This window comes from Coregonus clupeaformis, chromosome 26, assembly GCF_020615455.1.
Source record: "Coregonus clupeaformis isolate EN_2021a chromosome 26, ASM2061545v1, whole genome shotgun sequence".
In the NCBI taxonomy this organism is placed as follows: domain Eukaryota; kingdom Metazoa; phylum Chordata; class Actinopteri; order Salmoniformes; family Salmonidae; genus Coregonus; species Coregonus clupeaformis.
The window spans coordinates 2,851,131-3,139,488 of NC_059217.1; the positions used below are offsets into that span (position 1 = coordinate 2,851,131).

General features: G+C 43.7%; 5 protein-coding genes and 1 pseudogene across 5 annotated transcripts in view; 2 read left to right on the forward strand and 4 right to left on the reverse strand.

Moving 5' to 3' along the window:
* The window catches only part of LOC121540507 (zinc finger protein 648-like), a 13,353-nt gene extending 2,080 nt beyond the window's left edge, over positions 1-11,273 (forward strand). The window contains exon 2 of the mRNA XM_041849439.2: positions 9,054-11,273. Coding sequence (XP_041705373.1) covers positions 9,114-10,688 — 1,575 coding nt within the window. The 5' untranslated portion in view covers positions 9,054-9,113 and the 3' untranslated portion in view covers positions 10,689-11,273. The remainder of the gene's footprint in view (positions 1-9,053) is intronic.
* Positions 11,274-105,537: 94,264 nt separating this feature from the next.
* Positions 105,538-111,291, forward strand: LOC121540508 (growth arrest and DNA damage-inducible protein GADD45 alpha). Its single transcript, XM_041849440.2, has 4 exons — positions 105,538-105,722; positions 105,992-106,093; positions 106,334-106,547; positions 109,451-111,291. The coding sequence occupies exons 1-4, from the start codon at positions 105,673-105,675 to the stop codon at positions 109,556-109,558; spliced, it is 474 nt and encodes a 157-aa protein (XP_041705374.1). The 5' UTR covers positions 105,538-105,672; the 3' UTR covers positions 109,559-111,291.
* Positions 111,292-120,131: 8,840 nt separating this feature from the next.
* On the reverse strand, positions 120,132-208,590 carry LOC121539945 (guanine nucleotide-binding protein G(I)/G(S)/G(O) subunit gamma-12-like). Its single transcript, XM_041848596.1, has 4 exons — positions 208,059-208,590; positions 122,132-122,174; positions 121,915-122,025; positions 120,132-121,685 (listed from the first exon to the last, which is right to left on the reverse strand). Exons 3-4 carry the CDS (start codon positions 122,005-122,007, stop codon positions 121,560-121,562), a joined length of 219 nt encoding a protein of 72 aa, XP_041704530.1. The 5' UTR covers positions 122,008-122,025; positions 122,132-122,174; positions 208,059-208,590; the 3' UTR covers positions 120,132-121,559.
* Positions 208,591-218,080: 9,490 nt separating this feature from the next.
* Positions 218,081-221,818, reverse strand: LOC121540509 (protein Dr1). Its single transcript, XM_041849441.2, has 3 exons — positions 220,993-221,818; positions 220,538-220,701; positions 218,081-219,898 (listed from the first exon to the last, which is right to left on the reverse strand). The coding sequence occupies exons 1-3, from the start codon at positions 221,210-221,212 to the stop codon at positions 219,752-219,754; spliced, it is 531 nt and encodes a 176-aa protein (XP_041705375.1). The 5' UTR covers positions 221,213-221,818; the 3' UTR covers positions 218,081-219,751.
* Positions 221,819-225,816: 3,998 nt separating this feature from the next.
* LOC121540044 lies at positions 225,817-233,185 on the reverse strand (annotated as a pseudogene).
* Positions 233,186-248,286: 15,101 nt separating this feature from the next.
* LOC121540510 (gelsolin-like) lies at positions 248,287-263,503 on the reverse strand. The gene is made up of 16 exons (XM_041849442.1): positions 263,391-263,503; positions 257,684-257,868; positions 257,130-257,284; positions 254,902-255,063; positions 254,392-254,541; positions 253,207-253,293; positions 252,840-253,061; positions 252,360-252,575; positions 251,688-251,821; positions 250,979-251,069; positions 250,548-250,718; positions 250,117-250,294; positions 249,746-249,861; positions 249,555-249,632; positions 248,691-248,751; positions 248,287-248,593 (listed from the first exon to the last, which is right to left on the reverse strand). Exons 2-16 carry the CDS (start codon positions 257,862-257,864, stop codon positions 248,433-248,435), a joined length of 2,163 nt encoding a protein of 720 aa, XP_041705376.1. The 5' UTR covers positions 257,865-257,868; positions 263,391-263,503; the 3' UTR covers positions 248,287-248,432.
* Positions 263,504-288,358: the final 24,855 nt, after the last annotated feature.

A 288,358-nucleotide genomic window follows, 5' to 3' on the forward strand; every position in this document is an offset into this window, starting at 1 on the left:
GTAACTCTGCATTATAGTATAACTTATTTATTTTGAACGAAAGCCACAACTAGCGCACAAATGAGTCACTTGCCTTTATGCTGACAAATATCACACTTGACTCGAGTCATTCAACATTTGTATTTGTATTTAATATGGATCCCCATTGGCAGCAGCTACTCTTCCTGGGGTCCAGCAAAATTAAGGCAGTTATACAATTTTAAAAACATTACAATACATTTACAACAGATTTCACAACATATTAAGTGTGTGGCGTCAGGCCCCTACTCTACTACCACATATCTACAACACTAAATCCATGTGTACGTGTGTGTATAGTGCGTATGTTATTGTGTGTTTGTATGCAAGTGTCCGTGCCTATATTTGTGTTTCTTCACAGTCCCCGGTGTATATTTATCAGTTTTTTTAATCAAATCTTACTGCTTACTTGATGTGGAATAGAGTTCCATGTAGTCATGGCTCTATGTAGTACTGTGCGCCTCGCATAGTCTGTTTCCGGACATGGGGACTGTGAAGAGACCTCTGGTGGCATGTCTTGTGGGGTATGCATGGGTATCTGAGCTGTGTGCCAGTAGTTCAAACAGACAGCTCGGTGCATTCAACATTTCAATACCTCTCACAAATACAAGTAGTGATGAAGTCAATCTCTCCTCCACTTTGAGCCAGGAGAGATTGACATGCATGTTATTAATGTTAGCTCTCTGTGTACATCTAAAGGCCCGCCGTGCTGCCCTGTTCTGAGCCAATTGCAATTTTCCTAAGTCCCTCTTTGTGGCACCTGACCACACGACTGAACAGTAGTCCAGGTGCGACAAAACTAGGGCCTGTAGGACCTGCCTTGTCGATGGTGCTGTTAAGAAGGCAGAACAGCGCTTTATTAAGGACAGAATTCTTCCCATCCTAGCTACTGTTGTATCAATATGTTTTGACCATGACAGTTTAAAATCCAGGGTTACTCCAAGCAGTTTAGTCACCTCAACTTGCTCAAATTCCACATTATTCATTACAAGATTTAGTTGAGGTTTAGGGTTTAGTAAATGAGTTGTCCCAAATACAATGCTTTTAGTGTTTGAAATATTTAGAACTAACTTATTCCATGCCACCCATTCTGAAACTAACTGCAGCTTTGTTAAGCGTTGCAGTAATTTCAGTCGCTGTAGTAGCTGACGTGTATAGTGTTGAGTCATCTGCATACATAGACACACTGGCTTTACTCAAAGCTAGTGGCATGTTGTTAGTAAAGATTGAAAAAAGTAAGGGGCCTAGACAGCTGCCCTGGGGAATTCCTGATTCTACCTGGATTATGTTGGATAGGCTTCCATTAAAGAACACACTCTGTGTTCTGTTAGACAGGTAACTCTTTATCCACAATTTAGCAGGGGGTGTAAAGCCATAACACATACGTTTTTCCAGCAGCAGACTATGATCGATAATGTCAAAAGCCGCACTGAAGTCTAACAAAACAGCCCCCACAATCTTTTTATCATCAATTTCTATCAGCCAATCATCAGTAATTTGTGTGCTGTGCTTGTTGAAGTCCTTCCCTATAAGCATGCTGAAAGTCTGTTGTCAATTTGTTTACTATAAAATAGCATTGTATCTGGTCAAACACAATTATTTCCAAAAGTTTACTAAGAGTTGGTAACAGGCTGATTGGTCGGCTATTTGTGCCAGAAAAAGGGGGCTTTACTATTCTTAGGTAGGGTAATTACTTTTGCTTCCCTCCAGGCCTGAAGGGCACACACTTTCTAGTAGGCTTAAATTGAAGATATGGCAAATAGGAGTGGTAATATTGTCCGCTATTATCCTCAGAAATTTTCTATCCAAGTTGTCAGACCCCGGTGATTTGTCATTCACCTCTTCCACACTCACTTTACTGAATTCTAAATTACAATGCTTGTCTTTCATAATTTGGTCAGAGATACTTTGATGTGTAGTGTCAGCGTTTGTTGCTGGCATGTCATGCCTAAGTTTGCTAATCTTGCCAATGAAAAAATAATGTTGTTGGCAATATCAGTGTTTTTTTAAATGAATGAGCCATCTGATTCAATGAATGACGGAGCAGAGTTTGCCTTTTTGCCCAAATTTTCATTTCTTCGTTTTACTATCATTCTTTGTCATTTATCTTTGTTTCATAGTGTATTTTCTTCTTCTTGCTATTCAGTTTAGTCACATAATTTTTCAATTTGCAGTATGCTTGCCAATCGGCTGTGCAGCGAGACTTATTTGCCATTTATTTTGCCTCATCCCTCTCAACCATACCATTTTTCAATTCCTCATCAATCCACAGGGATTTAACAGTTTGTTTAAACAAAATGAATAAAAGGAACATAGTCCTATTAATCAGGGGCGTCAATTGGGTATGGCCTGTAATTAAATACAATATGAGTGAAATACTTTTCCTTCCAAAAAACATTAATTAAGTATGTTAAAAAGCAACTTTTCTGTGTTGGAATGGTGTGGGCGTACCCCAACAACAGAAAGCTGTGAGCTATATCGGTCATAAAAAATATGAATGTGAGTAGACCACTGATTGGCCAGCTTTTTCTCCTCAGGAGGATGACATCAACCTCTATGAGGAAATAGAAAGCATTTTTTAAATGTCTGTTAGAGGTACAAGTTTTAAGTGGGGTTTTTGAAGTGTTTTTTCTCAAATGTATGCTTTGGCCACAAATATGAGTATAGGACAAGACAACAACATTATTTGGGTATGAGTTAACAGAATATCAACTAGAGGTCTTCACGGATCTACCCGAACCCAATTACCGGAGATCTGACCTGGGATCCGACCAGGTCAGATCCCACATTTTGTATTAATCCCTCGGATCCAGGGTTGGATCTCACTCAATGGCCACGGGCCTCGGATCTGTGTGAAAATATTTGAAATTCCATCCGCATCCGAAATTATTTTTGAAGAGTTTGGTTCCTAGACAACATAAATGCAAATATCACACATTTACGTTTTATTCTCTTAACCCCTAGTGTCTAAGCCATTAGGAGGTGATATCTAATAACCTAATATGGAATTATTTTTGTCGCAATTTCTTGCACATTTATTAATGATTTATTCAGACTTAAAACCTGTTTAGATTCAAATGTGATATTGCATTTTTACACCACTTGTAATTCATTTGTCACGTGTAGGCCTACACCAATCAATCAATCGATCAATAAAATGTATTTATAGAGCCCTTTTTACATTCAGCAGTTGTCACAAAGTGCTTATACAGAAACTGAGCCTAAAACCCCAGAGAGCAAGCAATGCAGATGTAGAAGCACGTGGCTAGGAAAAACTCCATAGAAAGGCAGGAATGGGAGAATTAGAGGGCGCATACCTAAGATCACACAGGACACCAGATCAGACAGGAGAATTACACCAGATATAAGAAGCTGACCCTAGCCCCCCGACACATACACTATTGCAGCGTAACTACAGGAGACTGAGACTGGGGGGGGGGGACACTGTGGCCCCATCCAAAGTTACCACGGACAGGGACAACCAGACAGGATATGACCAGCACAGCCCCCACACCACTAAAGGGATATCAACAGGCCACTAACTTACTACCCTGAGACAAGGCTGAGTATAGTTCACAAAGATCTCCCCACTGCACGAGCCCGAGGACAGGAAGGAAGGAAGAGCGCGAGCAAGCCAGTGATTCAGCCCCGTAATAGGGTCAGAGGCAGAGACTCCCAGTGGAGATAGGGGAGCCGGCAGGCAGAGACAGCAAGGGTGGTTCGTCACTCCAGTGCCTTGCTGTTCATCTTCGCAACCCTGGGCCAGACTACACCTAATCATAGGACCTACTGAAGAGATTAATCTTCAGTAAAGACTTAAAGGTTGAGACAGTCTGCGTCTCTCACATGGATTGGTAGACCAATCCATAAAAATTGAGCTCTATAGGAGAAAACCTTAACTCCAGCTGTTTGCTTAAAAATTCTAGGAACAATACAGAGGCCTGCGTCTTGTGACAGTAGCGTACGTTTAGGTATGTACAGCAGAACCAAATCGGCAAGATAGGTAGCAAGTCCATGTAATGCTTTGCAGGTTAGCAGTAAAACCTTGAAATCAGCCCTAGCCTTAACAGGAAGCCAGTGTAGAGAGGCTAGCACTGGGGTAATATGATCACATTATTTGGTTCTAGTCAAGATTCTAGCAGCCGTATTTAGCACTAGCTGAAGTTTATTTAGTCCCTTATCCAGGTAGCCGGAGAGTAGAGCATTGCAGCAGTCTAACCTAGAAGTGACAAAAGCATAGTTTTGCTTTTCTGCATAAAATTTGGACAAAACGTTTCAGTTTATTTGTTACTTGGGACCTAAAACATTTGCCGCCATCCACTTCCTTATGTCTGAACCACAGGCTTCCAGGGTAGGCTGTTTTGGGGCTTCACTATGTTTCATTGTAAATGTACAGCTGTGTGTCATCTGCATAGCGGTGAATGTTGACATTGTGTTTCCAAATGACATCACCAAGAGGTAGCATATAACATAGTGAAAACAATAGTGGTCCTAGAACGGAACCTTGAGGAACATCGAAAAATACCATTGATTTGTCAGAGGACAAACCATCCACAGAGACGAACTGATACATTTCCGACAGGTATGATCTAAACCAGGCAAGAACTTGTCCGCGTAGACCATTTGCGGTTTCCAATCTCTCCAAAAAGATGTGGTGATCAATGGTGTCGAAAGCAGCACTAAGGCCTAGGAGCACGAGGGTAGACGCAGAGCCTTGGTCTGATGCCATTAAAGGGTCATTTACCACCTTCACGAGTGATTCGATATAGGCCGATCATAAAAAAAATATTCCAGGTCAAGGTTTGGCTTTTTCAGGAGAGGCTTTCTTACTGCCACTTTTAGTGAGTTTGGTGCACATTTGGCGGATAGGGAGCCATTTATTATGTTCAACATAGGTGGGCCAAGCACAGGAAGTAGCTCTTTCAATAGTTTAGTTGGAATAGGATCCAGTAGACAGCTGGACGGTTTAGAGGCCATGACTATTTTTGTGAATGTTTCGAGAGATACAGGATATAGGACTCATTTCACTGTGGATATAGATACTTTTGTACCTGTTTCCTCCAGCATCTTCACAAGGTCCTTTGCTGTTGTTCTGGGACTGATTTGCCCTTTTCGCACCAAAGTACGTTAATCTCTAGGAGACAGAACGCGACTCCTTCCTGAGTGGTATGACGGCTGCGTTGTCCATGGTGTTTATACTTGCGTACTATTGTTTGTACAGATGAACGTGGTACCTTCATTTGGAAATTGCTCCCAAGGATGAACCAGACTTGTGGAGGTCTACAATTTTTTTTATGAGGTCTTGGCTGATTTATTCTGATTTTCCCATGATGTCAAGCAAAGAGGCACTGAGTTTGAAGTTAGGCCTTGAAATACATCCACAGGTACACCTCCAATTGACTCAAATGATGTCAATTAGCCTATCAGAAGCTTCCAAAGCCATTACATAATTTTCTGGAATTTCCCAAGCTGTTTAAAGGCACAGTCAACTTAGTTTATGTAAACTTCTGACCCACTGGAATTGTGATACAGTGAATTATATGTGAAATAATCTGTCTGTAAACAATTGTTGGAAAGATTACTTGTGTCATGCACAAAGTAGATGTCCTAACTGACTTGTCAAAACTATTGTGGTTGAAAAACAAGTTTTAATGACTCCAACCTAAGTTTATGTAAACTTCCGACTTCAACTGTATATATATGGATGTATGTGTATGTATGTATATATATATATATATATATATATATATATATATATATATTTGCGAGAAAGAAAAAACATATGGGGGATTGGAAGTGATGCAGACAATTACATTGATGGAAGTTACAATCTATCTGCAATATTAATGCTGATCTACCCCCTTAAAAAATAAATAATAATAATAATAATAATAATAATAATAATAATAATAATAATAATAATAATAATAATAATAATAATAATAATGAAGTTCATGAATTCATCACTGCTGAATTGCAGGCCATCTTCACTTGGGGAATGCTGCTTTTTAGTTAGCTTTGTGACAGTCTCAAAACATTTTGGGGATTGTTTTTATTCTCCTCAATCAGGTTGGAATAATTAGCTGATCGGGCAGCAGTGAGGGCTTTCGATAGTGCACGCTACTGTCTTTCCAAGCTAGTCGGTAGACTACCAATTTGGTGGAGTGCCATTTCCGTTCCAATTTTCTGGAAGCTTGCTTCAGGTTTCGGGTATTTTCTGTATACCAGGGAGCTAGTTTCTTGTGACAAATTTTGTGTGTGTTTTTAGCGGTGCGACTGCATCTAGGGTATTACGCAAGGTTAAGTTTAGGTCCTTGGTTAGGTGTTTAACTGATTTTTGTACTCTTACGTCCTTGGGTAGGTGGAGGGAGTCTGGAGGGGCATCTAGGAATCTTTGGGTTGTCTGACAATTTATAGTGCAGCTTTTGATAATCCTTGGTCGGGGTCTAAGCAGATCATCTTTTGCAATATCTATTCCACGGGACAAAACTAGATCCAGGGTATGATTGTGGCAATGCGTAGGTCCCGAGACATGTTGGATAAAACCCACTGAGTCGATGATGGCTCCAAAAGCCTTTTGGAGTGGGTCTGTGGACTTCTCTATGTGAATACTGAAGTCACCAAAAATGTGAATATTATCTACCATGACTACGAGTTCCGATAGGAATTCAGGGAACTCAGTGAGAAATGCTGTATACGGCCCAGGAGGCCTGTAAACAGTGGCTATAAAAAGTGATTGGGTAGGCTGCATAGATTGCCTGACCAGAACCTCAGAAGACTAAAACACCTGGGTTTTCTTTCATACAAGGCCTCATTTAACTTAGTAAATTCATCAGGCTTAAGCCATGTTTCAGTCAGGCCAATCACAACAAGTCTATGATCAGTGATTAGTTAATTGACTATGACTGCCTTGGAAGTGAGGGATCTAAATAAGTAGTCCTATTTTGAGATGTGAAGTATTATCACAATCTCTTTCAAAACATTCCAGTGAGACTGCTAAGGCGAACACCGCCATGTTTCGATTGTTCCAACCTAGATCGAGGCACAGACACCATCTCAATGGGGAAAACTAAGCTGACTGCACTGACTGTGCTAGTGTCTGTCTCCACAGCTGGCAGGCTAGCTAACAGCCTGCTGCCTGGCCTGCACCCTATCTCATTGTGGAGCTAGAGGAGTTAGAGCCCTGTCTATGTTGATAGATAAGATGAGAGCACCCCTCCAGCTAGGATGGCATCGGTCACTCTTCAGCAGGCCAGGCTTGGTCCTGTTTGTGGGTAAGTCCCAGAAAGACGGTCAATTATCTACAAATTAAATATTTTGGGAGGGGCAGAAAACAGTTTTTAACAAGTGATTGAGTTGTGCAAACTGGGAGCGGGCCAGAGACAATTACTCTCTACACTTGCCAGTTTTAGCCTCAGCCAGCACCATCTTCAGATTAGCCTTTACGTCGGTAGCCCTGCCCCCTGGTAAACAGTGTATGATTGCTTCATAATTATTTAAGTCTAATATTGCGGGTAATGGAGTCGCCAATGACTAGGGTTTTCAATTTGTCAGAGCTAATGGTTGGAGGCTTCGGCAGCTCAGACCCCATAACAGGTGGAGGAGAGACCTGAGAAGGCTCGGGCTCTGACTCCAGCTCAGTGCTTAGTGGGGAAAACCGGTTGAAAGTTTCTGTGGGCTGAATGAGCGACACCAGTTGAGCATGCCGACAGCATTTCTTTCCGGAAGCCTTGATAAAATTGTCCGGCTGCGGGGACTGTGCAGGGAGAATACTACTACTATCTGTACTTCCTGGTGGCACAGACACTGTTTCATCCTTTCCTACACTTAAAATGCTCTTGCCTAACAATTGCATCCGAAGCTGGGCTTACAACTCGGCTATCCTCACCATAAGGCGATAGTTCTCCTGCATATTATGAGTACAGCATCTGCGATTACAGGACATAACGTTAATGTTACTACTTAGCTTTTTTGTCTGGTGGTGGTCCTGTAGAACCATGTCCAGATAAAGCATCTGGGGTGAAAAAGTGGAATGAAAGAAGTCGAGCGAGGACAAAACTTAGATGTTGGTAAATTTGTTAAATATAGAGTTTGATAAACTGCAAAAAGTTTGTCAGGTAGCCAAGTAGCAACAAACAGCACAGCATAACGGAGACAACACGGAAGTGACGTATATCGTGTGTTTTAAACTTGATTCTGGACATAGAATAGCCTACTGACCTGATCCACAGAGCCAGCCATAGGCTACTGTAGCCTACATCAGTTACTATGACAGTAGACTGTTGTAAGAATATGGAGCAAAATGCCAGCTGTTGGCTTTAGGGATATAAGATAAATGTAGTAATAAATTAAAGTCCTCATAATTGTTTTGTTTCAGTTAATGTAAATTGTGCCCCTTATTTCTTATGATTTCATATACATTTAATTGATTTCATAAAGTGAGCTATATTTTATGTTATATTTTATATATTAATTTTTCTATTTTGAACCACCACCTCCACATCTTCTTTGGTTGACACTTGGATACTCCCCGACACACTCACTCACTCATCGCTGTCGCACCGACTGTCACATAGGGCAGCAACAAAGGCTCTCTATTTCTGTCTGTCTCTGGCCATCTTCTCCACCGTGCCCCAGCTCTGGGGATGTTGTTGGAGCTCTGTCTCGATTGTTTTTCACCACATTGTCTTGGGCCTCCCCCTTTTACCTCTGCCCTCTGGATCCCTGACACACAACACAGGTTATTGGGATTCAGATGCTTCAGATGAGCCTGTTATGAGCCGCACACAGACTGCTTGCCGCTTCTCCTTTGTATAGTGGCAGTTTTCCCAGGAGCACTAAAACTTTAGTAAACCCTTCATAAATGCATTAATAGATTCTTTATAACACTTACTAAACTCACATTTTGCATGTGATGCACTCAATGACAATATTGTGAAACCTTTGGAAATATAGCATTATTGTTTGAAAAGTAAATTTTTTGTCTTCACTGTGATAAATAGAACACAGTATTTGTTTTTGCGTTTTTCTTCTAGGCACTGCCAAGAAGGTGAGCTCAACCTGAAACCACGTTCACCACCTCTATAATATCCAATATGGTTGAAGAAATGCCTTCATGGACCTCAGAAAAGTTTGCTGATAAAGTGTACATTTCAAAGAGAAGTATCAGGAAAAACGTAATGAACAAAATGCACTACGTTTCCCATGTGCCCTCAGAAAGCGTAACAGTCAGCACTGCTTACAAAGTGGAAAGGGACTCTAACCCATCTGATAATGATGATACCGACTCCCTCTCAGGTAGTAGCTTCACTTGGATGATTGCTTTAAACCCACAAACACCTACCTGGACTCTGGCTGAGAAGAGACTGTCTGCCTATCAGGACCTCTGGAGTCCTCCAGGTTCACCCACAGCCATTGAACATAATATTGCCAATAGGAGAGGCTCTACTTGCGTGGACGGGGTCTATTCAGACTCGTCACAACAAGAGGAAGGCAACATCAAGAACATTACTAAAAGGAGACTGCAGAGGAAAGTGTGTAGCGGTGATCCTTCCGATCTGAAGCTGCGTCTGGTGAGAGAGATCAGGCCCAAACCCAACAAGGCTCCGTCTGATGTGCGTTGTGATATGTTTGATGTGTGTGGGAAAAAGGGAAATGGGAAGAGTGGAGTATCACTAGTAATTCCCCCTCCATTAAACAAGGCTGATGCCTGTGAGAAGGATAAAGTGCCAATGGTGTTTACTGCCATGAAGAAACGTGGAGTAGAAGGAGACACAGAGAACCGGCCCTACAAGTGCACTCACTGCAACTGGGCCTTTAAGAAGTCCAGCAATCTCCAGAGTCATCTGGTTACTCATAGTGGCCTGAAGGCTCATGTGTGTGACCTGTGCGGCAAGGCCTATTCCCACCAGGGCACGCTGCAGCAGCACAAGCGCCTGCACACTGGAGAGAGACCGTACCACTGCCCCTTCTGTGACAAGACCTATATCTGGTCCTCCGATTACCGCAAGCACATCCGCACGCACACCGGAGAGAAGCCATACGTGTGCGAGACCTGCGGCAAGGACTTTGTGCGCTCCTCGGACCTGCGGAAGCACGAGCGCAACATGCACACCAACGACAAACCCTTCCCATGCATGCGGTGCGGCAAGACCTTCAACAAGCCACTGTCCCTGCTCCACCACGAGCGGACCCATCTGGGCGAGCGGCCCTTCTGCTGTTCCATTTGCGGGAAAGCCTTTGCCGTGGCCAGCCGCATGGCAGAGCACCAGATGGTGCACACCGGGGTGAGACCCTACACCTGCCTGGCCTGTGCCAAATCCTTCACCAAGTCCTCCAACCTGCTGGAGCACCAGGCCGTGCACAGTGGCATCCGCCCACACAAATGCTCCCAGTGCGGGGTGGCATTCGCCATGGTGTCCCGCTTGGTCCGTCACCAGTGCGTCCATACCGGAGAGAGGCCCTTCAACTGCAAAGGCTGCAGCATGTCCTTCAGCCGCACAGCTGCTCTGAAGCGCCACCAGGAGCAGACTTGTGCCGGGAGGATCTTTGTATGTGTGGAGTGTGACAAAGCTTTTCAGTGTGCCTCTCAGCTCACTGAGCACATGCTGAGCCATGACTCTACTGCTGCTACTGTTGCTGCTTCTGCTGTCAGAAACACAGAAGACTGACTGATGCTGTTGATGTTTGGGAGCTACCCTCTCATACAGTACACACTGTTGGTCTAATCAGCCTTACTGATCTCTACATGCTAGGGCAACATCCTGCTAGTCTGCTAACCCTTAAGCATCCTCTGACAATATTATAAAATGCATTCAAAAAAATATTATATTTAATTTTTCTAATGTAAAGCCTGAGATTGGCTGAAAAAAAAGGTTTAATTGTTTAGGCAGAGGTATGACGCTCAGAAATTATATGCAGCAAATTTCAAAAAAATTTCTATGCATTGATTAATGAATCTTATGCTAGTCAAATATAAATAACATACATTTTTCTAAACTATTCCAATCTGTTACATGGACTTATTGCACCCGTTACTGAAATTGTTGTTCCAGTTTATATGTTTAAGGTAGTCTCAAATCATAGTCTTACATGGCAGTCATTCATAACGCAGGTTGCGGGTGAATACAAATGCCGGATATCCCCACTCTGGCTGGATTCCAATAGCACCTCTAAGACGCACACCTACAGATGTAGAATCTTAATTTGATCACCCTGTTGCAATGCAGGAAATGTAAAACTTGTAGTGTATTTGAGGTTTAAAAAGGCTTCTGAAGTTTGTATTTTCCACTTAGAAATGTCAGACTTGATTTTCCCTAACGAAAGATTTATCAACCCCTACAAAAATGTATGTTAATTATAATCCACATAATAATTCACATTTCCTGTTGCTGCGGGATTATTGTTCTGCTGTAGCAAACTGGCTCAAATTAAGATCCTACATCTGTAGTAGCGCATTGAACATCCCAAATGGCACCCTATTCCCTATACAGTTTACTACTTTTGACCACAGCATTATGGTTCCTGGTCAAAAGTAATGCAATATATAGGAAATAGGGTGCCATTTGGTAATCACACATAATGTATGAAGTGGAGATAAGTCCTGAGGGTGCAGTTCTGAGATTAGCTAATCATATGGTAACAATCTGAATCTTTGAAAGTACAATATGGAACATAATTTATAGAATTTGTGTTTGTTATACATTTCTTGGCTTTGTTTTTGTGCTTTTTACCTGTGTGTTTGTTCTTTTGATGGACAGTTTGGACACCTTAATTGCAAAGGGGAGAATAACATTGGAATAACATCATGCAGAGAGCCCCATACCTTTTCTGAAAATCTAGACCAGCAAGATTGAATGAGATGGACCTCCTTTAAAGCACTTTACAATACTGATAGGGCTTTGAGCTCTCAGCAGGGTCTTTCATTGTGGAATACTATGCCAGTAGTTTGACTTACTTAGACCAGGGTAGCCAAAGATTCACGTTTGAAAAGGTGAGAAACTCTGAAACTCTCAACCTCTACACGAGGTGAAGAAGAAGACAACGTACTAGACGTACAGTCTGCAGCTGGCATGTATAGTCATCTAGAGACCTTTCACTAAAGACACGAGTTGGGAAGGACAATTCCTCTCAGACAACCGTTGGTACATCTGAAGTAACTATTCTAACAGAACAACTCTACGAACTACAGGGTACGCTGAAGTATCCATTCTAACCACCACTACGACCAGAAACTCTACCAAGGACATCGGGATCTCTGGTGGGCAAACCAGAGTCCTACATCATCAACTCAACTATCGAGGACAGCTACACGTAAATACATGTTTGTATTGTGTTATTATTTTGTTAGTTAGTAAATAAATAATTAAGCCAATTTGTGTATTGCTGATTCATCAATAAGGTTGGGGTTCTTGCAGGTTCAAGGATTATGCGACGTTCAGAATGAGACTGATAATAAGTAATTATTTAATAAGTGACTGTTATCGATATATAACATATATATCTAAGAGTTTAATTCGGGAGATGGTAACTCGTTAAACAACTTCTTCCGTGGTGCCCCAAATTCCTAATGAGTTAATTGTTACATGACTAATTTATCGAGTGACAATTAAACATAGTTAGTTGATTCAATAAATAACACATACATTAAAGTAAGTCACGTCCCGACAACAGTGTACAGCAAGCAGTTTAGCAGTTACACCGGCGGGCCCCGGTAGCAATAAATCAATAAAACCGAAAGCTTACCTTGACTTGGAAGAGTTGCAGTGTTGGATAGCCTTAGCCAGCTAGCTAACATGAAAAGCATTCCTCTCTGTTTGATTCAGGTTGTTGAGTAGGCTAAGTAAGTGAAAGGTAAACTAAGAAGCTGCTTCTCCTTAATTTTTGAAGAAATGAATTTGTTCAAAACTGTTTAACTATTGTCTTTCTCTCACTTCGAGTCAACTATTCACCACACTTTATGCACTGCAGTGCTAGCTAGCTGTAGCTTATGCTTTCAGTGCAAGAGTCATTCTCTGATCCTTTGATGAATGGATGGACAACATGTCAGTTCATGGTGCAAGAGCTCTGATAGGTTGGAGGACGTCCTCCGCAAGTTGTCATAATTATTGTGGAAGTCTATGGAAGGGGTGAGAACCATGAGCCTCCTAGGTTTTGTATTGAAGTCAATGTACCCAGAGGAGGATGTCCTCTAGCTACACCATGGTGCTACCCTAGAGGGTGCTGTGTTTTAATCAGTTATTTGGTGACGTGAATATATTTAGGATAGTATTATCTTAAAAATGAAAACTTTTTTAATGTGTCACTTTTTGAAAAAATATACATCAAATCATTTTGCATACAGGGAGGGAACAGAAAATCTGGTCACAATGCGGACACTGTGGACAAATAAGATACACATTTTAATACTATATGTAAATGCATATCTGAAAATGTGGGCACAATCAGAATGTGGACAAGATCAGGACCAAGGATTCAAGCCTTTTATTTTTTATAATTTTTAATTTCACCCTTATTTTACCAGGTAAGTTGACTGAGAACACATTCTAATTTATAGCAACAACCTGGGAAATAGGCTCTAGTCACGTCTTAGTGTTTTGTTATATTAGTGAGAAGAAACAACATTGACACCTGACGTCCTTGCACTCTTGCCCAGGGTGGCACTTTTTATGTTTGTGTCTGTGTGTCAAGAAATATTGTGTGAATATTTGCGTTATTTCAGTTGTCAAGCTGCCCCCGCCCCACCCACCATCCTCCCTTAGGGTCTTCTTGACTTTTTCAAAAGCTTTACATACCAATTTATTGAAACAAACCTTTTTAAATTGAATATTTTATATAATATTTGAAGACCAAAGGTCTAAAGAATATTGTGGGTATAATAAAAATATTTATAATTTGTACTGTACAAGCTGCAATGGACCTGATTTCTGTAGCAGATGTTACAGTATGTGTATAATTGGATTTGAATAAAAGAGGAGAATTTAAATAAACGATAATAAAAAAAGAAATTGTTTTTGTTTGTGTTTTTTTATTTTCTATAATGTAAACATTATAGTAAATTGTATTTGTAAAGCATTACAAATTGTACCGTACAGGCTGAAATCATGAAGCATAAAATATGATAAAACACTTTTTTTTTCATTTAGTGAAATCATTTTTGGTTCTGAGAAGTCTGGTTCATGTATTATATAATATGAATAGTCATACTATAATTGCTAATAAGATATATTGGAAAATATTTTTGACAGGAGCTGGACATTTTAACCCAGCAACTCACCAGTATCAGAGCAAATACAGTGGCTTTCGAAAGTATTCACCCCCCTTGGCATTTTTCCTATTTTGTTGCCTTACACCTGGAATTAAAATTGATTTTTTTGAGGTTTGTATCATTTGATTTACACAACATGCCTACCACTTTGAAGATGCAAAATATTTTTTTGTGTGAAATAACCAACAAATAAGACAAAAAAACAGAAAACTTGAGCGTGCATAACTATTCACCCCCCTAAAGTCAATACTTTGTAGAGCCACCTTTTGCAGTAATTACAGCTGTAAGTCTCTTGGGGTATGTCTCTATAAGCTTGGCACATCTAGTCACTGGGATTTTTGCCAATTCTTCAAGGCAAAACTGCTCCAGCTCCTTCAAGTTGGATGGGTTCTGCTGTTGTACAGCAATCTTTAAGTCATACCACAGATTCTCAATTGGATTGAGGTCTGGGCTTTGACTAGGCCATTCCAAGACATTTAAATGTTTCCCCTTAAACCACTCGAGTGTTGCTTTAGCAGTATGCTTAAGGTCATTGTCCTGCTGGAAGGTGAACCTCCGTCACAGTCTCAAATCTCTGGAAGACTGAAACAGGTTTCCCTCAAGAATTTCCCTGTATTTAGTGCCATCCATCATTCCTTCAATTCTGATCAGGTTCCCAGTCCCTGCCGAGGAAAAACATCCCCACAGCATGATGCTGCCACCTCTATGGTGTTGTCTGGGTGATGAGAGGTGTTGGGGTTGCGCCAGACATAGCGTTTTCCTTGATTGCCAAAAAGCTCAATTTTAGTCTCATCTGACCAGAGTACCTTCTTCCGTATGTTTGGGGAGTCTCCCCCATGTTTGCTTATTTTTTTCTTTAAGCAGTGGCTTTTTTTTGGCCACTCTTCTGTAAAGCCCAGCTCTGTGGAGTGTATGGCTTAAAGTGGTCCTATGGACAGATACTCCAATCTCTGCTGTGGAGCTTTGCAGCTCCTTCAGGGTTATCTTTGGTCTCTTTGTTGCCTCTCTGATTAATGCCTTCCTTGCCTGGTCCGTGAGTTTTGGTGGACGGCCCTTTCTTGGCAGGTTTGTTGTGGTGCCACATTCTTTCCATTTTTGACTAATGGATTCAATGGTGCTCCGTGGGATGTTCAAAGTTTCAGATATTTTTTGATAACCCAACCCTGATCTGTACTTCTCCACAACTTTGTCCCTGACCTGTTTGGATAGCTCATTGGTCTTCATTGTGCCGGTTGCTTGATGGTGCCACTTGCTTAGTGGTGTTGCAGACTCTGGGGCCTTTCAGAACAGGTGTATATATACTGAGATCATGTGACAGATCATGTGACACTTAGATTGCACACAGGTGGACTTTATTTAACTAATTATGTGACTTCTGAAGGTAATTGGTTACACCAGATCTTATTTAGGGGTTTCATAGCAAAGGGGGTGAATAAATATGCACGCACCACTTTTCTGTTATTTATTTTGTATAATATTTTGAAACAAGTTATTTTTTTCATTTCATTTCACTTCACCAATTTGGACTATTTTGTGTATGTCCATTACTTGAAATCCAAATAAAAATCCATTTAAATGACAGGTTGTAATGCAACAAAATACGGAAAACGCCAAGGGGGATGAATACTTTTGCAAGGCACTGTAAGTCATCTTAATTTAGTTTTTTCTCTTGCTGATGATCCATGTTAGTAACAGGTTTAATTTCTCAATCGGCATTACCACATATACATTACAACCCACATACGTTCAATGTACACACGTGCATTTACAGTATAAGGGTCAAAGTACAGAATCTATGGAACTGGTGACAGGCAGAATAAACATTTCCCCATCACATGACCCTGAAAATAAAGAAGTCAAATAAAAAAGAAAGAAAGACTCATACTTATTTACATAACTGTTTTATACATTTTCCATTGTCGGACCTACTTTAGAATGATCAGCACCAAACCCATCTTATTTGTTTACCCATAAAATACTCTCAAGCGGCAAACACAGTATTTAGGTGTAGTCAGTGTCTCTTACAACTATATCCTACAACATCTATCCAGCACATACAGTGAGGGAAAAAAGTATTTGATCCCCTGCTGATTTTGTACATTTGCCCACTGACAAAGACATGATCAGTCTATAATATTTTTTTTAAATTTTTTTAAATCTTTTTTATTTTATTTTATATATATATAATATTAATTTTTTTTTTTTTTTTTTTATACTTTGTTTATTGAATTTTCAGTACCAGCATTTAGTAAATAATTGCACTTGAAAGTTATTTGGTATGAATATGGAACAACAATTTGAAGACAACGATACAGCAAAACATAGAGAGACAGACATGAAAGAAAAAATAGGTATTGAATACATAAATAAGATAAAACACAAAAAAAAAAAAAAAAAAAGGAAAAATATCTGTTTTGATCCAGTTGTTATAGGTCAGCTAGCACAGTTATTACCGTCCTTAACATCCGAGATGTCGTATATGCACATACCAGGCTTCTTACATCACCAATATATAAATATACATCACTCTGGAACTGCAGGGAAATGTATTCTTTTAACATAAGAAAAGAAGGGAGCCCACTTTGCATAGAATTTGTCTACAGACCCATTGAGTGTCTGTTTTATTTTCTCCAACTTTATGCAATTCAAAATAGATTTAATCCAAAGAGCATGAGAAGGGGCTGCAGAGGATTTCCATCTAAGTAAAATTAATCGTCTCGCTAACAACGTGACAAAGGCAATTACATCCTTATTCATTTTGGTCAATTGTATTGTGGGTAAGGAAACTCCAAATAATGCAATGAGAGGGTCTGGCTCGATCTGTGTGCCGCTTAATTCTGAGAGTGTGTTGAAGATGTCTTTCCAGAAACCAACAAGAGATGGGCAGCACCAAAACATGTGCACATGATTAGCAGGGGACTGGTTACATCGAACACAATTAGGGTTCACATCCTTGTAAATTTTTGATAGTCTTGCTTTGGTCCAGTGGGCCCTATGAATGAGTTTGCATTGGATGAGGCCGTGTCGAGCGCAAATAGAAGAGCTATGTACCCTTTTGAGTGCCCCTTCCCATAGTTCATCAGATATTTCCTCACCCAGTTCCTCCTCCCAAGAGGATTTGATATTGTTTAATGAGATGGCTTGTAGTGAGCAAATTTGTCTATAGATTATTGACAATGTGCCTTTCTGATTAGGAAGTGGGGTGAGAAATGTGTCGAACTGTGTTCCACCAGAAAGGTTGGGGAATCCTGGATCTATGCTGCGGACATAACTCCGGACTTGTAAGAACCTAAAAAAATGATGTCTGGGGAGACCAAATTTAGCTGATAATTGTTGAAACGTACTAAATGTATTGTTAGTATACAGGTCTCTGAATCTTTTAATACCGAGATTAGACCATGTTGAGAAAGCACCATCAATCATAGATGGGGGAAAAGCTGGGTTTGAGGCTACCGGAGCCAAGGAAGAGGTTGTTTGAAACCCAAAGTGGCGTCTAAATTGATTCCAGATCTTCAATGTTGTTTTGACACATATATTATTGGTGAAGGAGGAGTAAGGGCCTGTAATAGAGGAGTGAGCGAGGAAGACAATGATGCCGGTGTAGACGAGGCAGCCTCCATCTCCAGCCAAGTTGGGGGTGGGAATATCACTCTGCTCTGCAACCAGTACTGAATGATCCTAAGGTTAGCGGCCCAATAATAGAATCTGAAATCTGGTAGAGCTAGACCGCCGTCTGGTTTGGGCCTCTGCAAGAGCTGTTTTCGTATCCTAGGAGGCTTTTTGTCCCATATAAAGGGTAGAATTAGGCCGTCGATCTTTTTGAAAAATGTATTGGGTAGAAATATTGGAAGGCACTGATAGAGGTATAAGAATTTAGGGAGAGTATTCATTTTAATAGAGTTAATTCTAGCAACTAAGGAGAGGTGTAGCAAAGACCACCGTTCCAAATCGTCCTTAGTACGGGTTAAGAGAGGAGCAAAGTTGGCTTGAAAAAGGTTTTCAAACCTAATTGTGACATGTACCCGAGATAAATAAAACTACTGTGAGCTATTTTAAATGGCAAGTTATGTAAAGGGGATTTTTTTGCAGCCATGTTAAGTGGCATCAATTCACTTTTACTGAGATTTAGTTTATACCCTGATAAGTGACCGAAGGATGCGAAAGTGGCAAGGGCAGCAGGGACAGAGACAGAAAGATTGGATGTGTATATTAATAAATCATCTGCATATAAAGACAGTTTGTGTTCGTGCCCGTATCTGACTATGCCTTTGATGAGGGGGGTTGGAGCGAAGTGCTATTGCAAGTGGCTCTATGGCGAGGGCAAACAGTAAGGGACTTAAAGGGCAACCCTGACGTGTCGATCTTTGCAAAGGGAAGCGATCTGATTGAGTGTTATTAGTCCTGACAGAGGCTTGGGGGGATGAGTACAGAAGTTTTATCCAGGTCATGAATTTGGAGCCAAAGCCAAATTTATTTAGAGTGTAAAAAAGGTATTTCCATTCCACCCGATCAAACGCTTTCTCCGCGTCCAGGGATATAATGGCTTCAGAGGTATTGTCGATAGAAGGATTGTATATAATATTAAATAATCTTCGGAGATTGAAGAATGAGTGTCTATTTTTATAAATCCTGTTTGATCCGGAGAGATAATTGATGGGAGGACTGTTTCTAGCCGCGTTGCCAGAATTTTGGCTAGAATTTTATAGTCCACATTTAGCAAGCTAATTGGACGGTATGATGCACAGTCAAGAGGGTCTTTGTTTTTTTTAAGAATAACACAAATGGTTGCTTGAGTGAGAGTATGTGGGAGAGCACCATTTACAAATGCATCATTGTACATTTCAATTAGAATAGGGGCTATTTTGGTGATAAACTTTTTATAAAACTCTGTCGGGTAGCCATCAGGCCCTGGGCTTCTCCCAGATTGAAGGGATTTGACAGCGTTAGACAGTTCTTCAACAGTGATCGGCTGCTCTAATTTTTTAACAAAATCCCGGCCGACCGAAGGCACAGAAAGTGAGTGGAAGACATCATCCAATTCCAGTGTATCCGCTTTACTTTCAGAGGTATATAGAGACTGGTAAAATCTCTTGAACTCCTCATTGATCCCCCCAGGATCTAATGATATCCCAGATGATGTACGAATTTTTGTAATCTGAGATGATGATGATAGTTGACGTAACTTGTGAGCTAATAATTTACTGGCTTTATCTCCTTGTTCATAGTAAGTGCTCCTAGACTTGACAAGCATTTCAGTAACCTGGTCTGTTAATAGTGTGTCAAATTCTGCTTGCAGAGTTAAACGTTCCTTATAAATATCCGGGGATGGTGAAACGGCATAAATGTCATCTAATTGGGCAATACAGCGTGTTAACATAGATAACCTATTCCTTTTCAATTTGTTCTCATGTGCGGTGTAGGAGATAATTTCACCTCTGATATAAGCTTTCAAAGTTTCCCAGAGAGTAGACGCAGAGATGTTTGGGGTTCTATTTGTAATCATGAAAAAGTCGATTTGACTCAAAACAAAATTGACAAAGTGTTCATTACTGAGCAGTTGAGTTTTTTAGTCGCCAAGGCGGTCGCTGATTGTCTACATTTTGAAAAGCTACTTCCATAGTAACAGGGGCGTGGTCAGATACAACAATTGGGTTATATGAACATGAAGATATGGAGTGGAGGAGCCGGTCATCAACAAGGAAGTAGTCTATGCGCGTAAAAGTGTGGTGAACCGATGAGAAAAAAGAGTATGCTTTCCCAGCTGGATTAGCCATTCTCCAAGGATCTGAGATTGCGAATTCAGACATAAAGGTTCGAACAACTCTAGCTGAGGTTGATAAGGTGGTAGGTTTAGTGGAGGATCGATCCAATTGTGGGTCTAACCAACAGTTAAAGTCACCTCCTAAAATCAACATATGGGTGGACATATCTGGGAGTGTAGAGAAAACCGATTTGAAAAAATCACCATTGTCCCAGTTAGGAGCATAGATATTAACAAGAAGAACCTTTGTATTGAGCAGCCTACCACTGACAATTATATATCTACCATGGGGATCTGCGATCACCTTAGAACATGTAAAAGGTACCAATCTGTGAAGTAAAATAGCCACCCCTCTCGCCTTACTCTGAAATGAGGAATGGAACACCTGACCCACCCATCTGCACCTAAGACTTGAGTGTTGTGATACCTTCAGATGAGTTTCTTGAAGAAAGATGATGTGAGCTTTCAAATGATGAAGATGGTGTAGCACCTTACTACGTTTAACTGGGTTATTTATGCCCCTGCAGTTCCAAGTAAGAAAATTAAAGCCATTCCCTCCAGCAGTATGGGCTACACTAGGCTGAGTCATATCTTAAGAGAGAGAGGATGTGTAAAGGACAAGGTACAATGTAAACTGAAGATCTTAGTTGAACCTAAAAGCGCAAATGTAAAAAACAAAAACAAGCGAAGAGGCACAAAAAACATATACAAACTATATACAAATAGAGAGTGAACAAACCCTTCCCTCACACCCGCCCTTGCCGAAGCATCTCCCCAAATGAGATGCAAGCAAAACCCTAAATACAAAGAAAGTTTAGAGCTAAGCATGATAACTCTTACTCTGTGCTACCTAAGATTAGTGACCATTTAACTAGAGTAAGCCAAACATGGATAGAATGGTCCCCAACAGAGTTTAAGGAAAATTATCCTCGATTAAGAGAGGTTTAACCTCGACGCAGATGGTAAATGAACAAACTGAAACAGCCATGCAGACCCCCAGATATTGGCATTAGAGGCGGCAAACCTGGGCTGGAAATAAAGAGATAAAAAGAGAATGACATTCATATGTCGATGAACCCAGCAAAGATGGCTTCGTTAGTCACCCATTCGGCCTGCTAACTAGCCTGCTAGGAAGACCAGCCAGCCAACCATTTGTTACACACCATGCGGTACAACAGCCGCTTTCACGTTCTTGTTGATGAAATCTGCCGCTATAGCCGGGTCCTCGAATCTGTGCATGGAGCCGTCCGGTAAAGTCAGTCTCAAAACCGCAGGGTAGATGAGGCCGAACTTCACGCCCGGGCAGGCGTGTAGTTGGCGTTTCACAGCTCCAAAGCTAGCCCGCCTCTTAGCCACAGCTGTTGTGTAGTCCGCAAATATCGAGACTCTTTTACCCTTATGTAGAAGAGGGGATGCTTCTCCCGATCTTCTCAGTATGTCGTTGCGGACGTGAAAGAAATGCACCCTGATGACAAATGGTCGTGGGGGTTCTCCATCCCTGGGTCGGCTACGCAGAGTGCGGTGAGCCCGGTCTAGCAATGGCTTCTCCTCTAGCCCGAGTAGCTCCTGAAGTAGCTGGGCCATGTACTCCGTGGGCCTTGGGCCCTCCACTCCCTCCGGTATTCCCAGTAGACGAATGTTGTTCCTCCGCATTCTACTTTCCATATCTTCGCATCTATTATCGAGGAATGCCACCCTAGTTGTCAATGAGCCGACGTTAGCCTCTAGCTCGCTAATGCGAGTGCTGTGGTCTGTAGCACCTCGCTCCAAATCCGATAAAGTCACCCCATGTGCGTCGAGCTTATTCTGTATACTCTCGATAGATTTTTTAAGCTCGTCTTTGATCGTTGATATCTCTGACCTGAGATTGGTAGAGAGACAGTCAATTTTTCCGAAAATGTCGGTTTTGAGGGTGCCTATCACGGATTGCAGCATCTCCACAGTCAGTGTTTCCGTGGGGCCGGCATTGGCAGCGTTCGGTGGCGGGGGTGAGTCGGGAGAAGTTGCAGGCTTGTTGCGGCCTGCTCTTGCAGACTCTGTTTTTGGCCGGGTTGATGTCATTACGAATTTGAATTTATTAAACTTGAACTGAGTTGTTTATGGGTCTCTTCAGACGCCTGGGCAAACAGAAATGTATGCAATTTTGCTAAGTTAAATATATAAATTTGGTCACTAACTCAGGAGCGATAGGGAGACGCGTGCTACATCCTTGGCTTCCAAAAGCGCCCCCAGACCGTCTATAATTTTAATGGTAGGTTTATTTGAACAGTGAGAGACAGAATAACAACAACAAAATCCAGAAAAACGCATGTCAAAAATGTTATAAATTGATTTGCATTTTAATGAGGGAAATAAGTATTTGACCCCTCTGCAAAACATGACTTGTTGGCAATCACAGAGGTCAGACGTTTCTTGTAGTTGGCCACCAGGTTTGCCCACATCTCAGGAGGGATTTTGTTCCACTCCTCTTTGCAGATCTTCTCCAAGTCATTAAGATTTCGAGGCTGATGTTTGGCAACTGAAACCTTCAGCTCCCTCCACAGATTTTCTATGGGATTATGGTCTGGAGACTGGCTAGGCCACTCCAGGACCTTAATGTGCTTCTTCTTGAGCCAGTCCTTTGTTGCCTTGGCTGTGTGTTTTGGGTCATTGTCAAGCTGGAATACGCATCCACGACCCATTTTCAATGCCCTGGCTGAGGGAAGGAGGTTCTCACCCAAGATTTGACGGTACATGGCCCCGTCCATCGTCCCTTTGATGCGGTGAAGTTGTCCTGTCCCCTTAGCAGAAAAACACCCCCAAGCATAATGTTTCCACCTCCAGGTTTGACGGTGGGGATGGTGTTCTTGGGGTCATAGGCAGCAATCCTCCTCATCCAAACACGGCGAGCTGAGTTGATGCCAAACTGCTCGATTTTGGTCTCATCTGACCACAACACTTTCACCCAGTTCTTCTCTGAATCATTCAGATGTTCATTGGCAAACTTCAGACGGCCCTGTATATGTGCTTTCTTGAGCAGGGGGACCTTGCGGGCGCTGCAGGATTTCAGTTCTTCACGGCATAGTGTGTTACCAATTGTTTTCTTGGTGACTATGGTCCCAGCTGCCTTGAGATCATTGACAAGATCCTCCCGTGTAGTTCTGGGCTGATTCCTCACCGTTCTCATGATCATTGCAACTCCACGAGGTGAGATCTTGCATAGAGCCCCAGGCCGAGGGAGATTGACAGTTCTTTTGTGTTTCTTCCATTTGTGAATAATCGCACCAAGCTGCTTGGCGATGGTCTTATAGCCCATTCCAGCCTTGTGTAGGTCTACAATCTTGTCCCTGACATCCTTGGAGAGCTCTTTGGTCTTGGCCATGGTGGAGAGTTTGGAATCTGATTGATTGATTGCTTCTGTGGACAGGTGTCTTTTATACAGGTAACAAGCTGAGATTAGGAGCACTCCCTTTAAGAGTGTGCTCCTAATCTCAGCTCGTTACCTGTCTTTTCCAGAAATCTTTCTGATTGAGAGGGGGTCAAATACTTATTTCCCTCATTAAAATGCAAATCAATTTATAACATTTTTGACATGCGTTTTTCTGGATTTTGTTGTTGTTATTCTGTCTCTCACTGTTCAAATAAACCTACCATTAAAATTATAGACTGATAATTTCTTTGTCAGTGGGCAAACTTACAAAATCAGCAGGGGATCAAATACTTTTTTCCCTCAATGTATAAGTCAAATTTTCAAATACAACAGGTGTAAACCTTACCGTAAAATGCTTACTTACAAGCCCTTAAACAACAATGCAGTTCAAGAAATAGAGTTAAGAAAATATTTACTAAATGAACTAAAGTAAAAAAATTAAAAGTAACACAATAAAATTACATAACAATAGCGAGGCTATATACATGGGGTACCGGTACCGAGTCAATGTGCGGGGGTACAGGTTAGTCGAGGTAGTTTGTACATGTAGGTAGGGGTAAAGTGACTATGCATAGATAATAAACAGCGAGTAGCAGCAGTGTAAAAACAAAGGAGGGGGGGTCAATGTAAATAGTCCAGGTGGCCATTTGATTAATTGTTCAGCAGTCTCATAGCTTGGGGGTAGAAGCCGTTAAGGAGCCTTTTGGACCTAGTACCTGGTACCGCTTGCCGTGCGGTAGCAGAGAAAACAGTCTATGACTTGGGAGACTAGAGTCTTTGACAATGTTTTGGGCCTTCCTCTGACACTGCCTAGTATATACCGTTGGTCCTGGATGGCAGGAAGCTTGACCCCAGAGATGTATTGGGCCGTACGCATTACCCTCTGTAGTGCCTTACAGTCGGATGCCGAGCGGTTGCCATACTAGGCGGTGATGCAACCGGTCAGGATGCTCTCGATGGTGCAGCTGTAGAACTTTTTGAGGATCTGGGGACCCATGCCAAATCTTTTCAGTCTCCTGAGGGGGAAAAGGTGTTGTCGAGCCCTCTTCACGACTGTCTTGGTGTGTTTGGACCACGATAGTTTGTTGGTGATGAGGACACCAAGGAACTTGAAACTCTCGACATGCTCCACTACAGCCCCGTCGATGTTAATCGGGGCCTGTTCAGCCTCCTTTTCCTGTAGTCCACGATCATCTCCTTTGTCTTGCTCACATTGAGGGAGAGGTTGTTGTCCTGGCACAACACTGCCAGGTCTCTGACATCCTCCGTATAGGCTGTCTCATAGTTGTCGGTGATCAGGCATACCACTGTTGTGTCGTCAGCAAACTTAATGATGGTGTTGCAGTCGTGCTTGGCCACACAGTCATGGGTGAACAGGGAGTACAGGAGGGGACTAAGCAGGCACCCCTGAGGGGCCCCTGTGTTGAGGATCAGCGTGGCAGATGTGTTGTTGTCTACCCTTACCACCTGGGGGCAGCCCGTCAGGAAGTCCAGGATCCAGTTGCAGAGGGAGGTGTTTAGTCTCAGGGTCCTTAGCTTAGTGATGAGCTTTGTGGGCACTATGGTGTTGAACGTTGAGCTGTAGCCAATGAACAGCATTCTCACATAGGTGTTCCTTTTGTCCAGGTGGGAAAAGGCAGCGTGGAGCCACTCTACAGTATATCAGTCTATATAAAAAAGCAAGTTTTGCCACTCCTTCTTTAAGGTGATGTGAAACAAAATCAGGAATGAGGGATAGTTTTTACTGTTGAATTCACCGGGAATCTTACTAGCAGCTGTCTCTCCTGCTTTGGGGCTGAGAATGGTGACCCAGTTTCCAGCCAACATGTCCTTGCCCCCACCCATTACACTGGCAGCTTCAATAGCCTTGGTTTATGCGGGTCAGAACAGCTCATAGGAGCAGGTGCATATCTCCTGTTTCTGTAACATGAGGCAGCTTGATGTACAAGTACACCCCCTGTGTCCCGGAATCTGCCGAGGCTGCTCCTCCTCCTTGCTCGGGCAGGTTTCGGCGGTCGTCGTCCCCGGAATACTAGCTACCACCGTTGTATGTTTCTATGTTCGTTTGCTTTTGTCTGATTGTTGTACACCTGTGGTTAGTTAGCGTTGATTATGTGTCCTATAAGTTCTTGTTTTGTTGGTCTTGTGTTGTGTGTTATTGAGCTTCCTGTCTTCGTGTCTGTATTGGTTTTCCCTCCTTGGTTTTTAGGAGAGGTTTTCGCACTTGTTGTGCGCGTTAGTATTTTTCCTGTTCATTTACGCCTGTGTGCGTATCGCTCGTCTCCAGGCACTTTTGCTCGTATTGATTCACTAAAGACTGTTGAACGAAGCTTCTGTGTCCTGCGCCTGATTCCCGCACCTTCCACATACAGCACTCCTGACACCCTGGACAGGACATTAGTCTATCGCAAGGCCTTACCGCCAAACAGAGATGAAGCGGGACCTGTTTTTTCAGTCTTTGGTATGACACGGCCGGTGATCAAACTCTAAAGCTTCCAATCTTCCAATCTCAGGGTTGACACTGAGTTGCTATGTGTCAAGTTATGTCCCAAATGGCACCCTATTCTCTATATAGTGCACTATAGGTGGGGGCCAGGACACATTGGCTGGAAACTGGGTCACTATTCCCAGTCCTAGAGCCAGAGAGACAAGTGAGTTGACTAATGGTAAAAGGAGATGTCACCAGGCGTGTTGAGAAATGCTTCACCCATGCTTAACATCTTTAGGATCACACCCTTTTTTTTCAATTTTCGCCTAAAATGACATACCCAAATCTAACTGCCTGTAGCTCAGGACCTGAAGCAAAGATATGTATATTCTTGATACCATTTGAAAGGAAACACTTTGAAGTTTGTGGAAATTTGAAATTAATGTAGGAGAATATAACACATTAGATCTGGTAAAAGATAATACTAACAAAAAAACATGCGTTTTCTATTTTTTTCAGCGTCTTTGAAATGCAAGAGAAAGGCCACAATATAATATTGCAGTTTAGGCGCAATTTAGTGTGTGTGCAAAGTTTCAGATTGATCCAGTGATATTTTGTATCAAGTCTGCGCAAATGTGCCGAATTGGTCAATTTATACATTTTCAAGTACATAGCTATAGAGAACATACAAAAATGATATGGTAATACAAAATGTAAGTTTACACACTCCCAGGAATGTCATACAAGATGGATCACTAGCTTATACACTAACTTTCACACATCTAGATGGCCGGGCAGGGTGTGTGTGGAGCCAGAGACAGCAGTGGTTCAAACTGTAGAACCCAGTTCCTACATTTTAATATAAAAATGGATTTTTACAAAACTATACTACATTTTATCTCTGGGACCCTTAGGATAACAAATCAGAGCAAGATTACTGAATGTAAATACATTATTTACCTTCAGAGGTGAATGTATCAAACCAGTTGCCATGATAAGATTTTTTGTTGTTGTGCACTCTCCTCAAACAATAGCATGGTATTTTTTCACTGTAATAGCTACTGTAAATTGGACAGTGCAGTTAGATTAACAAGAATTTAAGCTTTCTGCCCATATATGTCCTGTAAAGTTTGCTATTACTTACAACAGTCATGCTAATCACATTAGCGCACGTTAGCTCAACCATACTGTATACGGGACACTGATCCCGTAGAGATTAAAGTGCACCATATGGCATTTCAATTATGGGCAGGCTTGTCCAATGTAAATTACAATTTTCATAAGATTCAATTTCACTGGGCCTTAACCTCGATATGTTTCTGTAAAACACAGTGGCAAATAATTGTCTATCATAATTACATATAATAACATTAATGAATAACACTTAGAAGTATTGGTTGATACCAATATCGATTATTTAATATGATATCGATATCGTTTGATATCGATATGAGCAAGGCATCTCGTGATATCGGTTTATTCTTCCTGTTAAAGGCAATCAAAAATGTTATTTTCCTGTGTTTTATATACATTACCAAAATATGAGGTTGGAATAATACTGTGAAATTGTGAAAAGGATGATAATGCCCTTTTAGTGTAAGAGCTGTTTGAAAAGTGCCTGGAATTTCAGCCTGTTTTGGTCAGCCTGTCTGGTGACATCATCAGACGGTAAATTAGTTAATAGACCAATAAGAAAGAGAGTTCCAAACATGACTATTCCTGCATGTGTAACACCCTCTCACAGACATTCTCACAGGCTATCAACTTGGCACAGTTGACCACTTAGCAACAGTTGGGTAGGTTTTGGCCCCCACAACATTCACACCTGGCTCAATGGACAACCAGCAAGCAGTTGTCTGGACTTCACAGAGTGGTGGACGTGAACAGAAAAGTCTACATTCACACAGTTGCAATACTTTTTATAAAACCGATATGATCTGGATATCAAATGAAAAAATGCAACTGATATTGATATAGATTTTCCACCCCTTCTTATAAGTGTAATAACCCCCTATATTTTTAATCCAGTTCACTAAAACACTTGTCAATTAATATATATCCTAAAACATTACTGAGATAATTAATGCATGAGTATACACTGAGTATACAAAACATTTAAGGACACCTGCTCTTTCCATGACGTAGACCAGGTGAATCCAGGTGAAAGCTATGATCCCTTATTGATGAGACTTGTTAAATCCACTTCAATCAGTGTAGATGAAGGGGAGGAGACAGGTTAAAGAAGGACTTCTAAGCCTCTAAACAATTGAGACATGGATTGTGTATGTGTGCCATTCAGAGGGAATGGGTAAGACAAAACATTTAAGTGCCTTTGAACGGGGTATGGTGGTAGGTGCCAGGCGCACCAGTTTGTGTCAACAACTGCTGCTCGGTTTTACAAACTCAACAGTTTCCCATGTGTATCAAGTATTGTCCACCACCCCCTCCAGCCAACTTGACACAACTGTGGGGAGCGTTGGAGTCAACATGGGCCAGCATCCCCGTGGAACGCTTTTGACACCTTGTAGAGTCCATGTCCCAATGAATTGAGTCTGTTCTGAGGGCAAAAGGGGGTGCAACTCAATATTAGGAAGGTGTTCCTAATGTTTAGTATACTCGGTGTATGTTTTCTGTATAAAGCAAACATACAAATTATAAAGGCCATAAATTACTTACATAAAATACAATAAATGTTTGCACAGTGGCTTCGGGAACTATGCTTGTCTATACAAATAAAATAAAAAGAAACATGTATAAACCCTGAAGGAATGTTCTTTGTTCACTGAGAGAGAAATAAAACATTTTTTAAAACAAGAAAGCGTTCAGCCAATCAGGTGCTGGGGTAAACAACAAACTACAGCCTTGGCCCATTCAATCCGGCCCGTGGGAATTTTGAGTAATTCTTATTTTCGGGGGGGGGAACACTACAGGCCACTCTTGAACGTCTAAAACTAGATATAAAGTATGTCGAAATTATAATGGACCCATATGTTTTCAAATAACTGCCTTATTTTCTGGGCCGCAAATTGATTTTGACAAACAAACCGGTCCCCAAAAAATCTATGTGGTCCTCCATTGAATTTCGAAATGTGATGATGTGGCTCTTGAGCAAAACATTTGCCCATCCCTGAGTTAGTGCATTCATCTTAATAACAAGACATTAGGGTATATCTAATCTAATTTAATATGATATAATATAATCAGTGCAGTTGAAGCGAAGCAGACGAGGAGAGGACTGATTTAAAGTCTCAATCTTGACATCTAGTGAGGGCCAAAACGTCCACCTAATACCTAACCTGCTTTAAAAAAAGGTCCTGTATCTATTTTCAAACAGCAACTATCACAGAATCACGCTGATCACACTTTTACAATTTTACAGTGTTAGTATCATCAGCTATTAACTCTGAATTACATTTGTAGGATCTTAATTTGAGCCAGTTTGCTACAGCAGGAAAATAATCCTGCAGCAACAGGAAATGTGAATTATTATGTTGATTATAATTAATGGAGGGGTTGATACATATTTCGTAACAGAAAAGTTGAACATTTCAAAGTGGAAAATACACTACAAGTTTTACATTTCCTGCAACATGGTGATCAAATTAAGATCCTACATCTGTACAGTGCACCATTCTTTCAGCCAATAACAAACATAAAGGCCTTTCAAGGTCAAGATATCAGAATAATTCATGCAATCGGGGACACCTAAGATATGGTCCTACTGAATAAAAATACATACAGCTTAAAGATGATAGCTTATATTATCAAACAACATGATTTACAAGCTTGTGTTGGAGTTTGTTGTGAAAGTTTATTGTAAAATGTTACGTATAATCAAAATGTATGATGACTACACGTAAGAGGACCACAATGGACATAAATTGTAAACATTTTTTTCTATAATTTTAATAGTAGGTTTATTTGAACAGTGAGAGACAGAATAACAACAAAAAAATCCAGAAACACGCATGTCAAAAATGTTATGAATTGATTAGCATTTTAATGAAGGAAATATGTATTTGACCCCCTTTCAATCAGAAAGATTTCTGGTTCCAAGGTGTCTTTTATACAGGTAACGAGCTGAGATTAGGAGCACACTCTTAAAGGGAGTGCTCCTAATCTCAGCTTGTTACCTGTATAAAAGACATCTGTCCACAGAAGCAATCAATCAATCAGATTCCAAACTCTCCACCATGGCCAAGACAAAAGAGCTCTCCAAGGATGTCAGGGACAAGATTGTAGACCTACACAAGACTGGAATGGGCTACAAGACCATCGCCAAGCAGCTTGGTGAGAAGGTGACAACAGTTGGTGCGATTATTCGCAAATGGAAGAAACACAAAATAACTGTCAATCTCCCTTGGCCTGGGGCTCCATGCAAGATCTCACGTCATGGAGTTGCAATGATCATGAGAACGGTGAGGAATCAGCCCAGAACTACACGGGAGGATATTGTCAATCATCTCAAGGCAGCTGGGACCATAGTCACCAAGAAAACAATTGGTAACACACTACGCCGTGAAGGACTGAAATCCTGCAGCGCCCGCAAGGTCCTCCTGCTCAAGAAAGCACATATACAGGACCGTCTGAAGTTTGCCAATGAACATCTGAATGATTCAGAGGATAACTGGGTGAAAGTGTTGTGGTAAGATGAGACCAAAATCGAGCTCTTTGGCATCAACTCAACTCGCCGTGTTTGGAGGAGGAGGAATGCTGCCTATGACCCCAAGAACACCATCCCCACCGTCAAACATGGAGGTGGAAACATTATGCTTTGGGGGTGTTTTTCTGCTAAGGGGACAGGACAACTTCACCGCATCAAAGGGACGATGGACGGGGCCATGTACCATCAAATCTTGGGTGAGAACCTCCTTCCCTCAGCCAGGGCATTGAAAATGGGTTGTGGATGCGTATTCCAGCTTGACAATGACCCAAAACACACAGCCAAGGCAACAAAGGACTGGCTCAAGAAGAAGCACATTAAGCTCCTGGAGTGGCCTAGCCAGTCTCCAGACCATAATCCCATAGAAAATCTGTGGAGGGAGCTGAAGGTTTCAGTTGCAAAACATCAGCCTCGAAATCTTAATGACTTGGAGAAGATCTGCAAAGAGGAGTGGAACAAAATCCCTCCTGAGATGTGGGCAAACCTGGTGGCCAACTACAAGAAACGTCTGACTTCTGTGATTGCCAACAAGGGTTTTGCCACCAAGTACTAAGTCATGTTTTGCAGAGGGGTCAAATACTTATTTCCCTCATTAAAATGCAAATCAATTTATAACATGCTTTTCTGGATTTTGTTGTTGTTATTCTGTCTCTCACTGTTCAAATAAACCTACCATTAAAATGATAGACTGATCATGTCTTTGTCAGTGGGAAAACGGACAAATTCAGCAGGGGATCAAATACTTTTTTCCCTCACTGTAGCTAGAAAATATGACCAATGTGACTTAACTTTTCTTGGATCCTTTACTTGTGACTTGAGATTTTTTACTTGACCAACTTTACTTTTTCCGCTACATTGCAGCGTCGGCCATTTTCCCCTCTGTCAGCTCAGAGGAACCAGATCTCGACTGTTTAGTTCCCTTAGAGAACACTGAGCCCTTAAAAGCCCATTCACTCCCCCTGCCTGTCCGCGTAGCCTACCAACCCAACACATGTCAAAATACTAGCTGGCTGAAAGGGCATCCGAGAATAGATATGTGGGTTGTGGCCTGGCTGGCAATTGTGGTCCTGCACAGTGTTCATACGCTATATATACAAAAGTATGTGGACACCCCTTCAAATTAGTGGATTCGGCTATATCAGCCACACCCATTGCTGACAGGTGTATAAAGTCGAGCACACAGCCTTGCAATCTCGATAAACAAACATTGGCAGTAGAATGGCCTTACTGAAGAGCTCAGTGACTTTCAATGTGGCACCGTCATAGGATGCCACCTTTCCAACAAGTCAGTCCTTAAAATGTCTGCCCTGCTCGAGGTGCCCTGGTCAACTGTAAGTGCTGTTATTGTGAAGTGGAAAGTCTAGGAGCCACAACGGCTCAGCCGCGAAGTGTTACGCTACACTAGCACACAGAACGGGACCGCCGAGTGCTGAAGTGCTTAGCGCGTAAAAATCTTCTGTCCTCGGTTGCAACACTCACTACCGAGTTGCAAACTGCCTCTGGAAGCAACATCAGCACAAGAACTGTTCATCGGGGAGCTTCATGAAATGGGTTTCCATGGCCAAACAGCCGCACACAAGCCTAAGATCACCATGCGCAATGCCAAGCGTTGGCTGGAGTGGTGTAAAGCTTTCATCTATTGGACTCTGTAGAAGTGGACTCTGGAGTGATGAATTGGACTCTGGAGTGATGAATCACGCTTCTCCATCTGGCAGTCCAACGGATGAATTTGGGTTTGGGTTCAGATGCCAGGAGAATGCTACCTGCCCCAATGCATAACTGTAAAGTTTGATGGAGGAGGAATAATGATCTGTAGCTGTTTTTTATGGTTCGGGCTAGGCCCCTTAGTTCCAGTGAAGGGAAATCTTAACGCTACAGCATACAATTACATTCTAGACTATTCTGTCCTTCCAACTTTGTGGCAACAGTTTGTGGAAGGCCCTTTCCTGTTTCAGCATGACAATGTCCCATGCACAAAGCAAGGTCCATACCGAAATGGTTTGTTGAGATCAGTGTGGAAGAACTTGACTGGCCTGCACAGAGCCCTAACCTCAACCCCATCGAAAACCTTTGGGATGAATTGGAACGCCGACTGCAAGACAGGCCTAATCGCCAAACATCAGTGGTTAACCTCACTAATGCTCTTCTCCCCGCAGCACTGTTACAACATCTAGTGGAAAGCCTTCCCAGAAGAGTGGAGGCTGTTATAAAAGCAAAGGGGGGACCAACTCCATATTAATGCCCATGATTTTGGAATGAGATGTTCGACGAGCAGGTGTCCACATACTTTTGGTCATGTAGTGACATTTATACAATCACAGTTGAGTGATTTAAAGGGTCAGTATGTTGTCCTTGTTGATTTTGTTGTGCTTATTTTCTGGGTCAGGTTTATTCCATGATTGTGGCATTACAAATCCTGCAAAAAGGGGATAGTAAATTAATGAAGTACTGTAAAGACCAGTAGAAGCTATGTTTAAACTGGCTTTTGTAGGTATACCAGTTCCTGTAAAACCAGTTACAGCTATTTTCAACTGGCTTTTGTAGTGAGACCAGTTACTGTAAGACCAGTTACAGCTATTTTAAACTGCCTTTTGTCGTGAGACCTGTTACTGTAAGACCATTTAACTCTATTATAAACAGGCTTTTGTAGTGAGAGTTTGCTTGTTGACCAGGAATCTTATCTGTGACATGTTACCCCACGTCCAGCCCACATCTAGCCCAGCTGCTGACCTTCATACACGCATACACACCATATCACACTCATGTTGGACATAGGGGGAAAAAATGACAGAATTGATGTTAGATTACTGATAGAATTTATGGTATTATGAAATTGGTTAAGGTTTTTACTCTTATGCGTTGCAGTATGTGTTGCAGGGTTAGACAGAGTTATGCATGGAACTTTCCTTCTCTAGACCATCTCTGGAGACCTCCCATTCCTCACTCCTCTCATCAACACATCCCTGACCACTGGCTGCGTCTCCTCCAACTTCAAGATGGCCAGAGTCCCTCCTTTCCTCAAGAAACCAACACTCGACCCCTTCTGAAGTCAAACACTAGAGACCCTGTATTCCTTCTTTCTTTTCTGACCAACTCTCTCTCTATCTTTCTCAGAATTATCTTCTTGGCCCTAACCAGTCAGGTTTCAAGGCCGCTCACTCAACTGAGACTGCTCCTCCTATGTGTCACAGAGGCTCTCCGCTCTGCCAAAGCTGACGCTCTCTCATCTGCACTCATCCTCCTAAGTCTATCCGCCGCCTTCGACACCATGAATCATCAGATCCTCCTCTCCACCCTCTCAGGGCTGGGCGTCTCAGGCTCTGCACACTCTTGGATTGCATCCTACATGGCAGGTCGCGCCTACCAGGTGACGTGGAGAAGATCTGTGTCTTCACCACATGCTACCACTACTGGAGTAACCCACACTCTAAAACATTCTGTGTTGTTTGGTTGACCCAACTGCTGGGTTTCAGGCATTGGGTCACTTAGTTGGGTTCTTTTCTTTTTAAAAAGCAGGGTTGGGTTGTTGATACTGGGTTGTTCGTGCTGGGTTATTGAGATATGACCCAGTGGGTCAAATCAGCAGACTGGAGGTGTAGTTTAGTAGGGGCATGGCTTTCAGATAGTTATTTTTAGCCCCCATGAGAGTAAATGTCATTCCTGTTAATCTGTTCTGTTGTATAGTTATCACATATTAGAGTTGAACATCAACATTTTTGTAGCTTCAATGAGGCTTACAGTAGTGTCTGAGTTTTCTAAAAGCCTATGCAAATCCCATTGTTTGGATGGGTAGATACCAACTCATTATAATATTAATATTCTAGAAGAATTTGTAAGATGCTAACATTTTTAAGGAAAAGTTATATTTGCAGTATGTAAACTTAACATGAATTACATCTACTCTCATGGGTGGCCAATAAGATCTATCTGGAAGGCACGCCCCTACTAAGCCACGCCTCCTGAAAATAACCTAAGGATTACGTTAAAAAATACCCACCTGTTAGGTCAACCCTGCATGAAGGTAATCCCAACAAGCCAACATGTTGGATTATTCACGCAACTGGGTCAAAATATTTATTTATATAACATCACAGCAGTGACATCTCCTGCAGGTTCATGCACTACAACAGTGGTCACCAACCGGTCGATTGCGATCAAACTCCAAGGCATTCCTAGTCGTTCGCCAAACATTTATGTAAAAAAAAAAATATGATAAAGCATTGCGTTCCTATTTTTTTCATTTGTCTCGTGCTGTTGGCGGTAGGTGCACTTGATTCAGCTTCCCTGTGCGCCGGGTAGGTGAAGTGTTCCCATTTTTAACCAATTAATGTGTCAGAAGGAACAAACTCTGCCTTCCCAGCGGGCCCGGAGAACAAATCAAGTGCACCTATAGGCCTACCCCTGGCCAATCAGATATCTCAGACTACTGTGTCTGCAACTTCTTCACGCATACATCAAAGTTGATACTGTGAGATTTCACAACTTTTAAAACCATGACTAGAGAGAGACTGTCAACAAATACAGCAAAGGGCTGCTGTTTTTATGAGTGAGTTCATGTTTAAATTTTAACTCCGCACTGTCAACACTTTTTATTCAACACTTTTATGCCATAGAATGTGCTATGCCCTACTTCCACTCCCTCTACAACCAGCACTGCAGCTGCAATGAAAGAGTAGGAAAGTGTATGGATAGGCTTGCATTGTTGTTATTATTAGTGTCTTTTTTTAAATCAAGAAATATTTAACTTTCTCTGGTCATAGGAGTATCAACATGAATTTGTGCATGAGGCAGAAATAATGCGGTGCGTCTCGACTTTCGCCATCAGCTGGAAGATAAAAAAAGCCAATTGTATGCTCACTCAGCTGTGCATCACAAGTTACACACAACAACTTATCTATTACCAGTCTGATCATATACCTCAAGTTTTTTATTTTAAAAGGGTCTGAGAAGAACAACAATGCATTGGCAGGGCAATTCAAGCATAGTCAATATGCGGTGATAATGTATTGGGCCTATAGCCTACTGTGCAAACCTCATTGCTACAGAACTGTTTTTAATAGGTTAATGTTGCATAGGCTTACGTTTTTTAAAGTCATGCTTTAACCTCTTAAGGATCAGACCCTTCTATTCATTTTCCGCCTAAAATGACATACCCAATTCGAACTGCTTGTAGCTCAGGATCTAAAGCAAGGATATGCATACTCTTGGTACTATTTGAAAGGAAACACTTTGAAGTTTGTGGAAATGTGTAATTAATGTAGGAGAACATAACACAATAGATCTGGTAAAAGATCAAACAAACAAAAAAACATGTTTTTTTTTTCATCATTGCATCATCTTTGACATGAAAAAGAAAAGCCATATTCAGATAGGAAGCTGGAGGTCATTTAGATGTTGTCTACAAGAGGGCAGCAGTGTATGTGCAACGTTTCAGACTGAAACCTTCAAGAATTAGGGAGCAACATAACAGTTAGTATGAAGTCACCCAGGTGTCCCTCACGAGTTTGCCCAAATGTACCCAAGTGGCCGAATTGGTAAATTGATACATTTTCAAGTAGATAACTGTAGAGAACATACAAAAATGCTATGGTAATAACAAAATACACGTTTACACACTCCCAGGAATGTCATACATGATGGATCATTAGCTTCCCTACATAAAAGGTACTAACAGGAGACACGACGAGAATGCTGATCCAATGCCTCCCAACACAGAAGTAAACTATTTAAGATAAGGGTTAGCAGCCAACACTGATCCAATGTCATAAGTGAACACACCACAAACCACACACAAAGTGAAAAATAAATAAAAATATATATATATACTATTTACAATTACAGTATTTAGAACACCCTCAGTCCTCTACACAAGATTGTGCTGCTGAGGCCAAGTCCCATAGCAGTCTCTTTCTGCTATAAAGCAGAGGGTAACAGAACAAGTAGTGCAGGTGATGGGAGCTTTCTTGTGACACAGATTACAACGACACATCCCTGCTGTGCCCTTTTGGCCCTGAGGCACATTCATGTCTGCAGTTATGTATTTTGGCATGTGAACACCACTGGTGGCAGGAGTAGAGGGACAGAGGTACAGGGGACAGAAGGTGCTGCAGTAGACTTTGTGCCGTAGTCAGCAAGCTCCTGGATGAGCAGCTCTCTGAAGGCTAGCTGTGTCATGGGGGTCTGTCCACAGCTCTTAGCCATTTCCTTCTGGAGGATTAATGCATTCACCACAGAAATGTCGATGAAGTGATAGAACAATGTCTTGTACCATTTCATTGTCTTGTGGATTTGGTCCTCGAGCGTCTCATTCACTATTGGTAAACATATTTCACCACAGTGATTATATTATATAAAAATCTAAGAGAAATATCTCAAATTAATAATCTGCAACCATTTAAACAACTGCATTAGCATCAGAATAAAACATGTATTTTACATACCAGTCCAAAATTGCTCTTTGCCATCCAAAAACATGTCTTCAGCGTTTGAGTCTACACTGTAATCACTAACTGAGTCCTCAACCTCTTCCATGTCACTTTCCCGATCGATTTCTGCAATAATCTCTTCAAAATCTGTACACTTGGTCTTCAATTGAGCTTTTCCTGTTTTATTAGCCATGTTCTACTTTCTAAATTAGCAATAAACTTGGTAGAACTAATCGAGCGTGCGTGCGTAATGTAACTTCCACTTTGTCCACTGGATTTTCTATGCCGAATGTATGTTGTTGTGCGCGAGCTCAGCACAATGGCTTTTAGTCACACAAAGGGCCATCACATACTCCTGTAAAGTCCAGCTCATTGGCTATCTAGCTAGCTATTTTTCGAAACGATAGGTGATCATTGGACCAAGATACAGTCAATGAAGTGAACACCGCCTGTCTCATTGGTGCGTAATGAGATCAGCCCTTGGTGGGCTAAAATAACTTTTGTGTAGCCTATAGGTCATGCAGAATGCTGATATAAGTTTGGTTGCCATCTTGAGTATCTGAGGATCGCAGAAAAATAGAATTTGACCGGGTGAAACAAGGTGTAACGTTTATAGTATGTCAAAATGCTTTGTTGCAAGTTGAACGAGTCGGAATTCAGGTGGAATGCTGTATAAAAGTTTGCTTTTGTATACAACATCATTCTAGTCACATTGTCCGTATTGAGCAAGAACTGTCCCGATTACGGGACACCGATCCAGTAGAGGTTAAATAAAATCTGAGTGGTAGATCTCGGCTTGCATTTTGACTCAGTAAGTGATCTTGACTGAGAAAAGGTTGGTGCCCATAGCTCTACAACATCCGTACGACCTTTCATAAGACAGGAAGCAGTCCATCTGGACTACCTGCTTGTGCCATCAAACCCCTGCAACTCATCCAGAACGCTGCAGCTCACCTAGTATTTAACCTTACCAAGTTCTCAAATGTCACCCCGCTGCGTTCTCCAATGGCTCCCAGTCGAAGCTCATATCCACTTCAAAACCCTAGTGCTTGCCTACGGAGCAGCAAGGGGAATTGCCCCTCCCTACCTTCAGGCTATGCTCAAACCCTATATCCTAACCTGAGCATTCCGTTCTGCCACTTCTGGTCTCGTGGTCCCCCTATGGGGGGCCAGCTCCTGTGCTGGCATCCCAATGGTGGAACAAGCTTCCCCCTAACATCAGGACAGCGGAGTCCCTACCCATCTTCTAAAAATGTTGAGCGTGCTTGGAGAAGGAGGGAAGGAAGTGAAACCACCTGAGAGTACTCTGCAGAAGAAAAGGAGGAGCCTCTCCAGGAACAGCCATCCAGGTGTACCAGAGCTACATCCACCCACTCTTTGACTATGTGACATGGGGGAAGTCTTATATCAAGAAACTGCAAATCATTCAGAACCTGGCCATCAAGATGGCTTACAGACTCCCCACGTACACAAACACTCAGTATGTACACAAACTGTCAGGGCTGAGGACAGTAGAGGAGAGGATGGCTGTCCTGGGGCGAGAGTTTACCCTCAAGTTGGTCAACAACCCATCACTGAAGACCATGATTCAGGAAGAACAAACTGACCCGACCAGATTTTTATCCAGCACCATTCTCTCTGTGCTTCTTAAATATTTACAGTTTTATCACTTTTAAACCTATTTCAACCATTTTAAAGTGGATGTCTGTTGTATTTTAACCCGATTTTATCCACTCTTACTCCCGCTGATATTTAACCCCCAAAATCATTTAAAAACCATTTACAACTTTTAAACTCCCATGTTGTGGACTGTGGGGCACTGCATTGGAGGCCACCCTTTTTAACCATTTACAATCATTTTAACTGAACTGAACGCTGACATTTTAACCATCTTTTCTAATGTGCAGGAGGTTGACACTTTCCCATATCAGTTTAAAACTTTTTTTACTTACCTATGGAGAAGCAGTATGCAGTATGCCTGAGGCTGTTTTTAGGACATTTTAAATGGAAACGGACACACCCCTTCTTAAACCCTAACAAATTCTTTTAAAAACACTTACCCGAAATGGCCTTTTAAATACATGCTTGCCTCTTAAACATGTATACTTACCTGTAATAAACTTTTTAAAACATTCCTGGCTTTTAAAACATATACTTACCTGGAATGGCTTTAATATACAGTGCATTCGGGAAAGTATTCAGACCCCCTTGACTATTTCCAAATTTTACGTTACAGCCTTATTCTAAAATGGATTAAATTAAATTTTTTGGGGGGGTTTGTATCATTTGATTTACACAACATGCCTACCACTTTGAAGATGCCAAATATGTATTATTGTTAAACAAATAAGGCCATTCCAAGACATTTAAATGTTTCCCCTTAAACCACTCGAGTGTTGCTTTAGCAGTATGCTTAGGGTCAATGTCCTGCTGGAAGACTGAAACAGGTTTCCCACAAGAATTTCCCTGTATTTAGCACCATCCATCATTCCTTCAATTCTGACCAGTTTCCCAGTCCCTGCCGATGACAAACATCCCTGCAGCATGATGCTGCCACCACCATGCTTCACTGTGGGGATGGTGTTCTCGGGGTGATGAGAGTTGTTGGGTTTGCGCCAGACATAGCGTTTTCCTTGATGGCCAAAAAGCTCAATTTTAGTCTCATCTGACCAGAGTACCTTCTTCCATATGTGTTTGCTTATTATTTTCTTTAAGCAATTGCTTTTTTCTGGCCACTCTTCTGTAAAGCCCAGCTCTGTGGAGTGTATGGCTTAAAGTGGTCCTATCGACAGATACTCCAATCTCCGCTGTGGAGCTTTGCAGCTCCTTCAGGGTTATCTTTGGTCTCTTTGTTGCCTCTCTGATTAATGCCCTCCTTGCCTGGTCCGTGAGTTTTGGTGGGCGGCCCTCTCTTGGCAGGTTTGTTGTGGTGCCATATTCTTTAAAAAAATTTATAGTGGATTTAATGGTGCTCCGTGGGATGTTCAAAGTTTTGGATATGTTTTTATAACCCAATCCTGATCTGTACTTCTCCAAAACTTTGTCCCTGACCTGTTTGGAGAGCTCCTTGGTCTTCATTGTGCTGCTAGCTTGGTGGTACCCCTTGCTTAGTGGTGTTGCAGACTCTGGGGCCTTTCAGAACAGGTGTATATATACTGATATCATGTGACACTTAGATTGCACACAGATGGACTTTATTTAACTAATTATGTGACTTCTGAAGGTAATTGGTTGCACCAGATTTTATTTAGGGGCTTCAAAGCAAAGGGGGTGAATACATATGCATGCACCACTTTTCCGTTATTTATTGTTTCTAATTTTTTTAAACAAGTTATTGTTTTCATTCCACTTCACCAATTTGGACTATTTTGTGTATGTATTCATTACATGACATCCAAATAAAAATCAATTAAAATTACAGGTTGTAATGCAACAAAATAGGAAAAACGCCAAGGGGGTTATACTGACCTGTTCTGGACAGGACCTGACCTGTGCTTAGTCTTCTCTGCCCGCTCCTGTTGGACAAAGGAAAAAAAAAGCTCATTACAACAACAACCACCACAACCACTCACTCACAGCCATGAAGAAACTGTGAACTATAATGCCCCCCGCCCTTGTCCCTTGTCTCTTGTCCAAACCCAATATTTGGATAACTACCAGGAAGTTTGAAAAGACAGGCTGAGTGGGTGGGGAGCTTATTTTAATGAGCTTGCCTTTACTGACAGCTCTTTGAAAGGCCTATGTCAAGCAATTTGGCTGCAGTAAGCATTGTTGCAGTAAAATCATCTCAAGCAAATGTGGTGATAGACAATGTAACTCAAACAATATTGAAATTAAATCATGATATCAATTTATTTGATACATTTCCCATTTGGCCTGTCACTTATGATGCGGTTCACAGCAGCACTGATGGATGTGTTGACATGACAACTGCGTCAGAGGTTTGAATGACACTTCCTTTCTTAATATTTTTATCTATGTCCATATTGTCCACAAGTTTCTAGTAGATATACTATATGATTCAAGACAAAATAGCCAAATTAATGAACAAATATTTTTCTGTTAACTGTGCAACTCTTCCAACTATGTACTTTTTTTCACACTGCCAACACTTTGGGGCCAAAACATTTACAACAAACACATATTGACATAGTAAAATAAATAAAAGGGTGTCAAAAATATGAAAGATATTTCATGCTGAAAACCATATTTAACGCCAACGTTATTCACTAAGTTGAAGGGCTGTATTTAGGATAATGTTTTACAGCTTTGTTATTCCATTTTTTAAATATTAAATAGTCTTCATTTATGCTTTTATATATTTTACATGTTATAAATTACATTTAATCCTTGAAAGTTTCCAAAAAAAGTTAGACAGTTACCAGTAATATCCCCTCTCTTTTCAACCCTAGCGTTACATAATTGCACAAGACCCAGTGACCCACTATTGCACAATGAGGTAACCGACGAATACATACCGAGGGGCACTGAGGATACTAAGAGGGCATCACTTGGAAAGTTAACCACCTGACACATATTTGTTTTTTACAGCACTAGGATGTGTTAAGTTTGCTTATGTCTCAGAACCTCCTGTTAAAGGGGCATACATAGACTGATATGACTGGGATTGTCCATAGCTTTCCCGTGGTGAGTTTTGAGAGTGTACTGTCTTTTACACAAGGAAAGCTACACCTGTCTCTGATTATGTAATCATGTATTTAATGTGTTTCTGAAAAGCTTTACTTTGACAGACATTGGTAGGCTATACTTTTGCATTGATAAAAAGTATGTTAAATGTACAACAATTTATCAGCCAGTCAGTCTGAAACATATTGAAATACTGTTATCATTGAATATAGAAAAACAATAAAATCATTTTAATTACTTATGACTTAACTCAGCATATTTAGAGTAACTTTTATAAATCACAGTTTTAATCTAACTTCCAGTGGAAGTAGTATTTAAACGTCTACCATTTATCATACACATGATTAATATGCATTGTATCATTGTAGCTTATGCATTATCATTGTACCTCATGCTATTGGCAACAAAATAGCAAAACTACAGAAACTGTATTAGTGCAGAATATTTTCACTAAGTTTATACGTTTCTTGTCCATCATCAAAATGTTGTTATATCCATCGACATGATTTGTTGGACGGTACACTACAAAACCTAAACTTGAGATCACTGACTTGACAGCCATGCTGCAGCGCATGCTGATATATCCTCTGTATAATGGCTGAGTAAGAGTTAACAGTAGGTATGCTTGACACTTACTGTAGTGGGAACTGGGTCAGCTGAGTCCGCATCGTGAGACGTCTCACTTTGCTACTCTTTGGGTTTGGGTTTGAACCAGCTGATAAACCACCCTGACTTGTTGCTCTGATCAGACACACACACACACAAACACACACACACACACACACACACACACAGAAGGGCAGACAGACAGACAGACAGACAGACAGACAGACAGACAGAGAGAGACAGAGAGAGAGACAGAGAGAGAGGCTCATTAAAACAAATCCCTGGTTCATATTTGATGCTGTCGACATGACAACAGGCTTCAGGCTCTACCCACCTGTTTTGGTTGAATTTTGTCTGTCTCTGAGGCCTTTCCCTCCTGCGTGATGGTACCCTGGTGCCCTCCCTGCTGCCATGCCTGCTGACCTCCATAACCATACTTCTGACCATACTCCTGGCCATACTGCTGACCATACTCTGCCACGGGCATCGTCCCAACATTCATATGGACCCCCATCTGCATAGGACAGACAGACTGTCAGTTGACATCTTCATGGACACAGACAGAAACATGGGCACAGTTATGTGACCTCATCTGAGTCTCACAAATACATTTATCACACATTTTCACATGATTGATTTGATTATTGAATTATTTGTTTATTTATTTAGATGCAATTCAGCTCTTAGCTGCAAATGTTGTACGCCTTGACAATAAACTACACCTTACTAAATTATAAGTATACATATCAAATATAGCACCACTAACACAAACAGCAGGTGCTCAGTAAATAACTGGAAACCTTTACAGAGATAAAATTCAATGTCCTCTTATTTGTATGTGCCAATAGGGGGTATGTTTGTGTATCACATGTAATGTATGTTTGGTAGCCAATAAAACTCTCCCAAGGACTCACCATGCCTGGGCCAGAAGAAGGATCAGCGTCTAGAAGAATACAATGAAATCAAAGCATGAAGTCCTCATATCACAGTTAACAAGAGAAACATGTAAGAAGATTCACAAAATTTGTGAAAAGGATTGAACTTAAATGAGCATGTTTAATATTAAACCACTAGAAACAGGTGTGAATCATGAGTATGTTTGCTCAATCAAAATCAGGACCCTCATCCATTGTCTCACCTTCCGTTGCTGAAGGACAGTCCAGTGTAGGATGCTGACGTGCAGTCTGATGCTGAAGCTGAGCCTGGGCAGTGTCTGTGTAGTGGTAACTGTAGTCCTGACCTCCCACCACAAGGGGCACTGCAGGATGAGTGTAAGAAGCCATGACTGGCAGCAGAGGTGGGACGTTGATCTGCTGTGCCTGCACATGCTGTTGTTGTTGTTCTTCTGCTCCTTTGTGATAGAATAATTCAGCATCTGGACCCTGGACCTCACCCCTCACAGAAAGTATCTTGCATTATTCATCTCATATGTATATACTGTATTCTATAATATTCTACTGTATCTTAGTCCATGCCGCTCTGTCATTGCTTGTCCATATATGTATATATTCTTAAATTCCATTCCTTACTTAGATGTGTGTGTATTGGGTATATGTTGTGAAATTGTTAGATATTACTTGTTAGATATTACTGCACTGTCGGAGCTAGAAGCACAAGTATTTCGCTACACCCGCAATAACATCTGCTAAACACGTGTATGTGACAAATAAAATTAGATTTGATTTGAGTGGCACAGTGGTCTAAGGCACTGCATCGCAGTGCTAGCTGTGCCACTAGAGATCCTGGTTCGAATCCAGGCTCTGCTGTAGCCGGCCGCAACCGGGAGACCAATGGGGCGGCACACAATTGGCCCAGCGTCGTCCAGGGTAGGGGAGGGAATGGCCGGCAGGGAGGTAGCTCAGTTGGTAGAGCATGGCGTTTGCAACGCCAGGGTTGTGGGTTCGATTCCCACGGGGGGCCAGTATGAAAATAAAAAAGAATAATGTATGCACTAACTGTAAGTCGCTCTGGATAAGAGCGTCTGCTAAATGACGTAAATGTAAATGTAATTTGAAAGGTCACCGGTGTCTGATTCTATACGGAAACCAAAGGAGAAACTGTGGTTGCGTCCCAAATGGCACACTATTCAATTTATAGTGCACTACTTTTGACAGGGATGCAACATGGTTCTAACCCTACGTAACTGGTTGATAGGACAAGCCACCTGATGAGTTTTCATGCAACTCTGATACATGAGACACTCCCCCCCAGGTGGAATAAGAGGGTACCACACCATACAGACAGACAGACACAGAGCAGTCTGTCTGTCTGTTCAGCTTATGTGTGGCACCAATGGTGGCTGTACATCACCCAGGTAGGTGCTTCACATTAGTGGTGGATGAGGTAAGTTCCCCCTTATTATGTAAATGCTTTGAGCATCTGAAAAAGTGCTTAATAAATCAAAATAATTAATTGTCCATTGAAATAATGATCTGGGACTGTAGGTTTACCTGAATGTACTCTGCTCTCCTCATTGGCCTATGCATTCTCCTCTGCTGGTGACAGGTATGTATCACTACAACCATAGCTTCCCATCTAAGCAAATACATATGTTTTAACCATAGCATCTTAATCTGTAGTGAATGTTTTGGAAGAGAGAAAAAACACATAATTAAGATTATAAGAGCCAATTGAAGAATTTCAAAAGAGTATGGTATTGTTTTTCACATATAATTTGAACGCTAAAAAGGGATCATAATGTCGTAACAACAATGCTATCAGTGGCTATGTAAGGTCAAACATTGTGCTGGTAGAGGCAAGTTAAAACCAGACACTAGTCTTGCCAGCTGGACTATAGTAAATACTTACCACCTCAGCAACCTTGACATAAGTGCCTACTGACATAGATTCACTCACCTGAAAACCTACCAGTACCAGTGGATTATACTGTAGGCTAATATCCATATCCATCCTAATATCCAGGCTTTAGTGAGTCTCAACATCCAACGACAGTGAGTCCCATTTACGACCATTACTCAATCAACAACAACAAATCACTACTCTATACAAGGTTGTTTGTACCCAATAAATTATACTGTAATCATCATCTCCAACAGAAACAGAGGAACATGTGAACATGTGACAGAGAGACATGACGGGTACAATGATGATGTATTGTGGTGTGGTCACCTGTATGCCCTGCTATCTGTATCGCAGCTGCTGTAGCCAGTCAGGGTCCTGTCCAGGCCTGTTGTCAGCTGTGTCACAGAGTTGTCCCATTCCCTCACACTGATTCAGCCGCTCTGCCAGCTGGGGGGAGAGGACAAATAATTAAATATTAGATGTTCTTACGAATCTAAACATGGTAACCTACTTAAAAAAGTATTACCTTTCCACTCAGACAGAGGCCTGACCGATGCAGAAAAGTGTAAGCTTCAGCTGCTGGCTACTCGTCCGTTGCTTAACCCAACAACAGAAGGTCACAGGTGCATTCCTAAAAGCTAGCTGGGTATAAACATCTTGTCTTTTTACAGTGAATAGCTCAATTTATAGCGACAGAATAGCAAAGTCAATTGTTTGTCTCCTTGTCTCCTCGAATATAGAAGGCCAGAGCTCAGCCTCAAAATAAGACTAACTAAAGATATCACCATATACATCGGAGTCGTGGGCATTTTAAAGCTTGTTTCTAGCATAAGGCATCACAGAGTTAAGCATTGTTATCGAGCGCATTTTATTTATTTATTATCTAAATATAAAGCTAACAAGGGGTTTCCTTTTTGACATTTTCTTTAACAAAGGGTATGGCATACCCTCAAGTACCCTCACAATTCGAGCTCTGGTTTTAATCAAACACACCAAGCCCTTCACAGACACAGAGGTATTTAAGGAGTGCATGGTGACATGACAGTATTGGAGGATTTGGCTAAGGACAAATCTATGGATACCATAATTGCGTCTGTCAAACAGGTAGGCCGACCTCTTATTTTATTGAATAGGAAGAAATAGGCTCCAACAAAGCCCTCTTGTTGTTAGTGAAGTTGAATTCAAATTAAGAAATGTTTTTAAATTAATTACTCAAATTACTTTCAGTGCCATGCGCTGTCCACCTCGGTTTAATTATGCCGTGGCCACCACTTTACGTTTCAGCACTACAAAGCTGTCTGCCACTTCCGTTATTAGTTGACTGTCTCCTGCACTCTCTCTCCTCATGAATTTAAGTTCTAATGTAACTTCTGCATTATTCATGTGGGTTAACTTCCTTTGTGGGACATTACTTTTGTGACATTTTACATTATTTTATATTCATAATTAATATGGGGGGCTTATGGGGCCAAAATAAATTCCTGGCTTGGCCCGCGGCCGCCTCTTGCCGACCCCTGCCCTATGATCTAAAAGGTGGTTTATTCTGAGATGGTTTATGAATACAGGCCCTAAAGTGATTGGATACTAGGAATGCACTTTGGCATAAAATGTGTTTATAACATGTACAGTACAGTATGCTACCTTCATAACCTCTCCCTGCAGACTGTGTTTAGAGTATGTTTGGATGTGCATAGATAGGTGTGTATGAATGTATACTGTAGGTCAGCGTATGTCAGAGTGCCATGGTGAAGTGCAATACCTTAATAAGCTCTTCCAGCAGCACCATGCAGGGCTCCTGCAGTCTGAGTAAAGACATCCCAGTAGTGATAGGCCTGTGATGCCAGCCCAACATCCAGCAGACGACACGCATAGAGGAATTTATACACCTGGTAAAGAGAAAACAGGTTGCAACAACACAATAACATAACTTACAGAACATACACCTGGTAACAACACAACCTAAATATTTTTTCACCGTGTCCTGCACTGTAAAACATTTATTGTAATTTTTACAGTAAATTACTGGCAGCACAGTAACCAGTAGGTTACTGTAAATTACTTGCAGCACAAAGCCAGTAAATTACTGTAGATTTACAGGACCTTTACCAAAACACAAATTTACAGCATATTACTAGAACACATGACTACAGCAACATGCTGTATTTCTAGAATTTACAGTGCGTTACTGGAAGCACAGTGGTTAGTAAACAGTTAGATTTACAGTGCAGGCAGCTAGTACCAACGATCGGCAGTATTTTGGTTATATATACTTGATATAGGTACTTCAATAGTTTCAATACCTATTATACAATTTGTAGTTCACTAGCCTGAACTACAATTCATGATTTTTGTAACAGTTTAATTAAAATACATGTATTTCTTATTTTCTAATACAAAACTAAACTTGCAAGTAGCCCGCTTAACTGCAACAACATTCTCGGTAACGGTAACATAATATTTTTACTTGCTATGACTGTGAAATGTTCTTGTTTATTTACCTTCATTTAATGCATTGACTGTAAGTCCCTCTGGATAAGAGTGTCTGCTAAATTACCAACATGTAAATGTAAAAATGAACACTCACAAAGCACATTTCTAGGTATTATTCTAATGAGCTCCGCCTCCAAACAAGGCCACATTTGATCAAAATGGAAATAGTTTGAGGGCGGAGCTCATTAGAATAATACCCAGCAGTGTGCTTTGCAAGTGTTAATTTTTTACATTTACATTTTGGTCATTTAGCAGATGCTCCTGTCTAGTCAGTGCAGTAAACTAAGTAAAACATATTGTAACCGTTACTGAGAATTTTGTTCTAGTTAAGGATATTCAAGGTATTTTGTACATTATTGTAATATTAACAGTAACTTGCCACCAGCCTCCTGTAAGTTGCTGTAATATCAAAGCAACAACACTGTAACATTTGCCTACTATACTGTAAGAAAGTAAATGCTACTGTAATATTGGTATTTTACTGTAATTAAATGGGATTGTTGCAAACAGGTTGGCTGCTAGGTATTGTATATTACAGCATATAGTATATCCAGGGTTTTATATCACTTGCATTTCTAGAGGCATAAACAAAGGCTTAAAAACTGGCTGTGATTACACGGCAAAACTGATCAGAAGGACATGGCTAAACACTCAACCATTAAAGGTTTAAGATATAATGCCACCACAAAGATGGCCACCAGTCCACCCACCGTCGAATGTCAAATGAGATGGTCATGTCTATTCCATTATCTATATTTCTATGATGTCAATAGGTTTCTTATGGAGGATTGACAGTATAGTTTAAAATAACAGATATTCCCATTCAAGTCAACATTCTCTGATATGTGGACCTCCAGCCATCTTTGTGGTAAAATGTGATAGTTGAAATGTCCATTTGATTCCCATTGTAGTACATTTATCAGTCAAAACAAGACACCGACCCTGTATTCAAGAGCATGTTGTGTCTCAACCGATGACGGGCACAAAAAAGAAAAACCTCAGATGATGTAAAATAGGGTCTAAGCTACAGCATATGTGAATATGGAAAAAATAAGAATTTACGTATTTCTTTAGATAATTGACATTTAAAGTTCAAACATTTAACGTTTTTAGAAATAAAAAAATCAGGAAATTATCAAATAGTTTGACAACCATGTTTGTAAGCTTTTCAATTATATGAATCTAAACAGATTATCTTTTCAGTGATGAAGACATGGATGATGTCTCATTGTATTGCATGCAATATACAGTGCCTTGCAAAAGTATTCATCCCCTTTGGCATTTTTCCTATTTTGTTGCATTACAACCTGTAATTTAAATTGATTTTTATTTGGATTTCATGTAATGGACATACACAAAATAGTCCAAATTGATGAAGTGAAATTAAAAAAATAACTTGTTTAAAAAAATTCAAAAAAAATTATAACGGAAAAGTGGTGCATGCATACAGTGGGGAGAACAAGTATTTGATACACTGCCGATTTTGCAGGTTTTCCTACTTGCAAAGCATGTAGATGTCTGTACTTTTTTTTATCATAGGTACACTTCAACTGGGAGAGACAGAATCTAAAACAAAAATCCAGAAAATCACATTGTATGATTTTTAAGTAATTAATTTGCATTTTATTGCATGACATAATTATTTGATACATCAGAAAAGCAGAACTTAATATTTGGTACAGAAACCTTTGTTTGCAATTACAGAGATCATACGTTTCCTGTAGGTCTTGACCAGGTTTGCACACACTGCAGCAGGGATTTTGGCCCACTCCTCCATACAGACCTTCTCCAGATCCTTCAGGTTTCGGGGCAGTCGCTGGGCAATACGGACTTTCAGCCCCCTCCAAAGATTTTCTATTGGGTTCAGGTCTGGAGACTGGCTAGGCCACTCCAGGACCTTGAGGTGCTTCTTACGGAGCCACTCCTTAGTTGCCCTGGCTGTGTGTTTCGGGTCGTTGTCATGCTGGAAGACCCAGCCACCACCCATCTTCAATGCTCTTACTGAGGGAAGGAGGTTGTTGGCCAAGATCTCGCGATACATGGCCCCATCCATCCTCCCCTCAATACGGTGCAGTGAGATCTTGCATGGAGCCCCAGACCGAGGGTGATTGACCGTCATCTTGAACTTCTTCCATTTTCTAATAATTGCGCCAACAGTTGTTGCCTTCTCACCAAGCTGCATGCCTATTGTGCTATAGCCCATCCCAGCCTTGTGCATGTCTACCATTTTATTACACAGCTCTCTTGTCTTGGCCATTGTGGAGAGGTTGGAGTCTGTTTGATTGAGTGTGTGGACAGGTGTCTTTTATACAGGTAACGAGTTCAAACAGGTGCAGTTAATACAAGTAATGAGTGGAGAACAGGAGGGCTTCTTAAAGAATAACTAACAGGTCTGTGAGAGCCGGAATTCTTACTGGTTGGTAGGTGATCACATACTTATGTCATGCAATAAAATGCAAATTAATTACTTAAAAATCATACTATGTGATTTTTTGGAATTTTGTTTTATATTCCGTCTCTCACAGTTGAAGTGTACCTATGATAAAAATGACAGACCTCTACATGCTTTGTAAGTAGGAAAACCTGCAAAATCGGCAGTGTATCAAATACTTGTTCTCCCCACTGTATGTATTCACCCCCTTTCCTATGAAGGCCCTAAATAAGATCTGGTGCAACCAATTCTCTTCAGAAGTCACATAATTAGTTAAATAAAGTCCACCTGTGTGCAATCTAAGTGTCACATGATCTGTCACATGATCTCAGTATATATACAGCTGTTGTGAAAGGTCCCAGAGTCTGCAACACCACTAAGCAAGCGGCACCACCAAGCAACCGGCACCATGAAGACCAAGGAGCTCTCCAAACAGGTCAGGGACAAAGTTGTGGAGAAGTACAGATCAGGGTTGGGTTATAAAAAAATATCCGAAACTTTCAACATCCCACGGAGCACCATTAAATCCATTTTTTTTAAATTGAAAGAATATGGCACCACAACAAATCTGCCAAGATAGGGCAGCCCACCAAAACTCACGGACCAGGCAAGGAGGGCATTAATCAGAGAGGCAACAAAGACACCAAAGATAACCCTGAAGGAGCTGCAAAGCTCCACCGCGTAGATTGGAGTATCTGTCCATAGGATCACTTTAAGCCGTACACTCCACAGAGCTGGGCTTTACGGATGTGTGGCCAGAAAAAAGCCATTGCTTAAAGAAAAAAAGAAGCAAACACGTTTGGTGTTCGCCAAAAGGCATGTGGGAGACTCCCCAAACATATTGAAGAAGGTACTCTGGTCAGATGAGTTGAATAGTTATGCACGCTCAAGTTTTCTGTTTTTTTTTGTCTTATTTCTTGTTTGTTTCACAATAAAAAACATTTTGCATCTTCAAAGTGGTAGGCATGTTGTCTAAATCAAATGATACAAACCCCCAAAAATCCATTTTAATTCCAGGTTGTAAGGCAACAAAATAGGAAAAATGCCAAGGGGGGTGAATACTTCCGCAAGCCACTGTAAGTAAACTTTGAGAACCTTTATCTCTTGAATGTTTTGGCATTCAGGACCAAAAAAAACACTTTCTGAGCATGTCTACAATGAGCAAATATGTATGGAAGGTTTTGTTCAAATCAAAAGGGGTGCTGTCAAAAAGGATTGAATTCAAATGGATTTACCCCATGACAAGTCATAGCATTACACTTTCAGTGGCATCCCCCATCATATCAGGGCCTGTGGTCACGCTGTTCTCCTTTTCTAAAATAAGCAGCTCCTTTTCTTCCCACATAGCAAGACATTGAATGCCAAGACATTACTTTGGAGTTCTACAGTGAGTCCCTGAAGACATTGCCCTCTCATTAGGAAAACATTAAGGGGGATGAGGGGATCAACCAAATACTTGTGACCGGAAAGGTGAATAAGATCATATATCGGCACTCCTACTCTGAGACTACTTTGTGACGCAGGACAGCCTTCTATTTGGAATAGCAAAACAAGCAGTTCCAATCTATTCAGCATGACAAGACATTGCATGACAGAACTGTCCTAGAGGACATTATCTGCTCGTTAAGAGTGGACGAGGGGATCACCAACCAGATACATGATACAGATGTGAGAGGAGCGTAAATAGGATTTGGATGAGCTCACCTGTTGCTGTTGCTCAGAAGCACCAGACTCTCTGTCTGAATCGTACTACACCGGCTCTGACGCTTGTCGGATGTGGCAGGGCTTGAAAACTATTACAGACTACAAAGGGAAGCAAAGCCGCGAGCTTCCCAGTGACACAAGCCTACCAGACGAGCTAAACCACTTCTATGCTCGCTTCGAGGCAAGCAACACTGAAGCATGCATGAGAGCACCAGCTGTTCCGGATGACTATGTGATCACGCTCTCCGTAGCCGATGTGAGTAAGACTTTTAAGCAGGTCAACATTCTCAAGGCCGCAGCGCGAGACGGATTACCAGGATGTGTACTCCGATCATGTGCTGACCAACTGGCAAGTGTCTTCACCAACATTTTCAACATGTCCCTGACTGAGTCTGTAATACCAACATGTTTCAAGCAGACCACCAAGGACACTAAGATAACCTGTCTAAATGACTACCGACCTGTAGCACTGACGTCTGTAGCCATGAAGTGCTTTGAAAGGCTGGTCATGGCTCACATCAACACCATTATCCCAGAAACCCTAGACCCACTCCAATTTGCATACCGCCCCAACAGATCCACAGAAGATGCAATCTCTATTGCACTCCACACTGCCCTTTCCCACCTGGACAAGAGGAACACCTACGTGAGAATGCTATTCATTGACTACAGCTCAGCATTCAACACCATAGTGCCCTCAAAGCTCATCACTAAGCTAAGGATCCTGGGACTAAACACCTCCCTCTGCAACTGGATCCTGGACTTCCTGACTGGCCGCCCCCCAGGTGGTAAGGGTAGGTAACAACACATCTGCCACGCTGATCCTCAACATCGGGGCCCCTCAGGGGTGCGTGCTCAGTCCCCTCCTGTACTCCCTGTTCACCCATGACTGCATGGCCAAGCACGACTCCAACACCATCATTAAGTTTGCCGACGACACAACAGTGGTAGGCCTGATCACCGACAATGAAGAGACAGCCTATAGGGAGGAGGTCAGAGACCTGGCCGTGTGGTGCCAGGATAACAACCTCTCCCTCAACGTGACCAAGACAAAGGAGATGATTGTGGACTACAGGGAAAAAAAGAGGACTGAGCAACTACCTCAACTAGCCGGTGCACTTGCACATTGACTCTGCACCGGTACCCCCCTGTATATAGCCTCCCTACTGTTATTTTATTTTACTTCTGCTCTTTTTTTCTCAACACTTTTTTGTTGTTGTTGTTTTATTTTACTTTTTTATTAAGAAATAAATGCATTGTTGGTTAAGGGATGTAAGTAAGCATTTCACGGTTATGTCTACACCTGTTGTATTCGGGGCATGTGGCAAATAAAATTTGATTTGATTTGATTTGGCTGTGTAGGTGCCAAAAGAAGTGTAGGCCGTCAGATAGCAGATATGAGCAGCATGTAACAACCCTCTGGAGGCTGGGGAGAGAAAACACTCTAATTCTAACTTCATTTAACAAATTAATGGCACGCTATTTCCTATATAGTGCACTACTTTTGACCAGAGCCCACAACACTTGTGTGAGGGTTGTCTGAGGAGAATAGAAACACAGCCACTATAATCCAGTAGAAATGTGTGTGTGTGTGTTCGTGATTGTGTGTATGCGTGCATGTGTGTGCGTGTGCGTGTGCGTGTGTGTGTGTGCGTGTGAGTGTGTACTTAGAGTGCATGCGTGTGTACCTACTGTGTCTCCCATGGTAATAATGCTCTTCTGGTGTGAGGCAGGATCTCCAGTCTCATTGGACAGCATGACGGCCAGGTGAGGCTTCCAGTGTCCCCATTTGTCACTTCCACAACACTGAGGACACACGCATACACTGTTAGTCTATAAAAAAATTTATATATTACAATTTTGTGCAATTTTTTTTACTGTTGTTAGCATAATGAACAACTATGGTACAATGAACACAAAAGCCACTGAAAGGATCATCAACTGGTCAACTACAGTACATTTGCCAAGAGCAGCAGGAATTACACAAGGAAGCAAGGACACAATAGAATAGACAACTTAAAACTATTTATTTAAACTACATTCTGACACATTCATGTATGCCTTTATAGGTACACTTTAGCCGTTTTTTTGTAATTTTATCAGTAACATACTGTATTAATCAACCGTTTGATACTGTAAAAACTGAATACAGTAGATTACCATAGAATGCACAGTAAAATACCATACATTTGTTTTACAGCACACTTTAAGACCTTTCTGTAATTTCAACAATAAAACACTGTGTAATACACAATAAAATACCGTAAATGTGTTTTACCGTATAAATTATGGTGCATTGTGGGACATAGTTATGGGCGGGGAAAGAATCTCTGGCTCAATAACATATTTTCAGGGGTGCCTTGTAAGAGGCTCTTTGTTGAACCCGTGAGTGAGAATGCTGTACCCCCACAGAACACGGAACTATACTGTATTTTAGGAATTCTACAAACCTTGTCCTGAAACTCTACAGTAAGTTATTGGCCAATTGCTGCCAGTAATTTACTGTAGTTCAGAATACAATACCAAAACTGAATTTTTAGAGCACCAACAAGTTTTGACCCAGCACGACTTCCAATACCAGTACCAACCCAGGTTTTCCTGGTCCCTGACACAACACCAGTACTAACCCTGGACACCGCACCTACCAACTACAACTGCCACCCCTTTTCAGCAACTGCCAGCCCAGACCCCACCCCTTCCCCTCCCCCAACACATAAACACAAACACATTGTGGACTGACTGACTGACTGAATTGACACAGATTATTGTTTGCATTTTGTTTCTTTTTTACTTTTGTTTGATTGGATGACCATTTGGTTAGCTTAATTTCAGTTGATTATTTTTGTTTGAATTGTTTATTATTTGCAATAGTAAATTAATGATGGATTGAATTTGAACTTATTGAACATTTTAAACTGTAATACATTTTGGAATAACCAAATAAATTGACCTTTAATGGTTGACTGGCTAGCCATGTCCTTCTGATCTGTTTTGCCCTGTAGTTACTGTCAGTTTAGAAGCCTTTGTTTAGGCCTCTAGAAGTGCAAGTGATATAAAACAACTATTATTCATTAATATGCTGTAATATACAAATACCTACTGCAAACCTGCTTGCTGTAATCCCTTGTAATTACAGTAAAATACTGTCGATTTTTTTGTTTTGTTTTAGTCACTTTTACTGTGTTTCATTGATCTGGCATCAAGTTACCATGAATTTCTCAGTATTGTATTGGCACTATCCAGAGATAGTCAGATATATATCATAAGACATCTTGTTGCAATTACAATTATTTTGAAGACCAATGTATCCTTAACTACAACAACATTTTCAGTAACGGTTACAGAAACGGTTGACTTGCTATGATATGTGATATGTGTTTGTTTTATCAACCTTGGTTGAATGCACTGACTGTAAGTTGCTAAGGACAAGAGCTCCCACTAAATGACCAAATTGTATATGTAAATGTAAAAAATAAAACTTGGCAAGAACACTGGGTAATATGCCACTGCATGGGTAATTCCAGTAATATACTGTAAATTAGATTACACTAAAATGTTTGGTACCGTAAAATTGATTACCGTAAAATTGATTACAGTAGCTGAACTGTAAAATGTATTACAGTAACATACTGTTCAATTGCTTCCAGTAAGTTACTGTACATTTTACAGGAAATGTTTTACAGTGTAATGTCCAATAGGTATGAAGAGCTAAAAAGGGTAGGCCTACATAAGGTTGCCAGCACAGTAGAAGGCCAGACCCATAAATCATAGATCTACAGTATACAGAAATATTATGATTGACAGCCAAGACTGTATACCTATTTCTGTTGGTAGAGCATGGCACTTGCAATATAATGCCAGGGTCATGTGTTCAATTTTCAATGAGACCACCCATACAAAAATGTATGCATGCATTTCTGTAAGTTACTTTGGAAAAAAGTGTCTGCTAAATGGCAAATATTATATATGATTATATAATGTTGTGGTTGAAAGCATTGTTTTACCATGGAAACAGCAGGGATCCTCCCATAGAGCAGCTGAAACAGGGTCCAAAGGGGGTCGCTGGGAGCTATCTGGCCTGTGAACCTGCCATAGAGATGCCATGGAGATGACTAAGCCATGGAAATACTGAATATGTGATATGCAATATTAATATGTAATAGATATGAATATGTAAGGTCACACTTCACATGGAAATAATCCCACCCCTGCATAGTTGCTGTCACTGAGTGCTGCAAATAGAACCGCCCACGCCACGGAAATACTGAATATGTAATGTAATTTATTAATATGTAAGGCCAGACCGTACAAGGAAAAATCACACCCATGTTCAGTGTAATATAAATAGAAATGTCTACCGAATAATGGAATAGGAATATGTAACATTGCACTGTATGCTGAGTGTGTCGCATACAGTGCAATCATATCATCAGATCATGCAAGTGAGGGTGTGGGTTTTCCACATACATATACATGTCATACAGAATAGGTCAGGAAACTGGGCAGAACTACATACAAATCTGCAATAGAGACCAGTGATCTGCCCAGAGACCAGGCATTCATCCATGTTCCCCCTGTCCCTGTCCCTGTCCCTGTCCCTGTCCCTGTCCCTGTCCCTGTCCCTGTCCCTGTCCCTGACCCTGTCCCTGTCCCTGTCCCTGTCCCTGTCCCTATCCCTCACCCTCACCCCCAGCCTCACTCCTCCTCCATTTATCGTCTGCTAAATGGCATATACAGTACCAGTCAAAAGTTTGGACACACCTACTCATTCCAGGGTTTTTCTTTATTTTTACTATTTTCTACATTGTAGAATAATAGTGAAGACATCAAAACTATGAAATAACACATATGGAATCACGTAATAACCAAAAAAGTGTTAAACAAATATTTTATATTTGAGATTCTTCAAAGTATCCACCCTTTGCCTTGATGACAGCGTTGCACACTCTTGGCATTCTCTCAACCAGCTTCATGAGGTAGTCACCTGGAATGCATTTCAATTAACAGGTGTGCCTTGTTAAAAGTTAATTTGTGGAATTTATTTCCTTCTGTCACACCCTGATCTGTTTCACCTGTCTTTGTGATTGTCTCCACCCCCCTCCAGGTGTCGCCCATCTTCCCCATTATCCCCAGTGTATTTATACCTGTATTCTCTGTTTGTCTGTTGCCAGTTCATTTTGTTTTGTCAAGCCTACCAGCGGTTTTCCCCTTGCTCCTGTTGTTCTCAAGTTCCTGTTTTCTATTTTTCCCGGTTTTGACCATTCTGCCTGCCATGACCCTGAGCCTGCCTGCCGCTCTGTAATTTTCACACCACCCTGGATTATTGACCTCGGCTTGCCCTGACCCTGAGACTGCCTGTCTTTCTGTACCGTTTGGACTCTGATCTGGATTACTGACCTCTGCCTGCCATTGACCTGTCGTTTGCCTGCCTCCTGTTTTAGTAATAAACTTTTATTACTTCGACATTGTCTGCATCTGGGTCTTCTCCTGAAACGTGATAGTACGAGCTGTACATGACTGACCAAGCAGAGTCGGTCCAGCTCCGCAACGCCATCTCCTCCCAAGGAGCCACCATTGGAAGGCACGAGGAGTTGCTTCATGGTCTCATGGAAGGTTTCTAGAACTTGGCCGAATGCCATGACCGAGCGTTTAACACATTGCTGGAGCAATTCCGCGGGTTGTCTGTTAGGCAGCCTACCATGACGGTAACCTCCCAGCTCCTAAGTAACCTGGCTGTTAGCAGCGCAGCCTCCCCGGCCACTCCGGTTTCCCGGGAACCCCGCTTACCTTCCCCTGAACTCTTCGCTGAAGAGTCGGGAACCTGTCGGGCATTTCTCACTCAGTGTTCTCTCATCATCGAGCTTCAGCCCTCCTCCTTCCCCTCAGACTGCTCTAAGACAGCGTACCTCATCACGCTGATGTCGGGGAAGGCTCTCTCCTGGGCTATGGCAGAGTGGGAACAACAGTCGGCTGTATGCTTCAGTCTGGAGGAGATCATGCAGGAGCTAAAGAAGGTTTTGGATGCTCCATTGTCCGAGAGAGAGGTTGCCCGGAAGTTACTCCAGCTTTGGCAAGAATCCCGCAGTGTGGCAGACTATGCAGTGGATTTCCGCACGTTGGCAGCTGAGTGTGCCTGGAACCCAGAAGCGCTGTTCGACATGTTCCTGCATGGAGTATCGGAGGAAATAAAGGACGAGCTTGCAGCCCGGGAACTACCGACAGATCTCGACTCGATGGGCGACTACGGGAACGAAGGAAGAAGAGGAAGTCCGATTCCACCTCGCCTTCGAGGCATCCCGGAAGTTTCCGAGAGAACCCGAGGCTACCCGAGTTCCCCTGAGAGTCTCCGAAGTCTTCCGTTTCACCTCTTCCCGAGCCGATGCAAGTAGGCAGAGCTATGCTGTCTCCAGCTGAATGCCAATACAGGCTTCAGACAAAGAGTTGCCTGTTTGCGGGACTACTGGTCATTTTGTGTCCACCTGTCCACTAAAAGACCAGGCTCACCGGTAGGAGCGAGTACTCTGGTGGGCCATATGGATAACTTTTCCTCTCCCCTTACTCGCACCCCTTTTCATGCCATCTTGTGGTGGGGGAACCAGTCAATCTTTCCGGGTACTCATCGACTCTGGGTCCGATGAGAGCTTTATGGACGCTACCCTGGCGTCCGAGCTGGGCATCCCCACTCAGCCTCTCTCCATTCCCATGGACGTTAGAGCACTGGACAGGCGCTCTATAGGCCGAGTCACCCACAATACCACCCCCATCAACCGACGAGTATCAGGGAACCACAGAGAGCTGATCCAAAACTGCTAATTAAGTCTCCTCAGGTTCCCGTGGTATTGGGTTTCTCTTGGCTCCAGCGACACAACCCCTTAATTGACTAGTCTACTGGTGTCATCATCGGCTGGAGCCCGTTCTGCCACGCTCATTGCCTGAAGTCAACGTAACCTGCCTCATGACATCTTCCTGTGGCCTCGGAAGTTGCCTCTGACCTGTCCACCATTCCCGCGGAGTACCAGGACCTCCAGGAGGTGTTCAGTAAGGCCCGGGCCACTTCGCTTCCGCCGCACCGACCCTACGACTGCGGAATCGACCTTCTTCCAGGCACCACTCTGCCCGGGGATGACTGCATTCGCTGTCGGGTCCGGAGACCAAGGCTATGGAGACCTACATTGAGGACTCCCTAGCTGCCGGGTTCATCCGGCCTTTTTCTTTGTGGAGAAGAAGGACAAAACCCTGTGCCCGTGCACCTACCAGGGCCTCAATGACATCACTGTGAAGAACCACTACCCGCTACCACTCATCTCTTCAGCCTTCGAGCCGCTCCAAGCTGGACCTACGGAACGCCTACCACCTGGTGCGGATACAGGAGCTGTACGAGTGGAAGACTGCCTTCAACACGGCCAGCGGTCACTACGAGTATCTTGTCATGCCATTTGGCCTTACCAATGCTCCAGCTGTGTTCCAGGCCCTGGTTAATGATGTTCTCCGCAACATGTTGAACCAGTTTGTCTTCATCTACCTCGACGACATCCTCGTCTTCTCCCACTCCCCCCATTAACACGTGCCCCACGTCCAACAGGTCCTCCAACGCCTCTTGGAGAACCAGTTTTTGTGAAAGCGGAGAAATGCAAGGGGGCGGAATATCCGTTCATTATGTGGACAGACCACAAGAACTTGCACCGCCAAGCATCTCAATTCCAGGCAAGCTAGGTGGGCCCTGCTTTTCACCCAGTTCAACTTCTCCCTCTCATACCGACCGGGATCCAAGAATGTCAAGCCAGATGCGCTGTCACGCCGCTATAGCCCTGTGGCTACACCCCCGGAATCCGAGACCATCCTTCCCACCTCGTGCTTGGCGACGTCACTCAGTTGGGGAAGGTAGGACGCCAGGTGGCGCCCCTAGAGGTGGGGGTACTGTAACACCCTGATCTGTTTCGCCCATCTAACCAAATATCCCCAGTGTATTTATACCTGTGTTCTCTGTTTGTCTGTTGCCAGTTCATTTTGTTTTGTTAAGCCTACCAGCGTTTTTCCCCCTTGCTTCTGTCTTTCTCAAGTTCCTGTTTTCTAGATTTCCCAGTTTTGACCCTTCTGCCTGCCCTGACCCTGAGCTACATGCCGTTCTGTACCTTTTGGACTCTGATCTGGATTACTGACCTCTGCCTACCCTTGACCTGTCGTTTTCCTGTCCCCTGTTTTTGTAATAAACTTTTGTTACTTCGACACTGTCTTTATCTGGGTCTTCTACTGAAACATGATACCTTCTTAATGTGTTTGAGCCAATCAGTTGTGTTGTGACAAGGTAGCCCTATTTGGTATACAGAAGATAGCCATATTTGGTAAAAGACCAAGTCCATATTATGGCAAGAACAGCTCAAATAAGCAAAGAGAAACGACAGTCCATCATTACTTTAAAACATGAAGGTCAGTCTATATGGAACATTTCAATCACTTTTTACATTTCTTCAAGTGCAGTCGCAAAAACTATCAAGCGCTATGATGAACCTGGCTCTCATGAGGTCCGCCACAGGAAAGGAAGACCCAGAGTTACCTCTGCTGCAGAGGATAAGTTCATTAGAGTTAACTGCACCTCAGATTGCAGCCCAAATAAATGCTTCACAGAGTTCAAGTAACAGACCAATCTCAACATCAACTGTTCAGAGGAGACTGCGTGAATCAGGCCTTCATGGTCGAATTGCTGCAAAGAAACCACTACTAAAGGACACCAATAAGAAGAAGAGACTTGCTTGGGCCAAGAAACACGAGCAATGGACATTAGACCGGTGGAAGTCTGTCCTTTGGTCTGATGAGTGATTTATTTAGAATTCAAGGCACACTTAACCAGTATGGCTACCACGGCATTCTGCAGCGATACGCAATCCCATCTGGTTTGCGCTTAATGGGACTATCATTTGTTTTTCAACAGGACAATGCTGTGTAAGGGCTATTTGCCCAAGAAGGAGAGTGATGGAGTGCTGCATCAGATGACCTGGCCTCCACAATCACCCGACCTCAACCCAATTGAGATGGTTTGGGATGAGCTGGACCGCAGAGTGAAGGAAAAGCAGCCAACAAGTGCTCAGCATATGTGGGAACTCCTTCAAGACTGTTGGAAAAGTATTCCTCATTAAGCTGGTTGAGAGAATGCCAAGAGTTTGCAAAGCTGTCATCAAGGCAAAGGGTGGCTACTTTGAAGAATCTAAAATCTAAAATATGTTTTGATTAGTTTAACACTTCTTTGGTTACTACATGATGCCATATCTGCTATTTCATAGTTTTGATGTCTTCACTATAATTCCACAATGTAGAAAATAGTAAAAATAAAGAAAAACCCCTCAATGAGTAGGTGTGTCCAAACTTTTGACTGGTACTGTATATAATTATATACACACAGTGCATTCGGAAAGTATTCAGACCCCTTGTCACGCCCTGACTTATGGGACTCTTGTACAGTGGGGAAAAAAAGTATTTAGTCAGCCACCAATTGTGCACGTTCTCCCACTTAAAAAGATGAGAGAGGCCTGTAATTTTTATCATAGGTACACGTCAACTATGACAGACAAAATGAGGAAAAAAAATCCAGAAAATCACATTGTAGGATTTTTAATGAATATATTTGCAAATTGTGGTGGAAAATAAGTATTTGGTCAATAACAAAAGTTTCTCAATACTTTGTTATATACCCTTTGTTGGCAATGACACAGGTCAAACGTTTTCTGTAAGTCTTCACAAGGTTTTCACACACTGTTGCTGGTATTTTGGCCCATTCCTCCATGCAGATCTCCTTTAGAGCAGTGATGTTTTGGGGCTGTCGCTGGGCAACACGGACTTTCAACTCCCTCCAAAGATTTTCTATGGGGTTGAGATCTGGAGACTGGCTAGGCCACTCCAGGACCTTGAAATGCTTCTTACGAAGCCACTCTTTCGTTGCCCGGGCGGTGTGTTTGGGATCATTGTCATGCTGAAAGACCCAGCCACATTTCATCTTCAATGCCCTTGCTGATGGAAGGAGGTTTTCACTCAAAATCTCACATTACATGGCCCCATTCATTCTGTCCTTTACACGGATCAGTCGTCCTGGTCCCTTTGCAGAAAAACAGCCCCAAAGCATGATGTTTCCACCCCCATGCTTCACAGTAGGTATGGTGTTCTTTGGATGCAACTCAGCATTCTTTGTCCTCCAAACACGACGAGTTGAGTTTTTACCAAAAAGTTTTATTTTGGTTTCATCTGACCATATGACATTCTCCCAATCCTCTTCTGGATCATCCAAATGCACTCTAGCAAACTTCAGACGGGCCTGGACATGTACTGGCTTAAGCAGGGGGACACGTCTGGCACTGCATGATTTGAGTCCCTGGCGGCGTAGTGTGTTACTGATGGTAGGCTTTGTTACTTTGGTCCCAGCTCTCTGCAGGTCATTCACTAGGTCCCCCCTTGTGGTTCTGGGATTTTTGCTCACCGTTCTTGTGATCATTTTGACCCCACGGGGTGAGATCTTGCGTGGAGCCCCAGATCGAGGGAGATTATCAGTGGTCTTGTATGTCTTCCATTTCCTAATAATTGCTCCCACAGTTGATTTCTTCAAACCAAGCTGCTAACCTATTGCAGATTCAGTCTTCCCAGCCTGGTGCAGGTCTACAATTTTGTTTCTGGTGTCCTTTGACAGCTCTTTGGTCTTGGCCATAGTGGAGTTTGGAGTGTGACTGTTTGAGGTTGTGGACAGGTGTCTTTTATACTGATAACAAGTTCAAACAGGTGCAATTAATACAGGTAACGAGTGGAGGACAGAGGAGCCTCTTAAAGAAGAAGTTACAGGTCTGTGAGAGCCAGAAATCTTGCTTGTTTGTAGGTGACCAAATATTTATTTTCCACCACAATTTGCAAATAAATTCATTAAAAATCCTACAATTTGATTTTCTGTAATTTTTTTTCTCAATTTGTCTGTCATAGTTGACGTGTACCTATGATGACAATTACAGGCCTCTCTCAACTTTTTAAGTGGGAGAACTTGCACAATTGGTGGCTGACTAAATACTTTTTTTCCCCACTGTATGTTGAGTCAGGGTGTGGAGATCTATGTTATTATTTCTATGTTCACATTGTAGGTATTGTGTTTCTATGTTTGGCCGGGTGTAATTCCCAATCAGAGGCAGCTTTCGCTCTTTGTCTCTGATTGGGGATCATAAATAAGTAGCCTGTTTGCAATCATTAGTTGTGGGATCTTGTTCCGTGTATAGGCTTGTATTGTGTTTAGCCTGTGGACTTCACATTACGTTGGTTTGTTGTTTTGTTCGTGTGTTTATTTTGTTAAATAAACATGTATGCATTTCACGCTGCGCCTTGGTCTGACCCGTCCTTCAACGAGCGTGACACCCCTTGACTTTATCCACATTTTTTTATGTTACAGCCTTATTCTAAAATTGATTGTTTACACACAATACCCCATAAAGCGAAAACAGGTTTTTAGAAATGTTTGCAAATGTCTTACAAATACGGAACAGAAATACCAAATTTACATAAGTATTCAGACCCTTTGCTATGAGACTCGAAATTGAGTTCAGGTGTATTTTGTTTCCATTGATCATCCTTGAGATGTTTCTACAACTTGATTGGAGTCCATCTGTGGTAAATCAATTGATTGGACATGATTTGGAAAGGCACAAATCTGTCTATATAAGGTCCCACAGTTGATGGTGCATGTCAGAGCAAAAATCAAGCCATGAAGTCGAAGGAATTGTCCGTAGAGGTCCAAGATAGGATTTTGTTGAGGCACAGATCTGGGGAAAAGTACAAAAACATTTCTGCAGCATTCAAGGTCCCCAGGAACACAGTGGCCTCCATCATTCTTAAACGGAAGAAGTTTGGAACCACCAAGACTCTTCCTAGAGCTGGCCACCCGGCCAAACTGAGAAATCGGGGGAGAAGGGCCTTGATCAGGGAGGTGACCAAGAACCCGATGGTCACTCTGACAGAGCTCCAGAGTTCCTCTGTGGAAAAGGACAACTATCTCTGCAGCACTCCACCAATCAGGCCTTTATGGTAGAGAGGCCAGACGGAAGCCACTCCTCAGTAAAAGGCACATGACAGCCCGCTTGAAGTTTGCTAAAAGGCACCTAAAGGACTCTCAAACTATGAGAAACAAGATTCTCAGGTCTGATGAAACCAAGATTGAACTATTTGGCCTGAATGCCAAGCATCACATCTGGGGGAAACCTGGCACCATCCCTACGATGAAGCAGGGATGTGGCAGCATCATGCTGTGGGGATGTTTTTCAGCGGCAGGGACTGGGAGACTAGTCAGGATCGAGGGGAAGATGAACGGAGCAAAGTACAGAGAGATCCTTGATGAACACTTGCTCCAGAGCACTCATGACCTCAGACTGGGGCGAAGGTTCACCTTCCAACAGGACAACAACTCTAAGCACACAGCCAATACAACACAGGAGTAGCTTCGGGACAAGTCTGTGAATGTCCTTGAGTGGCCCGGCCAGAGCCTGGACATGAACCCGATCCAACATCTCTGGAGAGACCGGAAAATAGCTGTGTAGCGACACTCCCCATCCAACCTGACAGAGCTTGAGAGGATCTGCAGAGAAGAATGGGAGAAACTCCCCAAATACAGGTGTGCAAAGCTTGTAGCGTCATACCCAAGAAGACTCAAGGCTGCAATCGCTGCCAAAGGCTCTTCAACAAAGTACTGAGCACGGGTCTGAATACTTATGTAAATGTGATATTTCCGGGGGGTTAATACATTTGCAAACATTTCTAAAAGCCTGTTTTCGCTTTGTCATTATGGGGTATTGTGTATATGTTTATGGGAAAAAAGTATTTGATCCCCTGCTGATTTTGTGCGTTTGCCCACTGACAAAGAAATGATCAGTCTATAATTTTAATAGTAGGTTTATTTGAACAGTGAGAGACAGAATAACAACAACAATTATCCAGAAAAACGCATGTCATTAATTGATTTGCATTTTAATGAGGGAAAAAAGTATTTGACCCCCTCTCAATCAGAAAGATTTCTGGCTCCCAGGTGTCTTTTATACAGGTAACGAGCTGAGATTAGGAGCACACTCTTAAAGGGAGTGCTCCTAATCTCAGCTTGTTACCTGTATAAAAGACACCTGTCCACAGAAGCAATCAATCAATCAGATTCCAAACTCTCCACCATGGCCAAGACAAAAGAGCTCTCCAAGGATGTCAGGGACAAGATTGTAGACCTACACAAGACTGGAATGGGCTACAAGACCTTTGCCAAGCAGCTTGGTGAGAAGGTGACAATAGTTGGTGCGATTATTCGCAAATGGAAGAAACACAAAACAACTGTCAATCTCCCTCGGCCTGGGGCTCCATGCAAGATCTCACCTCGTGGAGTTGCAATGATAATGAGAACGGTGAGGAATCAGCCCAGAACTACACGGGAGGATCTTGTCAATGATCTCAAGGCAGCTGGGACCATAGTCACCAAGAAAACTATTGGTAACACAGTATGCCGTGAAGGACTGAAATCCTGCAGTGCCCGCAAGGTCCCCCTGCTATTGAAAGCACATATACAGGCCCGTCTGAAATTTGCCAATGAACATCTGAATGATTCAGAGGAGAACTGGGTGAAAGTGTTGTGGTCAGATGAGACCAAAATCGAGCTCTTTGGCATCAACTCAGCTCGCCGTGTTTGGAGGGCGCGAATGCTGCCTATGACCCCCAGAACACCATCCCCACCGTCAAACATGGAGGTGAAAACATTATGCTTTGGGGGTGTTTTTCTGCTAAGGGGACAGGACAACTTCACCACATCAAAGGGACGATGGATGGGGCCATGTACTGTCAAATCTTGGGTGAGAACCTCCTTCCCACAGCCAGGGCATTGAAAATGGGTTGTGGATGGGTTATTCCAGCATGACAATGACCCAAAACACACGGCCAAGGCAACAAAGGAGTGGCTCAAGAAGAGGAACATTAAGGTCCTGGAGTTGCCTAGCCAGTCTCCAGACCTTAATCCCATAGAAAATCTGTGGAGGGAGCTGAAGGTTCGAGTTGCCAAACGTCAGCCTCGAAACCTTAATGACTTGGAGAAGATCTGCAAAGAGGAGTGGGACAAAATCCCTCCTGAGATGTGTGCAAACCTGGTGGCCAACTACAAGAAACGTCTGACCTCTGTGATTGCCAACAAGGGTTTTGCCACCAAGTACTAAGTCATGTTTTTCAGAGGGGTCAAATACTTATTTCCCTCATTAAAATGCAAATCAATTCATAACATTTTTGACATGCGTTTTTCTGGATTTTTGTTGTTGTTATTCTGTCTCTCACTATTCAAATAAACCTACCATTAAAATTATAGACTGATAATTTCTTTGTCAGTGGGCAAATGTACAAAATCAGCATGGGATCAAATACTTTTTTCCCTCACTGTATGTATACTCTATCCAGCCTCACTCCTCATCCCCCCAGCCTCCCCTTATTCTTTACACTCATTCTCACTCCTCCCCCCTCATCCTCCTCTCCATCCCCCTCTCCCTCCCCCTCCCTGCCAGACTTGGAATTCCCAGCTCCATCCAACTCCCCCACTCATGTTTCCTCACTGGCCCCAAAAACACATTCTCTCCCTGGGCATGGACACACTGCTGATTATGCAGAATGAAGGGTTTGGTTACGATGTCAAGTAGTTTACAAGTATATTATGATATACAGTGGCTTGCGAAACTATTCACCCCCCTTTGCCATTTTTCCTATTTTGTTGCCTTAAAATAGATTTTTTTTTGGGGGGGTCGAATCATTTGATTTACACAACATGCCTACCACTTTGAAGATGCAAAATATTGTTGGTGAAACAAACAAGAAATAAGACAGTAAAACAGAAAACTTGAGCGTGCATAACTATTCACCCCCCCCCCCCCCAAAGTCAATACTTTGTAGAGTCACATTTTGCAGCAATTACAGCTGCAAGTCTCTTTGGGTATGTCTCTATAAGCTTGGCACATCTAGCCACTGGGATTTTTCCCAATTCTTCAAGGCAAAACTGCTCCTTCAAGTTGGATGGGTTCCGCTGGTGTACAGCAATCTTTAAGTCATACCACAGATTCTCAATTGGATTTGACTAGGCCATTCCAAGACATTTAAATGATATCCCTTGAACCACTGGAGTGTTGCTTTAGCAGTATGCTTAGGGTCATTGTCCTGCTGGAAGGTGAACCTCCGTCCCAGTCTCAAATCTCTGGAAGACTGAAACAGGTTTCCCTCAAGAATTTCCCTGTATTTAGCGCCATCCATCATTCCTTCAATTATTTTTTTCTTTAAGCAGTGGCTTTTTTCTGGCCACTCTTCCGTAAAGCCCAGCTCTGTGGAGTGTACGGCTTAAAGTGGTCCTATGGACAGATACTCCAATCTCCGCTGTGGAGCTTTGCAGCTCCTTCAGGGTTATCTTTGGTCTCTTTGTTGCCTCTCTGATTAATGCCCTCCTTGCCTGGTCCGTGAGTTTTGGTGGGCGGCCCTCTCTTGGCAGGTTTGTTGTGGTGCCATTATCTTTCCATTTTTTAATAATGGATTTAATGGTGCTCCGTGGGATGTTCAAAGTTTCTGGTATTTTTTTATAACTCAACCCTGATCTGTACTTCTCCACAACTTTGTCCCTGACCTGTTTGGAGAGCTGCTTGGTCTTCATGATGCCGCTTGCTTGGTGGTGCCCCTTGCTTAGTGGTGTTGCAGACCCTGGGGCCTTTCAGAACAGGTGTATATATACTGAGATCATGTGACACTTAGATTGCACACAGGTGGACTTTATTTAACTAATTATGTGACTTCTGAAGTTAATTGGTTGCACCAGCAAAGGGGGTGAATACATATGCACGCACCACTTTTCCGTTATTGATTTTTAAGAATTTTTTGAAACCAGTTATCTTTTTTAATTTCACATCACCAATTTTGACTATTTTGTGTATGCCCATTACATGAAATCCAAATAAAAATCCATTTAAATTACAGGTTGTAATGCAACAAAATAGGAAAAACATCAAGGGGGATGAATACTTTTCCAAGTCACTGTCGTCCATCTCTGTGTATTATTGACAGGGCAGGTCACAACAGGAATACCCTTGCTTAGATAATAGGAAAAAGACAACAGCTGTCAGTCAGTGAGTGACCAAAGCACTGCAGGATAGAAACAGTGGATGTGTCCCAAATAGCAACCTATTCCCTATATAGTGTTCTTTTGACCAGGGTCCATAGGGCTCTGGTCAAAGTAGTGCACTACTGTATGTGCCATTTGGTACAAAGACCGTATATATAGATTTTACTTATTTATTTATTGTCATTTAGCAGACGCTCTTATCCAGAGCGACTTACAGGAGCAATTAGGGTTAAGTGCCTTGCTCAAGGGCACACCAGCAGATTTTTCACCTAGTTGGCTCAGGGATTAGAACCAGCGACCTTTCGGTTACTGGCACAACGCTCTTAACCACTAAGCTATCTGCCGCAGTCCGGAGCAAGATCAATCTTCTAGGAATTAATTAAAGACGTAATACCCCTACAACGCTGAGTGTTATTGACCTGTGAAAAGTGCCACTGCAAACAAAATATCAAGCAGTCAATTATATTTACTATGCTGACGAATATTCAATATCCATGTTGTAATGTCTCAGAGATAATGCTGCTCCATGCACACCTGTTCAACACAGTGGTATAGGACCTGTTTTCCATCTTGCTGGCCAGGAACAGGGCGTGGCCCCACAGTCCACTCTTCATGGCCGACTCTAGGGCCTCCTGTGAAAGAACCATAAAGGAGATGTGGAGGAGGCATGGGGAGGCGTGAAGAAACCATGCAAATGTTTGGGGAAGGTGTGGTGAGGGGTGAAGGAACCGTGGGGGAGGCGTGGAGAGGCATGGGGGAGGTGTAAGGGAGATGTGGGGGAGCTAGCAGATGGGATACTGTAAGCCTAAAGTATCTGGAGGAGACATGAGACATCTGGAGGAGACATGAGGCGTGGGGGAGTTATGAGGGAGGCATGGGGCAGGGGTGAAGGAGGTGTGAAAGAACATGGAGGAGACGTGGAAGGGTTGTAGAAGAACACAGTGTCAGGAGTCAGTGTTGGAGGAGTAAGAGGATAGCCCTGGTGTTACATTCGTCAGACAGTAATGTGTCAACTAGGCTGTCTCCATGGTGTTAATCATAGTCATGCACTATCTATTACTCTCAGAATAAATAGAAGATGACTTTACCATTAATCTTACAAAATATTTATGATATTATATTATAAATAGAGAGGGGAACAGTGAGGAGCGAGACCGAAAAAGAGAGACAGAGACACAGACAGACACTGAGACAGACTGAGACAGGGGCCGAGACCGTAAGAGAGAGAGACACTGAGACAGAGACAGAGAGATTATCCTCACCTTCTTCCTTCCAGTCAGGAGAAGCTTGGTGTATCCCTGCATGTCCTTCTCTGTGGACTCAGCCATACAGACACTAGCGGCTGTCCCTGTTAGCAAGTCTGCGCCATCCAAGGGGTCTGTCTCAGGACTGGGGCCCTCACTCAGATCTATGAGGGTAATATAAAAATTGAAACCTTTTCATCATTTGCTTTTTCCTCAGCGTAACATGTCCAATAGATACAAAACAGTATGTGTGGTGTGGTGTCCTCTACCTATTAGGGTAGGGGCCTCTGATCCTTCACTGTCCCCTGAACCACCATGGCCCTGAGAGTTCCTCATCAGTAGCTCTGCTATGTCTGAACCAAAGATACGCTGAATGAATTCAGGGAGATAAAACAATAGGTTAATGTTTGAATGAGTATGGTTAAATAAAGGTTAAATTAAAAAAAGTAAAAATTAAAATGAGTATGTGGGTGGGTGGGCACAGCCCTTCACAGATAATGCTGATAATCCAAATGCCACAGAATCCATTAAAAAGGAAAGACTGGGATAGCAATAGATGATTGTTGCGTGTAGTTTTGGACCGTCTTGGCAAATTTGTGATATTTCAAGAATGCTAAGACAAAGGGGTTTCACTTAATATAAGAGTGTGAAGAGATGTACACCTACTCCATTTTGTCTGCACAGCAGTACCAGTACATTCCAAAGGAGGCCGGCAGACTAGAGCCCTTGTCTTGAAACTTTTCATCTTTCATGCAGGCTTCTGCCCTCTGGTGGGCAAAAGACATGACATCTACTTTGTGCAGGTCTTCCCTTTAAAGGAGGAGAAAAAACTCTAAAAGTAATACACACATCAGATTCATAAACCACGCTTCCATCCACAGTTTTTATGTGAGGAAAGTCATACCGTATAAAAAAAAATCACGACAGCTGTGATGGAAACAGGTAGTTTAGGTACAATTTTATAAATGCAGACAGATCATTTTTGAGTTCGACATGGTGAGATCATTTTGTGTCTGTAATATTAATTATACGAGAAATGGTGGTGGAATATTCATATAATAACCATCATATTGAAGTAAACTTGGGAGTCACGTAAGGATATTAGGCTACAGATTAAATAAATGGTGGTGAAAGTACACAGTGATCTCATTTCCAATAGATATCGAGGGTCTTATTCTGGTGACATGATGATTGATACTTGACTGCCGTTTGAAAAATAATCTTGCTCTTATCCATAATAATGTCATGTAGACTAGCCTAAGCTCACTGTATCTGCGAGCTGTTGTCTAGATCACACGTGCAAAGACCAGAGTAGGCACATTTGCTATTTAACACAACCGTTTTTGTGATTAAACTATCGGTAGAGTTGAAAATGCGATGGTAACACTTTGAACTTTAGATGTTTATTCGGTACATTAAAACTTAAGCGAAAAAGTACATTTTCTGTACAATACGTCATCACGCACTGACTTAAATAACCGCAACATGTCAGTGGAAAGACACCACTGGTGGGAAAATGCTAAAATTTTCTTTATGCGGATTTTAGAATATTTGCATGAAAACCTGTCGCCAATTGGATAGAAACCTAGCTACTGACACAATTATGACAGTTAACCGTAATTTTTTCCATGCAGTTTAGGTGCCTGTTTTTAGTGTCTCTAGAACAGTTTTGTGAGTTGTGGGGAAACAACCAAAAAATTGTTGCGAGTAGTTATTTGGTCATTGTTTTCTACTTTGCATACATGGCCAATACATCATCACATACAAAGTAGTATGCAAGTGTGGATATTGGGTTTGAGAGTGTAAAATACCTAGCCAGCGGGCCAGGAAATTATCTCATGTCCCGCAGCTCCTGTGTTTCCCCCAGAATTATCTGCTGACAGAACAAACAGACAGCCTCTCAGTAACACAACAACAGCAACTTCTAACACGCGGCTTAATATTGATAAGAACAGCTCAATAGTTCCTCCAAACCAAACTAATCGGCCAATGAATTAGCCCGTCCTTGATGCCTACTGTATTCACTATAATGATTGCGACTTCTTCCTATAACCTGCTAATTCACCACAACAATTCTGCCCCATAGATATATCCTACTCCATACTGATTCTTTCCTGCTCCCTGCATGGCCAGACCTGGACTGACCCGGATCAACTGTCCTGCTGGACCAAAGCTGACTAGAGCATGAGGTAAAGAGTATTTCAGAGGGGCAGTTGCCTCGGGAACTGCTGCATGCTCTAAGGAGAGAACATGCAGTATTATCATAATTCATATTATCACCTTCATGGGGGATATTCATAGTGCTGTAATGAGTGTTCATTAGACTTGAGGATGACCAGTTAGCCTCATTGTGCTATTTTGTTTTTAGTGGTGTACAACCCTACAGCTAAGTAAGTGTATAACATTATGTGACCCCTGTTCCTAAGAGACAGACCTACAGTATCTGGGTGGAGATTACAGGTAACTCAAGGCTTACCTGTGTCTGCTGTGCTCCAGGTGGGTTGTGGGGCAGGATCAATCTGTTCAGCACCGTTGATGTACTGGCTCTGCTCATAGCTACTGGAGGACAGGCCTGATGCCTTGAAACTGGCCAGAGCCCCAGGGGCATAACAGGAGGTCTGGAGGACAAGACCAGCCAAACCAAGATAGGAGAATGAGCAGGGATGGAGAACGTCATACAACCAAGTTCCTAAAGTAAGTATTCAACAGAGTGGGCAAACAGCAACACAGATCTGTACAGTATCTTTGTCAGAAGAAATTCATATAATTTATTGATCATAATATTTAGCTGTTACCTCTGTACTAGCCTCCCCATTATCTCTAGAATGATCTTCATCAGAGCCTCTCAAGTCATGTTGAGAGCTGGCTTCTCGCTGGTCATACCTGAAGAAGAAGAAGAAATAGATTTGAATTCATGCCTTTAAATGAAAGGGATATCAGGAATTTCACATCTGTTGTCTAACCTGTGTTGTTCTGGGTAGCCACTCCCAGTCTGGTCCTGCTGTTCATATCTCCTCTCCTGATACAGGTCAGATCGCCACTGTTCCTGGGGAGTCCATTGACCTGCATTTGGATCATGTCAATGACAGAGAATTGTATCAATCATGTTGTTTATTTGCACATAGTTATTGTTTAGGTTAGTTCATTTAAACATGAATTATCTTTGTACTGTGGTGAATATGTTGTGTTAAGTATCAATAATTTATTACAATGTTAATCCATTTGTTATAACTCTGATAATGGCTTAAGTTGCTTGGCAAACTGTGGTGCAATACTTGTGTGTAATATAATGTATTACTGTAATCCACTGATATTAATAGGTCAGTACCTGGGTGGCTGTAATGCCCTCTGTAATAGCCTTGGTCATAGTAGCCATAGTCTTGGCTGTAGTCCCAGTAGCCTTGTGGTGGGTAGTCATATGCTGGCCAGAAAACAATATGACAGATCCATATCTGATTATATAACGGTGAATAATTCATTACAAACTGTATCTTAGGGTTCACATAATAACGTTACATAGCCTGTGCTCCACAACTGTCACTACCAAACCACAATAAATAATGCAAATAATACCAAGAGACAATGTACTTTTTGTTTTTGAGAACGGTGGATAGTAGAATAGAATCTAGAATATAATATAATTAACTTTGGTTACTTTGGATATAGATTCTGAGAACAAACCTTGAGTGGGGTCTGGATTGTTGTGGCTCTGATCTATTGTAACCCGTTGTGCAGTGGGGTCTGTCATAAGCCATTCTTGAGTGGGGAGTGCTGTAGGCGCTAGGGCTGAACTCTGGAAGTGGTCTGTGGGGTGGAGGGCTGGCGAGGTAACCCCTGTACCTAGGGTCTGGACGGGACCCAACCTGGGACCACTGCTTCTCCCTCTCTCTGGGGTCAGGTGGTGGTGGTGGTAGGTAGTGCCCAGTGGTAGTGGCCCCATGTGGTGGAGGTTGTGGTGGTGGGTAGTTCCCAGAGCCATCCCCCTGGTGAGAGTAAGAAGGTCTGTGGTAGTCCTCCCTCTTTCTGGGTCTCTGGGGGTGACGACCAGGGCCAGGTGAGGTAGGCCAGTGGAGACCTTTGGGATCCATGATGACCACTCTTTGTGTTGGGAGGAGAATACTTCAATACCTCAGAAGAATAATTTGAATCAATCATCAGTACTGCAAAAAAATAAAAGAGAGCTCTTAGTGAATGTCTGAAATATCTGTGCATTACGAAGCAAGTAGAGACACAAACAAGACTATAGACTAAGTTTCAGACGTTTCAAACAAAGGAAGTCAATTTCAAACACATACATTCCATGCATTCCTAAACTATCAGGCTACAAAATATGAGAATATGTTTTCAAAAGGAAATACAGTCACTAGTGAAAGTCCACACACCCCTTTCACAGTCATCACATTTGTCTGCCTTAAAATTAAATCTAAAAAGGGATTACATTCAATTTTTTCCTACCAATATACACAACCTATTACACATTTTCAAAGTGCAAGAATAATTATAGAACATTTTCCAATGAAAATTTATGAAAATAAAAAATGGAACATGTATTGATTGCGTATGTCTTCACACCCCAGAGTTAATACTAGGTGTATGCATCTTTGGCAGCCTTACAGCTGTGAATAATTTTTAATAAGATTCTACCAATCTTGCACAACTCCTAGGGCAACATACTGTATATCAAAATTGCTCAAGCTCAGTAAATATGGTTTGGAATCCTTGATGGATAGCAATATTCAAATCTTGTCTCTGTTTTTCAAGCAGATTTAAGTCAAGACTGAGACTGGAACATTCGGGAACACGCACCACCTCTTGGAAAGCCATTCTGGTGTGTCTTTGGCATTAACATTTGTGTAATTGTCCCACTGAAAAATACAAACCTATCCCAGGGTTAGGTTCTCAGATGACTACAGTGGGTTTTCCTCTAACTTTTTACCTGGGCTTTGCTCCTTTTATATTTATTTTGATCCTGACAAACTCCCCAGTCTCTGCCGGTGACAAGTATACCCAGAGGCGCAACTTTCACTGCCGACAGGGGGGACATGTCCCCCCCACATTCTGAAATTGAATTTTGTCCCCCCCAGTTTTATCATTGGAATGTGAGACAAAATGAGGCAACGGTGTGCTTTAGGACCATTCGGAAATTTGGGTAGACTGTTTGGAGTGTTTATATGACTGGATAAAAAAATATAAACACTACCGGTCAAAGGTTTTGGAACACCTACTCATTCAAGGGTTTTTCTTTATTTTTACTATTTTCTACATTGTAGAATAATAGTGAAGACATCAAACTATAAAATAACACAAATGGAATCATGTAGTAACCAAAAAAGTGTTTAAAAAAATCAAAATATATTTTATATTTGAGATTCTTCAAATAGCCACCCTTTGCCTTGATGACAGCTTTGCACACTCTTGGAATTCTCTCAACCAGCTTCACCTGAAATGCTTTTCCAACAGTCTTGAAGGAGTTCCCACATATGCTGAGCACTTGTTGGCTGCTTTTCCTTCACTCTGCGGTCCGACTCATCCCAAACCATCTCAATTGGGTTGAGGTCACACTCCTTCTTGGTCAAATAGCCCTTACACAACCTGGAGGTGTATTGGGTCAATGTCCTGTGGAAAAACAAATGATAGTCCCACTAAGCCCAAACCAGATGGGATGGCGCATCGCTGCAGAATGCTTTGGTAGCCATGCTGGTTAAGTGTGCCTTGAATTCTAAATAAATCACAGACAGTGTCACCAGCAAAGCACCCCCTCACCATAACACCTCCTATTCCATGCTTTACGGTGGGAAATACACATAAGGAGATCATCCGTTCACCCACACCGCGTCTCACAAAGACACGGCGGGTGGAACCAAAAATCTCAAATTTGGGCTCCAGACCAAAGGACAAATTTCCACCGGTCTAATGTCCATTGCTCATGTTTCTTGGCCCAAGCAAGTCTCTTCTTCTTATTGGTGTCCTTTAGTAGTGGTTTCTTTGCAGCAATTCCACCATGAAGGACTGATTCACACAGTCTTCTCTGAACAGTTGATGTTGAGATGTGTCTGTTACTTGAAGCATTTATATTTGGCCTGCAAGCTGAGGTGCAGTTAACTCTAATGAACATATTCTCTGCAGCAGAGGTAACTCTGGGTCTTCCTTTCCTGTGGCGGTGCTCATGAGAGCCAGTTTCATCATAGCGCTTGATGTTTTTTGCAACTGCACTTGAAGAAACGTTCAAAGTTCTTGAAATGTTCCGTATTGACTGACCTTCATGTCTTAAAGTAATGATGGACTGTCGTTTCTCTTTGCTTATTTGAGCTGTTCTTGCCATAATATGGACTTGATCTTTTACCAAATAGGGCTATCTTCTGTATACCACCCCTACCTTGTCACATCACAACTGATTGGCTCAAACGCATTACGAAGGGAAGAAATTCCACAAATTAACTTTTAACAAGGCACACCTGTTCATTGAAATGTATTCCAGGTGACTACCTCATAAAGCTGGTTAAGATAATGCCAAGAGTGTGCAAAGCTGTCATCAAGGCAAAGGGTGGCTATTTGAAGAATCTCAAATATAAATATAAATATATTTTGATTTGTTTAACACTTTTGGTTACTACATGATTCCATATGTGTTATTTCATAGTTTGGATGTCTTCACTATTATTCTACAATGTAGAAAATAGTAAAAATAAAGAAAACCCTTGAATGAGTAGGTGTTCTAAAACTTTCGACAGGTAGTAGTGTATATATATAGATGCCCCCCCCCACACACACACACACACACACTTCTAAAACCAAAGTTGCGCCCCTGAGCATATCTATAACATGATGCTATTACTGCCACTACAATACTTGAAAATACAGAGGATCAACAACATTGTATTCACTCCGCATTACTGGCCTGTATGACAAAGTGAAAAGAAGGAAGCCTGTGTTAAGAAATCCACTCTAAATCATCCATTCTGTTTGCAACAAGACAACATGGCAAATAAATGAACTTTTTGGCCTAAATTAGAAACTACAGGTTTGGGTCAAATCCAACACAACACAGAGTGAAACCCTCTATATTTTCAAGTATTGTGGTGGGAACATCATGTTATTGGCATGCTCGTCACCAGCAGGGACTGGGGAGTTTGTCACGATCAAAATAAATATGAAAGGAGCAGTGGATCATTCAGTGTTTTGAGCCCTGTTGGTTTAGCTTAAAAAAAGAATGTATATACAGTACCTGTCAAAAGTTTGGACACACCTACTCATTCAAGGGTTATTTCTTTATTATGTTCTAGATCGTAGAATAATAGTGAAGACATCAAAACAATGAAATAATACATATGGAATCATGTAGTCACCAAGAAAGTGTTAAACAAATCAAAATATATTTTAGATTTTAGATTCTTCAAAGTAGCCACCCTTTGCCTTGATGACAGCTTTGCACACTCTTGGCATTATCTCAACAAGCTTCATGAGGTAGTCACCTGGAATGCATTTCAATTAACAGGTGTGTCCTCTTCAAAGTTAATTTGTGGAATTTATTTCCTTCTTAATGCGTTTGAGCCAATCAGTTGTGTTGTGACAAGGTAGGGGTGGTATACAGAAGATAGCCCTATTTTGTAAAAGACCAAGTCCATATTATGGCAAGAACAGCTCAAATAAGCAAAGAGAAACGACAGTCCATCATTACTTTAAGACATGAAGGTCAGTCAATACGGAACATTTCAAGAACTTTGAAAGTTTCTACAAATGCAGTCGCAAAAACCATCAAGTGCTATGATGAAACTGGCTCTCATGAGCACCGCCACAGGAAAGGAAGACCCAGAGTTACCTCTGCTGCAGAGGATAAGTTCATTAGAGTTAACTGCACCTCAGATTGCAGGCCAAATAAATGCTTCACAGAGTTCAAGTAACAGACACATCTCAACCTCAACTGTTCAGAGGAGACTGTGTGAATCAGGCCTTCATGGTCGAATTGCTGCAAAAAAATACTACTAAAGGACACCAGTAAGAAGAAGAGACTTGCTTGGGCCAAGAAACATAAGCAATGGACATTAGACCGGTGGAAATCTGTCCTTTGGTCTGATGAGTCCAAAATTAGAATTTTTGGTTCCAACCGCCGTGTCTTTGTGAGAGTAGGTGAACGGATAATCTGCATGTGTGGTACCCACCGTGAAGCATGGAGGTGGAGGTGTGATGGTGTGGGGGTGCTTTGCTGGTGACACGGTCAGTGATTTATTTAGAATTCAAGGCACACTTAACCAGCATGGCTACCACTGCATTCTGCAGCGATACGCCATCCCATCTGGTTTGCCCTTAGTGGGACTATCTTTAGTTTTTCAACAGGACAATGACCCAATACACCTCAAGGCTGTGTAAGGGCTATTTGACCAAGAAGGAGAGTGATGGAGTGCTGCATCAGATGACCTGGCCTCCACAATCACCCGACCTCATCCCAATTGGTTTGGGATGAGTTGGACCGCAGAGTGAAGGAAAAGCAGCCAACAAGTGCTCAGCCTATGTGAGAACTCCTTCAAGACTGTTGGAAAAGCAGTCCAGGTGAAGCTAGTTGAGAGAATGCCAAGAGTTTGCAAAGCTGTAATCAAGGCAAAGGGTGGCCACTTTGAAGAATCTAAAATCTAAAATATATTGTGATTTGTTTAACACTGTTTTGGTTACTACATCATGCCATATTTGTTATTTCATAGTTTTGATGTCTTTACTATTATTTTACAATGTAGAAAATAGTCAATATAAAGAAAACCCTTGAATGAGTAGGTGTGTCCAAACTTTGACTGGTACTGTATGTGTGTGTGTATATATATATATATATATATATATATATATATATATATATATATATATATATACAGTATATATATATATACAGTGAGGGAAAAAGTATTTGATCCCCTGCTGATTTTGTACGTTTGCCCACTGACAGAGACATGATCAGTCTATAATTCTAATGGTAGGTTTATTTGAACAGTGAGAGACAGAATAACAACAAAATAATCCAGATAAAAGCATGTCAAAAATGTTATAAATTGATTTGCATTTTAATGAGGGAAATAAGTATTTGACCCCTCTGCAAAACATGACATAGTACTTGGTGGCAAAACCCTTGTTGGCAATCACAGAGGTCAGACGTTTCTTGTAGTTGGCCACCAGGTTTGCACACATCTCAGGAGGGATTTTGTCCCACTCCTCTTTGCAGATCTCCAAGTCATTAAGGTTTCGAGGCTGACGTTTGGCAACTCGAACCTTCAGCTCCCTCCACAGATTTTCTATGGGATTAAGGTCTGGAGACTGGCTAGGCCACTCCAGGACCTTAATGTGCTTCTTCTTGAGACACTCCTTTGTTGCCTTGGTCGTGTGTTTTGGGTCATTGTAATGCTGGAATTCCCATCCACGACCTATTTTCAATGCCCTGGCTGAGGGAAGGAGGTTCTCACCCAAGATTTGACGGTACATGGCCCCGTCCATCGTCCCTTTGATGCGGTGAAGTTGTCCTGTCCCCTTAGCAGAAAAACACCCCCAAAGCATAATGTTTCCACCTCCATTTTTGAGGGTGGGGATGGTGTTCTTGGGGTCATAGGCAGCATTCCTCCTCCTCCAAACACGGCGAGTTGAGTTGATGCCAGAGAACTTGATTTTGGTCTCATCTGACCACAACACTTTCACCTAGTTCTCCTCTGAATCATTCAGATGTTCATTGGCAAACTTCAGGCGGGCCTGTATATGTGCTTTCTTGAGCAGGGGGACCTTGCGGGCGCTGCAGGATTTCAGTCCTTCACGGCGTAGTGTGTTACCGATTGTTTTCTTGGTGACTATGGTCCCAGCTGCCTTGTGATCATTGACAAGATCCTCCCGTGTAGTTCTGGGCTGATTCCTCATCGTTCTCATGATCATTGCAACTGCACGAGGTGAGATCTTGCATGGAGCCCCAGGCCGAGGGAGATTGACAGGTCTTTTGTGTTTCTTCCATTTGCGAATAATCGCACCAACTGTTGTCACCTTCTCCCCAAATTGCTTGGCGATGGTCTTGTAGCCCATTCCAGCCTTGTATAGGTCTACAATCTTGTCCCTGACATCCTTGGAGAGCTATTTGGTCTTGGCCATGGTGGAGAGTTTGGAATCTGATTGATTGATTGCTTCTGTGGACAGGTGTCTTTTATACAGGTAACAAACTGAGATTAGGAGCACTCCCTTTTAGAGTGTGCTCCTAATCTCAGCTCGTTACCTGTATAAAAGACACCTGGGAGCCAGAAATCTTTCTGATTGAGAGGGGGCCAAATACTTATTTCCCTAATTAAAATGCAAATCAATTTATAACATTTTTGACATGCGTTTTTCTGGATTTTGTTGTTGTTATTCTGTCTCTCTCTGTTCAAATAAACCTACCATTAAAATTATAGACTGATAATTTCTTTGTCAGTGGGCAAACTTACAAAATCTGCAGGGATCAAATACTTTTTTCCCTCACTGTATACATATATACTGAACAAAAATATAAACGCAACATGTAAAGTGTTGGTCCCACGTTTCATGATCTGAAATAAAAGATCTCAGAAATGTTCCATATGCACAACATTTTCTCTCAATTTCTGTGCACTAATTTGTTTACATCCCTGTTAGTGAGCATTTCTCCTTTGTCAAGATAATCCATCCACCTGACAGGTGTGGCATTTCAAGAAGCTGATTAAACAGCATGATCATTACACAGGTGCACCTTGTGCTGGGGACAATAAAAGGCCACTCTAAAATGTGCAGTTTTGTCACACAACACAATGCCACTGTAACGATCCCGGCAGTCTGAGTCGGGTCCTGTCTGTGGACTAGTTTTTTTCTGCTCGGGATCTCCAGTTTCCCGAGGGTTCTGGAACGCTCCGGGGAGCTCTCTTGATTTCCGCACCTGCATCCCATCAGCAATCTGCACACCTGGTCCTGATCATCACCCTTCTTAGGCTCTGGCCTAACATCCATTCCCTGCCGGATCGTTAGCCATGAACAGTAGGTTTACCAGAGTATCAGTCTTAGAGCTTCTAGCGTTAGTTTTGTTGTTTTGCACCTTGTTGGTTTGTTGTTTACTTACCTCCGTTTTGTTCCATCTGCAGTCACTCGTCCGGAACCTTCATCCAACCTCTGCCTGGTGGTCGGCGGCTGCCGAGCCATGATTGGATCAACCACTGCACCCCCAACAACTAATCAACGCCGCCCGCTCTGTTCCCTGGATTATTCAGCATCACTCTTGAATTTGTAAATAAACACTCACCTTCGTTTCAACTTACCTTGTCCTGGTCTGCTTCTGGGTTCTGGCTTTGTAACTCGTGACAGAACGATCCGGCCAGTAATGAACCCAGCGGACCTGGACTCTGTTCGCCATGCCATTACCCATCAGGAGAAGATGTTGGGCCATCATAGCACGGAGCTACAGGAGATCGCGTTGGCAGTTCGGAACCTTTCTACCGGTCTGACGGAGGTCCAGAACCAGCGCAAGTTTCCGGTGGAGGATCCACTACCGGTTTCACCCATCTCGCCTGCCGCGTCTGAAGCGGTGTCCTTCCGTGAGCCCAAGGTTCCGACGCCGGATAAATATGAGGGGAGCTGGGAAGATGCCGTTCTTTCCTTATGCAGTGTGGGTTAGTGTTCGATCTACAGCCCTACTCTTATGCCACAGACAAGGCTAGGATAGCCTTTGTGATTGAGTTGCTGCGTGGTCGAGCGCTGAGTGGGCTTCAGCCGTTTGGGAACGACAAGACCCCTGCATGGCTTCATACCAGGGGTTCACGGCCGAGATGAGGAAGCTCTTCGACCATTCCGTCCGAGGGAGGGACGCAGCTAGGCGCCTGTTTTCGCTCCACCAAGGAACTGCAGCGTGGCCGACTTCGTGATCGAGTTCAGGACGTTGGCTGTGGAGAGTGGGTGGAATGAGGAGTCTCTGCAAGCGGCCTTTTACCAGGGTCTGTCGGAGCAGCTCAAGGATGAGCTGATCTCCTATCCGGAGCCTAGTGACCTGGACAGCTTGGTAGCCTTGTCTATTCGGGTGGATAATCGAGTCCGAGAGGCGAAGGAGGGAGAAGCAATGGGGTCCGTCCAGTCGATCAGCTTCTCAGTTCCCAGTCGGGTCGGGTGGTGGACCAGAACACGTCGATCATTCTCCACCACAAAGGATTAGTGGAGAGGTCCTCTCTCCCGATTCTGAACCCATGCAAGTGGGGCGGCACGGGTTAACCAAGGAGGAGCGTCAACATAGACGTAAGACCAACTGCTGCCTCTACTGTAGTAGCTCGGGACATTACATCTCCACTTGTTCCCAGCGGTCGTCAAACTGCCCGGCTCGCTAAAGTTGGGAGGACTTTTAGCGAGCCAGTTTCAACCTCTCAGTACCTCTGTCAGACCCCGTTTCCCGGCTACCCTTGTGAACAGGAATCAGAGCTTAGCGATTAACGCTTTTATCGATTCAGGTGCCGATGGAAGCTTTCTTGATGCCGAGTTGGTGGAACAGCTGGGGCTTTCCAAGGAGCAATTGCCGGAAGCCATTGAAGCGACCACTCTGAACGGCAGTAGTCTGGCACGTATCACGATGAGGACTGAACCGGTTAAGATGCTGTTGTCGGGGAATCATTCGGAGATGATTTCATTCTTCATTCTGCCGTCTTCCCATGTTCCTCTGGTCCTTGGATACCCCTGGCTGAAGGAACACAATCCCACGTTCGATTGGGTGACGGGCAAGGTAACGAGTTGGAGCCTTGATTGTCATGCTAACTGTCTCAAGACTGCCTGTCCCCATTTGGTTCCCAGTCAGGTGATTGAGGCTAAACCCCCCAGATTTGTCCCTGGTTCCCGAGACATATCACGATTTGGGGGAAGTGTTCAGTAAGCAGAAGGCTCTGTCACTCCCTCCCCACCGACCATATGATTGTGCCATCAACCTGTTCCCTGGAGCTGTCTACCCCAAGGGAAGGTTATACAGTATCTCCGCCCTGAACGTGAGGCTTTGGAGACCTACATCAAGGAGTCCCTAGCTGCTGGTCTCGTTCGTCCTCGTCATCACCCCCTGGGGTCAGGATTCTTCTTTGTGGGTAAGAAGGATGGCTCTCTTCGACCGTGTATTGATTATCGGGGGGTTGAATGACATCACGGTCAAGAACAAGTATCCCCTGCCCTTGATGAGTTCTGCCTTCGACTCCTTACAGGGTGCTACGGTGTTCACCAAGCTAGACCTCGCAATGCGTATCACATGGTCCCGGATCAGAGAGGGAGACGAGTGGTTGACGGGTTTCAATACACCGATGGGTCACCGAGTATCAGGTGATGCCGTTTGGACTGACCAATGCTCCAGCGGTATTCCAGAGTATGGTGAACGACGTCCTGAGAGATATGATCGGTCTCTTTGTGTTTGTTTACCTGGATGACATTCTGATCTTCTCGAAGGAACCTTCCGACCACGTCCAGCATGTCCGGCAGGTTCTGCAGCGATTGTTGGAGAATCGCCTGTTCGTGAAGGCCGAGAAGTGCGAGTTTCACGCCCACACGACATCCTTTCTCGGGTACATCATCTCCAGGGGAGAGATTAGGATGGACCAGGAGAAGGTTAGAGCGGTTCTGGAATGGGCCCAGCCCGGTACGAGATTGCAGCTCCAGAGATTTTTGGGGTTTGCGAATTTCTACCGCAGATTCATCCGGGATTACAGCCGTGTGGCCGCTCCGTTAACTGCCTTGACTTCCAGTATCAGGAACTTCAAGTGGAATCCGGAGGCGGATCGAGCGTTTCTGGATTTGAAGAGGCGATTCACCAACGCACCGATTCTCTCTCAACCGGACACGGCCCGTCAGTTCGTCGTTGAAGTGGAGCCGCGTCTGATGTGGGAGTTGGCGCCATCCTGTCGCAGCGATGCTCCACGGACAGTAAACTCCATCCCTGCGCCTACTACTCTCGTCGCCTTTCGCCTGCGGAGAGGAATTACGATGTGGGTAACCGGGAGCTTCTCGCGGTGAAACTTGCCTTGGAGGAGTGGCGTCACTGGTTGGAGGGGGCGGAGCAACCGTTTATTGTCTGGACTGACCACAAGAATCTTGCTTTACGTGCAATCGGCTAGACGTCTCAACTCCCGTCAGGCCAGGTGGTCGTTGTTTTTCGGACGATTCAATTTTTTCCCTGACGTTCCGACCTGGATCTAAGAACGGCAAGGCGGACGCCTTGTCTCGGATGTTCTCCAAGACGGAGGAGGGTGGGTCCAAGACCGAGACAATTCTCCCCCGGAACTGCGTCGTGGGAGCTGTTAGGTGGAAGATTGAGGAGGAGGTGATGGCGGCTCTTCGGACGCAGCCCGGTCCCGGTAACGGTCCACCCGGTCGGTTGTTTGTGCCTGAGTCGGTTCGTCCTGCGGTCCTCAAATGGTCCCACGCCAGCAAGATGGCTTGTCACCCTGGCGTGGCTCGGACGATGGCGTTTCTTCGCAGACGCGTTTTTGGTGGCCTGCCATGGCCGAGGATACTCGGGGTTATGTTGCTGCCTGTCCAGTGTGTGCGCAGAATAAGGGTACCAATCGGCCCAGCTCTGGACTACTTCACCCCCTTCCTATTCCCCGCGACCATGGTCGCATCTGGCCCTGGACTTTGTCACTGGGTTGCCCGCTTCTGAGGGGAACACGGTCGTTCTGACTATCGTGGACAGATTCAGCAAGTTCGCCCACTTTGTGCCAATTGCCAAGCTTCCCTCTGCCTCGGAGACGTCCGAGATCCTGGTTAGGGAGGTTTTCAGGGTCCACGGGTTGCCCAGTGATCTCGTTTCCGACCGTGGCCCTCAGTTTACCTCTGCTGTCTGGAAGTCCTTCTGTTTGGCCATTGGAGCTACAGTCAGTCTCACATCTGGTTTTCACCCCCAATCTAATGGTCAGGCGGAGAGAGCCAACCAGAAGATGGAATCCACGCTACGCTGCCTGGCCTCTTCCAACCCCACCTCCTGGGTCTCTCAGTTGCCTTGGGTTGAGTATGCCCACAATACTCTCCCTACATCTGCCACTGGGATGTCTCCCTTCCAGTGCCTGTATGGCTACCAACCTCCCTTGTTCCCTTCTCAGGAGAAGGAGCTCTCAGTGCCTTCTGTTCAGGCCCATATTCGTCGTTGCCACCGGACCTGGCATCGGGCCAGAAAGGCACTCCTTAGAGTTTCGGACCGGTATCAGCTCCAGGCGAATCGTCGCCGGATCCCCGCTCCCACCTACACCATCGGAGATAGGGTCTGGTTGGCCACAGGGATCTTCCGCTACGGACTGAGTCTAGGAAGTTGTTACCGAAGTTCATTGGTCCGTTTGTGGTGGAGAAGGTGATCAACCCGGTGGCAGTTCGACTCAAACTCCCGAGGACGCTCAGAGTCCATCCCACCTTTCATGTCTCCTGCCTCAAGCCTGTTTTCCTCAGTCCTCTGTTGCCTCCTCCGCCTCCTCCTCCTCCTCCTCGGATGATCGGAGGTGGTCCTGCCTACACGGTGCGACGCATCATGGATTCCAGACGGCGGGGCCGGGGTTTCCAGTATCTCGTGGACTGGGAGGGTATGGTCCTGAAGAGAGGAGTTGGATTCCGCGGCGACAGATCCTAGATGCTGACCTCATCCGTGACTTCTACCGCCTCCATCCTGGCGCTCCGGGGAGTCCGCCCGGTGGCGTTCGGTCGGAGGGGGGTACTGTAACGATCCCGGCAGTCTGAGTCGGGTCCTGTCTGTGGACTAGTTTTTTCTGCTCGGGATCTCCAGTTTCCCGAGGGTTCTGGAACGCTCCGGGGAGCTCTCTTGATTTCCGCACCTGCATCCCATCAGCAATCTGCACACCTGGTCCTGATCATCACCCTTCTTAGGCTCTGGCCTAACATCCATTCCCTGCCGGATCGTTAGCCATGAACAGTAGGTTTACCAGAGTATCAGTCTTAGAGCTTCTAGCGTTAGTTTTGTTGTTTTGCACCTTGTTGGTTTGTTGTTTACTTACCTCCGTTTTGTTCCATCTGCAGTCACTCGTCCGGAACCTTCATCCAACCTCTGCCTGGTGGTCGGCGGCTGCCGAGCCATGATTGGATCAACCACTGCACCCCCAACAACTAATCAACGCCGCCCGCTCTGTTCCCTGGATTATTCAGCATCACTCTTGAATTTGTAAATAAACACTCACCTTCGTTTCAACTTACCTTGTCCTGGTCTGCTTCTGGGTTCTGGCTTTGTAACTCGTGACAGCCACAGATGTCTCAAGTTTTGATGGAGCGTGCAATTGGCATGTTGACTGCAGGTATATCCACCAGAGCTGTTTCCAGATAATTGAATGTTCATTTCTCTACCATAAGCCACCTCCAACATCATTTTAGAGAATTTGGCAGTACGTCCAACCGGCCTCACAACCGCAGACCACGTGTAACCACGCCAGCCCAGGACCTTCACATCCGGCTTCTTCACCTGCGGAATCGTCTGAGACCAGCCACCCGGACAGCTGATGAAACGGAGGAGTTTTTCTATCTGTAATGAAGCCCGTTTGTGGGGAAAAACTAATTCTGATTGGCTGGGCATGGGTGGGCCTGGGAGGGCATAGGCCCACCCATCTGGGGAGCAAAGGCCCACCCATGGCTGTGCCCCTGCCCAGTCATGTGAAATACATAGATAAGGGCCTAACTAATATTTTTTTTCAATTGACTGATTTCCTTATATGAACTGTAACTCAGTAAAATCAGTACATTATATATATATATATATATATATATATATATATATATATATATATATATATATATATACACAGTACATTCGGAAAGTATTCAGACCCCTTGACTTTTTCCACATTGTGTTATGTTACAGCCTTATTCTAAAATGTATTAAATTGTATCATCAATCTACACACAATATCCCATAATGACAAAGCATAAACAGGTTTTTATAAATTTGTGCAAATGTAAAATAAAATAAAACTGAAATATAACATTTACATAAGTATTCAGACCCTTTACTCAGTACTTTGTTGAAGCACCTTTGGCAGCGATTACAGCCTCAAGTCGTCTAGGGTATGACGCTACAAGCTTGGCAGACCTGTATTTGGGGAGTTTCTCCCATTCTTTTCTGCAGATCCTCTCAAGCACTGTCAGGTTGGATGGGAAGCATCGCTGGACAGGTATTTTAAGGTCTCTCCAGAGATGTTAGATCGGGTTCAAGTCTTGGCTCTAGCTGGGCCACTCAAGGACATTCAGAGACTTGTCCCGAAACCACTCCTGCGTTGTCTTGGCTGTGTCCTTAGGGTCATTGTCTTGTTGGAAGGTGACCCTTGCCCCAGTCTGATGTCCTGAGTGCTCTGGAGCAAGTTTTCATCAAGGATCTCTCTGCACTTTGCTCCGTTCATCTTTCCCTCGATCCTGACTAGTCTCCCAGTCCCTGCCGCTGAAAACCATCCCCACAGCATGATGCTGCCACATCCCTGCTTCATCGTAGGGATGGTGCCAGGTTTCCTCCAGATGTGATGCTTGGCAATCAGGCCAAAGAGTTCAATCTTGGTTTCATCAGACCAGAGAATCTTGTTTCTCATAGTTTGAGAGTCCTTTAGGTGCCTTTTAGCAAACTCCAATTGGGCTGTCATGTGCCTTTTACTGAGGAGTGGCTTCCGTCTGGCCTCCCTACCATAAAGGCCTGATTGGTGGAGTGCTGCAGAGATGGATGTGGTCCTCTGTAGCTCAGCTGGTAGAGCACGGCGCTTGTAACGCCAAGGTAGTGGGTTCGATCCCCGGGACCACCCATACACAAAAAAAAAAAAAAAAAAAAATGTATGCACGCACGACTGTAAGTCGCTTTGGATAAAAGCGTCTGCTAAATGGCATATTATAATTATAATTATAATATAATAATTATAATTTATTATATGGTTGTCCTTCTCCACAGTGGAACTCTGGAGCTCTGTCAGAGTGACCATCGGGTTCTTGGTCACCTCCCTGACCAAGGCCCTTCTCACCCGATTGCTCAGTTTGGCCGGGCGGCCAGCTCTAGGAAGTATGATGGAGGCCACTGTGTTCTTAGGGACCTTCAATGCTGCAGACATTTTTTGGTACCCTTCCCCAGATCTGTGCCTCGACACGATCCTGTCTTGGAGCTCTACGGACAATTCCTTCGACCTCATGGCTTGGCTTTTACATGCATTGTCAACTGTGGGACCTTATATAGACAGATGTATGCCTTTCCAAATGTCCAATCAATTGAATTTACCACAGGTGGACTCCAATCAAGTTGTAGAAACATATGAAGGATGATCAATGGAAACAGGATATACTTGAGCTCAATTTCGAGTCTCATAGCAAAGGAGGAGGAACTGAAGGACCATCCTGCTCAGCGAATTTCATAAAAATTTAAATAGTGAAACATTTAAAAAGTTATCATTTTTAGATAAAACTATACTAAATATATTCACGTCACCAAATAATTGATTAAAACACATTGTTTTGCAATGAAGGTCTACAGTAGCCTCATCAGCAGTCTGTAGGGTAGGACCATTGTGTAGCCGGTGGACAGCTAGCTTCTGTCCTCCTCTGGGTACATTGACTTCAATACATTACCTAGGAGGCTCATGGTTCTGACCCCCTTCCATAGACTTCATTGGAAAGGAAAAGCTGCAACGCTCGCTCACCATTAAAAATGTGTAGTTTCATTAGACACATTTAAAAGATTGATGTTTCGGCCTACAATGGCCTTCTTCAGAATAATCACAAAGGGAATGGGCAAGTTCATATAGGGCATGGGGAAGACAATTAGGGAGAAAACTCTCTTCAGCTGTTGGCGCTAATGAGAGACAGTGTGGTAGACCATACAGGTTGGTGCTCAGGGTGTTGTGTGCTGTGGTCAATGTTCCACGTAGTGATGAAATACAGAAGTGAAACCAGTAAAAAACAATTGGAAAACTGGACAAGCTTTTTTCAGTAGGTGTAGTTGATGTACATCCATTACTATATAATACATGTTGAATATATTGGGTATTAAAAAATAAACAACAGGGCTAAGCAAAACTACGGATAACAACAAAAAACATCAAAAGCTTAGGCAAAGAGACTTACACAGTAATTATGACAGCTTCCGGAGGACATCCTCCAACCTATCAGAGCTCTTGCAGCATGAACTGACATGTTGTCCACCCAGTCAAAGGATCAGAGAATGAATCTAGTACTGAAAGCATAAGCTAAAGCTAGCTAGCAATGCATAAAATGTGGTGAGTAGTTGATTCAAAGAGAGAGAAAAACAATAGTTTGAACAGTTTTCAACAAATTAATTTCTTCCAAGATTAAGGAGAAGCAAGAGAGAGAGAGAGAGAGAGAGAGAGAGAGAGAGAGAGAGAGAGAGAGAGAGAGAGAGAGAGAATACACCTATAGGTACACCTATAGCTCATCTCTTGGCAGTAGTACTGTAGACTACTTTATCACTGACCTCAACCCAGAGTCTCTCAGAGCGTTCACAGTCAGCCCACTGACACCCCTATCAGACCACAGCAAAATCACAGTCTACTTGAACAGAGCAATACTCAATCATGAGGCATCAAAGCCAAAAGAACTGAATAATATTAAGAAATGCTATAGATGGAAGGAAAGTAGTGTTGAAACCTACCAAAAAACAATTAGGAAACAACAAATTCAATCCATTCTAGACAACTTCCTGGACAAAACTTTCCACTGTAATAGTGAAGGTGTAAACTTGGCAGTAGAAAACCTAAACAGTATATTTGACCTCTCAGCTTCCCTATCAAATCTAAAAATCTCTAACAGAAAACCAAAGAAAAGTAATAACAGTGATAAATGGTTTGATGAAGAATGCAAAAACCTAAGAAAGAAATTGAGAAACCTATCCAACCAAAAACATAGAGACCCAGAAAACCTGAGCCTACGCCTTCACTATGGTGAATCACTAAAACAATAAAGAAATACACTACGGAAAAGAAGGAACAGCATGTCAGAAATCAGCTCAATGTAATTGAAGAATCCATAGACTCTAACCACTTCTGGGAAAATTGGAAAACACTAAACAAACAACAACACGAAGAGCTATCTATCCAAAACGGAGATGTATGGGTAAACCACTTCTCCAATCTTTTTGGCCCTATAACAGAGAACAAACAGCAAAAAATATACATGATCAAATGCAAATCTTAGAATCAACTATTAAAGACTACCAGAACCCACTGGATTCTCCAATTACATTGAATGAACTACAGGATAAAATACAAACCCTCCAACCCAAAAAGTCCTGTGGTGTTGATGGTATCCTCAATGAAATGATAAAATATACAGACCACAAATTTCAATTAGCTATACTTAAACTCTTTAACATCATCCTTAGCTCTGGCATCTTCCCCAACATCTGGAACCAAGGACTGATCACCCCAATCCACAAAAGTGGAGACAAATTTGACCCCAATAACTACCGTGGGATATGCGTCAACAGCAACCTTGGGAAAATCCTCTGCATTATCATTAACAGCAGACTAGTTCATTTCCTCAGTGAAAACAATGTACTGAGCAAATGTCAAATTGGCTTTTACCAAATTACCGTACGACAGACCACGTATTCACCCTGCACACCCTAATTGACAAACAAACAAACCAAAACAAAGGCAAAGTCTTCTCATGCTTTGTTGATTTCAAAAAAGCTTTTGACTCAATTTGGCATGAGGGTCTGCTATACAAATTGATGGAAAGTGGGGTTGGGGGAAAAACATACGACATTATAAAATCCATGTACACAAACAACAAGTGTGCGGTTAAAATTGGCAAAAACACACACATTTCTTTCCACAGGGCCGTGGGGTGAGACAGGGATGCAGTTTAAGCCCCCACCCTCTTCAACATATATATCAACGAATTGGCGAGGGCACTAGAACAGTCTGCAGCACCCGGCCTCACCCTACTAGAATCTGAAGTCAAATGTCTTCTGTTTGCTGACGATCTGGTGCTTCTGTCACCAACCAAGGAGGGCCTACAGCAGCACCTAGATCTTCTGCACAGATTCTGTCAGACCTGGGCCCTGACAGTAAATCTCAGTAAGACAAAAATAATGGTGTTCCAAAAAAGGTCCAGTTGCCAGGACCACAAATACAAATTCCATCTAGACACCGTTGCCCCAGAGCACAGAAAAAACTATACATACCTCGGCCTAAACATCAGCGCCACAGGTAACTTCCACAAAGCTGTGAACGATCTGAGAGACAAGGCAAGAAGGGCCTTCTATGCCATCAAAAGGAACATAAAATTTGACATACCAATTAGGATCTGGCTAAAAATACTTGAATCAGTTATAGAACCCATTGCCCTTTATGGTTCTGAGGTCTGGGGTCCGCTCACCAACCAAGAATTCACAAAATGGGACAAACACCAAATTGAGACTCTGCATGCAGAATTCTGCAAAAACATCCTCCGTGTACAACGTAAAACACCAAATAATGCATGCAGAGCAGAATTAGGCCAATACCCACTAATTATCAAAATCCAGAAAAGAGCCGTTAAATTCTATAACCACTTAAAAGGAAGCGATTCCCAAACCTTCCATAACAAAGCCATCACCTACAGAGAGATGAACTTGGAGAAGAGTCCCCTAAGTAAGCTTGTCCTGGGGCTCTGTTCACAAACACAAACAGACCCCACACAGCCCCAGGACAACAACAACAACAACACAACTAGACCCAACCAAATCATGAGAAAACAAAAAGAGAATTACTTGACACATTGGAAAGAACAAACAAAAAAACAGAGCAAACTAGAATGCTATTTGGCCCTAAACAGAGAGTACACAGTGGCAGAATACTTGACCACTGTGACTGACCCAAACTTAAGGAAAGCTTTGACTATGTACAGACTCAGTGAGCATAGCCTTGCTATTGAGAAAGGCCGCCGTAGGCAGACCTGGCTCTCAAGAGAAGACAGGCTATGTGCACACTGCCCACAAAATGAGGTGGAAACTGAGCTGCACTTCCTAACCTCCTGCCAAATGTATGACCATATTAGAGACACATATTTCCCTCAGATTACAGCGATCCACAAAGAATTCGAAAACAAACCCAATTTTGATAAACTCCCTTATCTACTGGGTGAAAAACCACAGTGTGCCATCACAGCTGCAAGATTTGTGACCTGTTGCCACAAGAAAAGGGCAACCAGTGAAGAACAAACACCATTGTAAATACAACCCATATTTATGTTTATTTATTTTCCCATTTGTACTTTAACTATTTGCACATTGTTACAACACTGTATATTTACATAATATGACATTTGAAATGTCTTTATTCTTTTGAAACTTCTGAGTGTAATGTTTACTGTTAATATTTATTGTTTATTTCACTTTTGTTTACTATCTACTTCATTTGCTTTGGCAATGTTAACACACGTTTCCCATGCCAATAAAGCCCTTAAATTGAAATTGAAATTGAATTGAGAGAGAGCTAGCTATATTTCGAAGGATATCTTTTTTCACTTTTCACTTACTTAGCTAGCATCGAATGCAGCGAGCTAGTTTAGCCTACTCAAACACCAGGCTCAAACAGAGAGGGATGCTATGTTAGCTAGTTGGTTATGGCTATCCAAAACTGGAACTCTTCCAAGTCAAGGTAAGCTTTTATTCATTTATTGCCACTGGGGCCGCTGGTGTAAATGTTAAACTGCTTGCTGCTGACTGTACACTGTACTGCATGATTGTAGCGGGTTTACTAACGCGTAAGTTCTATTAGCTATGTTGACAACGATGTAGGCTGTGTCCAGTTAGCGGTCATTATATGAAGGTCTGGCTTGGAAAGGTTTTTTCACCTGGTCACAGACAGCTGATGTGTTGTGCACTGAAATCCACAAGAGAAGGTGAGAGGATGAGAGCGTGTAGATAGATGCGAGAAGGAATTATATATACAACCAGCTGTTTGTACATGGCTGCTATGAAAGTGAACTGTGCCAATTCTGTTGAAAAACATTTCTTAAACGGAAGCAAACGGAACGAAACGGGGATAAACATACCTGAATTTGTCCAATAGAAACTCTCGTTTGCAACTGTTGGACTAATGATTACACCCTAGATCAGCTAGATGCAGGCAAAAGTGTGCAAGGCGGTATTGAATGTGTCACTGTCTGTCACCTTGATTACTCAAAATTCTCTCGACCTGTGCACCTACGTTGTAAACTTTCATTCATAGGCTATGTTGTAGCAACCTCATGATGGGGACAGGGTAAATTCGAGCATCATGTAGTAGCTTAAACCTATCGACGTCACATTGAGCTGGGTGAATGGAATTTGAATGACAGTCATCCAATATGCTGTAATATAAATAAGTCCATGTACATAAAAAGATTATCATCCTCCCTCATCTTAAACTGCACTGACCGCCACTACATTCCACAGGAAGTCAGAAAACACAAATTCAACAATGAGTGGTTTAGAAGGAATGAGTGGCTAACTGCCAGCATCGCAAAGCAATCACTATTTTGCTTCCCTGCCTGCTGTTCGGTGGAGAGGGTGTCTGTTCCAAGTCTGGGTTTAAGGATTTAAAACATCTGTCTGAAAGGGTCTCTTTTCCTAGCTTAAAATGATAAACATTCACACGCAACACCCTGGGCCAGAAAAGGTTGAATACATTGGCCATGCTGTGAATCCAGCATGACTTCTGCCGTGTTCAACACAACTGGGAACTCAGAACTCGGAACTGGGAAATCTCCAACATCGGTGCACTCAAGACAACTGAGCTCCGACTGGGAAAATACGTTTTCAATGGTCATCCAACTCGGAATTCCAAGTCGTGAACTCGGGTCTCTTTCTAGAGCTCCGACTTTCCGACCTGAAGATCACTGACGTCATGATTCGACCTCGTTTTTTTTTAGTTCACAGTTATCTTGAAAGCACCAAAAATCCAGAGAATGACCAAGTTTGCCCACAAGAAGGACCACCGCAGCACCTTCCTGTTCAAGTGAGCAAAGCACAACAACGGTGAGTCCAAAAATAGGCCTATGTCTTGTATGCTGCTGCATAAATTATGCAATATGCCAGGGGGATATGTACAACGTTACTGTAGCTAAGAAAGTAATACTAAGTGTATGTTGTGTAGTCCCCTGTAGCTCCGTTGGTAGAGCATAGCGCTTGCAACGCCAGGGTTGTGGGTTCGTTTCCCACGTGGGCCAGTATGAAAAAATGTATGCACTCACAAACTGTAAATCGCTATGGATAAGAGTGTCTGCTAAATATGTAAAATGTAGTAAGCTGTTAGTAGCCCATGTGACTCACCCTAAGAATTTGGTCCCTCAGAACTTAGCCTACTGTTCTGACTTGGTGTTGCACATATAGCCTGTTTTAGATCAATGTCATCATCGAATATTGTAAGAGCTTATATGCCCACGTTATTTATCCTACGGTTCTGACTTGGTGTACAAGGAGAATGCTGTAAGAACAGCCCATGTTCTGAATTTTGTAACTGTACATTTCAAAAGTGCTGAACAAATAATTATTTTGACTATGTCTGTCTTAGCTCACTCATTAATGTCTTACTCGAAATTACGTCTTGCCTCTTAATCGCTCATCGTTCCCTTATGCCATAGTTTGTACATACAAATGTTGGAATGATGCATTTATTTGTTGTACTTACTTTGTGTATTATAGTTAGCCCATGTGCTTTTCTCCACGAGGAGGAGATACTATAATGTTGTTGTCTGTAACCATGTTTGCCAGTGAAAGTTCAGTAATAGACCCATGTAATTCCAGTTGATATTGCGAGGGTTGTTTTGTTTACGCAATGCGTTGTCTGTGCGTCGGTATAGGCCTATTGTCTATAAAAGTGGATCCTCGTGATTGTATTTTCCTTCCTTTTTAGACCACATAGGCCTTATAAAATACTTCAAATGGTAGTCTCTCTCTCTCTCTGCGGTGACTTAAAGAAGAGTAAAGTTAAGGCCTCAACATCTTGCTGAATTTATCTGAACTAACATCTATCTGAATTTCTGTCGGTGTCCATTTTGAAAGTGCTGAACGAAAGCCTACCTCGTCCCAGCTCGTTTTCTTGCACTTAAATGTAATAATGTTTGTGTATGGTTCAAAAGCCAAAACCCATGTCGGCATTCGTTATTATTGAAGGAGTGGGCAGTTTTTATCGAGCTACACAAATCCACAAGGAGTCAGTAGAAACCATATTTATTTAAGCAAGTCAGCCATATCAGCTCTGAGTTTTTAAGAAGGCAATAAATGAGGCTGAATTAACATTTTCGCTGCCAGATGAGACTGCTGATAGCCAGGTGTAGCGGTGGTAAGGAGTCACTCCATGGTGCTGAAAGGAAAGCTCCCCTGTCGGGACAGCTTTATGTAGGCCCTAACAGTTTGTGGGCTCCGTTTGTCACCGTTATAGTGCAATTAATGTATTGTTTAGTGTTGTGTTGTGTAGTGTAGTGGCTTTGCTGGCATGCATCTAAGAAAATTGGTTGAGTTTGCCCTACCAAGATTTACATAATAAAATCGTCACTGGAAAGGAGCAAAGCCTATGTAAAAGGTTAGAGGAAAATGTTACTAGATGTCGCCAAGCCAATAGATGGCACTGCTGCTATGTGTATCTTAGTGTGATACTCTATAGTACGATGAGCAGTGTTGCCATGTTCGCAGTTTTAGAATAAAATTGGGCTTTGAAAACGATGTCACGGGTGAAAATGTTTTTGGGCTACTTCTAAACTGCACTGCGGTCGCCATGGCATTTATCTTTAAAATATATACAGTTCCAGTCAAAAGTTTGGACACATCTACTCATTCAAGGGTTTTTCTTTATTTTGACTTTTTTCTACATTGTAAAATAATAGTGAAGACATCAAAACTATGAAATAACACATATGGAATCATGTAGTAACCAAGAAAGTGTTAAACAAATCAAAATATATTTTATTATATTTGAGATTCTTCAAAGTAGCCACCCTTTGCCTTGATGACAGCTTTGCACACTCTTGGCATTCTCTCAACAAGCTTCATGAGGTAGTCACCTGGAATGCATTTCAATTAACAGGTGTTCCTTGTTAGAAGTTAATTTGTGGAATTTCTTCCCTTCTAAATGAGTTTGAGCCAATCAGTTGTGTTGTGACAAGGTAGGGGTGGTATACAGAAGATAGCCCTATTTAGTAAAAGACCAAGTCTATATTATGGCAAGAACAGCTCAAATAAGCAAAGAGAAACGACAGTCCATCATTACTTTAAAACATGAAGGTATGTCAATCTGGAAAACTTCAAGAACTTTGAAAAACATATTGCCAGAACTGATATAACGGCGACAAAGCATTGGAAAACGACATTAGGCACACTACAGCTCTTTAGAGAATTTCACTCAGAGTCGGTTTAAAGTAAACTGCATTCTGATGTCGACTTTTCTTATGAACTGTAATTCTACCCCACAGAATACAGTACCGTACCGTATCTTTGGAGCTCCAAAAACCCTTTGACCACTAATGCGTGCATGGTATTGTTGTTTCTGTCTCATTAACATCTTTTGAGGCGTGCCTTGTAAGGGGCTATATTTGTTGCACCCATGAGTGAGAATGCTGTACCAATTCAACTCGTATGTGGTTATAGGGCCCCATCAATTTCTATAAGGGACAGATTGGAGTGGTGGGAAGTCTTAAACCTTAGATTGTTTCTTGTCATTACGCACAACCCTGCGTGGTGGAGATTGTCTGGGATTGTGTCCCTTTCTCTACTGGGTCTTCTATCCTTTTCTTTGGAAGGACCAGGATGCAGCAAGAGTAATAGTGGCTTGACCGCGGCTGATGCTGCCTTTCTGGTCCAGCGGAAAAGGCCAGAACCGCCTGAAGGACTGGGGAAGACGGAAGGATAACAGTTATGTCGCACATGCAGCTAATAAAAACATATGGAAATGTCTGCTCTACCCAAAATTACAACCAAATAACTGCAGCATTACCGCAAAAATTGAAGAGAAGGTGGAAGGGGGAAAAAGTAAGAAACTTGTCTGTTGCCCCTGCATTAAAGACCATAATTGCTTAAAGAAAATTGTGATTTAAAAAAAGTATACCAGTTTCATTTAAGGACGAAAGGATTGACAGCCATCCCATATAGATTGCAAAATAGTTGGGAAGAGATTTTTGACGTACCGATTCCATGGCATAGTGTTTATGAACTGATACGCAAAACGACGCCGGATTCAAAACGTATAATTGTTCAATTTAAATTATTATACAAAATTCTTGCTACCAGTAGAATGTTATTTATATGGGGGATACAATCTTCCCAGCTCTGCAGATTTTGCTGCAAAGAGACAGAATCATTAGATCATTTGTTTTGGTACTGTCCATTTGTAGCTTGTTTTTGGTCACAGGTCCAGGAATGGCTGAAGGATTGCAATATTTACCTGGAGCTAACCCTGTAGATAGCACTACTGGGTGATCTGAAAAGTCATAGTCAATCGATCAATAATATAATAATACTTTTAGCAAAAATGTTTATTTTCAATTTACAATTTATAGAAACAATAAGAATAGAAGGGTTCAGAAATGTTGTGAAACATCACAGTACAGTTGAAAAATATATGGCAAATAGAAATCCAATATGGATGGTGTTAAGAGATAGATGGGTGGTGTTGAATGGAGCTGAATGATGGGACTAATAACAACTAACAACAACTAATAACAACAAGTTAACTAACATAAAGCATACTGTGGCCATAATAAGTATATACAGTGCTATGAAAAAGTATTTTCCCCCTTTCTAATTTTCTCTACTTTTGCATATTTGCGATACTGAATGTTATCAGATCTTCAACCAAAACCTAATATTAGATAAAGGGAACATAACTGAACAAATAACACAACAATTACATATTTATTTCATAAACAAAGTTATGCAACACCCAATTCCCCTGTGTGAAAAAGTAATTGCCCCCTTACACTCAATAACTGGTTGTGCCACCTTTAGCTACAATGACTCCAACCAAATGCTTGCTGTAGTTGTTGATCAGTCTCTCACGTCGCTGTGGAGTAATTTTGGCACACTCTTCCATGCAGAACTGCTTTAACTCAGTGACGTGTGGGTTTTCAAGCATGAACTGCTCGTTTCAAGTCCTGCCACAACATCTCAATTGGGATTAGGTCTGGACTTTGACTAGGCCATTCCAAAACTTCAAATGTGTTGCTTTTTAGCAATTTTCATGTAGACTTTATTGTGTGTTATGGATCATTGTCTTGCTGCATGACCCAGATGCGCTTCAGCTTCAGCTCACAGACGGATGGTCTGACATTCTCCTGTAGAATTCTCTGATACAGAGCAGAATTCATGGTTCCTTCTATTAAGGCAAGTCGTCCAGGTCCTGAGGCAGCAAAGCATCCTCAAACCATCACACCACCACCACCATTCTTGACCTTTGGTATGATGTTCTTTCTGTGGAATGCAGTGTTTGGTTTTCGCCAGGCATAATGGGACCCATCTCGTCCAAAAAGTTGACTCAAGTTTGCCAAAAAGCACCTGGATGATCATCAAGACTCTTGGAAGAACATTCTATGGACAGATGATTCAAAAGTATAACTTTTTGGACGACATGGTTCCAGTAATGCCTGGCGAAAACCAAACTCTGCATTCCACAGTAAGAACATCATACCAAAGGTCAAGCATGGTGGTGGTGGTGTGACAATGATCCAAAACACACAATCAAGTCTACATGAAAAATGCTAAAACGCAACAAATTGGAAGTTTTGGAATGGCCTAGTCAAAGTCCAGACCTAATCCCAATTGAGATGTTGTGGCAGGACTTGAAACGAGCAGTTCATGCTTGAAAACCCACACGTCACTGAGTTAAAGCAGTTCTGCATGGAAGAGTGTGCCAAAATTCCTCCACAGCGACGTGAGAGACTGACCAACAACTACAGGAAGCATTTGGTTGGAGTCATTGCAGCTAAAGGTGGTTTACTTTTTCACACAGGGGAATTGGGTGTTGCATAACTTTGTTTATGAAATAAATGAAAATAAATATGCAATTGTTGTGTTATTTGTTCACTTATGTTCCCTTTATCTAATATTATGTTTGGTTGAAGATCTGATAACATTCAGTATCACAAATATGCAAAAGTAGAGAAAATTAGAAAGGGGGCAAATACTTTTTCATAGCACTGTAGATTATAGGTTGAGAGCTTTTGTGAAAGAGCACAGTTAGAAAGATATGGCATATAGAAGCAAACTGGATGGACATCATGAAAATGATCGGAAAGGTTGAGGGTAGAGGAAGTTCAGGAGTACAAACAAACAAAATATAATTATTGTAAAAATGATCTGTGTCCATAAAATGTATATACAGTGAGGGAAAAAAGTATTTGATCCCCTGCTGATTTTGTACGTTTGCCCACTGACAAAGACATGATCAGTCTATAATTTTAATGGTAGGTTTATTTTAACAGAAAAACTCATGTCAAAAATGTTATAAATTGATTTGCATTTTAATGAGGGAAATAAGTATTTGACCCCTCTGCAAAACATGACTTAGTACTTGGTGGCAAAACCCTTGTTGGTAATCACAGAGGTCAGACGTTTCTTGTAGTTGGCCACCAGGTTTGCACACATCTCAGGAGGGATTTTGTTTAGAGCTGACGTTTGGCAACTCGAACCTTCAGTTCCCTCCACAGATTTTCTATGGGATTAAGGTCTGGAGACTGGCTAGGCCACTCCAGGACCTTAATGTGCTTCTTCTTGAGCCACTCCTTTGTTGCCTTGGCCGTGTGTTTTGGGTCATTGTCATGCTGCAATACCCATCCACGACCCATTTTCAATGCCCTGGTTGAGGGAAGGAGGTTCTCACCCAAGATTTGACGGTACATGGCCGTCCATCGTCCCTTTGATGCGGTGAAGTTGTCCTGTCCCCTTAGCAGAAAAACACCCCCAAAGCATAATGTTTCCACCTCCATGTTTGACGGTGGAGATGGTGTTCTTGGGGTCATAGGCAGCATTCCTCCTCCAAACACGGCGAGTTGAGTTGATGCCAAAGAGCTCGATTTTGGTCTCATCTGACCACAACACTTTCACCCAGTTCTCCTCTGAACCATTCAGATGTTCATTGGCAAACTTCAGACGGCCCTGTATATGTGCTTTCTTGTGGGCGCTGCAGGATTTCAGTCCTTTACATTTACATTTTAGTCATTTAGCAAACGCTCTTATCCAGAGCGACTTACAGTTAGTGAGTGCATACATTATTTTTGTATTTAATTTTTCATACTGGCCCCCTGTGGGAATCAAACCCACAACCCTGGTGTTGCAAACGCCATGCTCTACCAATTCAGCTACATCCCTGCCGGCCATTCCCTCCCCTACCCTGGATGACACTGGGCCAATTGTGCGCCGCCCCATGGGTCTCCAGGTCGCGGCCGGCTACGACAGAGACTGGATTCAAACCAGGATCTCTAGTGGCACAGCTAGCACTGCGATGCAGTGCCTTAGACTACTGCGCCACTCTGGAGACCATATATACAGTACCAGTCAAAAGTTTGGACACACCTACTCATTCAAGGGTTTTTCTTTCTTTTTTAATATTTTCTACATTGTAAAATAATAGTGAAGACATCAAAACTATGAAATAACACATATGGAATGATGTAGTAACCAAAAAAGTGTTAAACAAATCAAAATATATTTTATATTTGAGATTCTTCAAATAGCCACCCTTTGCCTTGATGACAGCTTTGCACACTCTTGGCATTCTCTCAACCAGCTTCAACTGGAATGCTTTTCCAACAGTCTTGAAGGAGTTCCTACATATTCTGAGCACCTGTTGGCTGATTTTCCTTCACTCCTCATCCCAAACCATCTCAATTGGGTGGAGGTCGGGTATTGTGGATGCCAGGTCATCTGATGCAGCACTCCTTCACTCTCCTTTTTGGTAAAATCGCCCTTACACAGCCTGGAGGTGTGTTGGGTAATTGTCCTGTTGAAAAACAAATGATAGTCTCCCTAAGCCCAAACCAGATGGGATGGCGTATCACTGCAGAATGCTGTGGTAGCCATGCTGGTTAAGTGTGCCTTGAATTCTAAATAAATCACTGACTGTGTCACCAGCAAAGCACCCCCACACCATAACACCTCCTCCTCCATGCTTTATGGTGGGAAATACTTATGAGGAGATCATCCGTTCACCCACACTGCGTCTCACAAAGACACAGCGGTTGGAACCAAAAATCTCAAATTTGGACTACAGACCAAAGGACAAATGTCCACCGGTCTAATGTCCATTGCTCGTGTTTCTTGGCCCAAGCAGGTCTCTTCTTCTTATTGGTGTCCTTTAGTAGTGGTTTCTTTGCTGCAATTCCACCATGAAGGCCTGATTCACACAGTCCCCTCTGAACAGTTGATGTTGAGATGTGTCTGTGACTTGAACTATGTGAAGCATTTATTTGGGCTGCAATTTCTGAGGCTGGTAACTCTAATGAACTTATCCGCTGCAGCAGAGGTAACTCTGGGTCTTCCATTCCTGTGGTGGTCCTCATGAGAGCCAGTTTCATCATAGAGCTTGATGGTTTTTGCGACTGCACTTGAAGAAACTTTAAAAGTTCTTGAAATGTTCCGTATTGACTGACCTTCATGTCTTAAAGTAATGATTGATTGTCATTTCTCTTTGCATATTTTAGCTTTTCTTGCCATAATATGGATTAGTCTTTTACCAAATAGGGCTATCTTCTGTATACCACCCCTACCTTGTCACAACACAACTGATTGGCTCAAACGCATTAAGAAGGATATAAATTCCACAAATTAACTTTTAAGAAGGCACACCTGTTAATTGAAATGCATTCCAGGTGACTATCTCATGAAGCTGGTTGAGAGAATGCCAAGAGTGTGCAAAGCTGTCATCAAGGCAAAGGGTGGCTATTTGAAGAATCTCAAATATAAAATAAATGTGGATTTGTTTAACACTTTTTTGGTTACTACATGATTCCATATGTGTTATTTCATAGTTTTGATGTCTTCACTATTATTTTACAATGTAAAACATAGTACAAATAAAGAAAACCCCTTGAATGAGTAGGTGTGTCCAAACCTTTGACTGGTAGCGTATATTTGCGGGGGGAAAAATACATATGGGGGATTGGAAGTGATGCAGACAATTACATTGATGGAAGTTACAATCTATCTGCAATATTAAAGCTGATCTACCCCCCCCAAAAAAAATTATGAAGACAAATTATAGATAAAACGTATCGGTGCTCATCCGCCATTGAACATAAACATTACACAACAAATTGGAAATCTCAAATTCAACAATGAGTGGTTTGGAAGGAATCAGTGGCTAACTGCAAGCATTGCAAAGCAATCACTAGCCTGCTATTCAGTGGAGTGGGTGTGTGGTCCCAATTCTGGGTTTAAGGGTCTCTTTTCCAAGCTTAAAATTATAAACATTCAACATTGGCCATGCTGTCAATCCAGCATGATTTCTGCCATGCTCAAAACAACTGTTCATTCGGAACTGGTAACTCTGACTTCAATGAGTTCAAAACAACTGGGAACTAGGGAAAAAATGAGCTCCGACTCTGAAAATAAGTTTTGAACGGTCATCCAACTCGGAATTGTAAATTGGGAACTGGGGCCTCTTTCTAGAGCTACGACCTGAAGATCACTGAAGTCATCATGATTCAACCGTCATCATGAGTTCCCAGTTGTCTTGAAAGCACCATAAATCCAGAGAATGACAGACTTTGATGACAGAGTTTGATGACAAAATTTGCCCACGAAGGACCGCCATGCCACCTTCCTGTTCAAGTGAGCACACCACAACAAGGTGAGTCCAAAAATGTCTAGTACGCTGCTGCATAAAATATGTAATTTGTATACTGTAGCTAAGAAAGTAATAGAGAAATGTAATCATTAAATATTGTATGAACTTTCATTGTCTGCTTATATCCCCCATTTATTTTTCTTACGGTTCTGACTTGGTGTACAGGGAGAACACTGTAAGAACGGCCCATGTACTGAATTCCGTTTATGTACATTTCAAAAGTGCTGAACAAATAGTTATATTGACTACGTCCGTCCTAGATCGCTCATTAATGTTTTAATCGAAATTACGGATTGCCTCTTATCCGCTTATCCACTGTAAGAACGGCCCATGTACTATATTCTGTTTATGTACATTTCAAAAGTGCTGAACAAATAGTTATATTGACTACGTCCGTCCTAGATCGCTCATTAATGTTTTAATCGAAATTACGGATTGCCTCTTATCCGCTTATCCACTGTAAGAACGGCCCATGTACTGAATTCTGTTTATGTACATTTCAAAAGTGCTGAACAAATAGTTATATTGACTACGTCCGTCCTAGATCGCTCATTAATGTTTTAATCGAAATTATGGATTGCCTCTTATCCGCTTGTCGTCCCCTTATGCCATAGTTTTTACATCTCAATTGTCAGTAGAAACCATATTTGTTTAAGCAAGTCAGACATATCAGCTATGTTTTTTTAAAGGCAGTAAATGAGGCTGAATGAACTGTTTTGCTGCCAGACAAGGCTCTGCAGATAGCCAGGTGTAGCAGTGGTAAGGTGTTGGGATTGCTGTTGGGACTCTACAGTTGGGACAGCTTTATGTAGGCCCTAACAGTTTGTGGGCACAGTTTGTCACCGTTATAGTGCAATTAATGTATTGTTGTGTTTTCTGTTGTGTTGTGTTGTGTAGTGGCTTTGCTGTTATGCATCCCCCATAAAAAAGGTTGTTTGCCCCACCAAGATATACATGCTAAAATCGCATTGCGTGCCCCGGGGACTGTAGAGTGCAGCCTTGAGGAACATACAGATCTGACATTTCATTATCTGTTAACTTTCTTTCTTGCGCTTTGACAGGTAAATATATATATTTATATTATAGCCCTAATATTAAGACAATTAATGGCCTAATATCTACTTAAAATGTAGCTTCTACACATCTCTAGCCTCTCTCTTGCAGCTGTTCCCGTGCGCCATAGGCTATAGGGTAGGCCTACAGTGAGGAGAACAAGTATTTGATACACTGCCGATTTTGCAGGTTTTCCTACTTACAAAGCATGTAGAGGTCTGTAATTTTTATCATAGGTACACTTCAATTGTGAGAGACGGAATCTAAAACAAAAATCCAGAAAATCACATTGTATGATTTTTAAGTAATTAATTTGCATTTTATTGCATGACATAAGTATTTGATACATCAGAAAAGCAGAACTTAATATTTGGTACAGAAACCTTTGTTTGCAATTACAGAGATCATACGTTTCCTGTAGGTCTTGACCAGGTTTGCACACACTGCAGCAGGGATTTTGGCCCACTCCTCCATACAGACCTTCTCCAGATCTTTCAGGTTTCGGGGCTGTCGCTGGGCAATACGGACTTTCAGCACCCTCCAAAGATTTTCTATTGGGTTCAGGTCTGGAGACTGGCTAGGCCACTCCAGGACCTTGGGATGCTTCTTACGGCGCCACTCCTTAGTTGCCCTGGCTGTGTGTTTCGGGTCGTTGTCATGCTGGAAGACCCAGCCACGACCCATCTTCAATGCTCTTAGTGAGGGAAGGATGTTGTTGGCCAAGATCTCGCGATACATGGCCCCATCTATCCTCTCCTCAATACGGTGCAGTCGTCCTGTCCCCTTTGCAGAAAAGCCTCCCCAAAGAATGATGTTTCCACCTCCATGCTTCACGGTTGGGATGGTGTTCTTGGGGTTGTACTCATCCTTCTTCTTCCTCCAAACACGGCGAGTGGAGTTTAGACCCAAAAGCTCTATTTGTGTCTCATCAGACCACATGACCTTCTCCCATTCCTCCTCTGGATCATCCAGATGGTCATTGGCAAACTTCAGATGGGCCTGGACATGCGCTGGCTTGAGCAGGGGGACCTTGCGTGCGCTGCAGGATTTTAATCCATGACGGCGTTGTGTGTTACTAATGGTTTTCTTTTAGACTGTTGTCCCAGCTCTCTTCAGGTCATTGACCAGGTCCTGCCGAGTAGTTCTGGGCTGACCCCTCACCTTCCTCATGATCATTGATGCCCCACGAGGTGAGATCTTGCATGGAGCCCCAGACCGAGGGTGATTGACCGTCATCTTGAACTTCTTCCATTTTCTAATAATTGCGCCAACAGTTGTTGCCTTCTCACCAAGCTGCTTGCCTACTGTCCTGTAGCCCATCCCAGCCTTGTGCAGGTCTACAATTTTATCCCTGATGTCCTTACACAGCTCTCTGGTCTTGGCCATTGTGGAGAGGTTGGAGTCTGTTTGATTGAGTGTGTGGACAGGTGTCTTTTATACAGGTAACGAGTTCAAACAGGTGCAGTTAATACAGGTAATGAGTTGAGAACAGGAGGGCTTCTTAAAGAAAATCTAACAGGTCTGTGAGAGCCGGAATTCTTACTGGTTGGTAGGTGATCAAATACTTATGTCATGCAATAAAATGCAAATGAATTACTTAAAAATCATACAATGTGATTTTCTGGATTTTTGTTTTAGATTCCGTCTCTCACAGTTGAAGTGTAACTATGATAAAATTACAGACCTCTACATGCTTTGTAAGTAGGAAAACCTGCAAAATCTGCAGTGTATCAAATACTTGTTCTCCCCACTGTATATGCAAGCATCTCCACTAATCCTCTTCTCGTGAATTCACAGGAAAGTCTATAGGCTACAAACGCTATAGGACATTTAATTTGAACATGTTTTATACTAGGCCTAATAGCCTATTCGAGGAGAGAAGCATGCTTTCTCTTGCTAATAGCAGAATGTAAAATATGGGGAAAGTTGAGGCGAGAGAGTGCATTGTTGTGATCGTTTTGACCGGTAATGATAACATTGTTGCATGTGTTGCAAATGGTTGCACGGGACAGACAGAGATGAGCACAATGAAAAATAAGATTTAAACGAATTGACAAACATTAGAAAAATGGAAACCACTTGAAAACCACTTGAGCAACAAGGCAAGCAATGACATGCTGTAAAAGATGCGCAGGCTAAATCAAATCAAATTGTATTTGCCACATGCGTCGAATACAACAGGTGTAGACCTTACAGTGAAATGCTTAAATGGCTTTTGTTGTTGAATTGCTACATTTAAATATGAATGTATATGTTATTTTTCATTACATGTACATTGAAGTGTTATTTGCAGTTGTCACTATGACAAGGAACACACCCTGAAAGCCCAGATATCTGTGTTACCGCCTTATCAATAGGCCTACAGCGTAGGCTAGAGGATGCGTTGGATCATTTGATTGACCGGTGTACTATAGAACGATAAACTTTCCTCTAGTGTGGATGCTCGCCAACGATTTATAGTTATGTATAGTTTATCATTATAGTTATCGTTACAGTTATCGTCCTTGGTTTGGGTAGCCGATCATTTGCATATTTTCGCCACCAGATATCGCAGTGTACCTCGCTAGTTTCATCGATGTGCTGATACATTGTGGGGCGCTGCGCATTCGCGCGAACCACTTTGATAATTAGCATGTGACCAATGGGATGGGATATGCAAATATGAGGCGCTCGAACTCCTGTTTCCACAGTTGACTGGGGGAGTGGGAACGCGAACGGTGAGAAGAGAGAGTCAGATGCATAAAGAATAGAGATATAGACACACACAGTCACGACCTTGACTGGGATGTTACTGGAAAGAGACCATCAGTGAATATTCGGATTTCAACGTGGATATTTTTCCAATGTGCAATATGACTTTTGAGGAAACCAGTGGAGAACACTCTTCAGAAAGGTAAGATTATCTTTGCAACTTGTTACAATTGTCAGTGCTTGAGCACTGTCAAGCTCGTCAGCAAAAATTCCTTCAGATTTGGCTAGCCAGCCTGTTCGTCTCCCTGCATGCGCACGAGTTTTCCCGAGCATGTCCAATCTAACTTAGTTAACTAGCTAGCTAGTTACAGTAACCTATATAGCTAGTTTCTATGTTGATGCAAGCTGACTAAATAGCAATAAAGTCGCATATTTGTGTCAGTATGGTTCCGTATTGTTTTGCACCCTCAGGATGGATTCGGTGTCTAAAGCATTGGAGGATGTCATCAGCTCTGCGTTACCTCAAGGTTGCATCACTGTAGGAGTCTACGAGGCAGCAAAGGCACTCAATGTGTAAGTGAAGCACATTGCAAAAGATTATTAGCTACAGGTATAACGTTAGCTACTATCCAATAATACGTATATTCTGAAACAACTAAATACGAGGAGTGAATGAAGTAGCTACATTCTTTTTCAATAGATTATTCTTCTGCAATTAAGCAGTAATACATCTACTCTGAAGTAAATTCATGAATCTATTACTGTAATGTTACTTGATTAGGTAGCTAATTGTATTGACATTTAACTCATCAGGGACCCGGATAATGTGGTACTGTGCCTCCTGGCCACAGATGAGGAGCAGGTCGAGGACGTGGCTCTACAGATCCACTTCACCCTGATCCAGGCGTTCTGCTGCGAGAATGACATCAACATCCTGCGGATCAGCAACATGAGGCGCCTCGCTGAGATACTTGGAGGAGTGAAGCCTGGAGGAGAGCCCATGGACCTGCACTGTGTACTAGTTACTGTACGTTTCATTACATTGTTCCTACTCCCATATCCCTGGCTTTTCATCTACTAAACAGTGCTAGACTTGATATCAGTTCCTCAGGTGGGTCTCTGCGGGTGTGGCGCGTTTAGCCTGGACTGCACTGAGTTCATTATACTAGCTAGGTTATTATGCCATTTTTCATGGATGCTAAGGATTTGCAGGTCAAGAGCTTTGAATACAGCATGAAAGACCTAGCCCTAGATGGATGCAAATACTTGATTTTAATGGCCACCACATCTGGCTTGGTAGTTATGTCTTCATTCATTGCTCAGCTCTTTGAAGTTTGATCCAGCTGACTGCAGCCGTGTGATCTGCAGTGTGTGTCTGTGTCTGTGATGTGGGTTTCCTAGTAGTCTGATGTAGCCTATGCTGGCTGCAGTACTGCGTGTGGTCTGACTCCAGTTACTAGGGCTATGTCCAAATGGCACCCTATTCTGTACATAGTGCACTACTTTTGACCAAAGCCCTGTGGGCCCAGGTCAAAAGTAGTGCACTATATAGGGCAGGGGTAGGAACCTAGTTGGAATGAAATCGTGCAGTACCTGCGGCACAATTTTGTTCCAACTAGGCCCCACACCTGACCAACTGAGCTAATTGATGAGTTCAATACACCTGAGCTGTGTTCGAATACCCATACTAACATACTGTATACTACATACTTAATGAGTATACACTACATACTATATACTATTAGTTCATTTTAGTATACTGTAAACAAACGATATCCTTTCAGTTGAGCGTACTAGCTCTTCGATAAAAAAATAAATAATACATTTTATTTAACCAGGTAAGCCAGTTGAGAACAAGTTCTCATTTACAACTGCGACCTGGCCAAGATAAAGCAAAGCAGTGCGATAAAAACAACAGCACAGAGTTACATATGGGGTAAAACAAAACATAAAGTCAAAAATACAACAGAAAATATATATACAGTGTGTGCAAATGTAGCAAGTTATGGAGGTAAGGCAATAAATATGCCATAGTGCAAAATAATTACAATTAGTATTAACACTGGAATGATAGATGTGCAAGAGATGATGTGCAAATAGAGATACTGGGGTGCAAATGAGCAAAATAAATAACAATATGGGGATGAGGTAGTTGGGTGGCTAATTTCAGATGGGCTGTGTACAGGTGCAGTGATCGGTAAGGTGCTCTGACAACTGACGCTTAAAGTTAGTGAGGGAGATAAGAGTATCCAGCTTCAGAGATTTTTGCAGTTCGTTCCAGAGAACTGGAAGGAATGGCGGCCAAAGGAGGTGTTGGCTTTGGGGATGACCAGATTGTCTACCGGAAGTTGATGCTGTTGCTATGCAACTTCTTGCTAGCTTGTTAGCACAACAAATTACTAGCTAGACATCTTACGACTTCATTAACAATGCCCATTAAGAACGCACAACGACTATACCACTTAGCTAAGCTAAGAATGACGTGAATAATCAAGTCAATAGGTTGCGTTCGTAAATTCACTCTGGCTATCTACTCCGATTTCAGAGCACTCTCGTCTGAGTGTGCCAGAGCGCAGAATAACTGATGAATTTACGAACGCTCAACACCCGTTGAATATGGCCGGGCAAAAAAGCGGAATTAAATTGTTGCCAGCAGCACAGTTTGTCACTAACGCTCTAGATAACATGTAAACAGCCTAACCAGCTCTGCTAGGGCGAGTAAAATGGTCAGAGTGAGCTGTTCTCTCATTTGTTGTCAGGAAGTAGCTAGCTAGCTAGACAACGTTAGCCAGTTGACTGCCTTTTTCAACCCTACTCCTCGGCCAGAGCGTCCAGTGTGCGCTCTGAATGCTCCGAGAGCAAAACGCAATTTACGAACACAGTTGGGTAGTTAGTTAGATAGCATATAGTAAATATACTGGCAGGTTCGATGTATTAGTAGCCAACTAACGTTAGGTAGCTAGCTAACATACCAGTACATACAGTATGCTGTAATGATATGCTATGTGGTTCGTAAGGATAGCGTAGCTAACAAATTGTCAGCCAACATAACGTGTAACGTAACTTATTTGAAAAGTAATTACTTTATTACATTGCTCAACATTTTCTTAACATTTGTCATAATTAGTTAAAGCAATTAATTTGTATCTGCTCTAGTCGGACTTCGGCTGCATATTTTCCACCATTCAAATCTGAAAACGTTGTGAAGCCACAGCCATTTTCTAAAGAATTGCATTATGGGCCCTAAAAGCACGGAAATAGTGTCCACTGCTTGTATACTTCGTATTTTGGCGAATGTAGTACGACATCCGGGAACTTTTGGCATGCTAACTATATCCATACTATGACCAATACGCATTGCCTACCCCTGATATAGGGAATAGGGTGCCATTTGGGACGTAACCTAGACGTTTGTGGCTGAGTTGGCAGAGCACTGTGTACTCTACCTGCTCTTCCTGTGGACCACTAGTACTTTTTCAAACCCACGTTCCAGGAAATGAAGCTTAGCTCATAGGTGAACGATGATGAATGATGGCACGTTTACAGAGAGATTTTTAGACTGCAGAAGTCAGCATGGATACATTTTTATGCCCTGCTCACACACTTCCTTAGTAGTGATCTGATCTGTGAGGCCCACTATCAGGCCATAGCTCACACGTTGCAGAGAACCCTTTTCTGATTATGGTTGTTACAAAGAATTGTTTATCCCTTTATTTAATGCATATGTTTAGAAAGCATAGCAGTAGGCTAGATGTGTGGTGATTAACTGCGTGTGCAGTTATAATAATCTCACTTGCATAGAACCCTCAGGCCTAACTGATTAGGGTTGTTGTTATACATTTATAAGGCCTACTTGTCTGTATTTTAATGCATACGTTTTTAGAAAGCAGCATTAGCCTAACTGTTTTTGTTTTCCATTTCTCCTCACAGAAGTCGACCACGTGGAAGGACCCAGCTCTGAGCAAAGTGAATCGCTTCTGTAGAGACAGTCGAGTACTGGACCAGTGGGTCCCCATCATCAACCTACCTGACCGATGAACAAGCAGCATGGACTCTAACCACGTTGTACACTTTATATGGAAACACAGCACACTGCACTAGATTTGTGTAAAACCCCTTTGTTGGACCTCTCATGAACAAACCTGATTCAACAGAGTGAGAGAGATGGAGGGGGAAGGAGGACAAGAAAACAAAACAACAAGAAAATCTCCAACTCCAACAAAACTTGCTGGATCAGTGTGGATTTTATGCTGAGGTTTTGAGATGAGGAAGAGGAAGAGTGACTCAGCATTCTGGGTTCCAGGACTGCCAAGGTAACAATGGTATGACTGTTATGCAAAGGTAACGGTTGGTTGTTGGAATTACTTTGTCCTCGTGCCCTGGCGCTGCCGGGAAGAAAGCCATTACAGGAAGCTGAATCATGTAAGGACACACAGCAGAGCAGACAGAAGCACGTGGTGGTGAGCAGAGCAGAGTGCACAAGTCAGCAGGGGATTGGAATCTCCTGGAGGCTCAAAGGACTCAAGGACTGGACCGTACTCAAGGACAGGACTGGACTAAGCCAGACTAGAGTTTTCTGAACTGGACTGGAGTAGCCTGGACTAGTCTGGGACAACAGGTTAGATAATGCCTCAACGAAAGTGGACCAAATTTCCATGTGGATATACTCTGCATGTTAAACTTTTTTGCAATTTTATCAGGAACTTACTGTATTAATCAACAGTATGATACTGTATAAACTAAATACAGTAGATTACCGTAGCATGCACAGTAAAATACCGTACATTTGTTTTACAGTATTCATTATGGTGCATTGTGGGAAAATGTTGTGGGCAGGGAAAGAGTCTCTGGATAATTAACATATTATGGCGTGCCTTGTAAGAGGATATATTTGTTGCACCCGTGGTGAGAATGCTGTACCCTCACAGAATACGGAAATATACTGTATATTAGGAATTCTACAAACCTTGTCCTGAAACTCTACAGTAACTTACTGACCAATTGCTGCCAGTCATTTACTGTAATTCAGAATACAGTACCAATACCGCATTGGATGTGTAATATTGTTGTTTCACACTCATTAACATATTTTGATGTGTGTCTTGTAAGAAGCTATATTTGTTGCACCCGTTAGTGAGAGTACCAATTTAAGTGATACAGTATGTGGTAGTGGTTCCCTAACAATACAATGTATATAGGGGACAGATCAGAGTGGCAGCAAGTCTCAAACCTTTTATCGTTGAGTGGTGACCCATGTCCTTTTGATCTGTTTTGCCCTGTCGTCACTGTCAGTTTAGAAGCCTTTGTTAAGGCCCAAAGTGCAAGTGATATAAAACACCTAGTATTCATTAATATGCTGTAATATCCAAATACCTACTGCAAACATGCTTGCTCTAATCCCTTGTAATTACAGTAAAATACTGTAGAAATAATTTTCTTACAGTTTAATAGTCGCTGTTACTGTATTGTACTGTTTTTCATTGCTCTGACATCAAGTTACCATGAATATCTCAGTATTGTATTGACACTATCCAGAGATCGTCAGCGATATATCATAAGATATCTTGTTGTAATTACAATTATTTTGAAGACTAATGTATCCTTAACTACAACAACATTTTCAGTAATGGTTAAATAAACGTTTTACTTGTTATGAATGTGATATTTTTTTATCAACCTTGGTTGAATGCACTGACTGTATGTTGCTAAGGACAAAAGTACCCGCTAAATGACCAAAATGTAAATGTAAAATAAAAAAAACTTGCCAAGAACACTGGGTAATGTGTCGCTTCATGGGTAATTCCAGTAATATACTGTAAATTAGATTACAGTAAAAATGTTGGTACCGTAAAATGTATTACCATAAAATGGATTACAGTAGTTGTACTGTAAAATAAATTATAGTAATTACTGGCCAATTTCTGCCAGTAAGTTACTGTACATTGTACAGGAAATGTTTTACAGTATGGAAAAAATACATCACAACTGTAATTTATATGATCTTGATGATTTCTGAATTGTGATTTTGAGAATTATTTAAATTAAGAGGAGGGAAGGTCTTGTTTAGGTCATTGTCAGGACAAACCAATTTATTGACTTAAACATTAACTTCTTTGTTTTGTTTTAATTCATGTTCGAGTTAATTTAATTAATTTAATTGATGTTGCAATGTTCATCAACAGCTACCTTTGTAGAGAAATAAACAAAACTGAACTAAACATTGAATTGCTTTGCTTGCTTGGATTTTATGCAGTGAGTTATGAGCATCATTCTGCAGGTTTCTGAGTTACCTGTAAGGAACACATGACTCAGGACTAAGAATGCTTCTCTGTAAAGGCAGTGGAAATCAGGGCCATTGAACAACCATTCTGCTTTCAACCAGCTAGGTCAAATAAACTTTTCACTGAGATCACTAGATAATTCAGCACAATTCCAGCTGCAGTACCTTTTGTAATTTCTCTTATGTAGTGTTTTTTTTCTTCTCAGCTGCAGGTGTTGACTAAAAGCCTCAGTTCAGGGGAATGGCATGGCATACAACACTTTCAAGTGATCTTCATATTCAGCTGAATAAAGAAAGGATCAAGGATGTGTGCACTGTTTAACCTGGTGCAAAAAGCTAGTACTTAGTTTAGCTTGTATTTATTATGTAACTACTGACTTCATAATACCTATAAATAGACCCTATGAATAGAGGTGATGCTGTCACACTCACAGTGAGTGACACACTGATAGTAATAATAGTGTTACTATTTAGAAAGCAACACTAGCAGGGCTGGCTGTTAACCAGAAACCCCCTGATGTCATGCCGGCCTGAAATATGGCTGTTCAATTATACATTTATGTAAATTAGCTTTAACAGCCTTTCCAATAACCATCGTTTTGTTTTCTTAGGGCAAGTCACCATAGCTGTCTTCGCATGAGAGACATGGGTGCTAAATGACGTAAATAAAAATGTAAATGTGTGAGCCCATAGTTCCAGTCATCAGATCAACACTGCGCAGTAGGATGCTATGCTGATTTGACTTGGAGTGAGTGAGAATAGAGGAAAGTTGCAGGTCTGTCCTGCTAGCCCTCTGTGGAATGGAATGCAGGGGTGTATGAATAAGGGAGTTACTACCTTCTCCTGAGGTAGCCATCTAGTGGTTTTACAGGAGTTGAAGAACTAACCATAAACTATAAAGGTCCAAAAGAACTGCAAGTCAGGAATGGGGCGTCAGTCAGGTGGGTGACTGGACTGGAGGTTAGGAGAAGGCCAGTACACTGCAACCTCACTCCTCTGAACTTTAGAATTTCCACAAGAGTCATGGAAAATAGCTGGGCTGGGGGTACCACCAATGAAACTCAACAACATATCACACTGATGACAGGAATTTAGCAGGAAGGAGCAAGCATGGACAATGAACAGAACAGAACACTGCTATCATATTCTGATTAACTCTGAATGCACTGTTTATGTAGGTTTTCACTATGGCTCTGTAGGCCTAATCGCAATGCCAACAGAACGGAAACATTTCATGAAGACACTGATCTGTAGGGCTGGGAATTGGCAGTGATCTCACGATATGATTTTATCACAATAGTTAGGTGCCTATACGATACGTATTACGATTCTATATGTATGACAATTCATCACAATTCTATATGTATTGCGATTCGATACTGCGATGTTATTGCGATTCGATGTTACAAAAATATTGCTCCCTATATGCCTGCTACAGAGGGACAAGCGAGAGCCATGAGAAAACAAGTTTTGATCAGTCATGGAAATAAAAATGTCTCACCATTTCAAATACCAGAGTTTTGGAGCAGGTACAGTCGTCTAGCGCTAGCTAACGTTAACTACCAAGCGAAACATTTATAAATAATTTTTAAAATATATTTTAAAAAAATAAGAGAATATCCACTTTGGAAAAAAAGGTAGATGGATAATTAATAACAGTATCTTGCAAGATTCAATAGTTGGAATTGTAAGAGTTGTTGCCCTGTCTCTTTCTCTGCGATTGTAATTCTTATGGAATCCAGAAAGAACAAAACCCTGTCCTCAAACATTTACATCAAAAGGTACAAATCATCCACATCAAATTCTAATTATTTTTGGATCAAATAACATAGAAAACAACCACATTTTGTGCATTATTAATTTAACATCCTTACAAACAACTTAATGTAAATGTACATTACTGTATTGTACATAGGCTGGTCATCTAGGTGCCTGTAGACTTTCCATCACCAGGAAGAAAAACAATGCATTATTTACAGTAATTGAGTACATTGAGACATCAAGTGGTTTGTGATGACGTGACGTGATGATGTGGCTCAGTTGGTAGAGCATGGCGCTTGCAACGCAAAGGTTGTGGGTTCAATTCCCACATGGGACCAGTACAAAAATGTATGCACTCACTACTGAAAGTTGCTATGGATAAGAGCATCTATTAAAATGTAAAAGGAATGAATGGACCATTTCAGTTTACACAGAAATAAGTTGCATTTGCAAAGTATTTCAAGAAGCTTGAAAATGTATCAAGCAAGTATTATCAGATTAATTGTCTTGTACATACAATTATCAGACTCAACTCATAAATGCATTTAGTTTAAATGTTTTCACAAAAGTAGTGCACTGGCCCCTTACTAGTCCTGTATTAGTGGACCCCCACCCCCCGTTGTCGAAAATAATCGCAGCACCCCCACCTCCAAACTACTTCCAGCAACTATGTATTGATCTGTTAAAATATGCATCTGTGAGGTAGGTATCAGGGGTCAGGTGAAATGTTTAGCACAAACATATCGTTAACCAGGTCGAGTACAGAAAGGAAATTGTAGGGTAGTGGGTAGTGCAAACAAATACTTCACATTTCCCAGGAGAGAGGGGTAAAATAATTTGATAGTGTTTCCAGAAATAACAGGGCAGGAGTGTGTGAAAATATGTCAAAACAGTCAACCCAATCATTAGTGGGTAGATACTAGACAAAGGCCTACCTGCCACACACACACACACTGGTCAAAGTAGTGTATTATACATTGAGTGTACAAAACATTAGGAATGTCTTCCTGATATTGAGGTGCACCCACATTTGCCTTCAGAACAGCCTCTATTCGTCTGGACATGGATGAATATGATTATACAAACTTTGCACAACTCTTAGGACAACATTTATCCATTGTTTTTGGCATTAAAATGTGTGTAATTGTCCCGCAAAATTTTTTATTATACAGCAGAGTTAGGTTTTCAGAAGACTGGGGGTTTTCCTCTAACTTCTTTCCTGGGGTTTGCTCCTTTCATATTTATTTTGATCCTGAAAAAGTCCCCTGTCCCTGCCAGTGACAAGCATACCTATAACATGATGCTGCCACCACACTACTTGAAAATACAGAGGGTGTCACTCTCTGTTGTGTTGTATTGGACCCAAACCGGTTGTTTTCTATTCAGGCCATTTCTTTGCCATGTTGTCTTGAAGTATTACTAACGGCCTTGTTGCAAACAGAATGGATGATTTGGAGTGTATTTTTTAACACTGGCTACTTTCTTTTCACTTTGTCATACAGGCCAGTAATGTAGAGTGAATGAAATGTTGTTGATCCTCCGTATTTTCAAGTATTGTGGTGGCAGCAGCATGTAATGGGTGTGCTTGTTACACTCTTCAACAATTATGGGCTAAAAACAACCCAATTTGGGTTATTTGGTAACCCAGCGCTGGTTAAATAGTGGACAGAACACACACTGGGTTATTTTGACACAACCAATTGGGCTGCTTGAATAACCCAATATGTTCGGTTGTTTGGATTACCCAAACATTGGTTAATTTAACCATCAGTCGTTTTTTTTACCAACTGTTGGATTAATGTAATCCATTGGTTATTTTCAGGAGTAGTTGCCTATTAGGGTCGTGGATTTCAGATAGTTGTTTTTGGGCATCCGTGAGCGTAAAATAAAATTAATGTTGATCATGTTAAGTTTGTACACTGCACATTGCATATTCTAATATACATTTCACATTATTATTTACATATCCCAACATTGAGATACAATGGTCAGTGTTCAACCTTAAAATGTGCCAACAATACAACAGATTAGATTAACCTGAATTACATTTAGTCTCACGGGTGACCAAAAAGAACTATCTGGATGCCACCACTCTAGTCTTCTGATCTGACCCGCTGGGTCATATCTCAATAACCCAGTATCAATAACCCAGCAGTTCTTAAAGAAAATAACCCAACTAAGTGACCCAATGCCTGCAACCCACCATTTGGGTCATCCAAACAACCCAGCTTTTTGTTGTGTGTGTACCGGCAGGGACTGTGGAGTTTGTCAGGATCAAAATAAATATGAATGGAGCAAAACCCAAATAAAAATGTTGAGAAAACCCTGCCTCAGTCATCTGAATACCTAACCCTGAGATAGAGTTTTATTTATCAGCCGGACAATTACACAAATGTTTATGCCCAAGACACACCAGAATGGCTTTCCAATAGGTTTTGGGTGTTCCTGAATGGTCCAGTCTCAGTCCTGACTTAAATCAGCTTGAAAATCAGAGACAAGGTCTAAATATTACTGTCCATCAATGAGTCCCAACGAAACTTACAGATTTTTTTGTGCAAAGTCGGTAGAATCTTCTTCAAAATTATTCACAGCTGTAGTGGCTGCTAAAGGTGCTTCCACCAAGTATTAACCCTGGGTGTGAAGGCATACGCAATAAAGATATCTTTTTTTTATGTTCTATAATTTTTCTTTCACTTGTAGGTTGTGGAGTTGAAAATCCAATTAAATAAATGTTTTGATATAATTTTAAGAAAGCAAAATGTGAAGACTGTGCTAGGGGTGTGTAGACTTTCACTAGGCCCTGTAACATTACAGCCTTGACTTGGGGACAGAGAACATTAAAACAAAATACAGCAAAAATCTGAACAAATGGGAATGTTTACAGTCCAGTGATTGACCTGATACTAGATAAACGGGTTTGTCTATTAGTTGTGACAATTAAACAATTGACTCTCTCAAGTTATCCTCTGAAAAGTGTCCGATCATTGTAATAAAAGCATTGTTTTTTTACACACAAGCAATTTTTTTGTGCCAGGACAAGTATGTTTATAAATCACTCAAAAATAATCTAAATCATGTGTTTAAAGACATTTATTAACATTTAAAAATATAAGAAGGCAAAATTGGAAATAAAATGCTAAAATCACTTGACACAGGACAAATATCCACATGGACAGTATGTACCAGAGACCAAATCCAGTATTGGGTATTTGTCACAGAGAGACAAAACTTGTTTCCTTTAAAACTGTAAAATCCATTTGCAACATGAATTGAGTTGGCAAAATCAATGCAACACTTACATCAAAATAACATATACTGTATTATTGTCAATTCATACAGGAGAAATAAAAAGTGTTTAGACACATATACAGAGTCTAGATTCGACTGAAGTTCAGCATGTCATTGCAGTGACATACTGTAACAGCGAGAAGAAGCAAGTGTAGAAACAAATCATACAGGAACACGCAACTTCAAGCAAGCCTTCAAAGCCACACAGAATATAATATCTTGTGGACTGATCATAACATAAATAGTAGAATGTAAGATTTTCGGTTCTGGGTTGCCGAGATTACGCAGAATATGGAGACAAATAGCACACCATGTGGTGTGGGAACATTTTAATTGGTGCTGCAGCCTGTCTCTATAACGCTCAGTTGACCATCCAAATGACAGTTAAACATATTGTCTCTATTATTTGAATAGCTACAGAAAAATCACAGCATAGATGTGCTCCCTGCATCCACCGGGAATGTAGTGATTCAGTTGTTCACAGGATTATTATAGTGTTGTTTGAGGAGTGTGGCTGAAAGGTAGTGGTGAGATGCCGAAGCAAGACTACTTCAATATTAAGGCCCTGGATGGTTAAGCTCGGTCGTGTTCATTAGGTACAAAGCGAAGTGAACCAGGGAGGTACTACCTGAACTTGTCTAATAAGAAACTATTGTTTTAGTTTTCGGTTTTGCTACGGTATGCCATAATGAACATGACAATGGTTACAGAGTTGCTTTTGCCAGACACGTGCAAAGACACACAGGTAGACTTACACGAATACATACTCCCACACACACAATAACAACTATTCAACCATTGTGACCATCATGACCGTTGTGAGAGCATGAAATAAGAAATTATACTTGTATTGTTACTGTAATCATGGAATGTTAAAACTCAAGAAGAAATCATAATAACAGTCTGCACAAAGTTCACAATGGATCACAGAATCCATTTCAGTACATTTATCAATAAAACATTATTAGAGTGAAACACTGTAAAATACTGGCAATAAAATACAATCAGAAAACCTGTACATTTCTAGCCTGGTACCAGATCTGTTTGTGCTCTTGCTTACTCCATTGCGGCCATAGCTTTCATAATTGTTTGCCAAGAAAATGAGTCACAAAGAGTTTGCATGATAGCACATACAGACTGGCACTCAGGCTAGTACAGTATGTTTCCTCTGATGCTGGTACTTTGGATAGACGTCATTGTGATGGCACAGACGGATCTTACTTCCTCTCCTTCAGCTAAGTAGAGATAACATTATGGACCAACATCTTATACATCAATGTAAGGCATATTACACTAATTTAAAGGGTTACACAATATTAGTGTACCATGATCTGCAATACTTAATATTGATACTACATTATCTATCTACTGTACCACATACAAGCAAGACAACTATGCAAAGTCACAAAGGTTGGTTTCTAAGGCAAAGGTTAGTCAGAGTTTGAGTCATACTTTCATAACAAATACATAGAAATGGGATAGTCTGAATTGATACCCCCCATCATCTACCCACGCCTGAAAACAAAATTATCTCTGACATTGTCTTTGCAGAAAGAAAACAATGCTGGTTAAACATGGTTAAGTGGTCATCCTTTAACCTTATTCAGGCCCCCACCAGCTTACCAGGGGCTGTGGATGCAAGCCATATGTTTTCCCTTACAGAATGACAGGCACCCTTTTGAGAGAGTTTTATTATGTCACAGAGGCCATTAACTTTTGGCCAGCCTGCCCTCTCCTGTTTTGATGGGACATTCACAGGCTGAGTCCCAAAAGGCAGCCTTTTCCCTTTAGTGCACTACTTTTAACAAGGGCCCATAGGGCTCTGGTCAAAAGTAGTTCACTATATAGGGAATAGGATGACATTTGGAACAAAGTCATACAGTAGTTTACCAGCCCATCAGCACTGGTTAGTGTCCTCCTGTGTCATGGGACTGGCTGATTTACATAACAGGGTTATTACAGGCTTATCAGTAACATTCAAACTAGACTGATTGTTTTCCAAAGAAGCTAATGTGTGGGGACTGACTGACGCAATCAGGAGCTTAAAGGTTTATTTAGTGTGGTGCAACTGCAATGCTTTATGCTTTAGGGCCATTGGCATTATTTATGCTCTGGTGGATGTGCACTGCACTGTTAGATGTTTTTGTAATTTTATCAGTAACTTACTGTATTAATCAACAACATGATACTGTATAAACTGAATACAGCAGATTACCGTAGAAGGCACAGTAAAATACCATACATTTGTTTTACAGCACACTGTAAGACCTTTCTGTAATTTCAACAGTAAAACATTGTAGAGTGCACAGTAAAATACCATAAATTGTAAGAGGCTATATTTGTTGCACCAATGAGTGAGAATGCTGTACTCCCACAGAATATGGTAATATACTGTATTTTAGGAATTCTACAAACCTTGTCCTCTCAACTCTAGAGTAACTTACTGGCCAATTGCTACAAGTAATTTACTGTAATTTATAATACAGTACCAATACCATACTTTTGGAACACTGAAAACCTTTTGAACACTAACAGGTTTGTGGTATTGTTGTTTCTCACTCATTAACATATTTTTAGGCGTGTCTTATAAGCGGCTATATTTGTTGCACCCATTAGTGAGAGTGCTGTACCAACTGAAGTGATATGTGGTAGTAGTTCCCTAACAATTAAATGTATATAGGGGATAGAGCTGAGTGGCAGCAAGTCTCAAAAACATTAATGGTTGAGTAGCTAGCCATGTCCTTTTCAAATGTTTTGCCCTGTAGTCACTGTCAGTTTACCAATAGATTTCCAATCATTGTGCTAATGCTAGTTAGCATTGGCTCGTGAAACTACCTTTAACATCCTTCATACTGGACACAGAGACATAAAAATGGTATCTACGAGTTCATCTGACTCTGGGGAAGTAGATAAACGGCCTCATTGCCAAAATCCCAAAGTATCCCTTTAAGGCCTAAAGTGAAAGTGATCTAAAACACCAAATATCGGTATGCTGTAATATAAAATTACATCTTCAATAATAGCAATGCTGATTTTATTTTCGATACAATTCAACAATAAAGTACTGTATTGCTGTTTTGCTATATATTTACTGCAGCATTCTGTAAATTATGGTGAACTATGGAGAATTATTATGGGAGGAGAAAGAATTGTGGTCCTCTGTAGCGCAATTGGTAGAGCATGGCGCTTGTAACGCCAGGGTAGTGGGTTCGATCCCCGGGACCACCCATACGTAAAAATGTATGCACACATGACTCTAAGTCACTTTGGATAAAAGCGTCTGCTAAATGGCATATTATTATGATATTATTAATTGTTGGCTCATTAACATATTTTAAGGCGTGCCTTATAAGTGGCTATACTTGTTGCACCTGTTAGTGAGAGTCCTGTACCAATTTAAGTGACATTGCGTAGTAGTTCCCTAAAAATGTTATGCATAAAGGGAACAGATCAGATTGGTAGTGGGTCTTAAACCTTTTAATGGTTGACTATTTATCCATGTCCGTTTGATCTGTTTTGCCCTGTAATCAGTTTGGCCAGTTTGGAAGCCTTTGTTTAGGCCTCTAGAAGTGATATAAAACACGTAGTATTCATTCAAATGCTGTAATTTGCAAATGCCCACAGTCTACTGCTTGCTCTAATCCCTTGTAATTACAGTAAGATACTGTATAAATATTTTTGTTACAGTTTAATAGGTCACTTTTACTGTATTGTTCTGTGTTTCATTGTTCAGGAATCAAATTACCGTAAATATCTCAGTATTGTATTGGCACAATCCAGAGATAGTCAGAAAAAAAATAAAAAGATTTGATTTGATATATCATGAGATATCTTGTTGTAATTACAATTATTTTGAAGACCAATGCATCCTTAACTATAACAACATTTTCAGCAACGGTTAAAGAAATGTTTTACTTGCTATGACTGTGATAAGTTGCTTAGGCCAAGAGTGCCTGCTAAATTACCGGTACCAAAATGTAAATCTAAAAATGAAAACTTGCAAAGAACACTGGGTAATATGTCGCTGCATGGGTAATTCTAGTAATATACTGTAAATTGGATTACAGTAACATTTTTGGTACCGTAAAATGAATTACCGTAAAATGGATTACAGTAGCTGTACTGTAAAATAAATTCCAGTAACTTACTGGCCAATTGCTGCCAGTAAGTTGATGTACATTTTAAAGGAAATATTTTACAGTGTAAACATTACAAAGTGGGGAACCCCCAGTTCAAACCCAGCTGGTCTTTAGTCTGCATAACATCAGATAACAATCTGAAAGAACACCAGTCTCTGTTGAGGAGTCTTAGAATGAGCTCTTATTTATTCATGACTGATTGAACTAAACTAAAAGCTTTGTTTTTGGGTCACAAATTACTTGTTGCATTTTTCCTCATGGTGCTCTTTGGTCTTAGTTGTATCTGATGAAGAGAGTGGACCAATGATTCTGATCCTACCAAAATGGCACATGTTTAAAGGAGAGTAAGAATCAGTCCCAAATGGCACCCTAGTCCCTATATAGTAAACCACTTTTGACCAGAGCCCTATGAGCCCTAGGGTAACATTTTGGAATCAACCTGAAGTACAAGGAAACTTGGGGAGTGGGGCTGGGCTGGCTTTAAGCCAAATAGTGTACCGGTATTAACGTCATATTTCTCTCTATAAAAGAATACAAATAAAAAAGCAAAGAGAATTCAGCTGTCCCGCTACTATAATATAGTGCATGGCTTCTTGTCTTTGAAGGGGTTTTCAGAGGCTGGGATACCCATGAGTAGAGGGTCGTATTTAGCGTGTTCTCCACAGTAGTGCATCAGGTCTGCTGAGGCCTTGGACACCTGCAGAAGGGAATCATACAGCAGGTTACTATTGGCAACACAAGGAAACACACACACAGAGAGAGAGGTCAGAGAAGGCAGTTCTTGCTAGCCTGGCTGACGCAACCCATGCAACTACACAGGAGGACTTTGAGAGCTGGTGTCGGCCAGACTAAGTTCTTGCAGGATGGAAAATGTAATGTCATATACGTATATCTTGGTATATATGAGTTATGTTTGAGAAGCGTACCTTAATTCTCTCAATACTGGCCTCTATTCTCAGCTGCTGGACTGCCCTCCTGGCATGGGCAGTGTTATTGGAACTCTGCATCTTCGAAGACATGTTGGTCTCCACACACCTCTTAAAACACACATACTGGATTCAGTCTTCACCTAGTGTGTAACACCATGGAAAAGAATGAATGAACTGACTGAATTAATTAATATTTAATAGTTATTGGATATACCTTCAACAATTTGGGATAAGCAGCAGTTTGTGAGTGGCTTTATCTGGAAAAACAAAAGAAACGCACAATAAGCCATAATTAAATCACCATTTGTACATTGATATAGGGCAGCATGAAAGATACCCCACTTACATCAGCTGGCCCTTCTTACGTCTTTGCACAGCAGATGGTGTGTTGGAGAGTTACCCAATATGGTTAAGTGTCAGGAACATAACTTTGACAAGCTGCCAAACACAATATACAAACAGGCCAAGGCTAGTAGCAGCTGTTACTCCACTGTCCTTCTCCAGAGTAACTTCCCAAAAGTGACGGTCGGAAGGTAATCTGCAATTTACTCAACCAACAACCTGCAAACAAGCTATCGCACATAATCACATAAAGATTGGCCAAGATGGAAACTGTTGTACAATCCCACACATCATGGGAAGTCTGCGTTGGTCCATAGCAATAAAGACATTGCCTGAGAGGATAGTCTGCTATAGGGGGTCTGTATGTATTAAGAAAGAGATTGCCTGAGGTGTTGGGACTGTTCAAAGGAGAGCACCCGGTCTGTCAGGTTTCTCTCTCACCTTGGAACCTGTGGATTCAGATTGACTGAGTGGGAATCCTTGTCTGGGTCAGAGTTATTGGGGCAAGATGTAGCCTACTTGCTGTATTCTACTATCTCAGCCTGGTCTCATGGACTAGACATAACACAGTAAACGTAAAACCAAAACACTCAAATTAGTATGATATGTTACGTTTGGTATGGTTAGATAAGACAGAAGGTTACTTAACCCTCTAGAGTCTAAGCCCTGTCTAAGCCAGGGGAGATTCACTACATGGAACAACAGATAGTTCCCCAAAAAATCAAAAGGAAGTTTGTTCTGAAGTGTCTGTCCTATATCTGAGAGATATAAGAAAGATCAGGATTTTTTCATATGTATTTATCCCCTTATTTTAGGAACTAAACCATATACTGTATACTTTCATTATTTTAACTGGTACGGGGACCTTCAGAGGAGTCTTGTGAGGCTTGTGGACTCAGCCTTCAGCAGAGTGGTCATAATATTGTGTCGGCCAAACCGTTGGGACGCTACAGACGTTTTCATGAGAATACCACATTTCGGGATGTCTCATGGTCTGACAAACACGCTCTAGCTCTACCACCTTTCACCGCAGATGCAGAAGGGCGATATCGGCAAATGGGTGGATTGAGACACAGCCCATGTAAAACACCACATATCTCTAGCTTAAACAAACAGATTTTTATGGGGATTTTTGTATTACGTTAATTAGATTTCCGCGGGGGCGCAACCATTGTAAGCCAAGGGTTAAGGCAAAAACGAAAGTTGGGTGGTTGGTCGGGGTGGATGGGTGGACGTACAGTATAACGCGAACATCTAGCAACCCAACGGTTGCGTGTTCAAATCTCAATCTTTTGAATTTTAGCTAATTAGCCACTTTGCAACTACTTACTACTTTTTAGCTGCTTTTCAACTACTTAGCATGTTAGCTAACCCTTCAACCTAATTTTTTATTTTTTTATTTTTTTTGTCATTTAGCAGACGCTCTTATCCAGAGCGACTTACAGGAGCAATTAGGGTTACGTGCCTTGCTCAAGGGCACAGACAGATTTTTCACCTAGTCGGCTCGGGGATTAGAACCAGCGACCTTTCGGTTACTGGCACAACGCTCTTAACCACTAAGCTACCTGCAGCCCCCTAACTTCTAACCTTCTCAAATGTTGTGCACAAACCTAACTTCTAACCTTATCCCCTAACCTCTAGTCTAGCTAACGTTAGCCAACTAGCTAATGTTAGCGTTAGCCACCTAGCCACTTAGCTAACAACAAATTGGAATTCATAAAATATCATGCATTTTGCAAATTCGTAACATTGTACGAATTGCAATTCGTAACATACGAAATGGATGATGGACATCTACAAATTAATACATACCATACGAAACGGTGTCCCAGATTTAAGTTTACTATGTTATGTCTACCCCTGAGATCAGGTTGACTACATTACTGAAAAAGACATACAGTATCTCTAGGTCAACAGTACAGTACATGAATGAGTCTGGCAAGGTAGACTAGCTCAGCAGCTGTGTTTAGGTCAGGGAAAATAACAACACATGTTTTACGTTATAACAACAATACCGTTGCACGTGCACACAGTGCAGTTCATTTGAGGAAAAGCCTCAACGATAACCTTTGTGTTGATGTCATCAAACTGTGATTCCACTTCTATTACAATGGCTGAGAGGTTTATGGAGGAGGACGCATGTAAGGAAGCGGAAACAATGAAGTCATCGGTAGCCAGCCACAGAACAGCTGAGTACAAAGTGGATGGAGAGACCTCCATCGGAAGCATACATCTCACTAACCACCCCACCAACCCACTCCTTTCCTTCCTCCCTCCTCCATTCACAGGAAGCTGTATCCCAGACAGCCAGTTCAGTTTCCCTCTGAAGTATAAATTCTTAAATATGTTCCGGTTTTAAAAATAGAGCAGAGCGGAAGAAGAAAGAGCTGCAGAGGTGGTTACTCACACACACCGACAGGAACATAAAGCTTAAGACCACGGGGAGTGAGTATAGGAATAGCAACAAAGGATCCTAATAAGCTTTCCTTAAATGTATACATTTTCCAATGCTCTTAGACACATCAAGACCCCTTCACCCTCTGCCTTAGAGCTTTTTGTGTGCTTGGCTTGGGCAGACACTGGAGGGATTTAATGTGCATATAGTACCAGTCAAAAGTTTGGACACACCTACTCATTCAAGGGTTTTTCTTAATTTTTACTATTTTCTACATTGTAGAATAATAGTGAAGACATCAAAACTATGAAATAACACATATGGAATCATGTAGTAACCAAAGAAGTGTTAAACAAATCAAAATATATTTTATATTTGAGATTCTTCAAAGTAGCCACCCTTTGCCTTGATGACAGCTTTGCACACTACAGGTACAGGTGGGACCAAGAGACTGAGAAACAGCTTAAATCTCCAGGCCATCAGACTTTTAGTCACCGCTAGCCGGCCTCGGCCCAGTACCCTGCCCTGAACCTTAGTCACTGTTCTAGCCAGCTACCACCAGGTACTCTACCCTGCACCTTAGAGACTACTACCCATTGAAGTCATTGAACACTGGTCGCGTTAATAATCCTATATACACTGAACAAAAATATAAACGCAACATGTAAAGTGTTGGTCCCATGTTTCATGAGATTAAATAAAAGATCCCAGAAATGTTCCATATGCACAAAAAACTTATTTCTCTCAAATGTTGTGCACAAATTTGTTTGCATCCCTGTTAGTGAGCATTTCTCATTTGCCAAGATAATCCATCCACCTGACAAGTGTGGCATGTCAAGAAGCTGATTAAACAGCAAGATCATTACACAGGTGCACCTTGTGCTGGGGACAATAAAAGGCCACTAAAATGTGCAGTTTTGTCACACACCACAATGCCACAAATGTCTCAAGTTTTGAGAGAGTGTGCAATTGGCATGCTGACTGCAGGAATGCCCACCAGAGCTGTTGCCAGATAATTTAATGTTAATTTCTCTACCATAAGCCGCCTCCAACGTCGTTCTAGAGAATTTGGCAGTACGTCCAACCGGCCTCACAACCGCAGACCACATGTATGGTGTCTTGTGGGTGAGCGGTTTGCAGATGCCATAGCCCCATGGTGGCGGTGGGGTTATGGTATGAGCAGGCATAAGTTACAGACAAAGAACCCAATAACATTTTATCGATGGCAATTTGAATGCACAAAAATACCGTGACGAGATCCTGAGACCCATTGTGAGGCCCATTTTTAAAAAATGATCTGTGACCAACAGATGCATATCTGTATTCCCAGTCATATGAAATCGATAGATTAGGGGCTAATGAATTTATTTCATTTGACTGATTTCCTCATATGAACTGTAACTCAGTAAAATCAATGAAATTGTTGCATGTTGCGTTTATATTTTTGTTCGGTGTAACTACTGCTGTACACACCTTTTCTATTCATATACTGTCCATACTGTCTTTACACACCATAATATGTACACTACATAAACAAAAGTATGTGGACACTGCTCGGTGAATATCTCATTCCATAATCATGAGCACCAATATGGAGTTGGGCCCCCCTTTGCTGCTATAACAGCCTCCACTATTCTGAGAAGGCTTTCCACTAGATGTTGGAACATTGCTGTGGGGACTTGCTTCCATTCAGCCACAAGAGCATTAGTGAGGTCGGGCACTCCAATTAGTGAGGTCGGCGTTCCAATTCATCCCAAAGGTGTTCGATAGGGTTGAGGTCAGGGCTCTGTGCAGGCCAGTCACGTTCTTCCACACCGATCTCGACAAACCATTTCTGTATGCACCTCGCTTTGTGAACGGGGGAATTGTCATGCTGAAACAGGAAAGGGCCTTCCCCAAACTGTTGCCACACATTTGGAAGCACAGAATCATCTAGCTTGTCATTGTATGCTGTAGCGTTCAGCTTTCCCGTCACTGGAACTAAGGGGCCTAGCCCGAACTATGAAAAACAGCCCCAGACCATTATTCCTCCTCCACCAAACTTTACAGTTGGCACTATGCATTCGTGCAGGTAGCATTCTCCTGGCATCTGCCAAACCGAGATTCGTCCGTTGGACTGCCAGATGGTGAAGCGTGATTCATCACTCCAGAGAACACGTTTCCACTACTCCAGAGTCCAATGGCGGTGAGCTTTACACCACTCCAGCCAATGCTTTGTATTGCGCATGGTGATATTAGGCTTGTGTGCGGCTGCTCGGCCATGGAAACCCATTTCATGAAGCTTCCGAAGAACAGTTATTGTGCTGATGTTGCTTCTAGAGGCAGTTTGGAACTCGATAGTGAGTGTTGCAACCGGGGACAGACAATTTGCGTGGGCCTACCACTTTGCGGCTGAGCCGTTGTTGCTCCTAGACGTTTCCACTTCACAATAACAGCACTTACAGTTGACCGGGGCAGCTCTAGCAGGGCAGAAATGTGACGAACTGACTTGTTGGAAAGGTGGCATCCTATGACGGTGCCACGTTGAAAGTCACTGAGCTCTTTTGTAAGGCCATTCTCCTGCTAATGTTTGACTATGGAGATTGCATGGCTGTTTGCTTGATTTTATACACCTGTCAGCAACGGGTGTGGCTGAAATAGCCGAATCCACTAATTTGAAGGGCTGTCCACATACTTTTGTATATATAGTGTATATTTATTTATATACACTATATGTATATATATTTATATTCAGGTCTCTGACATTGCTCGTTCTGATTTTTATTTCATTTTTCTGAATTATGTGTGTATAGTTCGTTTTCTATTGCTAGGTATTACTGCATTGTTGGAGCTAGAAACACAAGCATTTTGCTCCACCTGCGGTAACATCTGCAAATCTGTGTAAGCCACCAATAAACTTTGATTTTATTCGATTTGATTACTTGAGGGCAGCTGTGTGCAACACTCACAACCAGCTTTATGATTCATGATTTTATGAGGATCCCCATTAGTCAACGCCAATTGTCACGCCCTGACTCAGGGGACTCTTATATGATGAGTCAGGGTGTGAATATTCTATGTTGTGTATATCTATGTGAATTATCTAGTATGTGTAGATCTATGTTGGCCGGTGTGGTTCCCAATCAGAGTCAACTGTCGCTCGTCTGATTGGGGATCATACTTAGGCAGCCTATTGGCACTCGTTAGTTGTGGGATCTTGTTCCGTGAATAGGTTTGTTGTGTGTTCAACCTTAGGACTTCACGGTTCATTTGTTTATTGTTTTGTCATGTGTTTATCAGTTTAATAAACATGTACGCATTTCACGCTGCGCCTTGGTCTGACCCGTCCTTAAACGAACGTGACAGAAGATCCCACCAAACACGGACCAAGCAGCGTGCCCTGGAGGACCGTACACCCTGGACACAGGTGGGGAAGATGTGGTCGTGGGAGGAGATATTTGCGGGAAAAGGACCCTGGGCGAAGAAGGAAGCCCAGGCAGGAGAGGAGCAACGGCAACACAGAAGCCGGCCGAGGAGGAAGCCCGAGAAGCAGCCCCAATAATTTTTTTTGGGGGGGGCTAAAGGGGTGGTCGGGGAGCGAGAGAGAAGAGCCCCGACCACTGCACCCGGTGGGTTTCCAGATTGAGTCCCTACGACCATGGGAAGAAGAGTGGGAACAGGTCTATACTGAGGAGTTGGAGGATGACGACGACAATGAGTTTCTGTTCCCTAACTCGTGGGGGCTCCCGGAGGAGTCCTCACTGGAGGAGGAGGGCCGAGAGAGAGAGAAGGATTGGATCTGCAGGGTAAGAGAGGAGGCCACCACATTACAGGGGCTGATAGCTAGAATAGAGCGGGAGAGATCCATTCAAGAGGAGGCACTGCAGGAGGCTCGTAGGGAGAAGGAGGAAGTAGAGGCACGGAGAGAGGAGCTGGTTAGGCAATATAAGGAGCAGGGGTTAATAGAGGAACCCAGGTATGCGGAGAGACGCACTGTATCGCCAGTGCGCATGCACAGCCCAGTGCGTTCTGTGCCAGTGCCCCGCACGTGTCGTGCGAAAGTGGGCAGCCAGCCAGGACGGGTTGTGCCAGCTCTCCGCTCCAGACCTCCAGTCCGTCTCCACAGTCCGGTCCGGCCCGGTCCTGCTCCTCGCACCAGGCCAGTGGTGCGTGTTCCCAGTCCAGCCCGGCCCATTGCTGTTCCTCGCACCAAGCCAGTGGTGCGTGTTTCCAGTCCGGCCCGGTCCGTTCCTGCTCCTCGCACCAGACCTATGGTGCGTGTCTCCAGTCCGGCCCGGCCCGTTCCTGCTCCTCGCACCAGACCAGTGGTGCGTGTTTCCAGTCCGGCCAGGCCCGTTCCTGCTCCTCGCACCAGGCCAGTGGTGCGTGCTCCCAGTCCGGCCCGGCCCATTCCTGCTCCTCGCACCAGGCCAGTGGTGCGTGTTCCCAGTCCGGCCCGGCCCGTTGCTGTTCCTCGCACCAAGCCAGTGGTGCGTGTTTCCAGTCCGGCCCGGTCCGTTCCTGCTCCTCGCACCAGACCTGTGGTGCGTGTCTCCAGTCCGGCCCGTCCCGTTCCTGCTCCTCGCACCAGACCAGTGGTGCGTGTTTCCAGTCCGGCCAGGCCCGTTCCTGCTCCTCGCACCAGACCTGTGGTGCGTGTCTCCAGTCCGGCCCGGCCCGTTCCTGCTCCTCGCACCAGACCAGTGGTGCGTGTTTCCAGTCCGGCCCGGCCCGTTGCTGTTCCTCGCACCAAGCCAGTGGTGCGTGTTTCCAGTCCGGCCATGTCCGTTCCTGCTCCTCGCACCAGTCCTGTGGTGCGTGTCTCCAGTCCGGCCCGGCCCGTTCCTGCTCCTCGCACCAGACCAGTGGTGCGTGTTTCCAGTCCGGCCCAGCCCGTTCCTGCTCCTCGCACCAGACCTGTGGTGCGTGTCTCCAGTCCGGCCCGGCCCATTCCTGCTCCTCGCACCAGGCCAGTGGTGCGTGTTCCCAGTCCGGCCCGGCCCGTTGCTGTTCCTCGCACCAAGCCAGTGGTGCGTGTTTCCAGTCCGGCCCGGTCCGTTCCTGCTCCTCGCACCAGACCTGTGGTGCGTGTCTCCAGTCCGGCCCGTCCCATTCCTGCTCCTCGCACCAGACCAGTGTTGCGTGTTTCCAGTCGGGCCCGGTCCGTTCCTGCTCCTCGCACCAGACCTGTGGTGTGTGTCTCCAGTCCGGCCCGGCCCGTTCCTGCTCCTCGCACCAGACCAGTGGTGCGTGTTTCCAGTCGGGCCCGGCCCGTTCCTGCTCCCCGCACCAAGCCAGCGGTGCGTGTTCCCAGTCCGGCCCGGCCCGTTCCTGCTCCTCGCACCAAGCCAGTGGTGCGTGTTGCCAGTCCGGCCCGGCCCGTTCCTGCTCCTCGCACCAAGCCAGTGGTGCGTGTTCCCAGTCCGGCCCGGCCTGTTCCTGCTCCTCGCACCAAGCCAGTGGTGCGTGTCGCCAGTCCGGCCCGGCCCGTTCCTGCTCCTCGCACCAAGCCAGTGGTGCGTGTTCCCAGTCCGGCCCGGCCTGTTCCTGCTCCTCGCACCAAGCCAGTGGTGCGTGTCGCCAGTCCGGCCCGGCCTGTTACTGCTCCTCGCACCAAGCCAGTGGTGCGTGTCGCCAGTCCGGCCCGGCCTGTTACTGCTCCTCACACCAAGCCAGTGGTGCGTGTCACCAGTCCGGCCCGGACCGTTCCTGCTCCTTAGATTTGACGGTACATGGCCCCGTCCATCGTCCCTTTGATGCGGTGAAGATGTCCTGTCCCCTTAGCAGAAAAACACCCCCAAAGCATAATGCTTCCACCTCCATGTTTGACGGTGGGGATGGTGTTCTTGGGGTAATAGGCAGCATTCCTCCTCCTCCAAACACGGCGAGTTGAGTTGATGCCAAAGAGCTCGATTTTGGTCTCATCTGACCACAACACTTTCACCCAGTTCTCCTCTGAATCATTCAGATGTTCATTGGTAAACTTCAGCCGGGCATGTATATGTGCTTTCTTGAGCAGGGGGACCTTGCGGGCGTTGTAGGATTTCAGTCCTTCACGGCGTAGTGTGTTACCAATTGTTTTCTTGGTGACTATGGTCCCAGCTGCCTTGAGATGATTGACAAGATCCTCCCGTGTAGTTCTGGGCTGATTCCTCACCGTTCTCATGATCATTGCAACTCCACGAGGTGAGATCTTGCATGGAGCCCCAGGCTGAGAGAGATTGAGAGGTATTTTGTGTTTCTTCCATTTGTGAATAATCGCACCAACTGTTGTCACCTTCTCACCAAGCTGCTTGGCGATGGTCTTGTAGCCCATTCCAGCCTTGTGTAGGTCTACAATCTTGTCCCTGACATCCTTGGAGAGCTCTTCGGTCTTGGCCATGGTGGAGAGTTTGGAATCTGATTGATTGATTGCTTCTGTGGACAGGTGTCTTTTATACAGGTAACAAACTGAGATTAGGAGCACTCCCTTTAAGAGTGTGCTCCTAATCTCAGCTCGTTACCTGCATAAAAGACACCTGGGAGCCAGAAATCTTTCTGATTGAGAGGGGGTCAAATACCTATTTCCCTCATTAAAATGCAAATCAATTTAAAAAATGTTGACATGCGTTTTTCTGATTTTTTGTTGTTGTTATTCTGTCTCTCACTGTTCAAAGAAACCTTCCATTAAAATTATAGACTGATCATTTCTTTGTCAGTGGGCAAACATACAAAATCAGCAGGGGATCAAATACTTTTTTCCCTCACTGTATATGTAAGTTGATTATACAGGCAATGTGGAACACGTTCATATTTCTCACAAAAACAATAATTGATGCAGTCAATTTCTCCTCTACTTTGAGCCAAGAGAGACTGACATGCATTAGTTGACATTAGCCCCCTGTGTACATTGAAGGGCAAGACGTGCTGCTCTGTTCTGGGCCAGCTACAGCTTTTCTAGGTCCTTCTTTACAGCACTTGACCATATCACCGGGAAATAGTCAAGATTAGATCAAACTAGAGCCTGCAGGACTTATTAAAAAGAGATGCTTAGCATTAAAAATGCTAAGCATCTCTTTATCACAGACAGACCTCTCCCCATCTTTACAACAATTGCATCAATATTCCTTGACCATGACAATTTACAGTCTAAGGTAACACCAAGTAGTTTAATTTCCTAAACTTGCTCAACAGTCACATTATTCATTACCAGATTCAGAGGTCTAAAACTTAGGGAATGATTTGTACCAAATACAATGCTTTTAGTTTTAGATATGTTCAGCCTTTCCAAAACTGTAATTTCACTTGCTCTGGTGCTGACGTGTATAATGTTGAACCATCAGCGTACATAGACACACAGGCTTTGTTTAAGGCTAGTGGTAGATCATTAGTAAAAATAGAGAACAGTAAATGACCAAGACAGCTGCCTTGCAGAATACCACACTTTACATGTTTTACATTAGAGAAGCTTCCATTAAATAAGACCCTCTGTGTCCCTCTGTGTTCTATTGGATAGATAGCTCTCAACCCATGATATGGTAGAGGATGTAAAGCCATAACACATACGTTTTTCCAATAACAGATTATGGTCAATAATATCAAAGGCTGCACTAAAGTCTAACAATACAGCTCCCACAATCTTTGCGGGAATAATTGTTCTAGTCATCTCAATGACGTGTGTTCAGTTGGAGATACTTTGAGAGGCTTCAAATCGAATCATACCTTGTATCTCCTTAAAGAAAGTACTGAACAGTATTAGTATGTACAGTATTATTGTGTGCCCAAAATAGCACCCTATAGCCTATGTAGTGCACTACTTTTAACCAGAGCCCTATGGCCCCATGTCAAATGTCATGCACTGAATAGGGAATAGGGTGCCATTTGGGATGCAGCTTTAGAGTCATCCTGTACTCTGATTGGCGAAGAGCATAACACAGCTGGGTGTCTTTGTGAATCACTGGATGGACCTGGACGCTCCACACCTGGTCAGACCACCTAAGGACATGGTCCACAAGGACACAGTAAGAGGCCCACCTGGCACAGCTAGGCTGGCAGCAGAGATGGCCACCACTACCAGACCACACATACAGAACACCTCTGGGCTGGCAGTGGCATTTTCCTGTGCCTTTGGCACAAGCTGAAAGCTGTTGTCCATGGCCTTGCTATGCTTCAGTAGGAGTAAATAAGTCAAAGAAGTAAGTTTGGCACATGCAGTGCTGATTGACTTTCCTCTAGGAACATCCTGCATGCATCCCAAATTACACATATTTAGTGCACTACTTTTGACCAGAGCCCTTTGGCTGTATGGCACCCTATTCACTATGTAGTACGCTGCTTTTGACCAGGGCCCTATTCCCTATATACATGTAGCGCACTACTTTTGACTAGAGCCCTATGGGGCCTGGTCAAAAGAAGTGCACTATAGGGAATAGGGTGCCATTTGGGACACAAACCCTGACTCACTGAGGAGGTCCCTCCCAGGTCTCTGATGTATCGCCCGGCCCTTAAATAACTCTCCGGCCTCCGTTCCCCTGTCAGCAGGAGTCAAAGGATTCACAGATTCTCAACAACAAATAAATAGCCAGCCAACAGGACCTCCCTGCTCTACTCTCCCGTCCAGAAAAAGGCAGCCAAGGGTCAGGGGTTGGGAATGTCTGACTGTAGGAATGCCATAGCTAGCATCCCATCCTGCTACCCTGCCACCTCTCTGGACCAAAGATTGGAGTCTTTAGTAATGCCAATTAAAACCATGCAGGTATATACTACAACACACTGCACCATTGATACTAATGACTTTCATATTTATAGACTGCTCTGAGACCACTGAGGCACTGCTTTCATGTGGGTGTAGTGTGTAAACCGGTGGTTTCTCACCACACCAGAAGAAGCAGAGGTCAAACGAACGGCAAGCTCTGACCATTGGTGTGAAACTATAATCATGACACTAGCTGTTTCTCTTTGATAAACCATATCAAATGGTTGAGATACCTACGTTTTGTGAAATTATGGTTATTACTATGATTACTTGTAGGTATTATCAATTACTATATTGCTAATACACTGTGTGAAATTTACGCTGGCTTTATTCAGTGATTGAGGGATGATTGTAAGTGTAGTGGGTGATTTGGACGGAGTCAGGCGCAGGAGGTGTAAATCACAGAATAATGGTTTATTCGGCCAATACAGCGGTTCACAGCAATGCATAAAACAACTACAGTGCGACTTAACAGCGCACTGGGAAAAACAAAACACACGAGTGAATATCCCGGCGATAAAGTACATAATGCTCCACCGAGCTATTGACACCTCCACATGGAAACAATCACACACAAAGACATGGGGGGCAGAGGGAATACTTCTACAGGGACTGATGAGGGGATATGAACCAGGTGTGTGTAAAAAAGACAAAACAAATGGAATGATGAGAAGAATATGAAAAAAAATGTATGCACTCGCTCTGGATAAGAGCGTCTGCTAAATGACTAAAATGTAAGAGGAGCGGCAGTGGCTAGAAGGCCAGTGACGACGAACGCCGAAGCCTGCCCTAACAAGGAGAGGAGGCAGCTTCGGAGGAAGTCGTGACAGTAAGAAGAGAGACTTGGCTGAGCTGTGAGAATAACTTATTATAAGCAGCACATAGGGCTGAGAACGGGAGAAAAAGAAGGTCCATTATCTGTCCTCTGCACTAGTAAACTGCTTAGCAACAAGATGGCTTGGCTTCACGCCTGGGCCTAAATACAGTATGTGACCGGTGCCGGATACTATAATGATACAACAATGAGCTCTGAAGGCTCAGGGGACATTACAGTCCCACAGGGACAATGCAGATGTGTTATTAGTGGGACTAGATACACCAGAGTCAGACGCTGCATGTCTGAATGCTCAGTGGGTGATTTGTAAAATAGTGGCAGCAAATATATGGGCCGGGAGATTTCTTACAAGTTTAACTGTGCTCTCATGGATGCTAATCTCAGACGGCCTGATGCTACCTGGGACTGGGAGACGAGGGCAGGCAGCTAGTCAGGCGTGCAGAGAAAGACAGGTTCTCTGGTCTGGAATAAAAGCACCACCCATAGAAAAACATAGTAGGACTATTGATAACTCCATGAGCCTCCATGATGACCAATGCAACAGAAATGATAGTCAAGTAGGATTGAGCATTGATCGTGGGAGTTGACATTGATTATAAGTGATAATGGTGATGACAGATTTACAGTGCAGTTACAGTGCCTTGCAAAAGTATTCATCTCCCTTGGCGTTTTTCCTATTTTGTTGCATTACAACCTGTAATTTAAATTGATTTTTATTTGGATTTCATGTAATGGACATACACAAAATAGTCCAAATTGGTGAAGTGAAATGAAAAAAATTACTTTTTTCAAATCATTCTAAAAGATCAATAACGGAAAAGTGGTGCGTGCATATGTATTCACCCCCTTTGCTATGAAGCCCCTAAATAAAATCTGGTGGAACCAATTACCTTCAGAAGTCACATAATTAGTTAAATAAAGTCCACCTGTGTGCAATATAAGTGTCACATGATCTGTCACATGATCTCAGTTTATTTACACCTGTTCTGAAAGGCCCCAGAGTCTGCAACACCACTAAGCAAGGGGCACCACCAAGCAAGCGGCACCATGAAGACCAAGGAGCTCTCCAAACAGGTCAGGGACAAAGTTGTGGAGAAGTACAGATCAGGGCTGGGTTATAAAACAATATCCGAAACTTTGAACATCCCACGGAGTACCATTAAATCCATTATAAAAAAATGGAAAGAATATGGCACCACAACAAACCTGCCAAGAGAGGGCCGCCCACCAAAACTCACGGACCAGGCAAAGAGGGCATTAATCAGAGAGGCAACAAAGAGACCAAAGATAACCCTGAAGGAGCTGCAAAGCTCCACAGCGGAGATTGGAGTATCTGTCCATAGGACCACCTTAAACCATACACTCCACAGAGCTGGGCTTATGGAAGAGTGGCCAGAAAAAAGCCATTGCTTAAAGAAAATTATATGCAAACACGTTTGGTGTTCGCCAAAAGGTATGTGGGAGACTCCCCAAAAATATGGAAGAAGGTACTCTGGTCAGATGAGACTAAAATTTAGCTTTTTGGCCATCAAGGAAAATGTTATGTCTGGCGCAAACCCAACACCTCTCATCACCCCGAGAACACCATCCCCACAGTGAAGCATGGTGGTGGCAGCATCATGCTGTGGGGATGTTTTTCATCGGCAGGGACTGGGAAACTGGTCAGAATTGAAGGAATGATGGATGGCGCTAAATACAGGGAAATTCTTGAAGGAAACCTGTTTCAGTCTTCCAGAGATTTGAGACTGGGATGGAGGTTCACCTTCCAGCAGGACAATGACCCTAAGCATACTGCTAAAGCAACACTCGAGTGGTTTAAGGGGGAACATTTAAATGTCTTGGAATGGCCTAGTCAAAGCCCAGACCTCAATCCAATTGAGAATCTGTGGTATGACTTAAAGATTGCTGTACACCAGCGGAACCCATCCAACTTGAAGGAGCTGGAGCAGTTTTGCCTTGAAGAATGGGCAAAAATTCCAGTGGCTAGATGTGCCAAGCTTATAGAGACATACCCCAAGAGACTTGCAGCTGTAACTGCTGCAAAAGGTGGCTCTACAAAGTATTGACTTTGGGGGGGTGAATAGTTATACATGCTCAAGTTTTCTAGTTTTTTGTCTTATTTCTTGTTTGTTTCACAAACAAATATATTTTGCATCTTCAAAGTGGTAGGCATGTTGTGTAAATCAAATGATACAAACCCCCAAAAAATCCATTTTAATTCCAGGTTGTAAGGCAACAAAATAGGAAAAATGCCAAGGGGGGTGAATACTATCGTAAGCCACTGTATTTGTAGTTCAAATTGACTTGGATGTCTACGGTGTGAAGTCAGCCAAGAGGAAAGGCGATATGCGACAGGGGCTGGGTTGTTTCATGAAATGAGTGCCTTTTGCGTCCCTTTGTTATTGTAAGTGGAACTAGTGCACAAATATAGAATTGTAAAAGCCTGTTATATGAAATAAAGTGTCCTTTAACACAAAATTCACTAAATCCGATGTTTAGTATGAATAAACAGTTGCTAAAGTGCCAAAATTCAGTATTTTGACATGTCCCTCTGTTCATCCTCTGTGACTTCTAGGAAGATTTTAACCCACGTAACAACAACATTTCTTCACGTTTTCACCATAATTGTAAAGCCCAAATTATTTTGTTGCTTTGACAAAGTAATTTCTGAAGATTATTGTTTATTTAATGTGATTAGTGATTAATTGTAAGGTAAAAAACCAACAACAACCTGTCCCTCATTTTAAGGTCAACCCTGTTGAACTAAACTCTTGTTTTAATATAGTGAAACTATTCCTTTTGAAAAATGTTTGGCAAAATAAACATAAACTAATAATCAAATCATAGTGTTGTTAAAGCAGGTGAGCTGGTTCTACTCTTTTTGGCCATTTTATTGTGGTGGAAAACTGAGTAGGTCGAGCATAACACGTCAACCCTGTTACCCATAGATATAAATGTTTTCACAATTATAATTTTTTTGTGAAGCTTGCATTCAATTGCCCCTCCCTGTTGCACACAACAAGCTTCCATTCCCTGACACAAGGGGATTTATGGCTGATTTAAGATGAAATCGTCAACACTCATGGTCAACCCTGTTACTTTATTTGTCACTTACTATAGTCATTTCTTTTATTTAATCTCTTGAGATGGGAAAATATGTTTTTTTAAGTTTTTTTGAACATGTGCTCTTTATGACAGAAGGTTTAACATTTTTGCGAGAAAACCATTTTGGACATAGACAGGGTGCTTTATTTACATAGTCTACTCAACAGGATAGAAGGCTTCTTAGCCACTGATTCACAGGTTACAGGTTTCACTCTTTGCTCCAGAGAATAAGTTTCCTCTCTGTTTTCCCACTGATCTCTGCAGAGCCAAGCAGCGAACTAGGTGTGCAGGTAGTGTCAAATGCAGGACAATAATGTCTCAGTCTTTTCTCAGCCTTTCCTCTCTTCCTTCCCACCTGCCTTTCTTTGCCTTTCTGTATTGCAGCAGAGGTGAGCTGTGTGTGGCCATCCCACACAACACAACAGACAGATTGGCCATCAGTCAGAAAGTGATCAAAGCTTTGTGAGTAAGATGTCTTTGATGTAAGATTTCCTAAGACACAGCAGCAGTCCATTTATGGCTTCCAATGCATGTACACCCTGCAGTGAGAGGGAAGGTGAGCAACCTCCGTGGATTAAGGCTTGCTTTGAAGTGTATTTATTCTCCATATAATACATCTGTGAGCCAGTCAATAGATGGATGACAAGCAAAAGAGCATAAGGCAAGAGCCAGGTGCGGTTACACATTGACATACATGGGCATAATTTCCCTTCATGAAGCACACTGTATATATTATCTTAATTCAATATATTAGTTTTTTCATTCCATCATGATCAGTGTTTTCTCAAAACTGTTGTCATTTGTAGCCTAGCAGTAAATATGAGATAATCTCTGCAGATGCATTTCTTTCAGCAGGCAACAGGGTGGCATGTAAGAGAGAGCGGTAGAGAGAGAGTCTGTCTGGCACAGTGTGTATGACCAGATGCAACATCAATGAAACACTCCACCATTTGGTTCTATTAATAGACGCACACACACACACACAGCGGAGGATGAAGGGGGAGGAACAGAGGAGGAGTAATGTCATGCAAACTAAACCTGTTGCATGCAGTCCTTTTACTTTGAAGCAGTGTAATGAAAAGGGCCTCGCACACAACAATCTCTCAAGGGCCATTAGAGGCGTTTTATCTCTGTTGAGACCAACCCACATGCTTACTTTAGAACAATCAGGACAATGAAGCAAATTAGACAGGTTTTTTTTCTTCTCTACTCTACCCAGCAATAGAAAATCTCACAAGCTGGTAAGGGTGATGGTGAGGGACATTCATTTTCATGTGTCCCTCTATGTTGCTTACTTGCTTTAACTTCATTCTGCATACTTTCCTAACCGCTACAATTCATAGACCCCCCCAGCACAGAGTGTGGTTGTTGCTTGTCTTGCAGAGAGAGAAAGAGACACCCTCAGGACATTGTTCACCATTACAGATAAGATCATGAACCTTTAGTCAACCCTGTCTGCTCTGGCACATCTTAACAATAAGCCTCAGTCTTTTTTCCTATGCCTTATTCACAGCCAAAGACAAAAAGAGTCAAGCCAAATGACGCCAACTGCAGAGAAGCATTTGACTGTCTCTCGTCCTTTTGTCAACTTGCCCCGATCATGTGCTCTGGCGTCGGCTTTATGAAAGATGAAAGTGTGGGGCTGAGCCAGGGCTGAGGATGGGAGGGCTGAGGTGGGGATCAGAGCTCATCTTTGTGTGTGGCAGGTTATAGGAACTCAGGTGGTTAGCAACTAAAGCAAACGTTGTGTTTGTTCGTGTTCAGCTAGTTATGCCAAATACTGCACATCTTGAACAGGGCACCTGATTGGCTGAAGCTCTACTGATCTAACACCCAACGCCAAACCTCAATTTCCAGCTTTCTCACGTTCCTTCTGAATCAATCTTCCAATACCCGAGTGATGAACAAAGATTTGAATGTGAAAGCAATGCCTATCTATACCTGTCAGTCATCTTAAGCCAACTAGAATCTGAGTTTTCGTGTCTGACACTTACTGACACAGAACAGCTCTCATCATCTTTACAGCCCTTCTCAAGTGACAAGTTGTCATGTAACTTTCAAAATCGTGTAACTCTGTAACAACCACTCTATTATGAAGCAGGTGTGATGAGATCATGTTGCTATCACTTCTTCCAATACGAACAGTTAGTATCTCAATCAGAAAAATTACTTAAACAGTGAGGTGATGCTAGCCTGGTCCCAGATTTCTTTGCTCGGTGTTGTCAACTCCTGTCATGCAACGACCATAGCAGTTCTGGGACCAGGCTAAAATGATGCTGCTTCTGGGTGTTTTTTTATTCCCTTTTTTATTTCCAGCAGTGATATAAACATTGTTGGTCAGTAAATGTAAATCCATGCGTGTGTCCACGCAGGCAGGGCAGTAAGTGTTGGTAACTGCTTACTGTGTCGGATTGTGTGTTCCTAGACTAGACCAAAAACATTTAATGAACATTTTAATTTGTGGTGTACAAACATGAAATGATGAACAGGAATGACATTTACTCTTACGGGTGGCCAAAAGTATTATCTGAAAGCAACACCCCTAATAGGCCACGCCTCCTGAAAATGACCCATGGATTACATTAAAAAAGACTCAGCTTCTGGGTCAACCCAACTGATGGTTAACAAAAAACCAATTGATGGTTAAATTAACCTATGTTTGGGTAATCCAAATAACCCAACATGTTTGGTTATTCACGCAACCCAACTGGCTGGGTCAAAATAACCCAGCGTGTTCAACTTCTGCCCAATACTTACCCAGCGCTAGGTTACAAACAACCAAACTGGGTTCAACCCAGCATTGTTGTTTTTTTTGTGTGGGTCTCACTGACCGACGGGCGACGGCTCACCTGTGTGTAGACAGAGCAGAGGCCCTGACTTCAGTAGTAGCTCACTGGATAGGAATCCAGCTAACCCACAACCCCTCATTGTTATACTACTACCTTGTGCTGTTTCTCTCACGCTGGCTGCAACAGACAGTTAGTTAATTCACAGTCCTCATGCTACAAAATATATATCTCTTACTCTACAGCACCTAAATGCAACACTCTAGCTGGCAATACCACATATTTCTTATTAGCTTGATTGGACTATTTTGCTGAACAGCACAATTCTATCAGCATTATGGCAAAATATAACTTTTCAGTTCTCGTGTAAAAGGAAGTATTGCAGAGTATCTGCAGCAGAGCAGACAGCACATTCTCACCCGTTTGTACGCTAACTGAGATCAGACCACACTGCATGTGGGCATATGGGTTCTTATGAGATAACAATATTCAGTAGTATAAGTCTCTTCTCTCGAGGCGGTTCCACTAACAAATATTGAGTGTATCTTCTGTTCCTCCCATTCCATAACAAAAACATTGGTGTACATCATGTGCAAAGTTCAACCCCTAGGTGTAGTCCCTTCAAGGTAACTTGCAGAGAGCATCGTCACATTTCCTCTATTTACCACAAGACATTCTGGACTCCCAGAGCGGGAAACAAAGGGAATGCTGTGTAAATCACAATTTATATTTATTTCAGCTTTTATTTCTTTCATCACATTCCCAGTGGGTCAGAAGTTTACATACACTCAATTAGTATTTGGTAGTGTTGCCTTTAAATTGTTTAACTTGGGTCAAACGTTTCAGGTAGCCTTCCATAAGCTTCCCACAATAAGTTGGGTGAATTTTGGCCCATTCCTCCTGGCAGAGCTGGTGTAACTGAATCAGGTTTGTAGGCCTCCTTGCTCTCACTCACTTTTTCAGTTCTGCCCACAAATGTTCTATAGGCTTGAGGTCAGGGCTTTGTGATGGCCACTCCAATACCTTGACCTTGTTGTCCTTAAGCCATTTTGCCACAACTTTGGAAGTATGCTTGGGGTCATTGTCCATTTGGAAGACCCATGTGCGACCAAGCTTTAACTTCCTGACTGATGTCTTGAGATGTTGCTTCAATATATCCACATAATTTTCCTTCTTCATGATGCCATCTATTTTGTGAAGTGCACCAGTCCCTCCTGCAGCAAAGCACCCCCACAGCATGATGCTGCCACCCCCGTGCTTCACGGTTGGGATGGTGTTCTATGGCTTGCAAGCCGTCCCCTTTTTCCTCCAAACATAACGATGGTCATTATGGCCAAACAGTTCTATTTTTGTTTCATCAGACCAGAGGACATTTCTCCAAAAAGTACGATCTTTGTCCCCATGTGCAGTTGCAAACCGTAGTCTGGCTTTTTTATGGCGGTTTTGGAGCAGTGGCTTCTTCCTTGCTGAGCTGCCTTTCAGGTTATGTCAATATAGGACTTGTTTTACTGTGGATATAGATACTTTTGTACCTGTTTCCTCCAGCATCTTCACAAGGTCCTTTGCTGTTGTTCTGGGATTGATTTGCACTTTTCGCACCAAAGTACATTTATCTCTAGGAGACCTTCCTGAGCGGTATGACGGCTGCGTGGTCCCATGGTGTTTATACTTGCGTACTATTGTTTGTACAGATGAATGTGGTACCTTCAGGCGTTTGGAAATTGCTCCCAAGGATGAACCAGACTTGTGGAGGTCTACAATTCTTTTTCGGAGGTCTTGGCTGATTTATTTTGATTTTCCCATGATGTCAAGCAAAGAGGCACTGAGTTTGAAGGTAGGCCTTGAAATACATCCACAGGTACACCTCCAATTGACTCAAATTATGTCAATTAGCCTATCAGAAGCTTCTAAAGCCATGACATCATTTTCTGGAATTTTCCAAGCTGTTTAAAGGCACAGTGAACATAGTGTATGTAAACTTCTGACCCACTGGAATTGTGATACAGTGAATTATAAGTGAAATAATCTGTCTGTAAACAATTGTTGGAAAAATTACTTGAGTCATGCACAAAGTAAATGTCCTAACCGACTTGCCAAAACTATTGTTTGTTAACAAGAAATGTGTGGAGTGGTTGAAAAACGAGTTTTAATGACTCCAACCTAAGTGTATGTAAACTTCAGACTTCAACTGTATATAGGGAACAGGGTGCCATTTGGGCACAGATAAGGGCTTCCTTCCAGTAGACCAACATAATGCAATTCACATGATACTACAGAAGTGTCCATTCTCAGCCAAATAGCCTAAGGCCTGTGTACCTTTAGACTATTTGACTAAGAATGACTGACATTTAAGTTGCAAATGACAACAACATCAGACACGGAGGTAAGGTGCATGTCAGGTTGCCTGAGGAGGGAAGGCGTTTGAGTCTCGAAACCAAACAAAATACATAACACCGGAAGTCCCTGTTTGTATTGTAATAATGGAGAGGACAAAGAGGATGAAACTGCAGAAATGAGACACGTCCTAAATGACACCCTCTTCCTCCAGGATGTACATGCCAGGCGGTGTCTGAGGAAGGCCCGAAAAATGTTCAAAAACTCCAGCCACCCGAGACATGCACTGTTCTCCATGCTCCAGTCTGGCAGACGGTACCAGTGCATCAAGGCTCAGACCAACAGACTCCTAAACAGCTTCTATCCCCTGGCCATAAGACTGTTAAATGGCTAACTACTACTGCTCCCCCTCACACCTACGCTGCTGCTAAAATGATGATATATACTAATGGTAATGACCAGCAGTGTAGAAGTAATAATCAATATAATCAATCTATTTTATCCTGCTACTAGTCACTATATTACTCCTGTTTACATGTATATAATTTATTACCATTAGTACATTACCATAAGTATTTACACTGAGTGTAAAATACATTAGGAACACCTGCTCTTTCCATTACATATACTGACCAGGTGAATCCAGGTGAAAGCTATGATCCCTTATTGATGTCAGCTGTTAAATCCACTTCAAATCAGTGTAGCTGAAGGGGAGGAGACGGGTTAAAGAAGGATTTTTAAGCCTTGAGACAATTGAGACATGGATTGTGTATGTGCCATTAAGAGGGTGAATGGGCAAGACAAAATATTGAAGTGCCTTTGAACGGGGTACGGTAGTAGGTCCCAAAACGGGTCATTGATGAAAGAGGACAGAGGAGGCTGACACGAATTGTGCAGAGCAACAGACGGGCTACAGTTAATCAACTGACAGTCCAGTACAAAGACCCATAAAAGAATGCACAACTCATCGTATCTTGACACACTGTATATTCCTGCTACCAGTCACTTTTCAGCCCTGTCACACTCACAATAACACCCTCACACTTACACACACCCACCCACCAATTATGCTCCTGCCATACTGTTTACTATTATTATCAGTGGTGTAAAATGCTTAAGTAAAAATACTTTAAAGTACTAGTTAAGTAGTTTTGGGGGGGTATCTGTACTTAACTTTTTATATTTTGACTACTTTTACTTCACTACATTCTTAAAGAAGATAATGTACGTTTTACCCAATACATTTTCCCTGACACCCAAAAGTACCTCATTACATTTTGAATGCTTAGCAGGACAAGAAAATGGTCCAATTCACACACTTATCAAGAGAACATCCCTGGTCATCCCTACTGCCTCTGATCTGGTGGACTTACTAAACACAAATGCTTCGTTTGTAAATGATGTCTGAGTGTGCCCCTGGCTATCCGTACATTTAAAAAACAAGAAAATGCTGCTGTCTGGTTTTCTTAATATAAGGAATTATTTATTTGAAATTATTTATACTTTTACTTTTGATACTTAAGTACATTTGAGTAATTACATCTACTTTTGATACTGAAGTATATTTTAGACTTTAACTCAAGTAGTATTTTACTGGGTGACTCATTTTTACTTCAGTCATTTTCTATTAAGGTATCTTTACTTTTATTCAAGTATGACAATTGGGTACTTTTTCCACCACTGATTATTATTATTATTATTATTATTATTATTATTATTATTATTATTATTATTATTATTATTATTATTATTATTCCTGCTACCAGTCACCTTCTCCTAATCTCCCGCCTACATGTACATATCTACCTCAAACTACTCCAATATCCTTGCACATTGTAAATTTGGTATTGACACCAACCCTGTATATAGCTTCCTCTCTTATTCCTTATGTTTTCTTTAGTATATAGATATTTTTATTAGTTATACTATTTTTTATATTGATTACTGCACGGTTGGGTAGAGCTTGGAAGTTGAGCATTTCACTGTACTTTCAAATGCACATGTGACAAAACATGAACTGAACTATTCCCTTTGTAGTGCACTATTTTCCACTAGGGCCTGTAGTGCTCTGGTCAAAAGTAATGCACAATATAGGGAATAGGATGCAATTTAAGATACATCCATTGCCAGCAGGCTGAGGTGGGGCCATCATTGATGACACATAATTTGGCCAGTGTGGGCAGGGTCAAGGACAAATACATTAGAGTGTCTAGTTTGAGAAACAGGCGCCTCACAGGTCCTCAACTGGCAGCTTCATTAAATAGTACCCACAAAACACCAGTCTCAACGTCAACAGTGAAGAGGCGACTCCAGGATGCTGACCTTCTAGGCAAAGTTGTACAGAAAAAGCCATATCTCAAACTGCCCATCTTAATCTTTTCTTTTTATTGGCCAGTCTGAGATATGGCTTTTTCTTTGCAACTCTGACTAGAAGGTCAGCATCCTGAAGTCGTCTCTTCACTGTTGACGTTAAGACTTGTGTTGTGCGGGTATTATTTAATGAAGCTGTCAGTTGAGGACCTGGAGGCGTCTGTTTCTCAAACTAGACACTCTAATGTATTGGTCCTCTTGCTCTGTTGTGCACCGGGGCCTCCCACTCCTCTTTCTATTCTGGTTAGAGCCAGTTTGCGCTGTTCTGTGAAGGGAGTAGTACACAGCGTTGTACGAGATCTTCCGTTTCTTGGCAATTTCTTGCATGGAATAGCCTTCATTTCTCAGAACAAGAATAGACTGACGAGTTTCAGAAGAAAGTTATTTGTTCCTGGCCATTTTGAGCCTGTAATCGAACCCACAATTGCTGATTCTCCAGATAATCAACTAGTCTCAAGAAGGCCAGTTGTATTGCTTCTTTAAATCAGCACAACAGTTTTCAGCTGTGCTAACATAATTGCAAAAGGGGTTTCTAATGATCAGTTAGCCTTTTAAAATGATAAACTTGGATTAGCAAACACAATGTGCCACTGGAACACAGGACTGATGGTTGCTGATAATGGGCCTCTGTACGCCTATGTAGATATTCCATTAGAAATCAGCCGTTTCCAGCTACAATAGCCATTTACAACATTAACAATATCTACACTGTATTTCTGATCAATTTGATGTTATTTTAATGGACCAAAAAATTGTTTTTCTTTCGGAAACAAGGACATTTCTAAGTGACCGAAAACCTTTGAACGGTAGTGTTTGAAAACAATATGTGACTAGTTTCAGGAAACTAGGCGTATGTCGCGCATCACTACTTCACAGGAGAGCCATTTGAAATCAAAATGCCTTGTGGAACATGTGAACTTTCATGTGCCTTAAAAACAAACTTGTATGACATCTGTAAATATGAATAAAATTGTTACATTACGAGCCTAGTTGGTTTAGCCACAGAAAAAGACAGGAACCTTCCCACTAGCCATGATTGGCTGAGATAATGAGTAGCCTGGACATGCTGAGAGATGAGTTTGGATCGGTCTGCCATGTAACACGTTTCTGTCTATCATATGAGCTGGTCAGTATGTGTAGGTAATACTTTCTAACTCTGCTTTTTTGAAAGATATCACGTAATAGAACTGCATAAGTGTTGCTCTCCACTTTCTGGAGGACCAAGTTTTGAAATCAGTGGAATTAGAGTATGATAGCTAAGGGGATGGAGAAAATTCTGGCGTTTGATTGCAAATATGCAGACGGAGTCGAAAAGAGAACACACAGAAGGCTGTTGTATAACACCTGTCTCCGGATTACATCTTCAAACTAAGGGCAAGCATGGCATCCGTGACAGAGAGGGAGAGTCTAGCTAGCTACATTTTCAGACATTACACGTTTCTAATTTTGTCAGAAAGTCGTTTTCATTTCAAGTTAAAGTGTACTGTTAGCTAGGAGGGTACTATGGTGTTGAAGGCTGAGCTATAGTCAATGAACAGCATTCTTACATAGGTATTCCTCTTGTCCAGATGGGATAGGGCAGTGTGCAGTGCGATGGCGATTGTATCGTCTGTGGATCTATTGGGGCGGTAAGCAAATTGAAGTGGGTCTAGGGTGTCAGGTAAGGTAGAGGTGATATGATCCTTAACTAGCCTCTCAAAGCACTTCATGATGACAGAAGTGAGTGCTACGGGGCGATAGTCATTTAGTTCAGTTACCTTTGCTTTCATGGGTACAAGAACAATGGTGGACATCTTGAAGCAAGTGGGGACAGCAGACTGGGATAGGGAGAGATTGAATATGTCCGTAAACACTCCAGCCAGCTGGTCTGCGCATGCTCTGAGGACGCGGCTAAGGATGCCGTCTGGGACGGCAGTCTTGCGAGGGTTAACACACTTAAATGTCTTACTCACGTCGGCCACGGAGAACGAGAGCCCACAGTCCTTGGGAGTGGGCCGTGTCAGTGGCACTGTGTTATCCTCAAAGCAGACGAAGACGGTGTTTAGCTTGTCCAGGAGCAAGACATCAGTGTCCACAATGTGGCTGGTTTTCCCTTTGTAATCCTTGATTGTCTACAGACCATGCCACATACGTCTCGTGTCGGAGCCGTTGAATTGTGACTCCACTTTGTCTCTGTACTGACGTTTTGCCTGTTTGATTGCCTTACGGAGGGAATAACTACACTGTTTGTATTCAACCATATTCCCAGTCACCTTGCCATGGTTAAATGTGGTGGTTCGCGCTTTCAGTTTTGCGCAAATGCTGCCATCTATCCACGGTTTCTGGTTTGGTTAGGTTTTAATAGTCACAGTGGGAACAACATCCCCTATACACTTCCTGATGAACTCAGTCACCGTGTCCCTGTATACGTCAATGTTATTCTCAGAGGCTACCCGGAACATATCCCAGTCTGCATGATCAAAACAATCTTGAAACATGGATTCTGATTGGTCAGACCAGCGTTGAATAGACCTTAGCACGGGTACTTCCTGTTTGAGTTTCTGCCTATATGAAGGGAGGAGCAAAATGGAGTCGTGATCTGATTTGCAGAAAGGAGGGCGGGGGAGGGCCTTGTAGGCATTTCAATAGGGGGAGTAGCAGTGGTCGAGCGTTTTACCAGAGCGAGTACTACAGTCAATGTATTGATAGAACATCAGTAGCATTTTTCCTCAAATTTGCTTTGTTAAAATCCCCAGTTACAATAAATGCGGCCTCAGGATTTGTGGTTTCAGTTTACATAAAGTCTAGTGTAGTTCCTTGGGGGCCGTCGTGGTATCGGCTTGAGGGGGAATATACACGGCTGTGACTTTAACCGAAGAGAATTCTCTTGGGAGGTAATACAGTCTGCATTTGATTGTGAGGTATTCTAGGTCAGGTGAACAAAAGGACTTTAGTTTCTGTATGTTATCACAATCACACCATGAGTAGTTAATCATGAAACATACACCACCGCCCTTCTTCTTCCCGGAGAGTTATTTATTCCTGTCTGTGCGATGTACTGAGAACCCAGCTGGCTGTATGGACGGGGACAGTATATCCAGAGAGTATGTTACAGTCCCTGATGTCTCTCTGGAAGGAGATCCTCACCCTGAGCTTGTCTACTTTATTGTCCAGAGACTGAACATTAGTGAGTAATATACTCGGAAGCGGTGGATGGTGTACACGCCTCTAGAAGTCCACTCCGAATACCTCTTCTCAGCCGGCGGTGTCTATGTTCAATTGCCCTTTTTATTTATTTAACCTTTATTTAACTAGGCAAGTCAGTTAAGAACAAATTCTTATTTACAATGACGGCCTACACTGGCCAAACCCGGACAACGCTGGGCCAATTGTGCTCCACCCTATGGGACTCCCAATCACGGCCGGTTGTGATACAGCCTGGAATCGAACCAGGGGGTCTGTAGTGACACCTCAAGCACTGAGATGCAGTGCCTTAGACCGCTGCGCCACTCGGGAGCCCTGGGGGTATGAACAAAGGATCCAATTCGGGAAAGTCGTATTCCTGGTCATAATGCTAGTGAGTTACCGCCCCTCTGATATCCAAAAGTTATTTCCGGCTGTATGTAATAACAAACAAAAAAATTCTGGGCTAATAATGTAAGAAATAACACACAAAAAATATATACTGCAAAGCAGAACTGCCGTGTCAGTCGGCGCCATCTTACTTCACTTTTTTGCAGATGTTCCTGGTATCGTATAGGATCACTTTTTATTTTGTTTCTATGTCTGTGACCTCTGTGCTGTTTTATGTGGCATCTTCTAAAAACAAAGAAAAATACAACTTAAGTTTTCAACTTCTGCACACCTTGGAGCATTTTCTAGATTAAATGAATTTAAAAAATGATTAAATAAGCCTAAAGTAAAAACAAAATAACATAATGGATTTTTGTCATTTCTACCATGTTCTGTCATTTCCACCAAATTTAAGTTTGTGATGGAAATGACTGTGATGGAAATTACGCTTCCACAGTTTCTGGAGAAAAATGACAGACTGCTTAGCATGCTTTGGCTTGTATTACAGCAAGCATATAGTTTACACTAAATACATAAAATATATTTTAAAATCAAAATTCTACCACAAATTAAATAAATTATAGCCTGTTTGGAAATGACTGACAAAAATATTCTCTACACAAGCAATATTTACCTAGATTTTTCTTCAACTTCTGGACATCACATCTGGAACAACTGTCCGCTGCAGCCATGTGCTTCAGTGTCACAATACGTTTCCATGGTAACTAAATTAACATTCTCTTGAAAAAACTTGACTAATGAGGAATTTGCCCTCAGTGGTGGAAATGAAACCACTACCAAAGGACAGGTATATTTTGTGTAAAAAACAATATAGGCATACTCACAATAAATATTGATATAGATTTTATTTAATTGACTCTTTCTCTAGTAGATAACATTATATCATGTGTAATTATTAATGTTTTCTCATAGAAAAACATAGTCGAAGCTCAAAAGTCTGGGTCAGGGACAACTAAAAAAAACAGTGAAATTGAGGTATAAAATGCATCTGAAAAGTAGCTAAAATACTTGATAGAGAGGTGTTGAAAAAATCGGGGGTGTTTGTAGTGTGAACTTAACCTCTTCAGGATCATTTCACTGTCTTTACAAATGTCTTTCCTCTTGCTCCACAAACCTTAATAACAAGTATCATTCCCCATATGGGTGATTCTGCAACTACAGGCACTTCTATGTCCTCAGGGTCAATTTTTGGGATTTTATTAAAAAATATATATATAATAATAACTTTATATGTTGCAGGACCTTTTGTAAAGAGGGTGAAACAGTGAAAGAGACAGTATGTTTTAACACAACTTCAAAAATACAGTGCACAAACAAGATGAATCCTGCAGAGTTGAGAACGAACATGCAATGAATAGTTTAGAGAAAACACACGCTCATTAAAGGAATTACATGGAAAGTCAGTGTGCGTGTACAAGTTCAAGAAGAACCTGTTCAAAGATAAATGTATAGTACATACAACATGCTCATATATATATATATATATGCCATTTAGCAGACGCTTTTATCCAAAGCGACTTACAGTCATGCGTGCATACATTTTTGTGTATGGGTGGTCCCAGGGATCGAACCCACTACCTTGGCATTACAAGCGCCGTGCTCTACCAGCTGAGCTACAGAGGTTCACATATAAACACAACATTCCAGGTGTGTGTGTGTGCGCATTGTTTGAGCGTGATCTGTGTCCATCTTTTGACTGGTTTTAGTAGGCGTGTCTGGAAGTCATAAAAGTCTTACACTTAGCACACAAAGGAATATGCGATAAGTCATTATTGTGCTGCCAGAGACACAGTAGCTACAATAGTTCCAAATAATACTTCAGAGATGAGTCCACACTAGGACACAGGTCAGACTTGAATCTCACAACCCCTCTGGTGGTCAGGCTACAACAGAACAAGACACTGTAGGGCATGCAGTAATGAACAGCTACTCCAGGCATAAGAATAGCATCATTTCTGGTCCAAAAGTATATTTTCTTGCAGCATGCAATTTACAGGCAACACCTGAGTGAATAAGTAAAGGTTAGTATGGTAGACCCTAGTTAAGATTTTTAGAACAGTTGGAACTGGAACATTCTTTCCTTATTTGGAGGGATGAGAATGATCCAGTCATGGCATCATCAGTAGCACTCTGAAGAAGGGATGGTGGGTGGGATGCATGATATCATTCACTTTCATACTACTGTGGAGGGAGAGTTCCTCACGAGTTCCTCACGAGTTCCTCACTCCCTGCTTATCACTGCTAACAGAAGGCAGAAGTAGAGAGGGGACGGAGGAAAGAAGGGAGGGGTTGAGAATATCAGAACAGGCTGACCTCAGTGACTGGAATGCCACCCAACCTCCTCCCCCTCTGTGGTCTTTGGAACTTCCCAACGCCCCAGAGTTCTGTGGCTGTGAATACTGAGCATATATACACAAACCTCTCCCCCAACCTCTCTCACCTTCCCTCCCCTCTCTCCTTCTGCCCCACCGCTCTCTCTGTGGAGAGGGCAAGAGGGTCAAATGAAGGAGATGTGTTTCTCACAACAGTCCAGCATGACTTCTTTCTTCTTGGAAGCCACCGGGCTGACTGCTCCCTGCAATCCTGCACGATTACTCACCTCACTCACCTCTAGTCCTGCTTACAACTCACACAAACATTCACACAAAGGACAACGTTTGATGCTGTATACACTGCAGTGCATGCACTCAAACATGCTCAGTATATTGATGCTCACATTGATATCTTCAGTTGAGCAACATGGGAAAAACTAAATAGTCCTACTATTTACAGTTACTTCATACAGCTATTTCTGCACTGTAAAAAGTAACTGCCTAACTCATTAAAGAAATTGAGTAGTGGCTACTCAAACATCTCCAAAGGTCAGTAGAACTCAAATCATAAAAGTGGTACCAATAAGATTTCTTATCACTTAATGTTTTTGAGTACTGTTAACAAATATTAGGTTATTGAGTAAATATAACTTTAATTATTTGTGTTCTGCTAAAGTTATTGAGTTTTTAAAAGTTATGATGATTTAATATTTGTAAGTCAGTATAACATTAATTAAATAAGTTGTTCTTACTTGATTCTATTATGTTTTATGTCTTTACTTAAAAGAATAAAGTAGTAGTCAGACACATTGATATTTGAGGACATGTACAGCACCCAGTGTCTCAGGATGGTCAAGAAGGTCATCAAGGACCTCAGCTCTGAGCCATGGCCTGTTCACCCAGCTACCATCTAGAAGGCAGAGACAGTACTGGTGCATCAAAGCTGGGACAGAGAGACTAAAAAACAGCTTCTATCTCCAGGCCATCAGACCATTAAATAGTCACCACTAGTCGGCTTCCGCCCCGTACCATGCCCTGAACCTTAGTCACTAATACTAGCCGGCTGCCACCTGGTACTCTGCCCTGCACCTTAGAGACTGCTGTCCTATGTACATAGTCTTTGAACACTGGTCACTTTAATAATGTTTACATACTGTTTTACCAACTTAATATGTATATACTGTATTCTAGTCAAGGCTCATCCTATTTAAATACTGCTGTACACACCTTTTCTATTCATATACTGTCTATACACACCATTATATACAGTGCCTTCGGAAAGTATTCAGACACCTTGACTTTTTACACATTTTGTTACGTTACTGCCTTACTCTAAAATTGATTAAGTTGTTTTTCCCCCTCATCAATCTACACACAATACCCCATAATGACAAAGCAAAAACAGGTTTTTAGAAATGTTTGCTAATTTATTATACAAAAAACCCTGAAATATCACATTTACATAAATATTCAGACCCTTTACTCAGTACTTTGTTGAAGCACCTTTGGCAGCGACTACAGCCTCGAGTCTTATTCGGTATGTCGCTACAAGATTGGCACACCTGTATTTGGGGAGTTTCTCCCATTCTTCTCTGTAGATCCTCTCAAGCTCTGTCAGGTTGGATGGGGAGCGTTTCTGCACAGCTATTTTCAGGTCTCTCCAGAGATGTTCGATCGGGTTCAAGTCCGGGCTCTGGCTGGGACATTCAAGGACATTCAGAGACTGGTTTCGGTGCCTTTTGGCAAACTCCAAGCGGGCTGTCATGTGCCTTTCACTGAGGCGTGGCTTCCATCTGGCCACTATACCATAAAGGTCTGATTGGTGGAGTGCTACAGAGATGGTTGTCCTTCTGGAAGGTTCTCCCATCTCCACAGAGGAACTCTAGAGCTCTGTCAGAGTGACCATCGGGTTCTTGGTAACCTTCCTGACCAAGGTCCTTCTCCCCCGATTGCTCAGTTTGGACTGCCGGCCAGCTCTAGGAAGAGCCTTGGTGGTTTCAAACTTCTTCCATTTAAGAATGATGGAGGGCAGTGTTCTTGGGGACCTTCAATGCTGCAGACATTTTTTGGTACCCTTCCCCAGATTTGTGCCTCAACTCCAACACAATCCTGTCTCGGAGCTCTACAGACAATTCCTTCGACCTGATGACTTGGTTTTTGCTGTGACATGCACTGTCAACTGTGGGACCTTTTATAGACAGCTGTGTGCCTTTCCAAATCATGTCCAATGAATTTAATTTACCACAGATGGACTCCAATCGAGTTGTAGAAACATCTTAAGGATGATACTCCCGAGTGGCGCAGTGGTCTAAGGAACTGCATCGCAGTGCTAGCTGTGCCACTAGAGATCCTGGTTCGAGTCCAGGCTCTGTCGCAGCCGGCCGTGACCGGGAGACCCATGGGCGGCGCACAATTAGTCCAAGGTAGAGGAGGGTTTGGCCAGCAGGGATGTGGGTTCGTTTCCCACGGGGGGGCAGTATGAATTTTTTTTATACAAAAATAACCTGTATGCATTCACTAACTGTAAGTCGCTCTGGATAAGAGCGTCTGCTAAATGACTAAAATGTAAAACATGTAAATGTAATGATCAATGGAAACAGGATGCACCTGAGCTCAATTTCGAGTCTCATAGCAAAGTGTCTGAATACTTATGTAAATAAGGTATTTCTGTTTTTTATTTTCGCTAAATTAGCAAACATTTCCAAAAACCTGTTTTCGCTTGTCATTATGGGGTATTGTGTGTAGATTGCTGAGGATATTTATTTATTTAATGAATTTTACACTGTGTGCACAATTATTAGGCAAGTTGTATGTTTGAGGATTCATTTTATAATTGAACCACTACAGTGCTCTCGGTCAATCCAAAATGTTAATAAACCTCAAACCTGAATATTTAAGAAATAAAAGTGAGGTTTTGGCTTTCTTTGGAGAATATCTACAGTGGGGAAAAAAAGTATTTAGTCAGCCACCAATTGTGCAAGTTCTCCCACTTAAAAAGATGAGAGAGGCCTGTAATTTTCATCATAGGTGCATAGAAAATCACATTGTAGGATTTTTAATGAATTTACTTGCAAATTATGGTGGAAAATAAGTATTTGGTCAATAACAAAAGTTTCTCAATACTTTGTTATATACCCTTTGTTGGCAATGACACAGGTCAAACATTTTCTGTAAGTCTTCACAAGGTTTTCACACACTGTTGCTGGAATTTTGGCCCATTCCTCCATGCAGATCTCCTCTAGAGCAGTGATGTTTTGGGGCTGTCGCTGGGCAACACGGACTTTCAACTCCCTCCAAAGATTTTCTATGGGGTTGAGATCTGGAGACTGGCTAGGCCACTCCAGGACCTTGAAATGCTTCTTACGAAGCCACTCCTTCGTTGCCCGGGCGGTGTGTTTGGAATCATTGTCATGCTGAAAGACCCAGCCACGTTTCATCTTCAATGCCCTTGCTGATGGAAGGAGGTTTTCACTCAAAATCTCACGATACATGGCCCCATTCATTCTTTCCTTTACACGGATCAGTTGTCCTGGTCCCTTTGCAGAAAAACAGCCCCAAAGCATGATGTTTCCACCCCCATGATTCACAGTAGGTATGGTGTTCTTTGGATGCAACTCAGCATTCTTTGTCCTCCAAACACGACGAGTTGAGTTTTTACCAAAAAGTTCTATTTTGGTTTCATCTGACCATATGACATTCTCCCAATCCTCTTCTGGATCATCCAAATGCACTCTAGCAAACTTCAGACGGGCCTGGACATGTACTGGCTTAAGCAGGGGGACACGTCTGGCACTGCAGGATTTGAGTCCCTGGCGGCGTAGTGTGTTACTGATGGTAGGCTTTGTTACTTTGGTCCCAGCTCTCTGCAGGTCATTCACTAGGTCCCCTCGTGTGGTTCTGGGATTTTTGCTCACCGTTCTTGTGATCATTTTGACCCCACGGGGTGAGATCTTGCGTGGAGCCCCAGATCGAGGGAGATTATCAGTGGTCTTGTATGTCTTCCATTTCCTAATAATTGCTCCCACAGTTGATTTCTTCAAACCAAGCTGCTTACCTATTGCAGATTCAGTCTTCCCAGCCTGGTGCAGGTCTACAATTTTGTTTCTGGTGTCCTTTGACAGCTCTTTGGTCTTGGTCATAGTGGAGTTTGGAGTGTGACTGTTTGAGGTTGTGGACAGGTGTCTTTTATACTGATAACAAGTTCAAACAGGTGCCATTAATACAGGTAACGAGTGGAGGACAGAGGAGCCTCTTAAAGAAGAAGTTACAGGTCTTTGAGAGCCAGAAATCTTGCTTGTTTGTAGGTGACCAAATACTTATTTTCCACCATAATTTGCAAATAAATTCATTAAAAATCCTACAATTTTCTGGAGAAAAAAAATCTCAATTTGTCTGTCATAGTTGACGTGTACATATGATGGAAATTACAGGCCTCTCTCATCTTTTTAAGTGGGAGAACTTGCACAATTGGTGGCTGACTAAATACTTTTTTCCCCACTGTATGTGTGCACAATTATTGGGCAACTATTAGTGTGCAGAATTATTATGCAACTAAATGAAAAATGAAAAGTTCCCCATCTTACTGGTTTATTTGCATCTGTTAAAGTGAGAATAATAAACAAACAACTCAAAAACAACTAAACATTTCTGATATTTCAAAAAAAAATCTGTGACCAATATAGCCACCCTTCTTTTCAATAACAGTCATAAGCCTTCCATCCATGGAGTCTGTCAGTTTCTTGATCTGTTGACTATTAACTTTTTGTGCAGCAGCAACCACAGCCTCCCAGACACTGGTCAGAGAGGTGTACTGTTTTCCTTCACCGTAAATCGACCGTTTAAGAAGGGACCACAAGTTCTCAATAGGTTTTAGGTCAGGTGAGGAAGGGGGCCATGTCATTATTCTTTCATCTTTAAGGCCTTTACTGGCTAGCCACGCAGTGGAGTACTTTGATACATGTGATGGAGCATTGTCCTGCATAAAAATCATGGTCTTCTTGAAAGATGCAGACTTTTTCCTGTACCACTGCTTGAAGAAAGTGTCTTCTAAAAACTGGCAGTAGGTTTGGGAGTTGAGTTTGAGTCCATCTTCAACCTGAAAAGGTCCAACTAGCTCATCTTTAATAATACCAGCCCATACTAGTACCCCACCTCCACCTTGCTGGCGTCTGAGTCGAAGTGGAGCACCGTGCCCGTTACTGATCCATCTGGTCCGTCAAGAGTCACTCATCTCATCAGTCCATAAATCCTTTGAAAAATCTGTCTTCAGATATTTCTTGGCCCAGTCTTGACGTTTCAATTTATGTGTCTTGTTCAGTGGTGGTCGGGTTTCAGCCTTTCTTACCTTGGCCATGTCTCTGAGCACTGAACACCTTGTACTTCTAGGCACTCCAGGTAGGTTGCAGTTCTGGAATATGACAGCGCTGGAGGATAATAGGTTCCTGGTAGCTTCACGTTTGATTCTTCTCAAATCTTTGGCTGTTAATTTGCGTCTTTTTTTCTCAACACGGTTCTTGCGACCCTGTTGACTATTTGCAACAAAACGTTTGATGGTTCTGTGATCACGCCCCAATATCTTAGCAATTTCAAGAGTGCTGCATCCCTCTGAAATACTTTTTTTATTTTATTTTTTTATAAAAAAATTTACTTTTCAGCATCAGTTAAATCTATTTTTTGGCCCATTTTGCTTGAGGAAAAGAAGCTGCCTAATAATTATGCACACCTTGATATAGGGTGTTGATCTTCTTAGGCCACACCCTCCCTCATTATACAAATACACATCACCTGATATGCTTAAATCCAATAAGCATTCCAGTTTATACAGCTTGGAGTTGGGAAATATGCATAATAATGATGATATGGTCAAAATACTGACTTGCCTAATAATTGTCTGAATAAGGTGTCTGAATACTTTCTGAAGGCACTGTACATAGAGTGCTTTGAGAGAGTATTCACACGCCTTGAGTTGTTCTACATTTTGTTGTTTTACACAAAATACTAATGTCAAAGTGTAAAAAAATTCAAACAACAGTACTCAATATAATATTTCTTGATTAGATAAGTATTCAACACCCTGAGTCAATACATGTTAGAATTACCGTTGGCAGCGATTACAGCTGTGAGTCTTTCTGCATAAGTCTCTAAGAGCTTTGCACACCTGGATTGTATAGTATTTGCCCATTATTCTTAAAAACATTATTCAAGCAATGTTAAGTTGGTTGTTGATCATTGCTAGATAGCAATTTTCAAGTATTACCATTGATTTTCAAGCTGATTTAAGTCAAAACTGTAACTAGGCCACTCAGGAAAATTTAATGTTGTCTTGGTAAGCAACTGTAGTGTATATTTGGCCTTGTGTTTTAGGTAATTGTCCTGTTAAAAAGTGAATTTGTCTCCCAGTGTCTGTTGGAAAGCAGAGTGAACCAAGTTTTCCTCTAGGATTTTGCCTGTGCTTAGCTCTACTCTGTTTCTTTTTATCCAGAAGAACGCCCTAGTCCTTACAAGCATACCCATAACATATTGCAGCAACCACCATGCTTGAAAATATGAAGAGTGGTACTCAGTGATGTGTTGGATTTGCCCCAAACATAACACGTTGTATCCTGTACGCTCTTGTTGGCTGGTCCTCACTACATATTTGTCGCCAAACCCACTGACTCCAGGTCATCTATAAATCACTGCTAGGCAAATCCCCGCCTTATCTTAGCTAATTGGTCACCATAGCAACACCCACCCGTAGTATGTGCTCCAGCAGGTATATCTCACTGGACATCCCCAAAGCCAACACCTCCTTTGGCTGCCATTCCTTCCAGTTCTCTGCTGCCAATGACTGGAACGAACTGCAAAAATCTCTGAAGCTGGAGACTCTTATCTCCCTCACTAACTTTAAGCATCAGTTGTCAGATCACTGCACCTGTACACAGCCCATCTGAAATTAGCCCACCCAACTATCTCATCCCCATATTGTTATTTATTTTGCTAATTTGTACCCCAGTATCTCTATTTGCACATCATCTCTTGTACATCTATCATTCCAGTGTTAATACTAAATTGTAATTATTTTGCACTATGGCCTATTTATTGCCTTACCTCCATAACTTGCTACATTTGCACACACTGTATATATATTTTCTGTTGTATTTTTGACTTTATGTTTTGTTTACCCCATATGTAACTCTGTGTTGTTGTTTTTATCGCACTGCTTTGCTTTATCTTGGCCAGGTCGCAGTTGTAAATGAAAACTTGTTCTCAACTGGCTTACCTGGTTAAATAAAGGTTAAATAAAATAATAAAAAATTGGCACATTTTTGCAGTATTACTTTAGTGCCATATTGCAAACAGGATGCATTGTTTTGAATATTTATTAATTCTGTACAGGCTTCCTTCTTTTCACTGTCATTTATGTTAGTATTGTGGAGTAACTATAATGTTGTTGATCCATCCTCAGTTCTCCTATCACAGCCATTAAACTCTGTTTTAAAATCAACATTGGCCTCATGGTGAAATCCCTAAGTGGTTTCCTTCCTCTCTGGCAACTGAGTTAGGAAGGGCGCCTATATCTTTGTAGTGACTGGGTGTATTGCTACACCATACAAAGTGTAATTAATAACTGCACCATGCTCTAAGGGATATTCAATGTCTGTTTGTTTTTTTACCCATCTACCAATAGCTGCCCTTCTTTACAAACCATTGGAAAACAGTATGAAAAATGTATGCACTCGTAAGTCACTCTGGATAAGAGTGTCTGCTAAATGACTAAAATGTAAATGTAAATGTAAAACCTCCCTGGTCTCTGTGGTTGAATTTGTGCTTGAAATTCACTACTCGACTGAGGGACCTTACAGATTGTCACGCCCTGACTTATGGGATTCTTGTCAGGTTGGTCAGGGTGTGGATATCTATGTTAGTATTTCTATGTTTTCATTCTAGGTTTGTGTTTCTATGATTGGCTGGGTGTGATTCCCAATCAGAGGCAGCTGTCGCTCGTTGTCTCTGATTGGGGATCATACTTTAGTAGCCTATTGGCAATCATTAGTTGTGGGATCTTGTTCCGTGTTTAGGCTTGTATTGTGTTCAGCCTGAGGACTTCATGTTATGTTGTTTTGTTCGTGTGTTTATTTTGACAAATAAACATGTATGCATTTCACGCTGCGCCTTGGTCTGACCCGTCCTTTAACGCCCGTGAAAGAAGATCCCACCAAACACGGACCAAGCAGCGTGCCCAGGAGCAAACACCCTGGACACAGGTGGGGAAGATTTGGTATTGGGAGGAGATATTTGCGGGGAAAGGACCCTGTGCGAAGGTGGAAGCCCAGGCAGGAGAGGAGCAACGGCAACACAGAAGGCGCCGGCCGAGGAGGAAGCCCGAGAGGCAGCCCCAAGAAACATTTTGGGGGGGGCTAAAGGGGTGGTCGAGGAGTGAGAGAGAAGAGCCCCGACCACTGCACCCGGTGGGTTTCCAGGTTGAGTCCCTACGACGATGGGAACAAGAGTGGGAACAGTTTTATACTGAGGAGTCGGAGGATGACAACGACGATGAGTTTCTGTTCCCTAACCAGAGGAGTCCTCACTGGAGGAGGATTGCAGAGAGAGAGATAACATTTACATTTACATTTACGTCATTTAGCAGACGCTCTTATCCAGAGCGACTTACAAATTGGTGCATTCACCTTATAGCCAGTGGGATAACCACTTTACCATTTGTTTTCTTTTTCTTTTTTTTTGGGGGGGGGGTAAGGGGTGGGTAGAAGGATTACTTTATCCTATCCCAGGTATTCCTTAAAGAGGTGGGGTTTCAAATGTCTCCAGAAGGTGGTGAGTGACTCCGCTGTCCTGGCGTCGTGAGGGAGCTTGTTCCACCATTGGGGTGCCAGAGCAGCGAACAGTTTTGACTGGGCTGAGAGGGACCTGTGCTTCCGCAGAGGTAGGGGAGCCAGCAGGCCAGAGGTGGATGAACGCAATGCCCTTGTTTGGGTGTAGGGACTGATCAGAGCCTGAAGGTACGGAGGTGCCGTTCCCCTCATAGCTCCGTAGGCAAGCACCATGGTCTTCTAGCAGATGCGAGCTTCAACTGGAAGCCAGTGGAGTGTGCGGAGGAGCGGGGTGACGTGAGAGAACTTGGGAAGGTTGAACACCAGACGGGCTGCGGCATTCTGGATGAGTTGTAGGGGTTTAATGGCACAGGCAGGGAGCCCAGCCAACAGCGAGGTGCAGTAATCCAGACGGGAGATGACAAGTGCCTGGATTAGGACCTGTGCCGCTTCCTGTGTAAGGCAGGGTCGTACTCTCCGAATGTTGTAGAGCTTGAACCTACAGGATCGGGTCACCGCCTTGATGTTAGCGGAGAACGACAGGGTGTTGTCCAGGGTCACGCCAAGGCTCTTCGCACTCTGGGAGGAGGACACAACGGAGTTGTCAACCGTGATGGTGAGATCATGGAACGGGCAGTCCTTCCCCGGGAGGAAGAGCAGCTCCGTCTTGCAAAGGTTCAGCTTGAGGTGGTGATCCGTCATCCATACTGATATGTCTGCCAGACATGCAGAGATGCGATTCGCCACCTGGTTATCAGAAGGGGGAAAGGAGAAGATTAGTTGTGTGTCGTCTACGTAAGATAAGGATCGGATCTGCAGGGTAAGAGAGGAGGCCACCACATTACGGGGGCTGATAGTGAGAATAGAGCGGGAGAGCTCCATTCAAGAGGAGGCACTGCAGGAGGCTCATATGGAGAAGGAGGAAGTAGATGCACGGAGAGAGGAGCTGGTTAGGCAACATAAGGAGCGTGGGTTAATTGAGGAACCCATGTATGCGGAGATACGCACTGTATCGCCAGAGCGCATGCACAGCCCAGTGCGTTCTGTGCCAGTGCCCCGCACATGTCGTGCGAAGGTGGGCAGCCAGCCAGGACGGGATGTGCCGGTTCAACACTCCTGGTCTCCAGTGCGCCTCCAAGGTCCAGTATATCCTGCTCCGGTTCTACGCACTGTGTCACCAGTGCACCTCACCAGTCCTGTACGGCCCGTACCTGCTCCTCGCCCCAAGCCAGTGGTGCGTGTTCCCATTCCGTCCCGGCCCGTTCCTGTTCCTCGCACCAGGCCAGTGGTGCGTGTTCCCAGTCCGGTACGGCCCGTGCCTGCTCCCCGCACCAAGCCAGTGGTGTGTGTCCCCAGTCCGGCCCAGCCCGTTCCTGTTCCTCGCACCAGGCCAATGGTGCGTGTTTCCAGTCCGGTACGTCCCGTGCCGGATCCCCGCACCAAGCCAGTGGTGGTGTTGCCAGTCCGGCCCGGCCCGTTCCTGCTCCTCGCACCAGACCAGTGGTGCGTGTTCCTAGTCCGGTCCGGACCGTGCCTGCTCCTCGCACCAGACCAGTGGTGCGTGTGTCCAGTCCGGCACGGCCCGTGCCCGTTCCACCGGTGCCTGGTCCGACACCGGTCAGCTGCTCCACTCCGGAGCCAGAGCAGTCCGCTCCACCGGTGCCTGATCCAGCTCCGGTCGGTTGCTCCACTCCGGAGCCAGAGCAGTCCACTCCACCGGTGCCGAGTCCAGCTCCGGTCAGCAGTTCCACTCCAGAGCCAGAGCATTCCACTCCACCGGGGTCCAGTCCAGCTCCGGTCAGCTGCTTCACTCCGGAGCTAGAGCAGTCCGCTCCACCGGTGCCGAGTCCAGCTCCGGTCAGCGGCTCCACTCCGGAGCCAGAGCAGTCCGTTCCACCGGGGTCCAGTCCAGCTCCGGTCAGCAGCTCCATGCCGGAGCAAGAGCAGTCCGCTCCACCGGGGTCTAGTCCAGCTCCGGTCAGCAGCTCCACTCCGGAGCCAGAGCAGTCCGCTCCACCGGTTCACAGTCCAGCTCCAGTCAGCAGCTCCACTCCGGAGCCAGAGCAGTCCACTCCACTGGTGCCCAGTCCAGCTCCAGTCAGTGGCTCCAGTCCAGACCCAGACGTCAGCCCCGCTCCAGGTTCGGGGTCTCCCACACCAGGGCCCAGATAGGGCTTGGTGCATCGCGGGAGGATTGCCGATCCAGGCCCAGACGTCAGCCCCTCTCCAGGTTCGGGGTCTCCCACACCAGGGTCCAGACAGGGCTTGGTGCATCGTGGGAGGAGGGAGAAGGGAAGCAGCGTGCCGAGGTCCAGACCAGACCAGGGGCGCAACGGGGAGGCTGAGAGAATGTGGTCGTCACGCCCGGAGCCGGACAAATAAACATGTATGCATTTCACGCTGCGCCTTGGTCTGACCCGTCCTTCAATGCCCGTGACACAGATAATTGTATGTGTGAGGTAAAAAGATGGGGTAGTCATTTAAAAATCATGTTAAACACTAGTCCATGCAACTTATTATGTGACTTGTTAAGCACATTTTTACTCCTGAACTTATTTAGGCTTGACATAACAAAAGGGTTGAATACTTATTGACTCAAGACATTTCAGCTTTTCATTTTTTATAAATTTGTAAACATTTCTAAAAGCATAATTCCACTTTGACATTATGGGGTATTGTGTGTAGATCAGTGACACGAAATCTCACTATAATCAATTTTAAATTCAGTGTGTAACACAACAAAATGTGGAAAAGGGCAATGAGTGTGAATGCTTTCTGAAGTATTTATATTTCGGCTCGTTCTGATATTTCTGAATTTCTTTCTTTTTATCTTTTTGGATTTGTGTGTATTGTTTTGTTTTTGGTATTACTGCACTGTTGGAGCTAGGAAGATAAGCATTTCACTGCACCTGCGATAACATCTGCAAAATATGTGTATGTGACCAATACAATTTTATTTGATTTTGAGTTTTAAAAAAGCACTTGATTTTGCAGATATATATATATTTTTTCTTTACAAGTTATAAATACTTAATAGTGCCACGGGCTCTGTTTTTAGAGGATTGTGGGTAATTCAAAATGTTTTGACTTTATGACACTTTTACCAAAAAATATAGATGTATGAAGAAAGAAAAGTATTTTGCTAAAATAGTATTAAGTTGTTTCTTTGTGCTATGAGGTGTAATTGATAATGACGAATGGATATCAAAACTGTCTAGCAAATTTATGTTCAATAATGAGACAAGCAATTCCCACCATCAACAAGGTCATGTTCACCAGTCTTAATGACAGAGGCTAATGCAGCATTCTGTAATGCTTAGAGCTCTAGCTCCAGTTATTGATAGAGAAATTTGCTGCTAAGGTAGGTTAAAATGATAGATCATCAAAAGACATAAAACAAATGTTAAACATTAAGACATGGACACTAATCAGAAAAAGAATACGAATGATTTTTCTTAATTTTTTATTATTTTCTACATTGTATAATAGTAGTGAAGACATCAAAACTATGAAATACACATATGTAATCATGTAGTAACCAAAAAAGTGTTAAACAAATCAAAATATATTTTATATTTGAGATTCTTCAAATAGCCACCCTTTGCCTTGATGACAGCTTTAAACACTCTTGGCATTCTCTAAACCAGCATCATGAGGTAGTCACCTGGAATGCATTTCAATTAACAGGTGTGTCTTGTTAAAAGTTTATTTGTGGAATTTATTTCCTTCTTAATGCATTTGAGCCAATCAGTTGTGTTGTGACAAGGTAGGGGGGGTATACAGAAGATAGCTCTATTTGTTAAAAGACCAAGTCCATATTATGGTAAGAACAGCTCAAATAAGCAAAGAGAAACGACAGTCCATCATTACTTTAAGACATGAAGGTCAGTCAATATGGAACATTTCAATAACTTTTAAAGTTTCTTCAAGTGCAGTCGCAAAAACCATCAAGCGCTATAATGAAACTGGCTCTCATGAGGACCGCCACAGGAATGGCTGACCCAGAGTTACCTCTGCTGCAGAGGATATGTTCATTAGAGTTACCAGCCTCAGAAATTGCAGCCCATCAAAATGCTTCACAGAGTTCAAGTAACAGACACATCTCAACATCAACTGTCCAGAGGAGACTGTGTGAATCAGGCCTTCATGGTTGATTTGCTGCAAAGAAACCACTACTAAAGGACACCAATAAGAAGAAGAGACCAAATTGGAGATTTTTGGTTCCAACCACCGTTTCTTGTGAGACGCGGTGTGGGTAAATGGATGATCTCCGCATGTGTAGGTCCCACCGTAAAGCATGGAGGAGGAGGTGTTATTGTGTGGGTGTGCTTTGCTGGTGACACTGTCTTTGATTTATTTAGAATTCAAGGCACACGTAACCAGCATGGCTACCACAGCATTCTGCAGCGATACGCCATCCCATCTGGTTTGGCCTTTGTGGGACTATCATTTGTTTTTCAACAGGACAATGACCCAACACACCTCCAGGCTGTGTAAGGGCTATTTGACCAAGAAGGAGAGTGATGGAGTGCTGCATCAGATGACCTGGCCTCCACAATCCCCCGACCTCAACCAAATTGAGATGGTTTGGGATGAGTCGGACCGCAGAGTGAAGGAAAAGCAGCCAACATGTGCTCTGCATATGTGGGAACTCCTTCAAGACTGTTGGAAAATCATTCCAGGTGAAGCTGGTTGAGAGAATGCCAAGAGTGTGCAAAGCTGTCATCAAAGCATTAAGGCAGCTATTTGAAGAATCTCAAACATTTTGATTTGTTTAACACTTCTTTGGTTACTACGTGATTCCATATGTGTTATTTCATAATTTTGATGTCTTCACTATTATTCTACAATGTAGAAAATAGTACAAATAAGTAGGTGTTCTAAAACTTTTGACCGGTTCGTCGAACATCTCCTTCCAAAATCATGCGCATTAATATGGAGTTGGTCCCCCCTTTGCTGCTATGACAGCCTCCAATCTTCTGAGAAGGCTTTCCACTAGATGTTGGAACATTGCTGCGAGGACTTACTTCCATTCAGTCACAAGAGCATTAGTGAGGTCGGGCACTGATGTTGGGCGACAAGGCCTGGCTCGCATTCGACGTTCCAATTCATCCCAAAGGAGTTTGATGGGGTTGAGGTTAGGGTTCTGTGCAGGCCAGTCAAGTTCTTCCACACCGATGTTGACAAACCATTTCTGTATAGACCTCGCTTTGGAAGCACAGAATTGTCTAGAATGTCATTGTATGCTGTAGCGTTAAGATTTCCCTTCACTGGAACTAAGGGGCCTAGCCCAAACCATGAAAAACAGCCCCAGACCATTATTCCTCCTCCACCAAACTTTACAGTTGGCACTATGCAGTCGGGCAGGAAGCATTCTCCTGGCATCCGCCAAACCCAGATTTGTCCGTCGGACTGTCAGATGGTGAAGCGTGATTCATCACTCCAGAGAATGCGTTTCCACTGCTCCACAAACCAATGGTGGTGAGCTTTACACCACTCCAACCGCCGCTTGGCATTGCGCATGGTGATCTTAGGCTTGTGTGCTGCTACTCGGACATGGAAACCTATTTCATGAAGCTCCAGGCGAACAGTTCTTGTGCTGACGTTGCTTCCAGAGGCAGTTTGACACTAGGTAGTGAGTGTTGCAACCGAGGACAGACGGTTTTTATGCACTACGCGCTTCAGCACTCGGCGGTCCCGTTCTGAGAACTTGTGTGGCCTACCACTTCATGGCAGAGCCTTTGTTGCTTCTAGACGTTTCCACTTCACAATAACAGCACTTACAGTTGACCAGGGCAACTCTAGCATGGCAGAAATTGGGCGAACTGACTTGTTAGAAAGGTGGCATCCTATGATGGTGCAACAAATATTCATGTTCAAGTAACTTCAACCCTTATAGTTCAGAATACATAATGCAATTTAGTGTCAAAAAGTTAATAAAACACAAAACAGTTAAGTAATTACAACTTAAAAATACAACCATATGCGTGGTGATGTCACTTTATTACTTTAAGTATTGAACACTGAAATACTTTGAGTTGAGTGTCTCGAAAGGTTCTAGGCAACAGGTTTCCACAAAAAAATTTAGCTAGCAGAAGTAATTACTTTTTACAGTGTGCACCGTGCTAAACTTGGTATATGTGAGGGTCAGTGGGGACAAGATGCACATGGGCAGAATGCAGAGTCATTATAGGAAAATGTCCTTGCCCTTCTCCATATACTGTACATTCAATGACACAATTCATACCAAGCTGCTGCATATGTTCCTAATTTACTTTTCAACATTCTGTGGTCTTAGAGAGTATCTGAATTTCTGCAAGTGTAGATGTGCGCACTTAACTCTGATGATCACCGAAATCATGCATTGATGTCAATGGAAGATTTGTGCAAAATCAGGCCTATTATATGTGAAGTAAAGATGTGCAGATCTGAACCTTGTTGTTATGTTAATCTTTAAACAACCCAAGCTTTCTGAGTCTGCTCTATCTGTGCACATGCCCTGGCTGTGTCCACTCCTAAAATCCTGTCCCCCCATCTCGTGATCCGTGTCTGTAAGTGGATAAGAATTCTGGCTTCCGCTGCAGGAGTCATCCCGGGAATGCCGTCCAGTCGGCCGTCACTTAGTTTCTAGCAGATGCAGACAAGAGTCTGGCAGCCTAGCGTATCACAGGGAGCAGTCAGGGGCTTCGTCCCAAATGGCACCCTATTCCCTATATATTGCACTACTTATGACCAGAGCCCAATGGCACGCTATTCACTATGTTCAAAGTAATGCACTTTAAAAGGGAATAGGGTGCCATTCAGGACTCAGGCTCTTACAGCGGCTCTGCCTGGAAAAATCTGCCCAGCCACCGACCGACCACATGCCTTGAATTCCTGCAGGAGCTGCTTTTTCCTGTTGCCTTTTGATTCTGTTTTCCAACTCTGTCTGACTGAAACCAACTGTTAGATCCTAGCAGACCAGACAGACAGGGGTGAAAGGAAATATCTGGTAGTCCAGAAATAAGTAGTTTTTAATTGCATCCATCGCCCAGCATTGCAGAGTTGGTGGTCTGCAGTTTGTGTAAAACATTTATTTGATTGATGTTCATTAGGGGTTGAAGCTGGGTGGTACAGCAGAGAGTTGCAGGTGCAGATGCTGCGTTCTATTGGTGTTTTACTGTCGATACGTCCCAAATGGCACCCTATTCCCTATTTTGTGCATAACTTTTAACCAGGGCCCATAGGGCTCTGGTAAAAATTAGTGCACTATGTGTGGAATGGGATGTCATTTGGGACACATACACAGTAACTCCCAACTAACCACCAACACCAGCCCTCACATACCTTCTCCGTGAGATCTCCTGAACTTTAATGAATACTTCCTTGTTCTCCCGGTTGAGTTCCAACCCGACACCAGGAAAACACATCCTTTCTGTTTCTATCTCCTGAGCTACATCACTGTCTGGTGAGCTAATGCATGTCAATGCTGGAGGAATATGTCAACATGCAGAAAAGCACAAGAATTAAGAGTAGGTTGACTTAGGCTGCTACTAAGTTAGAAAAGCATCAGTGGTCAGTGTAACCTAGGTCATAGAGTACTACCACAATATGTGAAGCTAGGGCATTCAGAACATACACTGAGTATACCAAACATTTGGAACCTCCTCCCTTTTGCCCTCAGAACAGCCTCAATTCGTCGGGGCAAGGACTCTACAAGGTGTCAAAAGCGTTCGACAGGGATGCTGGCCCATGTTGACTCCAATGCTTCCCACTGTTGTGTCAAGTTGGCTGGATGTCCTTTGGGTGGTGGACCATTCTTGATACACACAGGAAACTGTTGAGCGTGAAAAACCCAGCAGTTTTGCAGTTCTTGACACAAACTGGTGCGCCTGGCACATGCTACCATACCCTGTTCAAAGGCACCAAATGTTTTTCTCTTGACCATTCACCCTCTGAATGGCACACATACACAATCCATGTCTCAATTGTCTCGAGGCTTACAAATCCTTCTTTAACCTGTCTCCTTCAGTTCATCTACACTGATTGAAGTGGATTTAATAAGTGACATCAATAAGGGATCATAGCTTTCACCTGGTCAGACTGTCATGGAAAGAGCAGGTGTTCTTAATGTTTTATAATCTCAGTGTATGTCTAGGAATGTGAAGGCTAATTTGTTGCATATTTGGCACACCAGTAGGTTAAACATAAAAAGATAAAACAGACTCATGAACACCCTGTCAGACCCACACACACAGTGGCAGCTACTCCCTCCTCTCTGTACCTGTTTAGAGTAGGGCTTGGTCTCTCAGACTGACTCACACGTGTCCATTCTGCCTGTCCAATGGATGATTTTGCTGGAACGTGCATGGGGTTTGTGTGTTTTGTGTGTTGTGTGTGTGTTCACAAGGCTGCAGCCAGCTAAAGTGGTGTTGGGAGAGAGACAGACCGTTGAGTGGTTCTGTTTCCTGTCTGATAAGACCAGCTCCCAGCTAGACAAATACATTGGAGGGGCATTGACTGACTGCATGGCCTATGGCTCTTAGTGTGTGTGTGTGTGTGTGTGTTGCAAGTTTTTTTTTTTTTTTTTGGGGGGGTAGATCAGCTTAAAATTGCAGATAGATTGTAACTTCCATCAATGTAATTGTCTGCATCACTTCCAATCCCCCATGTTTAAAAAAAATATATATATATACATACATACATACATACATACATATCCTTTAAAATATATATATATATATTCCCCTTTATTACTTTCCAACCCCGCCACCCTTTCCCCACTTGGAGTAAACTAGTGAACAACATATGCAAGTGTTTACTCAGTGTCCTTATTGCACTCAGTTTGAATGTCACGGTTTCGGCCGAGGCTGCTCCTCCTCCTTGTTCGGGCAGGCTTCGGCGGTCGTCGTCCCCGGAGTACTAGCTATCACCGTTTGATGTTTTCGCTGTCTGTTGGTTTTGTCTGATTGTGTACACCTGTGTCCTGTTTAGTTTGATTATGTCCTCTATAAGTTTCCCGTTTGGTTAGTTTTGTGTTGTGTGTTATTGTTCGCCTGTCATCAGGTCGGCTCGTTGTTTGTTTGTTGTTTTCCCTGTCGTCGCACTGTACTGTTTTCGTGCGCCTTGGAATACTAGCCTTTTGCGCATTGTTGCGCATCGTCCGCCTCTTGTTTGTTTTGAGGCCAGTGTTTTTGTATATTTTTGGTCGTGTTCAGTAAAGTATTGGACTGAGCTTCTGTGTCTGCGTTTGACTCCTTCACCACATCTACATCAGCCGTTGTGACAGAATAACACACCACTATGGAGTCAGCAGAAGCAGCGGCGGCACCCAAGTCTCTGGAGGAACGGATCAGCCATCAAGACACCATGATCTGGCGACTTGAGGCCGCCATGAACGAGGTGGCGAACACTCTGCACCGTTTGGTCACCAGAGAGGTGCCCACACCTCCGCACACCTTACCATCAACATCGACCAGTCCTCCTCTTCCAGCACCGGAAATCAGTGGTATTCGGCTCTCGCTCCCGAGGGCATATGATGGTACCGCAGCCGGATGTCAGGGGTTCCTCCTGCAGGTGGAACTCTACCTGGCCACCATACACCCGGCGCCCTCGGGATACGAGAGCGTCTCCGCCCTCATCTCCTGTCTCACCGGCAAGGCGTTAGAGTGGGCTAACGCCGAATGGAGGGGAATAGACGCCGCCACCATCACCTACGCGGAGTTCTCCCGCCGCTTCAGGGCCGTGTTCGACCATCCACCAGAGGGGAGGGCGGCGGGGGAGCGTCTGTTCCACCTTCGACAGGAGAGGAGGAGCGCACAGGAGTTCGCCCTGGAGTTCCGGACTCTAGCAGCGGATGCAGGGTGGAATGAGCGGGCCCTCATCGACCACTACCGATGTAGTCTACGGGAGGACGTCCGTCGAGAGTTGGCCTGCAGGGATTCCCATCTTACCTTCGACCAGCTGGTGGACATGTCCATCCGGCTTGACACCCTGCTGGCTACCCGCGGACGCACCGAGTGGGGGTCGTCCATTCCACCCTCCAGCACCTCCGAGCCGAGCCCTATGGAGCTCGGAGGTGCTGGCGCTAGAGAGAGGAGGAGGAGGAGCCCGAGGGGGGCTGTTCCCTGCACCAACTGTGGCCGTGGAGGGCACACTGCGGCTCGGTGCTGGGGAGGGTCTCCTAGGGGAGAGGACGACAGGCCACGCACTGGGGAGTCATTCCAGGTGAGTAGGCGTCCCACTTACCCAGAGCTCTCTGTTGTGCACGTCTGTTTACCTGTACATTTTCCACAGGTTGCACCTCATTCCCAGCATAAGGCGCTAGTCGATTCAGGCGCAGCTGGGAATTTTGTTGATCGACATTTTTGTTTAAAACTAGGGATTCCCCTTCTTCCGGTCGACGCCCCATTTCCTGTCCATGCTTTAGACAGCCGTCCCTTGGGATCGGGGTTGATTAGGGAGGTCACTGCGCCACTTAGGATGAGGACGCAGGGGGGTCATGAGGAAACTATTCAGCTATATCTGATTGACTCTCCTGCGTATCCGGTGGTGTTGGGGCTCCCCTGGTTGATTATCCATAATCCGTCTATTTCGTGGCAAGAGAGGGCTCTTAAGGAGTGGTCTGCCCAGTGTGTGGGGCGATGTCTAGGTGTTTCCGTGGGGGCGACCTCGGTGGAGAGTCCAAACCAGGTGCCCGCACTGCACATTCCCCCCAAGTATGAGGATTTGGCAATCGTGTTCAGTAAATCGAGGGCGACGCAGTTGCCTCCTCATAGGCAGGGAGATTGTGCGATAGACCTCCAGGCAGGAGCAGCGCTTCCACGGAGCCATGTGTATCCTCTGTCTCAGGAGGAGAAGAGAGCTATGGAGACTTACATAGCTGAATCTCTGAGACAAGGATACATACGGCCATCCACTTCCCCTGCGTCCTCGAGCTTCTTTTTTGTGAAGAAGAAGGATGGAGGTTTGCGCCCGTGCATTGATTACCGTAGTCTCAATCAGATCACGGTGAAATACAGTTATCCACTCCCGCTGATTGCGACTATGACTGAGTCATTGCACGGGGCGCGTTTCTTCACAAAACTAGATCTCAGGAGCGCATACAACTTGGTGCGCATTAGAGGGGGCGATGAATGGAAGACAGCATTTAGTAACACCTCAGGTCATTATGAGTATCTCGTCATGCCATACGGGTTGATGAACGCTCCTTCAGTCTTCCAATCCTTCGTAGATGAGATTTTCAGGGACATGCAGGGGCAGGGTGTGGTCGTGTACATTGATGACATCCTTGTGTACTCTTCCACCCGAGCCAAGCATGTAGCCCTGGTGCGTCGAGTGTTGAGGAGGCTGTTGGAGCACGACCTGTATGTCAAGGCAGAGAAATGTCTGTTTTTCCAGGAGTCGATCTCCTTTTTGGGTTATCAGTTGTCTGCGTCAGGGGTGAAGATGGAGGTAGACCGTGTGTCAGCCGTGCGTAATTGGCAAACTCCAACCACTGTTAAAGAGGTACAGCGGTTTTTGGGGTTTGCAAATTACTACCGGAGGTTTATCCGGGGTTTTGGACAGGTGGCAGCTCCCATAACGTCTCTGTTGAAGGGGGGTCCCGTGTGTCTGCAGTGGTCAGCCGAGGCGGACAGGGCTTTTGGGAGACTGAAGGACCTGTTTACTTCGGCTCCGGTGCTGGCGCATCCGGATCCCTCTTTACCATTTCAGGTAGAGGTTGACGCGTCAGAGGCCGGTATTGGGGCCGTACTTTCGTAACGGTCCGGCACGCCACCTAAATTCCGCCCCTGAGCTTTTTACTCCAAAAAGCTCAGCCCGGCGGAGCAAAATTATGACGTAGGGGACAGGGAGCTGTTAGCCGTGGTACAGGCCCTAAAGGTGTGGAGGCATTGGCTTGAGGGGGCTCAACACCCTTTTCTCATTTTGACTGACCACCGTAACCTGGAGTACATCCGGGCAGCTAGGAGATTGAACCCTCGCCAGGCACGGTGGAACATGTTTTTAGCCCGTTTCGTATTTAAGATCACGTACATCCCTGGGTCCCAGAACGGTAAGGCAGACGCACTGTCTCGGCGGTATGACACGGAGGAGAGGTCCGTGGAGCCCACTCCCATACTGCCGGAGTCTTGTCTGGTGGCACCGGTAGTGTGGGAGGTCGATGCGGAAATCGAGCGGGCGTTGCGTACCGACCCTAGTCCTCCACAGTGCCCGGTGGGTCGCACGTACGTTCCGCTCGAGGTTCGGGATCGATTGATATATTGGGCTCACACGTCACCCTCCTCTGGACATCCTGGTATTGGCCGGACTGTGCACTGCCTTAGCGCTAAGTACTGGTGGCCAACGTTAGCCAGGGATGTGAGGGTTTATGTCTCCTCCTGCTCGGTGTGCGCCCAGTGTAAGGCGCCTAGACACCTGCCCAGGGGTAAGTTACAACCCCTACCCGTTCCACAACGACCATGGTCTCACCTCTTGGTGGATTTCGTCACAGACCTTCCCCCCTCACAGGGGAATACTACATTACTGGTCGTTGTGGATCGGTTCTCCAAGGCCTGTCGTCTGCTCCCAATGCCGGGTCTTCCTACTGCCCTACAGACCGCCGAAGCTCTATTCACCCACGTGTTCCGGCACTACGGGGTACCCGAGGATATAGTGTCTGATCGAGGTCCCCAGTTTACTTCCAGAGTCTGGAGGGCGTTTATGGAGCGTTTGGGGGTCTCGGTGAGCCTGACCTCGGGTTACCACCCGGAGAGTAATGGGCAGGTGGAACGTGTGAACCAGGATGTGGGTAGGTTTCTTAGATCGTATTGCCAGGACCGGCCGGAGGAGTGGGCGAGGTATGTCCCCTGGGCAGAGATGGCCCAGAACTCCCTCCGCCACTCCTCAACCAATCTAACCCCTTTCCAATGTGTGTTAGGTTACCAGCCGGTTCTGGCACCGTGGCAGCAGAGCCAGATCGAGGCTCCTGCGGTGGATGAGTGGATGCGGCGCTCGGAGGAGACGTGGAACGCTGCACACGTCCACTTGCAGCGGGCTATCCGTCGTCAGAAAGCGAGCGCCGATCTCCACCGCAGTGAGGGGCCGGTGTACGCACCTGGTGATCGAGTCTGGCTCTCTTCCAGAAACCTGCCCCTCAGCCTGCCCTGCTGGAAACTGGGTCGGCGGTTTGTGGGGCCTTTTAAAGTCCTGAGAAGATTGAACGAGGTGTGTTACCGATTACAACTACCTATTAACTATAAGAACATTAACCCCTCGTTCTATGTTTCTCTTCTCAGGCCGGTGGTAGCTGGTCCACTCCAGGACGATGAGATAAGGGAGACTCCTCCGCCCCCACTTGACATCGAGGGGGCTCCGGCGTACACAGTTCGGGCCATCTTGGACTCAAGACGTCGGATGGGGGGTCTCCAGTATCTCGTGGAGTGGGAGGGGTACGGTCCGGAGGAACGGTGCTGGGTGCCGAGGAGAGACATCCTAGACCCGTCTCTCCTGACTGAGTTCCACCGTAGTCATCCTACGCGCCCTGCTCCGCGTCCTCCTGGCCGTCCCCGAGGCCGGGGTCGGCGCACGGCTGGAGCCGCGCATCAAGGGGGGGGTACTGTCACAGTTTCGGCCGAGGCTGCTCCTCCTCCTTGTTCGGGCAGGCTTCGGCGGTCGTCGTCCCCGGAGTACTAGCTATCACCGTTTTATGTTTTCGCTGTCTGTTGGTTTTGTCTGATTGTGTACACCTGTATCCTGTTTAGTTTGATTATGTCCTCTATAAGTTTCCCGTTTGGTTAGTTTTGTGTTGTGTGTTATTGTTCGCCTGTCATCAGGTCGGCTCGTTGTTTGTTTGTTGTTTTCCCTGTCGTCGCACTGTACACGTGCGCCTTGGAATACTAGCCTTTTGCGCATTGTTGCGCATCGTCCGCCTCTTGTTTGTTTTGAGGCCAGTGTTTTTGTATATTTTTGGTCGTGTTCAGTAAAGTATTGGACTGAGCTTCTGTGTCTGCGTTTGACTCCTTCACCACATCTACATCAGCCGTTGTGACATTGAATTTTAGCATTCTAGATGCAAACTCTTTTGAACATGATTTGCATGTTGTGGCACCAGATGCTATGCCACGGGGCCATGTGATAGTTCAGTCAGTCTGTACTCCTTTGTTATAAACACTTTCCTGTTTAACTGAATCATCAGAATAAGGAAAAAAGCTAGCTTCTTTGCATGAATGGCATCAGGGAAGAATGTCATGTTCTGCAGCTGAGTCACCGGTGCAGGTGTCTCTGTCTGTCTTTTTGTCTGTCTGAGAGAGTAGTCCCTGGCAGCTGATCTGAGGACCAGACCAGACAGGGCTTCAAGGCTAGTTTGTGTCACACTCCATTAGCATTGGGATGCTAATGCTAGCACCATGCCTGTTATGCTGCCTAGTCTGGAGGAGACACCATACAAACACACACTCTTACACGTGTAAACACACACCCGTCACTGTGAGCCATTAGAGTCCATGTCAAGCGTGGCAGGTGGGTGTGGCATGCTGATGCCACTCCCATGGCTGGGCCTGGTGAGTGTCTGTCAGGTGCCAGCTGGTGTGAGTTCTGCCTAGTGCCTACAGTTTATTTTTTATTTTTTTATTTAACCTTAATTTAACTGTTTTACAGTGCCTAGACCAGGTGAATGCTTCAGGTGCTGCATTGACTCCGGCTACGAGTGCTTTGATTGTTGGAATGTGTCTGTCTGTCATTGTTTGTTGTGTGGCCTAGATTGAAAATAAGTTGTGTGTTTTTTCAACGCTCTAATAGTAAAACAGTAGCCTACTTTGTCTGGGTAGGATGTCTGGGTAAAATGGGATTGATATGTTGTCAGGTCAGGCCATCCTCCTAGCCTACTGATGCATGCAGAGGTGTCACTTAGGCAAACTTAGACTGGTTCCTACCGCCTTAATCAGACAGAGGGCCTCTTGTAGGGGGAGTAGGAGGTACCTCTCAGTCTCATTCCAGTGTAACACAGCCCCATTACAACCTGTTAACAACCCTCCTGTGGTAATACACTCCAATAGGCACCGATTCTGTAACGAGGTCAAAGCTGGAGTATTTGAACCAATTCATGAAAAATTCACTATACTATTCATTCCATGTGGCAAATCCTTACTAACCTGGTCAGTCATGCATTGATGTCAATTGGAGACATAGTGAACATTTGACGTTAGGATTTGCCCCTATGAGAGGAGCTGTTGACTTACAGGAGTGAATGAGGCACCCAAAAGTTGTATTGTTTGTTCTTGTGTTTTTCGGACGGGCTTCTGTTCAGGTGACAAATAGCTCCTGTTAAAGCAACTTCCTGATGTGAATTAAAATCATGTGATTGTGAATCAGGGAAGCATACTTGGCTCTCGGCCTGTGACACACAAATGCAATGTGAGAGAGACTGATGAACTTTAGGTCGACTGACTCCTACCCTACAAAAGAAAAGGGAATTTATTACCTCTCTATCGCTCTCACTCAAACATTAGGCACTGCACACTTCGTTATCTCACAGTATATAGGCTTTCCTATAATCTAGTGCACATAATGGCCAGTGGAATCTCTCACTCTCTCTTTCTTTCTCTCTCTCTCTCTCTCTCTCTCTACTTGTAATCTGACACTCTCAGTCTCACTGGGAGAAAGGGGATATTAGCCTGGGTTCAGTTTGAGGAACCATTTCGTTTTCAATTTGCTCTAGTCATGCAATGATTTCAAAAAAATGCTTGGCCATGATCCATGTGACATTTAAGTTAACGTCAGACTTTTTAAATTCAGACAGCCAGACATTTTCCACAAAGACTTTCTAGAGTCTAGACCAGGGGTGTCAAACTCATTTTAGCTCAGGGGCCACATGGAGGAAAATCTATTCCCAAGTGGGCCGGACCGGAAAAATCATGGTATATATAACTTAAAAACAACAACTTCAGATTGTTTTCTTTGTTTTAATACGATCAACATACAACATAAAGCTGGAGCCTGAGGACGGTGTGTCCAAAATAGTACAAGCACAACATCACTATTAATCATAAAACACGTCAAGTTTATTTGAAAATTCTAAAGAAAAAGAACACACAAACACACAATGCCTCAGTGATTAACAGAACTGTTTCACAGATCACAGAACTATATCAGGGTGTCATTTCTCAGGCAGAAATGTAGATAAAAATAATGAAATCCTGTTCCCCAAACAAGTGCAAGAACCACAGAGTCAAGAATAGGTTAAATATACAAATAAAATAAAATCAATTAAAAACAATAGCACATCAACATAAAAACATATAAACATAAAGCTGGAGCCTGAGGACAGTGTCCAAAAGCACAACATCACTATTAATCATAAAACACCTCAAGTTATTTGAAAGTTCTGAGGACAAAGAACACACAAACACACAATGCCTCAGTGATTCACAGAAGTATATCACAGATCACAGAACTATATCAGGGTGTCATTTCTCAGGCAGAAATGTAGATAAAAATAATGAAATCCTGTTCCCCAAACAAGTGCAAGAACCACAGAGTCAAGAATAGGTTAAATATACAAATAAAATAAAATCAATTAAAAACAATAGCACATCAACATAAAAACATATAAACATAAATCTGAAAGCGTTGCTCAAACTCCCGTAACAGTCCCGTTATTTTATCTTTGAACCGCTTTATGTCTGCCACATGTTGGGTCGCGCACAAATTTTTCAGACAGGGGAAGTGAGCTGCATCACCACCGGCAAGTTGCGTCTCCCACAATGACAGCTTCAACTTGAAAGAACGTATGCTGTCATAATACTGCGTGACAACTTTGTTGCGCCCTTGCAGCTGTTTGTTCAAGTTATTCAGGTGCTCTGTAACATCCACCATAAATGCAAGGTCCTGCATCCATTCTGCGGAATGAAATTCTAACACTGGTTTGCCCTTTTCTTCCATGAACTGTTCAATTTCTTCTCGTAAATCAAAGAAACGCCTCAGCACAGCACCTTGGCTTAACCATCTTACCTCAGTGTGGTATGGCAGGCCATAGATGTGGTCTTTCTCTCTGAGAAGGCTGTCAAACTGACGGTGATTCAGGCTTCTGGATCGGATGAAATTAACAGTTTGGATGACCACCTTCATGACGTTATCCATCTTTAATGACTTGCAACACAAAGCCTCCTGGTGCAAAATACAGTGAAAAGTCAAAAAATCACGTCCTCCATTTGCAGATTGCACTTTCTCTCTGAACTTTGTCACAACGCCTGCTTTTTCTCCCGATCATTGAGGGCGCACCATCTGTAGCCAGGCTGACAGCGCGGGACCAGTCCACTCCGACCCTGTCCAGCGCGCCGACGAGTGCGGTAAAAATATCAGCTGCTGTCGTTGTATCTGTCATCGGCACCAACTCCACGAACTCCTCGGTGACGGTCAATGTGTCATCAACTCCGCGGATGAAAATGGCCAGTTGTGCAACATCTGTAATGTCCGTGCTTTCATCAATTGCAACCGAAAACGCAATAAATGACTTTACTTTTTGCTTCAACTGGCTGTCCAAATCCACTGAAAGATCGGAAATCCTGTCTGCAACTGTGTTTCTTGTCAGGCTGATATTTGCAAAAGCCTGCCGCTTTTCAGGGCACACAATCTCCGCTGCCTTCATCATGCATGTTTTTACAAATTCACCCTCACTAAATGGTTTTGAAGCCACTGCGATTTCATTAGCAATGAGGTAGCTAGCTTTCACTGCAGCGTCACTGATGTCTCGGCTGTGAGTAAACACAGACTGCTGTTTCTTCAGACCCGCCAACAACCTTCTCTCATCTCCGCTGTCCTTGAAAGTTGTCATATTTTTTGGCATGAAGACTCACATAGTGGCGACGAAGGTTATATTCTTTCAGCACTGCAACATGCTCCGAACACACCAAACATACAGCTTTCCCATTGAATTCCGTGAATAAATAGGATGACAATTTTTCTTGGAACACTCTGCACTCTGCGTCCACTTTTCTCTTTTTTGACAGAGACATATTGGGGCAATGAGGGTGCCAAAGCACATAATGTTAAAAGTAGAAGCCGTAATAAATATTGCGGGCAAAACAAAGTAGCTCATTGGCTGCACGTGCTTGACCTACTTGCTCTGCCCCGGTATAAACAGTTTGCTTGCTTAACACAATTGCTATTGCGCCATCCAGTGGACGCAATTGGAACAGCAGTTTATTTTATTGAAAAATTGCAGCGCATTTTTATACTTTACAAATATATATATATATATATTTTTTTTTTTCTTTTTTTTTTTAAATCATCTCGCGGGCCGGATTAAACCCGTTTGCGGGCCTGATCCGGCCCGCGGGCCGGACGTTTGACACCCCTGGTCTAGACACTGTTAGATGGCCAAGGCCTGTTTGTCGAAATAAGAAGGTATTGTATAACACAAGGCCATTTTAAACATAGCCTCCAAACACAGTGTATCTAAATCATAAACCCTGGCATGACATTATTCTGTGAGAAAAAGGCAGGCCTGGGAACCATTATTTGTTGTTACCCAGTTGTACTGGGGAGTCCTTAGAGCACGGAGTAGACAACAAGGGGGCCAGGGCCACATCCCAGGTTAATAATGCAGCAGCAGGTATACCCGGTTGCATTCAAAATGGCACACTATTCCCTTTATAGTGCATTACTTTTAACATAGGGCTGTGGTCAGAAGTAGTGCGTTACAGTGCATTCGAAAAGTATTCAGACCACTTCCCTTTTTCCACATTTTGTTACTTTACAACCTTATTCTAAAATGGATTTAATTAAATGTTTTCCTCATCAATCTACACACAATACCCCATAATGACAAAGTGAAAACAGGTTTTTAGAAATCTTTGCAAATGTATTAAAAATAAAAAACTGAAATACCTTATTTACATAAGTATTCAGACCCTTTGCTATGATACTCGAAATTGAGCTCAGTTGCATCCTGTTTCCATTTATCCTCCTTGAGATGTTTCTACAACTCGATTGGAGTCTACCTGTGGTAAATTCAATTCATTTTATCAATCAGGCCTTTATGGTAGAGTGCCCAGACAGAAGCCACTCCTCAGTAAAAGGCACATGACAGCCCGCTTGGAGTTTGCCAAAAGGCACCTAAAGGACTCTCAGACCATGCGAAACAAGATTCTCTGGTGTGATGAAACCAAGATTGAACTCATTGGCCTAAATGCCAAGCGTCACGTCTGGAGGAAACCTGGCACCATCCCTACGGTGAAGCATGGTGGTGGCAGCATCATGCTGTGGGGATGTTTTTCAGCGGCAGGGACTGGGAGACTAGTCAGGATCAAGGGAGATATGAACGAGCAAAGTACAGAGAGATCCTTGATGAAAACCTGCTCCAGAGCACTCAGGACCTCAGACTGGGGCGAAGGTTCACCTTCCAATAGGACAACGACCCTAAGCACACAGCCAAGACAACACAGGAGAGGCTTCGGGACAAGTCTCTGAATGTCCTTGAGTTTCCCAGCCAGAGCCCGGACTTGAACCTGATCTAACATCTCTGGAGAGACCTGAAAATAACTGTGCAGCGACACTCCCTATCCAACCTGACAGAGCTTGAGAGGATCTGCAGAGAAGAATGGGAGAAATACAGGTGTGCCAAACTTGTAGCGTCATACCCAAGAAGACTCAAGGCTGTAATCGCTGCCAAAGGTGGTTCAACAAAGTACTGAGTAAAGGGTCTGAATAATTATGTAAATGTGATATCAGCTTTGGAGAAAAAAATCTAAAAACCAGTTTTTGCTTTGTCATTATGGGGTATTATGTGTAGATTGATGAGGGGAAAAAAACTATTTAACAATTTTCGAATAAGGCTGTAACGTAACAAAATGTGGAAAAAGTCAAGCGGTCTGAATACTTTCTGAATGCACTGTATATAGGGAAAAGAGTTAATAACTCAGCAGGTCTACATGTATAGAGCACTCTTCTTCCCCTAACTAGCAATGTGCAGAGGAGACAATAGCAGATACTTCTCCAGGGACTTGTGTACTCCCACTATGTACAGACACAGAACTAGACCTTGGGCTATAAATAAATGCTACATTTATGTTTTTTATTATATAAGTGCATTGTCCATTGTTATGCACACATTATCACATAAAGATATGAAAACTCAATTCACTGCAAATCATATTTGTAATAAAGATGGTTCACTATACTATTCATACAGTGCAAATAAATCCACACAGTGAGTACAGTGTGTCTTCTGAAAAACTGTGGAGTACGATAGATTTATGAAGCTGTTGCTGTGCTGTGGTGTCCTACTTCTATAAAGCCCACAGTGGACTACATTACAGCTGTGCAGACAGGAGGGAGGACATGCAATCCTAAACAAGGCATGCACACGTTAAGGGCAGTGAGAGGCCTGTGTGCGAGGTTACAGAGCAGCCATCTGACACCTAGACTAATGTCCAGTCCAGTATAAGGCTACGTCCCAAATGGCACCCTGCTCTCTATATAGTGCACTATATAGGGAATAGGGTGCCATTTGGGATGCACCCAAAATCTCTAGAGTTTACAGATGTAGGATCTTAATTTGTGGCAGTTTGCTACAGAAGGAAAATAATCTTGCAGCAACAGGAAATGTGAATTATTATGTGCAAAATTGATACATTTTTGATTAGGTCAAATCAAGTCTGACATTTTAAAGTGGAAATTACAAACTTTAGAAGCCTTTTTAAACCTCAAATACACTACAAATTTGCATTTCCTGCTATGCAGGAAAATTCTCAGCAACAAATCAAATTAAGATCCTACATCTGTAGTTAGTGGTGCAGGTGGATATCATACTAAGATAGAAAGCTACCTATAACTACACCCATAGCCTTCATATTCCAAATAAAAGGCTCTAACTACACCAATGATAATCTGGATAATAACTGACAAGCCACATGTAGCACAGATAATTTCCTCAGAAAGTTGAGGGTAAAGTAGTTCTGCAGAGGAAAAGATAGCCAGGTGTTTGAACAGGGGGGACTGCTCTGCTGGTCTTTATCTCTGTGAGCCACCTGGCAGTGACGGAGAGGGGAGAACAGTGTCCTGTTGGCCTCACAGAGAGATGGGAACAAAGGGAAGCAGTGCCTCAGGGGCCTGGGGAGGACAGGGGAAGAGAGGAGGGGTTTGGGGAGAGGGGAGGAGAGGAGAGGGCCTTGCACTGTGAGGGCTTCTGCTCTGCCTCTGCTCTGCCTATCTTTTTAGATCAAACAGACCTGTCCTCCCTCGCTCTTTCCAAGAAAAGAGTAGCAGTTGAAGAAACGTGTTCCTGGTTCCAGGGAAGCACAAAGCCCATATATGCACATTAATAATCCTATCTCACACAGAGGGAAAAAATATTCCTTCATAGAACATGCAGTTACAGGTACGGTTTGTTACCGATTTCCTATGAATGCAGACAAACTGCACCCCTTCCTCCCTACATCAACAAAACAGCGTGGGAAGGGAAATAAACTGAACAAGTACAGCAATGCTGGGCCATGGTTTCTAATACAAGAGATGAAAAGTGATGATCAAAAGGAAAGTGTCAACCACATCACTTCCTCCTTCAGGAGACCACGCCTGTATGTCTGCTTCACCCTTGGCTAACAGGGAGGGAAGTGTGGGGGGAAAGGTGGTGCAGGAAGTGGACCTAGAAGAACCTAGAGCCGACACAGGAACACAGGAGGAGGATGGGATGCCCATATATGAGCGTAGGCTTAAGGAACAGGATGGAACTACATACAGTAATGTATACAACACATCCTACACATAGATCCATCATTGCACACAGGCAGGCACACACACACACACAAAAGAGCTCAGGTTCTCATAGCCTCACAGAAACGATTCTATTCACTCTGCCTGACATATACACCATTACAGGCTATCCTGTACAGTACAGTATGTGCTTCCATAGTGTGAATGGAACCTTGGCATTATGCAACAAAGACACAAACCCAAGTGTTGAGAGAGCTGAGAGAGGTTCACATAATTAAATCAATCGTATCAAGGGTTTGGTATAAACAGTAGCTTCTAAAACAGTAGATTGCAGCTGGATTCTCATGCTCATGAAAGCACTACTAGAGTACGTATGGTATGATAACCAGACAAACGCTTTAACTTTGCAAGAACAAAAAGCCTGCCTTACTTCTTCTTTCTGAAAAAATACTAAAGTGGGAAATGTAACCCAACTCTAACAGGAATGACAGTGCTTTCTTTGGAACAGGCTTCAGTCAATGCAAGGCTGATGACATTGAAACGTCCATCAGTGTTCAGGCCAAAGACACTGGTCCCCTCTTCAGTCTGTGAAGAGAGGAGAGGTAGAGAGAGGCCTCTCAGTCAGCCTGGCTAGCCCATCCAGCCTCACACCTGTCTAGTCCTCCATGCAGGAGAAAGAGCTATTGTTGAACACTGGGCTAAGAATTGACACTTGTATTCCAAAGCCCCAGGCTAATGGATAAACACACGTGACCAACATTCTATCTCTGCCATGTGACCAATGTTATAAGCAATAAGACATTTTTTAACACATTACTTCCTCTTGCTTCTAGCTTAGCATTTTATTTCCAGAAGTGATGGTTTGTATAAACCTTGCCATCTGGCTGTCCGACCTTGGAAATAATGTTTCACTTTTGAAATGCAATCTTGTTCTCGCCCCTGTAGAGAGAATGCTGTGCATGGATGAGACAAAGTTTTATGATCTAGGCGAAATCATGCAACAATATTACTGTCATGGATAGCTAATCCAATTAATTAAAATGTCAATAGAAAAGCTATAAAAACAACTGAAAATGGAGTGTTTGCTGCCCTTCCAGCTGTAGAGTTTGTGGCTTCAGTTGAGAGCTATACATAAATCCAGAAATGAAGTGAAAGGCTACAAAGTTTGCGGTTATGAATGAATTTCTTTGTTTGTCAGGGGTTCCTTGCTGTCCAGTCTTGGGCTATGCATTGGGACTACAACACTGAAGTTCAACTACTGCCATCATGTGGATAACAGGTTGTAGCACAGCTCTGGTAACAGCCATATGGTAATGCTTTTTTAAAATCACCAGTAGAGGGAAGTGTCCCCTCAGGTGTCTTTAGGAGTGACCATTCTCCAGGGCCCAGTTTTTCAAAAGTCATCTGATCGGATTTCAGCAATCAGATTGGATTAAATGCTAGATTTGGGTTTTTCAAAACATTCTCTGGATAGGGATAAGGAATTGGAATCCAATCTGACCTTTAAATCAGGCTTGAAATGTCATTTTAGCATTTTTCAAAACTGGACATAGTGATTACGATCGTTTTGGTGCCGAAAATCTGGATTATCTTGATCCCACTAGAAGGGTGGATTCAGGGTGGATTTAGAAAGGTGAAAGGCACCACAACCAATAAATGTCAATGTAACTAAGATGAGGTTTTTCAAAAAGTTCTTACATAACAATACAAATAAAGTTAATTATGTTAAATTGACCGCAGTTTAGGTATGGGGTCAGTTTTATATTGAGAAGTATGAAATAAATGCATCTACTCCTTACAAGTGATATGCAGGCTCTTTTACTTTTAATCAAGCTATCTTTTATTTACTCATGTCGTTTACTCATTTTTGTTTCCATATTTACATTTACATTTTAGTCATTCTCTAGTAGTGATGGGGGAAAAAATGTATACAGTAGCATATTGGATATCATTTTTGACGATATATCGTATCATATCATTTTGACACTATCGCAATATTATGTTTGATCTAGTTGGCTGTACCTGCACCAAAACTCCAGTACTCTTCCTTTATAGCTTGTTCTCCATCATCTTTTTAAACAGGTAGCTAATTTGTTTTCAGCAAAGCTAGTAGTGTAGATGTAGTACCCCAGCCTGCTGAGTAGATGGCAAGGTGTAGGCCTGTTCAAAGCACTGGAAATCCGGATTCTGTGATCTTTATATTGTGGTATCTGGATAAGAATGATCCTATCCAATTATTTTCTGAAAAACCGTCTCAAAAACAGCAAGATCGATCTGATCCTGCATAGCAAAGATTAGGATGACAGAATCCGGATCATTCTGATCCAGATTAAAAGTTTTGAAAAACGGGGCCATGGAAAGTGATAAATAATGTATCTTCAGGTAACTATCAAAATAATGGAAACACGAGTAAATAAGGGATAGAAAGTATATTGAAAGCTGGTGCTTCCACACAGGTGTGGTTCCTGAGTTAATTAAGCAATTAACATCCCATCATGCTTAGGATCTTGTACAAAAATGCTGGGCAAGCCTTTATTTTGGGTACCATAACTAAGACCCCATAGGATGACAATGCCCCCATCCACAGAGTGGTCACTGAATGGTTTGATGAGCATGAAAACGATGTAAACCATATGCCATGGCCGTCTCAGTCACCAGATCTCAACGGCGCCTGAGACAGCGTATTCCAGCACCATCAACAAAACACCAAATTATGGAATTTCTCGTGGAAGAATGGTGTCACATTCCTTCAATAGAATTCCAGATACTTGTAGAATATATGCCAAGGAGCATTGAAGCTGTTTTGGCTCATGGTGGCCCAATGCCCTATTACTTTATGTTGGTGTTTCCTTTATTTTGGCAGTTACCTGTAGATTGAAAAGGATGATGTAGCCTACAATATGTAACCTGACCAGGTCTAACAAAGCCCTCAATCACAATATGGGGTCAGCAGGGACATAGTCGAGGTGCACCTGGTGGTAGAAGGGGAAAGGTGTGTCTTTCTGGGAAGGGAGAGGAGACTGACCTTGCTGTGAGGAATTGCCTGGGACAATTTTTCTTGATGTTCTTCTGGTCCCTCACAGATAGGGAAACATGAGTGGAAAGGGAGTAACAAATTAGGAGAAATAAATGAAATTAATCTACTGTGTAATTTGTGATTATGAACTACGTTATCATCAGAGCATAGGCTATCTCCATCTCTGGCATGTACAGTTGTATCCTGTCTTCATCATTTGAAGTACAGTAAATGATGACTGGTGACCACACATTTCGGGTGGAGTCAGCCTCCACTTGCCACCCTTGCTAGTCGGTCAGTGAGTCTAGCATTCTTCAACACATTCAAGTGAAACTCCAATTATTTTCCAATGCTTTTCAAGGAGGAAAATGTGGACTTGGGGTTACTTCTGAATTGACTGGAATTGAAATGGAATTGACCCCAACCCTGGTGCTGTGTGTGTATACTCTCTGAATCAACATAAAGCAGGGAAACCCTCACTACACAATGCTTTCCTCTTATCTATAACAAGGAGGATCTTGTTACAGGGGAGGACATTTTCACTACATATGGTAGCGGTACTCCCCATACTGAGCAAATGAAACCATGACACTCACTTTTTGAGCTGTCAATGATGATAAGAGACGAGAGTCTGATGGGCCAACAGGACCATCTATAATCTACAGGCTAAACCCACAAAACAATCAAAGCAGTTATTGGGTGCATAGGACCATTTTTAGTCCTCAATGATCTTCCATAGGTTTAGTGTGGGTGTAGTAAGGCTGGGGCTGAGGTTATTCAGTGTTTAGTACTTTGGGTCCAACAGAGCTGAAAGGGCTCAAATAATGGCCATAAATGGAGCAATTTGTTTAAGGGAAACATCTACCAACATTTTGAGTCAACAGCAACAAACAGAGCAAAGCAAGAATTCAGCATCAGGGAGGAACTTTGTTTTATAGGTCAAAGATAGGTCAGTGAGTTGGAGCGGGCTACATTAATAAAGCAACAGACATAGCAAAGCAAGGATTCAGTATCAGGGAAGTATAGTTTTGTTTTATGGGTCACTGGGAAGGAAAGTCGAAAAACACAGGAGAACGAGATAGGAGTAGCCTAGTCAATACGGCAGGATTACTCAACTACTATTTGAGAAGGTCCGGTCACACATATTTTCTAGATGGCAAAGGTCCGGGTGGATGTTGTCGGCGTAGTAACAAACCCCCACTTCGCGACCCATGCGACCTCAAACTGTTCTAACTGTTCCCACCCCTCTTGTTGGCAGAGAGAACATTTGGTCATTTTAAAGCTTATTCCCTGCAATCCTACACATTTTGCCATGGGCCAGAGAGAACATTTTGTCACGACTTCCGCCGAAGTTGGTGCCCCTTCTTTGACGCGCGATGTTCGGTGGTCGTCGTCACCGGCTTTCTAGCTGCCACCGATCTACGTTTCTTTTTCCATTTGTTTTGTCTTGATTGTACACACCTGGTTCCCATCACATTATGATTATTTCCCTATTTAACCCTCTGGTTCCCTCATGGTTTTGTGCGTGATTGTTCTTTGTTTTGTGTTTATGACTGCTGTGAGCTGGTGTATTTCCTTGCGTGGAAATTAGAATTGTTTCTTTTCGAGTAAAGTTTGTCTGTTACTCAGTTCTGTGTCCTGCGCCTGACTCCGTCCTACCGCTGCACACTGACACCTGACAGAATAACGCACCAAACCATGAGGGAACTAGAGGGTTAAATAGGGAAATAATCATAACGTGATGGGAACCAGGTGTGTACAATCAAGACAAAACAAATGGAAAAAGAAACGTAGATCGGTGGTAGCTAGAAACGTTGCGCGTCAAAGAAGAGGCACCAACTTCGGCGGAAGTCGTGACACATTTAGCCATTTTAAAGCTACTTTCCTGCAATTCTACACATTTTTCCATGTCTTATGCATGTTATGATACATGAGTGACTCAACAGAAATATTTGTGGGCCCCCTGGGGCCCAAGACCCCTGGGCACGTAATCTGGCCATGATAACTACAATATTTATACTGAACCAAAATATAAACACAACATCAAATCAAATTGTATTTGTCACATGCAACGAATACAACAGGTGTAGACCTTACTGTGAAATGCTTACTTACAAGCCCTTAACCAACAATGCAGTTCAAGAAATAGAGTTAAGAAAATATTTACTAAATAAACTAAAGTAATTTTTTTAAAATAAAAAGTAACACAATAAAATAACAATAACGAGGCTATATACAGGAGGTACCGGTAACGAGTCAATGTTAGTCGAGGTAATTTGTACATGTAGGTAGGGGTAAAGTGACTATGCATAGATAATAAACAGCGAGTAGCAGCGGGGGGTTAATGTAAATAGTCCGGGTTGCCATTTGATTAGCTGTTCAGCAGTCTTATGGCTTGGGGGTAGAAGCTGTTAAGGAGCCTTTTGGACCTAGACTTGTTCAGCAGTCTTATGGCTTGGGGGTAGAAGCTGTTAAGGAGCCTTTTGGACCTAGACTTGGCGCCTCGGTACTGCTTGCCATGCGGTAGCAGAGAGAACAGTCTATGACTGGGGTGACTGGAGTCTTTGACACATTTTTGGGCCTTCCTCTGACACCGCCTAGTATATAGGTCCTGGATGGCAGGAAGCTTGACCCCAGGGATGTACTGGGCCGTACGCACTACCCTCTGTAGCGCCTTACAGTCGGATGCCAAGCAGTTGCCATACCAGGCGGTGATGCAACCAGTCAGGATGCTCTCGATGGTGCAGCTGTAGAACTTTGAGGATCTGGGGACCCATGCCAAATCTTTTCAGTCTCCTGAGGGGGAAAAGGTGTTGTCGTGCCCTCTTCACGACTGTCTTCGTGTGTTTGGACCATGATAGTCTGTTGGTGATGTGGACACCAAGGAGCTTGAAACTCTCGACCCGCTCCACTACAGCCCCGTCGATGTGAATGGGGGCGTGTTCGGCCCTCCTTTTCCTGTAGTCTACGATCAGCTCCTTTGTCTTGCTCATGTTGAGGGAGAGGTTGTTGTCCTGGCCCCACACTGCTAGGTCTCTGACCTCTTCCCTATAGGCTGTCTCATCGTTGTCTGTGATCAGGCCTACCACAGTCCTGTCATCAGCAAACTTAATGGTGGTGTTGGAGTCGTGCTTGGCCATGCAGTCGTGGGTGAACAGGGAGTACAGGAGGGGACTAAGCACGCATGAAGCTGGTTGAGACAATGCCAAGAGTGTGCAAAGCTATCATCAAGGCAAAGGGTGGCTACTTTAAAGATTCTCAAATATACAGTTGAAGTTGGAAGTTTACATACACCTTAGCCAAATACATTTAAACTCAGTTTTTCACAATTCCTGACATTTAATCCTAGTAAAAAGTCCCTGTCTTAGGTCAGTTAGGATCACCACTTTATTTTAAGAATGTGAATGTTGGCCCATTCCTCCTGACAGAGCTGGTGTAACTGAGTCAGGTTTGTAGGCCTCCTTGCTCGCACACACTTTTTCAGTTCTGCAGCACTCCATTACTCTCCTTCTTGGTAAAATAGCCCTTACACAGCCTGGAGGTGTGTTGGGTCATTGTCCTGTTGAAAATCAAATGATAGTCCACTAAGCCCAAACCAGATGGGATGGCGTATCGCTGCAGAATGCTGTGGTAGCCATGCTTTACGGTGGGAAATACACATGCGGAGATCATCCGTTCACCCACACCGCGTCTCACAAAGACACGGCAGTTGGAATCAAAAATCTCCAATTCGGACTCCAGACCAAAGGACAAATTTCCACCGGTCTAATGTCCACTGCTTGTGTTTCTTGGCTCAAGCAATTCTCTTCTTATTATGGGTTTCAATGGGCGAGCAGCCACACACACAAGCCTAAAATCACCATACACAATGCCAAGCGTCGGCTGGAGTGGTGTAAAGCTCGCCACCATTGGACTCTGGAGCAGTGGAAATGCAAATCTGGGTTTGGTGGATGCCATGAGAACGCCACCTGCCCCAATGCATAATGCCAACTGTAAAGTTTGTTGGAGGAGGAATAATGGTCTGGGGCTGTTTTTCACGGTTCGGTCTAGGCCCCTGATTTCCAGTGAAGGGAAATCTTAACGCTACAGCATACAATGACATTGTAGACGATTCTGTGCTTCCAACTTTGTGGCAACAGTTTGAGGAAGGGCCTTTCCTGTTTCAGCATGACAATGCCCCTGTGCACAAAGCGAGGTCCATACAGTAATGGTTTGTCGAAATCAGTGTGGAAGAACTTGACTGGCCTGCACAGAGACCTAAACCCCATCGAACACCTTTGGGATTAATTGGAACACCAATTGTGAGCCTTGCCTAATCACCCAACATCAGTGCCCGACCTGACTAATGCTTGTGGCTGAATGGAAGCAAGTCCCCGCAGCAATGTTCCAATATCTACTGTAGCGGAAAGCCTTCCCAGAAGAGTTCAGGCTGTTATAGCAGCAAAGGGGGGACCAACTCCATATTAACGCCCATGATTTTGGAATGAGATGTTCTTTTGTCCATGTAGTGTATATACACAGTGCCTTCAGAAAGTATTCATACCCCTTGACTCATTCCACATTTTGATGTGTTACAGACTAAATTCAAAATGTATTAAAATTGATTGTTTTTCTCACCCATCTACACACAATACCCCATAATGACAATGTGAAAACAGGTTTTTAGACATTTTAGCAATTTTTTTTGAAAATGAAATACAGAATATCTCATTTATGTAAGTATTCACACCCCTGAGTCAATACTTTGTAGAAGCACCTTTGGCAGTGATTACAGCTGTGAGACTTTCTGGGTGTGTCTCTAAGAGCTTTCCACACCTGGATTGTGCAACATTTACCCATTATTATATTCAAAATTCTTCAAGCTCTGTCAAATTGGTTGTTGATCATTGCTAGACAACCATTTTTCAGGTCTTGCCATAGATTTTCAAGTAGATTTAAGTTACAACTGTAACTCGGCCAATCAGGAACATTCACTGTCTTCTTGGTAAGCAACTCCAGTGTAGATTTGGCCTTTTGTTTTAAGTTATTGTCCTGCTGAAAGGTGAATTCATCTCCCAGTGTCTGGTGGAAAGCAGACTGAACCAGGTTTTCCTCTAGGATTTTGCCTGTGCTTAGCTCCATTCAATTTTTTTTTTATCCTGAAAAACTCCCCAGTCCTTAACGATTACAAGCATATCCATAACATGATGCAGTCACCACTATGCTTGAAAATATGGAGAGTGGTACTCAGTGATGTGTTGTATTGGATTTGCCCCAAACATAACACTTTGCATTCAGGACAGAAAGTTAATTGCTTTGCCACATTTTTTGCATAATTACTTTAGTGCCTTGTTGCAAACAGGATGCATGTTTTGGAATATTTAAATTCTGTACAGGCTTCCTTCTTTTCACTCTGTCAATTAGGTTAGTATTATGGAGTCACTACAATGTTGTTGATCCTTCCTCAGGTATCTCCCATCACAGCCATTAAACTCTAACTGCTTTAAAGTCACCATAGGCCTCATGGTGAAATCCCTGAGCGATTTCCTTCCTCTCTGGCAAAGCTACTTCTCTAAAGGGCTGGGGCCATATACGGATTTCTGGACCACTAGGCAACGGGGGCAGGAAACCCGACCAGAAAGAGCGCCACTCCAGATGAAATGTTTAAACAAAATAACAGGTCATAAAGTGTATCAGCTGGCAAAGTTTAAATACTACACTATTACTTTATTTCAGTGATGCAAATATGTTATATGATAGGCCCCACATAACTTTAAGTGTCCCCTTTAGTGCCCCTAAAAGGCTTGAAACTAAAATAAGTTCTTCATGATAATGACAAGGTTTACATTTGAATTCCTTGTATCAAGTTTGAAGGGAAACAGGGGTTTAACTTTGGAGTGAAAGGCCACTCCTTCCCAGGATGTGGCACTTATCTGTGGTACTCATCTGTGATGTTCCCATTGGGGGTTTCCCCCAAATCAACCCAATGACAAGGGAGCATTGTAACCGTATTGGGTGAGGACACACAGAGAGGTTGCTCTACGGGTCATGTTTATTGAAAACAACAGTTAGCATTGTGCTTGTATAATTGCAGGGAAACAGGGAAACCATGGTATGTCGGCACCATTACAACTCTGAAACGAAGAAGAGAGCTGAGCAAAAACAACAGCTATGAATAGAGCCGGGAGATGGGAAATATGGTATGCGTCCCAAATTGCATTCTATTCCCTATAGTGCACTACTTTTGACCAGGGCCCATAGGGTTCTGGTCAAAAGTAGTGCACTATAAAGGGAATAGGGTACCATTTGGGATCACCCATGGCATTGTTCTTTTCTGAATATGCAAAGAAGTAATTCAGCAATTCAAAACATTTTAGGTTCCCACATCACAATCCCTATTATACAGTAACATGCATTAGCCCAGCCCAAAATACTCAGACCATGATAACCTACTAAAAACCTAGTAACAACCTGTTCTTCCACCCAATTAGTGTTTGGACTGTTATTGTTGTAAGACTCTGAAACCATTTTTTTTTTATTACCCACTGTGTCTGGCAGTTGCTAAGCAACCTGTTACTTCCTAGCCAGGGTACATTCAGTTGCTAAAGCTGCTTCAATCTTAGACAGCATCCCAAATGGCACCCTATTCCCTTTATAGTGCACTAAAAGTAGTGCACTATACAGGGAATAAATTGTCATTAAGGACACACCCTTAGTTTTCAGCTGGTCATGTGTCAGCACAGCTCTTGTGGCCGCCACCACATAAACAGCAGCGTCACCATGGCACTGGCCACTGGATTCTCTGCTCTGACACATATACAGACATGTAATAAACATGTACCCTATTCCATATATAGTGTAGTACTTTTGACCAGGGCCCAGGGCCCACAAGGCTCTAGTCTATATAGTGCACTATGTAGGAAATAGGGTACCATTTGGGACACAGACTGAGGGTGAGTAGCATTTGCCTCAGGAGTTGTGTTATTAACACTTTACACTCATGGGAATTGGCCTATATGGATAGGGCTACATTTAAATGTTTCTTACCGTAGCAATAAAAGGGGAACAGCTTTGAGATGATGGGAAATTATTAGACTGTAGGTGAGGACACAACAGTTCACCTGACACAAGACTGTTGATTTTATGTACATTTTACATTTACTGTACTTTTCACTGCATTTATTGATAACGAAATATGAAAATACTCTGGATACATTCAGTAACATAAGAATATTATTGGACAATTTGAGGTAGGCGCAACATAAGACAAAGTTATGACAAGGGTTTGAGTGAAAGGTCCAACTGGTGTTTCCAAGTGGCCACACCTCTCCAGTGTGCACAGTTCCTAAGTCATTTCAATGCACTTCTATGACTCAAAGAAGTGTCTTCAACTATAAGGTGCTTTTTTGAGCTCTCTTAGCTATCCCGTTGAGGAACTAGAGCAAGCACCCTTGTAGTTGTTTTGTTTGGAACACAACCCTGCATCCCCATTCCCACACAATTACTGTTGTTGTTTACGCAATCCAAGAACGGGCCATTATAAATCGCAATCTGGGTCAGGTGGGCATAATTTGAAAGCTTGTTGTATTGCCAACATGACTAGCTAAATTATAAAATATGATCTTACAGTGTTAGACTTTCACAAGGCAATTCAGAGAAGCAGAATGTAATTTTGTTGCGCATAGAATGGAGTCTTGAGTGCATTCAGATGTGTGGTCCCTGGCAAATGTTATTTACAACACAACAAACATAGGCTCATTCTGTTCAGGCCAACTCAAGGTATAACGCCATGTCATCTTGTAACTGTATATCAAACATTGTGATCATAAAGGTTGACACTGTATATTACATGAGTTTGATGATATGGAAATGGAGTGCACAAGGGTGGTTGGCTTGGGGGGGCCAAACTGACGCTTGAGAAATAGATGTCAATCCCTGGTTAGAAAAGCAAAATCGACATACTTCTTGAACTATGTATCTGAGAATGGTGGGAATCCAGCTGCCTTCTGGAAGGTAGTCAAATCTCTGAAACAAAACTCCACGCCTTCATTACCCCAGCAGGTTATGACCGCCTCTGGTCCCATAACTGATAAGGCGGGCAACCTATTTGATAGAATAGCCTCTGAAAACTCTGATCCCAGTAGAGGGAGTCCCAGATACACATTCCTCATTTTCATTTCAACCATTTGATATCTATGATATACTAAGTGCCTTATTGAAGATTGATGTAAAAAAGATCCACTGAGGCTGACTCACTTGATCCCTTTTTGCTGCAGCGGTCTGCCCCACTTATTGCAGAATCCTTAACCTATATTTTTAACTTGTCAATTGTTTCTGGGGTTATCCTTAAGATCTGGAAAACGTCACAAGTCCTCCCCCTACACAAAGGCAGAGATCCTTCTGAATTATATAACTACTGTCCCATGTCCAAGCTATGTTGCCTTGCCAAAGTTTTAGAGTCCCTGGCAAACTCTCAGCTTAGAAATGTTTAAACTTCTCATTATATTCTTAATGAGCACCAATCTGGTTTTAGAACTGGACTAAGCACTGTTTCAGCAGCTACACTTGTCTTAGAATATGTGCAATATTGTTTAGACCATAAAAATAATTGTGCTGCCTTATTTATTGACCTTTCGACGGCATTTGATACAGTTTACCATTTCTTACTTGTTCAAAGGTTGTCTGAAATAGGCCGAAATCAGGCGCCTTTGCAATTGGTTCAAGAACTATCTAATGCACAGAACACAATGTATGCTTACTGATGGTATCAAATGTAGTTTCCTCAATATTACGAAAGGTGTGCCGCAGGGGTCAATTTCCTCTTCACTACTTATATAAATAATATTGGTCTATCTGTTAAAACCTGTAACATTAATCTCTACGCAGACAATACACTTTTGTATTCCTGTGCCCCCTCAGTACAGCAGGCCATTCATGACCTTCAACATGGTTTTGACTCAATTCAAAAATCGCTTACTGATCTTAAACTAGTGCTAAATCCTAATAAAACCACATTTATGTTGTTTTCTAGGTCTCGTAATATTGACTCTGAGGACCTGCGTATTTGAACATTAAAGGGAGCCCAAATTGAGCAAGTTCCCCATTATATGTACTTTGGTATTTGGATTGACGATAAACTCTTTTAAAAAACACAACAAAACTGACAAAAAAATATGAGAATTAAGATTGGTTTCTTTTATAGAAATAAATCCTGCCTCACTTTAGAAAGTAGAAGGAAGATTGTTCAAGCAACACTTCTCCCAGTACTTGATTATGGTGATATACTCTACATGCATGCAGCAGCCTCTGTTTTATCACTCAGCCTCATTCTATTACTCAGCACTGCATTTTATCACTGGGGACAATTGTCGTACACATCACTGAATTTTGTATAGTTCGGTTGGCTGGGAGTATCTGAATACCAGAAGGACCAGCATTGGCTACTTTTTGTATATAAAGCAGTTCTTCAGAGACTCCCCCACTACCTCAGCTCACTTATTAATTGGAGATCCAGCCATTTTCAGACCTGCTCTCTGGACTGGCTGGTTCTGGAGGTCCCACGGGTCTCCACTGAGCTGGGGAAAATGCTTTTAGTTTTTAATAATGTGATAGTTGTGTTTGCTTTGATTAACCTTGTTGTATTTATTGTTTTGATGTTGTTATTTAGCTTGATGTTGGATTGAATTGTGTTTATGGTCACACGGCTTCCTTGAAAATGAGACCCTGGTCTCATTGGTGACCCCCGTCTAAATAAAAGTTACATCAAATAAAAAAATCTAAGGGCTGGTTTCCCGAACACTGATTAAGCCTAGTCCTACTTAAAAGGATTGGGGTGCTTGGGGAAACCTCTTCCTGTGGTCGTGTGGCTCAGTTGGTAAGAGCATGGTGCAAGCAACTCCAGGGTCATGGTTTCAATTCCCATGGGGAATGTATGCACTCACTACAAGTCAATCAGTCAAATCCCCTACAGGCAAGCACTAGTGATTCATGGGACAAAGTAAATAAGGAGAGGAGTAGTAGTATGAGTTAATTAAAGAGTAAATGACATGTTCTTTATTAGAGAACAAAGCAGTCCCCAAGCAGCTAGAGACGCACTTAGGAGACTGAATGTACTGTATATAATATAACTGTGGCTGTCTGTTTGCCCAATACAATGGTCTCCCCCTCCCTCCTACACCCTCTCTCTCCCCTCCCTCCTAAGGCTGTCGTGGTCATGACATTTTGGCTAGACAAAACTGTCATGCAAATCACTGCCAGTCTCATGGTAACTGACCGTTTAATTAGCATAAACACATTTAGCATCGCCAGGCCTCCACACATACAAGCAGCTGATGTGCGCCTTTGGAATATCTACATTTTTTAAAAAGTTGAATAAATCAATTTAATATATACCATCACAATAAATCCATTATTTACTTTAGGCAGGCCAAAAAACATTACAATATGAAGAAAACATATTTCAGACGAACAGAATAGCATATTCTGAGTCGGCCTACTGTATGTTATCTGGCTATGCGCCATGCCAATGGCAACCTAGGCTGTAGGCTAGTTCATTTAGCAGACAAGATATGCTTATAAATCCCTTGCCATTATTTTATTTTCTATGATTTTATAGTAAAAATAATATAATTCAACTTAGCTGAATAAAATAGAAAGGATATCTTTCCTATTCCCGAGCAAGTGCGAATATGAAGTGGCTATGTTGAGCGTAAAAGTGATAATTTGAAACAGGTCCTATACACTAGATTTTGAGTTATTTGGCAACTTCAGTTGTAAATGATACCAACCTTAGAATGTCTTAGGAATCAAAACATATATGGGCTGCATGATGCGACTATATTGATGATTGCATACTCAATTGTTCCTTGCCTCAGGTTGAAAAATGCTGCTCTCTCATCAAGTGATAATATTCTCACCCATCAGACTATTCTCAATTGAATCTTGCCTTTACTAATATGTCAAATTAGTTTATATTTAGAATGGGCCATTATCAAATCAGTAGTGAATGGAGTCTACGCTTTCCCGTGGTTCCTTTTTCAGTCATGGTAATAGGCAGGCAGGCAGGCAGAAAGAGACAGACAGTTTCAAGTAAAAAAAATGGACCAATATCCTCTTCAGAATTCATTTTAACAAGGCTGTTAGTTTCTAGAACTGCAAGACCATTGTGTCCAATGGAGGTCAAAAATGCTTTTGGGTTGAATGGATCAAAAATGTCATATGCCAAGTCCCCCAGTCACAAATATGTAAAATGTGGGTAGATTCAACCAATGTACGGCCTCCTGGGGACACTATTTAACAATGGCCTGAGTTTCAAGTCTTTATGTTAAAGAATTGACCGTTCTACAGAGAATGGAAGACACTGTTTTGTGTAACTACAGGGAGAGAATGAAGCACCATGTTGAGGATTAATTAAACAATTTCCTGTTGCCACAGTAAGGGATGGATCGAAATTTACAGAATGGGTACCTGGAAGAAAATCGGGGAGGGTCATGCTTTTTCAATTTCAGTCAAGGGGAGGGTTTAGTATTTTTTAAATCTAGTCCAGGAGAGGGTCATGTAATTTGTAATGGATGAAAATTCAATATTTCTCAGTGTTTTAGAATTAGTTGCTTATTAGGCTATATATATATCGATGTGTGCCCGTTGCCACTCCTACTCTCTGATTCTTTGCTGGGCACGCAATATTAATTGTGCCTATCTGTTATTTAGTGTGGTCTCAATCAAATGATACATAGCCTATAGGCAACGAAGTGCATACTCAGAGAAGCACAGGGGAAAGTTATATTTCTAAGATAGCTGCTGGGATGGTGTAACTAAAACTAGGCTGCATTACACGCTGCAATAGATATTCCAACCCTGAGCCCTGGCCTGATCTGCTCTTGATGATTAAAAACGTTTTGTGTGCTGATTAACCAATGGCTGTGCTATGCAGGGCTACAGTGGCAAAGGTTTCTTCTGAAAATATTTTTGATTAGGCCTAGTCCAAAAAATACACTCCAGCCTATAGCCTATGTTCTGTTCAGTTTGAGAAGGAGAGTGTGAATATGAGAAGGAGTACTGGAGGTCAACTTTGATAGTTTGCTACTACTATAATTGATTTTTTTTAATATATGTGTTTGTTTCTTGCCCATTATGTATTTATCAGAGTTATTGACCTCACAATAAGCCTGATTTGAGTAACTTACATTGTGATGCTGAAACTTGAAGCAGCAGCCGCAGCACAATCAATTGGAAATGGACAGCTCACGGTGCTGAAATTAGGCAAATTCAAGTAGCATAATTCATTTCAACAGTCTTCATTTTAATTAGACTTTACTAACAATGAGAGGGCTTTGTGTTGGAGCCTATTTCTTCCCATTTAAGAAATAAGAGGTAGGCCTACCTGTTTGACAGACGAAATTAGGCTATAGGATGCTATATCCATAGATTTGTCAGTCAATTCCTCCACCCACTATGCACTCTTTAAATAGCCTACCTCCGTGTCAGTGAAGGGTTGTTGAGTTAAAACCAAAACTCGAATTGAGGGGGTATGAGAGGGTATGCCATAGGCCTACCTTTTATTTATCGTATTTGCAGCTACGAGAAAAAAACTGCCTTTTTTTTTATAAACATTTCATGCAATTCTACCTAATTTTACATTTTAGCTGAATATTTTTTTAATACCACACAAATTACCGAAATTACAGGCTAAGAATGGACAGAGATAGTCCTATGTGTTCATCTTATCATATTTCTCCAATGCCAAAATCAGTGTGTCTTGTTTGCAACAAAACTGTCCCTATTTGCAGGAATCTGAGTATAGGCCTACCTTTCCACCCCAGACAGAGTAGGCCTACTGACTCAGAAAAATGTAAGCTTTAACTGCTGGCTACTCTTCGTCCGTGGCTTAACCCAATGAGAAAAGGTCACAAGTGTTTCCCTAAAAGCTGCCTGGCTTTAAACATCTTCTATTGTACAGAAAGTGAATAGCTTAATCAATTGATAGTGACAGAATTAGATTACTTCCCAAGCAAAGTTAGCCTCTGAATGTCAAATAAACAAAACAATGATATCCCCATATGCATCAGAGTCATGTCTTTCCCGGGTATTTTACAGCTTGTTTCTAGCATAAAGCATCACGGAACAAAGCTCTGTTATAGATCACTTCATATAATCGGATCCGGTTTGTTTTCTTCAATATCTTAAGAGGGTGGAGGAGGTGAATAAAGGGGGAGGGAGAGAGAAGAGGAGGGGGGATAAAGAGGAGGTAGCGAGAAAGATAGAGGGAAGCAAAGAAGGAGAGAGGGAGGGAGAGCAAGAGAGAAGATAGAGATAGGGGGATTAGAGAAGAGAGAGAGAGAGAGAGAGAGAGAGAGAGAGAGAGAGAGAGAGAGAGAGAGAGAGAGAGAGAGAGAGAGAGAGAGAGAGAGAGAGAGAGAGAGAGAGAGAGAGAGAGACATTGTGTCTGACATAAGCTTCAATAGGTTGACACTCATCTTTTCCCATTGGCACCACAAAGCTTGCTGGGAGCATGGCCAGTTCACATAAGCGTCAATCGGTTGATGCCTAACATTTTGCAAAAACATGACAGGATGACGTTTTGAGGCTGATATAGGGCTGGGGGTCCTGGATGATGTTAGTTAGAGAAGAGGTGGGGCAGCTAGTGCAAGCACACAGACACAGACACACAACAGGAGTCTATAAATACCCCCATCACATCAAAGCAGTGTGACAGCATCTTCCACACTGTCTGTGGTTCACAACAAGGCTCTCTCGTACTGTCTGGAGGTGACCTAGCCAATGTCAGTTACAGTAGAGCTGTTAGTCTGCATTCACAACATACCGTGCATTAAAAACACACCATATAGACAGTCCTGAAGAAGCAGGGTTTACCTGCACTAAGCAGGAACCAGGATGTCTGCCTGCCTCTACAGGGGAGTGACAAGGACATCCAACAAGGAAGTGCTGAGGCTGCACAACTGGACTGTTCTGTTTCAGAAGCTCCACCACTTCAGTTTGCAGACCATAGACAGTGTGGCCCTAACACTTTTTTGTTTTCGTTTCGGGGAAAGAAGAATGAAGAAATTGGTGTTTGTTTTCAGACAAACTTGTGTGTATACAGGTCATTCATCCTTAAAAGGATGAAGCTGTAAACAGAATCATGTACTGTTATTATGACTCAGTCAGACCTGTCACTATTGGGCTGGAAAGATTTGGGCATACAAAAGAGGCAATGTTTAGAATTATAATGAAACTCATTCATTGACTCAGACACAACAGAATGACACTCCAACAACAGTACCAGCACCAGATTCCATACAGCACTGGCAACCACAAGCACAAACATGACTGCCCAGCATCATACTGATGTCTGCTTCCAAAAATAACTTCCTCCCATCACCCCCTCCTCTTCCTCTACCCACCACACACACACACACACACACACCACTCCCAGTGGACTAGCCTCTTTAAAAACCATTAATTCACAGGAACAGAAAGCAATTTTCAGCTGGTATCCACTAGAGAGCCCAACGTATGGCAAACTGTGGCTCAGGGTCCCACTCTCCCACAGGTCCCCAGTCTTACACTACAATCTCAGTAAAGCTCTGGTAGTGGAGGAAAACATGTCCTTTGTCTAATCTCTTAAAATAATACACCAACATGAACATGAATAAGAACATGCCTAGTCAGTCTCCTTCTGCTTCACCTCTCCTCCTTCCCTCCACTCTGCTCCTTCTCTCCCCTGCCTCCTCTCCTCCTTCCCTCCCCTCCTCTCCTCCCCTCCTTCCCTCCCCTCCTCTCCTCCCCCCTCCCCTCCTCTCCTCTCCTCCCCCTGTCACGATCGTCGGGAACAGAGGAGGACCAAGGCGCAGCGTGGAATGCGAACATATTTATTTTTATAAAGTATCACACGAACAAAACGAAAACGTGCCGTCCCTGGTTACATACACAAACCAACACGGAACAAGAAACCACACCAAATGAATGCCTAACGGTTACTTAAGTATGGCTCCCAATCAGAGACAACGAGCTACAGCCATCTCTGATTGGGAGCCACCCTGGCCAACATAGAAATACAACAACTAGAACAAACACAAATGAAAACTCACACCCTGGCTCAACATACTAGAGTCCCCAGAGCCAGGGCGTGACACCCCCACATTACCCTCAACAGTAATTTCAGTGTGTGGTCCTTTTTGCAAATCAATGGTCTCATTAAAGTGTAACTAAATGGCAATTACAGTGGGGAAAAAAAGTATTTAGTCAGCCACCAATTGTGCAAGTTCTCCCACTTAAAAAGATGAGAGAGGCCTGTAATTTTCATCATAGGTACAAGTCAACTAGGACAGACAAAATGAGGAAAAAAAATCCAGAAAATCACATTGTAGGATTTTTTATGAATTTATTTGCAAATTATGGTGAAAAATAAGTATTTGGTCAATAAGAAAAGTTTCTCAATAGTTTGTTATATACCCTTTGTTGGCAATGACACAGGTCAAACGTTTTCTGTAAGTCTTCACAAGGTTGTCACACACTGTTGCTGGTATTTTTGGCCCATTCCTCCATGCAGATCTCCTCTAGAGCAGTGATGTTTTGGGGCTGTCGCTGGGCAACACAGACTTTCAACTCCCTCCAAAGATTTTCTATGGGGTTGAGATCTGGAGACTGGCTAGGCCACTCCAGGACCTCGAAATGCTTCACGACCACTCCTTCGCCGGCCGGGTGTGTTTGGGATCATTGTCATGCTGAAAGAACCAGCCACGTTTCATCTTCAATGCCCTTGCTGACGGAAGGAGGTTTTCACTTCAAATCTCACGATACATGGCCCCATTCATTCTTTCCTTTACACGGATCAGTCGTCCTGGTCCCTTTGCAGAAAAACAGCCCCAAAGCATGATGTTTCCACCCCCATGCTTCACAGGTAGGTATGGTTTTCTTTGGATGCAACTCAGCATTCTTTGTCCTCCAAACACGACGAGTTGAGTTTTTACCAAAAAGTTCTATTTTGGTTTCATATGACATTCTCCCAACTCCTCTTCTGGATCATCCAAATGCACTCTAGCAAACTTCAGACGGGCCTGGACATGTACTGGCTTAAGCCGGGGACACCTTTGCACTGCAGGATTTGAGTCCCTGCGGCTAGTGTGTTACTGATGGTAGGCTTTGTTACTTTGGTCCCAGCTCTCTGCAGGTCATTCACTAGGTCCCCCCGCGTTTTCTGGGATTTTTGCTCACCGCTCTTTGTTATCATTTTGACCCCACGGGGAGGATCTTGCGTGGAGCCCCAGATCGAGGGAGATTATCAGTGGTCTTGTATGTCTTCCATTTCCTAATAATTGCTCCCACAGTTGATTTTTTTCAAACCAAGCTGCTTACCTATTGCAGATTCAGTCTTCCCAGCCTGGTGCAGGTCTACAATTTTGTTTCTGGTGTCCTTTGACAGCTCTTTGGTCTTCGCCATAGTGGAGTTTGGAGTGTGACTGTTTGAGGTTGTGAACAGGTGTCTTTTATACTGATAACAAGTTCAAACAGGTGCCATTAATACAGGTAACAAGTGGAGGACAGAGGAGCCTCTTAAAGAAGAAGTTACAGGTCTGTGAAAGCCAGAAATCTTGCTTGTTTGTAGGTGACCAAATACTTATTTTCCACCATAATTTGCAAATAAATTCATTAGAAATCCTACAATGTGATTTTCTGGATTTTTTTTTCTCAATTTGTCTGTCATAGTTGACGTGTACCTATGATGAAAATTACAGGCCTCTCTCATCTTTTTAAGTGGGAGAACTTGCACAATTGGTGGCTGACTAAATACTTTTTTTCCCCACTGTATATGCCAGCGTAGCCCCCAAATATTTCACATAGAAACTTCATAGGGAGGAAGGATTTTTGACATGCTCTTTACATTTGTATCACAAACCATTTTGGAGAAAATCGTGATGAAAGGGGCCATTTTGTACCCTTTTTAGACCTATAAATGCCTCCTGTAAGACCCTACTATCTGTGAACTGTACATGATAAATGTATGCATTCACTAACTGTTAGTCACTCTGGATAAGAGCGTCTGCTAAATGACTAAAAATGTTTTTAAAAATGTTTTAAAAAATGATCAAGACAACATGGGTGTCATTGTACTCCTTATAGTGTCTCTAAAATATGGAGTATGTCTTGATTCTGAAAAAACAAACAATTTATTCAACATATCAATATCTCAAAAGTACCCTTTTTGATTTTGTTCATTTTAGGACATATCGTTTGGAACAATATACTGGAAAGGGGATACCTAGTCAGTTGCACAACAGAATGCATTCAACTGAAATGTGCATTCAACCCAACCCTCTGAATCAGAGAGGTGCAGGGGGCTGCTTTAATCGACGTCCACGTCATCGGCGCCCAGGGAGCAGTTGTTGTTGGGAGTTAAGTGCCTTGCTCAAGGGCAGAACAGCAGATTTTTCTACCTTGCTGGCTCGGCGATTCGAACCAACAACCTTTTGGTTACTGGCCTAACGCTCTTAACCGCTAATTCAGATAAATGTTATGAGCAGCACTAACACAATGAATGGGAAAATGGATTCAACTGGAACTCCCTTTGCTGAATGTGCAATACTAAATGAGGGCTGTGATTGGTTATTGACCTATAATGTCATTTTCTATGTATAAAATGGGTCATATTATTAAAAAATTGTATTTTTGTGTTTTTCATATTAATATTTGTAATATTGAATAAATTAATGTTAAAACTTTTACTTAAGAATCTGGACATACTCCCTATTTGAGAGCACATAATAAAGGAGTATAAAGACACCAAGATGTCTGTATCATGTACGGTTCACAGATCATAGGCTCTTACCGGAGGCATGTATAGGTTTAAAAACGGCCTAAAATAGCCACTTTAATCATGGTTTTCTCAAAAATGATTTATCCTCCCCTAAAGGTCTCTCCTCCTATTTTCATCCTGCCTGACTTTCATCCTCTTGCATTGATCCAAGACACACACAAAGAGTGAGGGAGCAACTCAAAACACTGCTGCTGACTAACTACTGTGTGTGTGTGTGTGTGTGTGTGTGTTCCTGCTGTTGATGTGAATTAATGTAAGACGCCCTGCTAACCCAATGACACAGATGAGGAGAGACATGGAGGGTTTTAATTCCATCTACGCTGCTCAGTCGTCCAGGCAACGCTCTCTATGACGTCACCATTCAGTCCCATTCCGGATAAAAGAGCTGTGCTCCAGAGCCCCCAGGGGAAAAGGTGAGATTGTCCCTTTTAACCCTGTCATGGTTGCATCCTGCTATGACAAGCTGTTTGTCATTCCTCTGTGATTCAGCAGGTTTGATGCAACGCCACCCATTTATTTTAGTCACATATTACTGTAAGGTGACAAATTTAAGTCAGGGAGCTGAACAAAATAAAATATATTCACACATTACATACCTACATACATACACTACCAGTCCAAAGTATGGACACACATACTCATTCATGGGTTTTTCTTTAGTTTTACATTGTAGAATAATAGTGAAGACATCAAAACTATGAAATAACACATTTGGAATCCTGTAGTAACCAAAAAAAGTGTTAAACAAATCTAAATATATTTTATATTTGGGATTCTTCAAATAGCCACCCTTTGCCTTGATGACAGGAGTTCTCACATATACTGAGCACTTGTTGGCTGCTTTTCCTTCACTCTGCTGTCCGACTCATCCCAAACCATCTCAATTGGTTTGAGGTCGGGGGATTGTCGAGGCCAGGTCATCTGATGCAGCACTCCATCAATCTTTTTCTTGGTAAAATAGCCCTTACACAGCCTGGAGGTGTGCTGGGTCATTGTCCTGTTGAAAAAAAATTGAAAGTCCCACTAAGCCCAAACCAGATGGGATGGCGTATTGCTGCAGAATGCTGTGGTAGCCATGCTGCTTAAGTGTGCCGTTAATTCTAAATAAATCACAGACAGTGTCACCAGCAAAGCACCCCCACACCATAACACCTCCTCCTCCATGCTTTACGGTGGGAACGACACATGCAGAGATCATCCGTTCACCCACACCGCGTCTCACAAAGACACGGCGGTTGGAACCAAAAATCTCAAATTTGGACTCCAGACCAAAGGACACATTTCCACCGGTCTAATCTCCATTGCTCGTGTTTCTTGGCCCAAGCAGGTCTCTTCTTCTTACTGGTGTCCTTTAGTAGTGGTTTCTTTACAGCAATTTGACCATGAAGGCCTGATTCACACAGTCCCCTCTGAACAGTTAATGTTGAAATGTGTCTGTGACTTGACCTCTGTGAAGCATTTATTTGGGCTGCAATTTCTGAGGCTGGTAACTCTAATGAACTTTATCCTCTGCAGCAGAAGTAACTCTGGGTCTTCCATTCCTGTGGCGGTCCTCATGATACATGATGAGATTATAATTATTTTTATTTGTCAAACGACAGTCAAGCATCGATCATCATGTCACCAGAATAAGACCCTCGATATTTATTGGAAAGGAGCATCAAGTTCAACACTGTGCACTTTCACCACCCTGTGAAGTTCATAACTTCTTTCATCTGTAACCTAATAAACTGCATGGTTTCCCAAGTTATAGTGGGAGGACCGCACACCATATCATCGCGTGACTCCAAATGTACTTTGATATGATGGTTATTATATCAATATTTGCGCAAAGGTATTTCCACCACCATTTCCCGCATTATTTATTTTACCGACACAAAACGATCCCACCATGTTGAAAGAACAAATTCTGTCTACATTTATAAAATGACACTGAAACGCCCTGTTTCAATCACAGCTGTCGTGTTTGTTTGTTTTTATACGATATGACTTTACTCGCATAAAAACTGTGGATGAAAACGTGGTTAGTGATCAAACATTCTCATAAGGCCTCATAAGGTCAGCTGTGAAGCCGAGGGAGCTAATGAGTTTGGTACAGGGACAGACATTTTTACATACAAATCTGATTGGAGTCAGCATTTTATTATTGAAATATCGGCCTCAATTTAACTTCCAGAGTTGCTTTTTTCTTTCTGAGGGCTAATATGGGACATTTCTGGGGACAGTTTCAGACAATAACCCCAAAGACCCACCAACAGGTAGACCTATTTATTCAATGAACATTAGTTCAAATTAAGCTTTAGCATTTAGTGTTAATATTATAGTCAGCGTTCGGTACGCCTGGCTGGTTCTTCCATACACTTACATTTCTAACCACACACACACACAACACAAGTCCACAATCTCTTCCCTGACTGCTTGAGGAACCCAAAATTATTTCAGACACTGTGAGAATAAAAATACCCAGCCAAAGGGACAGATGAGCACACTGAAATCTGGACGCACTATCGGAACTGGCTGGGATTAAAATGCTTAACCCGGGCCACTCATGCAGAAATACAGACAAACCTGTAGGCTTTTCTCAATTTACATGCAGGTAATTATATACAATGCATTTGGAAAGTATTCAGACCCCTTGACCTTTTCCACATTTTGTTACGTTACAGCCTTATTCTTAAATTGATTAAATTGTTTATTTTTCCCTCACCAATCTACACACAATACCCCATAATGACAAAGCAAAAACTGGTTTGTAGAAATTTTAGCAAATGTATTAAAAATAAACAACTGAAATACCACATTTACATAAGTATTTAGACCCTTTACTCAGTACTTTGTTGAAGCATCTTTTGCAGCGATTACAGCCTCGAGTCTTCTTCGGTATGACGATAGAAGCTTGGCACACCTGTATTTGGGGAGTTTCTCCCATTCTTCTCTGCAGATCCTCTCAAGCTCTGTCAGGTTGGATGGAGAGCGTCTCTGTACAGCTATTTTCAGGTCTCTCCAGAGATGTTCGATCGGGTTCAAGTCCGGGCTCTGGGTGGTCCACTCAAGGACATTCAGAGATTTGTCCCGAAGCCACTCCTGCGTTGTCTTGGCTGTGTGCTTAGGGTCGTTGTCCTGTTGGAAGGTGAACCTTCTCCCATGTCTGAGGTCCTGAGCGCTCTGGAGCAGGTTTTCATCAAGGATCTCGCTGTACTTTACTCTGTTCATCTTTCCCTCGATCCTGACTAGTCTCCCAGTCCATGCCGCTGAAAAACATCCCCACAGCATGATGCTGTGGCACCATCCCTTCACCTCAGGGATGGTGCCAGGTTTCCTCCAAACGTGACACTTGGCATTCAGGCCAAACAGTTCAATCTTGGTTTCATAAAGAGCAGAGAATCTTGTTTCTCATGGTCTGAGAGTCCATTAGGTGCCTTTAGGAAAACTTCAAGGTGCCTTTTACTGAGGAGTGGCTTCCGTCTGGCCACTCTAGGAGTAGCTTCCGTCTGGCCACTCTACCATAAAGGCCTGATTGGTGGAGTGCTGCAGAGTTGGTTGACCCTTCTGGAAAGTTCTCCCATCTCCACCGAGGAACTCTGGAGCTCTGTCAGAGTGACCATCGGGTTCTCGGTCACTTCCCTGACCAAGGCCCTTCTCCCCCGATTGCTCAGTTTGGCCGGGCGGCCAGCTCTAGGAAGAGTCTTGGTGGTTCTAAACTTCTTCCATTTAAGGATGATGGAGGCCACTGTGTTCTTGGGGACCTTCAATGCTGCAGACATTTTTTGGTACCCTTCCCCAGATCTTTGCCTCGACACAATCGTGTCTCGGAGCTCTACAGACAATTCCTTCGACCTGATTAATTGGCTTTTGCTCTGACATGCACTGTCAACTGTGGGACCTTATATAGACAGGTGTGTGCCTTTCCAAATCATGTCCAATCAGTTGAATTTACCACAGGTGGACTCCAATCGAGTTGTAGAAACACCTCAAGGATGATCAATGTAAACAGGATGCAACTGAGCTCAATTTCGAGTATCATAGCAAAGGGTCTGAATACTTATGTAAATAAGGTATTTCTAAAAACCTGTTTTCACTTTCTCATTATGGGGTATTGTGTGTAGATTGATGAGGAAAACATTTAATGAAATCCATTTTAGAATAAGGCTGTAACGTAACAAAATGTGAAAAAAGTAAATGGGTCTGAATACCTTCCGAATGCACTCATTCATTAGGAACACCTTCAGCCTCAATTCTTTGGGGAATGGACTCTACAAGGTGTCCTAATGTTATGGGTATACAGTACATGTAATCGTTAAGGACTAGGGAGTTTTTCAGGATAAAAAAACCCAGAATGGAGCTAAGCACAGGCAAAATCCTAGAGGAAAACTGGGTTCAGTCTGCTTTCCACCAGACACTGGGAGATAATTTCAAGGTCAAATCTACCCTGGAGTTGTTTACAAAGAAGACATTAAAATTTCCTGAGTAGCCAAGTTACAGTTTTGACTTAAATCTACTTGAAAATCTATGGTAAGACCTATGGCAATGATCAACAACCAATTTGACAGAGCTCGAAAAACTCTGAAAAGAATAGTGGGCAAATGTTGCACAATCCAGGCGTGGAAAGCGCTTGAGACTTACCCAGAAAGACTCACAGCTGTAATCGCTGCCAAAGGTGCTTCTACAAAGTATTGACTCAGGGGTGTGAATACATATTTAAATGAGATATTTCTGCATTTAATTTTCAATACATTTCCAAACATTTCTAAAAACATGTTTTCACTTTGCCATAATGGGGTATTGTGAGTAGATGGATGAGAAAAAACATATATTTAATCCATTTTGAATTCAGGCTGTAACACAACAAAATGTGGAATAAGTCAAGGGGTATGAATAGACCAAAATTGGTGTCATTAAGTGTTACAGCTTGCTGTGTAATATGAGTAGTATTTTGATTTCAATAAAAAAAATGTTTTACATTAATTTATTAATATAGGAAAATATAAACATTAATATTGAAAATATACCATTTTTGATTTAGCTAATTTCTTATATATATTGTTGAACTCTACGGGCATATCAAAATTCCAGAGTGGGATTTCTGCTAGTTTTAAAGTTATGGCCCATTTTAAACAGAGAAATTGGCATAGTAGGCAATGTAACCAATCACAGCCCTCTGTTTACACTCTGTTGGTAATGCTTACAAAATTGGATCATAACGTACCCAACAAGGTATTCAAAAACTATCAAAATCAAAAATAGTATATTTTCAATATTCATGTTCATATTTTTTGATATTCATAAATTAATGTATGCAAATTGTTACTGAAATCAAAATACCACTCATATTACAGAGCAAGGAGTAAAGAATAATATGACAGCTTTGTAGCACCTACACATTGTGGAGTCTCAAAGGAGGCCTGGGTAAGGCCAAAATGGTACAAATATTCAAAATTCAATTAATTATTTCTCAATTATGCTTTAAGATACAAAAGTAAAATATATGTCAACAATCCTTCCTCCAAAGGACCCTTCTATTGATAACATTTCGTGAAAATTCCAAAAAATCATGGTCCTGTTTTGTTCTAGTTTAGTGAGGAATCACCCATAAGGTAGAGAGAGATGGGCCATACATTGATTTTGATCAAAGAGTATTATTGGTCGTATTCAACCCAAGTTTTGAAGACAAGTGTGGGTCTAAATTCCTCTACAAAAGACAGCATACAGAATAACATCAACAATTCGCTCTACCAAATGTCAAAAACTTTGGCAAATTACAATGCAATTAAAGACATTTATATTTTAGTGTAAAAATAACACATTTACAAAATGCAATGTTGTTACTGGAGTAAAACAGTGACGCTACACATTTGCTTATACCCATATGGATAACAAACTGACCCTGGCAAGACTGACAACCATCATGCAAAAGTGAGAGAAACCCTAGGCCTACGTGTAACACAAAGATAGGTTTCCTAATCCTAAACATCCATACCAACTATTTCTGTCGAAGTTTAGTTACATGTGCTGTAGTCGCCTATAAAATTAGAATTATGTTTCTTCTCACCAATCTGGTTGACACCTCGATAGCTCTACACTCACCTGTGTTATGGCCTCGGTTCCAAGCGCAAAGTGGAAAAGGTCTAGGGCTGTAAAATTGTCAAAAACCTGTTTTTATTGGCTTCTTGGAATCGATAAAGTATGTTGAAGTCCGTGAAAATCGAATCGTGTAGCCTTTCTTGTGTAAAAAGTAATAAATAATTTTTCAATCAACATAAACCTCCTGTTATGACCAACTCCGTCGCCTTTGCACCTACCGCGATTTCGCTGAGCTGCGCAGCTGGGTGACAGACAGGAGGAACGACCTTCTTTCTGAATTCATGGAATCGTGGGAACGCTGGCTGGAGGACAGAAATTGTGTCATTTCTTCCCATCTTTCCTTCTCAATATGCAGGGCGCCCTCTGCATGTGAGCCTGCCTGCCTGTTCCTCAATCTCATAGCTAGATTTACAGTGTTTAGTCCAAGGATCATCAACTAGATTCAGCCGCGGTTCGATTTGTTCTTGAGCGGCTGGTCGGGGGTCCGGAACACATTTACAAATAATTTGTAGACTCCAAATTGAATTCAAGAAACAAAAACAGATATAATGTTTGACCAAAACGTAATCATTTAAAACCTTGCTCACATTTGCATACGATCACGTGTCTCTCTATTATGCGTGGGAATACTTGGGAACATATTTCTTAAATTTAAATCTCTTGGAGCTGATTGCCTGGGGGTTTTACAGTCTTTTTTCCTCAGAATACTTGGGGGCCAACGCGGGCTGACAGTTGGGGAATCCTGTCTTAGTCTGACACCAGCTCTCGAAGTCCTCCTGACCTGAGACAAGTGGGTGGCAGCTCTTCGCTGTGTAGTCACGTGGGTTGCGTCAGCCAGGCTATACCATGCTATACCTGCGCTTGAATGAAATGTAGGGTATGTATTAAACTACTTATCAAGTTCAAGTTTATTTGCACCCACATACTCAAACAGTCAATAAAAAACTGGAATACATGGGCATGACAAATCGCATATCATAAATAGACAATTAACATTTATATAATGATAAGGTGAAATATCATAGTGTTTATCATTGGCAAAGTAAATAAATTGACAAACCATGATGTGCATGTCATAGTGCTTCACCACATCTATGAGGATAATGCTCCCAACATTGTAGTTGTAGATATAGTGTAATAGTGAGTTTGAATAATATACTTATATACAGTGGGGTTCGAAATTACAGTTTTTGCCCATTGCTTACACACTAAAACCGAATGCTTAGACCAAAGCCTCAATACCTAAACTTCTTGTAGCATACCTTAAACACAGTGTAACCATAGCTTAAACACAATGTCAACTTTGTACTTTGTTTGCAATTCTGTAACACACTTATTGCGAAACACTACACACGTTTTCTTACATTAGACACTTTGTTCAAAAACGAAATCACCTGTTATCATTGGGAAAACACTCTGTTCAAAATGCAAAACTCATCTGGCAATTGTATGCACTTACATACACACCTGAAAACACTTGCACAGAAAACAGAACACCAATCAGTCTGAGCCTTAGCACTACAAATAGGCCTCAGGTAAGCAATTTTTAGAACTTTGCAAGCATGGAGGCAATAAGAGTCAGAGTAAGAGGAGGACAAAGAGAGAGAGGAGTCGGATGTGGAAGAGGACGTGGAAGAGGACGAGGACCAGTGCGGAGACATATATCAGATGACATCAGGGCTACTCTGGTGGACCATGTGATAAATCATGGCCTGTCCAAGAGGGAGGCTGGGCAAAGAGTCCACCCTAACCTCAGTCGCTACACAGTAGCATCGATAATAAGGACATTCCGACTGGAGAACAGGTATATCTTCAAGTTTCTACTCCAGACTGTACCTACTGTATGTGTCACATGATTCTGTATCATATTACAGTATTACTGTACTAACTATACTATACAAAAATGGGTAGTGCTGTAAGTAATGTATATGTAAAGGAATACCATTGTGATGTTGCAGTACTGTGTACAGTTTGAAAGTACAGTATGTGAAAAAATAACCTAACCAATGACATCTTGTGGTGGCATTTTCTACAGAATGGTTGGACGACCTCCTCAAGGTGGAAGGGAACGGCTCTTCACTCAACAACAAGAGCTTGCCATCATTGAAATGGTGCGAGAAAATAATGCAATCTGACTTTGTGAGTTGCAACAACGCATAATTGCAAATGGAAATGAATTCAACAATATCAACAGGGTCAGCATTTCTACACTAAGTCGCATCATACAGAAACATAACTTCAGAATGAAGCAGCTGTACAGGGTGCCATTTGAGAGGAACAGTGTCAGGGTCAAGGATCTGCGCCATGATTATGTGCAGGTATGTGTCACTTTACTTTACATACTATATATTGTGATGTGGGAATGAGGGTTTATGCTGCCACCTGCCCTGCCTGTAGCTTGTAGTTTTTGTCTATACTCACCCAACCCAGCCCCTACTTGTGTGAAAATATAGACATTGTAGTTACTGTATGTGTTTTCAGTAACACTATTCAATATTTTCTGTTACAGACAGTTCTGGAGTTTGATGCCGTCGAACTGCCGCATGAGTTCATCTACGTGGATGAGGCAGGATTCAATCTGGCCAAAACCAGGCGTCGGGGCCGTAACGTAGTTGGACAAAGGGCTGTTGTAAATGTCCCTGGGCAGTGTGGGGGAAATATCACCTTGTGTGCTGCAATTAGTGTCCAAGGATCATGCCACTCTAGGTCCCTACAATACAGGAAAGGTAATTGCATTTCTAGATGCACTACATGCAGTTGTGCAGGACAGACCACAGCAGCCCAGGTTTGTTGTCATCTGGGATAATGTTAGTTTTCACCGGGCTGCTCTGGTCCGAGATTGGTTCAACAACCATAATCATTTCACAGTTTTATACCTGCCCCCTTACAGCCCCTTTCTAAATGCAATCGAGGAATTATTTTCAGCGTGGCGGTGGAAAGTATATGATCGGCAACCACATGCCCGCATGACTCTTCTGCAAGCAATGGAAGAGGCATGTGGAGACATTGAGGTGGGATCAATCCAAGGGTGGATTCGGCACACAAGGCGATATTTTCCCCGATGCCTAGCCCGCGAGGACATTGCCTGTGATGTTGACGAGGTCTTGTGGCCAGATCCGAACAGAAGGCGTGATCCATAAGCCCCCCCGCCCCCCACCACACACACGCACACACACACAAAACAAGTATATGTTTTTTCCCCCAATAGCAATTTATCCAGTAATTGTCTTGTTTTTTTACTTTTGTTTTGTTGCTAAATTTGATGTTAAGAATTTCTGTAAGAATGTTTGTTTTTTTGTAAAAAAAAAATTGTAAATACTGTTTGATTACTGCAGAAATTCTACTTTTGAGTTTTACAGAAGACAATGACAATAAAATGACAATAAAAATAGAAACACAAAGACTGCAGTGTTTTATATAAAGCCCATCAGTGTGTTGCTAGTGAAATGAAAGAGTAATTCAAATGTTGCTTGTGTGTATGTTTTTTTTTGCAAGAATTTCATTTTTAGAAAGGAGTGTTAAGTTTTGATTGCAGTGTTTCACTTTGGCATATATGTGAGTTGTTAATCTCCAAGTGCTATGTCTGATTGGCTTGTGTGTTGAGTTTTGACATAATGAGCCAAATTCTGCAAAAAGTGTGTAAGCAATAGGCAAAAACTGTATTGACACCCTTGATAAAGATCAGCAATAATGAATGTCTGCATCAAATAAATCATTAAAATACTGACCTATATTGTATGTTCAAAATTTATATTATTTTATACTTATATAATAGCTCGGAGAAAGAGATTTAGTTTAACAAGTAATAATAGTTTTTCTCAAAAAGGTAGGGGTCCAAAATTATTGACACCCCTAAATGACCCAATACATTATTTACCATTAATTTCTATTGGGCACAAAATAATCTGAAACACAACCAAAACGAACTGCACATTCAACAAATCTGATCTAACAAAGTGGATATTTGTAAAATCTGTAATGATTTATGTATTGTAACAGGCCCACAATGTGGTTACTTAAGTCTACATTTATATTTTGGTCATTTAGCACAGGGGTTCCCAAACTATTTCACTCGGGGCCCCCTTCCAGCATTGGGGAACATCCCGCGCTCCCCCTGCGCGCATGCATGCGCCACGTCTATTTCTATGGGCACAAGCACTGTTCATGACACAAACTGTTCACACCCCTCTTGTTGGTGGAAAGAATTTTGCAGGATTAAAGCTTATTTCCTGCAATTCTACAATTGTTTTAATGGGGTCAAAGAAAATGTTGCAGTTTTAAAGCAAATTTACATTTTACATGTCTAATGTGTATTCATGTGATATTTGAGGGACAAAAAAAATACAACAATATCTATGGGCTAAAAAAACTAAATAAAAAAACATTAGTTGACATTTCTGACAAGTTATAAATAGATCTCTAAGGTATACAATGACTAACATGACAAGAGGAACTGATGATGCACTACCCAATTTCGAAATTGCAACTTGTGCATTATATTATAAAAATGTTCAGGAGTAAGTTTAAAGCCAGACTGACTTCCTTTAATATACATATATATATATATATATATATATATATATATATATATATATATATATTGTGTGATGTCACGAGAGGCTGTGTCCTGGAGGGACGTTACATCCCCCTGAGATGGCTGCAAACCCAGACAGCTATGGCTCCATCTGCTGGTATGGTCGGGAACTCCACCCCTCTATGGCCAATCTTCCCACGCAGCTGAAACAAATGAGGAGCTGATGAGCGGAAGGTTTGGGAAGGGAAGAGACACAGTCTCCAACCTGGGCTCTCTGGAGGACAAGAGTGCTGCACGTCCACTTCCATGAGGAATATAAGGATTTGGAGATACTTACCTTTGGGAAATACTCACCTTTGGGATATATGCACCTGTGGAAATACGTGTGGGACATTTGGAAGGACGTTTTGCTGGGTTGGCCACTAGCTGCAACGTGGAATACAGTAAGACTGGGGAAAAGTTATTTGAGCGAGGGAGAGTTATGATTTTGGAGGTGGAAGAGACATCCCTGAACTGTTAACCCTTAAGAGCCGCCAGAGAACAGTATTGTGTTATACTTTCGTTAGTTTCCCAAGACCTTTAATAAAATCCTTGTTTTGGTTGAACCTGGTCTCCTTGCACTACTTGAGCAATCCCGCTGAAAGCTGTGTAGCCTCTCGTGACATCACAATATATATATATATATATATACACACACAGTGGGGAGAACAAGTATTTGATACACTGCCGATTTTGCAGGCTTTCCTACTTACAAAGCATGTAGAGGTCTGTAATTTGTATCATAGGTACACTCCAACTGTGAGAGACAGAATCTAAAACAAAAATCCAGAAAATCACATTGTATGATTTTTAAGTAATTAATTTGCATTTTATTGCATGACATAAGTATTTGATCACCTACCAACCAGTAAGAATTCCGGCTCTCACAGACCTGTTAGTTTTTCTTTAAGAAGCCCTCCTGTTCTCCACTCATTACTCATGTTTGAACTCATTACCTGTATAAAAGACACCTGTCCACACACTCAATCAAACAGACTCCAACCTCTCCACAATGGCCAAGACCAGAGAGCTGTGTAAGGACATCATGGATCAAATTGTAGACCTGCACAAGGCTGGGATGGGCTACAGGACAATAGGCAAGCAGCTTGGTGAGAAGGCAACAACTGTTGGCGCAATTATTAGAAAATGGAAGAAGTTCAAGATGACGGTCAATCACCCTTGGTCTGGGGCTCCATGCAAGATCTCACCTCGTGGGGCATCAATGATCATGAGGAAGGTGAGGGATCAGCCCAGAACTACATGGCAGGACCTGGTCAATTACCTGAAGAGAGCTGGGACCACAGTCTCAAAGAAAACCATTGTAACACACTACGCCGTCATGGATTAAAATCCTGCAGCTGCACGCAAGGTCCCCCTGCTCAAGCCAGGCGCATGTCCAGGCCCGTCTGAAGTTTGCCAATGACCATCTGGATGATCCAGAGGAGGAATGGGAGAAGGTCATGTGGTCTGATGAGACAAAAATATAGCTTTTTGGTCTAAACTCCACTCGCCGTGTTTGGAGGAAGAAGAAGGATGAGTACAACCCCTAGAACACCATCCCAACCGTGAAGCATGGAGGTGGAAACTTCATTCTTAGGGGATGCTTTTCTGCAAAGTGTACAGGACGACTGCACCGTATTGAGGGGAGGATGGATGGGGCCATGTATCGCGAGATCTTGGCCAACAACCTCCTTCCCTCAGTAAGAGCATTGAAGATGGGTCGTGGCTGGGTCTTCCAGCATGACAACGACCGAAACACACAGCCAGGGCAACTAAGGAGTGGCTCCGTAAGAAGCATCTCAAGGTCCTGGAGTGGCCTAGACAGTCTCCAGACCTGAACCCAATAGAAAATCTTTGGAGGGAGCTGAAAGTCCGTATTGCCCAGCGACAGCCCCGAAACCTGAAGGATCTGGAGAAGGTCTGTATGGAGGAGTGGGCCAAAATCCCTGCTGCAGTGTGTGCAAACCTAGTCAAGACCTACAGGAAACATATGATCTCTGTAATTGCAAACAAAGGTTTCTGTACCAAATATTAAGTTCTGCCTTTCTGATGTATCAAATACTTATGTCATGCAATAAAATGCAAATTAATTACTTAAAAATCATACAATGTGATTTTCTGGATTTTTGTTTTAGATTCCGTCTCTCACAGTTGAAGTGTACCTATGATGAAAATTACAGACCTCTACATGCTTTATAAGTAGGAAAACCTGCAAAATCGGCAGTGTATCAAATACTTGTTCTCCCCACTGTATATACAGTACCAGTCAAATATTTTATATTTGAGATTCTTCAAAGTAGCCACCCTTTTCCTCGATGACAGTTTTGCACACTCTTGGCATTCTCTCAACCAGCATAACCTGGAATGTTTTTCCAACAGTGTTGAAGGAGTTCCAACATATGCTGAGCACTTGTTGGCTGCTTTTCCTACACTCTGCGGTCCAACTCATCCCAAACCATCTCAATTGGGTTGAGATCGGGTGATTGTGAAGGCCATGTCATCTGATGCAGCACTCCATCACTCTCCTTCTTGGTCAAATAGCCCTTACACAGCCTGGAGGTGTGTTGGGTCATTGTCCTGTTGAAAAACAAATGATAGTTCCACTAAGCGCAAACCAGATGGGATGGAATATCGCTGCAGAATGCTGTGGTAGCCATGCTGGTTAAGTGTGCCTTGAATTCTAAATAAATCACCAATAGTGTCACCAACAAAGCACCCAAACACCATCTAACCTCCTCCTCCATGCTTCATGGTGGGAACCACACATGCAGAGATCATCCGTTCACCTACTCAGCGTCTCATAAAGACACGGCGGTTGGAACCAAAAATCTCAAATTTGGACTCTTCAGACCAAAGGACAGATTTCCACCAGTCTAATGTCCATTGCTTGTGTTTCTTGGCACAAGCAAGCCTCTTCTTATTATTGGTGTCCTTTAGTAGTGTTTTTTTTGCAGCAATTCGACCATGAAGGCCTGATTCACGCAGTCTCCTCTGAACAGTTGATGTTGAGATGTGTCTGTTACTTGAACTCTGTGAAGCATTTATTTGGGCTGCCATTTCTGAGGCTGGTAACTCTAATGAACTTATCCTCTACAGCAGAGGTAACTCTGGGTCTTCCTTTCCTGTGGCGGTCCTCATGAGAGCCAGTTTCATCATAGCGCTTGATGGTTTTTGCGACTGCACTTGAAGAAACTTTCAAAGTTCTTGAAATGTTCCGTATTGACTGACCTTCATGTCTTAAAGTAATAATGGACTGTCGTTTCTCTTTGCTGTTTTGAGCTGTTCTTGCCATGATATGGACTTGGTCTTTTACCAAATAGGGCTATCTTCTGTATACCAACCCTACCTTGTCACAACACAACTGATTGGCTCAAACTCATTAAGAAGGAAAGAAATTCCACAAATTAACTTTTAACAAGGCACACCTGTTAATTGAAATGCATTCCAGGTGACTACCTCATGAAGCTGGTTGAGAGAATGCCAAGAGTGTGCAAAGCTGTCATCAAGGCAAAGGGTTGCTACTTTGAAGAATCTCAAATATAAAATATATTTTGATTTTTTAAACACTTTTTTGGTTACTACATGATTCCATACGTGTTATTTCAGAGTTTTGATGTCTTCACTATTATTCTACAATGTAGAAAATAGTAAAAAAAAATAAAGAAAAACCCTGGCATGAGTAGGTGTGTCCAAACTTTTGACTGGTACTGTATATATACAGTGCATTTGGAAAGTATTCAGACCTCTTCCCTTTTTCTACATTTGTAACGTTACAGCCTTATTCCAAAATTGATTCAATAATTGTTTTCCCTAATCAATCTACACACAATACCCCATAATGACGAAACGACAGGTTTTAATGTATTACAAATAAAAAACAGAAATACCTTATTTACATAAGTATTCAGACCCTTAGCTATGAGACTCGAAATTGAGGTCAGGTGCATCCTGTTTCCATTGATCATCCTTGAGATGTTTCTACAACTTGATTGGAGTCTACCTGTGGTAAATTAAATTGATTGGACATGATTTGGAAAGGCACACACCTGTCTATATAAGGTCCCACAGTTGACAGTGCATGTCAGAGCAAAAACCAATTAATCAGGTAGAAGGAATTGTCTGTAGAGCTCCGAGACATGATTGTGTCGAGGCACAGATCTGGGGAAAGGTACCAAAACAATTCTGCAGCATTGAAGGTCTCCAAGAAAACGATGGCCTCCATCATTCTTAACTGGGATAAGTTTGGAACCACCAAGACTCTTCCTAGAGCTGGTCGCCCGGCGAAACTGAGCAATCGGGGGAGAAGGGCCTTGGTCAGGGAGGTGACCAAGAACCCGATGCTCACTCTGACAGAGCTCCAGAGTTCCTCTGAGATGGGAGAACCTTCCAGAAGGACAACCATCTCTGCAGCACTCCACCAATCAGGCCTTTATAGTAGAGTGGCCAGACGAATCCATTCCTCAGTAAAAGGCACATGACAGCCCGCTTGGAGTTTGTCAAAAGGCACCTAAAAGGACTCTCAGACCATGAGAAACAAGATTCTCTGGTCTGATGAAAGAGATCCTTGATGAAAACCTGCTCCAGAGCGCTCAGGACTTCAGACTGGAGCGAAGGTTCACCTTCCAACAGGACAATGACCCTAAGCACACAGCCAAGACAACACAGGATTGGGTTCGGGACAAGTCTCTGAATGTCCTTGAGTGGCCCAGCCAGAGCCCAGACTTGAACCCGATCGACGCTCCCCATCCAACCCGACAGAGCATGAGAGGATCTGCAGAGAAGAATGAGAGAAACTACCTAAATACAGGTGTGCCAAGCTTCTAGCATCATACCGAAGAAGACTCAAGGCTGTAATCGCTGCCAAAGGTGCTTCAACAAAGTACTGAATAAATGGTCTGAATACTTATGTCATATTTCGTTTTTTATTATACATAAAAAATAAAAAAAGTTTTTGCTTTGTCATTATGGGGTATTGTGTGTAGATTGATGATGGAAAAAATACAATTTAATCAAATTTAGAATAAGGCTGTAACGTAACAAAATGTTGAAAAAGTAAAGGGGTCTGAATATTTCCCAAATGCACTGTATAGCTGTAGCTATCCAATAAGAAACACTTGTTTTCAGTGTCCGTTGCAAACGACCCTCGCGCCTCCACAGTTTAGGAACCACTGACACTCTTATCCAGAGCAACTTACAGTCAGTGCATTCGACTCATTGCAAGTATTTTACATTTCAGTATATTACAGTTTTCCCATTTATAATAATTTACCAAGATGTGTGAACATTGGATTTACATTGCTTGGAATATGGTAGAAAGGTATCATATAATAGCATATTGTATGACTTGTTGGTCATAGTAAGCAAATGTGCAGCTTTTGTCCGTGATGAAAAACTGTAAAGTTAACATAAAATGAGGAAAGGACTGTAAATAACTCCACAAAACATGAAGAGGAAGGGTTGGTCTCTATAAAACATGTTAACTTTATTGCTTAAAGAATACAACTTTATAGAAGGCATGTGAATGTGTATCACACGTAGAGGTTACCAATCTCTACATTTTTAAAGAATTCACCACACATTCACAATGCAACTTTTTCATACCACACTGGAGAAAAAGTGTGTGCCCCAAATGGAACCCTATTTCCTACACGGTGCACTACTTTTGACTAGAGACAAAGTATTCATATGCACTAGAGAAAATAGGCTGCCATTTGGGATGCAAACAAAAGCAGATTAAGCCAAGAAGATAAAGCATTTTTACAAAGTAAAAGTTACCATCAGCATTGTGAACAGTAACCTGAGTGCACACTGCACCCAAGTCTCTTTATTCTACACATGGAACATACACCTTGGCCTCATCTCATATACTCAGGGTTGTTAAGCTATGCCCCATATTGCACCCTATTCCCTATATAGTGCACTACTTATAACCAAGGCCAATTGGGTTCTGGTCAAGAGTATTGCACTATATAGGAAAGAGGGTGCCATTTGGGATACAACCTATATATTTGGTTCTATGGGTCAAAAAGAATCTCAAATGAGTAGCTAATCAATTAGCAATACTGTAGGTGAACATAAGAAAAAAGCATCAACCTACTTAGATAATGACTGAGCTAAAATAAAAAGCATTTCGAAATCCTATTTTACTAATCATATTCACAACCCCTCTAAGTGTTTCCGAAATGTTGTGTGCGTCCCAAATGGCACCCTATTCCCATTATAGTAGAATACTTGACCAGGGCCTATAGGGTTCGGGTCAAATGTAGTGCACTATATAGGACATAGGGTGCTGTTTGGGACACATCCGTCCTGTTAAACAAACATACGAAGAAGGAACTATTTCTGTAAAAACGACTACTCAAAAAGGATCACAAGCCAGTAGGAGGAATAAGTAAAGCCCACCTTTGACAAAGAGTGTGGAGCTGTTCTCCTGAAACCCCCAAACAATCTAGTAGAAACACAACCTAAAGGAGCAGTACCTGAACTGTACTAACGTTCTTTTCTCAACATAGCCAAAACCATGATACTTTTTTTCAACACTCCATCTGCCTTCAGCAGCATTTTCCATGCTACCTTGCATCCAACATTAATCTCCAATCTACAAACCACACAGTACATGACACAATTCCATGACAGATTTAACATTTGATTTGTGATTGGCAAAAATAAAATTTAGGATAAGTGGAGGAATGCTTGAAAATGCATCTTTATCCAAATATGTTCGTTTTCAGGTACTGCTGTCAAAAAAAGAAAAAAAGATATCTATCTATATACCTTGAAACTGTCCATAACAATGTGTACGCCTGATACTGGACTGGTGGGATTATTGTGCATAATGTCCGAACACAGCTCAGATCTCTGCCAATGAGATCGTTGGGAGAGAGAGGGCTGCTTGCTGACACTGTCCAAAGAAAATAAGGGATTTGGCCTGGGTCGTGTTCAATAGTCACAAAACAGGGAGAAAACAGCCCGAAACAGGGTGGTAGCCTACTATCTGTAGTTATCCAATAACAGACGATCGCTTTCAGTATCCATTGCAAAATGTTTTGCTATGGTGTGCCCTAATGAAGACCCTGCCTTCTTGTTGTTGCTCAAATCCCAGTCCAAGGTGTCATCTTCATCATCACATGTCATCCTCGTCATCCTCGTCCTGGGAGGAGCCAGCCTGCTGTCCAGCACTGGCGGATGCTGCAGCCAACTGGGCCTGCTGGGCAGCCTGCTGCATCTGGAGCCACTCCTGTTGGGCTAGCTCTGCTTGCTGCTGCCGCGCCTGGAACACAATTAACAAAGGTTAGTCAGGGTTAGAGATACAGGGTGTGTGCCTGAGTGGGTAACATGACAACTCTACACATATACTGTCCCCCACTGGAGACCGGGGCTCACTTCCGGGTCCAGGCTCTCATTTTCGTACCGTCTCTCCTGTAGAAACGTGTGTTGGGAATTTACATTTTTACATTTAAGTCAATTAGCAGACGCTCTTATCCAGAGCGACTTACAGTTAGTGAGTGCATACATTTTCATACTTTTTTCATACTGGCCCCCCGTGGGAAACAAACCCACAACCCTGGCGTTGCAAGCACCATGCTCTACCAACTGAGTTACATTTACATGTTCATGTGTGAAGGGTATTAATCAGAGATGAGATCATCAGGCAATGTAATTTATGTACACTAACCAGGTGATCTGTGTGTTAACGTGTAGAGCCAGAGATGCAGCAGCAAATGTCCTGATTCGTATTAGGCCTCTTGATCCTCCTAACACAGGTTATCAGTCTTGATCTTAATACTGTGTCTGGATAGCCTGGTCCCAGATCGGTTTGTGCCAACAGCCTAGTCCCAGATCGGTTTGTGTTTTTGCCAACTCTATTGTGGCATGACAGACTAGCACAGGCTACAATCTTGAACCTTACCTTAGCAAAGAGTTCCTGTTGTTGTCGAAGGAGCTCTTCCTCTGGGATACCCAGGTTCTCCAGGCGAGAGCTGGCCTTTCTCCTCTTAAGTGCTACTGTTTTACATTCCTGCAAGACATCCTTCACTTCTGTGATGTATGATGCAAAACCCAGGCTTTCAAGTGCTGTGGAAAATAATGAATACAAGGTTAGGGGGGAAAAAACTGAAAATGAATAAACTATCTTGTCACTTGATTATTGAGGACCAAATAGTGCTCAGCTAGCCTGGGTCCAGATCTGATTGGTTTGTGCTGGTAAGACAGAACAAAATGATCTGGGAACAGGCTAGTACATACCTAACTAAGACATCAACTTCAAAACACATGGCAAGAAAGGGAAACACCCACACTGTACAAGAATGCATTTTGAAACCTGTTGGTAACGTTACAGAATAGATAAAGACAAGAATCACTAACCATTAATGACATGTTCAGGAGATATAGTCTTCTTTTCAGACTTGTTACATATTTCATTCGCCTCTGATGAAATTAGATGTATGAACTCTGTGCAACAGTTCACAACAAGTTCCCTCGCATCGTTGGCAACCCGTACGTTGGGCAAAGTTTCTTTGATCATTTTGTTGATAGCTGCCCTGGGAATGGTGAGGTCGTCATCGTTTCCCGACGAAGAAGCCATCGTATTCCAGATAACGTTAACTAGCAAGATTGTCTAGTTAACGTAGTACAAACGAAACCCTTGCGTTGATAGTTGGGTTTCGCAGCGGTCTTTGTGTTGAACAATGTCGTGAGTTAGAAGCTAACATTAGCTAGTTAGCCGAACTCGGGAGTAATTAGGTTTAAAAAGTTATTTAAACTAGCCAACGTTAGCTATCTACTTGGCTATGTATAGTAAACTAGCTAGCTACAAAAAAAAGCCAATTGACACAGCACACCATAATGCTACTGCAGAGACGTGGGATGTAACGGAAAAGTCAACGTAAACAGAAAACTAGCTAGCGAGTTACGTTAGCTAACGTTAGCTTTGGTCCCTCTCGCAACGTTAGCTAGCTACAACACGGCTTTGCAGCGGCTATTGAGGACATGGCTACGCTAGTAAACGTGTCGTTGGGATCATTTCGTAACGCAGTGTTGATCCAAAACACTGTTTCAAACAAAATATTGTATGCACTGGTACGAGAATTGCTGTTCCTTTATCGCTCGAACTAAATACTTTAATTCATTTATTCTCTTATGTCCGCTTCATCAGCACTGAAATGTCTCCGGAAACGACTCTACGCGAACAAAATCCATATCCGGTATATTATTTTTCTACAGTGCCTGTGCTACGGTCCAAAGACACATGTCGCCGCTTACTGTGTTGAGGCGAAATAATACTTTCATTAAAATGTGGGCCAAGACCACAAGTAAGCCTATGACTAAAATACTTGGATTTGCAAGATCATTTCCCCTTTCCACATTAACCTTTACCATATTAGTTTAATCACGTCACCATATTCCTGTTTTGTGTTTGTTAATGACAAACAAAACGTTGATATAATAATGCTTATTGGATTATCCTTCAATACAACTGGGGCTTTGAATACCAGCGCAATATACCCTGTGAATCATTACTGACCCAGTAGATAACATCGTTACATAATTGGATCTCCACACAACTTATCAGTGGATCCTTTTATTGTAGCCTCTGTCAATACAAAAGTCCATTGAGATTCCCCAGTAAAACACTTTTTCTCAAATTCAAAGGTAACTTTTCCGTCAACATTTGAAGCCATACATTTTCAACACAAACACTCTTCAAGACACAACTATTATAATTTTATGTTGGTTTATAATTGATAATAAAGAATTTAATTCATTTGATCACAAAATGTTGTGTTTAATGATTTTGCCACTGTCCTTTTTTGTTCTGCTTATGGTGCATAAAAGGGTGCATATAGTGGCTTTAAAAGGCTTAAAGGGAGTATCATGTATCAGGGATAGGGATATCATGTGGACATGGAAGTTTGTGGTCTATCTGTACTCTGCAAAGTAACATACTGTATGTCTGTGAAACATCTGGTAGGGTATTAAGAGCGCTTGCTTCAATATCCCACTATTAATTCCTATTCTATTCTCATAACCAGTGTTCTTCAATATTTTGTATAAGTGTTGAGCATATTTCAACAACAAAAATGGACTGACAGAAAACAATGTGAATACATTTTAAACACGTTGTTAGTACAGAAAATGACAAGACATCACAATAGGATATAAAGTAGAGTCTTTAGCCCAGGAATCTGGAAGAATTAATGGCAGTGGATGAAGCATTGAAGATACCTTCCCCCTGGACAGAGCCAGAGGAAACCTACGAATATTCCTTATGTAGTGCACAATCTCCTAATAGGACACACAGGGCTCTGGTCAAAAGTAGTGCACTACAGTATATAGGGAATACAGTGCATTCGGAAAGTATTCAGACCCCTTGACTTTTTCCACATTTTGTTACGTTACAGCCTTATTCTAAAATTGATTAAATTATTTGTTTTCCCCATCAATCTACAGACAATACCCTGTAATGACAAAACAAAAACGTATTTACATAAGTATTCAGACCTTTTGCTATGAGACGTGAAATTGAGCTCAGGTGCATCCTGTTTCCATTCATCATCCTTGAGATGTTTCTACAACTTGATTGGAGTCTACCTGTGGTAAATTCAATTGATTGGACATGATTTGGAAAGGCACACACCTGTCTATATAAGGTCCCACAGTTGACAGTGCATGTCAGAGCAAAAACCAAGCCATGAGGTCGCAGGAATTGTCCATAGAGCTCCGAGACAGGATTGTGTCGAGGCACAGATCTGGGGAAAGGTACCAAAAAATGTCTGCAGCATTGAAGGTCCGCAAGAACACAGTGGCCTCCATTATTCTTAAATGGAAGAAGTTTGGAACCACCAAGACTCTTCCAATCGGGGGAGAAGGGCCTTGGTCAGGGAGGTGACCAAGAACACGATGGTCACTCTGACAGAGCTCCAGAGTTCCTCTGTGGAGATGGGAGAACCTTCCAGAAGGAGAACCATCTCTGCAGCACTCCACCAATCAGGCCTTTATGGTAGAGTGGCCAGACTAATCCATTCCTCAGTAAAAGGCACATGACAGCCCGCTTGGAGTTTGCCAAAAGGCACATAAAGGACTCTCAGAGCACGAGAAACAAGATTATCTGGTCTGATGAACCAAGATTGAACTCTTTGGCCTGAATGCCAAAGGTCACATCTGGAGGAAATCTAGTACCTTCCCTATGGTGAAGTGTGGTCCTCTGTAGCTCAGCTGGTAGAGAGCGGCGCTTGTAACGCCAGGGTAGTGGGTTCGATCCCCAGGACCACCCATACACAAAAATGTATGCACGCATGACTGTAAGTCGCTTTGGATAAAAGCGTCTGCTAAATGGCATATTATTATTTTATGGTGGTGGCAGCATCATGCTGTGGGGATGTTTTTCAGTGGCAGGGACTGGGAGACTAGTCAGGGTTGAGGGTAAGATGAACGGAGCAAAGTACAGAGAGATCCTTGATGAAAACCTGCTCCAGAGCGCTCAGGACCTCAGACTGGGGCAAACGTATACCTTCCAAAAGGACAACGACCCAAGCACACAGCCCAGACAATGCAGGAGTGGCTTCGGGACAAGTCTCTGAATGCTCTACCAACTGAGCTATATCCCTGCCGGCCATTTCCTCCCCTACGCTGGGCCAATTGTGCGCCGCCCCATGGGTCTCCCGGTCGTGGCCAACTACGACAGAGCCTGGATTTGAACCAGGATCTCTAGTGGCACAGCTAGCACTGCAATGCAGTGCCTTAGACCACTGCGCCACTCGGGAGACTGTGAAACGTTTCGGGTAGGCTTCCACAAGCTTCCCACAATAAGTTGGGTGAATTTTGGCCCATTCCTCCTGACAGGGCTGGTGTAACTGAGTCAGGTTTGTAGGCCTTCTTGCTCGCACACGCTTTTTCAGTTCTGCCCACACATTTTCTATAGGATTGAGGTCAGGGTTTTGTGATGGCCACTCCAATACCTTGACTTTGTTGTCCTTAAGCCATTTTTCCACAACTTTGGAAGTATGCTTGGGGTCATTGTCCATTTGGAAGATCCATTTGCGACCAAGCTTTAACTTCCTGACTGATGTCTTGAGATGTTGCTTCAATATATGCACATCATTTTCCTTCCTCATGATGCCATCTATATTGTGAAGTGCACCAGTCACTCCTGCAGCAAAGCACCCCCACAGCATGATGCTGCCACCGTGATTCACGGTTGGGATGGTGTTCTTCAGCTTGCAAGCATTCCCCTTTTTCCTCCAAACATAACGATGGTCATTATGGCTAAACAGTTCTATTTTTGTTTAATCAGATCAAAAGACATTTCTCCCAAAAGTACGATCTTTGTCCCCATGTGCAGTTGCAAACCATAGTCTGGCTTTTTTATGCCGGTTTTGGAGCAGTGGCTTCTTCCTTGCTGAGCTGCCTTTCAGGTTATGTCGATATAGGACTCGTTTTACTGTGGATATAGATACTTTTGTACCTGTTTCTTCCAGCATCTTCACAAGGTCCTTTGCTGTTGTTCTGGGATTGATTTGCACTTTTCGCACCAAAGTACATTCATCTCTAGGAGACAGAACGGGTCTCCTTCCTGAGCGGTATGACGGCTGCGTGGTCCCATGGTGTTTATACTTGCGTACTATTGCTTGTACAGATGAACTTGGTACCTTCAGGTGTTTGGAAATTGCTCCCAAGGATGAACCAGACTTGTGGAGGTCTACACATTTTGTTTTTAGGTCTTGGCTGATTCTTTTGTTTTTCCCATGATTTCAAGCAAAGAGGCACTGAGTTTGAAGGTAGGCCTTGAAATACATCCACAGGTACATCTCCAATTTACTCAAATTATGTCAATTAGCCTATCAGAAGCTTCTAAAGCCATGACATCATTTTCTGGAATTTTCCAAGCTGTTTAAAGGCACAGTCAACTTAGTGTATGTAAACTTCTGACCCACTGGAATTGTGATACAGTGAATTATAAGTGAAATAATCTGTCTGTAAACAATTGTTGGAAAAATTACTTGTGTCATGCACAAAGTAGATGTCCTAACTGACTTGCCAAAACTGTAGTTTGTTAACAAGAAATTTGTGGAGTGGTTGAAAAACGAGTTGTAATGATTCCAACCTAAGTGTATGTAAACTTCCGACTTCAACTGTATGAGCTTTTATACTGTGTCAATTTTAGCCATTTTCCTCCATAACAATTGGCTACTATACCTCTGCTATGTCCTCAGGTGTCTGTCTAAGGCTTTCAAAGATCTGCTTGTAGTTCTTCAGATAGATGTCGGTGAACATATCTGCAGTCGATTTGTAAGCTTTGGAGAGGTCTGTCTTCATACCCTCCTCATACACCTTATGCTCAAACTCCATCACCACAGGGCCTGGCTCAATAAGAGCTATGCTGTCACAGCAATGACAGCAACACACAAACACACAAAACATCAAGTGAAAACAATGTACAGTATTGAACTCAATTATGTCACTGGAACACTTTTGTGTTTCCTACACTCTTAGAAAAAAGGGTTCCAAAAGGGTTCTTCGACTGTCCCCATAGGAGGACCCTTTTTGGTTCCAGGTAGAACCCTTTTTGGTTCCAGGTGGAACTCTTTTGGGTTCCATGTAGAACCCTCTGGGGAAAGGCTTCTACATGGAACCCAATAAGGTTTACCTGGAACCAAAAAGGGTTCTTCAAAGGGTTCTCCTATGGGGACAGCTGAAGAACCCTTTTAGGTTTTGTTTCCTACAGGAAAATGTATAATAAATATTCAGATTTATTAGCGGTTGTATTTTATAGCTTCTTCTAAATCCTCTCTAGAATAAGGGTGGGTGTGATGTAGTTGTTATTGTCATTGTCCAGCTTTTACACATCTGTTTTTTGTCACTCGTGGCATCAAACAATGGTAGGATATTGCTGTCTGTGAGTGCAGATATTGGTGACACGGACGAGTGTGTCACGATCGTCGTAAGCAACGGACCAAGGCGCAGCGTGATATGCGTACATCTTTTAATGAGTACTTATTAACTACAACAAAACGATACGTGAAGTCCTAAGGTTAACAAAACACAAACCTCTCCGGAACAAGATCCCACAAATGACAAGTGCAAAACAGGCTGCCTAAGTATGGTCCCCAATCAGAGACAACAAGCAACAGCTGATTCTCGTTGCCTCTGATTGAGAACCACCCCGGCCAACATAGAAACACATAACCTAGAACAGAACATAGAAAACGAAACATAGACACTACACAAAGAAACTAACACCCTGGCTCAACATACAAGAGTCCCCAGAGCCAGGGCGTGACAGTACCCCCCCCCCCAAAGGCGCGGACTGCGACCGCGCCAACATAAACCCAACAGGGGAGGGGCCGGGTGGGCATTCCTCCTCGGAGGTGGATCCGGCTCCGGGCGTGACCACCACCCTCTAACAACCCCCCCTTGGCACCCCTGGTCTGATCTGGCCACGCTGGCTGGAGCTGGACTGGACATCGGTGGAGCGGATTGCTTAGGCTCCGGTGTGGAGCAGCTGACCGGTACCTGACCAGGCACCGGTGAAACAGGCACGGGCTGTGCCGGACTGACGACACGCACCACAGGCTTGGTGCGGGGAGCAGGGATGGGCCGGACCGGGCTGGCGACGCGCACCACAGGCTTGGTGCGGGGAGCAGGAACAGGCCGTACCGGGCTGGCGACGCGCACCACAGGCTTGGTGCGGGGAGCAGGAACAGGCCGGGCCGGGCTGACGACGCGCACCATTGGCTTGGTGCGAGGGGCAGGAACAGGCCGGGCCGGCGACGCGCACCACAGGCTTGGTGCGAGGGGCAGGAACAGGCCGGGCCGGGCTGGCGACGCGCACCACTGGCTTGGTGCGAGGGGCAGGAACAGGCCGGGCCGGGCTGGCGACGCGCACCACTGGCTTGGTGCGAGGGGCAGGAACGGGTCGGGCCGGACTGGGAACACGCACCACTAACTTAGTGCGGGGAGCAGGATCGGGTTGGGCCGTACTGGGAACACGCACCACTAACTTAGTGCGGGGAGCAGGAACGGGTTGGGCCGGCCTGGGAACACGCACCACTAACTTAGTGCGGGGAGCAGGAACTGGTTGGGCCGTACTGGGAACACGCACCACTAACTTAGTGCGGGGAGCAGGAACGGGTCGGGCCGGACTGGGAACACGCACCACTAACTTAGTGCGGGGAGCAGGAACGGGTCGGGCCGTACTGGGAACACGCACCACTAACTTAGTGCGGGGAGCAGGAACGGGTTGGGCCGTACTGGGAACACGCACCACTAACTTAGTGCAGGGAGCAGGAACGGTTTGGGCCGTACTGGGAACACGCACCACTAACTTAGTGCGGGGATCAGGAACGGGCCGGACCGGACTGGTGACACACACCACTTGCTTGGTGCGAGGAGCGGGACTGGGTTTCCTCATAAACCTCCGCTCCCTCTGCTGCCTAACCAGTTCCTCTTGCCGTGCCTCTACACTCTCCTTCTCCCTTATCGCCTCCAGTAGTTCCTCCCTCTGACCAACTAACTCCTGCTCCCTCATGACCAATAGCCCCCGTAACCTGGTGGCCTCCTCTCCTATTCTGCAGATTCACCCTGTAGCTGCCTCCTGCTGCCCCGTCGTCCAAGCCGTGTGCCCCCCCCAAAAAAAATGTCTTGGGGTTGCCTCTTGCGTGTCCGACGTCGGCATGGTTGGCGCCGCTGCTCCTCTCTATGGCGCGCCTCCACAGTCTCCTCCCACGGACGGCGATCCATTCCGGCCTGGATTTCCTCCCAAGTCCAGGATCCCTTCCCGTCCAGGATCTCCTCACAAGTCCAGGCTGTCTGCTCCTGGACACGCTGCTTGTATAATAAATATTCAGATTTATTAGCGGTTGTATTTTATAGCTTCTTCTAAATCCTCTCTAGAATAAGGGTGGGTGTGATGTAGTTGTTATTGTCATTGTCCAGCTTTTACACATCAGTTTTTTGTCACTCATGGCATCAAACAATGGTAGGATATTGCTGTCTGTGAGTGCAGATATTGGTGACACGGACGAGTGTGTCACGATCGTCGTAAGCAACGGACCAAGGCGCAGCGTGATATGCGTACATCTTTTAATGAGTACTTATTAACTACAACAAAACAACAAAACGTGAAGTCCTAAGGTTAACAAAACACAAACCTCTCCGGAACAAGATCCCACAAATGACAAGTGCAAAACAGGCTGCCTAAGTATGGTCCCCAATCAGAGACAACAAGCAACAGCTGATTCTCGTTGCCTCTGATTGAGAACCACCCCGGCCGACATAGAAACACATAACCTAGAACAGAACATAGAAAACGAAACATAGACACTACACAAAGAAACTAACACCCTGGCTCAACATACAAGAGTCCCCAGAGCCAGGGCGTGACAGAGTGGCCCACAGGTGTTGGTTTGCATGCATTATTTCCCCTTGAAGGGAAGGCTGCTCCACAATGCATTCTCCCTCCTTCCTTCTTTAATATCTGCCTTATGAGACTAATTTAATTCTCACAAAGAGCAGTTTGAATGTGTGAATGTACCTACCACACACACCAGAAGCAGTATGGGGTAGGGAAGCTCTGGTCCAGGGCGTTAGTGCGGCTTGCTGAACAGAAGGCTCAACGTTAGCAAATCACACTAACGCCCTGGACCAGAACTGGTAGGGTAGGACCACTTACTTCAGACTAAACCTCAGGGCTTAGACAGCCAGGCTTTCACAGAGCCCCTCCACAGCAAACTTGGATGCAGCGTAGATATTATTAAATAATATACCTGAGAAAAAGGAGAACATCACCAAATAATTTATGCACACCAGATGTATCAATTTGAAAGTTTCCATTTTAGGAAGTTCAGATTGTAATGGAGGCAGTCTTTCCATTTCTAGGTCTATGGTTCTTTAACAGTTAATATTGAATATATAGCTAAGGAACATACAACTATCATTTGGGATTTGCATTGGGGAAGAATTTAAAATTATATTCACAAACAATAACAATGACTCAATGCTGCATCCATACTTTCTTCACACACAATCCTTATTATTGAGATGAGGTACCACAAAAACAAATGTATGTATTGATGTATATATAGTAGGGTCTTAACTTGTAGCCTACTCACAAACACACTAACATTCTTGCTGGTCTGCAAGAAAACCTCATAAAATGTAATTGTGAGAAAAGAAGCAACCGGTCTTACCCTGTATGCCCATGAGACTGCTGATCACAACAATATGGCCGCTCTTCCTCTTCTGCATGTCTGGCAGGATCTCTTTGAGGAGTCTCACCAGACTAAAGAAGTTGGTATCCATGACAGCCTTCATCTCCTCCATAGACTGGCACTCGATAGATCCAATGAGACTCCTCCCAGCACTGCTGACTGGGAGGGGAAAACATGGGTTTATTCAGTTATGTGGAAACATTTTGAACGTTGCGTTTGCAAATAGAAATAGAATGAATAGAGCCGACACGATTCCCTATTCTACATTTCTGCCTGAATGTTCTGTAACGTTAGATCCTCCTGAGCAGGCTACTGGACTAGGGAAGTCAGGGCAAAAAGCAGTGCAGTCCTTCTTTTTCATTTTACTTTATAGCCAACTATCCTTACAATAGAATTACAGTCTAATTCTTTACTGTGTATGCAATGCAAAGGAGATCAGGGAAGACAGTGTCCATGCATATAAAACTGTGTGATTATTAGCCTACGTGTAACACCAGTTAAGGGTCAGATGGATCAGATATGGCTCAGCTCTTATGATATCTAATGGCACCGAGATAAAGAGTGTAATTGTGTGTGCGAGCATTCTCGTATGTGTGTCCATGTGTGTGCGAGTGAGTGCACATGCATGTGTTTGTGTGTGCGTCCATACTCACTAAGTATGTCTATCCTGCGGGCAGTCTTCTTCGCACACATCCAGGTGTTTAATCTCCAGGGTCCTGCCCAGAGTCCTGCCTGCTGCCTCTACCAGGGGCTCTGCCTTACCCAGGTTCCAGACAGATGCAATATAGGATAACCGTCAACAACAATAACATCAAAGTCACATCATGGGAGTATTTTACCATACATTGACAGGTACAAAACAGGAGTTGAATGCAATGATTGTAAGTTGCTCTGGACAAAAGCATCTGCTAAATAACTCAAATGTAAATGATATATATAAAGTATAATAATAGATCAGACAGATGTTGCTCAGTGATTATTAGAAATGAATTCAAGAAACAGATTCACCAAAGTGCAGAGTAGCCATTGCGTATTCAGAATATCTGTCAATAAGGCAGTTTAAACTAGAGCGCTCTGTTTTACCTCTAAAATTGCTGTTAGGACGTCCCTGGAACGTCACACAGTCGCAGTGTTTTCAACTTACATATTTGACACACATGATTACATCGTGTATGCACAATCTCTTGGTTCACGGCATTCCAATCTTCCTGCTACGCCACCATGTCTGTCTATAACTGTATTCCTACACTTTGGACTTCAAAGTAAATCAGCTTTGTTAAAAATGCAATTAAGAAAAAACATATTTATCATAGTGATTCAGGAGTAACAATAAAACAGAATAAAATGCCCCACCAACATTAGACAACTATACAGAAAACCCTCAAATTGCTGAAATAAGTAAATTAAAACAATGATCAGAGAATAGTCAGATTAACAGATAATTAAAATAGCAGTGCAGATGACACTCTTTTGCTAACTTCTACAGATGCTACAGACTTTGTGGCACAGCAGAAAGACCAGGGTACCCCAAACCCAGAGGTTGTGAATTCAAATGCCAGATGGGGTCAAATTGAAAAGTCAGCACTAAGTGATCATGTCACGATCGTCGTATGGAGTAGACCAATGCGCAGCGTTAGTTGCAAACATACTTCTTTATTAGTGAAGAACGAACAAAAACAAGAAAAACGATAATGTGACAGTCAACGGTCCAACACAAACCTAACTAGAACAAGATCCCACAAACACAAAAGGGAAAACAGACAGTTTAAATATGGCTCCCAATCAGAGACAACCAGCCACAGCTGACACTCGTTGCCTCTGATTGGGAGCCACTCTGGCCAACATAGAAATACAAACTAGAACTCCCAAACATAGAAATACAACACATAGAATGACCACACCCTGGCTCAACATATAGAGTCCCAGAGCCCGGGTGTGACAGATCATGTCAAGTTTAATCATATTGATTAAAGATGTTTACACTATTTTAGCTAAACAGTGTACCACTTACCTTAAAACCCCCATACCATTTAATTACTTCCCTTACAAAAAAACCACGTGAAATGTGCGTTTTCACATGTGAAAACATTACACATGTTTAAAAAAATCTAATTATACTAAAAAATATATAGATGTAACATGCAACAATTGCAAATATTTTTCTGAGTTACAGTTCATATAAGGAAATCAGTCAATTGAAATACATTCATTAGGCCCTAATCTATGGATTCCACATGACTGGGAATAAAGATATGCATCTGTTGGTCACAGATACATAAAAAAAAGGTGTGGATTAGAAAACCAGCCAGTATCTGGTGTGACCCTCATTTGCCTCATGTAGTGGGACACATCTCCTTCGCATAGAGTTGATAAGGCTGTTGATTGTGGCCTGTGGAATGTTGTCCCACTCCTCTTCAATGGCTGTGTGAAGTTGCTGGATATTGGCGGGAGCCGGAACATTCTGTCGTACACGTTGATCCAGAGCATCCCAAACAGGCTCAATGGGTGACATATCTGGTGAGAATGCAGGCCATGGAAGAACTGGGACATTTTCAGCTTCCGGGAATTGTGTACAGATCCTTGCGACATGGGGCCGTGCATTATCATGCTGAATGATGAGGTGATGGCGGCGGATGAATGGCACGACAATGGACCTCAGAATCTCATCACGGTATTTCTGTGCATTCAAATTGCCATCGATAAAATGCAATTCTGTTTGTTGTCCATAGCTTTGCCTGCCCATACCATAACCCCACCGCCACCATGACATCAGCAAACTGCTTGCCCACACGACGTCATACACGTGGTCTGCGGTTTTGAGGCATGTTGGACGTACTGCCAAATTCTCTGAAACGACGTTGGAGGCGGCTTATGGTAGAGAAATTAACATTAAATTATCTGGCTAACAGGGATGTAAATGAATTTGTGCACAAAATTTGAGAGAAATAAGCTTTTTTTGCGTCTGGAAAAGGGATGGAACAGAGTCAAATGTGGTTTCCATATGTTTGATGTGTTTGATACCGTTCCATTTATTCCATTCCAGCCATTACAATGAGCCCATCCTCCTATAGCTCCTCCCACCAGCCTCCCCTGGTTTCATTGTATAGCATGTTGAAATTTCGCATTCCCCATGTTGTCACATTTAGTTTCATTTTATCACATGTTGCTTTTACATGTTATCATGCTATTGCATTAACTTCACATGAGATTACGTGAAATTCATCTGTTTTTTCCGTAAGGGCCCACTTGGCTACTTACCCATGAACCTCTTCTTCTCAGCCTCAGCAATGCGTACAGCTAGGGCCAATGCCTTAGGAGCAGCCTGTGATGAGGACAAACTTCTGGTTCATAGTGGCTGTTAGTTTCACAGGAACTCTAGTCTTTAGAAATCTAAATTGAGACAAATTCCTGAATAAGGCCAATAAAGTCACAACTCCAGCAGCAGGTAATGAGAGACAGCAGGAGGGAATGAAAGAGAGGAGGGAATGAGAGAGAGATAGGACAGAATAAGAAAGCATGAGGAGATGAGAGAGAGGGAGTGAAGGTGCTTTGCTTTCAAACCCCGGCTCCCTAATCCACACGAGCCAGACTTACCAGAGACAGCCTTATACAGGAGCATTATCAGCATCCATTAGCACGCACACAAACAAACACACACTGCCTGGGACACGTTAGCCTGATGCCTTTGGTGGGCTTTCACACGCTAAAGTTATGACTCCCTGGCTGTGGGTTAGCAAGTAGTGTGGGTGGGTAAACCCTGTGTCATGGGTAAATAGGTGGATAAATCACAATGCTAAAAAGACTTATCTAGGTGGGTACACTGAGTTTACTTGAGATTACCCTCCACAATATCACTAGTTTGGGAACTTGGGAGTAAGGCAATTGTGGCTAAGGAACACAAAACTATAGTTTGGGATTTGCATTTGGGAGGAATTGAAAATTATATTCACAAACAATAACATGACTCAATGCTGCATCCATCCTTTCTTCACACAAAAGCTTTATAAGTGAGATGAGGTACCACAAATACAAATGTATGTACTGATGTACAGTGCATTCAAAATGTATTCAGACTCCTTCACTTTTTTCACATTGTGTTACGTTACAGCCTTATTCTAAAATGGATTAAATCGTTTTTTCCCCTCATCAATCTAAACACAATACCACATAATGACAAAACGAAAACAGCTTTTTAGAAATATTTGCAAATGTATTAAAAATAAAAACAGAAATACCTTATTTACATAAGTATTCAGACCCTTTGCTATGAGACTCGAAATTGAGCTCAGGTGCATCCTGATTCCATTGATCATCCTTGAGTCCACCTGTGGTAAATTTAATTGATTGGACATGATTTCGAAAGGCACACACATGTCTATATAAGGTCCCACAGTTGACAGTGCATGTCAACCAAGCCAGTGGATGTCAACCACAGTGCAAAAACCAAGCCTTGAGTTCAAAGGAATTTTCCATAGAGCTCCGAGACAGGATTGTGTTGAGGCACAGATCTGGGGAAGGGTAGCAAAAAATGTCTGCAGCGTTGAAGGTCCCCAAGAACACAGTGGCCTCCATCATTATTAAATGGAAGAAGTTTGGAACCACCAAGACTCTTCCTAGAGCTGGAAGCCCGGCCAAACTGAGCAATCGGGGGAGAAGGGCCTTGGTCAGGGAGGTGACCAAGAACCCAATGGTCACTCTGACAAAGCTTCAGAGTTCCTCTGTGGAGATGGGAGAACCTTCCAGAAGGACAACCATCTCTGCAGCACTCCACCAATCAGGCCTTTATGGTATAGTGGCCAGACTCCTCTCTGTACTTTGCTCTGTTCATCTTTCCCTCTATCCCCACTAGTCTCCCAGTCCCTGCCGCTGAAAAACATCCCCACAGCATGATGCTGCCACCACCATGCTCAATTTTGGTTTCATCTGACCAGAGAATCTTGCTTCTCATGAGAGTCATTTAGATCACTTTTGGAGTTTGCCAAAAGGCACCTAAATGACTCTCATGAGAAGCAAGATTCTCTGGTCAGATGAAACCAAAATTGAGCATGGTGGTGGCAGCATCATGCTGTGGGGATGTTTTTCAGCGGCAGGGACTGGGAGACTAGTGGGGATAGAGGGAAAGATGAACAGAGCAAAGTACAGAGAGATCCTTGATGAAAACCTACTCCAGAAAGCTCAGGACCTCAGACCGGGGCGAAGGTTCACCTTCCAACAGGACAACGACCCGAAGCACACAGCCAAGACAATGCAGGAGTGGCTTTGGGACAAGTCTCTGAATGTCCTTGAATGGCCCAGCCAGAGCCCGGACTTGAACCCAATCTAACCTCTCTGTAGAGACCTGAAAATAGCTGTGCAGCAACGCTCCCCAACCAACCTGACAGAGCTTGAGAGGATCTGCAGAGAATAATGAAAACTCCCCAAATACAGGTGTGCCAAGCTTGTAGCATCATACCCAAGAAGACTCAAGGCTGTAATCGCTGCCAAAGGTGCTTGAACAATGTACTGAGTAAAGGGTCTGAATACTTATGTAAATGTGATATTTCCGTTTTTATATGTTTTATACATTTACCAAAGTTTCTAGAAACCTGTTTTTGCTTTGTCATTATGGGGTATTGTGTGTAGATTGATGAGGGAAAAAAACTATTTAATCAATTTTAGATTAAGGCTGTAACGCAACAAAATGTGTAAAAAGTCAAGGGGTCTGAATACTTTCCGAATGCACTGTATAGTAGGGTCTTATTTTCATCACTCTGTTGCAGGATAACTTTCTTGCAATGCAGGACATTTAAAACTTGTAGGGGCGGTTTCTTGGACACAGACTAAGCCTAGACTAAATTGCACTTTTAAACTGGACTAACTGAAATGGCATTTTTCAGACATGGTTTAAAATAGTCTCAGACTTGCCCTAGTCTAGATTTTAAAAGTCTGATTTCCAGAAGGATGTTTAGAGTTAATCTATACTGAACAAAAATATAAATGCAACATGTAAAGTATTGGTCCCATGTTATATGAGCTGAAATAAAAGATCCCCGAAATGTTCCATATGCACAAAAAGGTTATTTCTCTCAAATGTTGTGCCCAAATTTGTTCATATTCATGTTAGTGAGCATTTCTCCTTTGCCAAGATAATCCATCCACCTGACAGGTGTGGCATATCAAGAAGCTGATTAAACAGCATGATTACACAGGTGCACCTTGTGCTGGTGGACAATAAATGGCCACTCTTAAATGTGCAGTTTTGTCACACAACACAATGCCACAGATGTCTCAAGTTTTGAGGGAGCATGCAATTGGCATGCTGACTGCAGGAATGCCCACCTGATCTGTTACCAGATAATTTAATGTTAATTTCTCTACCATAAGCTGCCTCCAACGTCGTTTTAGAGAATTTGGCAGTACGTCCAACCGGCCTCACAACCGCAGACCACGTGTAACCACACCAGTCCAGGATCTCCACATCTGACTTCTTCACCTGCGGGATCTCAGACCAGCCATTCGGACAGCTGATGAAACTGAGTTTTTCTGTCTGTAATAAAACCCATTTGTTGGGAAAAACTCAATCTGACTGGCTCCCAGGCCCACACCCATGGCTGCACCCCTGCCCAGTCATGTGAAATCCATAGATTTAGGCCTAATGAATTTATTTCAATTGACTGATTTCCTTATATGAGCTGTAACTCAGTAAAATCGTTTAAATTGTTACATCTTGCGTTTATATTTTTGTTCAGTATAGATCTAAGTGAAGGCTTCAATTAAACCTGGCCAGAGGCAGGTTTAACTTCAGATGAATGGATGTTGGCTCCCAGGTTGACCTTGGCAATGGAGGAAAATGGATTACCTGAACTATTTCAGTGATGATCAAAGAGCAGTGCCAAGGCCAGACAGAAGGGTGGTTATAGACAGGAGCAACCCACTGAAAGATTTGATTAAATCACATTTCTGTGACCGTTTTTGTATGTACAAAGAAACTGCAGCTGACATAATTTGTTTGCTTGAGCCAAGGCTTTCATCTGAAGGCCCATTCCTCCTTCCCTACAAGTACTGATCACCTTGAGGTGTTTGGGATCTTGAACCTTCCATCGTGAAATGGGAGATTTGTGTGGACTGAAAGACAATTACATCAAGTTCCCTGATGCTGCTGCCCAAGACAACTACAAGGTAGAGTTCTATGAATATGGGAACTTGCCTGGAGTCATTGGCCGTATAGATATTCCCTTCAAGTGTCCCTCTACAGCAGATGTTGAGGAGTACAGGAATCGTAAAAACTGGTTCTCAATAAATGTACAACGTGTGTGCACTCCCAATTTGCAGTTCTCCAACATTGTTGCACGTTGGACTCAAAGATTTTCCCAAACTCCTCTTTGTATACTCAGCTTGAAGGAGGACAACATAGTGGAATCATACTTGGGACAGTGGGTATGCACAGACCAACTTAATGTTCACCCCCTATCTTCATGCAATAGGGCCTGAGCAACAACGGTACAACCAAGCTCATATCCACACCAGAGGTGTAGTGATTCGCATGTTTGGTGCATGGAAGAGACGTTTCCGGTGTCTCAGTAAACACATTGCGCTTTCAACCAAGAAGATGCTGTATTGTCATAATTGCAACAGCAGTGCTTCACAATGAACTCAAACAGCATGGCTGCCCAGATCCTCGCATTGAAGATGAGGATGACCCAGATGTTCCCATGGTTGAGGCAGACAATGACAGAAATGGTCTAGCCTGCAGAGATGCTTTTGCTATGGAGCACTTCTCACAACAAAGATAACTCAAGTGATTGAAGCAAACAATAGCCATGGATTGGTAACAAAAATGGTTTAAATTCAGAAATGGAAATATCGGGACCCCTAACTGGTGCTGGTTTGAGAAGAACATGGGTACTGTTTCTGCTTCCTGTTTCTCTCCTCCTCCTTCATAGCCAACTCAACATGAAGGATCTGCATCTTCATATCATGCTCTTCTTTTAAATAATTGCGCTTATGAAATTCCATGGCCAGTTTCTCATGCATGCTCAGCTTTTTTGTCTTTGTCCTCCGGCCCGGGTTAGTGCCACAGTCTTCACACCTGGCTACTGCAGATGTAGCAGGCTGACCTTCATCCCGTCTTATCCCTTCCAAGCTATGGTGATCATATGCCTCTAGAAAATGACTACATTTGTCACGCAAGGACGGGTCAGACCAAGGCGCAGCGTGAAATGCATACATGTTTATTTCTCAAAATAAACACACGAACAAAACAACGTAACGTGAAGTCCTCAGGCTAAACACAATAAAAGCCTCTACACGGAACAAGATCCCACAACTAATGATTACCAATAGGCTGCCTAAGTATGATCCCCAATCAGAGACAACGAGCGACAGCTGTCTCTGATTGGGAATCACACCCGGCCAAACATAGAAATACAACACCTAGAGTCAACATACTAGAGTCCCATAAGTCAGGGCGTGACAGTACCCCCAAAGGTGCGGACTCCGACCGCACAAACCTGACATAACAGGGTAGGTTCCGGGTGGGCATTCCGCCTCTGAGGCGGATCCGGCTCCGGGCGTGACGACCACATTCTCTCAGCCTCCCCGTTGCGCCCCTGGTCTGGTCTGGACCTCGGCGCGCTGCTTCCCATCTCCTTCCTCCCACGATGTACCAAGCCCTGTCTGGACCCTGGTGTGGGAGACCCCGAACCTGGAGAGGGGCTGACGTCTGGGTCTGGACTGGAGCCGCTGACCGGAGCTGGACTAGGCACCGGTGGAGCGGACTGCTCTGGCTCCAGAGTGGAGCTGCTGAACGGAACTGGACTAGACCCCGGTGGAGCGGACTGCTCTGGCTCCGGAGTGGAGCCGCTGACCGGAGCTGGACTAGGCACCGGTGGAGCGGACTGCTCTGGCTCCGGAGTGGAGCAGCTGACCGGAGCTGGACTGGACCCCGGTGGAGCGGACTGCTCTGGCTCCGGAGTGGGGCCGCTGACCGGTGCCGGACCAGGCACCGGTGGAACACACGCACCACTGGCTTGGTGCGAGGAGCAGGAACGGGCCGGGCCTGACTGGCGACACGCACCACTGGCTTGGTGCGGGGAGCAGGCACGGGCCGTACCGGACTGGGAACACGCACCACTGGTCTGGTGCGAGGAGCAGGAACAGGCCGGGCCGGACTGGTGACGTGCACCACTGGCTTGGTGCGGGGAGCAGGCACGGGCCGTACCGGACTGGGAACACGCACCACTGGTCTGGTGCGAGGAGCAGGAACGGGCCGGGCAGAACTGGGAACACGCACCACTGGTCTGGTGCGAGGAGCGGAAACAGACCGGGCCGGACTGGCGACACGCACCACGGGCTTAGTGCGGGGAGTAGGCACGGGCCGGACCGGACTGGGAACACACACCACTGGCTTGGTGCGGGGAGCAGGCACGGGCCGTACCGGACTGGGAACACGCACCACTGGCTTGGTGCGAGGAACAGGAACGGGCCGGGCCGGACTGGGCACACGCACCACTAGCTTGGTGCGGGACGCAGGCACGAGGTGTAGGCACGAGTGCAGTGGTCGGGGCTCTTCTCCATCGATCCCCGACCACCCTTTTAGCCCCCCAAAATGTTTTATTGGGGCTGTCTCTTGGGCTTCCTCCTCGGCCGGCGCCTTTTGTGTTGCCGTTGCTCCTCTCTAAACCGGGCCTCCACTGTCTCCTCCCAAGGACGGCGATCCATCCCAGCCTGAATCTCCTCCCATGTCCAGGATCCCTTTCCGTCCAGGATCTATTCCCATGTCCAGGATGTCTGCTCATGGGCACGCTGCTTGGTCCATTTTTGGTGGGATCTTCTGTCACGCTCGTTGAAGGACGGGTCAGACCAAGGCGCAGCGTGAAATGCATACATGTTTATTTCTCAAAATAAACACACGAACAAAACAACAAAACAACGTAACGTGAAGTCCTCAGGCTAAACACAATACAAGCCTCTACACGGAACAAAATCCCACAACTAATGATTGCCAATAGGCTGCCTAAGCATGATCCCCAATCAGAGACAACGAGTGACAGCTGTCTCTGATTGGGAATCACACCCGGCCAAACATAGAAATACAACACCTAGAACGTAAACATAGAAATAACAACATAGAACTCCACACCCTGACTCAACATACTAGAGTCCCATAAGTCAGGGCGTGACAACATTGCTGCATTATTGAACATTATTTCTTCAAGAGTTGACGGACAACATTACATATTCCCTGCAGTGCGGGAATGGCACATGTTGAATGAATGTGTCCTACCAAATGAAGATTGGAACGGTCCCCCCATCTGAACTGTACAAATGGTCATCATCAGGGATACCTTCCAGGGGTTGCTTGCTATCAATGATCCCGGTCAACTAGTCCCCCAGCTCATCTGTCTCTGGTCTTACTGGGGTCCGCCACCAGTCTTGAAAAGCTCCCTATGAGCAAGAACATTTGTCTTATTGAAGTAGATTTGTATTTTTTCCACAGGACCTTAGAAAGACAAGACAAAATAAAAATGATATTAGTAATTATGTATGATATTGTTTGTGTTACATTTCTGTCACACAAATACATTTAGGCTCCACTGTGTTGTGTTACAAAAGAAAACAAACATTTAAATGTGACTCTGATTTGTAAAAGTGGACCAAGAATAAATACAGCATCTTACCTGAAGTTGTTGTAGCGTCCTTTTGTTGACTTTTTAATTTGAGTTGAATTCATTACAAATGGTAGTCCAAGCATTATTTTTCTTGTTTTCTGTTGATGAATCATGCTGTTTGTTCTTGATAATTGGGTGGTTTGACACAATTCGCTTTAAGATGTTTTTTTCAAAGTGACTGGGATTCTTTGAATGTTTTCTTTGACCTCCGTCCATTGTTTGGTTGGTAACACTTTACTTGACACCCAGTGTCATAACCATGTCATAATATGTCATAACAGCTGTTATAACATGTCATAACCTGTCATAATATAGTCATAATACTGTCATGACCCATATATTTACACCTGTTGTGACATATATTGCATTATTTTATGGCTATTTATGGCACCTACATAATTGTGTCAAAACAAACAAATTAGTTTTTTCCATGCCAAGAAGTTTCCTTTTGTTTGAAAGTTTGTTTCTTAAATCCTTTGTTGTTGTTGTAATGAATTATTTACAGTCATGTTTTTTTTCATCATATTTTAAATAACTTATAGAAAATAGACTTTATGACACTGTCATGAAGCAATATGACCATCCTGTGTCACTTTACTTGTACTAAGAAAATACACTTTACGTCACTGCCAAGAGGCATTATGACCATCATAATCATATAAGCTAGATAGGCCTAGACGTACATGCCCTTATATCAGTCATCAGTCATAAAGAGAGTGTCTTGTCCTGGTCCTGAAGTCTGCTCCTGCATTCATCCCAGTCACCAGCAACAGAGCATTGGGGTAGGTGCATGTCTGACATCAATGTGTGTGCAATTACAATGATCATTTAATATGGTCAATGTTAAACATATCTTGGCAAAGGAGAAACACTCACTAACAGGGATGTAAACACATTTGTGCACAAAATTTGAGAGAAATAAGCTTTTTGTGCATATGGAGAATTTAGGGGATCTTTTATTTCAGCTCATGAAACATGGGACCAACACTTTACATGTTGTGTTTATATTTTTGTTCAGTATAGATTAACTCTAATCATCCTTCTGGAAATCAGACTTTTTAAATCTAGACTAGGGCAAGTCTGAGACTATTTTAAACCTTGTCTGAAAAATGCCATTTCAGTTAGTCCAGTTTAAAATTGCAATTTAGTCTAGGCTTACTCTGTGTCCGAGAAACCGCCCCTACAAGTTTTAAATGTTCTATATCAAAAATACTGTTGACATGTAGGCTACGGTGTAATGGAATGTGTTGCCTTGTGTGGTAGGTTTTGTGGGTTTTGACACTCTTATGTAGGTGTCATAACCAGCAATAAAATAACACAATATATGTCACAACAGGTCTAAATATACATGTATGCGTCATTAACATTTACATTTAAGTCATTTAGCAGACGCTCTTATCCAGAGCGACTTACAAATTGGTGCATTCAACTTAGGATAGCCAGTGGGACAACCACCCTTTTTTTTCTCCTTTTTTTAAAATGGGGGGGTGTGGGAGGGGGGTAGAATGATTACTGTTATACTATTCCAGGTATTCCTTAAAGAGGTAGGGTTTCAAGTGTCTCCGGAAGGTGGTCAGTGACTCCACTGTCCTGGCGTCGTGGGGGAACTTGTTCCACCATTGGAGTGCCAGAGCAGCGAATAGCTTTGACTGGGCTGAGCAGGAACTGTGCTTCCGTAGAGGTAGGGGGGCTAGCAGGCCAGAGGTGGATGAACGTAGTGCCCTCGTTTGGGTGTAGGGTCTGATCAGAGCCTGAAGGTAAGGAGGTGCCGTTCCCCTCACAGCTCCGTAGGCAAGCACCATGGTTTTGTAGTAGATGCGAGCTTCAACTGGAAGCCAGTAGAGTGTGCGGAGGAGCGGGGTGACATGAGAGAACTTGGGAAGGTTGAACACTAGACGGGCTGCAGCGTTCTGGATAAGTTGTAGGGGTTTAATGGCACAAGCAGGGAGCCCAGCCAACAGCGAGTTGCAGTAATCCAGACGGGAGATGACAAGTACCTGGATTAGGACCTGTACTGCTTTCTGTGTAAGGTAGGGTCGTACTCTGCGAATGTTGTAGAGCATGAACCTGCAGGATCGGGTCACCGCTTTGATGTTAGCGGAGAACGACAGGGTGTTGTCCAGGGTCATGCCAAGGTTCTTTGCACTCTGGGAGGAGGACACAATGGAGTTGTCAACCGTGATGGCGAGATCATGGAGCAGGCAGTCCTTCCCCGGGAGGAAGAGCAGCTCCGTCTTGCCGAGGTTCAGCTTGAGGTGGTGACCCGACATCCACACTGATATGTCTGCCAGACATGCAGAGATGCGATTCGCCACCTGGTTATCAGAAGGGGGAAAGAAGAAAATTAATTGTGTGTGATCTGCGTAGCAATGATAGGAGAGACCATGTGAGGATATGACAGAGCCAAGTGACTTGGTTTATAGAGAGAATAGGAGAGGGCCTAGAACTGAGCCCTGGGGGACACCAGTGGTGAGAGCACGTGGTGTGGAGACAGATTCTCGCCACGCCACCTGGTAGGAGTGACCTGTCAGGTAGGACGCAATCCAAGAGTGAGCAGCGCCGGAGATGCCCAACTCGGAGAGGGTGGAGAGGAGGATCTGATGGTTCACAGTATCAAAGGCAGCAGATAGGTCTAGAAGGATAAGAGCAGAGGAGAGAGAGTTAGCTTTAGCAGTGCGGAGAGCCTCTGTGACACAGAGAAGAACAGTCTCAGTTGAATGACCAGTCTTGAAACCTGACTGGTTTGGATCAAGAAGGTCATTCTGAGAGAGATAGCAGGAGAGTTGGCTAGAGACGGCACGCTTAAGAGTTTTGGAGAGAAAAGAAAGAAGGGATACTGGTCTGTAGTTGTTGACATCGGAGGGATCGAGTGTAGGTTTTTTGAGGAGGGGTGCAACTCTCGCCCTCTTGAAGACGGAAGGGACATAGCCAGCGGTCAAGGATGAGTTGATGAGCGAGGTGAGGTAAGGGAGAAGGTCTCCGGAAATGGTCTGGAGAAGAGAGGAGGGGATAGGGTCAAGCGGGCAGGTTGTTGGGCGGCCGGCCGTCACAAGTCGCAAGATTTCATCTGGAGAGAGAGGGGAGAAAGAAGTCCAAGCATAGGGTAGGGCAATGTGAGCAGGACCAGCGGTGTCATTTGACTTAATAAATGAGGATCGGATGTCGTCAACCTTCTTTTCAAAATGGTTGACGAAGTCTGGAGCCCGGAGCCCTCTTCTGTGAGCTCGCAATGAGTCGTCAAGCCACAGAGCAGGAGGGGAGGACCGAGCCGGCCGGGAGGATAGGGGACATAGAGAGTTAGAAGATGCAGAAAGGGAGGAGAGGAGGGTTGAGAAGGCAGAATCAGGAGATCGGAGGGAGAAGGATTTAGCAGAGGGAAGAGATAATAGGATGGAAGAGGAGAGAGTAGCGGGAGAGAGAGAGCGAAGGTTGCGATGGCACATTACCATCTGAGTAGGGGCTGAGTGAGTAGTGTTGGAGGAGAGCAAGAGAGAAAAGGATACAAAGTAGTGGTCATGACAGTGTTATGACCATATTATAACAGGTTATGACAAGTTATGTCAGCTGTTATGACATATTATGACATGGTTATGACCGTGTCATAACGTGTTATGCCGCTGGGTGTCAAGTAAAGTGTTACCGTTTGGTTAAGGTGACTTGCTCCAATTCCACACAATGCTTATGTCCCATCCCTGGTTTGTGAAGCATCCTCAGGTCAGCACCAACTGCACATTGTTAATATAATTAGGCTATATTACAACAAATATTATGGCTGAACTCAAATGTGCTGGTTGATAAAATACCTGTATTTATGGGAAAGATGTTTGAAACATTTATTTTGTTTTTAAATGATATTGTAAATTTGAATGGTAGAGTTATGTCTTTCATGGAGTTATCAGAATTGTATGGGAAGGTCTGCTCAATCTAAGATTACAACCAATTGATTACAACATTACCCCAAAAATGGAGGAGGCAGGTGGCAGCGGGAGGAGGTAGGGAACTGGTCTGTCTGCCCAATATAAAGAATCCAAACTGGTGAAGGAATAAAAATAGCATAAATAGGAAAGTATACCAGTTTAATTTGAGGACCAGGATGTTGACAGCTGTGCCATACAGATTGCAAAATAGCTGGGAAGAGATTTTTGATGTACCGATTCCATGGTACAGGGTGTATGAGTTGATATATAAAACGACGCAAGATTCAAGACTTCATACTTTTCAGCTAAAAGGATTATATAGAATTCTTGCCACCAACAGAATGTTGAATATTTGGGGCATACAATCATCGAAGCTCTGCAGATTTTGTTGTGAGGGTACAGAATCAATAGACCATTTATTTTGGTATTGCCCTCAGGTAGACTGTTTCTGGTCTCAGGTTCAGGAATGGCTGAAAATACATACAGTGCCTTGCAAAAGTATTCATCCCCCTTGGCGTTTTTCCTATTTTGTTACATTACAACCTGTAATTTAAATGGATTTTTATTTGCATTTCATGATATGGACATACACAAAATAGTCCAAATTGGTGAAGTGAAATGAAAAAAATAACTTGTTTCAAAAGATTCAAAAAAAGTAATAACAGAAAAGTGATGCGTGCATATATATTCACCCCCTTTGCTATGAAGCCCCTAAATAAGATCTGGTGCAACCAATTACCTTCAGAAGTCACATAATTAGTTAAATAAAGTCCACCTGTGTGCAATCTAAGTGTCACATGATCTGTCACATGATCTCAGTATATATACACCTGTTCTGAAAGGCCCCAGAGTCTGAAACACCACTAAGCAAGGGGGACCACCAAGCAAGCGGCACCACCAAGCAAGCGGCACAATGAAGACCAAGGAGCTCTCCAAACAGGTCAGGGACAAAGTTGTGAAGAAGTATGGCCTCCCGAGTGGCGCAGTGCCACTAGAGATCCTGGTTCGAATCCAAGCTCTGTCGTAGCCGGCCGCGACCGGGAGACCCATGTGGCGGCGCACAATTGGCTCTGCGTCGTCCAGGGTAGGGGAGGGAATGGCCGGCAGGGATGTAGCTCAGTTGGTAGAGCATGCCATTTGCAATGCCAGGGTTGTGGGTTTGATTCCCACGGGGGGTATGAAAAATAAAAATAATGTATGCACTAACTGTAAGTCGCTCTGGATAAGAGCGTCTGCTAAATGACTAAAATGTAATGTAAATGTAAATGTAAGTACAGATCAGGGTTGGGTTATAAGAAAATATCCAAAACTTTGAACATCTCACGGAGCACCATTAAATCCATTATTAAAAAATGGAAAGAATATGGCACCAGAACAAACCTGCCAAGAGAGGGCCGCCCACCAAAACTCACAGACCAGGCAAGGAAGGCATTAATCAGAGAGGCAACAAAGAGACCAAAGATAACCCTGAAGGAGCTGCAAAGCTCCACAGCGGAGATTTGAGTATCTGTCCATAGGACCACAGAGCTGGGCTTTACGGAAGAGTGGCCAGAAAAAAAGCCATTGCTTAAAGAAAATAATAAGCAAACACGTTTGGTGTTCACCAAAAGGCATGTGGGAGACTCCCCAAACATATGGAAGAAGGTACTCTGTTCAGATGAGACTAAAATTGAGCTTTTTGGCCATCAAGGAAAACACTATGTCTGGCGCAAACCCAACACCTCTCATCACCCCGAGAACACCATCCCCACAGTGAAGCATGGTGGTGGCAGCATCATGCTGTGGGGATGTTTTTCATTGGCAGGGACAGGGAAACTGGTCAGAATTGAAGGAATGATGGATGGCGCTAAATACAGGGAAATTCTTGAGGGAAACCTGTTTCAGTCTTCCAGAGATTTGAGACTGGGATGGAGGTTCACCTTCCAGCAGGACAATGACCCTAAGCATACTGCTAAAGCAACACTTGAGTGGTTTAAGGGGAAACATTTAAATGTCTTGGAATGGCCTAGTCAAAGCCCAGACCTCAATCAAATTGAGAATCTGTGGTATGACTTAAAGATTGCTGTACACCAGCGGAACCCATCCAACTTGAAGAAGCTGGAGCAGTTTTGCCTTGAAGAATGGGCAGAAATCCTAGTGGCTAGATGTGCCAAGCTTATAGAGACATAGCCCAAGACACTTGCAGCTGTAATTGCTGCAAAAGGTGGCTCTACAAAGTATTGCATTTGGGGGGGTGAATCGTTTTTTTGTCTTATTTCTTGTTTGTTTCACAATAAAATATATTTTGAATCTTCAAAGTGGTAGGCATGTTGTGTAAATCAAATGATACAAACCCCCAACAAATCTATTTTAATTCCAGGTTGTAAGGCAACAAAATAGGAAAAATGCCAGGGGGTGAATACTTTCGCAAGCCACTGTAACATTGATCTAAAATTGACCCTAGAAATAGTACTGTTGGGAGATCTGGAGATTACTAATATACTAATACTCTTAGTAAAAGTATTTATCTTCAACTCGCAATCTGTGGATTCTATTCGATTAGATAGATTGAAATTGTATGTTAAACATGGGTCGTGGAAATACGAAGAGGGTGGTCAGCAGAGATAGGTGGGATGGGCTGAGGGTTGGGATGTGGAATTGGAGACAAGTGGGAGTAGAGTTGCTGGGCAGTCAAAGATAAAATGTAAAAAAAGAAAGTCAAAATAAAACATACTAAAAAAGTCAGTTTGAATGACACTGAGGGGCAGTGTTGTTACAGCTAATGCCTGTTTGCCTGAGGCTGATGCCGTGCAGGTGTTTGTACACATGCATATACACACACTCTCATTCAATTGCACACATGTGCACATACATGGACACACACACATGTAAATAGTGCCATACAGTGGGGGAAAAAAGTATTTAGTCAGCCACCAATTGTGCAAGTTCTCCCACTTAAAAAGATGAGAGAGGCCTGTAATTTTCATCAACTATGACAGACAAAATTAGATTTATTTTTCCAGAAAATCACATTGTAGGATTTTTTATGAATTTATTTGCAAATTATGGTGGAAAATAAGTATTTGGTCAATAACAAAAGTTTCTCAATACTTTGTTATATACCCTTTGTTGGCAATGACACAGGTCAAAAGTTTTCTGTAAGTCTTCACAAGGTTTTCACACACTGTTGCTGGTATTTTGGCCCATTCCTCCATGCAGATCTCCTCTAGAGCAATGATGTTTTGGGGCTGTCGCTGGGCAACACAGACTTTCAACTCCCTCCAAAGATTTTCTATGGGGTTGAGATCTGGAGACTGGCTAGGCCACTCCAGGACCTTGAAATGCTTCTTACGAAGCCACTCCTTCGTTGCCCGGGCGGTGTGTTTGGGATCATTGTCATGCTGAAAGACCCAGCCACGTTTAATCTTCAATGCCCTTGCTGATGGAAGGAGGTTTTCACTCAAAATCTCACGATACATGGCCCCATTCATTCTTTCCTTTACACGGATCAGTCGTCCTGGTCCTTTGCAGAAAAACAGCCCCAAAGCATGATGTTTCCACCCCCATGCTTCACAGTAGGTATGGTGTGGAAGAAATGAATCACTCTCAAATTCGTAGACAGAGCTATGGACGAAAGGATTGACCATCCATGATATCAAAATTATAATTTTAAACAATGTTTTGAGGCTATATTGTTTACAAACATTGGAGTAAAACAAGCTTATATTTGGGGTTCTGATGGGGTATGACACTTGAAATAAGCTCATGAGGTATTTAGAAGATATATTCTTCAAGAATCAATGGGTACATATCATTAATTTATAAGTCCAAAAATGTATGTAGCAACTGCTGATTGCCCCTTTAAGGCCACATTTACGCTTGAGATAAATACGTGTAGCTACCATATTTAGTTATCCCCTTTTAATTATTGCGTTTGAGCATTGGCACTTGTTTTATTGAGAAGCCACACGGTTATACATGATAATAGTAAAATAAAGACATAATACTCCTTGTCACTCATTGTTATGTCAAACATTTGCAAGTGACAGAGTTTAAAAGCGGGCACGGATACGCTCCAGGGGGTCTGTTTCCCACATCTTGGGGTCCCAGGCCTGGAACCAGCCAGTGAAGGTTGGCGGTTCCATTCCCTGCTTGATCGTGGTGATGGCAATGCCCCGGCGACCAGAGGGGTCCGAATCCACATAGTCTTTGGCTGAAAGACAGGAAGAAAGCTCTACATTAAGTCACATAGATTGACACTTGTATGTATGAACAATGGCCAATAAATCCAGATTATTAATCAATCATACCAATTTTTGATGATCCGGTACGCTCCACTTCATTGGCCTCGTTGCCTATCCAGAGGAAGATCTATTAAAATAATAAAAGAAGAGAGTGGATCATCAATAGAAATAGAATAACTAGACAGACATTCCCATTCAAGTCAATGCTCCGTGATGCGTGGACCGGCGGCCATATTAATTGTACTGTGCCAATGCCAGGAACAATGATTTTCACTTGATGACAGACAGGGGGTGCTGTTTTGAAGCAACCGCTCCTCCATCTTGGCATTCCCCCATCATTGTAAATACCTTTTCTTAAGCTATAGAAATGCATTTATTCATGTTTACATTAGTTTTTGCCACGTTTATTCTATTACAGACACATTAATGCATACTTTTAAATTATATTATGTGAACTAATATCTATATATTTATTAAAGTCCTTAAAGTAAATATTTTATATATATTTTTATCTTATGTTACTGTTCCCACTACAACAAAAACATACTTAAATACATGTAATTTTGTCCTTTAAATATTGAATTGAAATACTGTAGAATCCATTCATTCCTATGGATGAATTTTCTGCAGAGTGCCAATATGGCTGACCGGTGGCTTCAAAACCTCTCATTGGCCAATACATAGCACCAGCAATCCAGGGTTTATATACATCAGGAAGTATGTCATTCTATTTCTATGGGATCAATCCTACACCCTCAAAATATTATACAGGAAACAATAAAAGCAGGATGTGAAGAGGGATTGGAGGATTGGACCACTACCTCTAAAAACTCATGGCAGGACTTCAGTTGTATCAGAGCCACTGGGATCATGTGGATAATACTGTATAATGGTTTTATAATGGTCTTTCACATCATGCCAAGACCTTACCTGATCCCAAGTGTCCAGAATCATGACATCATCGGTTGCCAAATCTGACTGGTTGAAATCTCCAGGCACCTCTTCAGCCTGAGAGAGAGAGAGAGAGGTCAATACAAAGTATCCTTCGATGGCTCCAACCTTCACAACCAAATAGTCCATTCCTCCATCCCTTCACTAAGAGAAAGCCTTCCTCTACTCACTATGAGCCTGCCAGTCTTGTTAGAGCAGCCAAACAGGCGTGGTGGCTTGACCATCTTCTGCAGATTCTTGGAGGTCTGGTACTCCTTCTTCCCTCCCAGAGCAGACCAGAACCCAGCTGGGGAAGAGAGCAGAACAATACAATATGGTACATCAAAAACACTCATCATACCAGTATGGAGAAAAGTTTCATTCAATGCAAATGAAGAAACATTAGAAAAACACAATAATAAATTATAGTACATCATTTTGTAATGATTGTTCAAATGTAATATCTGCTAATAAAAGTGCTACAATAAAAGTATTTAAAAGAGAAAATCCTATCATCACGTTATGTTATGACAGTCACCAGGTGTAAAACTACAACACCCACCAGGCTCCTTGCCCTCTGACACCTCAGTGGCACGTCCTCCTCCCAGGAAAGAGGTGACGTACTGGGCTGCAGCCAGCTCCTCCTCAGAGGCCCCCACTCCCCTCCACAGGAACACAGTGTCAGGGGACTTCAGCACAAACACATCATTGGTGTTCAGGAACGCAGCAGAGGGCTCCACCTGAGGAGAGGATTGGAGAAGGGGGGGGGAGGTGATGTGGTACTTATATCCTACATTACTCCTGAGATACTGTAGATCTTGTATTCCTTATGTAAATTTACAACTTCTGCCCTCATTTATGTGATCATGATCAGTCATTAAAACAGTGGTTAGTACTGTACTTTGTGTATGTTGTGTGATCACTTAAACCTACGTAGGCATACAGTGGGTGTGCACTGTATGTATATATGTGTATGTTGTGTGACTGACTGACCTCGACAGCCCGTGTGGCCTTGGTGGAGCTCTGGCGGATGTGGAATAGGCGTGTGGAGCCCACCTTGCTCTGGCCCCCCTTACGGGATGTTCCGCCCAGGTGGATCACCATGGGTTTCCCCTTGAACAGACTCATCAGGTGGGCCGGTTCCTTGCCCTGAGTCACACGCACCTGGAGGAGAGAGGAGAAGAGGAGACACTTCAACACATCCATTATAGCACAGGCTTTCACAGCCAGGTTGTTATTGTAAAATAGATTTTGTTCTCAATGACTTACCTGGCTAAGGTTAAATAAATAAATCACACTTCCAAAAAACAAAGACAAGAGGACACTTCTCTGAGTGTTTGAAAGACATGTGAGTTGTGTTTAAATCAGATTTATCTGAATAGGGTACAATTGTTGTTGGATTGTCTTTGTACAGTAAGTGTTACCTGGACAGGTGAGCCTCCCATGGAGTCGTCCAGCCTGACCGTCAGGAAGGCAGAAGCAGCCAGCTCATCCTGAGTACACTTCTGCCCCTGCCTGAAGACATCAATCAATCAATATATAAATCAATCAATCACTGTTATGGGTATGGGATAACATAGACTTAATGTGCTCCTGTAGAGTTACACTGAGTATACAAAACATTAAGAACACCTGCTCTTTCCATTACATAACTGACCAGGTGAAAGCTATGATCCCTTATTGATGTCACTTTAATCAGTGTAGATGAAGGGGAGGAGACAGGTTAAAGAAGACATGGATTGTGTATATGTGCCATTGATTTAAGATTTAAGTGCCTTTGAACTGGGTATGGTAGTAGGTGCCAGGTGCACCGGTTTGTGTCAAGAACTGCAATGCTGCTGGGTTTTTCACGCTCAACAGTTTCCCCTGTGCATCAAGAATGGTCCACCACCCAAAGGACATCCAGCCAACTTGACACAACTTAGGGAAGCATTGGAGTCAACATGGGCCAGCATCCCTGTGGAACGCTTTTGACACCTTGTAGAGTCCATGCCCCGACGAATTGAGGCTGTTCTGAGGGCAAAAGGGCTCAACTCAGTATTAGGAAGGTGTTCTCCATGTTTGGTATACTCAGTGTATAGCTCCAGTCTGATGATGGCTGTCTCTTGTGGCGACAAGGTGAACAACACTCACCAGGTGTAGATGATATGCTGCTCCCTGCTTCCCAGGCGGTAGCTGTACAGGACCAGGTAGCAGTCACCTCCATAGAACTGGCCATAGCTGGAAGGGTCAACTGGCACCTGGTCACCACCCTCCACACGCCACACCTGAGGAGGAAAAGCATCACCTTTAGTTACCAAGGTGTAACTCTCAGTGTGTGGTACATGAAAAACAAGTCCCACATGGGCTGGGTGATCTAGTGGTTAGGACCGCAGCCTCCAGCACACATGGGCTGGGTGATCTAGTGGTTAGGACCGCAGCCTCCAGCACACATGGGCTGGGTGATCTAGTGGTTAGGACCGCAGCCTCCAGCACACATGGGCTGGGTGATCTAGTGGTTAGGACCGCAGCCTCCAGCACACATGCACAAGTTTGCCTACTTCCTTGTAACACATTCTCCCTCTGTCTGTTATTCTCTATATGGCTCATTGGAGAAGAAGGTCTGAGGGGAATGGACCTTGGCTGTTCTCCTCCAATACGGTTCAGAAGTAGGAGAGGAGATAGGATGAAAGGATTTGTGGAAAGACAATTTGAGATAGTCTGTTCACTCCTTTAAACAAAACAAGAAAACTATTCTCACACCACCAGGAGTAGTAGAATTAGATCATCATACTGTATCTCATCACTAGATTCTTTCCGCAGTACCTGAACCTTCCCGGATCCGTCATCCACCATGCCGTGCTGGGCTGCCATGGTCTTGTTGGTGTGTAGGGCGGAGGAGTCGAAGGGGACCTGCGCCACCCTGGCAATACGTCCCACACTGTAGGCCTGGCCTGGGCCCGTGGTCTGGTCCTTGTCCTTCCAGTTACAGAAGAACTGCTTAAACAGGGTAGTCTCTCCTCCACATGGCAACACCTGGACCTGTACAGGACAGAAGAAGACACCAAAGGACTTAAATCATTTAACCCACATATCTGTACAGGTACATGATAGCAGTAGATCCAAAGGACTTGGTCAATACACAGAGCTGAGTGGGTGGTGATGGGATGTGGAAAGGTTGTTGTTGTAGTGTATGACTTTTGCACAATTCAGCAGCAGTAGGGTAGAAAGGTTGCTGTCATGGTGCATAACTTTGCCATACGTATGCACGGCAGCAGTATGAAGACATGTTTGCTGTAACGTTACCTGGGTGTGCTTGGGGTAATTCTTCTCCTTGATGAACTGTTCTGCAGCATTCATGGCAGACTTGCGCTCAGCTGTGGTGGCACTAGGTCCTTTCCAAACAAAGATCTTGCTGTCTCCTCCATTGTCCAGAATATAACACTCGCTGGGGGAGAGCATCTCTTGTTTGAAGGGGCTGGTCTGGGCCACCACTGACACCTTCATGGAGCCTGCCGCATCAGAGATCTACAACCCAATACAATACATCTTTATTCATCCACATTTTACAGAGACAACTGAAATGGACCATTGTGTTGTCACAGTACACAGCGCCACCACAAAACATGCACACACGACAGACTGGGAGCAGCACAGGGCTGCAAGTCTTTACCATGTAGAGAGCTCCCTTCTTGTTGGATCTATCAACAGTCTCGTCATCAGGGCTTCCTGCAGGGATGTTGGGTTTGGGCCCCAGAGCCTAAACATAAACACAAACACATCAATTGTTAATACCGTGAATAAGGAGATATAAGTTATAGCCAAGTTTATCAGCTCTGCCTAAGATGTCCCATTGCACTCATCTAAGGTTCCACAATTGCATAAAAACCGTTGTATAGAGTTTGTGACCACCGTGCAAGACCAGGAACAACCCCTTACCCTTTAAATGCATTAGATGAGACAAAATAGAGGACAGCTAAAATGATTCAAGGTCACACTGCAATGTCTTAGTGTGCTAAAAGGGCATAATAATGCCAGATGCCAGTAACCCCCACTCCCATATTCCCTTCTTGTTTTACAGGGACAGGAAGTGCTGGTGAAGGTGACTCACATCGATGACATCCTGTCTGTGAATCCCAAACCATCCCCTCGCTCCTACCAACTCGCTCGGAGGGCCCTCCGTCGTCACGTGTTGCTGACGAAACTCATAGTGTGACCTCCAGAGAGTGGTGATGGGTTCAATAAACCCATCACCTTCGGGACACACTCCTCACTTGAATGATGCAATTCATGTTCCACTTTTAAACAATAAAACAAGCATGAAATTCAAATTAACGAATCCCCCCTGTTGTTTTACAAGATATAAACCTCAGTAACAGTTAAACATTTAGTTTGGGAGGTATTTCATCTGTTACATGTATCAGGTCTCGAAATCAGACATTAACAAATGCACACGACATATAATTAGGAATGACTCTCCATTATTTTATGAAATTGCGCAGACTCCAAACATATCGCAGTGCGTGTCGGGATAGCACTTCGCTCTGAAGCCTGCAGCCTTGCTGGCTCGGTTGAAGTGACTATCTGAAGGTCTAATTGGCCCCTACACCCTCGATCATCTTCACTCCCTCAGCTTTGGGACACTTATGCAAATGGCGGAGGCGCGCATGAACGCGCAGAGGGTCGAGGGGTGAGGGGAAGGGGAAGGGGTGAGGGGAAGGGGAAGGGGAAGGGAAAGGGGGTGATTTGGGATTCAGCCAGAGGCTCTCCTCCCTCCTCGATCGTGTGTGTGTGTGTGTGTCTGTCTGGATAAGAGAGTCTGTTAAATGACTAAAATGTAAAAATGCAAGTGTCTCACTTCGATGATAGCCTCTGGCTCTCCTCCCTCCTCAACAATTTGCAGCTTGGCACGGCCATTCCTCTCGTTGTCACGGACATCGATGGCCACCTCGGATGCCTTCAGACGCTCAAAGCGGTTGCTCTCACTGCCACACCACTGGAAGATATCCTGAGAATAGAAACAAAAGTTGTCTTAATGGCCGTGACTCAGACTTAGGGTAAGGGAGAAGAGTCTTGCCTCTGGATATAACTACTTATGCATGCTCATGTATGCTCCACAAAATAACATCTGGGGTATTTTACTGCCCTCTCCTTCTTTGGAGCCGCCATCCCTCCCATCCCTCCCATCTCTCCCATTACACATAAGCAAACATTGTGTGTGTGGGATCATTGTTCTTCGGCCTATGTGACAATCCCCCTATGTTGCATCAGCTAAGTTCAATGCATGTGGGTCTGGTTGAGGAGGCTTATCTCCTTAACTTCTCATTTCATCGTTGAGCTAAGTCACTGATACCCTATCCCAGCTCACTTTTCCCAGGTCGATGATGAAGCAGTCCCCACTGTTAAAGCTGGACCAGGACATGTCCACCTCCGTGGCTCTGATGACCCTGCGGCCCTTGACGTGCAGCAGACGCTTGACGTTCATGTCGTTGGTCACCACGTGCTGGAAGCCAGAGGCCACTCCACCTTGCTGAGGGACAGAGAATGGAAATAATGTGTCAGGTTAACGAAGCTAACAATAATACATAGTTTATGCACAGTTTTTAAGAAGTTTGTATATACTGTACACTGAGAACAGCCTCAATTAGTCGTGGCATGGACTCTACATGGTGTCGAAAGCGTTCCACAGTGATGCTGGCACATGTTGACTCCAATGCTTCCCACAATTGTGTGAAGTTGGCTGGATGTCCTTTGGGTGGTGGACCATTCTTGATACACACGGGAAACTGTTGAGCGTGAAAAACCCAGCAGCGTAACAGTTCTTGACACAAACCGGTGCCCCTGGCACCTACTACCATACCCCATTCAAAGGCACTTAAATCTTTTGTCTTGCCCATTCACCCTATGAATGGCGCACATACACAATCCATGTCTCAATTGTCTCAAGGCTTAAAAATCCTTCTTTAACTTGTCTCCTCCCCTTCATCTACACTGATTGGAGTGGATTTCACAAGTTACATCAATAAGAGATCATTGCTTTCACCTGGATTCACCTGGCCAGTCTATCTATGTCATGGAAATGTTTTGCTTGTCAGCGATCACGTTTTCAAGATATACAGTGCCTTGCAAAAGTATTCACCCCCCTTGGCGTTTTTCCTATTTTGTTGCATTACAACCTGTAATTTCAATTGATTTTTATTTGTATTTCATTTAATGGACATACACAAAATAGTCCAAATTGGTGAAGTGAAATGAAAAAATAACTTGTTTCAAAAATTCTAAAAAATAAATAACTGAAAAGGGGTGCGTGCGAATGCATTCACCCCCTTTGCTATGAAGCCCCTAAATAAGATCTGGTGAAACCAATTACAGATCAGGGTTGGGTTATAAAAAAATATCAGAAACTTTGAACATCCCACCATTAAATCCATTATTTAAAAAATTGAAAGAATATGGCACCACAACAAACCTGCCTAGAGAGGGCCGCCCACCAAAACTCACGTACCAGGTGAATACTTTCGCAAGCCACTGTATAACTTTCAAAATACAGAAATCATCCCCGTATGATCCATTTTGCATCAATGATGCTTCGTTTTGAATCATATGATGCAAAATGCATCATACAGGGATGATTTCTGTGTTTTGAAAGTTGCATATCTTGAAAACTTGATTGCTGAGAAGCAAAACAATTTGGGACTATGTCAACAATTAACTAATGAAACAAATACCAAAAGGTAGTTTTGGGGTGGAATTGTCCTTGTGTTTTGTATACTCAGTGTACATTACATATGTTACAAACTCCAACTTCAAAGTTCATTGTGAGTAACTTTGTCCAGAGTAGTAAGTAAACATTTACTTCCAAGGCTTCCTTCCTCTGCTTTCCAATCCAGAAGCCAATATAAAATCTTGCCAGACATGCAGCCATTTGGCTTTCTGGAATAAGACCCAGATGTGTCTTCCATTTCAAACTCTCCATGGCAACCTTCTATGGAAAACTTTAACCACTGTAGAAGCTAAAGCTTAAAGATACAGTCCTTTAAATAGCACAGTTAGCTTTTTGGCAACATGTGTCGTGACTCATTAGTATTTCAACACTTTAATGGGGGTGTTGCTGTTGGGGTGGTCCTCACTAGAATATTGATTACTACACATTTGACCACCCTTTAGTAGGACCCTGGTAATCAATAGGTCTGAACTTCAGTCTCATTAGTCACCAAGTTCAAATTGGAATCTACTTGGTTATCAATAGTTGGTTATCAATACTTAACCTAATAATGCAACACCCACACACATTCTGTACCTTCACTTCAATGCATTTGGTTTCAATGTCATTGACCTCCACAGATAAGTATAGTAGTGGGCTGTATAATAACAGAGTAAGCTTCTAAGTGCTGGAAAGGAAAACAGAGGCTATACTGGGTTTGTCATGAGAGATATAGCAAGACCTTCAGTCATTTCTTAAATGATGTACAGTACTATATCTTTATTTAACCATGAAAGACCCTTGAAGTTAAACACCTCTATTATGTTGGCGACCTGATCTACACTGATATGCCCAACTGCTTCTCTGAGATACAGTTTTCAGTAATACCTCACCTTGTACTTGATGCCAGACTTGAAGTAACCCAGGAAGGTGAGAGACTCATTGTTCTGGACCTCTCTGAATTGGACCGGGCCTCCGCCCAGGAAATCATCCAGTTGGGTGCTAAAGATGGCCGCCGCACCATTCTCATCCTGAGAACTCTCACTTCCTGTGGTGTCAGCCAATAGAGACAGAGATTAGGGGAATTGAGGAAGAAGACCAATGGGAAAGGCCATAGAACATTCAGAACAATGTAGGGTGAAGTTCCCCCTTAGGCGGTGTTCTTGGGTCAGTTTAGCATTTTTCCTACTAATGATTAAGGTTAGGATTGCTGAACCTAGATGTGTACCTAGGGGAATCTTCACCCTGGAGCATACAAAACATACAAGGGAGGAACCATTCAGTCAATTTATGAAATAGATATGACAGGTGAACTGGCATGTATCTTTTGATAATGCTAATCATTTATATGGGCATGTCCTGCATGTATAGGATAGCGGTTAAAGGCTCAGCCCGAGAGACCCTGGTGGTAGGCTATATCAGTGGGGTAACCAGCTCTATCGCTCACCCAGCCACATGTGGATGTAGTATGAGGGGGCGGCGGTGGTGTAGAGCAGAACGTAGCAGTCTCCAGTGAAGAAGTTCCCATAGAGCTGTTTAGGAACCGGCTTCAGATCCATCTTCTCCACACGCCATACCTGAAGACCAGGCCCCTTTCCTGCAGTCTGGAACTCCTTATGGCACACCATGGTTCTGGAAGGGAGGAGGAGGAGCAGGAGGAAGAGGAGGGGTGATTAGGAGCACAAGGAGGAGGAGGTGGTGGAGAGTTAAGGTGTTGAGTCATACACAAGATTACTATCATTATCACTGACAAACACAAAAAATCTCAGAATCACAGTAAAGTCAAAAAGATATGATGAAAACGTATGGCTCATCATCACCAGTTAACGAGACCTTGGAGAGCATCTGTAGTGGGAAAGGCTAACATATGGTGCTAATAATGGAAACCTGTAGGTAGTACACTCAAAAGAATGCTGGGTTAAAAGCAAACCAATTTGGGTAAATATTGGACAGAACACTTAGTTGGGTTGTTGGGTTATTGATGCTGGGTTATTGAGCTATGACCCACCGGGTCATATCATTCTGGTTCATGTTCCGTTGTATTGTCATCACTAATAAGGTTGAGCACTGACACTTTTGTGGCTTTTATGAGGCTTATACAAGAGTGTGAGTTCCTCAAGTGCCTATGCATATCCCAATGTTGGGAGAGTTACCACTTTGTAATAATATTTAAATAATAATGTTAGAAAATTGATATTCACATATGTAATGTGCAAAACATATTGAAGAACATTAAACATTTGCAGTGCACAAACTTAACATGATGAACAGGAACAACATTTACTCTCACGGGTGGCCAAAAATGACTATCTGAAAGCCAAGTCAGTACTAAGCTACGCCTCCAGTTTTCAAAGAAAACCACCCAACTAAGTGACCCAACTGGCTGGGTCAAAATAACCCTACGTGTGTTCTGTCCACTATTTACCCAGCGCTGGGTTGTTTTTAACCCAGCATTTTTTAGAGTGTAGATGTACCAAAGTCCTAGGTTTCATAATACACCACTACTTTAGTGTTGTGTAAGAGGATAATTACTGTATGTCAAATAGGTTAGTTCATGTTTGACTGAATCCTTAGAGGCACTTATTACACAACACTAGTCAAAGCTCCAGGTAATATTTTCTCCAGGTAAACAGAGGTCATTATTGTCTCACTAAAGAGCAGGCCATATCAGATGACTATTGACTTTAAACAGTATGTTTACGTAAGACAGGTGTGTGTTGTGTTGAATGGCCCAATATTATGGCAGCAGATCTCACTGTCTGTTTGCGGATTTTCTGTAAACCGACAAATCCAAACCAGTCTAATATGAATATATGGCATTAGAGGCATAATCCAGATTTTACTTAAGCAGGAAAATAAAAGTTAGATGTGTGATATATCAGAAATTGTGTAATATAATTACTGTCAACCTAAAATATTGTCATATAATTATAAATACAGTTTATGCGGGTTTTGTACAAATGTTCTGTATAAATAGCCTCTAAAAAAGTATGCAAACAGACCATAAATGTCTAAATGATTTGTTTTCTTGGTAAACTGTGAGTGCTATTGTATGATACAATATCAGTACTTGTTGATTTTACAACTTGTCTAAGTCTGATCATCAACTGATTTCAGCCATTGTATGGCTATGGATTGACTGCATTGTTTGAATGGAATGTTGGCATATTGGCAGTTAATTTGAAACATTAATGGAATCATTCCTCTTAAACTGTCTGGATAGCTTGTTAACAAACATACAGTGCAGATAATTCATTATTTTACACAATATCTTATCACAGCACTAGGAAACAATGGTTGACCAATTGCCTGACCAAAATGGCAGACCTTTTAGACCATCATAAGAAGGTTCATGCCCATTCTGGTATTTTATTCCTAATTCTAGGGCTGCTGCCCACTCCACTGCCTATGTAGTTGCTTCTCATTTCTCCATTGCCGCTTTGATCGGTGATGAATTCGCTGACCAAAATGTCTGCTCCTGAGTGGCGCAGTGGTCTAAGGCACTGCATCGCAGTGCTAACTGTGCCACTAGAGATCCTGGTTCGAATCCAGGCTTTGTCGTGACCGGGAGACTCATGGGCGGCGCACAATTTGTCCAGGGTAGGGGAGGGAATGGCCGGCAGGGATTAGCTCAGTTGATAGAGCATGGTGTTTGCAACGCCAGGGTTGTGGGTTCGATTCCCACGGGGGGCCAGTATAAAAAAATAATGTATTCACTAACTGTAAGTCGCTCTGGATAAGAGCGTCTGCAAAATGACTAAAATGTAAATGTAATGAACACCTTTGTCTGATGTAGCCTACACACAAAGGAGATGGTCAACATGTTCAAACTATTGCATTCCATGCCTCAGTAGGCTTATAAGCATGATTTCATGTTAATTTTTCAGGAGAGGAGTTAGGCTACATGCAGCTATTTACATGTTGTCCACAAAAGACATGATCAACATGTTCGTACATGCTCGCAGATAGTTTTTTGCCCCAATGCAAAACTCAAGTGGGGTGTTACAAACAGCTATCTAGGCAGCATGTCAAACACAAGCAAGACACAGACACACAGTCTAATTAGCGATTTAATGTTATTTTTTTTCATCATCATTGCAAACATTGGCTAAGCAGGAAGGAGACAGGCAGTCAAAGTAGTAGTGTTATTTTTCAGCAACTCTGGCTAGTGACTATGATATGGCAGCAACTACAAAGATAAGTCTACATCCTCACACAAAACAAAGATTGTTTTTACTCCAATGCAATGTGTAAGGACTGCATCCTGCTTGTGTAACTGCAATATCCCTTACAACAGACAGAGAAGGTTGTAGCCTTCACAATGGCCTTGAATGTTTGTTCAAAGTTTTTATTTCAGCTGTCCAGAAATATGAGGCAGTGACATAGGTTACTTCATCATAGGCTACTTCATTTTGTTGGAAACATTCTTTAGTCTTTCTTTACTATGGATGTCATCTATATAATTAAAACAAAATGTCATGCTTTTAATGTTGTGTGTGAAACCTTTTAGAATGTTTTGTTAGTCAAACAACCCCTCTGTATCACTGAGAGACAGTATATCTCTCATACCTCATGTTTTTGTATCAAAATCAGACTTACATGGAACCTGATACTTTACCATTACTCAATGTTGATCTAGGGTGGTGGTGGTGCAAAGAAGCGAGTGAGTCACATGAGCCTGACTGACTCATGGGAGAACTTAGAAGGGTATCCCTCCCCTTTCTCTCTCTATTTCTCTCTCTTGTGTTCTCTCTCTCTCTCTCTCTCTCTCTCTCTCTCTCTCTCTCTCTCTCTCTCTCTCTCTCTCTCTCTCTCTCTCTCTCTCTCTCTCTCAAACTGACTGTTAGGATGACTTATCCATTTCTCAACATTTCAGCACCTGAAAATGTATTGTAGTTCATTTTCACCATACACGCATACCTGACATTATTTCATACCAATCTTGTCATTTCATGTATATAAAGACATGTGATAATAGACATTTCTAGTTATCAAGATATTTATATGTTTATGTTTATTTATCTGAGCAAATACAGTGTTTTGATTTACAGTGTTTTGATTGAAGTGTCTCATGAGATTGGATTGGAATAAGAAGGGACATTTTCCCCAAGACGGGAATCTGTAAACATATGCCCATGTGGCCCAGGTGGTCCTCTAACCAATTACTCCCCCAGTATTCCCCTAGCAGCTCAATTCCTATGTGGTTCTACTGGATGTATTCTGGGCTAATTCACAACACTTAACCACCTCAGAGGACAAACACAAAAAACTGTAGGATGACAGACCACAAAATTACACATACACTACATGACCAAAGTATGTGGACACCTGCTCGTCGAACATCTCATTCCAAAATTATGTGGATTAATATGAAGTTGGTCCCCCCTTTGCTGCTAAAACAGCCTCCACTCTTCTGGGAAGGCTTTTCACTAGATGTTGGAAAATTGCTGAGGGGACTTGCTTCCATTCAGCCACAAGAGCATTAGTGAGGTCAAGCACTGATGTTGGGCGATTAGGCCTGGCTCGCAGTCGGCGTTCCAATTCATCCCAAAGGTGTTTGATGTGGTTGAGGTCAGGGCTCTGTGCAGGCCAGTCAAGATCTTCCACACCGATCTCGAAAAATCAGTTCTGTATGGACCTCGCTTTGTGCATGGGGGCATTGTCATGCTGAAACAGGAAAGGGCCTTCTCCAAACTGTTGCCACAAAGTTTGAAGAACAGAATCGTCTAGAATGTCATTGTATGCTGTAGCATTAAGATTTCCCTTCACTGGAACTAAGGGGCCTAGCCCAAGTAATGAAAACAGCCCCAGACCATTATTCCTCCTCCACCAAACTTTACAGTTGGCACTATGCATTGGGGCAGGTAGCATTCTCCTGGCATCCACCAAACCCAGATTTGTCCATCGGACTGCCAGATGGTGAAGCGTGATTCATCACTCCAGAGAACGCTTTTCCACTGCTCCAGAGTATAATGGCGGCGAGCTTTACACCACTCCAGCCGACGCTTGACATTGTGCATGGTGATCTTACACTTGTGTGCGGCTGCTCGGCCATGGAAACCCATTTCATGAAGCTCCCGATGAACAGTTCTTGTGCTGACGTTGTTTCCAGAGGCAATTTGGAACTCAATAGTGAGTGTTGCAACCAAGGACAGATGATTTTTCAGCACTCTGTGGTCCCGTTTTGTGAGTTTATGTGGCCTACTACTTTGCGGCTGAGCCGTTGAAGGTGTGTCCACATACATTTGTATATATAGTGTATAATTTATATGATATCTGTGTGACAGGCCCTCCCAAAAACCACACCCAACCCAACCTGCAAGTAACAACACGTCGTAAACAATAGCCGGGTGACCAAAAATAACTATCTGAGAACCACACCCCTAATAGGCCACGTCTTCTGAAAATAACCTGATTACCCAAACATGGGTTAATTTAATCATCAGTTGGATTTTTATTCACATTCATGCTGGGTTGACCCAGCACCTGGGTCTTTTTTTATGTAATCCATAGATTTTCTTTCAGAGAGTAAATGTAATTCCTGTTCATCAAGTTAAGTTTGTACACTACAAATTTCAATTTTCTTTCAATAGTTTTGCATATTACATATTTGAATATACATTTAATGGAAAGATAAACAACATGCTCGAATCTAAGAAAATGTGACCCAACTGGCTGGGTCAAAATAATGCAACGTGTGTTATGTCCACTACTTACTCAGCGCTGAGTTGTTTTTAACCCAGCATTTTATTTTTGCGTATAAACATTTATGTGAACAAACAGTTGTTTCATGTGAACAAGCAGTTATTTTTTTATTTCCCTAGGACATTGTACACATGTTGTAGGAATTAACCTATTGACATCTATTCAAAAGAATAGCCAATACATCTAGCCTACCTCAGATGAGTTTGCAAGGCAACTGCGATAAGATAAAGAATAGACCAGCAGCAAAGTTTCTTTAATACCAAAGATTCTGCTGCTAAACAAACAAATAACTTTTCCCTTATACAGAAAGTCAAGGATTATCTCTGATATAATTTAATATAAATGAGTGCAGCCTATTTACTTTCTCTTTATTTTACAAATCTATCTGTATTCGATTTGTAAGATAATTGCTGATTATACAACTTCTGTATAATTATTTATTTTTTTACCTGATAGTAGAAGACTTTTGAAGATGAACTCAGCTGCAAAGTATGTGGATGTTGTGTAGTTTTCCAGATTCTGCAAAGATTGAATGTGAGTGAGACTATTATATAGCTGGAAAGAATGCTCAGAAAGAAGAGGCGTCTCCCGCCCTGCCCCAACCCAACCTGCAAGTAACAACACATAGTAAACTATTGCCTACCACTATAGGCCTACATTGAGTAGGTAGGACAGTGCCTTTAGAAAGTTTACACCCCCTTGAACCTTTTTTCACATTTTGTTGCTTTACAAAGTGGAATTGAAATAGATTTAATTGGATTTTTTTGTCATTGATCTACACAAAATACATAAATACAAAGTTATTATTATTACAAATTAATACAAATTAAATAACTAAAGTATAGTTGTTGCATAAGTTTTCACCCTCTTTGTTTAGGCAAGCTGAAATTTGTTCAGAAGTCAAATTTGGCTGAACAAATCACATAAGTTATATGGACTAACTGTGAAATATTAGGGGTTGACATGATTTTTGAATGACTACATCTTCCTCTGTCCCCCATACATACAACATCTGTAAGGTCCCTCAGTCAAGTATTGAATTTCACAGATTCAACTACAAAGACTAGGGAGCTTTTCGAAAGCCTCATTAAGAAGGGCAGTGATTGGTAGATGGGTAACAATAACACATCAGACATGGAATATATCTTTAAGCATGGTCAAGTTAATAATTATGCTCTAGATGATGCTAAACCACCCAGACACATCAAATATGCAGTCCTCCTTCTGAACTAAGCTGCAGGACAGGAACGAAACTGCTTAGGGATGTCACTGTGAGGCCATTGGTGATTTAAAAACAGCTGCAGAGTTCAATGGCTGTGATGGGAGAAAACTGAGGATGGATCAATAACATTGTAGTGACTCCACAATAATGACCTAAATGACACAGTGAAAAGATGAATAAAAAGATACAAAAAGTTTTTCATTAATCTTTAAAGAATGTTAGAATTTGTCTTCCACTTTGACATCAGAGTATTTTGTGTAAATCGTTGACAAAAAATGACAATTAAATCCATTTAATCCCACTTTGTAAGACAATAAAACAATAATAAAACAACAACAATAAAATGTGAAGAAATCCAAGGAGGGTGAAAACTTTATATAGACACTGAAGGTACATACCAGTCAAACAGATACACAGAATATTTATGTTACAAATATTTGTATATTTATTTATGTAACTTTACAACTACTGTCACTGTATAATAAATTGCATTCATTCCATAATTCATTTTCACAACAATGCAATAAACATGTACTGTCACGATCGTTTAAAGACTGGTCGAACCAAGGCGCAGCGTGATAAGCGTACATGTTTATTATAACTGTGCAAACACGACAAAACAACAAACAAACGATACGTGAAGTCTTAAGGTTGCACACAACAAACCTATTCGGAACAAGATCCCACAACCCACTAGTGCCAACAGGCTACCTAAGTATGTTCCCCAATCAGAGACAACGAGCTACAGCTGCCTCTGATTGGGAACCACCCTGGCCAACATCGATCTAAACGATCTAGAAACTAAACATAGAAAACACAACATAGAAACTACACACCCTGGCTCAACATTTAAGAGTCCCCAGAGCCAGGGCGTGACAGTACCCCCCCCAAAGGTGCGGACTCCAACCGCGCAACCTAAACATAACAGGGTAGGGGCCGGGTGGGCATTCCGCCTCGGAGGCGGCTCCGGCTCCGCCCCTGGTCTGGTCTGGACCTCGGCGCGCTGCTTCCCCTCTCCTTCCTCCCACGAAGTACCAAGCCCTGTCTGGACCCTGGTGTGGGAGCATACCTGCCTGGTGTGGGAGACCCCGAACCTAGAGAGGGGCTGACGTCTGGGTCTGGACTGGAACCGCTGACTGGAGCTGGACCCGAAGACGGTGGAGCGAACTGCTCTGACTCCGGCGTGGAGCCGCTGACCGGAGCTGGATCAGGCACCGGTGGAGTGGACTGCTCTAGCTCCGGAGTGGAGCAGCTGACCGATGCCGGACCAGGTACCGGTGGAACAGGCACGGGCCGTGCCGGACTGGACACACGCACCACTGGCTTGATGCGAGGAGCAGGAACAGGCCGGACCAGGCTGGCGACGCGCACTACTGGCTTGGTGCGAGGGACAGGAACAGGCCGGAGATGCGCACCACTGGCTTGGTGCGAGGGACAGGAACAGGCCGGACCGGGCTGGAGACGCGCACCACTGGCTTGGTGCGAGGAGCATGAACGGGCCGGGCCGGACTGGGAATACGCACCACTGGCTTGGTGCGGGGAGCAGGAACGGGCCGGACCGGACTGGGAACACGCACCACTGGCTTGATGCGGGGAGCAGGTACGGGCCGGGCCGGACTGGGAACACGCACCACTGGCTTGGTGCGGAGAGCAGGAACGGGCCGGGCCGGACTGGGAACACGCACCACTGGCTTGGTGCGGGGAGCAGGAATGGGCCGGGCCGGACTGGGAACACGCACCACTGGCCTTGTGCGGGAAGGAGGAATGGGTCGGGCCGTACTGGGAACACTTACCACTGGCTTAGTGCGGGGATCAGGAACGGGCCGGACCGGACTGGCGACACGCACCACTTGCTTGGTGCGAGGAGCGGGACTGGGTTCCCTTATAAACCCCCACTCCTTCTGCTGCCTAACCAGCTCCTCTCGCCGTGCCTCTACACTCTCCTTCTCCCTTATAGCCTCCTGTAGCTCCTCCCTCTGACCAAATAACTCCTGCTCCCTCTGAACCAATAGCCCCGTAACCTGTGGCCTCCTCTCCTAACCTGCAGAATCGCCCTGTCGCTGCCTCCTGCTGCCTCGTCGTCCACACCGTGTGCCCCCCCAAAAAAAATTCTTGGGGTTGCCTCTCGGGTCTCCGTCGTCGGCACTGTTGGCGCCGTTTCACCTCTCCTACCTGGGCATCCTCCTTCATCGCCTTCCGGTAGCGGACGGCCTCCTCCTCCGTAATTCTCCCCAAACGTGGAGACAGGCACGGGCCGTGCCGGACTGGACACACGCACCACTGGCTTGATGCGAGGAGCAGGAACAGGCCGGACCAGGCTGGCGACGCGCACCACTGGCTTGGTGCGAGGGACAGGAACAGGCCGGAGATGCGCACCACTGGCTTGGTGCGAGGGACAGGAACAGGCCCGACCGGGCTGGAGACGCGCACCACTGGCTTGGTGCGAGGAGCATGAACGGGCCGGGCCGGACTGGGAATACGCACCACTGGCTTGGTGCGGGGAGCAGGAACGGGCCGGACCGGACTGGGAACACGCACCACTGGCTTGATGCGGGGAGCAGGTACGGGCCGGGCCGGACTGGGAACACGCACCACTGGCTTGGTGCGGAGAGCAGGAACGGGCCGGGCCGGACTGGGAACACGCACCACTGGCTTGGTGCGGGGAGCAGGAACAGGCCGGACCGGGCTGGAGACGCGAACCACAGGCCTGGTGCGAGGAGCATGAACGGGCCGGGCCGGACTGGGAACACGCACCACTGGCTTGGTGCGGGGCGCGGGAACGGGCCGGACCGGACTGGGAACACACACCACTGGCCTTGTGCGGGAAGGAGGAATGGGTCGGGCCGTACTGGGAACACTTACCACTGGCTTAGTGCGGGGATCAGGAACGGGCCGGACCGGACTGGCGACACGCACCACTTGCTTGATGCGAGGAGCGGGACTGGGTTCCCTTATAAACCCCCCCTTCTGCTGCCTAACCAGCTCCTCTCGCCGTGCCTCTACACTCTCCTTCTCCCTTATAGCCTCCTGTAGCTCCTCCCTCTGACCAAATAACTCCTGCTCCCTCTGAACCAATAGCCCCCGTAACCTGGTGGCCTCCTCTCCTAACCTGCAGAATCGCCCTGTCGCTGCCTCCTGCTGCCTCGTCGTCCACACCGTGTGCCCCCCCCCAAAAAAAAATTATTGGGGTTGCCTCTCGGGTCTCCGTCGTCGGCACTGTTGGCGCCGTTTCACCTCTCCTACCTGGGCATCCTCCTTCATCGCCTTCCGGTAGCGGACGGCCTCCTCCTCCGTAATTCTCCCCCAACCGAGGAGGACATCTACTAAAGTAACCTCCTGTTTAATTCCCGGCATTTGCTCCTGAACACGCTGCTTGGTCCTCGTTTGGTGGGATCTTCTGTCACGATCGTTTAAAGACTGGTCGAACCAAGGCGCAGCGTGATAAGCGTACATGTTTATTATAACTGTGCAAACACGACAAAACAACAAACAAACGATACGTGAAGTCTTAAGGTTACACACAACAAACCTATACGGAACAAGATCCCACAACCCACTAGTGCCAACAGGCTACCTAAGTATGTTCCCCAATCAGAGACAACGAGCTACAGCTGCCTCTGATTGGGAACCACCCTGGCCAACATAGATCTAAACGATCTAGAAACTAAACATAGAAAACACAACATAGAAACTACACACCCTGGCTCAACATTTAAGAGTCCCCAGAGCCAGGGCGTGACATGTACTTATGTGTAATCAATTATGTTCTGAGTTGATATTTTTAGTCTGGTGGTGTAGACAGATGATGGAATGTTTTTGCAAACAAAGTGGCATTTCAAACAATGTCAACAACCACATAAATCACATCGATTTTGAACAAAATGGTTCTTTAGAGAATATCTCTCTAGAGAATAACTCAATCTCTGCTGCCATGAGATTGGTGCCTTTCTCTTCTCATTGTTATTGATATCAGGCATCATGCTGTGCTCATGTTAAATCCATCTTGGGCCAGGACGTGTGGTGTGCAGTCTCAATATTATTTTGGCTCTCACCCTGTCTCTCTCCGTGATGCAGCTGCAGACACCAAGCAATAGGCCTATCATTTGGGGGATGATAACAACAGGGAATGCACCTGATTAAACTACTCAAATACTTAAAACCTATTGTAAATGACACTGCATGATGAGGCTCATTCATGTGAATAACTCGTGAGACAAATGTGATTTCCAAGTGTTTAAAAAACATTGCCATACAAAGAATACACTGAAGTTCTAACTAGGTGGAACTCATTACTTTCTTTTACAATTAAACGGCAGCTTCGCAAGCCGAACACAAACAAGCCCAAAGACAACACGTAAAAGACGTACAGGTAAGACAACATTCCTAGTGTCTTGTGGGTCCAGTCCACACCTAACAATTATGAATAGCTGAAACTGAGAGCAATTTGTTTCCCTTGACTAAGCGCATGAGTACACTTAGCAGTTTTAGTACTTTTATCAGTTACTTACAGTATTAATCAACAGTATGATACTGTATAAACGGAATACAGTAGATTACTGAAGAATGCACAGTAAAATACCATACATTTGTTTTACAGCACACTGTAAGATCTTTCTGTAATTTCAACAGTAAAACACTATAGAATGCACTGTAAAATACTGTAAATGTGTTTTACAGTATTAATTATGGTCCACCGTGGGAAAATGTTGTGGGTGGGGAAAGAGTCTATGCTCATTAACATATTTTAAGGCATGCTTGGTAAGAGGCTATATTTGTTACCCCCACAGAATACGGTAATATACTGTATTTTAGGAATTATACCAACCTTGTCCTGAAACTCTACAGTAACTTACTGGCCAATTACTGCCAGTAATTTACTATAATTCAGAATACAGTACCAATACCGCATTTTTGGAGCACCCAAAAATATGTTTCCCACTCATTAATATATTTTGAGGTGTGTCATGTAAGAGGCTATATTTGTTGCACCTGTTAGTGAGAGTCCTGTACTAATTTAAGTGATATGTGGTAGTGGTTCCCCAGCAATTAAATGTATATAGGGGACAGATCAGAATGGTGGCAAGTCAACTCTGGTTTCGCTTCATTACGCACAACACTGCGTGGTGGAGAATTTTTGGGGTTGTGTACCTCTCTCTACCCTCTCTCTCACTATCCTTTTCTTTGGACGGACCAGGAGGCAGCAACGGTAACAATGGCTTGACAGTGGCTGGCGCTGTCTCTCTGGTCCAGCAGACAAGGCTGGAATCGCCGGAAAGACTGGGGAAGATGGAAAGTTAACAGTGGCTTGACCGCGGACCGACCTGAATCCCCAATCCACGGAACACCCAGGACCCCACCATCATCCAGAACCAGCACTGGACTAGCTGCCTGTGGAGGGGAGAAGAGTGCTGCCGAGGCGAGCCTTACTCCCTCTACCCTTGGACTGCAGCCCTCATCCGCTACCTTCCTTTTTTCTTCATCTGCCCTCCTCAGGCCACCACCGACCAGACCACAACCAGCTGACCGCCAACCACCCGGAGCAGACCAACAGAAGCAGAGACCAGACCAGACACCATCACCACCTGAACCAGAGGTGCGGAGGACAGACCAAAGACACCAACCTACACCTGGAGCGAGCAGACCACAGGGGAGTGCCTCCATTGACCTCCGGGTCACAGGCTTACAGGTATGTCTGTTCGCTCTGAGGTTTGTACTTCCTCCTCCTGCAGGACAGGAGCGAACTAACGACCAGACCCCAAAACTACCACCCCCCACCTGAACAAGATGGCCGGGATGAACCCAGTAGCGATGCGCCTCTACAACGTGGTGAGACTGACGCTAATCCAAAATGAGTAGGCTGCCGAGGACGGAGCCGCCAATCGCCAGGGAGCAGCAGCAGGAGAAGCAACAACACAACCACAAGACCAGAAACCATGACCCACCTGGAATTCAGCAGGGCAGTTCTCCAGAGAGGTACAGTGAGGGAAAAAAGTATTTGATCCCCTGCTGATTTTGTACGTTTGCCCACTGACAAAGACATGATCAGTCTATAATTTTAATGGTAGGTTTATTTGAACAGTGAGAGACAGAATAACAACAAAACAATCCAGAAAAACGCATGTCAAAAATGTTATAAATTGATTTGCATTTTAATGAGGGAAATAAGTATTTGACCCCCTCTCAATCAGAAAGATTTCTGGCTCCCAGGTGTCTTTTATACAGGTAATGAGCCGAGATTAGGAGCACACTCTTAAAGGGAGTGCTCCTAATCTCAGCTTGTTACCTGTATAAAAAAACACCTGTCCACAGCAGCAATCAATCAATCAGGTTCCAAACTCTCCACCATGGCCAAGACCAAAGAGCTCTCCAAGGATGTCAGGGACAAGATTGTAGACCTACACAAGGCTGGAATGGGCTACAAGACCATCGCCAAGCAGCTCGGTGAGAAGGTGACAACAGGGTACTGGATGGGTTTTCCAGCATGACAATGACCCAAAACACACGGCCAAGGTAACAAAGGAGTGGCTCAAGAAGAAGCACATTAAGGTCTTGGAGTGGCCTAGCCAGTCTCCAGACCTTAATCCCATAGAAAATCTGTGGAGGGAGCTGAAGGTTCGAGTTGCCATACGTCCGCCTCGAAACCTTAATGACTTGGAGAAAATCTGCAAAGAGGAGTGGGACAAAATCCCTCCTGAGATGTGTGCAAACCTGGTGGCCAACTACAAGAAACGTCTGACCTCTGTGATTGCCAACAAGAGTTTTGCCACCAAGTGCTAAGTCATGTTTTGCAGAGGGGTCAAATACTTATTTCCCTCATTAAAATGCAAGTCAATTTCTAAAAAATTTTACATGCGTTATTCTGGATTTTTTTGTTGTTATTCTGTCTCTCACTGTTCAAATAAACCTACCATTAAAATTATAGACTGATCATGTCTTTGTCAGTGGGCAAATGTACAAAATCAGCAGGGGATCAAATACTTTTGTCATGAGCCCTCTCACTCCACCGGGTTACCACCTTAATGTGTTTCCACTATCTTCCACTCTGCTCATCTCTCTCTCGCTACTCAGCCTAACGAGCTCCACCTGTTCCTGCTCTGCTCGGCTCTAATTACTCTGCCAGCTGCGCTGCATTACCCACTAACCTCTCCCAGTATTTTAAGTCCCGTCTTTCAGCTCTCCTTTGTCAGATCGTCTGCAAAGCTCACACCCGGAACCTGTGTGCTCGCGCTTCTGGCTCACCCTTGTTTTGTGACCCCGGACCTGCCTGATTCTTGGATACTCTTCTGCCCCAGGAAAACCAGACCTGCTCTCTGCCATTACGACTCCTGACTACTCTTCGACCCCGGTAACTCTGACCAGCCTTCTGCCTTGCTACAACGTATTTGGATTTCCCTTGAACTGTACTTCTGCCTTGTTTCATCCGCCCGTTGTGTCTGTGTTTCCTCCCCCCCCAGGACTTCTGGACCACCAACCACCGGCGTCATCGGACGCATCGCTGCCACTGGGGGGCACAGACCCAGCACATTGGACGGGATTACCCCTGGAGCCTTCACTCACTCCCTACTTCCCTTTTCCCTTAAGTTTTAATAAACCTTCTGGTGTGACGCAATTGTGGTCCTCTTGTCGTCTGTCTGAACCGTGACAGTACGATCTGACCATCATGGACTCAGCGCACACTTCCCCCGACATGGAAACCGAAGAACCTGAGCAACCCACCGCCATGCTACGCCTGGAACACACTGAGAGAGAGCTAGGTCGCATGAGCGGCGACATCACCTCTCTGCTTCCAGGTCGGCCACCAACAGCATCAGCAGTTCCAGCAGCACCAGCAGCAGTCCCAGCAGCAGCAACAACAACTCGCCAGGATCATCCAACTCCTCACCAACCTTACCCCAGCCAGTCTGCCCACCAGCCCTGCCTCCGAGTTACCTGCCCCGGTCATTTCAGCCGCTGCCCCGGAACCCAAGATTGGAAACCCCGAGCGGTTCAACGGCGATTCTACCCAGGTCCGGCCATTCCTGACTAGCTGCCGACTTCAGTTCTCCTTGCAGCCAAGGACCTTCGCCACGGAGGGGGCTAGGGTCGGGTATGCCATCACTCACCTGACGGGCCGAGCTCGACTCTGGGGAACAGCAGAGTTCGAACATCAAACCCCCCGCATGTGCAACCTTCGACCTGTTTGCTGAGGAGATGCTGAAGGTGTTTGACCTGGATTCACCAACCGCAGAGGCGTCTCGTGAACTGTTCAGTATTCGACAAGGCAGACGTACAGTCGCAGACCATTCCATCGACTTCCGAACCCTGGCAAGACGAAGTTCTTGGAACACACCATCGTTGGTGGACGCGTTCTTCCATAGCTTGGCTGACTATATCAAGGACGAGTTGGTCTCCCATGAACTGCCTTCCACTCTTGATGAAGCCATCGCACTGACTGTCCGGATCGACAGAAGGATACAGACCCGTCGTCGTGAGAGGGGGCGCCAAGGTCCACCAACTACCGGCATTCGGAGAGATCCGACTGGGCTCCTGTCAGCTACTGCCACTCACCCAAGTCAGCTTGATCAGTCTGAGCCTATGGAGATTGGGCGAGCCTCTCTCACTCCTGCAGAGCGCCAGCGCCGCTTCACCTCAAACCTCTGCCTCTATTGTGGAGGTGATGGACATCGTGTGGTAACCTGCCCTTTAAAAGGCCGAAGCTCACCGGGCATAGGGGGAGTCCGGTTGAGCTCAATGACCATCCAGTCCTCCGACCGCAAACCCTTGCTGCAAGTTCACCTCCGCCTCTCTGACTCTACTCACACCCTGGCTGCTCTGGTGGATTCTGGCGCCGAAGCCAACATAATGGACATCAAGCTGGCACGCCAACTGGGACTGGAGAACCTCCGATTGACACCTCCTATTCCTGCCCGGGCACTGGACGGACACTTACTCGGATCGGTCACTCATGTCACGGCCCCGGTCTTGATGGGTCTGTCCGGAAACCATCAAGAGACTATCCAGTTTCACCTGCTCCCCTCTCCAGGCCAACCCCTCATCCTGGGTTACCCATGGCTCCGCCGGCACAACCCTCAGCTCGACTGGGTGACCGGGGTGATCAGGGAGTGGGGAGAGGACTGCCACCGAACCTGCCTGCTTGCTGCCGCACTACCCCCTCGGCCAGTACCTACTAACTCCGCCCCTGACCTCTCCCATGTCCCAGAATGCTACCATGGTCTCAGAGAAGTGTTTAACAAGGCAAGAGCCACATCTCTGCCCCCTCACCGACCGTGACGACTGTGCCATCGACCTCCTCCCTGGAACAGCCCCTCCAAGGGGCCGTCTTTATTGTTGTCTGCTCCTGAAAGAAGGTCCATGGAGGACTACATCAATGACTCTCTGTCCACAGGATTGATCCGTTCATCTTCATCTCCGGCTGGTGCTGGCTTCTTCTTTGTGGGGAAGAGGGACGGATCTCTTCGCCCCTGCATCGACTACAGGGGACTCAACGACATCACAGTGAAAAACCGTTACCCTCTCCCTCTGCTCACCTCTGCTTTTGAGTTGCTCCAGGGAGCCACTGTTTTTACCAAGTTGGATCTCAGAAACGCTTACCACCTAGTGCGGATCCGGGAGGGAGATGAATGGAAGACCGCATTCAATACACCAACAGGCCACTACGAGTATCTGGTTATGCCTTTTGGCCTCACCAATGCTCCTGCTGTGTTCCAGGCTCTAGTGAATGATGTACTGCGGGACATGTTAAACAAGTTTGTCTTCGTTTACCTGGATGACATCTTAATCTACTCCAGAAACCTGTCTGAACACACCCGCCATGTCCAGCAAGTCCTTCATCGTCTTCTGGAGAATTCCCTCTACGCCAAGGCAGAGAAATGTGAGTTTCACGTCAAGACAGTGGCCTTCCTGGGGTACATAGTGGCAGAGGGAAGTATCCAAATGGATCCTGCCAAAGTATCAGCAGTCACGTCATGGCCAGTTCCGGAGAACAGAAAGAAGCTGCAACAGTTTCTGGGGTTTGCTAACTTCTATAGAAAGTTTATCCGGAACTACAGTACCGTTGCTGCCCCTCTCACTGCTCTAACCAGCACCAAGCAACCCTTCACCTGGACCCCAGCAACCGACAAGGCCTTCAGTACCCTCAAGGTAAGGTTCACCTCCGCTCCCATCCTCCAGATGCCTGACGTGGACCGGCAATTCATTGTGGAGGTGGACGCCTCGGATGTGGGAGTTGGTGCTGTGATTTCTCAGTGGGCTGCGGAGGATAGGAAGCTCCATCCCTGTGCCTTTTTCTCACGTCGGTTGTCCCCCTCTGAGTGCAATTACGACATAGGGAACCGAGAGTTGCTGGCTGTGAAGCTTGCCTTGGAGGAGTGGCGTCACTGGCTGGAGGGGTCCACCATTCCATTTCTCGTTTGGACCGATCATAAGAACTTGGAGTACATCCGCACGGCCAAACGGTTGAACTCCAGGCAGTCCCGCTGGGCCCTGTTCTTCACCAGGTTTAATTTCACTCTGTCATACCGGCCTGGATCACGCAACACCAAGCCAGACGCCCTCTCCCGTCAATTCCAGAAGGAGTTCTGTCACCTGCTGGGAGCCACAGTCAGTCTGACTTCCGGATTCCATCCCCAATCCAATGGGCAGTCAGAGCGGGCAAATCAGGAGCTCGAGAAGGCACTGCGATGCATGACTTCACGCAACCCCCACTCCTGGTCGCAGCAATTGACATGGGTGGAGTACGCACACAATTCTCTGACCTGCTCTGCCATCGGTATGTCCCCTTTCCAATGTGTTTATGGATACCAGCCTCCTCTATTTGCCAGTCAGGAAGGGGAGGTTACTTGCCCATCTGCACTTGCGTTTGCCCGTCGATGTCGCCGCACCTGGTCACAGGCCCGAGCCACACTTCTCAGATCCGTTGCCAGCTACACTACCGGGGCCAACCGTCGGAGAATCCCTGCTCCCACCTACCATGTTGGTCAAAGGGTGTGGTTGTCATCAAGGAACCTGCCACTCAGGGTGGAGTCGCAGAAGTTGGCACCTCGGTTCATTGGCCCATTCCCTATCATAAGAGTGATTAGCCCAACTGCTGTCCGGCTCCAACTGCCTAATTCCATGAGGGTGCACCCCACTTTCCATGTGTCTAAGATTAAGCCCGTTCATGAGAGTCCGCTGGTCCCTGCTGCGCCTTGTCCTCCTCCTCCACGGCTCGTCGAGGGTGGTCTGGTTTACACCGTCCGCCGCCTGCTTCGGTCCAGACGGAGGGGTAGGGGTCTCCAGTACCTCATTGACTGGGAGGGCTATGGACCTGAGGAAAGGACCTGGGTGCCAGCTAGTCGGATTGTGGATAGGACTCTCATCACCGCCTTCCACCAACGGCATCCTGATCAACCTGCAATCCGTAGGGGCCGCCCCAGAGGGATCCCTAACCGTCCTGCCCGCTCGGCTTCCTGTCCTGTGCCTGATCCTGTCTCGGGACCTGTCCCATCTCCCCGACCACGGCCCTCCGGCTTCCTCCGAGGATGAGGGCGTTCGCTCGGACCGTTCGGAGGAGTTCTAGCCCTCCTCCGGCTCCCCTCCTCCCGCCCGGCGTGGTGTTGCTCTTGGGACTTCTGGGGCCGTCCCTTGGGGGGGGGGTTCTGTCATGAGCCCTCTCACTCCACCGGGTTACCACCTTAATGTGTTTCCACTATCTTCCACTCTGCTCATCTCTCTCTCGCTACTCAGCCTAACGAGCTCCACCTGTTCCTGCTCTGCTCGGCTCTAATTACTCTGCCAGCTGCGCTGCATTACCCACTAACCTCTCCCAGTATTTTAAGTCCCGTCTTTCAGCTCTCCTTTGTCAGATCGTCTGCAAAGCTCACACCCGGAACCTGTGTGCTCGCGCTTCTGGCTCACCCTTGTTTTGTGACCCCGGACCTGCCTGATTCTTGGATACTCTTCTGCCCCAGGAAAACCAGACCTGCTCTCTGCCATTACGACTCCTGACTACTCTTCGACCCCGGTAACTCTGACCAGCCTTCTGCCTTGCTACAACGTATTTGGATTTCCCTTGAACTGTACTTCTGCCTTGTTTCATCCGCCCCGTTGTGTCTGTGTTTCCTCCCCCCCCAGGACTTCTGGACCACCAACCACCGGCGTCATCGGACGCATCGCTGCCACTGGGGGGGGGCACAGACCCAGCACATTGGACGGGATTACCCCTGGAGCCTTCACTCACTCCCTACTTCCCTTTTCCCTTAAGTTTTAATAAACCTTCTGGTGTGACGCAATTGTGGTCCTCTTGTCGTCTGTCTGAACCGTGACAACTTTTTTCCCTCACTGTATATATATATATATATATATAACACAGGGATGTAACCTAAACAAAAGAGCGAGAAGTAAACCTCTAAATAATACACGGGACGAGACCCGTAATAACAAGTGCACAATTACACGGTATGTAAACCGTAATACAATGTACAGTAGCACGAAAGCCGATACAACAGAGCACAGGTACTCATGAGACCAACGGACATGGGACAATAACCGACAAGGACAATGTGGAACAGAGGGTACATATATACACATACTAATCAGGGGGAACGGGAACCAGGTATGCGTAATGAGACAAGACAGTCCGGGGTTGGTGGTAATTATCCAGGTCAGTGACGTCTAGAAGGCCGGTGACGTAGACCTCTGGAGCTGGTGTACGGAATGAGCAGCAGTACCAGGGGAATCCGTGACAGGGCAGTTTCCGGGTGGAGAGCCAGACTTGGTCGCCTGGAGAGAAAACCGGCGCCTCACTGCGGTGGTGGTCGGCCTATTCCTTGTGCCGACGCACGGCCTGCTGGAGACGAGTGTGCGCAGCGTTCCAGATCTCCGCAGTGCACCGAAACTACTCGTCTACCGCAGGGGCCTCAGTCTGGCTCGGATGCCAAGGTTCCAGGGCTGGCTGATACCCCAACATGCACTGGAAAGGAGTGAGGTTAGTGGAGGAGTGGCAAAGGGAATTCTGTGCGTACTCGGCACAAGGTAGAAAATCTGCCCACTTCCCCGGCCGATCCTGACAGTAAAACCTCAGGAACCTTCCCACTTCCTGACTGACCCTCTCCACCTGCCCATTAGCTTAAGGACAGTATCCGGAGGTGAGACTGACCGTGACCGCCAGGCGTTCCATGAACACTTTCCATACATGTGAGGTGAACTGAGGGCCACTGTCTGACACAATGTCCTCCGGGATCCCGTAGTGCCGGAAGAAGTGTGTGAAAAGAGCCTCCGCAGTTTGCATGGCCGATGGGAGCCCAGGCAGAGGAAGGAGGCGACAAGCTTTGGAAAACCGGTCCACAACGACGAGAACGGTGGTGTTCCCCTGGGAGGGGGGAAGGTCAGTGACAAAGTCCACCGAGAGGTGAAACCAGGGTCGTTGTGGAACCGGCAGGGGAAGGAGCGTCTTTGTCTGGGTGTCTTTGACTGATGGAGCAGGCTGAGACATAATCCCGGAGGTCCCTAGCCAAGGTGTGCAACCAGTACTTCTCAGTCAGGCAGGCGATGGTACGGCCTATCCCAGGATGACCCGACACAGGCTCCGTGTGCGCCCAGGAAAGGAGGTGGTCCAGAACCCGCACCTGCACAGTGCCCGGAGAACCGTGCCTACGTGCCCACGGGTGTGCAGGTGCGGGTTCTGTACGCAGGGCCTGCCATATGTCGGCGTCCATGTCCCACACCACTGGCGCGATGATACGGAACGGAGGGATGATGGGGTCTCCTCTCCCTGCCTCTCCTCTGTGTCATAGAGGCGAGACAGGGCGTCCGCCTTCACGTTCTTCGAGCCTGGCCTATAGGAAAGCGTGAATTGGAACCTGGCGAAGAATAGAGCCCACCTGGCCCGTCTCGGGTTTAGCCTCTTCGCTGCCCTGATGTACTCCAGGTTGCGGTGGTCCGTCCACACCAGGAAAGGGTGTTTGGACCCCTCCAGCCAGTGCCTACACGCCTTCAGAGCCTTCTTCACCGCCACGAGTTCCCGGTCCCCTACGTCGTAGTTCCTCTGGGCAGGGCTCAGCTGCTTGGAGTAGAAGGCTTAGGGCCGCAGTTTTGGAGGGGTTCCAGTGCGCTGGGACAGCACTGCCCCAATTCCTACTTCAGAGGCATCCACCTCGACGATGAAGGGGAATGAGGGGTCGGGATGTGCCAGCACGGGAGCAGTGGTGAAGCGTGCCTTCAGGGTCTCGAATGCCCTCTCAGCCATCCAATGAAGCCGCTGGGGACCTCCTCTCGGCAGGGAGGTAAGAGGCGTGACCACCGTGCTGAAGCTCCGGATGAACCTCTGGAAATAGTTGGCGAACCCCAGGAATCGCTGGACTGCTTTCACAGAGTTTGGGATGGTTGCTCCTCCATCTCCACTCCCTCCGTGGATATGACATTTCTTGTTTAACATATAGATTTTGCTCCAACATCCTTCCCAGCACAGACCTGACTAATGAGACATGCTGGGCTCAGTCAGCAGAATATACCAAAATGTTGTCTATGTAAACCACTACACCCCGTCCCAGCATGTCCCGAAACACTTCGTTAGTAAAGGCCTGGAAGACTGAAGGAGCATTAGACAGGCCAAAGGGCATTACGAGTTATTCGTAATGGCCCGTGGTCATGGAAAAGGCAGTTTTCCATTCGTCGCCTGCACGAATGCACACCAGATTGTAGGCGCTCCTCAAGTCCAGTTTCGTGTAGTACTGCACCCTGTGCATTTGTTCGATGATGGTTGGGATGACGGGTAAAGAATAGCTGAACTTAACAGTGGCTTTATTCAGTGTTCGATAATCAATGCAGGGGCGCAGTCCCCCATCTTTCTTCTTAACAAAAAAATAAGCTTGAGGAGGCTGGTGATGTAGACGGGTGGATAAAACCCTGCTGGAGGCTCACCTGTACGTAGGTCTCCATGGCCTCGGTCTCTGTGTAGGAGAGGGAATAGACGTGTCCTCTCGGGAGGGCTGCGTCAGACAGCAGGTCAATGGCACAGTCCCAGGGGCGAGGAGGAGGAAGGCGTGTAGCCTGGGTCTTAGAGAGAACCCGGTGCAGATCCTGGTATTCCTCCGGTAAATCCACTTGAGTGGCGTGGTCCAGACTTTCCACCGTAGTGGTGTTGACAGACACCGCGAAACACCTCCCCTGACACTCCTGCGACCAACCCAGCAGTCTCCTCTCGGACCAGGAAATAACAGGGTTATGCCAACTAAACCAGGGGAGACCTAAAACAATGGGGTGCGTGGGGGTGTCTATAATCAAAAAGGGGATCTGTTCTAAATGGCTGTCATGGGTCAGCAGAAAACGGGAACAGTGATGTGATGTACGAGCCCTATCCCTTTTAGACGATTATCCAGGGCTCGAACTGGAATGGGTGACTGTAGGGGAACCAAAGCGAATGCGTAATGCAGTGGCCAGTGCGGTATCTAAAAGATTCCCGGCAGCTCCGGAATCAATCAGAGCTAACGGGAGTGAGGGGCTAGGGTATTCAGGGAATTTTATGGAAAAACCCACTGGTTGAGTTGACAGAAAGGAGAGGAGATCTTGCATCCTACCTGGGTTGGAGCAGGGGAATTCCCTGGCTTGTCACCTCCTCGCCTATTAGTGGATAGAGGGCAGGTCGGGGAGAAATGACCCCTTTCTCCACAATATGAGCAGAGGCCCAGATTCCTCCTTCTCCTACGCTCTGCCTCGGGCAAACGTGCAGAGCCCACCTCCACCGGCTCTGGCCACAGAGCAGGTGTAGCCATGGGCTCCGGATTCCGTGCAGGTCTTCGCCAGGACCGCAGGAGGTTGTTGAACCAGATCGCCATGCTGATGAGCTGGTCGAGTGACAGGTTGTCATCCCGGCAGGCTAACTCCATCTCTACCTCTTTCTGCAGTCCGCTGCGGAAAACGGTGACCAGATCCGACTCGTTCAATCTGGTGGAGGCCGCAATGGTCCGGAACTCCAAGGCGAACTCCGAGGCGGTCCTAGATCCCTGGCGTAGTCGGAGTAGACGCTCACCCCCCTCTCGGCCCTGTACAGGATGATCAAACATCGAGTGGAAGAGGAGGGTGAAGCGCTCGTAGGACTCGACCTCGGGTCCGCCCGTTTCCCAGACCGCGGCACCCCAGTCCAGGGCCCGTCCGGTCAGTGGCGAGATGACTGTGGCAACCCTGTCTCTCCTGGAGACAGCCTGGGCGTAGCAAGCGAGGTACAGGTCGCATTGCAGATGGAATCCCTTGTATCTCGCTGGCGCGCCGTCAAAGCGCTCAGGGAGCGACAGGGGTATTCCGCGGACTGGCTCAGATGGGACGGAGGCAGGTAGCGGTGGTGTGGGGGCTGGTGCCGGAACCGGTGCTGGAGACTGGAGGGACCGCACATTCCCCTCCAAACGCAGGATGGTTGCCAGCACGCTGTCCATGGCGCTGCCGAGTCTGGAGAGACAGTCCTCGTGATGCTGGACTGTCTCTACGATGGTCGCCAGCTCTGACTTTTCCGCTGTCTCCATTTTACGGGGTCGATTATTCTGTCACGTTGTATAATGATAGAAGACAGGCGCATGAACACTTAATAGGGTTTTTTATTTCTCTACCCAACATAAGGTACGTCATGAAAAACGATGGGGACGAAGCCCAAAATAAACACGTGTATATATATAACACAGGGATGTAACCCAAACAAAAGAGCGATGTGTAAACCTCTAAATAATACATGGGACGAGACCCGTAATAACAAGTGCACAATTACACGGTATGTAAACCGTAATACAATGTACAGTAACACGTAGCACGAAAGCCGATACAACAGAGCACAGGTACTCACGAGACCAACGGACATGGGACAATAATCGACAAGGACAATGGGGAACAGAGGGCACATATATACATATACTAATCAGGGGGAATGGGAACCAGGTGTGCGTAATGAGACAAGACAGTCCGGGGTTGGTGGTAATGATCCATGTCAGTGATGCCTAGAAGGTCGGTGACGTAGACCTCTCGAGCTGGTGAATGGAATGAGCAGCAGTACCGGGGGGATCCGTGACAGAACCTTCATTGATGCTTACAGAAGTGTAGGAGTTCCCTAAAAGGCTATTTAGATCCCATTGTTGCAATACAATAAGGTGGTGTACCTTATTATAAGTAAAATAATCTTATTATAGAAGAATGTTTAAGAAAACAAAATATGGGTACATTTTAATTTTTGGTGTGTAAACTTAACAGGAATTACATTTACTCTCAGGGTCTAGCGGAAAGCCATGTCCCCAATAAGCCACGCCTCCTGGAAATAACCTAAGGATTATATTAAAAAAGACCCAGCTGCTAGGTCAACCCAGCATGAGAGTAAAAAATACTCAACTGATGGTAATATTTAACCCATATTTGGGTTAATCCCAACACGCAACCCAACTAGCTGGGTCAAAATAACCCAACGTGTTCTGTCCACTATGCAACCAGTGCTGGCTTACCAAATAACCCAAATTTGGTTGTTTTTAGCCCATCATATTTTTTTGTACTTGACCAGGTAGTGCACTATGTAGGGAAAAGGGTGCCACTTGGGAGGCAGACAGATTGCTTTGCTCCATACTGACTAGGATGATAAGGAACTTTACATGGCCACTCCTAGGATGAGCAGGGGAAGAGATTTGGAGGTAGCTTTAGGATCAAATTGCCTGCAGATGCTGCTCTGTTTTAATTTCCTGCAGAGAGCAGCCCTTCTCCCTGCAAGGGCCACAGCACAGCAATACTAATAGCACAGATCGCTTGGAACAGGCAAACAAGGGTGTAACACTTCTGTAACCACATTTCACATTGGTTTAAAAATAATTGGTGTTTAGACCTGCTGCATGTTACTGTAATAGTACAAACAGTAGCAGTAGAAGCAGTCAGTCATACACACACAAAAAAATGCTGGGTTAAAAACAACCCAATTTGGATTATTTGGTAACCCAGCACTGGGTAGATATTGGACAGAACCCATGCTGGGTTATTTTGACCCAGCCAGTTAGGTTGCGTGATCACCCAAACATGTTTTAATTTAACCATCAGTTGGGATGTGGCTTTTAGCTAGATCTTATTGGCCACCTGTGAGATTAAATGTCATTCAAAACTAAGGAGTTGATTGGCTTCAGGAAGCAGAGTAGGGATCATGCCCCAATCCACATCAACAGCTGTTTTAGATTCCTAGGCGTGAACATCACTGATGACTTGACATGACCCAACAACACCACCACCACTTTTGTCAAGAGGGTGCAACAGCGCCTCTATTTCCTAAGGTGGCTGAAGAAATTCAGCATGCCACCGCTGCACCATCGAGAGTGTCCTGATCAGTTGTACGGCCTGGGACGGGAATTGCTCTTTCCGCGACCGCAAGGCCCTCCAGCGGGTGGTGACGATGGCCCAGTACATCACTGGAGCCATGTTCCCACCCATCCAGGACGTCTACTTGAAACTGTGCCTGAGGAAGTCCCACAGCATCGTCAAGGACCCTACACACCCCAGCCACGAGCTGTTCCTGTTATGTGGGCAGCTTGTCTCTCCCTTTTCTGTTTCCCTTCCTCCTTGTTTTGTCCCCTCTGTGTCTGTTGTATCTGTATGTGTGTTTGTCCCCTTTATGTGGGTGTGTCTGGAGTGGATCAGGGGGCGTGCTCAGGATCTGCCTCTCCTGTGCAGCTGCGGGTTGTTTCCAGTGATTCCTGCCTTCGCAGCTGCATCCTATTCTCTCATCAACCTGCACTACTAATTCCGGGGCATGGCTCTCCACCGGCGCCAGATCGTTGTTCTTACCAGAGCGGTAACTTGGCTCACCAGTAAAGTTATTTTGTCTTTGTCTTCAGCCTGGCTCTCCACTCTCCTTAACCTGTCGTTTGTTTTGTCTTCAGTTCGGACATACCTCCCAACCTGCCTGCCTTCCTGCCTGTCGGTCTGCCTGCCTGCCTGCCTGCCTGCCTGCCTGCCTCAGCCTCTCCTTCCTCCGGAGCCGACTAGCCCACTCTGTTCCTTTACTTCAGTTGTTTTTGGACTAAGACAATTTGAACTTTTATTAAAATATTTTTGTTTCTTCCACTCCCTTTGTCGTGTTTGTTTCTCTGAGTGCTGGGTTGAACCATAGCCTAACAGAACGATCTGGCCATGGACCCAACAGAGAAACAGCACGGGCAAACGAAGACAGCTTCCAACAAGCTATCCAGGCTCAAGGAACGCTGCTAGGACAGCATGACCAACTGATTCGGACTCTTTTGGAAAATAATCATCAACTGCTGAACCAGGTGACTCAGTTAACTACACAAGTCTCTAAATTGTCTGTTATCAGTTCTCCATCTCTCTCTGACCCCCAGTTTGATGCACCCCAAGTTGGTTCCTCGGACATGATGCAGGCTTCGTTCCATCGGGAACCCCCTGTCACGTCGCCTGAACCGTTCAATGGAGAATTGGACAAGTGCCGGGGATTTTTGCTTCAGTGTGACTTGATTTTTCGGCAGAGACCACTGTCATTTTCTACTGATTCCTCTAAGGTACATTATGTTCTGGGGCTGTTAAGAGGGAGAGCTCTGGTTTGGGCTGAGGCTGTGTGCTCAAATCAAACTTTGACTGGATTGACTTTCGCTGATTTTTCTGCTAAATTGAAGACTGTTTTTGACCATCCTGACCATGTGGGTAATTCCTCCAAGATACTTTTTAATTTGAGGCAGGGTTCTAACAGTGTGGCTGAGTACTCTATTGAGTTCTGGACTTTGGCAGCGGACTCCAAGTGGAACAATGTGGCACTTCAAGGAGCATTTCTAAACGGTTTGAATGAAGCCATTAAGGATGAACTGGCTGCTCGTGACGAGCCACATGATTTACATTCTCTCGTTTCCCTGTCCATTAAGCTAGACAACCGGTTGCGGGAGAGGCGTCGGGAGAGAGGCGGTCGGCCGCATCTAGGAGGACGAGTTCCCCAGCCTTCATCCACTCGAGTCTCGCCTCCCCGGAGCCGGCAGCTTCTTGTTCCTGATTCCATCCCGAGCACAGAGGAGGAACCTATGCAAGTGGGTTGAGCTCGACTACCTCCAGCAGAGCGGCAACGGCGCCTCCAGGCGGGTGAGTGCCTGTACTGTGGAGACGCCACACACATTCTGGTTACATGCCCTAAGCGGCCAAAAGACAAGGCTCGCTCGTAACGGTGGGTCTACTTGCGAGCCCAGAGTTAGATCCTGAACCCATCATTCCCCGATTACAAGTACCTGTAACCTTACGTTTCCAGAGTCATTCCCTGCCACTCTCAGCTCTCATAGACTCAGGTGCAGAAGACAACTTTATTAGCCACCAGTTCGTTACACAAGCTCGTATCCCCATGGAGCCACTACCTACCCCCATTCGGGTCACAGCCCTTGATGGGCGCCTCCTCGCGGAGATAACTCATCAAACCACCCCCGTTTCCCTAGTGATTTCTGGCAATCATTGTGAAAGCATTCAGCTAAGAGTTATGTCTGGCTCAGCTACCTCCCTAATCCTTGGCTTCCCCTGGTTGGCTCTTCACAACCCACAAATTGATTGGACACGTCACACCATTCTCAGTTGGAGCACTAACTGCCATTCAGAGTGCCTTAGGTCAGCGGTTCCCCCCACTAAGTGTAACCCAACTCATCCCTCAGCTCCTCTTGATCTGTCATCTGTCCCCAAAGAATACCATGACTTAGCGGAGGTTTTCAGTAAGGACAAGGCTCTGTCTCTACCACCACATAGGCCTTATGATTGCCCTATTGAACTGCTTCCTGGTGCTCCCTTGCCCTCTAGTCGCTTATACAATCTGTCCCGACCGGAAAGAGAGGCAATGGAGCAGTACATTGGTGATTCTCTGGTCTCGGGCATAATCCGTCCCTCGTCGTCTCCTTTGGGTGCAGGTTTCTTTTTCGTGGAAAAGAAGGACAAGTCGTTACGCCCCTGTATCGATTTCAGGGGTTTAAACAACATAACTGTTAAAAACAAGTATCCCCTTCCACTCATCAACTCTGCTTTTGAACCTCTGCATGGCGCCACAGTTTTCTCCAAGCTCGACCTCAGGAACGCTTATCACCTTGTCCGGATCCGAAAGGGAGATGAGTGGAAAACCGCTTTCAACACTCCTCTGGGACATTTTGAGTATTTGGTCATGCCCTTTGGGCTCTCTAACGCCCCTGCTGTTTTCCAAGCCATGGTGAACGATGTTCTTAGGGATTTTTTTGAACCGTTTTGTCTTTGTATACCTGGATGATATTCTTGTTTTTTTCCAAGTCGCCCGAGGAGCATGAGTCACACGTCCGTCAAGTCCTTCTACGGCTCTTGGAGAACAAGCTGTACGTCAAGGCAGAGAAGTGTGAGTTCCACAAACAGTCTACATCGTTCCTTGGTTTCATCATTGAGAGCGGGCAGGTGAAGGCGGACCCCGAGAAGATCCGGGCAGTGACGGAATGGCCCATACCCACCACCCGTAAGCAACTTCAACGATTTTTGGGCTTTGCTAACTTCTACCGTAGGTTCATTAAGGGTTTTAGTAAAGTGGTGGCACCCCTTACTAGACTCACATCCCCAAAAGTCCCTTTTCTGTGGACCCCTGAGGCGGAGCAGGCGGTAGGGGTTTTGAAGGAACTGTTTTCCACCTCCCCTGTGTTGATACACCCCAATACCTCTCTGCAGTTTGTTGTGGAGGTGGACGCGTCGGACTCAGGTGTGGGAGCAGTCCTCTCCCAGCACTCCCCCACTGACCAAAAGCTTCACCCCTGTGCTTTTTTCTCCAAAAAATTGTCACCCACTGAACGGAATTACGACGTTGGAAACCGAGAACTGCTGGCGGTCAAGCTAGCACTGGAAGAATGGCGGCACTGGCTGGATGGAGCTGAACTGCCGTTTGTGGTCTGGACAGACCACAAAAACTTGGCTTACATCCAAGCCACTAAGAGACTCAACTCACGCCAAGCCAGATGGGCCCTGTTTTTTAGTAGGTTTAACTTTATTCTTACATACAGACCGGGGTCAAGAAATGTTAAACCAGATGCTTTGTCCCGCCAGTTTGCTGACCCTTCGGAGACCAGCGAGCCTGAGGCAGTCCTGCCTTCCTCATGCGTCGTGGCGGCTGTTCAGTGGGAGATCGAGTCTCTTGTGAAGACTGCACTTGCCACGGACCCGGGACCGGGTGATGGACCTCCCAACCTACTCTTTGTTCCCGAGACGGTCCGGTCTCAGGTGTTGCAGTGGATTCACACCTCCCGTTTTGCTGGTCACCCGGGGATGAGACGCACGTTGACGCTGCTTAGGAGACATTTTTGGTGGCCTTCAATGGAAACTGACGTTCGGGCTTTTGTGGCAGCCTGTTCAACCTGTGCTCGGGGCAAAGCCTCCCATCAGTCCCCTTCGGGGCTGCTGCTACCCCTCCCAGTTCCCAGCCGTCCCTGGTCCCACATAGCCATGGATTTTGTCACCGGCCTACCCAAGTCTGAAGGTAATGATACTATACTTACCATTGTGGACAGATTCTCTAAATCTGTTCACTATATAGCATTACCAAAATTACCGTCTGCCAGTGAGACAGCGGACCTCCTAGTCCAACATGTATTCCGTCCCCATGGAATACCTGTGGACATCGTATCTGATAGAGGCCCACAGTTTACTTCCCGGGTTTGGAAGGTTTTCTGTTCTGCTTTGGGTGCTTCCGTTAGTCTGTCCTCAGGGTTTCATCCCCAGACCAACGGTCAAACAGAAAGAGCCAATCAAGACCTTGAAGCAACCCTTCGTTGTGTGGCTGCTCAACATCCATCATCCTGGGCCAAACATCTGCCTTGGATAGAGTACGCCCACAACTCCCTCACCACCTCTGCCACTGGTCTTTCACCCTTTGAAGTTACCATGGGTTATCAACCCCCCTCTGTTTCCTGCTCAGGAGAAGGAATTGGCTGTTCCTTCGGTTCAGGAGAACCTCCGCCGCTGCCAGAGAGTGTGGCGCGACGCTCGGAAGCGTTGCTTCGGACCACCGACAGGAACAAGATGACAGCGGATAGGAGCAGGACTCCCGCACCTGTGTTTCATCCTGGTCAAGAGGTTTGGCTGTCGTCTAAGAACGTACCTCTTCGTACCAAATCACGCAAGCTGTCTCCTCGGTACCTGGGTCCGTTTGTGGTGGAGTCCATCATTAACCCCGCTGCGGTTCGTTTGAAGTTGCCTTCAGCCATGAAGATACACCCTACTTTCCACGTCTCCCAACTGAAACCTGTGTCCTCCAGCCTTTTGTGTCCGCCGGCTGTTCCACCTCCACCTGTTCGCCTCATTGACGACCATCCGGCCTACACCGTCAGTAGGCTACTGGACTCTCGGAGGCGGGGTAGGGGTCTCCAATACCTAGTCGATTGGGAAGGTTATGGACCAGAGGAGAGGTCTTGGGTCCCTAAGCGTTTTGTGTTGGATCCTCAGTTGATCACGGACTTCCATCACGACAACCCTGACAGGCCTGGTGGGTCGCCAGGTGGCGACCATTGAGGGGGGGGTACTGTTATGTGGGCAGCTTGTCTCTCCCTTTTCTGTTTCCCTTCCTCCTTGTTTTGTCCCCTCTGTGTCTGTTGTATCTGTATGTGTGTTTGTCCCCTTTATGTGGGTGTGTCTGGAGTGGATCAGGGGGCGTGCTCAGGATCTGCCTTTCCTGTGCAGCTGCGGGTTGTTTCCAGTGATTCCTGCCTTCGCAGCTGCATCCTATTCTCTCATCAACCTGCACTACTAATTCCGGGGCATGGCTCTCCACCGGCGCCAGATCGTTGTTCTTACCAGAGCGGTAACTTGGCTCACCAGTAAAGTTATTTTGTCTTTGTCTTCAGCCTGGCTCTCCACTCTCCTTAACCTGTCGTTTGTTTTGTCTTCAGTTCGGACATACCTCCCAACCTGCCTGCCTTCCTGCCTGTCGGTCTGCCTGCCTGCCTGCCTGCCTGCCTGCCTCAGCCTCTCCTTCCTCCGGAGCCGACTAGCCCACTCTGTTCCTTTACTTCAGTTGTTTTTGGACTAAGACAATTTGAACTTTTATTAAAATATTTTTGTTTCTTCCACTCCCTTTGTCGTGTTTGTTTCTCTGAGTGCTGGGTTGAACCATAGCCTAACAGTTCCTCCCTTACAGTCGGGCAGACTGTATCGGAGCATGAGGTCTGATACCAACAGGCTCCAATACAGTCTATCTACAAGCCATCAGACTGCTGAACACTTGAACTGGAC

What these genes read in the sequence shown, in the direction of transcription:
- LOC121540508 (XM_041849440.2), top strand. Translation starts at nt 105,673, where the DNA reads ATGTGCAATATGACTTTTGAGGAAACCAGTGGAGAACACTCTTCAGAA. An exon ending in GCAGCAAAGGCACTCAATGT is followed by an intron (nt 106,094 to 106,333) that starts GTAAGTGAAGCA and finishes TTAACTCATCAG; the next exon opens with GGACCCGGATAATGTGGTAC. An exon ending in TGCACTGTGTACTAGTTACT is followed by an intron (nt 106,548 to 109,450) that starts GTACGTTTCATT and finishes TTCTCCTCACAG; the next exon opens with AAGTCGACCACGTGGAAGGA.
- LOC121539945 (XM_041848596.1), bottom strand. Translation starts at nt 122,007, where the DNA reads ATGTCTTCGAAGATGCAGAGTTCCAATAACACTGCCCATGCCAGGAGG. An exon ending in CCAGTATTGAGAGAATTAAG is followed by an intron (nt 121,686 to 121,914) that starts GTACGCTTCTCA and finishes TCCCTTCTGCAG; the next exon opens with GTGTCCAAGGCCTCAGCAGA.
- LOC121540509 (XM_041849441.2), bottom strand. Translation starts at nt 221,212, where the DNA reads ATGGCTTCTTCGTCGGGAAACGATGACGACCTCACCATTCCCAGGGCA. An exon ending in TCCTGAACATGTCATTAATG is followed by an intron (nt 220,702 to 220,992) that starts GTTAGTGATTCT and finishes TATTTTCCACAG; the next exon opens with CACTTGAAAGCCTGGGTTTT. An exon ending in AACAGGAACTCTTTGCTAAG is followed by an intron (nt 219,899 to 220,537) that starts GTAAGGTTCAAG and finishes ATTGTGTTCCAG; the next exon opens with GCGCGGCAGCAGCAAGCAGA.
- LOC121540510 (XM_041849442.1), bottom strand. Translation starts at nt 257,864, where the DNA reads ATGGTGTGCCATAAGGAGTTCCAGACTGCAGGAAAGGGGCCTGGTCTT. An exon ending in AGAAGGGAGCTCTCTACATG is followed by an intron (nt 253,062 to 253,206) that starts GTAAAGACTTGC and finishes ATTGGGTTGTAG; the next exon opens with ATCTCTGATGCGGCAGGCTC. An exon ending in ATTACCCCAAGCACACCCAG is followed by an intron (nt 252,576 to 252,839) that starts GTAACGTTACAG and finishes TGTCCTGTACAG; the next exon opens with GTCCAGGTGTTGCCATGTGG.